We start from the raw sequence: 288,358 nt of genomic DNA, 5'->3' as shown, positions 1-288,358 counted from the left end.
GGCTAGGGATCTAGCCAGCTTCTTTAATCGGTGGCTTACGGATGCTGCTGTTCTTGTTGATAATTTTTCCCTCATACACAAGCTCCAGCTCGTGACTTTAGTTCGCGTTCTAACATAAGTTACAAAGAACGTTGCTATAGTCGTGTAAATACGAATAAACCCGTGTTTTCAAATTCGGCTGTACGTGGTAAACCAGCGGATTTTGATTTTAAAACCGACTGTAACTACTGTTTTGGGAAAAATCATTGGGAAAAAAATTGTCCAGTACTTCTGGAGCATAATAAGGTGAAGGTTGAGGGAGGAAAGGATGGCTTTTGCGCTTAATCAATTCCTGTTGTGCGATCAGGGACTAACAATAAGATAACTCTGACAAAGACCTTGGATCCTGCACAATGTGCAGCGTCAATTGATAAGGGTTTGATCAGTGTGCAATGTGATGAGAGCGACTTTCCAACATCTAGTATAACAGAGTATGCACCGTTTGTCACTGAGGATTTTGTGGCATTGGTTGGAGACTCACATTGCGTTCCAGTGAAAATTCTACGTGATATGGGGGCATCGGAAAGTTTTATTTGTCAATCTGTCCTGCCTTTCTCGTCTAATTCTAATACAGGAAATTGTGTGTTGATAAGGGGAATTGGTCTTCAGTCATTTCCAGTACCGTTGCACAAAATTCAGTTGTTTTTTGGCTTTGTGAGTGGGGAAGTAATCATTGCGGTGCATCATTCTTTACCTATAGAGGGAATTGATCTGATTGTGGGTAATAATCTTGCTCATGACTGTGTTTTCCCTGATCAGCTCTCTCCATCTCCTGTGGTTAAGTCTGGAGCTGTTTTAGTGGACGAGTCAGATAAGTGTCAAAACGATTTTCCAGATGTTTTGTGGCATGCGCTGTAACACGCCCTATGGCACATAAACAGGATGTCAACTCGTCTGATGTGTCTAATAATACGTCTGCTCAGATATTTATTCCACAGTTACCAGTACCCGGAGAGTTCCGGTTCTGGTTGAGTGAACGCTGGCGTGTTTGACTGCCGCTGCTCCCCGGTATACTTTTTCAAGTTTCAAGCTCTAGCTTTGGATACTGGACTTTGAATCGTTTTTATTTTTTCTCAACTTAAAACCCGGTCTTGGTTAATCCTTTTATGCAACATGTAATCCTTCTATGCTGCATCACCTGCCTAACGCGAGCTCTCGTTACCACGCAACAGGCTGCTCTCCCGTCCTCCGTGAGTAAGTTAACACTTTCTTTTGGTGTTTCGGTTGCTTTAAGTATCTTAGTTGTTTTGGTGTCAGGCTGCTCTCCCGTCCTCCGTGAGTAAGTTAAAACTTTCTTTCGGTGTTTCGGTTGCTTTAAGTATCTTAGTTGTTTTGGTGTGCTGGCTAACGCATTTCTAAAATCTGGCGAACTCTCGCCACCACGCAATGGGCTGTTCTCCCATCCTCCGAAGGTAAGTTAACACTTTCTTTCGGTGTATCGGTCGTCTGAAGTGGCTTAGTTGTTTTGGTGTCCTGTCTAACGTGATTTTAATATCTGGCCGGGTAAGTTAATATTGTACGCTGCTGCAGGATGCTCTACCTTCTGATGCTCATTGTGGGTTTTTTATATGCTTTTATTGATTTTTATGCAGTGTCTCAGGTCAATTTCTTGCCTTCCGACTTGTGGTACCCCAATATGCTTTTTTACTCATCCACAGATCTACATAATCTAAAACCCAAGATATGATCACATCTGTCAGTCAAACTCTACAATCACTGTGCTGCACTCGGAATTGCTCGTCGGCCTCTCTATATACACCGGGGTCTCCGTCGCAAACAGTGTATAAAAAATGCTTCTACAACTTCAGCTGATGGATGTACTATACCAGTTGTATGGTCTTCCTTTCGCCGAATGCACACAAATAAACGTCACCAGGATGGGAATGTACATCTTGCGAATCTCCGTCGTCTAAAATGTGTTTCACCGGGCGATCCGTCAGGTATCACCCCATCATCAATGACAGTTAAAATGACCCTAGTGAATGCTAAGTCATTGTCTAACAAAACTTTTATCTTAAATGACTTTTTTACTTCTCGTTCACTGGATTTTCTATTCGTGACTGAAACATGGTTAAAGAATGGTGATCTGTCCTCTCTTGGGGAATTATCCCCTCCTGACTGTTCTTTTTACAGTACTCCTAGGCCAAGTGGACATGGTGGTGGCTTAGCAACAATTTTTAGAAACTCATTCAGATGCAGACTTTTGCCTGTAGATGACTTCACTAGCTTTGAGGCACAGCTTTTAAAAATTGATTTAAATGGCCCTTTACTCTGTATAGTGGTGTATAGGCCTCCAAAAGTCTATGGTGTCTCGTTATGACAGGTGTTGGACTTTAAGGCGTCCATTGCATGTTCATAATTAGAGGAAAGACACGGTATTAAAATTAAGTTATTTATTGGTCAGATATGAAAAAGTTTTACAGCGCGCTGGGTCATCTCAAGCAATGAACAACCAGCTCAAAAAGTAACATGCATATTTATAAAATATATGACGTCGATCTTTCTTCTTAGAATCTCCACCCACAAAGGCCGTTCCCCTCGTACATCTGACTCCATCACCACACCCAGTTTTAGCCTGCAGGAGAAGATAGACACACACAGACAAAGAAAAAAACAAACTGTTCTCCGCTCATCCCTGAGAGCCATGCAGTCCGTCACTTTCTCCCCAGTACTCCTCCACTTCACATATGATTGACTTCACATAGAATATAATAATGCTTTCTTAAAAACAAATCATTAATAAAACATTCATTTATTCATAAAAAACATAAGCTGTAAGATGAAAGTGATTATTAAACACATTTCAATATCATGACATCATTTCATTATTCGTAAAATTGGTTATATGAATAAGGCACACATTAACTTCTTTAGATAGATAAACACATATTAAATCTTTTACTGCAATACAACTTCTAAGCAAACACTTTAATCATTATTAAAAAACCATCTGTTAGGGAAGAATACACACACACAAAGAACAAGCGCAGGAGATTCTGTTCAGAGGTGGGTAGAGTACCCAAAATCTGTACTCAAGTAAAAGTACACGTACTTATACAAAAATGTACTCAAGTAAAAGTAAAAGTATCAATCTAATTATTTACTTGAGTAAGAGTAAAAAAGTATTAGATGAAAAAACTACTCAAGTAGTTAGTTACTCGTTACTTCTGATCTGATAGAGAAGTAGCGCAATAGCACTGAATTTCAGACTTCTTGGAGGGTTTTCACAAACCTCTCCTTAAGAGTCTCATTGTTCTGCTTATATACAAGTAAGCAGCCTATCTCAGTCCTGCAACGGGTACATTAACATCACATAATGTGTCGTTTGAGAAAAAATCTCAAACACACACACACACACACACACAGATGTTTTTCTGACGGTTAACTCTGTATTTATTTTCATGTTCACAACACAAACTTGTCAGCGTCTGCCTTTAAACATGCAAACAGTAAACAAATAAGAACGTGTGTGTCTGTTTGTTATCATGTTTTTATATGAATAGGTCATTTTCATTGCCATTAAAGTGCAATTAATGAACATAAACAGGAGCTTAATAAAAATGATAATTTTAGAATTTCATATGGAACTTACAGTATCTGTTTTTGCAAATCATCTCTACATTTATTATAATTTATAATACATGTTTCTTTCAAATCAATCTTTATTCTTTTATTTTTATTCATTCATTCTTTAGGAAGGATTTAAATAAAATACAATCCCGTTTTTATTTGAATGTATTTTCTACACATTAGTGAGGTGTCCGGATTTGTGTATAAATGCAGTCATTACATTATGCTGTTGAGTTTGTTTAGTTGTGGGGAAATTATATGGAAATGTGCAGATGTGAACGTGCTGTTTGTATGGTTTAACTTACATTAGGATTTGTAATCGCTTGCACAAGAGTGCATATGGCAAAAAAACTCTGACAGTGTGTGCAATGACCATTAATACTGTACAAATAGACAATACTGTGACACTTACTTCAGGCTGGATCTTGAATTCCTGTTCGCTGAGATGTCAGCTCGTTTATTGAACAAAGCACGCATCACATTATGAAACTATTCTTTTTGACCTCTTGGAGTGAAAACATAGACCGAACTTGAAGCCACGCATGATCTGCCTCCGATAACTCGCACAACGCACACGCGCCCTCATCTGCTTCTCCTATCCCCTACGCGGTCGCGCGCTAAAGGGTGACGCAGCCTTTTTCACGCAACTTTCGAACACGCCTTATAAACTTAAAATATATATATATTCATTAATTATTACCATTTGACAGTAGCGCAGTAACGCCGCCGAATGTAGCGAAGTAAAAGTACAGTTTTTTCACTAGAAATGTACTTGAGTAAGAGTAAAAGTACCCATCCTTAAATTTACTCTAAAAGTACTAGTTACCCGAAAAATGTACTCAAGTCAATGTAACAAAGTAAATGTAATTCGTTACTACCCACCTCTGATTCTGTTCTTCAAGGTTGAGCTGCCATCCCCCCTTAGGTTATTCTGTATGCAACCTTCATTTCATTGGTTAATACACATTTATCAAAGACAACATCATATCTTTATTACATCAATTATTCAATGATTAATACTGATTAAGTAAGAAATATATTGCATATTTTATCCTGTGAATATTAAAGCATTAGTTAATACATGGTTGTCTGTTTGCTTTTCCTCTTTAAGCCTCGCTCTTTATCTTGACCGTTGCCAGCTGCAAATTCCTCACTAATCCAACCACGACCAGTGTTGGGGTAGTTACTCAAAAAATGTAATTAGTTACTAGTTACTAGTTACTTCTTAAAATTGTAATGAGATTACTTTACTAGTTACTGCATTTGAAAAGTAACTTCACTACTTATTACTTTACTTTCCTTTTTCTTAATTTACCACATAGATACATGGACATGGTTTAGGCGGGGTCGGCTGATGATGAGTGACTACTTTAAATGACCGGCCAGGGCTCTAGACTAACTTTTTGCACTGGTTGCACTGGTGCGCCTAACATTTTTTCTTAGGTGCACCAGCACAAAAGTTAGGTGCACCCTAATTTTTGACCCCATCGGATTTATAGTTCGCCCAAAAATTAAAATACTGTTTATTTGTAAATCAGGTTTGTAACTCTCATGTTGTTACAAACCTGTATAAATGTCTTTGTTCTGGTGAACATGAATGACAATGTTTTGGGGAATGTTTGTGGCCAAACCATTCATGAGCCCCATTCACTTCCATAGTATTATTTTTTCCTACTATAGAAGTGAATGGGGCTCATGCTTGGTTTGGTTATTAACATTTCTCAAAATATGTTGCTTCGTGTTTATCAGAACAAAGATATTTATACAGGTTTGTAACAAAATTTATAATTTATTTTTGGGTGAACTGTCCCTTTAACACCGCAAGTTTAGCGCCCATGGTGGTTTCATACAGAATATAAACATGTAGGCTATTTTATAATTTTCATGTTGTCATTCCATTTTCCTTATACGAGTCATGCACAGTTCTGTTTGATAACCCGCATCCGCGCGATTAAAACAACAGTTGACCCGTTATCCGACATCAGCATCAATTTATTTCATACCCGTTTTACATAAAGTCTGCGACCGGTGTTGTGTCGAACTCAGTTCCCCCTATGTTTCCCTTTAGTGTAGTGCTTTTATAGCGTTTTCATCACGTTACATTTAGAAAGATTAAAGATTTAAATTGGTTATACTAAAAAGGCATAATATCATGTATTTTATAATACAATTTATTAAATATTTCATACATTTGACAGTTTTCCATTAGGGTATTTCTTTTAAAATATAGCCTGTCTTTTTCTTTTTTTTCCCTTTACTGGTTGTTTTAAAAATGTAATGTTTGCATACATAATTAAATAAATATTATACATATAATATGATTCATACTGTAAAAATAATTGACTTACCATCAAGAACAATACAGATACATTACAGAAATGCACACATATACATCTCAGTAGCCATTAAAACTTTAAATATATAAATAATAAAACCTATAACGTGATAAAAACGCCATAAAAACACTACACTGAAGGGAAAAATAGGGGGAACAGACTTCGACACAACACCGGCCGCACCGCAAATCGTGATGTAAGTAGAAACCTTTAAAGATGCAGAACATTGACAGAAATAAGCACAGGACCATGACTGTTCAAATATATTATCATTTAATGTTAAAACTTTGTGATGGTCGGCAGATTGACAGCTGAGCGGACAGCAGTGTTTGTTGCATAAGCGCTGCGCTTATATTTATTATTACCTTATAGATTGATGATATGATTGCAGTGATTCCAAAGGGATGTCTAAAAAAACTCAAGTAGAATGTTAAATGTTTAAAGTTTACTTTCTCGCTGCCCTGTGTAAACCCACGCGGGTGATGGCATGAAACGCGTGAGGAGCTTGCATTTTGCATTACCTTAAATTACCTTAAATTATGGTCATACAAATAAAAGTAAAACAACATTCAAAACTGTAATGTGTAAATGTATTTATGTAAAGTTACACTCGCAATAATAACAAAACATTGTGCTTTTTTAAATAGGTAAAAAGTGTTTTGTGCTGCATCGGTTTGGGAGCGCGTCACACAATAAATAAACTCATATAGGCTATAGGCTACTTTTGAATTCGTTTTGTTAATTTGCTAATTATTTAAGTGAAACACATTTCATATAGGCTTATTTATTTTATTATTTTTTCACCAAAGAAAGACGTAATCATCACGTTCTATTCATTTTAATGCTTTTTGCGCATAAACTAAACCCTTGGGGGAATTATTTATAAATGAATCAACAACGCAAATCAAGGAATTAACTTATTTCTCTATTTATGCTGCCAGGGCGGTAACAGTGATACATCAAACACCGAAAAGTTTATAGGATTAGATTTGGAAGTAAGATTATGAAGAAAACAGCGGTCCTGACTCCTGGCTTTTTTCTATAAATTGAGCGCACGCGACATTGCTGTTCGGGTTACGTTCAAATAATTTCTTTAAAAGAAATATGCTCTGGCTCTGACTCGATTGAGGTTCATTACCTAATTCCGTCTTCGGGTTCGGACCTCTCGATCCCTGACCGGTAAATTAAGCAGGATCTTTCGCCACAAGTGTTGTATTGCCATTGCTGGGCTTACAAATGCTCAGACAGGTTGCTCATCGCGTTGTCAGCAGTTGAAAGACACTTGTTGTGTGGGCATAGTGTGCATTTCACACGAATATTTTTGTCCTTTCGAGCAATACGCTGAAAGTTATGTGAATATCGCCCCAGTGGCTGAAACCCTCCGTCTTCATTTCCCGCTCCCCTTTGCACCAGCAGCTACGTCAAATCAATCTCTATGGCAACGGCACACGTACAGGGACACGCATGCACGCACCACTTAAATAGACAGAACTTTACACCCAGGCAAACACTGCTTGGGTAACGCAGGAAAGCGCGTTCCTATAGTCTAGTAAAGTAGTGTAGTTACCAATATTATTAGTGTAATGCGTTACTTTACTTCGTTACCCAAAAAAGTAATGTAGTTACTGTAATCCGTTACTTTGTAACTCGTTACCCCCAACACTGACCACGACCTTGCAACTTTTGCAAACACAGAGGCTGCTTCCTCTCAGTAACTTTCCACTCTCTCAGACAAACACACACAATCTTTTACTTCAGCATACTATAATGATTATTGAAAACACTTCTAAATACAATATTAATAAAACATATGACATTAAAATCCCACAAGTCCCTCTCTTGACCTCTGAAAGAGGTCACACTTGTTCCTCCTCATCATCCTCTAGGTTCTGTAGGCCTAATAGGGGCATGCTATATGGGAGTGGATTGTTCTCTTTTTTCTCTATTGCAGATACTATTAATCTGTTGCACAGGGATCTAAGACAGGGGATACAACAACATCCACAAGTGACCAGTATGGCTACAAATACTCCGATGGACAGCACTATAGACATTACTATTGCCTTCCACTTACCTAAGGTTTTGTCTAGCCAGTCAGATATGGGATTGTCAACCCCAGTAATTGTGATGTTCAGGTCCCTGAACACTTCTGTCAGGATTTCCACCACCTTATGGAAGTCCAATTTATCTAACCCACACCCCAGCCGGGGAGTAGATACCAGCGTTGCCAACTTGGCGCCTTTGTCGCTAGATTTAGCAACTTTTCAGACCCCCTTGGCGACTTATTTTTTAAAAAGCGACTAGCGACAAATCTAGCGACTTTTTCTAGCATTGTTGGAGACTTTTGGAGATTTTGACGTGAAAGCGCGTGTCGTTTACTCTTCTCAACGTGCAGCTGCCGCTGCTTCCGAAGGCTCCACCCCCATCCCATAGCACTCACAGGCGGCGTAGTCCTAGCGCAGCAGACCAGTTCTCTCCCAGCTGCATACAGTCAGGGCAGGAGATGTGGTTAATCTCTCTGCGTTCAGACGGCATAATCGTGCATGGGGGAAGCCGAAACTGGCTGATCCCGCAATGACTTACATTTATGGCAGGGTATAAATGTAAAATGATCTTTGAATAAAAAAAATCTGTACCAAAAAAATAAATGTATTTGAGTGAGCTGAGCAGCAGCACATTCAGAACAGACAAACTGTTATGGAGCTGATCAACGCGTTAATGAGCTATAGAAAACAATGTTTTTTATCATTTATCAGCGTATCCTCATATTTTCAAACTGGACTGTTTGGACATTTAAATATAAACATACACACGTTTCGTTTTATAAGAACAGAAGCAGATAAACGAACGAGAAAACATTTTTAAGCATTTGTGTGTATTAAAATAAAATTTGTGAAAGTTCAGAGAGAAAGAAAAACGTGAAACAGCCAATGTAGTAAGAATGCAAATACAACGTGATGACATCACTGTTATGCTAATGAGGCAATGACGTAATCTAGCGACATTTAGCGAGTTTCCAAGCAAGCTTTAGCTACTTTCCATTGAAAATAGTTGGCAACACTGGTAGATACACTTGTTATTCCTTTTTCATCACACCAATCTATCATACATCTGAGGCTGTTGGTAAAATCCTAATATGTATGTAAATCAGTAAAATTTTGTTTAGTTATTAAATGAAAAATCAATCTGCCGTCGTCCTCATAGGTAACTGAACAGTCACAGGTGTGTTTGTTTTGTCTTACAACCTTTTGTGTACCGTACTTCGCTTTGAATTGTACGGCTATACCTGCTCCGTAGGCACAGTCTGCACTGACACAGTGTGCTAAAGGTTCTGTTGCTGGGCTTGAAAAAATGTCACCTTTTTTATGCAAAATTTTACAGATTGTCTTTTGAATTTGTTGTTGGTGTTGTGTTGGTGTTACCAATGGTGTTTCACTTCCTGTCTGTTCTGTCTGCTCTCCAGCAGGTTCACTTTCACTTTCTCTGCCAACACCTTCCCTCTCTTGGACCTGAGTCCTCAGGTCCACACCGGTGTCTGTTAGAAACCCAATCATCATTTGTAACAGCTGGGTCGTTCTCACAATTTCGTTGTGTGGTAACCTGGCAGGAAAAATGTTTAATCAGAGCAGTTAGTTTGTAGAAATAAACATCATTAGTTAGTGGCAGGATTGGATCCTACACCAAGGCGTTCCGTGGGCCTGGAAACTGTCGACCTGTAAGCAATTCAAAGGATGTGAAACCAGAAATCCTGTTAACAGAAGAGCGAATAGACATTAATGCAATTGGTAATACCTCAAGTCATGTTATTTTTGTCTGTGCACAGATTTTGTCAAGTCAAGTTTTAATGTCAAAGTCAGGTTCATTATTTCAGCTTTGCTCTGTCATTGGGGCGATGAGCAGCCCCGAAACTATATGTCAATTCCAGTGCGTGTTTGTCAATTTGTCAGATCTAACTTTGTCTTGGGAAACCATGGTTGGGGATATAAGTGGTTTATTAGGCAGTTGACAACAACCACTTCATTAGGTACCTTCACAGCCTGACGTATGTGTCAGGCTTCGCTAGCATGTTTTATAGGCCGGCCTTTTTCTGGTTTCAAACCCACCTATCTGCCATATGGCAGTTCCACAGGCACGTGCAGAGGGGGGGCGGTGGGTGCCCAAGCACCTGCCCCTTTACCCCTGGATGACCAAAGTGCCCTTTTTGTCAAGGCATTTTTTTTTGTAATTAAATGCCCTTTTGTGAAGGCCTGCCCAATCTAACTATTAGTAAAATTAATAAAAAATAATTTAGACGCAAATAAAATTAGTCACATGATGACGTATTGACCTTTCATTGGACAATCTCTTTAGGGACGATCACTAGCTAGCTCACAGCGCTAACAGCGCCCACACGTGCACGACACGGTGCGCAGTAGAGGGAGGATCCCCCTCGAGCCGGCATTGAACTGAAGCGATGCTTGTTATATTGTTATTATTTTACAAGAACAACGTGAGGAGAGCATGCACAGCTTTTGTTTATTGCGGTCTGTGTGTATTAACATCTCTAGAACGTTAGATGCAAACAGGGCTCTCAAGTCTCACGCATTCGGCGGGAGACACGCATTTCAGCCAGTTTACTCGCCCCACCTTGCATTTCTCACGCTGAAAAGAAAACATTCTTCCCATATAAAAACAATGGATGAAACAAAGGCAGTGACGTTCTCTGCCGGGAGTTCATACAGGTAGCTGTCTCGAGGTGTGCTCAACTTCACGCAGCAATGCAAGAACCGAAACGCACATGACATCAAAGTACCGTGAGAAATATTCGGGAAATCATACGGAGGAGTTTGATTTCAAATTGCTCTCGAGCTGTTCTAATGTCATCCACCTGTCACGCGGAGGTTGTTGGAAGAGCAAGATCCGATGAATACGGTAAAAAACTCGTTTAATTTTTGTATCATATTGAATTTACGATTGGACTCGCCTTTGATAAAAGACAATGTGAGCTGATGTTGGGTAATATAGCCATACTCGTGCTAAATTATTAACTCAGTCAAAAACTCTCCAGCTTTGCAACCAGTTTTAGTTTACCTGAAAATAAATAAAGTAGTAGAGGCTTCATGAAATGAATGAAAGGAGAGATGAATGTCATTATTTTATTGCCCTGTCATCAAGGCATCAAAGTGTGCAAAAACACAACACAAACACGATTCAAAACTAAAATATGTAGGCTACTCTCTTTGTATACAAATTTCGAACGGTATTATAGAATTATATTTTAAATATGACAACAAAAACACAAGCCTGTAAACGTAATAATATCTTAATGTCACAATGCAATAATATCATATAATTTTAAAACTGCATACTGTTTACACACACAAACACAAAATGAAATGCACTGTAAGTCGTTTTGGATAAAAGTGGCTGCCAAATGCATAAATATATAGATATAATACTCAGTCTATATAGATTTTTCTGTCTCACTCTATTTGCAAGGAAAATAAAGAAAAACGTTAGACCTAAAATCATCTTTCTATTCTGTATTACTTTATTATTTGTTTCAGTTGTGTGCTTGCATATCAGCGAGCAAAGTGCCCTTTTTATTCTTTGAGCACCTGCCCCTCCAATTGTCTCTGCACGGCCCTGCAGTTCCTTATATACTGCACCAATCACATATGCATAGTCACTATAAATAATCACCCTCTCTTCACCAGTGTAGTGCAAGGCTTTGATAACAGCTGTCATTTCAGCTCTCTGTGCTGACTGTTTACCTTTCAATCTACCACTCACTCTAGTCAAAAATCACCCTCAACCTGTTCAACCATATCAAACCCTGCCTTTAGCGTACCATCTGATGCTCTAAAACAAAGCCATCCGTAAATAGCGTAATTAGTAGCGGGTAGTTGGCAGTGGTGCTGTAAACAACTTATGTGACACCGTTTTATATATTGGTACATACCTTATTATCTATTGTTTGTTGTTTATAAGGCCCAAAAAAAATAAAAAAATAACAACATAAGTCTCTGGTCCTGGGTCAGACATAAAGGAGTGGAGCTGGACCGGGAGCATATTGAAGCTTGCCATCCGCTACCTAGAAGGAGGAATAATGACAGACCAGCAGCAGTCATTTTGCGATTTGTCAACAGGAAAGACAAGATGGCTCTGTTAAAACAAGGACGCAAACTTAAAGGGACGAATGTGTATATAAACGAGCATCTAACAAAAAAGAATGCGGATATGGCCAGAAAAGCAAGATACCTCAAGAAACAAGGAAAAATTCAACACACGTGGGTAACCAATGGTAAAATCTACATTAAGTTAACTGGGTCTCCGGAGGAAGCGAAAACCATCACAATAAGGAACATGGAGGAGTTGGACAAGTATCAGTGATTATAATGCTCATCAATCATCTGGTTTCATTTAAGGTAACATCTGACTTACACTATCACAATGACCCTTGAGTCATATAGAAGTGATCAAAGGACAATTATACAATGACAGATTTATTACAGAGAATTTAACAACTTCGTCAAACGGATTTGAGTGCTACGGAATTCACTGAGTACAGTATGCATGATTTAGAGACGGATGTTGATCCCGACAACAATTTCCTTTCTATTACTAGTAATAGATATGTCAATTGCACTCGATAATGTAATGGAATGCATTACTATAGAAATAAGTAACAAAAGGAAAAAAAATATCATTATAAGTTGTGTTTATAGATCCCCTGGGTCAAGTATTGATACTTTCAATGGAGAGATGGAGAATTTGTTTTTAACAGTTGGTGATAAGTTTTTATTTATTTGTGGGGATTTTAATATTGACCTCTTAAATCCTAACAAACATAAACCAACTGATGAATTCATTGAAATAATGTACTCAATGTCCTTATTCCCAATTATAACAAAACCCAGTAGAATTACATCACACAGTGCAACCATAATTGATAATATCTTCACAAATGATTTGTCTAGTAAGTTAATTGCGGGGTTGTTTATTGGTGATATTACAGACCATTTACCTGTTTTTGTTGTGAATGATTGTAAGGTGTCTAAAACAAAGGAAATTGGTAATGTGAGGCATAAAAGATTACTAACTCAAGATGCAATTGATGCATTTAATGACGACCTGAGACTACAAGACTGGAGTTCTGTTCATAGAGAATGTGACACAGATAGAGCCTATAACAACTTCCTACAGATATTTTTACACTCCTATGATAAGCATTGCCCCATTTCTGTTTACAGCAAGCACACACCTGTGTGTCATTAGTCTCTGTGAATTTATACCAGTGTTTGTGTCACACTCATTGCCGGATGATTGTCATTGCTACCTCGTCTGTTCCCTGTATTGGATGTTCCTGTGTTCACTGTATTCACAGTGTTATCCCTCGTGTTTTATCATTAAATGTTATTTATTTTCGAACTTTGCGTTTGCATCCTGTCTCTCCTACCATGTCATGACAGAATGAACCGGCCAGTGAAGGACGCAGCGGGTTCGAGGAGGGAACACCCAGAACTCCAGACCGGGCTCGAGTTAGCCATCACCACGCCCGATTCATTCCCTGGGGTGGTTGCCGCGAAACATGACCCGGGTTCTGGGGATCGTATTGGTTCCGGTGATTCCCCTGCTGGTCGAGTTGTCTGGGTCGGTTCCTGGGAGGTCCACCACTATGCTCGATTTGGGGCTCGAGAACGGATGCCACGCTCGATTTTTCCCCGGGGTGGTCGCCACCGTGGAGGAGCCCCTTTCCCCGGGATGGTGGGAGTCGACTCCCAGGACGACCAGATCCCCGTCGGTTCCCAGGAGGGTGGAGTCTTCAGAGTCGGTACCTGGGATGGCCACTCCAGTTCTCCCGGCCGTGCCCCGGCTTGCTGCCCTGTCGGTTTTGCCCCGGTTTCCGCCGGCTCCGTCGTGGCCTCCAAGCCCTCCATCCCTCCCCTGGATCCACCCTACCAGACTTCCAGTTTGTTTTGTTTTGAGTGTCTGGTAGCCACTCATTAAGGGGAGGGTAATGTCACGGTGAAATCCGTGTCATGTTTTGTGTCTGTTCCGATTGTCGTCACCTGGACTCTTGTTAATTAATTACCTGCCTCATCACACCTGTGTATCGTTAGTCTGTTTGTATATATACCCCTGCCTGTTGTATGTGCACTTGGCGGATGATTGTCTCTGATGTCATGTTTGTTTCCAGTGTTCCAGTTGTTGTACTTACCTGCCCATGTTGTTTCTCGTATTTGTTTTCATGTTATTTATATTAAATGTTACCCTTTCGTGTGAACCCTGCGTTTGTGTCCTTGCTCCCGTTCCCGGTAGTGACAGAATGAACCGGCCATTATTGGACGCAGCGAGTTCACGGAGGGCGGCTCCCCCAGGAGTTTCGTCGAGGGGGAGTAGTGACATCGGGGTTCATTCCCCATCAGCCCCGATGTCTCTTGGGGACCACCGTGAGCGATCGCTCGCTCCTGCGGGAGGAGGATCGGCCCAGGCGGTCCCCCAACGGTTGAGTCGTCGTCGACGGTCCCTCGGAGGACCACCATCCTGCTCGCAGGGGGATCCGGAACGGACCACGCCCGATCATTTCCCCGGGGTGGCTACCGAGCGAGGGTCTCTGTTTCCGCGAGGGGATGGGAGAAGATTTCCGGGGGCATCTAATTGTCGACGATTCCCAGGAGGGGGGTAATTCGTCTGCCTCGGTTCTCGGAGCGATCGCTCCGGTTCTCCTGGCGCAGTCCGGCCAACCGTCCTCTTGGTCTCATCCCGGCGGCTGCCGGCTTCGCCAGGGTCCCCAAGCCCTCCACCCCTCCCTTGGACTCTCGCTACCAGACTTTGTTTTTGTTTTGTGTTTATGTGAGTGTCTGGTAGCCACTCGTAGAGGGAGGGGTTATGTCACGGTGATCCGTGTCATGTTTTGTGTCTGTTCTATATTGTCATCACCTGGACACTTGTTAATTATCACATCATTCATTCCACCTGTGTGGCATTAGTCTCTGTGTATTTATACCAGTGTTTGTGTCACACTCATTGCCGGATGATTGTCATTGCTACCTCGTCTGTTCCCTGTATTGGATGTTCCTGTGTTCACTGTATTCACAGTGTTATCCCTCGTGTTTTATCATTAAATGTTATTTATTTTTCGAACTTTGCGTTTGCGTCCTGTCTCTCCTACCATGTCATGACATTGGCAGCAGGAATCCCAGACGTACAAATTGAGCATAATATAGAAAAATTGAGAATAATTCTAATACAATCTTTCTTTCTGTAGTATGTGAAGATGAGTTAGTGGACAGTGTCCATAAGTCCAAAAATAACTATTCTATGGACTGCCATGCCATTAACATGGCTATAATAAAGAAAGTGATACATAATATCAAAACACCATTAACACATATTTGTAATCTGTCCCTCACAAATGGCTGTGTCCCGAAGAAAATGAAAATGGCAAAAGTTATTCCATTATTCAAAACTGAAAATAAACACAATTTTAATAATTATAGACCTGTGATGACTGGTTTGAAAAATCAGGAAGCAAATGCAAGATAAATGAAAACAGGTTTATTAAACAGATGACTCAGATGATATGACAGATGACACAGATGATATGTTGGTAAGTTGGACAGACAAAGGCTGCGGTGACGGATCCAAGTGCTCGTGAGTGAAGTCAGACTGACGGATGAAACCGGATACATAGACAGGCAGAACTCCACAGCGAAGACGAGACCACAGGAACACACGACACGATAACACGGGTAGACAACGTAGTATAATCATCTGGCAGTGAGAGGAGAGAATGAGTGAGTATATATGCCGTATGGGTAACTACCACCAGCTGGAGCAAAGCAATCACGCACACCTGCACTCACTCAGATCATTAGCGATCAGACACGCACACACACTTCAATCATACAGACAGACACAACACAGAAAGTCACGGTGGACTTATCCTACCGTGACAGTACCCCCTCCCCCACGAACGTCACCTGACGTTCCCGGGCTCCTTGACCTGCGATGGAAATCATCAATAAGGGAGTGATCCAATATGTCCCGAGCCGGAACCCAACTTCTCTCCTCCGGACCGTAACCTTCCCAATCCACCAAGTACTGAAATCCGCGCCCCCTCCGTCTAGAGTCCAGAATACGATTGATCGAATAGGTTGGTTCCCCATCTACGATACGAGGCGGGGGGGAACCGGGACAGGCGGATTAAGACGAGATATAAACACGGGTTTGATTTTGGAAATGTGGAACACCGGATGAATTCGTCTGTACACAGGAGGGAGGTTAAGGCGGACTGTTACTGGATTAATGATTTTAGCAACAGAAAATGGACCTATAAATTTGGGAGTCAACTTATTCGAGACGGAACGCATCGGAATATTCTGAGTAGAAAGCCACACTTTTTGACCCACGACGTAAACGGGAGGCTTTGACCGGTGGCGATCGGCCTTGGCCTTGGTGCGCTGTCTCACTTGGAGTATGACCTCACGTGCCCTACTCCAAGTGCGACGACACCTCTGGACGAAAGGGTGTGCAGAGGGGACCGCGATCTCGGACTCCAGACTGGGAAATAATGGTGGTTGGTACCCTAAACTACACTTAAACGGAGATAGGCCCGTAGCTGACACTGGTAATGAATTGTGCGTGTACTCCACCATAGAGAGTTGTTGGCTCCAGGAGGAAGGATTCTTGGAGACCAAACATCGCAACACTCTTTCCACATCCTGATTGGCTCGCTCGGTTTGACCATTGGTTGGAGGATGAAACCCCGAAGACAGACTAACCGTAGCCCCTAGCAACTTGCAAAACTCACGCCAAAATTTAGATATAAATTGGGGACCCCTATCGGAAACCACGTCTGTCGGAAGGCCATGTAACCGGAATACGTGGTCAACGATAGCGACCGCTGTCTCCTTGGCTGACGGTAATTTGGGCAAGGGAATAAAATGAGCCGCCTTCGAGAATCGGTCCACTACGGTTAAAATCACCGTATTACCCTGGGAGGGTGGGAGGGCGGTAATGAAATCGAGCGAAATATGGGACCAGGGTCTCGAAGGGACCGGCAGCAGTCTAAGAAGCCCGTCAGGAGGACGATTAGACGCCTTACCCACAGCACAAACCGAACAAGCCAATACAAAATCATGTGTGTCACGAGCCATCCCTGGCCACCAAAATCGTTGCTTAACCAAAAACTTGGTTCGACTGACCCCTGGATGGCAAGCTATACTGGAATTATGGCTCCATTTAAGTACCTCTGATCTCAGTCCCTCTGGCACAAATAACCGGTTCGGTGGGCAACGGGCCGGGGGCGTTACCCCTTCTAAGGCTTTGGTCACCTTCGATTCGATCTCCCATGAGAGCGCGGAGATGAATATGGTCTCCGGTAAAATGGGCTCGGGAGATGAGGCACGATCGGAACGCTCAAAAATGCGGCATAAAGCATCAGGTTTGGTGTTTTTGGAACCTGGACGGTAGGACAAAGTGAAATCGAAACGACCGAAAAATAAAGCCCACCGAGCCTGCCTAGAGTTCAAACGTTTGGCAGATTTGATGTATTCAAGATTCTTGTGATCAGTGTAAACTATGAAAGGCACACCCGACCCCTCAAGCCAATGACGCCATTCTTCCAGTGCTAGTTTAACAGCCAACAATTTCCGATTACCAATGTCATAATTACGTTCGGCAGGCGATAAACGATGGGAATAAAACGCGCAGGGATGCACCTTTCCGTCTGAGGACGTGCGTTGAGATAACACGGCTCCTACCCCCACATCTGACGCATCGACCTCCACTATGAACTGACGCTTACGATCAGGGGCCACAAGAATTGGGGCTGAAACAAAGCAGCCTTTCAGTTTGGTAAAGGCAGTCTGGGCTGCCTCCGACCACCTGAACGCAGTACTAGCGGAGGTCAAGGCAGTCAGAGGTGCGGCTAGTTGGCTGAAATTGCGAATAAAACGCCGGTAAAAATTGGCGAACCCCAGAAATCTCTGCAGGGCCTTGCGAGACTCTGGGGATGGCCAATCAACCACAGCCTTAACCTTCTCCGGATCCATACGGACGCCCTCAGTCGAAATGATGTGCCCTAGGAAAGAAACAGACTGTGCATGAAATTCGCATTTCTCCGCCTTGACAAAAAGCCCATTCTCTAGCAACCTAAGAAGCACTCGTCGTACGTGTTGCACATGTTCCTGGAGAGACGAAGAAAAAATCAGTATGTCATCCAGGTAAACATACAGAAACTGGTCTACCATGTCTCGCAACACGTCATTAACGAGTGCTTGGAAAACTGCCGGCGAGTTAGATAGACCGAAAGGCATCACGCAGTACTCAAAATGGCCACGAGGGGTGTTAAAAGCAGTTTTCCATTCGTCCCCCTCCCTTATGCGAACCAAATTATAAGCATTGCGTAAATCCAATTTTGTGAAAACGGATGCTCCTTGCAACCTCTCGAAAGCTGAAGACATTAACGGCAAAGGATAAGTATTCTTTACCGTAATGTTATTCAACCCTCGGTAATCAATACAAGGTCGCAAAGATCCATCCTTTTTACTAACAAAAAAGAACCCCGCCCCCGCTGGAGATGAGGAAGGGCGGATGAACCCGGTTGCTAAAGAATCAGAAATGTATTTCTCCATGGCCTTCATCTCAGGAACAGATAGAGAGTAAAGTTTGCCCTTAGGCGGAGACGTACCTGGCAATAACTCTATGGCACAGTCATAGGGACGATGAGGAGATAGAGAATCGGCCCGAGACTTACTGAACACTCCCTTCAGGTCCTGATACTCCACGGGCACGTTAGTCAAGTCCACCGTCTCCTCCTGAAACACAGACGCAGAGACAGATACACAAGCAGAGACAAGACAAGACTTATGACAAGCTTCACTCCAACCGGTGATAGTTCCTAATCTCCAGTTGACGGATGGGTTGTGTTTGAGCAGCCAAGGATGTCCAAGTACAATGGGAGCCAGAGGGGAAATAGTGACATAAAACTGCAAAGTCTCAGAATGATTGCCAGAAATACACAGGGTGACCGGGTCCGTGATGTGAGTGATGACAGATAATTCACTACCATTGAGTGCGAAGGGTGAAATGGGTTTGGAGAGAGCTGTCAACGGAACCTGGAGCTTACGTGCAAAGTGGTGATCGATTAAATTCCCCTCGGCTCCCGAGTCCAGTAGTGCGTCACAGGTGAGATGTGTGTTGCGCCACCGCAGCTTCGCCTGGAGGAGGGTAGATGTTAAAGGGGTCTTTGCTGTAGAGATTCCGCCCGAAAGTAACCCCAGCACTACTCCCGGGCGTTGCCTTTTACCGGACACCGATGGAGGAGGTGCCCGGCCTCTCTGCAGTACAAGCAAAGCCCCAGTGATCGACGACGAATCCTCTCCTCCCGGGAAAGCCGAGCTCGACCCACCTGCGTGGGCTCCGGATCGGACATGGAAGAACCGGCCGCAATCTCCCTCGACGACGGTCTTCCCTCAGAAACAGCTTGAGAACAACCATCATCGTCATGAACAGGAATACTCCTCAGCCGGATGTCCACTCGGATCGCCGCGTCAATGAGACCGTTGAGAGAAATGGGAATCTCCCCATGTTGAAGTTCGCGCTGGATGCGGCCGGTTAACCCATGCAGGAAAATATCCCACTGCGCTTCCTCGTTCCAATTTGTGTCCGCCGCTAGAGTGCGAAAATCAATGGCGTAGTCTGAAACGGACCGTGTACCCTGACGCAGATCGGCCAACTTCCTAGCCGCATCTCTTCCAACTGCAGATCTATCAAACACCCTTCTCATCATGGCAGACAACGCCTCGAAACTCAGGGTACACGGATCGTGATTCTCCCACACCGCTGTTCCCCAACGCGCCGCCTTTCCCGTCAGGAGGGATAACACAAATCCCACTTTACTCTCCTCCATGATGTAAGTCTGGGGCTGAAGAAAGAAATGGAGAGAGCATTGAGATAGAAATGGTCTACAACATTCTGGATCACCTGCATATTTCTCGGGCGTAGAAAGTCTTGGTTCCTGACGGGACGCGCTCGCGGGTGGTGTAGAAGGAACAGACGGTGCGGGTGGTGCAGTGGGTAGCGTCAGCTGTTGGATCGCCTGGGTGAGCTCGGACACTTTGTCTGTCATATCCTTCATTCCCCGGCTCAGTTCCTCAATCCGACTGTCCTGGGTGGTGAAACGATGTATGGCAGCGGAGATAAACTCTTCAAACCGAGCCGGGGAACCTTTACCTGCTGCTTCCATGGTGGCCAGATGATTCTGTGATGACTGGTTTGAAAAATCAGGAAGCAAATGCAAGATAAATGAAAACAGGTTTATTAAACAGATGACTCAGATGATATGACAGATGACACAGATGATATGTTGGTAAGTTGGACAGACAAAGGCTGCGGTGACGGATCCAAGTGCTCGTGAGTGAAGTCAGACTGACGGATGAAACCGGATACATAGACAGGCAGAACTCCACAGCGAAGACGAGACCACAGGAACACACGACACGATAACACGGGTAGACAACGTAGTATAATCATCTGGCAGTGAGAGGAGAGAATGAGTGAGTATATATGCCGTCTGGGTAACTACCACCAGCTGGAGCAAAGCAATCACGCACACCTGCACTCACTCAGATCATTAGCGATCAGACACGCACACACACACTTCAATCATACAGACAGACACAACACAGAAAGTCACGGTGGACTTATCCTACCGTGACAAGACCAATTTCATATGGGCTGAATTTTGTGTCAATATTATTCAATCAAACATACAGTATTTGAGAGCAAAACTATTAAATTGTTGTAAAAAAAATTAATTCGCATTTAAAAAATGTTATCTTAAAATTATTTTAGTTACAAAATACAGGAATTGTTAACAAAATTTTTTGCAATATTAATTTTTCTTTGAGTAGTTTCATCCCGTGTCCCTACATTTTGCTCTCTGCTACGCTGTTTTTGTTTACGGATCAAAAATCTTTGCTTTTGAGTCAAAAAGTTTTGGATGCAAGTTACAACCGTCTCAGTGGGCGGGATCAACCTAGTTGAATGAAAGACCCGTTTCTATTGGCCACTACAGTCACCATTTGGCCACGCCCACCACGGAAGTCTGCCTGTAGAACGAGGAGAGCGAGGCTGTGCTATGGAGAGCGGCATATTGTTTGTAAGGTATGAAAGATCATTTAATGTCATAAACTCTGTGGAATGTGTATAAAAATGAATATCTTGTGTTTAACCATCCATATGTTTTAATCTCTTTTATCTAAATATGCAACGTTAGTTATTAGCATTAGCTTCCGGAGGCTATTGCGTCCAGAGTTTGCTTTATCCAGCTAACGTTAAGTCTTACACAGATATTAATACCACGCTTTTATTAGTAAGTTAATCACTTACTGCATACGGACGTAAAATATACTAATGATGTGACGCAATCGTGCAAGTTTGCTGTTGCAGGCTGAATATTTTTGCGTAATTGACTACTAAATTAGTATTTCTTTTTTGAACAGAAATGATAAATTATACAATAATTTTATACAATTAATTCTAGCATAGCAGTTATGACATATAATAGAGTAAGATCAGGTGGGCATTTAATGACATTGATAGATCCAAATACGACTATGCCAAAAATGTTAGATTAAACCGATACAAGGAGCAAGTCCAGTTCACTAGTTCTTAGTTTCACTAGACCTCTCTAGTCAGGAAAATGACTTTGTCCATTGCTCAAAGATAGACAACTCTGTGGTGAGTTAATGCTTTTACTCAACCACAAGGTAGACAGAGATGAGAGCATCAGGCAGGGGACAAAATGATAAAGAATAAAATAAAAATGGTTGATTGAATAATCTTAGCTGCACTGTCAATGGTCTGTCTGACTCGTCTTGTAACATATTTTGGTAACACTTTACAATAAGGTTCATTAGTTAATATTAGTTAATGTATTAACTAACATGAACAAACTATGAGCAATACATTTGTTACAGTATTTATTAGGCCTAATCTTTGTTAACGTTAGTTAATATAAATAAAGCTTTATTTGCTTGTCCATGTTAGTTCACAGTGCATTAACTAACATTAACACAATTTTAATAAAAGTATTAGTAATTGTTGAAATTAACATTAACAAAGATAAATAAATGCTGTATAAGTGCAGTTCATTATTAGTTCATGTTAATTAATGTAGTTACCTTATTGTAAAGTGTTACCCATATTTTAAACAACATATAAAGTATTACACAATGCTACTTTGTCTTATGACATTATCAAAAATCTTTAGCAGGAGGAGACCACTGATATACCTATATCTACTTATGAAGACAATGCATCACCCAACATAAATAATCTGCAGTAATGAAACAACAAGCAAAATAGTTTAGGATAAAATGAATGAATATGAAAAAATGTGCAAATGTAAATAAATATATTGGTAACTAAACAAAAGTAATTAATAAAATCCAGTATTTAAGAAATTTTGATACGAAGATCTTTTAAAAGTAGCAGGTAGACCAGACTTTAATGACAAACTGTGATTTGTGACATAAAAGTAATTTGTGCTTCTTGTGTTGCAGGAATGATTGGGAGGATTGTAATCAGAGAGGCCAAGAAAGATGTCAATATCACTTTGTAATGCAAGATCTGTTGTGGAGAGGATGCATTGTGTGGCATCCTCATCTCTGCTGTTGACTTCAAACAATTCAATTTTGTTCACATTTATTTGTATAGCGCTTTGAACAGTTTTGAAGTCCTCGTGATGTCAACTTTCCTTATTTGTAGGGTCATCCGATAGAGACAGGATCCAGACTGGAGCTGGTGTAATCTGAAGTTTAAAAAAAAGCAAATAGAGAAAATTACCATAGCTGCTGTTTAGAGCTTTTTAGGTTAAGGAAAATTTTAAAAAAGTTATTTATAAACTTAATGCAAAGTTACAGGATGAAATTATGTTTATGTACACTGAAGAGGTGTCTTTAAGCTAGATTTAAACTGGGAGAAAGTGTCTGAGCAGTGTCAGTAAGGCTGTTCCACAGTTTCCATAGGTGGAAAAAAAACTTGCCCTGCTTTGATAGATTTTGCTATCCTAGGAACTACTAAAAGTCTGGAGTTTTGAGATATTAAGGAGCACGATTGTTTGTAGCATACTAGAAGTTCTGTCTGTAGGAGCTAAACCATTTGGGACTTTATAAGTGAGTAGCAATATTTTGTAATCGATACAGAATTTAACTGGTAACTATTGTAGAGATGCTAAATTTGGGGTTATATGAACTTGCGTGACCTTGTACGAACTCTAGCAGCTGGGATTTTGCACTAATTGTAGCCTGTTAATTAAGGATGCAGGACAACCACCCAGTAATCTAATCTAGTAATCTTCACATCGGAGATGGTTGATATGTTCTGCTGGAAGAAGGCTGCTTTTGTGATGTGAGATATGGGTTTCAAAAGAAAGATTTCTGTCTAATAAAAGTAATTTACTGTATTTGCTGAGGTGACCAACGTCATTTCATTTGAAAACTGTACTCCAAATTATCCTGCTTACAGCTCTTTTGTCCCATGAGTAGTCCAAGTATCTTCATGTAACTTCTTTTATCAGATCTTGGAATCCCCAGCCATCCTTCCTGTCATTGCCTGACTTCAATGTAACCTCTAGTGAAGAATCATCTGAGAAATAAATACAAATTACTGAGATACAAAACAAGTGTTGTATATTAAATGTCTTACTAAACATTACATGGGCCTTTGGACAAAACATTTTGGGGCGGTTTCCCGGACAGGGATTAGACTAGTCCTAGACTAAGGGGCTTTTTACACCTGGTCACTTCATGCGTTTTCTCTGATCGGATAGCTATCTGATCGTAAAAAGACCAGGTGTAAATGCCCTCCGAAACATTTTTGAGACGGATTTAAATCCGATCGCTCAAACCACTTCAGGAGGTGGTCTGGGACGCATTTCAGACGAAACTAGAGAAGTGTAAATGCATCTGGTTGATGAAACCACATACGTCAGCGCTTTACTCCTCCCAAATGTAAGCACGTCACTCGCAAGTAAGCTGGAAGAGCGCTTTATTGCCTTATGGGGTGATGACAGCGGGTAAAAAAGCTTCATAGAAGTCTAATGACAAACTCAAATGATATTAAACAAAGAAATAAACGTTAAGAGAGAGTTTTGTGAATGCTTTTCCCGTCATGGACCTGTACATGAAATCACCGCGCTGTCACTCTACTGCTGCGCTGTACTGCGTGCTTCAGCTCATGCCGAGCAAGGAGACGCGCGTCCCCTGCCCAACATACAGTACAACATACAGTAAGTGCCGCCTATTTTTGCATAAACGTCATCTTAAGTTTTTTTAAGGCGGAGTAATAAATAGTGTATTTGCATTATGGGAGGAGGTAAAAGATTGGATTCATATCCGTTTTGCCAAGATGCATTTATGTGGCCAAATGTAAATGTTTTAACAAATCAGATGGCTATCCGATAACAGAAAACACATGAAGTGACCAGGTGTAAAAAGACCCTATAATAAATGTAAGAGCTGTCAAAACTGAAAACAACTTGGGCTGACATATCTTAAAATACATCAGTGCCCTTTGTTTTGCCTCAAAATGCACACAAGTAATGTTTTAGTAAGGCATGTTTGTTAAACCTTGTTATATTTCCTAATTAAACTAAGGCCTAATCCTGGTTAAAGCTATTCCCTGTCCAGGAAACCGCCCTTAACTGCTTTTTTCATTTGTAAATGGATTTGAATAAAGGCATCTGCTATGTAAATAAACATACATTCAAATTTCTTCAACTGGATATTATTTGAATACATAAACATTTACATAAGTGCCATTACAGGATTAATTCTTTACATATCGAGTAATATTTAAGCAGTATCAAAACTAAGAACTTCCAATGTAAAAATAACTTGGGGAAAATATAGTCGTGCAATTACATAATATGTAATATTAATTTTTTGTTATGTCCGTATGCAGTAAGCGATTAACTTACTAATAAAAGCGTGCTATTAATATCTGTGTAAGAATTAGCTGTATAAAGCAAACTCTGGACGCAATAGCCTCCGGAAGCTAATGCTAATAACTAACGTTGCATATTTAAATAAGATTGATTAAAACATATGGATAGTTACACACAAGCTATTCATTTTTATACACATTTCACAGAGTTTATGACATTAAATGATCTTTCGTACCTTACAAACAATATTCCGCTCTCCATAGCAGATCATCGCTCTCCTCGTTCTACAGGCAGACTTCCGTGGTGGGCGTGGCCAAATGGTGACTGTAGTGGCCAATAGAAACGGGTCTTTCATTCAACTAGGTTGATCCCGCCCACTGAGACGATTGTAACTTGCATCCAAAACTTTTTGACTCAAAAGCAAAGATTTTTGATCCGCAAACAAAAACAGCGTAGCTGAGAGCAAAATGTAGGGACACGCGATGAAACTACTCAAAGAAAAATTAATATTGCAAAAAAATTGGTTAACAATTCCTGTATTTTGTAACTAAAATAATTTTAAGATAACATTTTTTAAATGCGAATTTTTTTTTTACAACAATGTAATAGTTTTACTCTCAAATACTGTATGTTTGATTGAATAATATTGACACAAAATTCAGCCCATAGTTTTGCATGGATGTAAAGATTGACAGCTACTTAAAACTTGATATACACAAAATATTTTAGTCTGATAATTTTCTGATAAATTTTTCTTTCTAAAATTTGTATATACTTTTATATAATTTACTGATCGTAAATGCGATATAAGACAATCATTTAAAAAAATGATAAGATTAAACATTTATTCAATGTTTTTAAAATATATTAAAAGTGTATCAATATTTATCTTTTTAGAAAATGACCAATTATTTTGTTAGATAAGACCCATATTCCTTGGCTGGGATTATGTAGTGCCCTTTGATGATGCACTGAAACTGCATTTTGAACCTTCAATCCATTGTGCACCATAGAAGTCTGTATTCAAATTGTTTAATGCAGAGCTAGCTGTGGATTATCTTGCTTATGCCATCGTCATTTGGCAGCAATGACAACTTAAAGCCATTAACAATGTTTATAGCACAAAATGTGGGAAGGTAAAAATTGTATTGATTTTTGTTAGTTACTGAGAAAAGTTGTGATGATGAGAGATGTGTCTATAAATAAGTTGCATATTATAATGTAGCATTTCAGTAGCATAGTGATTTTATCAATACAAGTTGTGGGGTACCGATAAGTTTCTGTGCTGCCTGCTGCATGATTGTATGTTAGTGTACAGGGTACATCTCTCTGTACAAATGACATAGGCCTTCCAGGTAATCGGAATAAAGTATTTTCTGACGGAGTATGGTATAACTAAGAAAAGTTAATGGCCTGAATGGCTTTATTGGATGGTGAAAGGACCTGACAAATAGGAATTAACAGGGAAACTTACCTTCAAAACTAATTAGAAGTTCTGAAAGCTGCCATTCAGTTAACTTTTTCTGTACAAAGATATCCATCCATGCATAATCAGACAACCTAAAAAACAAAAACACAAATTTTTAGCTGTAAGTGATGGTATATTTTTTATATTGATAGAAAAAAAATGCATTCATACTATTCCTGGATATTTTATAAAATATAAAGTTTTTTAACATATCTCACTTTAATTCACCTGCTGGCATTAATGGTGTAATTAATAAAAAATATATTTGAAACATTGTCAAAAAGACGATTATTCTCTTTTGATCGTTTCCATAGACAGCAGTGTTTATATCTTATACTATAAAGTTTAATTCCAGTAGCTACTTCTGTGATTATCGGAATGTTTGTTTCATACAAGTAAACTGCTCTCTCTGGATATGCATGAACACAAATTTGAATGCCACAGAGTGTGATTAGGCTTTATTGGACATATTAAAGTTAGTTGAATCCTGTCATTTGAACATAAATGGGGGTAATTGAATCTGTTCTCGATCTGGCTATGACACAACGCAACAATAAGTTATGGTTAATCAGTGTTCTTTAAGCCAGTGGTTCTCAACTCCGTTCCTGAAGCCCCACTGCGCTGCTCATTTTGTAAGAGTATGACTCTCTCTCATCTGACAGACTCAGTTCAGTTTATAGGGATCTCTACTAATGAACTTAGGATTTGAATCAGGTGTGTTGTATAAGGGAGACATACAAAATGTGCAGAGCAGTGGGCAGTTACTGTGTAAAATGTGTACTATGTATAACGTATACAATGTTAACTACAAACACAATCGCCGTCCCCCTTGTCTTTAGGAAACCAAAACATATGTTATTTTTGACGAGGGTTTTTGTTACATACTTTATTTTAGCAACAGAAGTAACGTTATACGTGCCGACCAGACCCGATAACCCACGTGCGTACGATGAAACCGTATATATATATAATTATAAGTTACTTAAGTCTTATAATATATATATATATATTATAGGACTTAAGTAACTTATAATTATAGTCCCATGTTAATCGGCCTTATTACCATATTAAATATAATCTTACGTTACCCGTTCTGTGGTAAAAACTGGGCATCTGCTCACAAAAAGTTATTTCAAGCACTCGACTGATGTTGTTGACTAAAATCAGTCCCGGCGCCATGGGCGGGCTTTAGGGGGCCGGGCCCGCCCTGTGAGTCACTAGTGCCCGCCCTGGACGAACCTGCGGTCTCCCTTCACCTGTTCACCAGCTCCATGTTTTTATCAATAGGCCACTGTTATTAATTAAAAGTTATTGTTTTGTACATATATAACTCCTGAATAAAAATAAAAATGTGTTTGGTCTGATTTAAAAAAATATATATTTTAAACGAATTTGATTGGTTGGTCAGTAGTGAGCGCGGATGTTTGGTTGTTTGCTAAGCGCGCCACCGCTTAATGTTAAGACACGATTGAGTGCTGCCTGCAGTGAGACTGTTTCACACATACTCCGTATGCAGTGCGTTTGCAGTGCGTAATTTTTTACATAGCCATGTCACGTTATGGTTCTGCTGTTATTTTTCACTATTTTCGCTGCTGAAACAACAAAAACAGTCAACATTGCGTCTAAAATGTAAGTGGCTTAATATTAATTACTTGTAGTGAACTGTCATTAAATCTGTCACATTTTCAACCGTGATGTGATGCTGCTTAACTGTATCATGTTATTAAAAAATCCAAATTTTTTACCGCAGTATGTTTAACTCACTTTGTTAACACACTTTGTGTTTGCTGTGCTTATTTTTTTAACTTTGCGTTATTACATTATGCACTTTCGGTCGCCATTGATTAAAGGATGCAGAATCATTATCCTGTTTTGGTGATTGTTATTGGTGTTTTTAATCAGACTAGGCAACTTGTTCGGTCGAGCAAGTAAAATTCTCTTTCACTTGGCCTTTTAAAAAATCCACTTGTCTCTGATATTAAGCGGACACGCGTTGATGTCGAGCCCTGCAACGTGTTTTATTTGCGTTTAGATTGCTTCAGTAAGCTAGGTCCAATCTTTACGACTTCTCCGTATTGCGTTAATGGAGAGGTATGTTAGTTCTTCCTCGCTTTTTTGTCCACTTAATCCATAACTAATGATATTATGCATTGCAGTGACGTTGCTCTCATTTGTGCCCCCCCTAAAAAATGAAATGCCCGTCCGTGAATTTGTGTCTGGCGCCGGGTCTGACTAAAATAATGTAGGCTAACTTTAACGTAATCAAATGTCCTCTTTTGTTGGACAACACTTTGCCAAAAGGTGTCGATTAAATGAAACAAAGACAAATACAGACCTTTATTTCACCAGAAAAAACCGCTGAAGACTGCTTGCAAAGTGCTGCTGTAACATTATTCCTCCTGACGATCCAAAATCCCCGCGACAAATGACCCAACAATTGGGTTGTTTTGACCCAGAAGTACTGCTGTTCAATGGGGGATGGGCGGCTTTGCCTGTTCGTGTACAAAAAAATGTTTTTCAGAAATTAATTACGAGAGATTTGTTACGGGCTGTATTTGTCAAAAATCTAATTTTAATAATCTGAAAATGCAAGGAATGCATTAACTTTAATTTACATTAATCTCGTTGCATTTAAACGGTTAACTTGGGCTTTGAAGTAACGTAAATAAGTTCACATAATGTTAGTAAAGAATAAACTAAAAGCTTTGTCCAAAGGGGACGTTTAAACATTAAACAAAAAAGCTAGAAAACGCATTTACTATCTAACGGGCATTTCAAACCAGCCAACCTAACGTTAAACGAACGAAGCTGGCACCTGGCGGCGTATTTAATGCCATGTAAAATTGACTGTAGTGGCACATACGTCTTTATACAGCCCTTGGTATTATGATATTTGCATAAATAGGTTTTAAAATACATGTAATATGAATAAATATATTAATACGAACCTTATTTTTCCAAAAAATAGTGTGCGTTGCATCCACCTAAAATTCAGTCAGCCGGCTCTGCACCTAAATCTACGCTGCGTTGATTTGACCCAATGAGCTGGGTTGTTGAGTTCGGGAGGGGGAGGGGGTGCATTGATTCCACTCTCAGTGAAAATGACCCAGAAAATAACCCAGTGGTGGGGTTACATAAAACTACCCAAAAAAACTACCCAAGACTGCAAAAATAACCCAAAAAATTACCCAAATGGCTCAACCCAGCATTTGGGTAGAAAAAATAACCCCGGATTTTTTAGAGTGTAAGATACTCACTAAACTGATTGTAAATTGTATGAAGTATGAATTAGCAAAACACACTGCTGCTTGTATGCGCTTACCCATCATATTCACCCTGATTTGTTTGGTCAGATTGCTTTTTCACCACAGGCGAATCGCTTTGTTTGCATTTAGGATAAAATTTGGGCTTTGAATACAGTCTGAGACAATATTATCTATAGCCACATTATTGCTATAGTGTGCTTATAAACACAAGAAAAGCTTTTGGGTAAAATGTGACCTTGGGACACAAAACCAGTCGTAAGCCTCATGAGTATATTTGTAGAAAAGTAAAAAATAAATTCAAAGTTATCGATTTTTCTTATGCATCAGTGTCTGTGGGTGGGGCCTTGTTAATTTGACGTCACATTACAATTAAAAAAGACTTTTTGATTGTAATGTGACCATTGTTGTGTTCACACACTTCAAACACCTTGTAAAAGTGGATTTTGCAAAATATGTGCCCTTTAAAGATACATAAACATTTATAGACTTATATGCACATGTAATTTACGTGTTCATAGACACATGGACACACGTGTTCAAATATACAGAAACAGCACACTTTGCCTTTACTTCCTACATCCACAAGTATTCACTGAGAAATAAAAGAGGTTTATACTAGTTTACTTTATTGAATATTTAAGTTACATGAATTGATGAATTTCGCAGTATGCAGATTTTTAACCACTTCTTGTTGAAAAACAAAAATGTTGACGGCCATTTGTCAAGAACTCACATAAAACAGGAACCTGCTTTCACTTTACAAGAACATGGAAACTACGTTATTATGCACATGCACAAATATTTTAACAAACCTCGTTATAAAGAAAAATGGAAACAAACATGGACATTTAATTATTTAATATATAATACATATCAAAGAGGAATGTATGATCAGTTGTGTCTAAACACTGTGCTGAATATCACCATCAGTGTTATGATAATCATTAACAATATTTAGTTTATTAACATGTTTTAAGTCATTATTAAATAACATTTATTACCTGTGTTAGAGATGAGAAGAGCGATAAAGAAAACAAAATGATGATGATCTCCCATTCTATCAAACAGAAATGAACTGAAATGATTTTGTTAGTAGATGAAGAAGTGTTTATCTCCATTCACATCTTAACCAAAACCTGCCAAACTCTGCTTCCTGTATGCAAGTGGTTTAGACAGCTACTTACCAGTTGAGACAGCATTGATGTGCACAGACCTCTGCTGGGGCTTAAACTGATGTAAATAAACCATTGGGTGACATAAATTTTGTGTTTTGCAAAGTATGCTTTTTCAAATGTATAGATTTAAGAGAAAACAATGAAGCATTTCAGAAGTATTAAAGGCTTTTATTAGCCATAGTGAACCTGTGGTCAGATCTCAAAATGTTAGTGGACAAGCAGAAGCCCACAAACTGTGATCATTAATAAATCAAGAATGATCGCCATCAGTTAAGATCTGGCCAGAAGTTGAGATCCAGCCTACCAGAGCAAACTACAGAGGTGATGAAGAAAAAAGGTCTTTACATTTTAAATAATGACTCTTTGAATATATTTAATGTTTTTGCAATTTTATTGTCAGAGTCCAGCAATATGAGGAGTTTGTAGTTTGAAAGCACGTAGCTGCTTTTATTATGTGTGTTTGTTGATCAGATTGACAATGGAACAGCCACAGTTTAACTGTATAAGATTTTAAACAAACAGTTACACTATACATTGAACGATTAATTGTTCAGAAATCTCGTTTTTTGGTTGTGCATTCAAATTATTTCAATTCAACTGCAGTTGGTTTGTTTTGATTTAAACCTTCATAACTTAAAAAATACAGCTAAGTAGCACCATAAAACAAAATAATAACATGATAACATAATAAACATGTTTTGACAAAAATGTTAAAAAATGGATTTATCTCGTTTTGCAACGAAACTCTTCAGTTAAGAAACTTTAAAATAAGGTTCATCAGTTAACATTAGTACAAACCATGAGCAATACATGTGTTACAGTATTTATTAATCTATGTTAATGTTAGTTAAATAAAGCTTTTAATTGTTTGTTCATGTTAGTTCAGAGTGCATCATCTAACGTTAACAAAATTTTAATAAAGTATTTGTAATTGTTGAAATTAACATTAACAAAGATTAATAAATGTTTTATAAGTGCAGTTCATTATAGTTCATGTTAACTACTGTAGTAAACTAATGTTAACTTATGAACCTTATTGTAAAGGGTTACCAAGATGTTTTTAAATGAAGGCAGCTCAAACATGCATTTTAGTCTGGGACTAGTCTTAAGTCCTGTCTGGGAAACTGCACCATTATGTCAAAGTCTTAAGCCCTACTGCACCAATATGTAAAAAATCTGTTTTATCCAACAGCTACAGTAATGGTTGTCTTAATTTTGTTGATTTGCAATCTTAAATAATACTTTCAAAATCAATCAGTTTGAGAAATTACTTGAGAAAACCATATAGCATTTAGTATATTATACACAATCATGTTTTTCTTCTTAATGTGGAGGTTTACATTTTCTATTGCTATGCAATTTCAGCATTGAAAAAATCCCTGTTGCTCTTTCTATTTTTGATAAACAAGCTTTATTAGTATAATTTATGATTTTCAAAAACAATTTCCCACAACCAAATATGATGATCCAACACACATCTTTAATTTCTCAGCACTGTTGCACTTTAAACACTTTGTTCTGTGCCCGAAACTTTATAAACTTCTCCCGAACCGGTAGCGGTGTGCGCCGGATCCTTAGCGTGGCAAGTTCGGTGTTGTAACGCGTCTTTGTTTTTTACATATGCAGATCATTTTCAAGTACAAATATAGCAGGCATCTTCTGTTAAACAGTAAATTACTGGTGATCCCAATTATTTTTAAAGTTTTAAATCTGCAGACAGATGGATGATGCGCATCTTGCCAGAGACTCAGATAAACTCCACCTTTGACCTTTACCACTCAGCCCTGAGAAGCCCGCTCTGGCCCAAGGAATTCGGCGGGCCAGAAAAGCCGGGCCTTAAGCCCCAACGAAGCACCAGTGAAGCACGATCATGCCCCGGAAGTGACAATGCAAACGCCACAGGCCTCGGCAGGCACTGGCACGCCCGCTTGAAGCCCGATAGTGCAAACACGGCTATTGTTCCAGCAAGATGCTTAGCTTGCACTCTGACATGGCCAATGAAACCATAAGTAACAACTCTTACTTTTACAATTTAGTTCTAGGCTGCTATACTGTTCATTAATCAATTGGGGGTTTTTTGTTCATTTGCTATTACACAGCCTTGAAAAACACCAAACAGCTTTTTATAGCACATGGTACCACAAAGAGGAAGTCACACAAAGTTTGATTTTCTTTTATAGTATATTAACTCCTGGGATTTGTAGTCCACCTAATTTGTACTCCTACCCCTTCTACCCCATTACATCTGTTTATAGCAGTAAAGTTTAAAAAAGACATCAACAGCTTCAGTAGTGCAGCATTAGTGTGTATGACTCGTGGGACTGACTTGTGGCGGGATGTCGATGTTTCGTATCCGCCTTTTGTTGACCTCACTCTTCTCCCTTTTACTATCACATATAGCATCTGTTGCTAAGAAAATATTGCTAAGTGTTAACAGCCATTGCCTAAATTAATATGCTGGGCTATATAAATGTTGTGTTGCATAGTATGCTATTTTCACATTTTATGGTATACTATGATGCAATGAAACATTTCATACATTTTAAAGGCCTTAAAAGGCAAGCAGAAATGCACAAACTGTGATCATCTCAAGGCAAGAATGGATCTCCATCATTCAGGATTTGGCCCAGAAGTTAATATCCAGCATGTCAGAGCAAGTGCAGAGGTTATGAAGAAGAGGATGTGAGGATGAGAGATATGAGGTCTGTTCAAAAGCAGCTGTTATTATTAAACACATTTAGTTCAGTTTTACAATATAAGATTTTAAACAAATGATCACAGTTTAAAGCGAATGATTTATTAAAACTCAAAAGTGCAAGCAGAACTTCTAATCTAAAGACAAAAATGAATAGTGTGGTTGAGGATAAAGGAAATGAATAGCAACAACTTTGTTAATGCAAAAACAGGTGGGAATGAAACAGATCAACATTTCCTTTATACTGTATGTGTCACGTACACTAACTCTTTCTACTACATACCCCCCTAGAAATTTGAACGGTTCCCCGTTCATCATCCATTTGGACTTCATTTCCCATAATCCTTTTCACTCTCTCACCTGAACTGTGTTTGTTATTATCCTCACCTGACAGTGGAGAAACAAGCAGGAACAAATTGGGACTGTGACAAAAATGTATCATTGAGAAACACAAAAAATAATTGAAGTGAGATTACAGGAAAAACTAATAGAAGGTCAAAATCTGGCAAATTAACAGAAGGATAATAAAAAACAAAAACAAATAAATAGCCAAAAAATACAAAAATAACATAAAAGCTAACAAAAACCCACATTAATTCAATTGTTTTAAACAATAAAGATGCAATTAAAACAAAACATTTACATTTGGAGTGCATAAAATGTAACATATTTCAATATACAACAACTGGTTAAATAAAATAAAAAATAGCCCACAAAATATTAAATTTATGTTTACAGATGTGCAAATGTGTATTAGATATATAAATGTAAAAAAATAACGCCATGTGATAAGGTCACAAGCTTGATAAACATCAACCTTTAGGAACTTCAATCTCCAGGTCTGGAGCCTGCAGAATAAGAGCATACAAATACAAATCCAGTTAAAAATATATTTACATAAAATGCATAAGTAAGGGCAAAAACACATATTACAAAACATCACAAATCCAAGAACTAAGATTTTTAACATTCAAATCGAGATGTGCAAAAAATATGTAGGAAGATTTCAGACTTCCGGAAAGATTTTCAAATTACCAACTTTAAGAAAAAAGCAATTACAAACTACAAAAATGTTAAGCTCCAAAACTTCTTGGTCAAGTATTTTTTATTGCCTGCTTCATTATTTGCCATTATTCTTTACTACTTCAAACAATCCAAGCCCCAGTACCTGAAACATTTTTAAAACATGCTGTCACTTTTAAGCCAAAACACTTGTGCTTTTGTATCTAATACTAATATTAGGCAAATTAACCCATACAAGAAATTACCTCATACAAAATTTAACAAATTCAATACATTCAATATTGTAATTTAAATCAAATTACACAAAGATAAATAATGAACATGACTCTTATGTTTTTAAATAATGTGTATTAAAGTTACACCTTCTTTACCCAGATTGCAGGAAGATACACTTCTTCAGGTTTGACAATGTGTGGTACATGACTTCTGCAAACAAAGCACAATAATGTTTAAAAAATTTTTGTAAGACAAACGCTAATTTATGATTCTTAGGTATTAAATTCCTTTACAACAGTATTTCCAAAAAGTGTCGATTTTTTTGTTTTGTACACAAAACATTTGATCTTCGGTTGGCATCTTTGTGGGCTGAGCATTAATTTATTTTGTAAAGATCGAACATCTTAAAGATTTTTTTAACATCCTCTTTACGAACATTGTTTAGCTCACTGTAAGCCTGCATGTTTATCGTTATACTTTAAATGGCAAATAAGAATATATAGCCTAACATAGAAATAAAAAAACATCACAGAAAAGAATAGCAAATAAACAGAAAAAACATTCATGTAACTCGCTGTAGAACAACGAGTGAAATCTATGTAGGTTTAAAAAGAAAAGTATCTTAACTTACCTTACAGTATTATATAAAGACAAAACAAAGATCACGCGTCGTCAAGTGTGGCAGTTTGAATTTCATGCGACTTCCGGGTCCTCTTGTAAGCTGTAGCATTATGGGAAAGGTAGTTTTTTTCATAAAGCGGATTGAACGCTGTTGCTGTTAACTGACTACTGTTTCCAAGATGCATTGCAATCTACATCATCATATTCAGAGAGTACAACATAATACATATTAGTATAATATTATTTACTAGTATTTTTGTGCTTGTTAACACAATTTAATGTAAAGTCTTATTTAATTATTTAATTTGTCTTTGTCTGATGTACGATAGTGCAGACTGAATCACTCTTTTATTTTTCTTCATTCTGAAATCATTTATTTATTACTTTGTTTGTATGGTCCACTGCACATTGACACATCCTTTTTATTAACTGCCTATAAAAATAAAATGCTCTAACTGTAATTTCATATTTTGTCCTCCTAGTGATATCAGGAACATTATTAAACGACCAACAGAGGACCATGTGAGAACATTCTATTAATGTTCCAAATGTCCTCTTTGTAACGTTGCCATGTGACCACAGCATAACCAATATGGAACGTCTTCCTACAGTCATATCAGGAACGTTATGATATGACCAAAATAATACCATGTGGGAATGTTCTGTTAATGTTTTAAATGTCCTTTCTGTAATGTTCTTTTGTGACCACAGGATAACCAATATGGAACGTCTTCCTACAGTCATTTCGAGAACGTTTTTATCTGACCGAAATAGTACCATGTGGGAATGTTCTGTTAATGTTCCAAATGTCCTCTCTGTAACGTTCTTATGTGACCACAGGATAACCAATATGGAACGTCTTCCTACAGTCATATCAGGAACGTTATGATATGACCAAAATAATACCATGTGGGAATGTTCTGTTAATGTTTCAAATGTCCTTTCTGTAACGTTCTTTTGTGACCACAGGATAACCAATATGGAATGTCATCCTTCAGTCATATCAGGAACGTTATGATATAACCAAAATAGTACCATGTGGGAATGTTCTGTTAATGTTTCAGGTGTCCTCTCTGTAACGTTCTTATGTGACCACAGGATAACCAATATGGAACGTCTTCCTACAGTCATTTCGAGAACGTTTTTATCTGACCGAAATAGTACCATGTGGGAATGTTCTGTTAATGTTCCAAATGTCCTCTCTGTAACGTTCTTATGTGACCACAGGATAACCAATATGGAACGTCTTCCTACAGTCATTTCGAGAACGTTTTTATCTGACCGAAATAGTACCATGTGGGAATGTTCTGTTAATGTTCCAAATGTCCTCTCTGTAACGTTCTTATGTGACCACAGGATAACCAATTTGGAACGTCTTCCTACAGTCATATCAGGGAACGTTTTTATCTGACCAAAATAGTACCATGTGGGAATGTTCTGTAAATGTCTAAGGCGTCCCCCTAAAGTCACACGAGGAACCTTGAACTGCAAGACTTTTATAACTAACAAAGGACGTTTAAGGAATGTACCTAATGTTCTCTAAAGGTTCAGGTCTTTTCATTCTCTTTAGAGAACTTTTAGGGAACGTTGCGAAAGGTCACGAGAACGTCACCTTCTACGTGGGTATACCAACGATGACGAGGAAATTGGATTCTTAATATATTCTGGAATTTTATTCAAAAACACACAACGAAGACGAGGAACATCATAACATTGACAACAACCGACAAAAGAATAAACACATGAGGGCAGAATATAAAGGGTAGTGATTAATCAAACATATCAATTCTATTCAATATAATTTTATTTCTAAAAATTTTCACAATTGTTAATTGTTTCAAAGCAGCTTTACATTAATAGATGTAGGGAATAGCATAGAAAAGCGAGCGTAGTAATAATGTAACGTTTACAGAAAAAAGTATTAAGTTAAGCCAATGGTGGCGCCGGACTCTTCAGGGAAAGAAAAAAAACTCTTGGAGAAAAACCCTCCTCGCTAGTCCAGGGGAATAAGGTGATCAGGTGTAAGAACTTAACTAGAATTAAACACAGGTGAAACTATAATGATAAAATGAGATAACAAATGAGCTAAACAAAATGATTAACAATGAACAGAAATGAATGAAACATAAAAAACCCTTTCAGTATGCGACTTGTAATAAACTTTCTATATCAAACATACACTAAAAACTGCAAATGTTAAACATACATTGAACTGGTGTATAGATTGATTTAGTTTGTACAAAGTTTTAATAGAGAAATTACAAGCCATTGATATTTATACTTTTTTTAAATTACTATGTAAGTATTGAAGTTGAAGTTGTGTTTCCAAGCTGTTCCAGAAAGAGGGTGTGAAACCAAAAAAGCTTTTGGTTTACTTTAGTCTGAAATTTATCAACAGTCATGATGAACACATTTAGGTTTGTGGTGACGTGCTACTGTATTGTATGTAACAGTGGTCCAGATATCTTCTGTCATCTTATGAATGTGAGTCAGGGTCTTTAACAATAAATAAAATAAAACAGATGTTAGTGTATTACTGAAGGGTGTTGCTGCATTGCTGTTTAGTAAAATAATGTTTTAATAATATTAGTAGATATTTAATGACACTACTGTAGAACAAGCAACAAACACTGTATTATTTACATTTAATTTTGAAATTTCTGTCAGAAGAAAATGATCCAAAGCTGTAACTGGGGTGGTACCATTTAAAAAGTCCTAATATCTACCATTTAGGTACAGATACGTACTGTACTGTCATTTGCGCTCTATGGTTACCAATTTGTACCTCTGAGGTACTGATATGAACTCTTTTGGTGTGAATGTGTAGTTTTGAAAGGGATCCACTCCAGTCACAGCTATAGAGGGAGCACTTTTTAAACATTTTTTCTGACAGTGTACAACAAATGATAAGTGAAATGACTCTTACCTCAACATCATCGTAGTCTATATTATCATCCTTCTGAACACCTGAGAAATATAAAATAGTTTTACTTTACACATTAGGGGAGAGCAGGGGCGAAAGTAAAACTTTTCAGAAAAGCGTAATTTTAAAAGATTATGTTTCAGACAGAGATATATATTTGCTGTGGTCAATAACTCACAAGTGTGGTCTATGGATACCAGGTGGAATTTTGATCAAATTTAAAATGACTTCAGTATAATTTCACTAGTAGCACATTGTTACTTTTGACCCTGTCAGCTGGGATGAAAGTAACACACAGGTGGGTCAAAAGTAACACAATAAAACAAAATAGATTTTTGTGTTACAGTTGTTTTTAGTAAATATACATGACTATGACCTTGTTAATATGTAACTGCAAACGTATTTTGTAATTTATCTTTGTAAAAAAGAATGAAATTACATTTTTATTCTAAATTTCAGTTTCATCAAATGTTTCAAAAGCAACCCGACAGTACAAACTTCAATTGTTGAGAATAAAAAAATTTTAACACTTTGAACACACTGAAAATTAAATTAAATCAAATTTATAAAATAACCTGTAGATTGATCAGTACTGTAACACATAAAACAAGAAACACAACGCATTATAAGACAAAATGACTGCTTAAGAAACTGACTTATCATGGTTAAAAACAGCTTTCTGGTAGCCTGGGTGTCAGCCGATCTTAGCCCCGCCCACAACATTTTGAAAACGGGAAGATCGGTCTGGGGTTTCTCCATTGAGGAGCTACTATGCGAGACCCAAAGCTGGTCGAACCAATCAAATTGTCAGGGCGGGCTTTATACAATGACGGACAGATGATCAACAGTAACGTAATCAAGAACGTCACCAAAGAGCGCGTGCGTTGAATCTATTTACAACGAAATGGCTGCCGCTGTAGAATTCAGATGTGTGGATTCTGACATTGAGTCTGTTCTAAAAGATATCGACAGAGCATTGATTTTAAAAGAGGAACAGAGAAACGCGAGCAAGGCATTTGTTGATCGGAAAGATGTTTTTGCCGTCCTTCTACGGGATTCTGCAAAAGTTGGTCGCACTTATGGAGGACCAATTTAAAGAAGCAACTGAAATGCGTATCACGGCGATTCAACTTGTCGTCCATGACAAGATGGATATAATTAGCGGTCGTTGCCAGCTTCTTTTCGGAAGCCTGGAATCGTGGTTGCTAAATAAGAAGTGGAGGGACATGCTAGGCTCCGATATTTTTCAAGCAAACGTAATGAGTATCGTCGTGGATGAAGTTCACCTAACGTACAAATGGTAAGAGATAGTCTTACTGTATGACTTAATGTTGTGATATAAATGAAATGTTGTACATAGTAGGTGTTAATCTACGTTCGCTAACTCAGACTTAGGCCCTGTTTACATTAGAGCATTTGTGTTTTAAAACTGCATTTTAAAATGAAAACAATCCTCGTTTATACTGGCATTTAAAAAAACAATCTTCATCTACACTATACACGACCAAAATCACGTAACTGGGCATGCGCATAAAAGTGTAAAATAACTTATTACTCTAATAATAGCTTACCTTTGCGCATTTATGCAGCCTAGGGGTGTGGGATATTGACAAAAATTCATACCTGGATCCTTTGCAGACAACTACAACAGACCCTATTTTTAAACCTATACAAATGAGTTTGGGAAAGTATTATATTGTTCTAGCTCCCCCCTACAACATATTAATATGATTAATAGGTTAATTTTGATGTTATAAACCAAACAGAAAGGTCTTTATGATTTAAAAAGAAGCATTCAATTGAACAGCACTAAACAGTAGCGAACTGGAAGCAAAAATAAATTTTAGCAAATGCAAACTTAAATCAAACTTAATAAGAGGTGAAGTATAGCTTTAGCCTACAGAAATGCTTATTGCTTTAATGTAGGGATTCCTCTACAGCCATTTCACGTTGTTATCTTTATAATAGTTCATTGTTCACAGTTCATATTTATGATCTTATAGTCCATTTGAAAATTTATATTCACAAAACTTATCAACAAAACATTGATTAAAATTAAGAGAGAAATTATAAGAAACAAAATTTGTTTTAAAGTAGCAAACAAAACGTCTCGGTTACGGATGTAACCCTCGTTCCCTGAAGGAGGGAACGGAGACGTCACGTCGTGACCAACGAATTGGGAACTCGCTTAGAGAGACCAATCTGCTTCGAGTACTACTAAAACGCCAATGAACTTGGCATTGAGATATTTGCATAATGCTGGCGCTGCCCCGCCAGGTGCGTATATAAGCAGCAGGTGCAAATATGGAAAATTAGCTTCTTTTCGCTGAGAAAGCCGAGAGAATGTGACCGGTCGATAAACAGCAGGTAGCAGCCCTGTGGCGACGGGACGTGACGTCTCCGTTCGGAGGGTTACATTTGTAACGTCAGTCGGTCACTACGACGTCACGTCATGTGGAGAATTAGGTTTTAAGGCAGAAGGCCGGGCACTAGATGTTCCTTTAACCCCACAGTAGTGCCAGCGACTGGGAAGCGCCCTATCTGAGCGGTATAGGGACGCTGCGGAAGCCACCGCCCCGTTAAGGGGTATTGGTGGGCGAAAGTCAACCGTAGTTGAGGTATGAATGACAGCCGTGGCTGTGTAAGCAAAGCAGTGCTCTGCTGAGGGAAACGTGGGCTAGTAGTATTAACCCCACGGAAAAATACTCACAAAGGAACCCGGTGGGACGCAATGTGGATGCCCAAGCCAAACACAGGTTCGCGAGGATGCAGCTAGTGAGAGGCTGGCAGCGGATGCTCCGCAACATCAGGCTGCCAAGGCAGCGGAGGAAGACAAAACAAATTATTACGAGTTTTTGCCTTGATGGCCTTCCATACTGAGCTCAGTTTGGAGCAGCAGTTGGAGGCTGCAAGCCGACCTGCGAGCCTGTTCTCTGTGCTTCCCCTAACGAGGAAAGTACACGAGAGGAGACAGGCTCGACACGAACACTGTAAAACCTAATGAACGTGTTAGGTGTCGCCCAACCAGCAGCTCTGTAGATGTCTGTTAGCGAGGAACCACGAGCGAGTGCCCAAAATGAGGCAACACTTCTAGTAGAGTGAGCTCTCAAATTAAATAGACAACGAATGCCCTGCAGATTATAAGCAAGGGCGATAGTATCAACTATCCAATGAAACATCCTCTGCTTAGTGACAGCTTTCCCTCTCTGCTGACCACCGTAACAAACAAAGACCTGATCTGAAGTCCTGAGGCTTTGTGTGCGAACCACATAGAGGCGTAACGCTCGTACTGGACATAATGAAGCCATGGTTGGGTCTGCCTCCTCCGGGGGCAGCGCTTGCAAGCTCACCACCTGATCTCTGAAGGGAGTGGTGGGAACTTTGGGCACGTAGCCTGGTCTGGGTCTCAGTGAGACAGCAGGACCAAACTGAAGGCACGAATCGTCAACAGAGAATGCATATAAATCCCTTACTCTCTTCACGGAAGCCAATGCTAACAGGGTCAGAGTTTTCATTGACAAAAACTTCAGACTCGCAGACTGCAGAGGCTCGAACGCGGGATCTGTAGGGCTTCAGCACCATGGACAGGTCTCAGGGAGGAATAGAGGGAGGGCGCGAGGGGTTTAGCCTGCGAGCGCCTCTTAAAATGTAATAATCAAATCATGCTGGTCAACTGATCTGCCGTTAATAAGTGAGTGATGAGCAGAAATAGCGGCGATCTCAACTTTAATGGTGGAGGGGACAGCCTACCATCTAACCTATGTTGAAGATATAAAAGCACAATGTTAAGCATTCTCTGGGGTCCTCGCATTGCGAAGAGCACCAGGTGACGAAAAGGGGTTTCATTTAAGCGCGTAAGCCCGTCGTGTGGACGGTGCTCGTACCGCGTCGATGGTGTTAGATACCGCTTGCGATAAATCACCTAAACCTTGCGCGCGCTCAACGACCATACATGGAAATCCCACAGGTCGGGGCGCGGGTGCCATAATGTGCCCCTTCCTTGAGAAAGAAAGTCCTTCCCCAGGGGAATTCGCCAGGGAGGGGTCTGTCGCGAGGAGCATTAACTCTGAAAACCAATTCCTGGTCGTCCAGTACGGGGCGACTAATAAAAGGCTCTCCTCGTCCTGCCTGACTCTGCACAGTGTCTGTGCGATTAAGCTCACTGGAGTGAATGCGAATTTGCGCGTCCCCCGCGGCCAGCTGTGTATCCACGCCGAGGCTGCCCTCGGTTAGTGAATAAAACAGGCGACAGTGGGTATCGTCCGGTGACACAAATAGATCTCTGCGCGCGACCGAACTTCTTCCAAATTAGCTGGACCGTCTGGGGGTGGAGTCGCCATTCGCCGGGGCGCGCAGCTCGGGAAAGCGCGTCTGCTGCTGTATTGAGCGAACCCGGGATGTAAATGGCACGAAGGGACCTCAGATGCTTCTGACTCCAAAGGAGGAGATGACGAGCGAGATGCGACAGGTGACGAGAGCGCAAAAACCACCTTAACGGTAAATAACGCAACAGTCGCAATGTTGTCGGTGTCGGCTAATACATCCTTCCCTCGCATCTCCATAGCGGAGCGTACAAGTCCCAGATATACAGTGCACCGCTCGCGGCAGTTGGGGTGCTATGCACACCCCTGAGACTGCAAGCCCGTCATACGTGGCTGATCACCCCGTGCTGAGGGCATTGTATGATACAGAATGCCAGGAGACCCCTCAGGGGCATATCTTGCTATCAGAAATGCTGGGTCTACTACGGGGTAAAATTGAAATGACATGCAGGTGTAATGTTTACACTGTGTATGCCGGTGCGCCACGCTCTCCTCAAGACTCGATGGTAAAGCCAACGCTGAAGCGGTCTCATATGAAGCAGCTCGAGCAGTGTCACAGCCGCAGCTGCTGCCATATGTCCAGGAGCTTCTGAAATTGTTTCAGAGGGACCACGTACTTCCCTCGAATTAAACCGAGGCAAGTCAGAACTGACTGGTTGCGCCCTTGTAAAACACGCCAATTAGTCGATCGAGTCTATTTCCATACTGAGAAAAAGGATCCTCTGCACGGGGCAAAGTTGCTCTTTCCCAGTCGACCTGATGACTTAAACGAGCGAGATGCCGAAGCATTAACTCTATGTTCGCGCACGTCTGCCAAGAACGGGCTATTATAAGTCGACGTAAATAAAAGCAGAATGCGAACAACGCTCTCTCTCTGAGATTTTAATGCCGTGACTAGCACTTTCATGGAGACACGGAGAGAGAGAGAGACAGCTCTATGGTGTACCTAGTATTAATATGCCCACCCCACGAACGCAGAGGGAAAACGGTCTAAGGCGAGGGGAGATGGACACATGAAGTACACGTCTACAGGTCTAAGGCTGCAAACCGATCTGAATATTGAAATACGAGCCTCGGCGTATCAAAGGATCACATTTGTAGAGCCGGTGCGTAAATAAATCAGTCGTAACCCACCTCGTATTTTGGGTAATATGAGATAAAGGCTGGAAAAAAACCTTATCATCATTCTCGGTAAGAGGGACCGGCTTGAAATGTCCTTCGCCAGCAGGACGTCGACTTTTGCACGCAGTACATGTGCATTGGACGCTTTCACTACAGTGAAACGAATGCCCGAGAATTTGGGGGAGTGCCGGTAATTGTATTTCGTAACCGATACGGATAGTGCGTAAAACCCAACGAGACGGGCTGGGAACTGAAGCGAAGCATCCAGGGACCGTACGAGGAGAATTAGCGACACTACCGAAGTACCCGCGGTGGGGCAGCGAAGCGAGACAGGTAGGACTGCCGGTGCATCTGCTGTGACAGCATAAACATCTACAGTATGTGTGTGTGACACTTACCTGAGCCCGCTGAGGGTGACGGTCGTCTGGTCTCCTCTGCGGAGAGCGCAGACTCCAACGAGAGTGCTGGTGGTCCGGTCTCCTCAGTGGAGAGCTCGGACTCCTCAGGACACCCGCTGGCGATAGAGGAGAGGTAGGGTGAGTTGGTGTGTGCCCGCTCACGGCTCTCTCGATCCTCCGGAGACCTGGAGAGGAAAGAGGAATGCACTCTTATGTGTGGTTAAGTGGGTACCGGCTAAACAGCCGGTGGAACACATGCAAACCAAGAATTTTCCACCCGACCCTCTACCGGGGGAAGGACCGAATACCATCTCCTGAAGAGTGATCCTCTGCCAATCCGGGTCGCCCGTTACTGGCCACTTAAACTCCCGATTTTCACGGGAAGCGGCTAAGCGGGCGGGGCGAGCTGCTGAAGACCGGTTCCCCTGCGCTGCCGAGATGGGGTCCGAGGAGGGGAACGGAGGTGGTCGCCGCAGGACGCCGACGGCGAGAGGCAGACTGAGGAGCCGGCATGGTGGACCAGGGGCAGCTCTCCTTCGCCGGGGCATGACCTAGGAGATCGCCTCAGTTTGCGCAGCAGAGCAGTACGACTCCAAGGGCTCGCCAAAGAGGCCGGCGATCCTGAACCACTGTGGTGGACATCGCACGACTGAAAGTCGCGGCCTCCCTCGTAAATCCTTTGAACCTGCAGCAACGTATTGCATGCAGGGCTGAAGCCGCCTCTCCGCATGCCTGATGGGCAGCGCCCGTACCCGGACGACTGTCTACAAACACGGGAGGAAAGGGTTGGGTGGTCCCTCCAGGAACGCAGCTGCATCGCAACGCCCCGCTCCACTGAAGGGGCCCCCGCCCTTAGCTGCTCTGTTGGTGAGGGAGGTGAGGGGTGAAAGCTGAAGCTGAAAGCTGAACGGCCGAGACGGCCGCAAATCACGTCAGCTCTTCGTGACGTCGGGAAAGAAAGGCACAGGAGGAGAAGACCGAGAGGCCCGAGCAGCTCCGAAATACGGTTCGGGCGGAGAGGGGTTAACCTCTCCAACTCTACCGCTTCCGCCGCTCGAGCGGGCACGGCCGCCTTTTCCGGAACGACTCCGCCTCGGAGGAAAAAATGGACACCCCTCTGATGCTGCAGAAGTGAACGGGACCAGAAGGAGGTCCAATGGATTCGGCAGAAATCGTAGAACATGACTCTACAGTCTCCACCGGAGTCTCAACCGGCTGAGGATGAGAGGCCGGTAGGTGGAGGACGCATCCTCCGTCCTACTCAGCGTAGTGATGCGAAGAGCGTCCTGCGAGCGCTTGACAGCCGCACCCTGGCGGTGTCAGCACTGCAAAGGCGCTGACAGAATTCCTGTAGAAACGTCAGTCGTCTTCGCAATCCAAGAGGGTTATGCTCTCACAGAGAGGACAAAAAACTCTCCACGAATGCAGCTTCGGAGTGCTTGATGCTTAAGCACGAAGACAGCGCTCGTGACCGTACCGGAACCCTTATACCTCTCCCATCCAAGATCGCACGGACGAAAAGCAATCCTGAAAAGGACGCTGATCTCCGAATATACGAGAGAGTGGCTGTCTTTAAAAAGACACAGAGCTCTCACGTATCACTCTTTAGGGAAATCACTCTTTAGGTGCTGTTGCTATAATAATGCTTGCACCAGGCGCAAATCTATAAGGGGTTGGTCTAAAGTAGGTTCATTATTCATAGGTGTGGTTTGGGCGTAACATCAAATAAACCAATCAGAACGCTATCCAACATTCCCTTTAAACGCATGGCCGCAAGTTCCATGGCGGGTTGCTGTTATTATGACGGATTTACCAGGCGCACGCCAGGAGCTGTTCACAGCCGAAAGACCCACGTTCTTGTAAGAGCAGTCAAAGACAGAGAAGTTGTTTTGTATGGGGATGGGAGAAACCCGCCCAAATCAGCGTCGGTTAAACAGGCGTGAGAGCCACAATTGTCTCATCAGCTGGCATCCCCATCGTTGCGCCAAGCGCTACAATGATGTCAGGAGACGGGGGAATCCCAAGCTTGCCAGCATAAATCGGGCACGGCGTGTAACGGGAGGTGGATCTGCCTCTACACATGACCTGACGCCAGCAGAGGACATCGCTGCGTCCACCCTCACCGCTGAAAGGGTTTGGGGGCTTTGAAATCGGACCCAAAAAACGCAAGCAAGGTCCAACCCCAAAGTACACTTACAAATCAAGTTCATATACATTAAGGTTTCTTATGAAAACATTTTAATTATTATTTACATAAAATAAACATAATACATCCACACAAAAAATATTTGAATCGTTATTCGCATGAACATTTTTTAACGCAGCGGCCACACAATAAATAAAAACTATCACCACAATGCTCACCACTATGATTTCCCTTATCTCATGTGTTAATATTTTTTATTGTAAGAATTTATGATTTGCAAAAAGAATTGTTGCATCTGTGTAGATTAGATAAGCAAAGTGTGTGCGCGTTGTGCACGCTATACATTATGGTCAAGCATGCGCCCTTAAAATAGCATAATGAACAACGCGCAACGCGCCCCTGACTTTAGACTAGTTTTTTTTGGTCAGTGGCGCAATTGTTTTTTGAAACTGCAAAATAGCATCAGGGATGGTTTGCGCCGGAACAAGCCTCCTTTTTTGCGCTGAACCGCCCAGAGAGCGCAAGTTCATTCCCTAGTTTGCCTACGTGTGTCTGTGGAGGGATAAACCTGCTGTGCGCCGGTGCAAAATACGAATGATACATGCGTCACTGACAAAGTCAATTGCGCTGGGTGCAAGATAGGGCACGTTATCTATAAGGATACATGTTAAAACAATTTGATATGTTAATAATAGCTGGTTGGTAGATGTTTACTATTTTTTTTTCAAAACCTCCGTTGCAAACCTCCATTTACCTGAATAAAAATAATTTTTACTTTAAAAATTATGCGCTGTCACGTTAACATCAGCTCTTCATTTACATAAGACTCCATCTACGTTCATTTACACTGCAGGGCAACGTCTGAGTTCTCAAACTTAAACAGGGTCTGCAGTGTTTGCGAACGAATCCATTTATGAGGGTCGAAAATGGTGGTGTAGCGTAAATGAAAGGCGTAAACGTAGCAAAAGTAACGCGTTTTAAATGTAAACATAGCCTTAGTGTAATTACAATGTTAGTGTCATTGTAGCGAAATAACTAGCAGTTCGGTCAGGCTGCAAAAGACGTCATTTCAACATACGTCACACACTCCGTTGCTCTGATTGGTCGTAGGTCTATCCAATTGAGTTCAGACTCATTTTTCGGTTGAGACACGCCTCATAATCATAGCCCAATGGAGCGGTATCAGACTCAAATTCTGACTAGAATTGAGTATGACATTATCAGGCTAGCTTTCTGGACCTACACGTGCAAAACACTATATTTGTCAGCTCTGTCAATGTGTCAGTGTGCATTTGAGGACTGAGTGGATTTCTCTCAGTTAAACTCATGTAACACAAACTAAACACTTACAGTATTACACAATATTTTAGTTTCTTCTAAAGGATACAAACCTTCTTTATTCCTGCAGCAACAGTAAAGAACCAAACCACAAAACACAATCACTCCAGCAACAACCACAGGCATCCAATTACTGAACACACTATACGTTTGTCTGGGGGGGAGTAGATTTGGTCCTTCAATCCCTGCTAGAGATCATTAAATAAAAAACTGCAGTCATCAGTCTTTTTATACTAAAGTTTAAAATGAGAGAAAATGCAGTTTTAAGATTAGTAAATCAAGAAGAGAGTTTTGTTTTGTGAGACACATGAATAGCAGATAATCTGTGTATACTCAATTGTGTTTGTGATGATGGGTCAGCAGAGAAATATTTACCTTTACAAAGCTGTGTAATTTCTCTTGTATCTGTTTCCCAGCTGATAGGGTTGCTATGGTTACAGATGATGGTTTCATTAATACAGATCAGGATTAGAGTAATGGTATCATGTGATGTCACTTCCTCTGGAGAGCAGTTATCATTATTATAAGTGGAGTTAAGTGTGAGGTCATGAGATCTACATGTGAAGTTTACAGTACAGGAGTCAATACTCGGGTTAAAGATGACAGTCAGCACAGGAGTCTTCACTGAATCTGAAACACATTTACTTTAGTTTACAACATTGACGACGGGCCGTTGAATTATTCGAAAATAAAGCACACCTAAGGTGGTAATAACACTGTGGGTGTGCATTATTTTCTAATCATTTAAAGGACTGGAGTCAATTATTCCTCTTACACCACGATTACCACAGACATTACTCTGGTGGTTATTTTAAGAGAAAAATAAGCGATTAGTCTGTTTTACTGAAAAATAATCAACACCACTTGAACTTTTTTCAACCAATCAAAATAAAGCATTCAACATACTTGTGGTATAAATTATTTTAACAGTACATCTTACATTTAAATCAATGTTTTTTTACACTCATATTTGAAAGCTCTGAGAGTTTAGTTTTTATATTTCACCCATTTTGCCAAAACAATAATGTAGTAAAAGTGTTTTTTAAAACTGTCACTGACCCCCATGTGGACCATTTGTTGGAGTGTGACAAACACAATGTTTGACCATTATACGTTTTGTGTTAAGTCTTCTTTGGAACAAATGTATTTTTGTGTAATTTGTACCATTTAAGTGTTTTGTTGATCAGTTATCAGTTTCAAATTGCACTGCCATGCTTCTGCTGTCTTAAAGGACAAAACAAATGCAGTAACATTAAATCACAACAGACTATATACTCACTCACCTATAACATATACTCTGTGTACAGCAACATCTCTATTTATTTTTCCAGTTATTTTAGCTCTGTAAACTCCACTGTCTATCTTCTTCATGTTCTTCAGTGTAAGAGAAAAGCTTTCAGGATTGAAATCCACTCTGTCCTTGTAGTCATCATAATCTTTTATTCTTTTTAATTCATTATAATATTTCACTAAAGTGTCTGATTTTTCATTCTGCCAGAATATCTCTTCAAACTGATCAGGTAGTTTATCTCTCTGTATATTCAGTTGAACAGAAGCTCCTGTCTCCACATACACAGTGTCTTCAGTACTGAACCCTGAGAAGAGAGAGAAATACAGATGAATAATTGTTGATTTCATTAAGTTAACTTAAATGAAATATAACATCAATTAAAATAGTAACAATGTTGCATTCTCTTCTTTAGTTCCCTTTCAAATGGCAAAGTTTTAAAATGTGCCAGAATTCGTTAATAAAACTCACGTGAGATTAAAGTGTCCTTTTATTGTTCAGAATGCACTCGTGTATGCATATATAGCGCTACTCAGGTTGGATTCCCCTTGAAAGTGATCATCCCTATGCCCTATTCCCTTTGAAGATTAAAACTTTTGATGTATAAATTCTAGAGGGAGTTGTGCAATTGTGTCTCTCAGTGTGACTGATTAAAATATACTTGGTGAACAATAAGTAGTAGAAGTATAAGAAACTTAATTTTTCTTTATCCGGAGCCAATGTTTATGTGGCGTCCTCTTCTCAAAGTGCCCTTCAGAGGGTAAAATATCCCTTCATGTATAAACTTTAGAGGAAGTTGCAAAATTTTGTCTCATAGTGTAGCCAAATTCACTTGGTGAATAGAGTAATGAAATAAAAAGTAGGGGTGTGACGAGACACTTAATCCACGAGACGAGACGAGACACGAGATTGGGTTCACGAGAACGAGACGAGACGATATTTTTACACTTTTTAAGAAACCCTCGATGATAAAATAAATGAATAAGAAACTGAAATCATGTTATTTTTAAATGTTTTAACTAATCAAGGACTAGCCCTAACAATTATTTTACTAACTGATAATGAAGTAATTTGTTATTTTTGGGTAATAAAAATAGACCCAAGTGAGCAGTACCCTTTAAAATTACATAATAACGAAGATGCAACAATAATTGGTTCAAATAAAGTATTAAAACCAAGTTACATTAAACAACATTACATTAACAAACACATTACATTTGTGGTCTATAAATAAAAAGCATTATGTATATATTATAACAAATGCCTGCAGGGGGAGATAGTTGACTCGTCTCGCGGACGCTATCTTCACTTTCACTTTAGACGGAGAGAAACGCTTTTTTAGTCAAACAATGTTTAAATCCATTTAAATATTTAATATACGTCCATTTCTTTACAATAGAAATGAACACGCAGACATTAAATCATGTAAACTCTGTGATGGTTTAATCTGCTGAGACTTCACATCTGACAGTGATCAACAGCCAACACAGCACGTCTCAGACTTCATATGAGCTCCCAAACGAACATTATTGGAAACCCAAACAAAAAAGCAAATGCAGTAAAAGACAGAATATAATGCATGCACTGTAAGAGGCTAATTACACCAACCACGCTTTAAACGCTTGGAAACGCAAGGCGCGACGCACTGCCTTTTTAAAAAAAGAGCAGTGCGAGTCGACGCGGCTTTTATATTGCTAGGCAACCACCTAGTCAGCTGTCTTGTCAATCAAATATTGAAGCGTGCGCTCTTTTGCTGTTAACTGTCATATTAGCAGAAACTTTAAAAAGATGACGCTTGCTCTGACCTTGTTTGAGGGTGAGAGGTGCACAAACACGCAGGAGAGAGTGAGCGAGTGGAGTCCGGTTCTTCAAAGCAACTGTAAACTTCCCTCACCACAACGTAAGGCCCGCATCTCCCCTCATTCGAGTGGACAATGGAAAGAGGCGAATGACGTCGGGCGCTTCTCTGCTCTCAGCGTTCCTTCAAAGGCGCGTGCTGCGGCCGCCGGCCAAAACCGCAAGGCGCTCAGCGCGCATAAACAGCGCGCAAACGCGCCCTGCCCATAGAATATCATTTAAAAAAGGCGCCTACAACTGCCATAAACGCTTTGGTGTAACTGGCCCCTAAAAGGGTCAAACAGAAAGCTGCATCCTCGGAGGTCGCATATGCAGGCTGCATACGTCATTAAGGTTTATTTCAGATCATTAACTGAGCATTACATTCGCAAGTCGTGAGCATATTACAACAATTTGCGATTAACTAAATTATTAGTCAACTTTATAATTGTTAGTAGTCTCTAATAAGACAGTCTTTATGAAGTAAATGCAGTTTAAAAATGCGACCTCCGAAGGATGCAGTCTTTTATTTGAGAAATGGCCAGAATTTCACCTACACAAGAAATCTTGCGAGACACACTTAATCTCGCGATATACATTTAATCTCGCGAGATCTCGTCGCACGAGATCTCGTCACACCCCTAATAAAAAGTAATTTTCTTTTTATTTGAAGTGACTTTTTTTGTGACGTCCTCTTTCTGAAGTACCCATCAAGGCCGCATAAACACCATTTGGACTTCACCCTCAAAGCCAAAACAAGTGAAAGAAGGTGGGAGTTACTGTTTGAACTGAGCGGTGAACAATCAAATCAAAGAAAATGAAACCTTGGTCCACAAAACGAGTCGTAAGTCTCATGAGTGTATTTGTAGAAAAAGCCAAAAATACATTACATGGGTCAAAGTTATCGATTTTTCTTATGCATCAGTGGCTGTGTGCGGGGGTTTGTTAATCTGACGTCACATTACAATTAAAGAGTAACTAAACCCTAAACCAACTTTTTTTAGTGAATGATCTGTAAGATTGGGGCTTTATTAGTGCTGTTCATTGATAATAGTAAGTTTTGGATATAAACATTTGGATATAAAGTGTTTCAATACTACAATATATGGTGTAAAAACGTCTGAGTGCTGCCCTCTTCAGGTTGAACGGTGGCTACTGCAGTTGAATTTTCCTATTGGATGGTGGGTCCAAAAAATGACTCGGGAAGTAAGCAGGTTCAAGATCACCACGCCCTTGTTACGATCTCTCCACACACTTAGTTTGTTCACTCTATCTCCGTTGGGATCTGCCCACTTTTCTTGCATTTTTCAAATATTGCCAGTGGGTGGAGTCAGGCTCTGAACAGGGGTTTAGTTACGCTTTAAAAAGACTTTTTGATTATTTTTTCATTGTTGTGTACAAATTAGGGATGCACCGAATCCAGATTTTTTGGGTTTGGACGAATACCGAATCCACTGTTTAAGATTCAGTCAAAAACGAATACCGAATCCTACTCGCATCCTTATTCCATTAACACAGTAAAACACATTAATGAAGTAAACATTAATGAAGGTGTGCATTAAAACCGTTTAATGCACAGGTAGTTCCAGTCAGTTTGATTACAGTTAGAAATTAATCCGCTACTATAAACATTGGTAACCATAGTAACACAGTTACAGTTGCAGAGAGAGAGAGCGAGATAGAGAGAGAGAGAGAGAGAGAGAGAGAGAGAGACTCACGTGAAGAGACTCTCTCTCTCTCTCTCTCTCTCTCTCTCTCTCTCTCTCTCTCTCTCTCTCTCTCTCTATATATATATATATATATATATATATATATATATATATATATATATATATATATATATATATATATTTAAGCAATATCGCTCGAGTAGGAGTGTGATATAGCTCTATATCATCACGGCTGTGATTAGGCCAGAGGCACGAGGCCGCAGGCCGAGTGCCGGAGGCAATCACAGTCGTGATGATATAGAGCTATATCACACGACTCCGAGAGCGATATTGCTTTTATACAACAGTTCGACGGCACACGTTTGAAAAACGAAAACTAGAAAACAACAACGGAGTTATTTTAAAAGCCTCTTTGTTTGAGAACTACTTCTTCCGCCACGGATTTGAGGGCGGCCAGAATGACAGCTAAAACTTTCGGCTGCTTTGAAGCTCATAACAACTCAATGGACGTTAAAGCCGTTTCTTTATATTACCGTTTCTTGGTCACAAAGTGTAGTTTTAAGATTAGTTCAGTCGAGAATGTATATGTAATATATATTTAAATCTGCAGTCGATTAGTAAAGATAGCGCCTGTTTGAACGTTTGCTTAGTGAGATTCGGTACGAATGAGAACCAAAGCATGAGCGGACATCAGTGTTCACTCGCCCCGCTGACCACCGCCCTCTCTGGGCTACATCTCTGAGAGAGATACCCTGGCTCTCATGTTGGCCTTGTTTGTTTATGATGGTCAAAATGAGATCAAATCAGCAGTATTTGGTGTCATGATCAAACTATTACTTGTTTTTTAATTCATATTTAGTGTCTTTTGTGTTGTTATTGTTTTGGCGCGAGGTAAAAGTTAATAAAACTACTTGTATAACGTTACTATTGCTTTCTCATTTATTCTTAACGTGATACGAGCACTCGATTATTATTATTAAACTTTGTTCTTGTCAGTACTATATAAAAGGTTTTTTTATAAGTGTCAGAGAGATGTTTTTGCATGCTGCTTATAAATATACCAGTGGCCATATCTCATAACATGTTTTAATAGTCAGGTCACGATAAAGTAAATGACCAATGTCCACATTTAAAAGCTGCGGTGCTTACCTGCTTTTTCACGGTGTTTTCGCGTTCTGATAAGAAATATAGCTCCAGAAAAAAAAACGAGTGTTTATATTCCTCTTTCCAAGTGTTAATCGTCCACACGATGTGACAAGACATTTCTCCCATTAACTGTAACGTAACATCCAAGAGCGCTGATCTTTGACGGAATAACTTCTGATTGGGGATTCACAGACTGATTTATGAGCTAGTAAATTAATGAGACAAACGGAGAGTGATTCAAAACAGCGCGTCTGTGTTTTTCCATTCAGAGATGAGCCTGCTTAGGACCTCCATTCACTAGGTGGCGGAATGATACGAAAGGTGAAGAGGTTACAGTGCCGATATCAGCACAATATCTCACAGGTCTTAGCCAATCAGATTCGAGAACCAGAAAGAACTGTTGTATAAATATATATATATATATATATATATATATATATATATATATATATATATATATATATATATATATATATATATAGAGAGAGAGAGAGAGAGAGAGAGAGAGAGAGAGAGAAGCACCATATATATATATATTTATATATATGGTGCTTCTCTTTCAGTTCTCTGTCTATCTCTTTTAAAATATCGCTCCGAAATTTCCAAATGTTTGATTTTTGTTTTCATTTAATTTAATGCATTTCGATGTGTCCTTATATAGTAATCATGGTTTGAGACGCTGGTTTTATTTCACACTTTACATAATTCATTTAAATAAATGACATGATTAGTTCAAATAAACTTGGCAAATAACCAAGGTATAAGCGAGATAATCCACGGCTAGCAATGCATTAAAGGGTTTTGATGCACTTCGAAGAGGCAACCAAGTGGTTCTTCACCTCTACGTCGTGCATTAAAACCCTTTAATGCATGGCTAGCCGTGGATTATCCCTTACTTATACTAGTTTACTTTATTTAATATTTAAGTTTCATGAAGTGATGAATTTCTAAGAAGGCAGATTTTTGGTCGCTTCTTGTTGAAAAACAAAAATGTTGACGGCCATTTGTCAACAACTCACATATAAACAGAAACCTACTTTCACTTTACAAGAACATGGAAACTACGTTATTATGCACTGCAAAAATATTATAACAAATCTCATTATAGATAAAGAAAACATAAAAACATTGAAATGTAATTATTTAATATATAATACATACCATAGAGCAATATATGATCAGTGGTGTAAACACTGAGCTGAATGCCGTCAATGTCTTAAGTCATTAATTAAATAAAGTTTATTACCTGTGTGAGAGATAAGAAGAGCGACAAAGAGAGCAAAATAATGAAGATCACCCATTCTATCAAACAGAAATGAACTGAAATGTTTGATTCTGTCAGTAGATAAGGAAGTGTTCAACTCTATTCACAGCTTGACCAAACCTGTCAGATTCTGCTTCCTGTATGCAAGCTATATTAAGAAAACATATCGTCTGTTTGTAGGAAAGTGTTTGAAGTTAACAGTCAGTGGTTTAGTCAGCTACTTAACAGTTGAGATAGCATTGATGTGACGTAATGTAGTGTTTTGCAAAGTATATATAGAACAGACACAGTTTAATAAGATTTTAAACAAATGATTCCACTATACATCGAACGACAGTATAGTCTTTTTTTTACAAACAAACCTTACAAAAAACTACTGGTGTGCATCTTGAGACAAAACAATTACACTGATATATTTTAAGAAACTTTACAATACGGTTCATTCGTTAACATTAGTAAATGTATTAACTAATGTTGTAGACCGGTCTCAAGACCACTTTTCAAAAGTCTTGGTCTCGTCTTGGAATCGACCGCATTTTTACTCAGTCTCGTCTCGGTCTCAGACAAAGAGGACTCAGAATTTTATTTCAAGACCGGTCAAGACCACAACTGATGGCACATCACAAATGTATTTTTTATCATTAATTGTATGCAGTTTATTCAGGTTTGGCATATGATGTTGGCATTGTTGAAGCATTGTTTAAGTTTCTCCCAAGCATCGTGTTAAGTGGATGGCAAACCATAGAAAGACATTTCAGAATAAATGTTTAAGTTGATTTCAGCTCTTTAGAGTTTGTTCACTTTTATTTGCTTATAGAGAAAGATAAATTCCCACATATCTGCAATGCCTTTGATTATTTTATTAACTTCTCTGATGGCACACACACACACACACACACACGAAATGTCTAATCATATTCCACATTTTATCATAAGTGTTTTAATGCAGTGACTTGCACTGGTCTTGGTCTTGACTTGGTCTCGGCCTCTCTTGGTCTTGACTTGGTCTCAACCCTTTAAAGTCTTGGTCTTGTCTCGGTCTTGGTAATGACTCTCGGTTTAGGTGGTCTTGACTACTACACTTGTATTAACTAACATAAACAAAACATGAGCAGTACATTTGTTACAGTTATCTTTGTTAATGTTAGTGTGAAGAATTAACAAAGAAATGAACCCAAGTGCGGACGTGACACAAAATGAATGATTTATTGTACAAGAAACAGGGGAAAACAAAACCCACAAGGGGGCAAAACAAGACAGGATGAGTGGAACACTAAACTAACACTAAACTAAACATAAACCAACAATAAACTTCAAACTACATGTAACAGACTAGACTTGATATTCTAAAATACTCAGATGCAAAACAGGACCACGACGAGGAATACAACAAGACGCACGAGCACAGAACAGCCCGCACAAGGGCTGTTTCTCAATATGCGTTCTTCAGCGATCTTGCGTCCTCGTGTCCTTGCTCTACGTCATCATTAACGGTCGAAGTTCATTCCAATTCTCAAGAACGCAAGGACAGAGGACGCATGAAAATACCCGGATGTGTTCTTGATATCGAGGATGCATCGAGTGCAGACTTGCTGAAATCGCTTTACGCCCCAGAAGTCATTGCGGCAAAACTTCCGAGTTCGTTTCTTCCCAGGTCGCCTGGCAAGACCGATCTCCACGAGGACGCAAGTCCGTTCTTTGCGTTCTTGGAATTGAGAAACAGCCAAGGACAATAAATAGGGAGAACTAATGAGGGACACAGCTGAAATCAATGACAAGTAAGGGAGCGGGTAAAAAGTGACGAGACCCGGGAAATGCATGGTCAGAATAATTCAATACTAAAGCCACGCATTTCCCACATAAAACATGGTACTGCCAGGACCCCAAACACAAAAACTAGATATAATTAGACACATGTTTCTGACGGATCCTGACAGTTAGTTAATAGAAATAAAGCTTTTAATTGTTTGTTCATGTTCACAGTGCATTAACTATTTTTAACAAGATTTTAATAAAGTGTTAGTAATCGTTGAAATTTACGGTACAGTTCATTATTAGCTCGTGTTAACTAATGTATTTAACTAATGTTAACTAATGAACCTTATTGTTAAGGGTAACCAAGATGTTTTTAAATGAAGGCAGCTCAAACATGCATTTCAGTCTGGGACTAGTTTTAAGCTCTACTGCAACATTTTGTCAAAAATCTGTTTTTATCCAACAGCTACAGTAATGGCGGTATTAATATATTAGTAAAGCTTTAGTAGGATGATCTATGATTTTCAAAAACAATTTCCCACAACCAATTATTTTATTTGGAATTATAATTGTTATAAACAAAAGTCCCATTTTAAAACTGGTTTAGGAATGGGATCAGTCGGTTCAATCACTTATTTAATCAAGATGTTTAATTACTGTCAGGATCATGTAAGGATCTTGTCTTGTATTACATCTAGTTCATTGTGACAGGGTTCCGACAGTAACATGTTGCAACCCAGTCTCACGGCATTTCGTGATTTGGTCACGTAATTTAATCTATTTATTCGTGGCTGTCACGATCGGTTTTAACCGAAAAGTGGAAACAAAAGGATGAACCCAAACGCAGAGGAATGTATGAAAAATATAACTATGTATTTATTAACAGGAATAAAAGAAACACCCGCGAGGGGGTAAAACAAGGGATAACAAAACAATGTGATGGAACACAAATAGAACACGGGAATAATTGAACAAGTCACTGAATACATCAAGACAGAAATACGACAACGCACGCACACCACACAGAGAACACGAGGGCATTATATAGACAGCACATCAATGGGGAACAGGTGAACATAATTAATTACGTAAGACACGAGTACATAAGGGAGTAGGGTAAAAGTGACAAGACACTGGGAACACGTAAACACAATGCTGCCATGATCTTGCCCTCTAACATCCAACCTGGATCATAACCAAGGTCAGGCAAGACCATGACAGCCACAAAACACTGGGAACATGTGGAAGCCACACAACTATATGCCTCCACATGCTCCCACACAGAACATAGTACTGTCATGGTCTTGCCAGATACACTCAGACCTGAGTCTATTACAAAAGCTCTGGCAAGCCCATGACAGTACCCCCAACTACAAAGACGGATACCAGACGTCACAAACAAAAAGAAACAAAGACATTAAACACGAGGAACGAGAGACTGCACAACGGAGGACAACCATGACAAAATAACAATAAATAACAATGGCAAACAAACATAAACGACAAACGGGTTGGGATGATTCAACAAAAACAATACATGATGAAGGGGTGGTGGGGCAACAACAGGGGGAACAAAATGTCCAGGGTGCATAAAATGAGTCCCAAAGTTCTATTGCCATGATGAGGCGTGACGTAATCCGGGTCGGCCTGCGGTTGTGCAGGCGGCTGCACCGGCGGGTGACGTGTCTCCGGCTGCACCGGCGGGTGACGTGTCTCCGGCTGCACCGGCGGGTGACGTGTCTCCGGCTGCACCGGCGGGTGACGTGTCTCCGGCTGCACCGGCGGGTGACGTGTCTCCGGCTGCACCGGCGGGTGACGTGTCCCCGGCTGCACCGGCGGGTGACGTGTCCCCGGCTGCACCGGCGGTTGACGTGTCCCCGGCTGCACCGGCGGGTGACGTGTCCCCGGCTGCACCGGCGGGTGACGTGTCCCCGGCTGCACCGGCGGGTGACGTGTCCCCGGCTGCACCGGCGGTTGACGTGTCCCCGGCTGCACCGGCGGTTGACGAGTCTCCGGCTGCACCGGCGGTTGACGAGTCACCGGCTGCACCGGTGGGTGAGGTGTCTCCGGCTGCACCGGCTGCGAGGCTCTCCTTGTCCTCCTCCTCCTTCGTCCGGACACCGGGAGCTCTGAGAGACCACTGATCACTGGGGTAGTCTCTAGCGTCGGGGAGACGGGAGTCGACCTCCCCATCCTGATGGCCCCGGTCATTATACCCCTCACGCTGGACTGGGTCTGGCGGAGTCCAGCAGATCCAGTATGTGTCCGCCTGGCGTTGGTTTCGGGTCCGCATACGAGTGGGTCATAAAACTCGTAACCCGACTCGTATGCGGGACGGGAACCTCTTCCCCGAATGGCCAGGCGGCTACCAGCAAACATCCTCGCTGGGTTCAGTTTGGTGCGTGCGTTATGTCACGATCGGTTTTAACCGAAAAGTGGAAACAAAAGGATGAACCCAAACGCAGAGGAATGTATGAAAAATATAACTATGTATTTATTAACAGGAATAAAAGAAACACCCGCGAGGGGGTAAAACAAGGGATAACAAAACAATGTGATGGAACACAAATAGAACACGGGAATAATTGAACAAGTCACTGAATACATCAAGACAGAAATACGACAACGCACGCACACCACACAGAGAACACGAGGGCATTATATAGACAGCACATCAATGGGGAACAGGTGAACATAATTAATTACATAAGACACGAGTACATAAGGGAGTAGGGTAAAAGTGACAAGACACTGGGAACACGTGTCACACATACATGATGTGAAAACACACGTGTTCCCACGTAAACACAATGCTGCCATGATCTTGCCCTCTAACATCCAACCTGGATCATAACCAAGGTCAGGCAAGACCATGACAGCCACAAAACACTGGGAACATGTGGAGGCCACACAACTATATGCCTCCACATGCTCCCACACAGAACATAGTACTGTCATGGTCTTGCCAGATACACTCAGACCTGAGTCTATTACAAAAGCTCTGGCAAGCCCATGACAGTGGGCAGGAACACGTTTATTTCGTTATTTTCGTAATTCCAGCACGTTTTTTTAAACTAATGCATTTCAATTGGATGCATCTTTCGTGCATATAGCACGATTTTTTCTGCCAGTCGGGCTGCAGTACGGAAGCTGTTTAATCAACATTTATTCACAAGATCTTATCAAGACTGCAATACATAAGAATAAATAGGAATCGGCAACAATAAACGATCTATGCCAGCACAAGTCAATATTTATATGGTCATTTTCAACTGGTTTATAATGTTAAAAGTCCCTCGCAGTCAACAGCGGTTTCCGGTGAGTTAAAAAAAAAACGTTCGTTCAACTGCAGGTTCAATAGCATTCAGCGGTGAGTTTAACAACGCTCAAATGTGGGTAAAATAACATTCAGAGAGGAGTTTTATTAAAACAGCGTTCAACTGCATGTAAGACAACATTCAGAGGTGAGTTTAACAACGCTTCACGGCACGTGAGATTAAGTATTTTAAGCGCTTTCTGATCATGTATTGCTTATTAGACGTGATGCATGCTGGGTGTTAAATAATTTTTATCAAATGATCGTTGATGTTAATAAATATAGATCTAAATATACATTTTACTTGTGTTCGATTCATTAATAAGTTGTTTGATTATTAATTTGTTTATTTAAAATCCTGTAATAACTGTGACGTCATCGAATGAGAAGAAGGTCCATGGCTATTTCAATTCGGAAGTTGAGATGAAGGTAATTCTTACATTTACACAGCAAAAAAAAATTTTAATCGTGACAATAAGTTGTGCTTGGAACATTATAATGTATACGGTAGCAATCTTAGGATGGTAAATAATAGAAGTCATTGAAAATAACTTTGTTGCACCACATATGCAGTAGGCTAATAGCAAAATTAGCTAATTAAATTCATTCTGTCGCAAATAAGGTAACTAATCATGCAAGATTCAGGTAAATGCAAGATTTCAGTAGTGATATGTTACCTATATTACACTAGCTCGCAACTATTAAGCCAATTTTAGACAACACGATGAAGAACAGTGTTGCCAGATTGGTTTGTTTTCCAGCCCAGTAATGTTTAAAATCCACACAAAATTATACAATAAACGGTCAGATATGAACTTAATTCATAACAGCACCATTATTGGGAATCATGTTTTAATATGAAATTATGAATAATTTAATTGCTCTTTCAGAGATTACATAGGACCCTACAATTTACATTGCAACTGTAAAATTATTTTCCATTTCTGTCCTTTCCCTAATAATTTAAAAATTCCACCTGCCCAAACCCTTTTTATTGCACATAGCCTACAACCCAAAACCAACCAAATGGGTGGAAAACTTCGTGTTTGACAAGACTGATGAAGAATACTGGTGAAAATGTAATAAGTATTATTCTGAAAAGTTTTTTTTCTCTCTCATCAGGTCCTTCAAATTTGATTGCTCTTTATCTTCTACAACACACACACGCACACACACACACACACACACACACACACACACACACACACACACACACACACACACACACACACACACACACACACACACGCACGCACGCGCACACACACACACACACACACACACACAATAAAGGCACTTTTAAGAGCCATGTCGTCTTTTTCACCTGTCTGTGCTCTAGTGTAGTGTACTTCTTGGTCTCTCTGTAGCTCCCTGTCTAATTCTCTTTTAGTATGTTTACCTATTTGTTTTGTCTGATCATCTTTGTCTATCTGTTTGTATTTGTGCATATTTTTGTCAAGTCATGACAAGGCCCATATCTGGCCCTGTCCTTCTTGCCAGACTCCAAATCAAGTAAGCAGGAAAACTTTCCATGTCTGCTTTGCAAGCTTGTCCACCAAAAAAAGTCAGGTCACTGGATAGCCAGTGGGGGAAATCTGTTCTTAAAAGCAGAAATGCTGGGCGTATAATTAATTCTGCCTGTATTGCAGTAAGTGAAAGTGTTCATATTTTAAATGAAGTGCGCATGTTTTTCACATAATATAAGACTAGCACTAGGGATGCACCGATACCACTTTTTTTGGTATATGAGTAAGAGTACGAGTATTTGCATTTCAGTACTTGCCGATACCAAGTACTTAATAAAAAAAAAACATGGTTCAAATTTACAGGTAACAGCTTTAGTCATATAATTTAACAAAGAAACAAGGGACTAGTTTTCCAGTTTGTTGTAAACTCTGTCTCTTTGGACAACACAAGAGGTATTAACCCCTTACACGCTGCTCAAACATAGACATTTCTCAGACCGTGGTATCGATCCATGGTATCGGGGGACATTTAACAAGTACTTTAGAAATGTGGTATCGAGGCCAATACCAGTATTGGTATCGGTGCATCCCTAACCAATATGGTCTGGCTTTTACAAACATAGGCTTATTTCATACATGGAAGAATCCATATTTACATAAATTGTGTTGAAGAGTATCAATAAGTTGTGTTCGCTGTCAAGTATTAAGAAAGTTATGATGTCAATGGCAGTGTTGGGTGTAACTAGTTACAAAGTAACTAGTTACTGTAATAATATTACTTTTTTCAGTAACTAGTGTAAGGCATTACCAGTCTGAAAATGGTAATATTATTACAGTTTTCCCGAGCTAGTTACTTGAGTTACATTCGCCAGTAGCACCTTCATCACACAAGGCACAAAACACAGAGAACAAAAGGGAAGGGGAGGTGGGCGTGAATGGAACAGTGATTGGTCTAAGTTTGGCACGAGGTATCATTTACCATCACCGATTGGTCGACACCCGGCAGCCAGCAGCACAGAGCGGCAGCGGCACACTCCGCTTATATAAAATAGCTTAGTTACCTTAACAAATAGGATAATATCCTTAACTCACTAATGACAACTTAATAATTCAGTTATCAACCACATTTTGGAGTCATCACTACATTTGGAGGTGCATCCCAGCAAGACCCACATATGTTTTGTTTTGGTGCTGGTTTGCTGGTGATGCTTGTCTATGCTGTTTTTTTTCAGCAATGATGGCTTTCATATAAAAGAACTGTATGGATATTTTAATTAAAAGTAACTACTACTTTAACAACAGATGCCAGAAAATGTGGAGAAAAATCTGCCAGTTAAGTACAAGTACCTCACATTTGTACTATGTGTTCTAATGACATTATCTGCACTTTGATATTACAGTGGCAAAACCTGGGATGACACATGGGAGACTGCCAGCGAATTCCAACACAAGTCCCACATCCCAACCAGCTTTCAGCATGACGGCCTACACCTTTACATTATCAAGCACCTTTCAATTGTTTTTGATTGTCTTTGAACACAGCAGAAGAGGTGTCCCATGCAAGATCATAAGAGTTAGTGCTGTTTGTCATAATGAAATTCCCAAAGGCATTATATTTAAAGATTTTTGGAGTGCAGTTTTAGTACAGGTAAGTCTACTTGAACTATCCCAGCCAGACATAAGTACCACAAAACCTCCCAAAGCTATTTAAATCCCTCTTAAATTTTGTAGTCCTGATTGAAATGTCCAATTACAATATTAGATAAGAGTAACTTTAACATTTATAATTGTTATTAAAAATGTGTTATTTACTTACATTTATTCAGAGTAAAATAATAAAATTTAGTCATATTCAAACATATTTTATATTTGGCTATACAGAAAGCATATTTTTTATCAGCCTGCATGCTACAATAACTTAATTTTATTTTGTAAACAAACGTGAAACATTTTGAAATATTGTATTATTTATTTTTATATACAGTATATACATCTGCAACAAGTATATAATATTAGTTACCTTCAGGTTTATATAAATGAAACCAAATATTTGCTTAGATTACTGAGAAAACTTTTTGTTGTGTGTGTTTGTGCGTGTATAATAAATAGACACATTCATTATAATCGTACCTACAGTGATTTACACCCGTGCTGATCATTACATTCAGGATGGACGTGCACGTGATTACCATATATAGAGATGTGTGACGATTCATTGACGTTAGCAGTACACGCTGTGATTGGACTAACTATAATTCAAAATTAATAAGTGATCCGTTTTGCAAACTTTGTTTTGCTGTGGTTATGACGTTAGTTATACTGTCAGTTGTTGTTAGGTATTGCTATGTTAAAAGAGATTACCCGTTTATCGAGATCCCAACCCTAACCCTATAGTGTACTACACCCTTCTATGAACTACAATTAACAGCGCCATGTTTCCCCGTCCCATCGATAGAATGACAATGGCTTATGGGCAATGTAGTTTAAACACGTTTAGTAATGAAACTAAATAAATACAATCTTTAATGAACAAAATGGCATGTAAATGTGTTCATCATACAAACCCCTATGGCATATTTAAGAGTTAGAATGAAATTTGGTATTTTATTGTGATTACTTTTTAAAATGCTTTTTTAACAGCTTTCCGTGCATGTCAGGAATCTCTGTTCAACATTATTTAGTAAACATATCAAAAAAAGTTGTCCTAACAATTTTTCTCTTTAATAAACTAATCAGACTTTGCTTTACAGCCATTTGAAATTTGCATTATTTTTACATTTCCATGGGCTGTTACTGGGCCCCTGGGAGAGGGAGGACAGTAAAACCTACACAGATCTACCCTCTTCATCATGGATAACAATCTGTGCTGAGTAACATTTTTATCTGAACAATATTTTGATTTCCCACATTTTCCAAATTCATATCTTGATTGTGTTAACTTTTGCTGATAATGTCATTAACATAGGAATTGTTGTAACATCATGTGACAAAGATACATTTAATAAATAACACAGAAAGCAAATTTAATTCTAATTTTGAAAATAATGAGTCCATATCATAATGATTTTCAGGATGAAATTTTTATACAGCACACTACAGTTCAACCCAAACACACAACCCAAAAATATATACCTTGATAAAAGCTGTGAACAGTTGAAAACTCTTTTATAAATATTTATTTATAAAAAAAATAAATGTTTGAACATGATTTTGCATGCAGATGACTTAAATTATCAGCAAATTAGTCAATTCCTTTATTTCTCCCAATCAAATAGTTTCTTCCGAGGCATTTTGTTTATATCAATATTTTATAAGCTTTCGCATGTGAAGTTTTTCCCAATCTTAATGGCAGTGGAATATTAATAGAAAGTCGGATGAGAAGAAATACCTAAAATCTCTAATGTAATACAGTGGTTGAGAGTTGGGGACATCCAAGCACTTTTGGCTTTATCATTTAAAAGATATTAAAAGTTAGATGAATCATTTCTTTGCACATTTAACACACACATCTCTTGTTACCCCATAGGTGGGGTTTATTTTATCAAACAGAGGGTTTGATGTAACACCTGCTAAAAATAGTTTAAACAAATAATAAAATACAATTCTGTCTATATACTAAAGGTGGATGTTGTTTATATATATGCCTATAATAGATGAATGTGTGGATATCTATCCATCCATGATCCTTCATCTAACCATAATTGTATTATGCATCAATGCAAATAGATTTTTTTTAAAAGGGCCGCACAATTAAGACAAAAATTATAATTGTGAGTTATTTCCCCTGATATTGTATTAACAGTTATCACTTTGATTAATAGTATTTACATTGTACTGACTTTGTTACAACTAACCCCGCTGTGTAAAAATGTTTTCAATCCCAGCTATCAGTTACTAGGAGTTGCTGACATGTTTTAGTGATTCAAATAATATAAGGTTGGATTTGGTGACTTACACACCCAACTCAGAAATTGAAAAACCATAAAACACTTACTTCCATGCCTCCAAAACACTCTTTGTTCAATATATTAAACAAATTCATGTTCTGTTAGAAAAAGACCAGAAGCACAGATTGTCTGGCCCTGTATAAAAATATGTAACTGTGTTACAATCAATCCCATGTTTGTTTGTGCCCCGCTCACTTTAATTGTTGCACTTAATTTCCACCACTGACTAGTTGTAGAAGCATATTGTACATGTATACAGTACATGTCTATTATGTGAATAAAGAGGCTACATAAGGTTATGAAAAGTAGATTTTATTAATTGCTTTATATTGACAGTTAGAAATCTTTGTCCAGAATAATGGAAGGTATCACAGTCTTGTGGATTACAGACCATCACCAGAAATGTCAAAGTCACCGTCGTACTCATCAACTTCTATACAAGAAGTTGATGTTCTCGGCTCCCGACAAAACTTGTAGGTAACAGTCTCTTGCTTGGCGAATCTTAAAAGAGGAACACAATAACTTTAATCAGAAACTTAATAAACAGACATCATTGTTGTGTACAGTATATTTATTAGGGCTGCCCCTATAAGACAACAAAATGTTTGCTGGTCAGAAGAGTCATTGTTTGTCATCAATTAGACAATCACAGATAGCAAGAAACAAAAAACAAATATTTAATGCACAGCTTCAAACACTGCTAACACACAATTTAAAACATCTAAAACAAACTCTACTGACGTCATTACCTTCTGATATCAGCGAGAATTTGAGATGGCTAAATTGTTAAACGTTTGCTGATGTCAGTGCATGCCCATGAGAGTCAGCATGTCTGCGCGTCCTGCAAACAGAAAATATGATGTCAACATATTCCCCATATTTATTATATAACTAGTGGAGTCTTACACCTGCTAGTGCAGTTGTTTTACCTGCTTTTGAAATGTGTTTTGTGGTCACTGGAATCCTAGAGAGGAAGGCATTGCACTGTTCCACCCCCTCTCCTAATGTTAATCCAGTACCATCCTGATATGCCATACTCCATTTCACCTGGTTAAAATGAATAAAAAGATCCAGATGTTTGCCGATGTTCAATTAATTTTCTATTGCATAGCAACTTTTTCTTACCTCACATTTAAAATCATGGGCTTTGGCATGAAATACTTTATGTTAAAGGAATGGCTTCATGTTAAAGGAACTTGGGTGGAGTGATTGCTCGCAGCACCAGAGAGTTCGCTCACCATACATTCACATGAGACAGAAGCGTTAACACTTGACGAAAAGCTTGTCTGAAACGTGGCCAGTGTTGCCAGATCTCGCGAGACAAATAAGCAACCAGGCCTGTGAAAACAAGCCCAAAACAAGCGACTTTTCTACGCCCCCGCCCTCCCCCCATGTCCGTGAGCCTCATTGAGAAGAATGGTGCTGCATTTTTTTATGTTTCTCTGTGCTAGCATGTTTTATACGAGGTCCGCATGGTGTGCACGGATTTCACATCAGAGGCGGACACTAACTTAGTATTTTTACTTTAGAATTGAATTGAATTGAATTGAATTTTTACTTTCTACATAAAAGTATATTTTTAAGTATTTTATCATATTTTATCAGTGTTTTTCTTTCGAAAACATACTATCATATATTATCATAATTTTTACTCCACTACATTTTTATAATTTCAAGTTTTTGGTTTATATTTAATATTTAAGTACATTAAACAACAATATTTTTTTCTTCTTTTACTTAAGTAAAAAGTACTTTTGTACTTTTACTCAATTAAGTAAAAGTAAACCATTTTCATGTAATTAGCTATTAAATCAATGTTAATATGCAACATAAAACAAATACACAGTATGATTCTATGCTTTAGAATGCAGTGAAATGTTTTTAGTAAAGTAAAATTTTTCCCAAGACAAACAGTCTGATAAAGCACAGATTTTTGGAAAATGTATTTAAAATACTTATGTAACAAGTTAGTCTCCGCCTCTGCTGATACTCTGCAAAGTGTTTTTGAGTCGTCCCACACAACATGTTGAATCCATTATTTTACTGCTTTCTCTTTCTCCCAGTCTTTGTTATATTTCTTCCCATATTTAGCCCACTTTGTCCCAGGCATTTGTTCCTCCAAAAACTCTCCTACAGTCCAGTCAGTCACCATCAGTCGCAACTCGCGCGCATTAATTTAAAGTTTACGTCACTCACTACTAATCAGAAAAAAAACAGATTGCCCTGCTCTGCCTCCGATTGGCTAGTACTCGTTGCCATCTGGGTCAGAGCCAATTAGAAGCAGGATGTGGGTGGGAAAAAACTCTGCTGCCTGTCTCCTGTGTGTATGGGGTAAGGGGAGGGACAAAGACTAGACAGACTCTTTAAATAACATATAGAAAATATCTGATTGACAACTTATTATGGAGCGGGGATTAAGCCCAAATAAGCAACTACACTTTCGAAACAAGCCCAAAAAAAACACGACCCGCGACTACCAATATTTGTAAGCGACTTTAGAGAAAAACAAGCCCAAAGTCACTTATAATAAGCGGACTTGGCAACACTGAACGTGGCCAAAAGACAATCACCGTGGCCGCAACACATGCTCCGGTCTTCCATAAACTAAATTGGCTGGCTCTGCCTAGGATATTTGCATAAGACAATCTGATTGGCTGACGCACACGTTGCCGCTTGAAAAGTTGAGAAATGTTCAACTTCTACAGCGAGCAACGCATGACGTCACCCATTAAAAGTGAATGGGAAGCGTTAACGCTTACGCCCTGTGTGAATGTAAAGTCAGATTGAGCTAATCACTCTGCCCAAGTAGCAGTGCTTCGTCTTCTGAGAATATAGTTCCCAGTATGAATATGGTTAAAAGAACGCTGTGTCTCATATGACCTTGTTATTTGTACACGCTGTAACTATACAAATCACAACATATAAAAAGGAAAACGTTGGCGTTATTTTGTCACTTATTGGGAGCAGTATGCTAGCTGGAGCCATTTACTTCCAGTCTTTGTGCTAAGCTAAGATAGCGGTGGGTGCGTCAGACAGAGTTACAGCATGCACAAAAATGAAAAGGGTATGTATGGACTTATCTAACTTTGGGGGGTACGGTTTTCCTGGAAACGGTGTGCAACGGAATGCAACAGGTTTTAGAAGCGTTTTCTCTTGTTTGGTGGGTGTGTCAGAAATGTCGGCCCAATCAGCGGCAAGATGTATAAAACCACGAGGTAGTAAAGAGACAGCTCGCTCAATGGGTTCAAGTTGGAAAGTTGTCTTTCATTCTGGACGGCATTCTTGACTTGCGCTGGCATAGATCGTTAATTTTTGTTCATGTTAATATCTGCATTTACAATACATTTATAAAATTAAAGGTTGTAACTGTTAACATGAATTAATGCACCATGAACAAACATTAATAACTGTACTGACATTAACTAACATTAACAATAATTTAATTAACAACTAATACATGATGAAAAACGACATTGTTAATTGTTTGTTCATGTTAGTTAATGCATTTACTAATGTTTACTAATACAACATTATTTTAAAGTGTTACTATTTACATCTTAATACAAACACTGTGTTACAAAGTTTGGAGTACCTAACAGCATTCTTTAAACGATATTACTTGCGGTTTCCATCTACTGAAACGACAAGCATATCTGGAGTGCATGCAAATGAAGTCTCTTACTTGCATATATTGTCCACCTTGAATCGCACAGCCTCCCGCTCAAAAAACGTTTCTGAAAACTGTCTCCTGAGATCTTGCCAGTCTATTAAAAATAAGGAAATCAACAGCTAATAATGTGCAACAAATACATTAGCACCAAGCAGCTTTTCAACCTACAATTTTAATATATTATCAATACTGTAGGATACACACAACAAAAGCAGACAGTTCGCTGATTCAGCATTCTTAAAAATGCTTGACAGGACAGTCCTGGTGCCACCATCTTCATTTCTTCAAATGAAAACAAGATATCTATTGCATAAATTGTGGCGAAATGAAGGGTTGCCGGCCAGTAGCCATTTCTGTTTAGGTTTTTTTTACCATTTATACATTACTTTCTACTCTTCATACATTACAAACATTTTGAAATCAATTAAGAAAAGATTTTTAAGATTCTACTATAACAGAACAAAACAAAGTTCTTCAGATTCTTACCATTAATTGTGACAACAGCAACTGTCTTTCCTGGACAGACCCTTAATGACTCTGGTGAACAACCACAGATTTTGTCAGACATTTTCACAGGTACAAGCCACATTGAAAAACATCAGTGGAGGACAATTAAGATCATTTTTTTTGACTGAGTAATATAAGATTGTAATGGTGGTGTAGCACATTGCTGAAAAAGTACATGAGATATGCTTAAAATGCTGAGTGAAACGAAGTATCCACATAAATTCAACACCAAACAATGAGACAAAAAGGTATAATTGAAATAGTAGCATTTTACTGTAGTTTAACTATTCTGAAAATGATATATGTTGTACATACACAATATGTACATACACAAAACTTACCACAATGGGAAAGACCCTTATCCACCACAACAGTTGTTGGAGGCAATGGCTGGAAGAATCCAGCAGTCATGGCATCTCTGCTATGGAGGACATGATGCACAGAAGAAGGGACGAGGTCGTCAGTCACAACACTGGATAACAGCTTGGGCTTCTCCCACACACTGGCAGATGTGCTGCCACATTTTCTTGTGCCACAGCCGTGTTCAGCAGACAGGGTCTCTCTGCCCTTCACCTCTCTGAAAAGAGAATTTGTGTGTGCTTCAGTTTGAGGAAGCCTGAAGAGGATCTCTTGGGGTTCCTGGAGGTGATGCGTCATTACCTGAGAAATCGTTCAGTGAATACACTCTGTTAAATTAGTATAGAGTATACAAAAACAATACTTTTATATTTCCCTTTAAGTATATATATTTACAGCATTTAATTGTACTTCATGGAATGGCTTTGAGTTTAAAAGGTCCAGCATTCTATCAAATTTAAGAAAAGAAACTACGTCTTTACATTATAACCCACTGTCATATTCTGTAATTTAAACACATTGAAGTACACAACAACAGTCTCTGGAGCAAAGGCCACCTCACAATGAGTGTCAGGAGCATTGAGAGGATCAGTGTTCCGAATGTGATCAGCTTTAGAGGATAAAAACAACACAAAGCAACATTTATCTGTAATATACAATAAAGTATACATACATACAAAATTCCAACTTGTCCCAAGGCTAGCGGCACAGTCTAGTTACCAGTCTGAAATGGTGCAAGCTCTTTGTTTAAATGTCTTGTTTTTACTGTGTTTTGAAGCTTTGATTGTGTTTACAGTGTGCAATATAACATTCAGTGTGTTTATGTTTCACATGTAAATAACATATTTTTTCACACGATCTACTTACCGTATCTATATACCGCTGTCTGATGTCTTCCTTGTTCTATGAAGTCCTGTAAGTAAACAATGTACATTCTAAAATATATATTTAAAATATAAACAATGCTTGTCTTTCTTTTGTTGATTCCTGCTTGACCTTGGCATTGCATAGACAATATTTCCATCAATGTCTCTTTTTCTCCAATGCACCCTCGGCTCAGTTGTCTTCATTGGTGCTGCTGCCTTTCTTGCAGTTCACCAAGAAAGTCATCAAGACTTCGGAGCTCATGCTTTAATTCTTGACCGTCAACCAACTTATCCAAGATCTTGAGATGTTCTTGAAGTTCTGAATGGATGGACATGGTGATGAGCAGAAACACAAACATATAGAAACACTCAAGACAGAGAGCACTACAGAAAGACTGACAAGTACAGTTTAACAAGACGGACACAAACGTAAAATATAAGTGTGTGTCAGTATTCTTTTCATCTGTGTGGGAAAATTGAAAATTAAGCTCAAATCTATGTGACATTGATTTTAAACAGTTAAACTTGTATAATGGATACTGATCGTGTTGGCTAAAATTGCCTTTAATTATTTCATATTAAAACATGATGAGCCACAATAGTGCTGATATGAATTAAGTTGTATTGTTTTATTATAGATCATATCTGACCGTTTATTGTATAATTTTGTGTGGATTTTAAATAATTACTGGTCTGGAAAACAAACCAATCTGGCAACACTGTTCTTCATCGTGTTGGCTAAAATTGGCTTAATAGTTGCGAGCTAGTGTAATATAGGTAACATATCACTACTGAAAATCTTGCATTTCCATGAATATTGCATGATTAGTTACCTTATATGCGACAAAATGAATTTAATTAGCTCATTTTGCTATTAGCCTACTGCATATGTGGTGCAACAAAGTTATTTTTAATGACTTCTATTATTTACCATCCTAAAGATTGCTACCGTATACATTATAATGTTCCAAACACAACTTATTGTCACGATTAAATTTTTTTTCTGTGTAAATGTAAGAATTATCTTCGTCTCAACTTACCGAGTTGAAATCGTTGTGGACGTCTCATTCGATGACGTCACAGTTATTACAGGATTTAAAATAAACAAATTAATAATCAAACAACTTATTAATTAATCGAACACAAGTAAAATGTATATTTAGATATATATTTATTAACATCAACGATCATTTGATAAAAATGATTTATCACCCAGCATGCATCACGTCTAATAAAGATCACTACATGATCAGAAAACGCGTAAAATACTTAATCTCACGCGCCGTGGAGCGTTGTTAAACTCACCTCTGAATGTTGTCTTACATGCAGTTGAACGCTGTTTTAATAAAACTCCTCTCTGAATGTTATTTTACCCACATTTGAGCGTTCTTAAACTCACCGCTGAATGCTATTGATCCTGCAGTTGAACGTTTTTTTTTTAACTCACCGGAAACCGCTGTTGACTGCGAGGGACTTTTAACATTAAAAAACAGTTGAAAATGACCAGATAAATATTGACTTACGCTTGCATAGATCGTTTATTGTTGCCGATTCCTATTTATTCTTATGTATTGCAGTCTTGATAAGATCTTGTGAATAAATGTTGATTAAACAGCTTCCCTACTGCAGCCCGACTGGCAGAAAAAAAAATCGTGCTATATGCACTAAAGATTAATCCAATTGAAATGCATTAGTTTAAAAAAAAACGTGCTGGAATTACGAAAATAACGAAATAAACGTGTACCTGCCACGAATAAATAGATTAAATTACGATCACGAAATGCCGTGAGACTGGGTTGCCAAATCAGTACCCCTCAAAAAGTATTGAAGTAACACTGTCTCAAAAAATGAAAACATTCCTAATTTCATTCCTAATTTCTTGTACTTGAGCCACAGTTTTTTTTTTTTGTATTTCTAACCAAAACATTACATTTATGTTTCTATACTAATGAAATTTGTTTTTCTTTTTCAGAACTTATGTCATGATAGATAGCCTACAGTAAGATGAGCCTGAAGAGGAGATTTGGGAAGATGCTGTTTCATAAGTCTTTGCTTTGCCAGATGACCTGTGGTAAGTTTGTAAAATGTATATTAAAAATAGGGCCAGAACATCTCCTTATCAATGTTTTTTTATCAAGTCAGGATGTCTGCCAACGAGATGCCTTATTGGTCTGGGCGAGTTTGAAGTCTCTCACAGACAGTCCAGAAGGTCTGGAGTCCATATTAGCTTTTATTGGTAAGGGACTGCACAAGAGGCTGTTTGATCTACATGTAAAGCAACCAATCAATGTTTGCTTTGTTTAGCGTCTCAATTTGGGGGTGTTTAAAATATAAAGTCGATATCACCTAAGTATTCAGAACCTTTACTCAGTACTTAGTTGAAGCACCTTTTGAAGATAGCAGTTACAGCCTAAGTTTTTTGGGGGTAGGATGCAGCCAATTTTGCAACAGCTGGTTTAGTTTGTAACCAAACCAATCAGAAGCACCATTCACTTCCATAGTATTCTTTTATCCTACTAAATGAGGATAAAATGCTATGTTTCTAGTCAAAAAATTAAAAAACACACATCTTGCCCTTCCAATAACAAGATTTTTTATACATCGGCTAAAAATACAGCAATTTTAACAATCAAATAACCTGTGTTTGTTTTTGCTCTTTAGATGCTGTCATCATATTTTAAGTACAGTATGAGCCAGAATGGATGAGTGGTGGTGGCCATAAGAAGAGTGTCAGCTAAACCAACAACAACAATTTGCCGTTTACCTTGAATTAAAAAAAAGGTTTTCTATTCAGATGAGTAAAATGACTTTTAAATATGATTTTGTTTTCATATTTTATGTTTTATTCTATATTTTGAATATTCCACTTCTGCAGTACTAACTGAAAACCTTAACTATTTGAAAGAATGCGTTTTATCTATAAAAGATCAATTTTAGCTTTTATGTTTATTTAGAAATGGTAGGCATGTGCCGTCATATTTGTACACATTCAGACTTTACCTACTTTAGGTGTATTTTTTTATGAATGGGGTTGTAGTGTAAGTTATGAGCAGCAAGTTGCATTCATATGATAAATGCACTGAAAACATTGCATGAGTTGGAGTGTAAACTAAAATTCTTTATTTAGTGTTAAAAAATAGGAAGTTGAAACTGCGTTGTGATGTCAACGTTGATTCAATATGCAAAATCAATGCATATTTCAGCGTTAATTTGACCTTAATTCCCCCATGTTGAAAGTGTGACATCATTGAAACAGCGTTGCAAAATCGACGTTGATTCAATGTGCAAAACCAAAAGGTAATTCAACGTTTGTTCCTGAAGTTGATTCAACAGTGAATCAATGTTGAAATGCTGTCTGGGATTATGACTTCAATAAATTTAGTGGTTTCTTTGGAAAACTGTAATGGTCATAGTGGGTCTCTTGGTAATTTATTGGTGGCATTTTGTTTATTGGATACCATAAAGGACCAATACATAACTGATGGAAACCATTAAATATGTGCAAATAAAGACCAGTACAAACTTGAAATGGAACCATTAGAACCAATACAAAACTGTACTGGAAACCATTAAATATGTGCACATAAAGACCAATACAAACTTGTAATGGAACCATTAGAACCAATACAAAACCATTAAATATATGTAAATAAAGACCAATACAAATTGTAATGGAACCTATACAAACCAATAAATCGTAATGGAATGTGCCCAAAACACACTACGTATTGGAAACCATTTGGTAATTGTTTTAATGGTTAATGGCTGATGGTTTGTAATGGTTTTGAATTAGAATTTCTGTAATGGTTTCTAGTGAGATAAAGCCTTTTTGTCATGGGCCTTTGTGGAACAGCCTGCCAACACACCTCGGAGCTGCTCCATATGTATTTATAAATCTTTATTAAAAACCCATGTGTTTCCCTTAGCTTTTGTCGAATGAAATAAAGAAATCTACTATTTATTTTATTGTGTCTTGCTTGAATGTGTTTTACTATCTTCTTGATTAGTATTTTGTGTGTTTATGTGTTTCTTTGGACTTGATTTAACTCTTAAAAATGTTTATTCTGTATAGCACTTTGGTCAGTCTCGTGAAAACTTTTAAATGTGCTTCATAAATAAAAAAGCAAAAAAAAAAAGGTTGGTTCGGGAATGTGTAGAAATAATATGATGTCAGAGTAGAATTGAAAATCCTCCCCAAACCCAAATACAACAACCACTTTTTTATGATTGTGCTTTATTTTGTATCATAAAAATTGTACAATCAAAGCATCATGTAGCAACATTGTAAGCATAAAGGATTACACATAACATTTAAAGTAAAAGAAATACACTTTAGAGAAAAAAAAGAAAATAAATAAAAAATAAGATATGACATGATATTAAAATATATGACTTTTAAATACATTTTTCTTGAGAGACTTTTATTTTGACGCGGTGCTTTGTTATGAGTAACCATGGAAACGGAGTCTTGTGGAAGAACCTGGGAACAACACAGACGCTGTAACGGAGGCTCGGAACATAACATTAGGAATGCGTGTTTAAAGTTTTTTTTTTAAGAAGAAGAAGTTCCAGCTAGCGTGGGGTGTTTGTTTACTTTGTGTACCGCGGATTCATTTGTAAAGAAGCCACAAGTCGATGTTGGATTTGCAGAGAGACTGTGATTAAAAGCACCACTTATTGGATCTGACAACAATGACACAGCAGTATACAGTGTAAGTTAAACATTTTACTTTATTTAAGATAACGTTACTGCGTTTCACCATTGCTTTGTAAGAAATGTAACATATGTGTCTGTTTGACTGTTTTAATTTACTAAAAAACATTAAACGATTAATAAAGGTGCAACACTTAACAATACGAATTTAATATAACGATAGAAATATACAAAGTTATTGATAAGGAAGGACTTATCAGCCGCAATTTAGCTTTTGATGCCCGCTTACTGTGTTGTATACGGTAATTAGCCAAGTTGCGCTTGAAAGGTCCAACACTCAACAAAGCTTTTTATCATATAACTGTGGTATGTCAACGTTACGTGTATGTAAGAGCAACCTCACAAGCATATTAGAAATATACAAAGTTATTGGTATTAAGGATTTAACTGTTATCAGCCGCGGTTTAGATTTTGATGCGCGCGTACTGTGCCTTATACGGTAATTAAGTCACGTCGAGTTTAAAGTTTTGTTTCTATTATGTGTATCATCTTTAGCACCCAGAATATTTTGTGCCTCAAACATATATGTGTTCGGCTGCTATTTTTACACATTAATGTTTTTAAAACATTTTCCCACATGCAATGACGGGGAATAAAGCTATCCAATCATATCAGTCCAGGTATTCAATGCGGCACGTCCCTTCAAACGAACAATTCATAAGTAGACCCCAGACAACAGTATAAAACAATAAACTCGACAAATTCATGGCCTCTTTGTGAGTGCTGTTTTTGTCAAGGTCAATTTACACGTTATGATTTTAATGTTTGTATGCTATAACTTTTAATGTGCGCGCAGCAGAAGTCTATCATCATTTATTGCGTTAGCGTAATAAAATGAGACGCAGCACGTTTCACAGAGTCAAAGGCTCGACATAACGTTACCTGATAGAAGTGTTCGTTCTTCATTCAGGGTAGAGTGCCAAAATATGGACGTGTTTAAGCAAAAATCACCCTCCACGACAGAAAAACATTATCAAACAATCGTTTTTGTGAAGCACCAGCCCAGCGCAGATGAGCCGTGATCTGCAAATATAAAAATAATTCCATTTGTGTACGTACATCTTTATTGTCTTCAGCAGTATTTAAATCATCAGAAAAGTACTACCAATCTCTAAAACGGTAACTTAAAAAAAATACATATTCAGAATATAAATCAGAAAATCCAGCGCATTATTACATTAAACGTAACAATATAAAATAATAATGTTAAACAATTAGATTTATAGTAAAACTATCCCCAAAATAACACCTATCATACTTTCCCTACTCAACTCATTATTTATTCAAATACAACAGCCAATAGCAAGTCTCCAAGTGCACGCACCCTTCAATATTTTTTATTTTGTTTTTAGTAGCTCTGTTTATTAAAATTTGAATATCCAGTTTGGTTGTAATATGATTTATGGTAGATATAAATTATATAAAATGGTTACAGTACGCATACAGTATTGTAGGTTCATTCGGGCAGTCTTAAATACAAATTTTGGCGGTTTGTCATCATCAACTGAAAATCTTATGTATAACGTAACGTTAACTTATTTGAGTGGGGAGATGAAGCTCTTTTTACTCAGACACCCGCTGCCTTTGGTAAGTAATTTACACTTTAATATGCTACAGATGGACGCATATATTTAGCTGTCTTGTATGTTTTGATAAAAAGCGCAAAATGTTTTGGTCCCCCCAAATGTTCAAGCTGTGGTTAGGCCTTAACGTTACACACACTTCGGTAATTTACTGGAGTGACAACCGAATTCTCCTTACTAATTAACTCTCGCAAATTGCAGATAGTAACCTTTGCAGAAAGTCCATTGTGTAACCAAACTGAAGAAATAGTTGTTGATGAATTTTGGTTTTACTACAGCTAAAAACATGGTTTCTTTAGTAAAAAACCATGATTACCACACTTTTACCACAAAAGACATGGTTTATTTTCGCACTCTACAGTAATAAAAACGCTGCACGCTGTGTACGCAGTCGTTTCATCGTGTCTGCTTACACAATAAGTTAACCAAGGGATTAGTAATGTAAACATATGCATTGTGAAACGTGAAACAGATAACCCTGTCAGTTTACCAGGGTTTACATGTACTGCAGCATCATGGTACTTTTAATAATAATAATAATAATAAAAGTAATAAAGAACCAATAATATAATCTGTGAAATAATTATTCTAGACAAAAAAATACAGTGTAATTATTTTACAAGAAATAAAAATGTATGTTATAGGATTTATTTTGAACTACGCTGAGCCGCTTTAAACCAGATTTTTTCTTTTTTTCTCTCTCTCGCCATGAACCAGATGACATCACATTTATAATTGGTGATGTCATAGAGAACGCTGCTCTCATAAAGCGCTGTTTGCAGTGTGTTTGGTCATTCTATGGTGAGACTCAGAACAGTAAAGCTTGACAACACTCGGGAAGACACTGCAAGGGAGGTAGGAAAGGAAACCTTACCAAGTAATTGGCACAACAAATTTTAAATTCAGATAACTGAACACATACTGTACAGAACAGTCGGCAGAGGTTTGGTGTCCTTGCGTAATTCAGCCTGAAGGTGGCACTCTAATATTGATTGGCAGGTTTTACAGTCATGTATAGACAGTATTATTGTATTTGGATATTTTATAATATCTGAGTTGGTTACACAGCTACTGAATTGATTTAATCAAAAGAACCTGTGTTACAGACTTGACACAATGTACTGTACCTATAGAAGAAGTACTACATTTACACATGATACATTTATACATTCAGTGGCCTACTGTTGTAACTACTAATACATGCTGTTAAGAGTAACATGGAGATTCTGATTTTTTATTTTATTTATTTATTTATTTATTTTCTTAAAACATTTATTTTCTGCTACATCAGAAGAACAAAATCTTGTCTTAAAAAGCAAAAATTCTAACAGCATGGTTATATATTTTCCTTTTATATTGTAGTTGTTAAAAGCACTTTTTATAATTTTGTGTGTGTTTTATATTTTGTCACTCTGTCAAGATATGCTATACCTGTTCAGGAAAAGCTGCCTGCAATGGAAAACATAAAGAGACCAATTACCAACCAAGATCTGCATTATCAGGTATTGTGCTTGAGTGTACTTAATTTGTATCTACTTATCTTATCTATCTGTACCTTAGTTTATATAAACTCACCAGTACATAGCTTAAATACATTTAGCGACTTCCTAATTACATCGGCATTACAGAATATTATATAGGGATAAGCTACGTAAAAAGTGTAATGGGTTGTACTATATTTTAGTGTACTTCATGTGTATCTGCATACCAACACTGCAAAAAATGACTTTCTTACTTAGTGTTGTTTATGGAAAAAAGTAAACTTTTTCAAGAAAATGTTTCTTATTCTATTGCCAGATTTTTTGCTTGTTTTAAGCACTAATTTACTTAAAGTCTACAAACTTTAGCATGTAGATCATTATACTCTGTCCAAGAGGCACCCGGAAATTATACCTGAAGGCCTCACGCTTTTAGAAATGAAACGCTGACACGTTTGATAATAAGTTGGTGATGATAAATCAACACCATGACGCAGCGCCTTGTTTCTTTCACAGGGAGCCGGGTTATGTGGCTGAGACGTTGCGCGCGGAGGATCCGAAAAAGCCCAGCTGGACTCCTCGCCCCCTGACAGGACCCAGCGATGACACGGAGAGCATTACGGCCCACCGTGAGTAGTTCCACTTTTCTTTTTTTATTTATTTTTTATTTTATTTTACAATCTCAGAAACATACACACATATACACAAATACAACATAACATGATAAGAAAGAAAAGAAGAAAAAAGAAAGAGAAAAACAAGAAAATAATGATACATACTGTATAATACTGGTAAAGAGATTAGTTAAATCCATAATTTCATGAGTTGTAATGGTGATTATTATTAATTCAATTTCTTTGGTGAAGAGAAATAGATAATAACTATACTAAATAATGAAATAGTATTATATAGCATCAACACGATTTTTAATAGGAGGTGTATACTATTATTATTATTATACAGCGTATTTTTAGATATAATGAGCATTTAAGTTTTTTCTGTTTGAGTAATTTCAATATTTATATATTTATTTATATATACACACACATGATTGAAATTAGTCAAAGAACCATGAAAAATAATTACAGATGATATCTTATTTGTGATGTAACGGTGACGTCTACTCGCAAAAGGTCTATTACTCCTGTCTAGTAAAATACAGCAAGGAGCCGAAGCATGCCACTGTTTTCATATGACATTTAAATGAGACTAAAACGATCACGAATTTGTGTACAGATTGGGGAATAAATTACAATCTTTAGTGGGGCTGCGCAGACATTTCAGCGAACTAAAGCGTTACCTGAGATTACACTCAAGCAGATGTAATGATAATGTTAAAACTTTTTATAGGAATATACTGAAAATAAACAAAGATGATTAAATAGAATATCTAATTAAACAAAATGTAGATACTTCTGAGAATCTTGATTATTATCAGGGGCAAAAAGTTGCAGCTCACCAGGTACACCCCTGCATTCTGGGGCCCCTTGGTAGCTCGTGACCCAAGGGAGTTGCTGACCTTTGCCTAATGGGTAAATCTGCCCCTGTTTATAGTCGAGATGTTCTTATGTTTGCATCAATTGATTCCTTTTTGAAGTTATAGTCTGGGGCTGTAATCCTGGTGTTCACTAGTTAGCTCCCCAACGAGAGACACCTCTTCCAGTCCAGATTATACTTTTTTTCTGTCACATTAAGTGAGATCTGGAAGGGGGACCCAAGGCAGGGAGCAGTAAATAGTGTTCACGCAAACAGGGTGCATCGGTCAGGCCCACCGAAAATGACATTGCACCAGCAGCACCCAGAGTGTCCATGGATCATCCATGATAATGCACCTATATAACCTATAAATAAACAAGTATACATTTCCAGTATCTATACTATAACCACTACTACCACCACTTACATCTATATTAATAATAGTCTACATTAATAATAGTATTTATAACTTAATAGTGGTAGCAGTATGCAAAAAATATAATAATAATAGTAAATAAATAAAATAACAACAGGAAAATAGGACATTCTCATAGTCCGTTATCATATAATTATAATATAATTTTATAGTCTAGTACATATACATTTTAATTATCTATATTTAATTGATGAATCATACAATCAAAACTTATTTTTAATTTATCTATTGTAGAAGCAGATTGTGTTTACATCCTTTGACTTAATTTGGGACATCAGCTCACCAACTAGATTAATTCAATATGTAATGCTAAAAACAGGGTACTGAATGTTATATTACATTTTAATAACTAGTTTTGGGTTTTTGATATATGTTGTTCTTAAATGATATGTTCCCTTAATAAATCTAGCCATTGTGTAACTGATATTTGGGTTTTATTTTTCCAGTTTAGTAATGTAGTTTTCTTGGCAACAGCTAGAGACATGAGTAAGGGTGTTGAATGTCTAAAAGATGGGTTAATTTAAGAGGTATCACCCAAGAGGCATAGTACAGGGAGCATTGGGACTGGTGGACATAACCAAATTGCATGAAGGTAGGAGTCCTGTGTATTTAAGTTGCAATTGGTACATCTGTCATAAGTTCCCAGGCCCATTTTAAACATCTTCTGTTGTGTAATGTGTGTTCTATGTATAAGTTTATACTGAATTAGTTGGATATTTGTGTTAGTGCTTAAAATAAATCTATTTCTGCAAACTGTTTTCCAAAAGTCCTCATCTGTTTGTATATTGATGTCTTTCTCCCATTGTTTAACTGAGCTGATGTGTTTGTGTCTATAGATGATATTAAAGCATATAGTTTGGTTAGCATTTTTACTTGATTACTAATTGTAGTAATATGTTTTAAGATTGTGGAGGGGGGTTGCAATATCTTTGATTCCAGTTGTAGTTTTAATAGAATTTCTGATAGTTGTAGATAGTAATAGTATTGTTCTTTTATTAGATTAAATTTCTGCATTAGTTTGTTAAATGTGATGAATGTGTTACCTGCAACAGGTGAATTAAATGTGTGATGCCTTTCTCCTTCCATTTGGTATTTTTCAGCGGACTATGGTTGATAGTAATGTCCGTGTTATTCCATATAGGCGATATGATATGTGGAGTGAGCTCATGATTTATCAGCGTATTAGTTTGCCACCAAGCGTTAAGAGTTGTTTAATCATTATATTTGTAAATAGATTATGTTGTCTAATTTTTTTGTGAGTGATGGGAGATCAGATATAATAATTTCTTTACATTCTGCTTGTTCTAACTCTAGCCACGGGTTTTGGGTAGTGTCATATCCAGCCCAGTCTCACGGAGTTGCGTATAAATAGCACTTTATTTGTAACAAACAGGAGATAAAGAATTTACAAACAGCTCTCCTTTCAGCACTTGGAGCCCCTAATGTCATTGTGGATAAGCAAGTCATCATTGAGCCGACATATCAGACAACAACTGTAGGAAAAGGTGGTGTTGTAAGCTGGAAATACAACAAATAAAGTTAAAACAGCCATAGTCTCCTAACTCACCACTGTCAGTCATAGCATCTTGAGACGCGGGCGCGATCGGGGAGGCTCGTGTTGCGGACCAAAGCGCGAACATAAACACGTGACAAAGCTGCTCGCGCCAGTCAGAGGCGATTCTAGGGTCTATGGGGGCCCCAAGTAGAAAATTCCCTGTGTGCAAGAAGTGTGCAAAACTTCTATACAATGTCCTTTGCTTAACCCACTATTCTACAGTGCAACAGTTACTGCGAAAGATACATATATACAAGGGTTATCATCATCATACCTAACATTATTAACATGTTTGGATGCATAAATAGCATAACATGTTTGGAAATAATGACAGCAGAGAAATATTTTCTACTTTATACAATGATAGCAATGATTCATAACTTATTTTACAAGAATATTTTAAGAAACCAGTCATTTTATGAAGCTATACTTAATAATCTTAGTCATCGTTACTGCTAACTGTTATGTAAGTTAGTGTCCTAGAGTTAAATATTAGTAACTAAATAAATATTAATTTCATATACATCTGTTGATTTTCTCAGCAACAATGCAATTCTATAGACTTGACAAGAGGTTTTCCTGAAATTTGTTTGATAATGTTTGAGACCTGACAGGATGAGGATGTAGTTTGTCTTACCTCCCTTAAACTCATCTCTCCGTTCTTCTTCCCTTTTCCTGCTTTGCACAAAACATTTCTGATGTACATCTTCAGAAGCCAATAGTGATCGAGTTAAAATAAGACTAGCATTGTTATTTAGAAACTTCCTTTAGTCTCGTCATGTTTTCATAAGCTAACTCACTCGCGTGGTGTCTTTTGATTGGGGTTGTGCGCGAATGAACGCAAAGACGCGCACGGACATGAATACGTACGTGCACGCGACTGCTTTGTCGCTTTTACAAGCGTAACATTGGGTAACTACATTGCATATAGATCCGTTTTTGCCGCAATTGTCTTTGTAAAGGATTGCAATAGTTAACTGATAAAATGTAAAATTGAGATTTACACTGGGGCACAAAAGATTAACACTTGGGCAAGTGCCTGACTGGAGCTGGACCGGACACATTAAACTACATGTGCGTAAGAGGGCTGCTCACTTTAGCGCCTTTTTGTGGTTAAATTGTTTTAAATCAATTGAGTGTTAGCATTTGCAAGCCTTTGAAACACGTGCAAATGATAAACTTTTCCTATTTAAATTTGCGTATTAATCTGGGAATCACATGCCAGATGAACCATGGGTCGTGATCCGTACGGATCAACTGCGACAGCAGTACTGAACGATACAACGTCACCCATTCGCTACGTTCATTTTCGAAACTGGCAAGTTATCCACCTGGGTTGGATTTTGACTGGGCTAAGCCATGTCAATTAACATTCCATCCAATCGGAATTGTGATATGCAGTCATGTGTCTATTTTCATCTACCGGGTGTAGCTGGCCATCCAAGAAACAAACTCGGAGGCCCTCTAGTGGCTCGGGGCTCCAAGCAGTTGTCTGCCTTGCCTGTTGACAAGGTGCGCCTCTGGCGCCAGTCACATGACTCGCGCTCTGCATCTCATGCTGTATGAGATGAAACAGATGCACACGCATCAACTCGTAACTGTAATTGCCACCCTGTCCTCTTGCAATGCTTTCCATGTCAGGGCTCCAAACAAAAAAATCAACTAAGGAGCCATTGGCTCCTATACGGGAAAAAAGCAGGGGCCAAATAATTTTTTTAAGAGCCACATAACAATGCACTTACTTTTAGCAGGCATGAAAATGGTCAGGGGTGAGAAGGGTGCTTGAGGGGGGACGTGGCCCCTGATAGGGCCGGGAGGTGGGGGGACTCCCCCAGAATAAAATGTTTATTCTTCAGGCATGTGATTGGCCAAGGACAAAAAAGGAGGAAGGAACCAAACATCCCCCCACACCCCTGCATGTGCACAGAAACAAAATGCACAACATAACAAACGCAAAAATACATTATGACCATTATTTCAATGATTTGATTCTGACGGACTATTTAGATTGTAAATTTAAAATGTAAACATTTGGCAAACCATGTTTAATTAAATGGGTTAATACTAGGGCTGTCAAAATTAACGCGTTAATAACGTGTTAACGAAAATTCATTTTAACGCCACTAATTTTATTAACGGCGATTAACACAACGCGCAATTTCTGTTTGACCCTTTGTCCAGCCCATAGTTGAATGAACAGAGATGCAGACAAATAGGATCCTGTCTAAATGATTCAAAGGTTTTCATAGAAATAAGAACATTAAGCAAATTGTCTAGCAAATCCAATGCTCTAAATGCTCGTTGGACATCTGAAATTATCTTTATTTATACGTCTGAGGTGTAGCGTTCCCGTCCTCCTAATGCTTAATCTAATACAAAGATGCGTCTCAATTCATTTTGGGTTCGCTTTTATGCATGACTTAGAAAATAGACTGCAGGACTTGCTTGATGTTAAAAGAGTCATTAAGAAAGATAAAGTTCGGTACCTGATTAATGTTAAAGAGTTATTAAGAGCGACAAGACTCAAAAGCGATCCCCTCACGCTGACTGACTGACATCTGAATCGCGTGCACACAGACGCGCGAGTGCGCGACCCGGATATATAGACATCTACACAAAATTAAAGTTTTACAAATATATGTTTTGATAAGAATTCACGCAGGTAGGATCTATAATCTGTTATGTCTTAAGTAAATGTTTGGTTAACTGTTGGGTAAAAATATCTGATGTGTAACATTATATTAGATCACTTAGATTTTAAGCAGTCTGTCACAATGTCAATCAAACAAAAGAAAAAAAAGTTGAACATATATTGATGATGTTTTTGCTTTGTGTGTGCTAAATCTTATAGTTTTACCAGTGATTTTAAGGTATTGATGTGGTAATTCAATGTATGGATGTGGTAATTTTTCTGGTCATTTAACTTTGCTGACTCTTTCAACTTCAAACAGGTGTAGTTCTGTCATATTTTGTTATATTCCACCAAATCATGCATTGTTCTAGGTTTTAATAGAGAATGTCAAAATATGAACAACTATTTTTTTTTGAAAATTTGCTAATTCCGCCTCAATTTGCCAGCACATGTCACAAATGATGCAGCATCAAACAAAAATGGAGCAAGAAAATTATTCTGAAAGGAAAATTCATATACAAAACAATAGCTTGATGGTTCTGTTAAAAATGTAAACAGGCTGTTGTTAACATACATTTGCATAAAGCATCTATATATGTATATATGATTAGAGTATTAAAACCCTGAAAAGTGTTAAATTAGGGTAAATTTAGAACTGATAAAAATGTGCGATTAATTTGCGATTAATCGCCAGTTAACTCATGAAATCATGCGATTAATCTAGATTAATTTTTTTAATCTATTGACAGCCCTAGTTAATACATGTAGAAAGCTGTAACAAGTAGCATCCTCTTACCTTTTGACATCTGCAATAATTTTATTTTGCCATAATGTGACCATCAGCCACAAGGCCATACAATTTTAAGTTGGCCTTGGAATAGGGTGGACCTGAATGCCTACAGTAAATGTATTTTAAAATTACTTAATTTTACAATATAGTACTGGTTAAATTAATTGCATTATGGTTTTTGAGTCATGGGTTGAATAATTTTCAGATCAGCAAAAAAGTGATGTGGGACAATAAAATAAGAACAAATCAAGAAATTACAAACATATAAAATAGAAAAGAACAAATTTACAAATAAAGTAAGATCTAACAGTATTGATTAGGTAGAGAAACAAAATCAAATTAATATAGCACTGTTTTCATTCTATAAATTAAATATAATTGATCTTTTTAAAGCTATAAAAGTGATTTTCCTTTTGTCTTCTGTTGTCTGATTTACATAACGACTCAAACATAAGCATTTCTTATAAGAGGAACTGTCCCTTTAAGAACAAAGAACCGCTGATCTATACACTGACACATCTGATCAACTGCTCACTTATAAATGTCTGATTTTATGAGTAAATTTGCAGAGACTGTGGTATTACAAGATCATTTGTGCGTATATCTCCTGTCAAGCCCAAAGAAATTATGTGTGCGTGATTTTTAAAACGCGTGTTGGGCTTGAGTGTGTGCACGTATGCACACAGAAAACCGCTCCATTTAGCATCTTTGTCATTCAAATAGTCTAAAATCTTGGACGTTTTGAAATGTCTTTCGGCACAGTGTTCATTGACTGATGCGGAAAGATGAATCCCTGTGTCTCTGGCGTTCTCTCCCGCGCTCGTTCTGGCACAGCTGCTAGAGCCTGCTTTTTGTTAGCAGGAGTGTCATCCGCTTTTACCCGTTCATATTTTTGCGCTTTCACTCAGTGACGTTCACACAACGCATCCCATTTCATGACGTTAACAAAACAAATGAAGCGATATGCTACTGGTTATAAAACATGCACGTAGGATGCAAATTTTACAATCAAAGGGGGTAAATTTGTATTGTCGCCAATGGCGACCTTGACAGAAATTTCACATGCAAATAAATATATTTGGTCGCAAATGCGACCATTTTAGTCGCAGTTTGGAGCCCTGCATATGAAAACAAAGGTATGCTTTGAACCTTGTAATGTCCTATACATTCTAGCTTACCAATTTTAAATTTGACATTTTATGTTAGAAACCTTTGTTGCTTTTGTTCAGTTAGTTTTAACATCTGTACCATGTAATCTATCCATAAAAAAAACATGATGCATCAACACCATGACACAGCGCCTTGATTCTTTCACAGGGAGCCAAGTTACGTGGCTAAGACGTTAAGCAGCAAAGGATCCGAAAACTCCCCACGGGACTCCTCGCCCCCTGACAGGACCCAGCGATGACACTGAGAGCGTTACGGCCCGCCGTGAGTAGTTCCACTTTTCATGCATCGACTTACAAGAGATGGGCATAAATTCATGGAAATGTTATTGCCTGTTATCAAATGTCCTAAAACTGTTTCTGCAAGTGAAGCGCAAAGATGGTTATTTTCAGAATGTGCCCGGTTTACACCGTTGTGCCCTGTCCGCCCTCAGGTTTAGGTCGCTCCAAGGTGCTGCCATTAGGTTCGCTTGTTTCCTAGCTCGGGATGCAGCATGTTCTTAAACATGCTACCGGCTGAACTAAACTTCTGTCAAATAGTTTTAAACGTTCAGGTCAGGATTCGTCAAGCCAACGCAAAGTTTGTCTACAACGTTTAGCATGTAGTTAGAGGTCATTATACTCTGTTCAAGAGGCACCCGTAAATATAACCTGAAGGCCTCACGCTTTTAGAAATGAAACGCTGACACGTTTGATGATAGGTTTGGTGGTCGGGCTATAGATGTTTTTTAATATATCTCCCATTTCTGCAAGTCAAGCCCAAAGATGGTTATTTTCAGAATGTGTCCGGTTTACACCGTTGTGCCCTGTCCGCGCTCAGGTTTAGGTGGCTCCAAGGTGCTGCCATTAGGTTCGCTTGTTTCCTGGCTCGGGATGCAGCGCCCTGGGCGGGACTAGCGGCTTGGCTGCCCCGGCTCCATGCCGCCCGCTTGACGCGCACCCTGCGTGCGCAGACAGCTGTGGCCTGTACCGCACATGGATTGCGGTGCAGGGCGGGCGCGGGCCGCAGTTCACCCCGGGTCTCATTTAAGGGTTAGAGCAGGGCCTGCACTGTAAGGTGGCGGGAGGGAAACAGGAAGGGCCCTGCTTTCGAAACACAGAAGCGTCTTATGGTAAACACCTTGTTTTATAACATCGGCGTTAAACCATGTTCATGCTTCATGCGTTAAAAAGCTTTGTTCTTAAACATGCTAATAGCTTAACTAAACTTCTGTCAAACACTTTTAAACGTTCAGGTCAGGATTCGTCAAGCCAACGCAAAGTTTGTCTACAACGTTTAGCATGTAGTTAGAGGTCATTATACTCTGTTCAAGAGGCACCCGTAAATATAACCTGAAGGCCTCACGCTTTTAGAAATGAAACGCTGACACTTTTGATGATAGGTTTGGTGGTCGGGCTATAGATGTTTTTTAATATATCTCCCATTTCTGCAAGTCAAGCCCAAAGATGGTTATTTTCAGAATGTGCCCGGTTTACACCGTTGTGCCCTGTCCGCGCTCAGGTTTAGGTTGCTCCAAGGTGCTGCCATTGGGTTCGCTTGTTTCCTGGCTCGGGATGCAGCGCCCTGGGCGGGACTAGCGGCTTGGCTGCCCCGGCTTCATGCCGCCCGCTTGACGCGCACCCTGCGTGCGCAGACAGCTGTGGCCTGTACCGCATATGGATTGCGTTGCAGGGCGGGCGCGGGCCGCAGTTCACCCCAGGGTCTCATTTAAGAGTTAGAGCAGGGCCTGCACTGTAAGGTGGCGGGAGGGAAACAGGAAGGGCCCTGCTTTCGAAACACAGAAGCGTCTAATGGTAAACACCTTGTTTTATAACATCGGCGTTAAACCATGTTCATGCTTCATGCGTTAAAAAGCTTCGTACTTAAACATGCTAATAGCTGAACTAAACTTCTGTCAAACAGTTTTAAACGTTCAAGTCAGGATTCGTCAAGCCAACACAAAGTTTGTCTACAAACTTTAGCATGTAGTTAGAGGTCATTATACTCTGTCCAAGAGGCACCCGTAAATATAACCTGAAGGCCTCACGCTTCTAGAAGTGAAACGCTGACACGTTTGATGATAGGTTTGGTGGTTGGGCTATACATGGTTTAGAAATATCTCCCATCTCTGGACATACCGCAGCGTCATGGTGTTGATGCATTAAGTCGGGTGGTTGGGCCATACATTTTTTTGAAAAATTGCCCATCTCTGGACCTACCACTGCGTCATGGTGTTGATGCGTCAACACCATGACGCAGCGCCTCGTTTCTTTCACAGGGAGCAGAGTTAGGTGGCTGAGACGTTAAGGATCCGAAAACTCCCCGCGGGACTCCTCGCCCCCTGACAGGACCCAGCGATGACACTGAGAGCGTTACGGCCCGCCGTGAGTAGTTCCACTTTTCATGCATCGACGTACAAGAGATGGGCATAAATTCATGGAAATGTTATTGCCTGTTATTAAATGTCCTAAAACTGTTTCTGCAAGTCAAGGGCAAAGATGGTTATTTTCAGAATGTGCCCGGTTTACACAGTTGTGCCCTGTCCGCCCTCAGGTTTAGGTCGCTCCAAGGTGCTGCCATTAGGTTCGCTTGTTTCCTGGCTCGGGATGCAGCGCCCTGGGCGGGACTAGCGGCTTGGCTGCCCCGGCTCCATGCCGCCCGCTTGACGCGCACCCTGCGTGCGCAGACCGCTGTGGCCTGTAACGCACATGGAATGCGTTGCAGGGCGGGCGCGGGCCGCAGTTCACCCCGGGGTCTCATTTAAGAGTTAGAGCAGGGCCTGCACTGTAAGGTGGCGGGAGGGAAACAGGAAGGGCCCTGCTTTCGAAACACAGAAGCGTCTTATGGTAAACACCTTGTTTTATAACATCGGCGTTAAACCATGTTCATGCTTCATGCGTTTAAAAGCTTTGTTCTTAAACATGCTAATAGCTTAACTAAACTTCTGTCAAACACTTTTAAACATTCAGGTCAGGATTCGTCAAGCCAACGCAAAGTTTGTCTACAACGTTTAGCATGTAGTTAGAGGTCATTATACTCTGTTCAAGAGGCACCCGTAAATATAACCTGAAGGCCTCACGCTTTTAGAAATGAAACGCTGACACGTTTGATGATAGGTTTGGTGGTCGGGCTATAGATGTTTTTTAATATATCTCCCATTTCTGCAAGTCAAGCCCAAAGATGGTTATTTTCAGAATGTGCCGGGTTTACACCGTTGTGCCCTGTCCGCGCTCAGGTTTAGGTTGCTCCAAGGTGCTGCCATTAGGTTCGCTTGTTTCCTAGCTCGGGATGCAGCGCCCTGGGCGGGACTAGCGGCTTGGCTGCCCCGGCTTCATGCCGCCCGCTTGACGCGCACCCTGCGTGCGCAGACAGCTGTGGCCTGTACCGCACATGGATTGCGTTGCAGGGCGGGCGCGGGCCGCAGTTCACCCCAGGGTCTCATTTAAGAGTTAGAGCAGGGCCTGCACTGTAAGGTGGCGGGAGGGAAACAGGAAGGGCCCTGCTTTCGAAACACAGAAGCGTCTAATGGTAAACACCTTGTTTTATAACATCGGCGTTAAACCATGTTCATGCTTCATGCGTTAAAAAGCTTCGTACTTAAACATGCTAACAGCTGAACTAAACTTCTGTCAAACAGTTTTAAACGTTCAAGTCAGGATTCGTCAAGCCAACGCAAAGTTTGTCTACAAACTTTAGCATGTAGTTAGAGGTCATTATACTCTGTCCAAGAGGCACCCGTAAATATAACCTGAAGGCCTCACGCTTCTAGAAGTGAAACGCTGACACGTTTGATGATAGGTTTGGTGGTTGGGCTATACATGGTTTAGAAATATCTCCCATCTCTGGACATACCGCAGCGTCATGGTGTTGATGCATTAAGTCGGGTGGTTGGGCCATACATTTTTTTGAAAAATTGCCCATCTCTGGACCTACCACTGCGTCATGGTGTTGATGCGTCAACACCATGACGCAGCGCCTCGTTTCTTTCACAGGGAGCAGAGTTAGGTGGCTGAGACGTTAAGGATCCGAAAACTCCCCGCGGGACTCCTCGCCCCCTGACAGGACCCAGCGATGACACTGAGAGCGTTACGGCCCGCCGTGAGTAGTTCCACTTTTCATGCATCGACGTACAAGAGATGGGCATAAATTCATGGAAATGTTATTGCCTGTTATTAAATGTCCTAAAACTGTTTCTGCAAGTCAAGCGCAAAGATGGTTATTTTCAGAATGTGCCCGGTTTACACCGTTGTGCCCTGTCCGCCCTCAGGTTTAGGTCGCTCCAAGGTGCTGCCATTAGGTTCGCTTGTTTCCTAGCTCGGGATGCAGCGCCCTGGGCGGGACTAGCGGCTTGGCTGCCCCGGCTCCATGCCGCCCGCTTGACGCGCACCCTGCGTGCGCAGACAGCTGTGGCCTGTACCGCACATGGATTGCGGTGCAGGGCGGGCGCGGGCCGCAGTTCACCCCAGGGTCTCATTTAAGAGTTAGAGCAGGGCCTGCACTGTAAGGTGGCGGGAGGGAAACAGGAAGGGCCCTGCTTTCGAAACACAGAAGCGTCTTATGGTAAACACCTTGTTTTATAACATCGGCGTTAAACCATGTTCATGCTTCATGCGTTAAAAAGCTTTGTTCTTAAACATGCTAATAGCTTAACTAAACTTCTGTCAAACACTTTTAAACGTTCAGGTCAGGATTCGTCAAGCCAACGCAAAGTTTGTCTACAACGTTTAGCATGTAGTTAGAGGTCATTATACTCTGTTCAAGAGGCACCCGTAATATAACCTGAAGGCCTCACGCTTTTAGAAATGAAACGCTGACACGTTTGATGATAGGTTTGGTGGTCGGGCTATAGATGTTTTTTAATATATCTCCCATTTCTGCAAGTCAAGCCCAAAGATGGTTATTTTCAGAATGTCAACACCATGACGCAGCGCCTCGTTTCTTTCACAGGGAGCAGAGTTAGGTGGCTGAGACGTTAAGGATCCGAAAACTCCCCGCGGGACTCCTCGCCCCCTGACAGGACCCAGCGATGACACTGAGAGCGTTACGGCCCGCCGTGAGTAGTTCCACTTTTCATGCATCGACGTACAAGAGATGGGCATAAATTCATGGAAATGTTATTGCCTGTTATTAAATGTCCTAAAACTGTTTCTGCAAGTCAAGCGCAAAGATGGTTATTTTCAGAATGTGCCCGGTTTACACCGTTGTGCCCTGTCCGCCCTCAGGTCTAGGTCGCTCCAAGGTGCTGCCATTAGGTTCGCTTGTTTCCTAGCTCGGGATGCAGCGCCCTGGGCGGGACTAGCGGCTTGGCTGCCCCGGCTCCATGCCGCCCGCTTGACGCGCACCCTGCGTGCGCAGACAGCTGCGGCCTGTACCGCACATGGATTGCGGTGCAGGGCGGGCGCGGGCCGCAGTTCACCCCAGGGTCTCATTTAAGAGTTAGAGCAGGGCCTGCACTGTAAGGTGGCGGGAGGGAAACAGGAAGGGCCCTGCTTTCGAAACACAGAAGCGTCTTATGGTAAACACCTTGTTTTATAACATCGGCGTTAAACCATGTTCATGCTTCATGCGTTAAAAAGCTTTGTTCTTAAACATGCTAATAGCTTAACTAAACTTCTGTCAAACACTTTTAAACGTTCAGGTCAGGATTCGTCAAGCCAACGCAAAGTTTGTCTACAACGTTTAGCATGTAGTTAGAGGTCATTATTCTCTGTTGAAGAGGCACCCGTAAATATAACCTGAAGGCCTCACGCTTTTAGAAATGAAACGCTGACACGTTTGATGATAGGTTTGGTGGTCGGGCTATAGATGTTTTTTACTATATCTCCCATTTCTGCAAGTCAAGCCCAAAGATGGTTATTTTCAGAATGTGCCCGGTTTACACCGTTGTGCCCTGTCCGCGCTCAGGTTTAGGTTGCTCCAAGGTGCTGCCATTAGGTTCGCTTGTTTCCTAGCTCGGGATGCAGCGCCCTGGGCGGGACTAGCGGCTTGGCTGCCCCGGCCTCATGCCGCCCGCTTGACGCGCACCCTGCATGCGCAGACAGCTGTGGCCTGTACCGCACATGGATTGCGTTGCAGGGCGGGCGCGGGCCGCAGTTCACCCCAGGGTCTCATTTAAGAGTTAGAGCAGGGCCTGCACTGTAAGGTGGCGGGAGGGAAACAGGAAGGGCCCTGCTTTCGAAACACAGAAGCGTCTAATGGTAAACACCTTGTTTTATAACATCGGCGTTAAACCATGTTCATGCTTCATGCGTTAAAAAGCTTCGTACTTAAACATGCTAACAGCTGAACTAAACTTCTGTCAAACAGTTTTAAACGTTCAAGTCAGGATTCGTCAAGCCAACGCAAAGTTTGTCTACAAACTTTAGCATGTAGTTAGAGGTCATTATACTCTGTCCAAGAGGCACCCGTAAATATAACCTGAAGGCCTCACGCTTCTAGAAGTGAAACGCTGACACGTTTGATGATAGGTTTGGTGGTTGGGCTATACATGGTTTAGAAATATCTCCCATCTCTGGACATACCGCAGCGTCATGGTGTTGATGCATTAAGTCGGGTGGTTGGGCCATACATTTTTTTGAAAAATTGCCCATCTCTGGACCTACCACTGCGTCATGGTGTTGATGCGTCAACACCATGACGCAGCGCCTCGTTTCTTTCACAGGGAGCAGAGTTAGGTGGCTGAGACGTTAAGGATCCGAAAACTCCCCGCGGGACTCCTCGCCCCCTGACAGGACCCAGCGATGACACTGAGAGCGTTACGGCCCGCCGTGAGTAGTTCCACTTTTCATGCATCGACGTACAAGAGATGGGCATAAATTCATGGAAATGTTATTGCCTGTTATTAAATGTCCTAAAACTGTTTCTACAAGTCAAGCGCAAAGATGGTTATTTTCAGAATGTGCCCGGTTTACACCGTTGTGCCCTGTCCGCCCTCAGGTTTAGGTCGCTCCAAGGTGCTGCCATTAGGTTCGCTTGTTTCCTAGCTCGGGATGCAGCGCCCTGGGCGGGACTAGCGGCTTGGCTGCCCCGGCTTCATGCCGCCCGCTTGACGCGCACCCTGCGTGCGCAGACAGCTGTGGCCTGTACCGCACATGGATTGCGGTGCAGGGCGGGCGCGGGCCGCAGTTCACCCCGGGGTCTCATTTAAGAGTTAGAGCAGGGCCTGCACTGTAAGGTGGCGGGAGGGAAACAGGAAGGGCCCTGCTTTCGAAACACAGAAGCGTCTTATGGTAAACACCTTGTTTTATAACATCGGCGTTAAACCATGTTCATGCTTCATGCGTTAAAAAGCTTTGTTCTTGAACATGCTAATAGCTTAACTAAACTTCTGTCAAACACTTTTAAACGTTCAGGTCAGGATTCGTCAAGCCAACGCAAAGTTTGTCTTTAATGTTTAGCATGTAGTTAGAGGTCATTATACTCTGTTCAAGAGGCACCTGTAAATATAACCTGAAGGCCTCACGCTTTTAGAAATGAAACGCTGACACGTTTGATGATAGGTTTGGTGGTCGGGCTATAGATGTTTTTTAATATATCTCCCATTTCTGCAAGTCAAGCGCAAAGATGGTTATTTTCAGAATGTGCCCGGTTTACACCGTTGTGCCCTGTCCGCCCTCAGGTTTAGGTCGCTCCAAGGTGCTGCCATTAGGTTCGCTTGTTTCCTGGCTCGGGATGCAGCGCCCTGGGCGGGACTAGCGGCTTGGCTGCCCCGGCTCCATGCCGCCCGCTTGACGCGCACCCTGCGTGCGCAGACAGCTGTGGCCTGTACCGCACATGGATTGCGGTGCAGGGCGGGCGCGGGCCGCAGTTCACCCCAGGGTCTCATTTAAGAGTTAGAGCAGGGCCTGCACTGTAAGGTGGCGGGAGGGAAACAGGAAAGGCCCTGCTTTCGAAACACAGAAGCGACTTATGGTAAACACCTTGTTTTATAACATCGGCGTTAAACCATGTTCATGCTTCATGCGTTAAAAAGCTTTGTTCTTAAACATGCTAATAGCTTAACTAAACTTCTGTCAAACACTTTTAAACGATCAGGTCAGGATTCGTCAAGCCAACGCAAAGTTTGTCTACAACGTTTAGCATGTAGTTAGAGGTCATTATACTATGTTCAAGAGGCACCCGTAAATATAACCTGAAGGCCTCACGCTTTTAGAAATGAAACGCTGACACGTTTGATGATAGGTTTGGTGGTCGGGCTATAGATGTTTTTTAAAATATCTCCCATTTCTGCAAGTCAAGCCCAAAGATGGTTATTTTCAGAATGTGCCCGGTTTACACCGTTGTGCCCTGTCCGCGCTCAGGTTTAGGTTGCTCCAAGGTGCTGCCATTAGGTTCGCTTGTTTCCTAGCCCGGGATGCAGCGCCCTGGGCGGGACTAGCGGCTTGGCTGCCCCGGCTTCATGCCGCCCGCTTGACGCGCACCCTGCGTGCGCAGACAGCTGTGGCCTGTACCGCACATGGATTGCGTTGCAGGGCGGGCGCGGGCCGCAGTTCACCCCAGGGTCTCATTTAAGAGTTAGAGCAGGGCCTGCACTGTAAGGTGGCGGGAGGGAAACAGGAAGGGCCCTGCTTTCGAAACACAGAAGCGTCTATGGTAAACACCTTGTTTTATAACATCGGCGTTAAACCATGTTCATGCTTCATGCGTTAAAAAGCTTCGTACTTAAACATGCTAACAGCTGAACTAAACTTCTGTCAAACAGTTTTAAACGTTCAAGTCAGGATTCGACAAGCCAACGCAAAGTTTGTCTACAAACTTTAGCATGTAGTTAGAGGTCATTATACTCTGTCCAAGAGGCACCCGTAAATATAACCTGAAGGCCTCACGCTTCTAGAAGTGAAACGCTGACACGTTTGATGATAGGTTTAGTGGTTGGGCTATACATGGTTTAGAAATATCTCCCATCTCTGGACATACCGCAGCGTCATGGTGTTGATGCATTAAGTCGGGTGGTTGGGCCATACATTTTTTTGAAAAATTGCCCATCTCTGGACCTACCACTGCGTCATGGTGTTGATGCGTCAACACCATGACGCAGCGCCTCGTTTCTTTCACAGGGAGCAGAGTTAGGTGGCTGAGACGTTAAGGATCCGAAAACTCCCCGCGGGACTCCTCGCCCCCTGACAGGACCCAGCGATGACACTGAGAGCGTTACGGCCCGCCGTGAGTAGTTCCACTTTTCATGCATCGACGTACAAGAGATGGGCATAAATTCATGGAAATGTTATTGCCTGTTATTAAATGTCCTAAAACTGTTTCTGCAAGTCAAGCGCAAAGATGGTTATTTTCAGAATGTGCCCGGTTTACACCGTTGTGCCCTGTCCGCCCTCAGGTTTAGGTCGCTCCAAGGTGCTGCCATTAGGTTTGCTTGTTTCCTAGCTCGGGATGCAGCGCCCTGGGCGGGACTAGCGGCTTGGCTGCCCCGGCTCCATGCCGCCCGCTTGACGCGCACCCTGCGTGCGCAGACAGCTGTGGCCTGTACCGCACATGGATTGCGGTGCAGGGCGGGCGCGGGCCGCAGTTCACCCCAGGGTCTCATTTAAGAGTTAGAGCAGGGCCTGCACTGTAAGGTGGCGGGAGGGAAACAGGAAGGGCCCTGCTTTCGAAACACAGAAGCGTCTTATGGTAAACACCTTGTTTTATAACATCGGCGTTAAACCATGTTCATGCTTCATGCGTTAAAAAGCTTTGTTCTTAAACATGCTAATAGCTTAACTAAACTTCTGTCAAACACTTTTAAACGTTCAGGTCAGGATTCGTCAAGCCAACGCAAAGTTTGTCTACAACGTTTAGCATGTAGTTAGAGGTCATTATACTCTGTTCAAGAGGCACCCGTAAATATAACCTGAAGGCCTCACGTTTTTAGAAATGAAACGCTGACACGTTTGATGATAGGTTTGGTGGTCGGGCTATAGATGTTTTTTAATATATCTCCCATTTCTGCAAGTCAAGCCCAAAGATGGTTATTTTCAGAATGTGCCCAGTTTACACCATTGTGCCCTGTCCGCGCTCAGGTTTAGGTTGCTCCAAGGTGCTGCCATTAGGTTCGCTTGTTTCCTAGCCCGGGATGCAGCGCCCTGGGCGGGACTAGCGGCTTGGCTGCCCCGGCTTCATGCCGCCCGCTTGACGCGCACCCTGCGTGCGCAGACAGCTGTGGCCTGTACCGCACATGGATTGCGTTGCAGGGCGGGCGCGGGCCGCAGTTCACCCCAGGGTCTCATTTAAGAGTTAGAGCAGGGCCTGCACTGTAAGGTGGCGGGAGGGAAACAGGAAGGGCCCTGCTTTCGAAACACAGAAGCGTCTAATGGTAAACACCTTGTTTTATAACATCGGCGTTAAACCATGTTCATGCTTCATGCGTTAAAAAGCTTCGTACTTAAACATGCTAACAGCTGAACTAAACTTCTGTCAAACAGTTTTAAACGTTCAAGTCAGGATTCGTCAAGCCAACGCAAAGTTTGTCTACAAACTTTAGCATGTAGTTAGAGGTCATTATACTCTGTCCAAGAGGCACCCGTAAATATAACCTGAAGGCCTCACGCTTCTAGAAGTGAAACGCTGACACGTTTGATGATAGGTTTGGTGGTTGGGCTATACATGGTTTAGAAATATCTCCCATCTCTGGACATACCGCAGCGTCATGGTGTTGATGCATTAAGTCGGGTGGTTGGGCCATACATTTTTTTGAAAAATTGCCCATCTCTGGACCTACCACTGCGTCATGGTGTTGATGCGTCAACACCATGACGCAGCGCCTCGTTTCTTTCACAGGGAGCAGAGTTAGGTGGCTGAGACGTTAAGGATCCGAAAACTCCCCGCGGGACTCCTCGCCCCCTGACAGGACCCAGCGATGACACTGAGAGCGTTACGGCCCGCCGTGAGTAGTTCCACTTTTCATGCATCGACGTACAAGAGATGGGCATAAATTCATGGAAATGTTATTGCCTGTTATTAAATGTCCTAAAACTGTTTCTGCAAGTCAAGCGCAAAGATGGTTATTTTCAGAATGTGCCTGGTTTACACCGTTGTGCCCTGTCCGCCCTCAGGTTTAGGTCGCTCCAAGGTGCTGCCATTAGGTTCGCTTGTTTCCTAGCTCGGGATGCAGCGCCCTGGGCGGGACTAGCGGCTTGGCTGCCCCGGCTCCATGCCGCCCGCTTGACGCGCACCCTGCGTGCGCAGACAGCTGTGGCCTGTACCGCACATGGATTGCGGTGCAGGGCGGGCGCGGGTCGCAGTTCACCCCGGGGTCTCATTTAAGAGTTAGAGCAGGGCCTGCACTGTAAGGTGGCGGGAGGGAAACAGGAAGGGCCCTGCTTTCGAAACACAGAAGCGTCTTATGGTAAACACCTTGTTTTATAACATCGGCGTTAAACCATGTTCATGCTTCATGCGTTAAAAAGCTTTGTTCTTAAACATGCTAATAGCTTAACTAAACTTCTGTCAAACACTTTTAAACGTTCAGGTCAGGATTCGTCAAGCCAACGCAAAGTTTGTCTACAACGTTTAGCATGTAGTTAGAGGTCCTTATACTCTGTTCAAGAGGCACCCGTAAATATAACCTGAAGGCCTCACGTTTTTAGAAATGAAACGCTGACACGTTTGATGATAGGTTTGGTGGTCGGGCTATAGATGTTTTTTAATATATCTCCCATTTCTGCAAGTCAAGCCCACAGATGGTTATTTTCAGAATGTGCCCGGTTTACACCGTTGTGCCCTGTCCGCGCTCAGGTTTAGGTTGCTCCAAGGTGCTGCCATTAGGTTCGCTTGTTTCCTAGCCCGGGATGCAGCGCCCTGGGCGGGACTAGCGGCTTGGCTGCCCCGGCTTCATGCCGCCCGCTTGACGCGCACCCTGCGTGCGCAGACAGCTGTGGCCTGTACCGCACATGGATTGCGTTGCAGGGGCAAAGATGGTTATTTTCAGAATGTGCCCGGTTTACACCGTTGTGCCCTGTCCGCCCTCAGGTTTAGGTCGCTCCAAGGTGCTGCCATTAGGTTCGCTTGTTTCCTAGCTCGGGATGCAGCGCCCTGGGCGGGACTAGCGGCTTGGCTGCCCCGGCTCCATGCCGCCCGCTTGACGCGCACCCTGCGTGCGCAGACAGCTGTGGCCTGTACCGCACATGGATTGCGGTGCAGGGCGGGCGCGGGCCGCAGTTCACCCCAGGGTCTCATTTAAGAGTTAGAGCAGGGCCTGCACTGTAAGGTGGCGGGAGGGAAACAGGAAGGGCCCTGCTTTCGAAACACAGAAGCGTCTTATGGTAAACACCTTGTTTTATAACATCGGCGTTAAACCATGTTCATGCTTCATGCGTTAAAAAGCTTTGTTCTTAAACATGCTAATAGCTTAACTAAACTTCTGTCAAACACTTTTAAACGTTCAGGTCAGGATTCGTCAAGCCAACGCAAAGTTTGTCTACAACGTTTAGCATGTAGTTAGAGGTCATTATACTCTGTTCAAGAGGCACCCGTAAATATAACCTGAAGGCCTCACGTTTTTAGAAATGAAACGCTGACACGTTTGATGATAGGTTTGGTGGTCGGGCTATAGATGTTTTTTAATATATCTCCCATTTCTGCAAGTCAAGCCCAAAGATGGTTATTTTCAGAATGTGCCCAGTTTACACCGTTGTGCCCTGTCCGCGCTCAGGTTTAGGTTGCTCCAAGGTGCTGCCATTAGGTTCGCTTGTTTCCTGGCCCGGGATGCAGCGCCCTGGGCGGGACTAGCGGCTTGGCTGCCCCGGCTTCATGCCGCCCGCTTGACGCGCACCCTGCGTGCGCAGACAGCTGTGGCCTGTACCGCACATGGATTGCGTTGCAGGGCGGGCGCGGGCCGCAGTTCACCCCAGGGTCTCATTTAAGAGTTAGAGCAGGGCCTGCACTGTAAGGTGGCGGGAGGGAAACAGGAAGGGCCCTGCTTTCGAAACACAGAAGCGTCTAATGGTAAACACCTTGTTTTATAACATCGGCGTTAAACCATGTTCATGCTTCATGCGTTAAAAAGCTTCGTACTTAAACATGCTAACAGCTGAACTAAACTTCTGTCAAACAGTTTTAAACGTTCAAGTCAGGATTCGTCAAGCCAACGCAAAGTTTGTCTACAAACTTTAGCATGTAGTTAGAGGTCATTATACTCTGTCCAAGAGGCACCCGTAAATATAACCTGAAGGCCTCACGCTTCTAGAAGTGAAACGCTGACACGTTTGATGATAGGTTTGGTGGTTGGGCTATACATGGTTTAGAAATATCTCCCATCTCTGGACATACCGCAGCGTCATGGTGTTGATGCATTAAGTCGGGTGGTTGGGCCATACATTTTTTTGAAAAATTGCCCATCTCTGGACCTACCACTGCGTCATGGTGTTGATGCGTCAACACCATGACGCAGCGCCTCGTTTCTTTCACAGGGAGCAGAGTTAGGTGGCTGAGACGTTAAGGATCCGAAAACTCCCCGCGGGACTCCTCGCCCCCTGACAGGACCCAGCGATGACACTGAGAGCGTTACGGCCCGCCGTGAGTAGTTCCACTTTTCATGCATCGACGTACAAGAGATGGGCATAAATTCATGGAAATGTTATTGCCTGTTATTAAATGTCCTAAAACTGTTTCTGCAAGTCAAGCGCAAAGATGGTTATTTTCAGAATGTGCCCGGTTTACACCGTTGTGCCCTGTCCGCCCTCAGGTTTAGGTCGCTCCAAGGTGCTGCCATTAGGTTCGCTTGTTTCCTAGCTCGGGATGCAGCGCCCTGGGCGGGACTAGCGGCTTGGCTGCCCCGGCTCCATGCCGCCCGCTTGACGCGCACCCTGCGTGCGCAGACAGCTGTGGCCTGTACCGCACATGGATTGCGGTGCAGGGCGGGCGCGGGCCGCAGTTCACCCCGGGGTCTCATTTAAGGGTTAGAGCGGGGCCTGCACTGTAAGGTGGCGGGAGGGAAACAGGAAGGGCCCTGCTTTCGAAACACAGAAGCGTCTTATGGTAAACACCTTGTTTTATAACATCGGCGTTAAACCATGTTCATGCTTCATGCGTTAAAAAGCTTTGTTCTTAAACATGCTAATAGCTTAACTAAACTTCTGTCAAACATTTTTAAACGTTCAGGTCAGGATTCGTCAAGCCAACGCAAAGTTTGTCTACAACGTTTAGCATGTAGTTAGAGGTCATTATACTCTGTTCAAGAGGCACCCGTAAATATAACCTGAAGGCCTCACGTTTTTAGAAATGAAACGCTGACACGTTTGATGATAGGGTTGGTGGTCGGGCTATAGATGTTTTTTAATATATCTCCCATTTCTGCAAGTCAAGCCCAAAGATGGTTATTTTCAGAATGTGCCCGGTTTACACCGTTGTGCCCTGTCCGCGCTCAGGTTTAGGTTGCTCCAAGGTGCTGCCATTAGGTTCGCTTGTTTCCTAGCCCGGGATGCAGCGCCCTGGGCGGGACTAGCGGCTTGGCTGCCCCGGCTTCATGCCGCCCGCTTGACGCGCACCCTGCGTGCGCAGACAGCTGTGGCCTGTACCGCACATGGATTGCGTTGCAGGGCGGGCGCGGGCCGCAGTTCACCCCAGGGTCTCATTTAAGAGTTAGAGCAGGGCCTGCACTGTAAGGTGGCGGGAGGGAAACAGGAAGGGCCCTGCTTTCGAAACACAGAAGCGTCTAATGGTAAACACCTTGTTTTATAACATCGGCGTTAAACCATGTTCATGCTTCATGCGTTAAAAAGCTTCGTACTTAAACATGCTAACAGCTGAACTAAACTTCTGTCAAACAGTTTTAAACGTTCAAGTCAGGATTCGTCAAGCCAACGCAAAGTTTGTCTACAAACTTTAGCATGTAGTTAGAGGTCATTATACTCTGTCCAAGAGGCACCCGTAAATATAACCTGAAGGCCTCACGCTTCTAGAAGTGAAACGCTGACACGTTTGATGATAGGTTTGGTGGTTGGGCTATACATGGTTTAGAAATATCTCCCATCTCTGGACATACCGCAGCGTCATGGTGTTGATGCATTAAGTCGGGTGGTTGGGCCATACATTTTTTTGAAAAATTGCCCATCTCTGGACCTACCACTGCGTCATGGTGTTGATGCGTCAACACCATGACGCAGCGCCTCGTTTCTTTCACAGGGAGCAGAGTTAGGTGGCTGAGACGTTAAGGATCCGAAAACTCCCCGCGGGACTCCTCGCCCCCTGACAGGACCCAGCGATGACACTGAGAGCGTTACGGCCCGCCGTGAGTAGTTCCACTTTTCATGCATCGACGTACAAGAGATGGGCATAAATTCATGGAAATGTTATTGCCTGTTATTAAATGTCCTAAAACTGTTTCTGCAAGTCAAGCGCAAAGATGGTTATTTTCAGAATGTGCCCGGTTTACACCGTTGTGCCCTGTCCGCCCTCAGGTTTAGGTCGCTCCAAGGTGCTGCCATTAGGTTCGCTTGTTTCCTAGCTCGGGATGCAGCGCCCTGGGCGGGACTAGCGGCTTGGCTGCCCCGGCTCCATGCCGCCCGCTTGACGCGCACCCTGCGTGCGCAGACAGCTGTGGCCTGTACCGCACATGGATTGCGGTGCAGGGCGGGCGCGGGCCGCAGTTCACCCCAGGGTCTCATTTAAGAGTTAGAGCAGGGCCTGCACTGTAAGGTGGCGGGAGGGAAACAGGAAGGGCCCTGCTTTCGAAACACAGAAGCGTCTTATGGTAAACACCTTGTTTTATAACATCGGCGTTAAACCATGTTCATGCTTCATGCGTTAAAAAGCTTTGTTCTTAAACATGCTAATAGCTTAACTAAACTTCTGTCAAACACTTTTAAACGTTCAGGTCAGGATTCGTCAAGCCAACGCAAAGTTTGTCTACAACGTTTAGCATGTAGTTAGAGGTCATTATACTCTGTTCAAGAGGCACCCGTAAATATAACCTGAAGGCCTCACGTTTTTAGAAATGAAACGCTGACACGTTTGATGATAGGTTTGGTGGTCGGGCTATAGATGTTTTTTAATATATCTCCCATTTCTGCAAGTCAAGCCCAAAGATGGTTATTTTCAGAATGTGCCCGGTTTACACCGTTGTGCCCTGTCCGCGCTCAGGTTTAGGTTGCTCCAAGGTGCTGCCATTAGGTTCGCTTGTTTCCTGGCCCGGGATGCAGCGCCCTGGGCGGGACTAGCGGCTTGGCTGCCCCGGCTTCATGCCGCCCGCTTGACGCGCACCCTGCGTGCGCAGACAGCTGTGGCCTGTACCGCACATGGATTGCGTTGCAGGGCGGGCGCGGGCCGCAGTTCACCCCAGGGTCTCATTTAAGAGTTAGAGCAGGGCCTGCACTGTAAGGTGGCGCGAGGGAAACAGGAAGGGCCCTGCTTTCGAAACACAGAAGCGTCTAATGGTAAACACCTTGTTTTATAACATCGGCGTTAAACCATGTTCATGCTTCATGCGTTAAAAATCTTCGTACTTAAACATGCTAACAGCTGAACTAAACTTCTGTCAAACAGTTTTAAACGTTCAAGTCATGATTCGTCAAGCCAAAGCAAAGTTTGTCTACAAAATTTAGCATGTAGTTAGAGGTCATTATACTCTGTCCAAGAGGCACCCGTAAATATAACCTGAAGGCCTCACGCTTCTAGAAGTGAAACGCTGACACGTTTGATGATAGGTTTGGTGGTTGGGCTATACATGGTTTAGAAATATCTCCCATCTCTGGACATACCGCAGCGTCATGGTGTTGATGCATTAAGTCGGGTGGTTGGGCCATACATTTTTTTGAAAAATTGCCCATCTCTGGACCTACCACTGCGTCATGGTGTTGATGCGTCAACACCATGACGCAGCGCCTCGTTTCTTTCACAGGGAGCAGAGTTAGGTGGCTGAGACGTTAAGGATCCGAAAACTCCCCGCGGGACTCCTCGCCCCCTGACAGGACCCAGCGATGACACTGAGAGCGTTACGGCCCGCCGTGAGTAGTTCCACTTTTCATGCATCGACGTACAAGAGATGGGCATAAATTCATGGAAATGTTATTGCCTGTTATTAAATGTCCTAAAACTGTTTCTGCAAGTCAAGCGCAAAGATGGTTATTTTCAGAATGTGCCCGGTTTACACCGTTGTGCCCTGTCCGCCCTCAGGTTTAGGTCGCTCCAAGGTGCTGCCATTAGGTTCGCTTGTTTCCTAAATCGGGATGCAGCGCCCTGGGCGGGACTAGCGGCTTGGCTGCCCCGGCTCCATGCCGCCCGCTTGACGCGCACCCTGCGTGCGCAGACAGCTGTGGCCTGTACCGCACATGGATTGCGGTGCAGGGCGGGCGCGGGCCGCAGTTCACCCCAGGGTCTCATTTAAGAGTTAGAGCAGGGCCTGCACTGTAAGGTGGCGGGAGGGAAACAGGAAGGGCCCTGCTTTCGAAACACAGAAGCGTCTTATGGTAAACACCTTGTTTAATAACATCGGCGTTAAACCATGTTCATGCTTCATGCGTTAAAAAGCTTTGTTCTTAAACATGCTAATAGCTTAACTAAACTTCTGTCAAACACTTTTAAACGTTCAGGTCAGGATTCGTCAAGCCAACGCAAAGTTTGTCTACAATGTTTAGCATGTAGTTAGAGGTCATTATACTCTGTTCAAGAGGCACCCGTAAATATAACCTGAAGGCCTCACGCTTTTAGAAATGAAACGCTGACACGTTTGATGATAGGTTTGGTGGTCGTGCTATAGATGTTTTTTAATATATCTCCCATTTCTGCAAGTCAAGCCCAAAGATGGTTATTTTCAGAATGTGCCCGGTTTACACCGTTGTGCCCTGTCCGCGCTCAGGTTTAGGTTGCTCCAAAGTGCTGCCATTGGGTTCGCTTGTTTCCTAGCTCGGGATGCAGCGCCCTGGGCGGGACTAGCGGCTTGGCTGCCCTGGCTTCATGCCGCCCGCTTGACGCGCACCCTGCTTGCGCAGACAGCTGTGGCCTGTACCGCACATGGATTGCGTTGCAGGGCGGGCGCGGGCCGCAGTTCACCCCAGGGTCTCATTTAAGAGTTAGAGCAGGGCCTGCACTGTAAGGTGGCGGGAGGGAAACAGGAAGGGCCCTGCTTTCGAAACACAGAAGCGTCTAATGGTAAACACCTTGTTTTATAACATCGGCGTTAAACCATGTTCATGCTTCATGCGTTAAATAGCTTCGTACTTAAACATGCTAACAGCTGAACTAAACTTCTGTCAAACAGTTTTAAACGTTCAAGTCAGGATTCGTCAAGCCAAAGCAAAGTTTGTCTAGAAACTTTAGCATGTAGTTAGAGGTCATTATACTCTGTCCAAGAGGCACCCGTAAATATAACCTGAAGGCCTCACGCTTCTAGAAGTGAAACGCTGACACGTTTGATGATAGGTTTGGTGGTTGGGCTATACATGGTTTAGAAATATCTCCCATCTCTGGACATACCGCAGCGTCATGGTGTTGATGCATTAAGTCGGGTGGTTGGGCCATACATTTTTTTGAAAAATTGCCCATCTCTGGACCTACCACTGCGTCATGGTGTTGATGCGTCAACACCATGACGCAGCGCCTCGTTTCTTTCACAGGGAGCAGAGTTAGGTGGCTGAGACGTTAAGGATCCGAAAACTCCCCGCGGGACTCCTCGCCCCCTGACAGGACCCAGCGATGACACTGAGAGCGTTACGGCCCGCCGTGAGTAGTTCCACTTTTCATGCATCGACGTACAAGAGATGGGCATAAATTCATGGAAATGTTATTGCCTGTTATTAAATGTCCTAAAACTGTTTCTGCAAGTCAAGCGCAAAGATGGTTATTTTCAGAATGTGCCCGGTTTACACCGTTGTGCCCTGTCCGCCCTCAGGTTTAGGTCGCTCCAAGGTGCTGCCATTAGGTTCGCTTGTTTCCTAGCTCGGGATGCAGCGCCCTGGGCGGGACTAGCGGCTTGGCTGCCCCGGCTCCATGCCGCCCGCTTGACGCGCACCCTGCGTGCGCAGACAGCTGTGGCCTGTACCGCACATGGATTGCGGTGCAGGGCGGGCGCGGGCCGCAGTTCACCCCAGGGTCTCATTTAAGAGTTAGAGCAGGGCCTGCACTGTAAGGTGGCGGGAGGGAAACAGGAAGGGCCCTGCTTTCGAAACACAGAAGCGTCTTATGGTAAACACCTTGTTTTATAACATCGGCGTTAAACCATGTTCATGCTTCATGCGTTAAAAAGCTTTGTTCTTAAACATGCTAATAGCTTAACTAAACTTCTGTCAAACACTTTTAAACGTTCAGGTCAGGATTCGTCAAGCCAACGCAAAGTTTGTCTACAACGTTTAGCATGTAGTTAGAGGTCATTATACTCTGTTCAAGAGGCACCCGTAAATATAACCTGAAGGCCTCACGTTTTTAGAAATGAAACGCTGACACGTTTGATGATAGGTTTGGTGGTCGGGCTATAGATGTTTTTTAATATATCTCCCATTTCTGCAAGTCAAGCCCAAAGATGGTTATTTTCAGAATGTGCCCGGTTTACACCGTTGTGCCCTGTCCGCGCTCAGGTTTAGGTTGCTCCAAGGTGCTGCCATTAGGTTCGCTTGTTTCCTAGCCCGGGATGCAGCGCCCTGGGCGGGACTAGCGGCTTGGCTGCCCCGGCTTCATGCCGCCCGCTTGACGCGCACCCTGCGTGCGCAGACAGCTGTGGCCTGTACCGCACATGGATTGCGTTGCAGGGCGGGCGCGGGCCGCAGTTCACCCCGGGGTCTCATTTAAGAGTTAGAGCAGGGCCTGCACTGTAAGATGGCGGGAGGGAAACAGGAAGGGCCCTGCTTTCGAAACACAGAAGCGTCTAATGGTAAACACCTTGTTTTATAACATCGCCGTTAAACCATGTTCATGCTTCATGCGTTAAAAAGCTTCGTACTTAAACATGCTAACAGCTGAACTAAACTTCTGTCAAACAGTTTTAAACGTTCAAGTCAGGATTCGTCAAGCCAACGCAAAGTTTGTCTACAAACTTTAGCATGTAGTTAGAGGTCATTATACTCTGTCCAAGAGGCACCCGTAAATATAACCTGAAGGCCTCACGCGCCTAGAAGTGAAACGCTGACACGTTTGATGATAGGTTTGGTGGTTGGGCTATACATGGTTTAGAAATATCTCCCATCTCTGGACATACCGCAGCGTCATGGTGTTGATGCATTAAGTCGGGTGGTTGGGCCATACATTTTTTTGAAAAATTGCCCATCTCTGGACCTACCACTGCGTCATGGTGTTGATGCGTCAACACCATGACGCAGCGCCTCGTTTCTTTCACAGGGAGCAGAGTTAGGTGGCTGAGACGTTAAGGATCCGAAAACTCCCCGCGGGACTCCTCGCCCCCTGACAGGACCCAGCGATGACACTGAGAGCGTTACGGCCCGCCGTGAGTAGTTCCACTTTTCATGCATCGACGTACAAGAGATGGGCATAAATTCATGGAAATGTTATTGCCTGTTATTAAATGTCCTAAAACTGTTTCTGCAAGTCAAGCGCAAAGATGGTTATTTTCAGAATGTGCCCGGTTTACACCGTTGTGCCCTGTCCGCCCTCAGGTTTAGGTCGCTCCAAGGTGCTGCCGTTGGGTTCGCTTGTTTCCTGGCTCGGGATGCAGCGCCCTGGGCGGGACTAGCGGCTTGGCTGCCCCGGCTCCATGCCGCCCGCTTGACGCGCACCCTGCGTGCGCAGACAGCTGTGGCCTGTACCGCACATGGATTGCGGTGCAGGGCGGGCGCGGGCCGCAGTTCACCCCAGGGTCTCATTTAAGAGTTAGAGCAGGGCCTGCACTGTAAGGTGGCGGGAGGGAAACAGGAAGGGCCCTGCTTTCGAAACACAGAAGCGTCTTATGGTAAACACCTTGTTTTATAACATCGGCGTTAAACCATGTTCATGCTTCATGCGTTAAAAAGCTTTGTTCTTAAACATGCTAATAGCTTAACTAAACTTCTGTCAAACACTTTTAAACGTTCAGGTCAGGATTCGTCAAGCCAACGCAAAGTTTGTCTACAACGTTTAGCATGTAGTTAGAGGTCATTATACTCTGTTCAAGAGGCACCCGTAAATATAACCTGAAGGCCTCACGCTTTTAGAAATGAAACGTTGACACGTTTGATGATAGGTTTGGTGGTCGGGCTATAGATGTTTTTTAATATATCTCCCATTTCTGCAAGTCAAGCCCAAAGATGGTAATTTTCAGAATGTGCCCGGTTTACACCGTTGTGCCCTGTCCACGCTCAGGTTTAGGTTGCTCCAAGGTGCTGCCATTAGGTTCGCTTGTTTCCTAGCTCGGGATGCAGCGCCCTGGGCGGGACTAGCGGCTTGGCTGCCCCGGCTCCATGCCGCCCGCTTGACGCGCGACCCTGCGTGCGCGGACAGCTGTGGCCTGTACCGCGCATGGGTTGCGTTGCAGGGCGGGCGCGGGCCGCGGTTCACCCCGGGGTCTCATTTAAGAGTTAGAGCAGGGCCTGCACTGTAAGGTGGCGGGAGGGAAACAGGAAGGGCCCTGCTTTCGAAACACAGAAGCGTCTAATGGTAAACACCTTGTTTTATAACATCGGCGTTAAACCATGTTCATGCTTCATGCGTTAAATAGCTTCGTACTTAAACATGCTAACAGCTGAACTAAACTTCTGTCAAACAGTTTTAAACGTTCAAGTCAGGATTCGTCAAGCCAACGCAAAGTTTGTCTACAAACTTTAGCATGTAGTTAGAGGTCATTATACTCTGTCCAAGAGGCACCCGTAAATATAACCTGAAGGCCTCACGCTTCTAGAAGTGAAACGCTGACACGTTTGATGATAGGTTTGGTGGTTGGGCTATACATGGTTTAGAAATATCTCCCATCTCTGGACATACCGCAGCGTCATGGTGTTGATGCATTAAGTCGGGTGGTTGGGCCATACATTTTTTTGAAAAATTGCCCATCTCTGGACCTACCACTGCGTCATGGTGTTGATGCGTCAACACCATGACGCAGCGCCTCGTTTCTTTCACAGGGAGCAGAGTTAGGTGGCTGAGACGTTAAGGATCCGAAAACTCCCCGCGGGACTCCTCGCCCCCTGACAGGACCCAGCGATGACACTGAGAGCGTTACGGCCCGCCGTGAGTAGTTCCACTTTTCATGCATCGACGTACAAGAGATGGGCATAAATTCATGGAAATGTTATTGCCTGTTATTAAATGTCCTAAAACGGTTTCTGCAAGTCGAGCGCAAAGATGATTATTTTCAGAATGTGCCCGGTTTACACCGTTGTGCCCTGTCCGCGCTCAGGTTTCGGTTGCTCCAAGGTGCTGCCATTAGGTTCGCTTGTTTCCTAGCTCGGGATGCAGCGCCCTGGGCGGGACTAGCGGCTTGGCTGCCCCGGCTTCATGCCGCCCGCTTGACGCGCACCCTGCGTGCGCAGACAGCTGTGGCCTGTACCGCACATGGATTGCGTTGCAGGGCGGGCGCGGGCCGCAGTTCACCCCAGGGTCTCATTTAAGAGTTAGAGCAGGGCCTGCACTGTAAGGTGGCGGGAGGGAAACAGGAAGGGCCCTGCTTTCGAAACACAGAAGCGTCTAATGGTAAACACCTTGTTTTATAACATCGGCGTTAAACCATGTTCATGCTTCATGCGTTAAAAAGCTTCGTACTTAAACATGCTAACAGCTGAACTAAACTTCTGTCAAACAGTTTTAAACGTTCAAGTCAGGATTCGTCAAGCCAACGCAAAGTTTGTCTAGAAACTTTAGCATGTAGTTAGAGGTCATTATACTCTGTCCAAGAGGCACCCGTAAATATAACCTGAAGGCCTCACGCTTCTAGAAATGAAACGTTGACACGTTTGATGATAGGATTGGTGGTTGGGCTATACATGGTTTAGAAATATCTCCCATCTCTGGACATACCGCAGCGTCATGGTGTTGATGCATTAAGTCGGGTGGTTGGGCCATAAATTTTTTTGAAAAATTGCCCATCTCTGGACCTACCACTGCGTCATGGTGTTGATGCGTCAACACCATGACGCAGCGCCTCGTTTCTTTCACAGGGAGCAGAGTTACGTGGCTGAGACGTTAAGGATCCGAAAACTCCCCGCGGGACTCCTCGCCCCCTGACAGGACCCAGCGATGACACTGAGACCGTTACGGCCCGCCGTGAGTAGTTCCACTTTTCATGCATCGACGTACAAGAGATGGGCATAAATTCATGGAAATGTTATTGCCTGTTATTAAATGTCCTAAAACTTTTTCTGCAAGTCAAGCGCAAAGATGGTTATTTTCAGAATGTGCCCGGTTTACACCGTTGTGCCCTGTCCGCCCTCAGGTTTAGGTCGCTCCAAGGTGCTGCCATTAGGTTCGCTTGTTTCCTAGCTCGGGATGCAGCGCCCTGGGCGGGACTAGCGGCTTGGCTGCCCCGGCTCCATGCCGCCCGCTTGCGCGCACCCTGCGTGCGCAGACAGCTGTGGCCTGTACCGCACATGGATTGCGGTGCAGGGCGGGCGCGGGCCGCAGTTCACCCCAGGGTCTCATTTAAGAGTTAGAGCAGGGCCTGCACTGTAAGGTGGCGGGAGGGAAACAGGAAGGGCCCTGCTTTCGAAACACAGAAGCGTCTTATGGTAAACACCTTGTTTTTTAACATCGGCGTTAAACCATGTTCATGCTTCATGCGTTAAAAAGCTTTGTTCTTAAACATGCTAATAGCTTAACTAAACTTCTGTCAAACACTTTTAAACGTTCAGGTCAGGATTCGTCAAGCCAACGCAAAGTTTGTCTACAACGTTTAGCATGTAGTTAGAGGTCATTATACTCTGTCCAAGAGGCACCCGTAAATATAACCTGAAGGCCTCACGCTTCTAGAAATGAAACGTTGACACGTTTGATGATAGGATTGGTGGTTGGGCTATACATGGTTTAGAAATATCTCCCATCTCTGGACATACCGCAGCGTCATGGTGTTGATGCATTAAGTCGGGTGGTTGGGCCATAAATTTTTTTGAAAAATTGCCCATCTCTGGACCTACCACTGCGTCATGGTGTTGATGCGTCAACACCATGACGCAGGGCCTCGTTTCTTTCACAGGGAGCAGAGTTACGTGGCTGAGACGTTAAGGATCCGAAAATTCTCCGCGGGACTCCTCGCCCCCTGACAGGACCCAGCGATGACACTGAGAGCCTTACGGCCCACCGTGAGTAGTTCCACTTTTCATTCATCAGCCTACAAAGAGATGGGCTGCAGTTCACCCCAAGGTCTCATTTAAGAGTTAGAGCAGGGCCGGCACTGTAAGGTGGTGGGTGGTAAACAGGAAGGGCCCTGCTTTTGAAACACAGAAGCATCCTAGATAATTTACTCACCCCCATGTCATCCAATGTTGATGTCTTCCTTTGTTCAGTCGAGAAGAAATGTATTTTTATGTGGAAAACATTCCAGGATTTTTTTCAATTTAATAGAGTTTATTGGACCCCAGTTAACAGTTTAAATTGCATTTTCAACGCAGCTTTAAACGTCTCCAAATGATCCCAACCGAGGCATAAGGGTCTTATCCAGCAAAGCGATTGCCGGTTTTGGCAAGAAAAATAAAAAATATGTACTTTTAAACCTCAACTTCTCATCTTGCACTATCTGTGTGATGCACCAACAGTAAACAATAAACTAACATAATGACATTAATTAATATCATTCCACATACAACAATGTCAGAACGATCCTCTTCTCCACACTTGTAAACACTTGAGCGTTAGATTTGCATACGTCATGCTTGACCTTTCGATGTCATAATACATTACGTGAGGTCATGCGATTATTTTTAATTGTATTTTTTGTTTTTCTTGCTGAAAATAACAATCGTTTCACTAGATAAGTCCCCTATGCCTCGTTTGGGATTGTTTAAAGCCCTCTAAAGCTGCATTGAAACTGCAATTTTAAACTGCATTTAAATTTTAAAGTGTTGGGGTCCAATAAGGTCTATTAAATTGAGAAAATTCCTGGAATGTTTTGTTTAAAAAGCTTAATTTCTTCTCAACTGAACAAAGAAAGACATCAACATTTGAGAAGACATGGGGTTGAGTAAATTAATGGGATTTTTTAAAAGAAAGTGGAGTAATCCTTTAATCTCAGATCAATGTATCTTCAAATAATGTGTTTGCCTTGTCTCCCCCCTAAGCTTTTTCATCTGGTTAAAAATAAAAAGATGTATAAGTATTTCGCTTCCTCGTCTTATTATTGGGGGCATTTCTATCAGTGATGAAAACAAATGAATAATCTGTGTGTCACAAACATATTATATAAAGGAAAAATATTTTGGCTAAGGCGATGGTGAATTGGAATAACATTATACTTCTCTTTCTTTTCAGAATTTATTGTCAGATATTAATAAATATGTAATTCCTAATAAGGTCAAAACATCCTGATAGCAATCATTTTCTAAATGTATTTTTATAAATATACACAAATCAGCCATAACATGACCACCTGCCTAATATTTCCACGAAAACAGCCCCGACCAATCAAAGCATAGACTCACTAGAGCTCTGAAGATGTGTTGTGGTGAAGTTAGCAGCAGATCTTGCTCCATATATTATGCTGCCTTTTAATTTTTAAAGGTCACATAACACACACAGTTTCTGCCAATATCATGTTAATTTTGGGTATCTGTAATGTATTGAAGACAGGAAACTTCATGTGGTTGAACTGAACTGGCTTTTATTCATGTCTGCCTATATAATAAGATGGTAACGCCTCACAGATTTCACTCAATTACATTACAACATGTACACATATATGACATCTCCCCTTTATTTATTTATTTTAAACATTATTAGCCTCCTAAGATCCGAGCTTTGGTTTGTCTTTTTTCAGATTTCTTCCAGTTATTTTGGGGTTAGGAACCAATAAATATAATAACCAATTTTTTTTCTTTTAACACATAGCAGTGTATATGTCCATGTTTGTGTACAACAGGTTCCAGTTACACAGAATTAAGTATTATGGTGCAAACAACAAAAAAAGTGATGTCCACGTATGTTGAATAATACTTAATTCTGGTACCTGTTAGCCTGTCTGCATACCGAGCGTATTATCCTGCCTATCTGTGTCTTTCTGTTTTTGACCCGTGCCTGTTTATTGTATTTAGATTGTTTGCTGCCTGCCTCGACCCTTGCTTGGATATTGACAGTGATGTAAAGTAACGAATTACAAATACTCTCATTACTGTAATTGAGTAGTTTTGTAATTTATTAAGTAGTTTAAAAACAGTGTACTTTTACTTGTACTTTAGTTAGGGATGCTCCGATTGATCGGCCGGTAATGCTTGCTATGCTTCTCAATGAATTATGGTGAAATGCCGCTATATCCAAAAGCCAGAGGGCGCTCTCGTGCAGAAACTCAAAATGCGCTGTAGACGAAGAACAATATACACGCAGCTATGATGACACACAGCTCCAGGAAATGTCTTAAGGATATATTTATATTGCTGTTCTTCAAACCTTTTCAGGTATTTTCATGATAATAAAGAATATGTTTAATAATTATGTTTGATGAGTGTTGCTTTTTCAAATGCATGTTATAAACGACTCAAACTAACAGTGATTTTAGATCGATAAGGACTAACTGATCAAAAGCCGTAGTACACGAAATAGCTGTGAATAAGATCAGCTGTCCGATTCAGAATAGTGATCGGCCACGTATTTTTAGTGGAGATCGGCATTGATCGGAGCATCCCTAACTTTAGTACATTTTTAGGGCTGTATCTGTACTTTTACTGCGCTATTTTCCCTCAACCCGCCGTCGCTAGATTATATGTTTATTTTTTCCTGTCAGTGATGATTGGTTAAAGAGAATTATCAGTCTGATGATTGCCGTCTAATCAAATTGCACATAGAAAACTTCCATCAGACTTCAAAACACCTAGGTGGTGCCAATTTAGTTTAATCATGGAGGAGGAGGAGGAGGAAGGAAGTGTGGCGGAGGCTTCAACAAGCAATAGCACTTCAGCATCCTTGGCAGTAACTGAGGAGCTTTTTGTTGTGAAGGCGAAGAAAGGCAATTGTGTCATAATGTCATGCCTACTTTGCTTGCCCAGACTGGTTGAAATATTACAATTGAAGAGTTCTTCCTCTAATGTAGAAAACACATCGAAGTTTTTAATATCTGCTAAGCAGTGGTGTTGTCTACGTGATACGCAGGTATTCACCTTATTCCGCCACGCCCCTTTTTAATTCTTCGCTCTTCCGCATTTTGTCAACCGACTTCCGCTAGCACGACACGACGCATCTGATAGCTAGTTTAGAAGTTAGAACATTGTGTGTAGTTCACTATAAATTTAGCGAAATTACAAATAACTCTAATCCTGTAAATGTTTTAAATTGGGAGCACGGAGAAAACTTCATACGATGCTCGGCTAGTCTCATATTGTCCCATCAATCATCACATGTGTAGACGATATGAAGCGTCAGCAGCAAGTAACCTATGGGACATATTTAATTACCTCGTCCTGTCAAAAGGAGTTGATGGTGCAGCAGTGAAAATGATTAAAGTACTGATGCCTACCAATATTTACGAGTGGGTCGTGTACTGTTACACAGTGAGGATGATTTCGTCTTTTTAAAGCAAATGTGCATATATAACTCAGCAATTCATTTGTAATACCAGTTTAGAATTCATTTGCAAACAGAGGCATGGGAAGATATTTTCGGTAGGGGATGGGGGGGGGGCTTATAGAACGTGGAGTTATAGAATTCTAAAGTTGTTCTCAAGCTCTTTATTCTGCAGACCACTCTACCTATGTCTTCTTTTAAAAACTCACTCGCCCCTCCCATCCATAAAGTACTATCCTCGGGCCGGGCCGGGCCTGGCCGTTGATTAAGCATATTTTTAATCATTACTTTATTAGCCTAATTGGGTGGGAAGAAAGCTATGCCATATAGTCATAAATATTATATATAAACTATATTTAGGTCAAAGTAACAAAAGTGTCCAAAAAGTTACACAAATTAGAAAATGATTTGTAAAAGTTACAAAATGCAACACAAGTCAAGTCTCACGCACCGGGCCTGCTGTGCTGTATGGTGTAGCTTAAGTGCAACATGGAGTTTGAAGAAAAAGAAATACAGGAGAATTAAAGTTTGGAGGAAAGTCGGAGGTATAGAACCAGTTTATGTACACGTATGCATTATCACTTAAGCCATTAGCTTAGGACGCTGCCTTTGTTGTCGTTTGCTTAAGTTTTTAATATTTCTAAAATTCTAACATGGAAACTTTATTGACATCACTCAAGTTAAGGCGATTAGTGGACAATTCAATTCACGGGATTCATTTAATTACATTTTTTACACGTGAATGTAATATTGTCTTAAGTTTTGTTTCCTTTGCCATGCCTCCTGCACGGTAGGGTAGGGATTCCCAATTCGTCGGTCACAACGTGACATCGTAGTGACCGACTGAAAGGGAACGTCTCGGTTACATATGTAACCCTCGTTCCTTGAAGGAAGAAAACCGAGACGTCATGTCCCGTCGCCACAGTTTGCTGTTCCACTGCTGTCTGCATCAGATGCAGAAAAGCTTATCCACGCTTTTATGACCTCTAGAATAGACTATTGTAACTTGTTACTTGGGGGATGTCATGCAAATCAGGTGAACAAGTTACAGCTGGTTCAAAACGCAAGAGTGCTTACTTGCCCTAAAAAGTATGACCACATAAGTCCAATTCTGGCATCTTTACATTGGCTACCAGTTAAATATTGCATGCAATTTTAAGTATTACTAATCACCTACAAAGCCTTAAATGGCCTAGCAACCTCGTATATTAAAGAAATACTATCAGAATACAATCCACCACGTAAACTGCGATCACAAAATTCTGGCCACTTAATCATCCCTAGAATATCAAAAGTGTCTAAAGGTGGTAGATCATTTTCCTACTTAGCCCCTAAGCTCTGGAATGATTTACCAAATAATGTTCGAGTATCAGACACAGTCGATTAATTTAAATATAAACTTAAGACATTCTTCTTTAACAAAGCATTCACATAAAACGTCCAGTAAACGTACTTATCTTGCAATAGTTAGTTTGTCTACAACAAAGCATTCACATACCTCATCTGGGTAATATACTATTGCTGCAATAGGTAGCCTGTCTGGAACCGAGCTGATTTAAACCACAATACTGTATGACACTTGCATTACATGTGAACGGCCCCTACAGTAATAGGATTCTGTATCTCTCTCCCTGTCTCGTCCTCGACCCTGAGGACAATGAGACAAACAGACCCAGTTCCTGCTGCTGTGAAGGTCATCTCACCACTGATCTACTGACCGTCCTTCAACGTGATGCCCAGCCAATGCCAATCACCACCAGCAGAACCAGTTTAATACGCTTACCTGCCCACATACCCCGATAGTATTTATATATATAAATATATATGTATCTCTCTCAGGGGTTTTTCTCCTCCTAGGAGTTTTCCCCCTGGACTAGCCAGGAGGCTTTTTCTCCTAGGGGTTTTTTCATCCCCTGTAGAGTCCGCCACCTTTGTCTTAACTTACTACTTTACTGTATACGTTACATTATTACTACCCTCGCTTTTCTATGCTTTTCCTACATCTATTAATGTAAAGCTGCTTTGAAACAATTAACTATTGTGAAAAGCGCTATATAAATAAAATTGAATTGAATTGAACTACTGATACCGGCCAGACATTTTTCTTGTCCAGCTTTCTCAGCAAAAAGAGCTGATTTGATAACTGCACTTGCCTCTCATTAAATACTCGCGCGGCGGGCGGCGCCAGCAGATGCAATTATCTGCATGTCAAGTTCATTGGCATTTTAAAAGTTTCTCTAAGTAGACATTTCTTTTGTACTTTGTTGAGTATTGCTGTATCTGTTATGGTGTTCTAGTTTTCTGCTCTGTTCCTGTACCCTCCCTGGATTATCTTGTTTTATTTTGTTATATTAAAAATCTTAATGCATTTGGATGCGCTGCCTAACTCTCATCACTACACCATATAAGTTCTGTCGCGAGCGGCATGCGTGCACAATTTCCACAAGTATACCTTTAAAAATAATATTTATAGGCCTTATGCAAGTTTATGTTACTAATCGGTTAAGATGGTAAGTCCTAATTACATTACAGCAGTGTCATACCAAACATGACAGGGACTATATTGACATGGAAAAGTGGTTTCTATACCTATATGATTGTTAGGAGATTGGAAATGGATGTTTATTTTGTTGGTAAGTGTATCTTGAGACAGGCTCAAACATATAAGATTGGATGCAGTGGCGGCTCGTGACTCCTCATCCGAGGGGCGCTAATTCAAAATAAGTGTTCAGAGTATCATGTGTGTGGTTTTTCTTTTACAAAATATGTGTTCTGCGTGATATGATAAAAGAGATGCTCATGTTCACCAAATACACGCGAGGCACTCCCTTAACAGTAAACTCTGATTACGCATGAGATTATGCGAGTATCTGGCAAACGCGAGCGTCTCTTTTATCGACGAACTTTGCATCAAGCACCCTCAAAAAAAAAAAGAAATCACCGGCTGCCACTGATTGGATGCCAAACTTTCCATTATTCTCGCCAGATTGTAACGTTAGTGATCTATTTACTGTGAGAGCTGGTGACTAGAGGTCTAAACGGGTCCAAAAATTCCTACCCGCATCTGTCTGTTATTTTGAAAAGCTGGACCTGGAACCGAACCGGACCCGTCTATTATTTAAAAGCTGGACCCGAACCCATCCGGGAAGACACAGACCCGACTGGATCCGATTGGCAAATATTCTTAAGCTAAATGCTATTAATAAGTCAATAAACTAAATAAGTAGCGAAAATTAAACTTTTTGTCTTACCCAGGTAAAGTCATTGTGTCTCACTGCAGATGCTCTCTGACTGGTAGCCATATAAACATTACAAGAGCACATGTGTGCTAGCTGCCTGTTTGGAGCAGCCAAATATAAACTTTTAACGCAATTTGAGCATCATAAAAAAATATACTAAGGGCAGTAAAATATACTTAGGGCAGTTAGCTCATACTTCTTATTTAAAAGCGAGCGAACATTGGAGAAAGTGAAGCCCGGGAGGTCAAGCAGGTTTCCCCGGTGTCTTAACTGAACCAATTGTAGAGCTTTCCACCAGTTGTATTTTTACTGTATATTGTAAGTGTTGTTATTTTATGTTCTTGTGCATTTTAAGAAATTTTCTATTCAAATGCAGAAACATTTATGTTATGTTTAATATATTTTATAACAGGTTACAGATATGTTGATTATTATGTACCTGTATATGCATAATTAGTGAGTGCGCAGGCGCCACCGTTGGTTTCAGTTTCGATTTGCTTTTAGTCAGGACTGGTACGCTTGCCGGTGAGTCTCTGTAAATTACTTATGTCATTACTAATAATTAAGGTTAAGAATTAATATCTAATGGTTGTGTTAGTGCATTAGTTTATTGTGATGTTTTGTTTTGTGTTTTGTTTTAGGTTTACAACCTAGCAACTAGCAAATAGCACCTTGTGATTAAGCAACAAATGTCACATGCGTGTATGTCAAATAAAAATGGCTTGAGTTGTATCCGCCGTGCTTGTCCTGAAACCCTTCCAGTGGGAAGTTTATCAAACTATAGTCGGTAGTTTAATAAAAAACTGGACACCAATGCTCCTCTTTGCTTACCTTTCTACCTCTGCCGAAGTTTTGGGTGTTTTCAGGGGAAATCAGGGTGTGGATCTAGCTCAAATGTATGTAAAACCGGCAAACTGTCTCAGATGTAAATAGTTTCAGCTCTGTCATACCGAATGAGTCCATCGCAGGATTCCAAAAAATGAACAAAACAACAAGTAGACCAAACAAACAGAGAGCCAAACCGAGTCGCCATAGTGCGCCATCTTGGATCACGTGTTCCCGCCATTTGTTGACCTTTTTCTATCACATATCAAATCAAAAAGGCATTTATTTAAATGTTTGAAAAGTAGAAATAAAAAATACCTTAATCCTTAATAAACACTCGTTACGTAAAATTGCCTAGCGATTGTTCTCAAGAATTAAAGTATTTTTAGGTAAGGTTAGGGATCGATGCAGAGAGGATTTTATTCTCTCAATAATGCAGCATTAATCATTTTAATAAATATAATTTATTTACACTATGTGTTATTATTTTAGGCTATGTGCAAATAGCATCTAATTATTATTTACACTGAAAATGTATTAATTTTAATATATCAGTTAATAGCTGCTGCCTAAATTAATATGCTGGATTGTATAAATGTTGTGTGCATAGCAGGCTTTTTTCACATGTTGTGGTATTGTCAGGAAATACAAAACACAGGGATCCCAAAGCAGAGATATTTATTAAAGGGGTCATAGCGTGAAAATCAGACTTTTTCCATTTTTAAGTGCTATAATTGGGTCCCCAGTGCTTTTATCAACCTAGAAAATGTAATCAAGATTAACCCAGTAACTTTGTTTGGGTAAGCCATTTTCTGCAAGCGTGTGAAAAATTAGGTTGTTCAGAATTTGCCTGTTTTGTGAGGTAGGTAGTAAGGCGAATTACAATAATACCGCCCCCTTTATCTGCAATATCCAACCACAGCACTGCCATAGTGCAGAGAGAAAGAGAGAAAGGAAAAAGTACTTGACAGCACAATTGAGTTTCAATTACAACAAACCACCATCATTGTGATCAGTGTTTGCACTTCATCCGCTCATTTGCATTTTAAAGGACACACCCAAAAACGTCTCACTTTTGCTCAGGCCTACAAATTATCAATTTTTACATGCTATAATAAATTAGCTGTGGAGTATTTTGAGGTAAAACTTCACATACACACTCTGGGGACAGCAAAGATTTATTTTACATCTTAAAAATATGTCATAATATGACCCCTTTAATAAATCACAATGGGTAAATGTCTCTCAGCCACCAAACGTCATTCAGCCACCAGAATTCTCTCAGTCACAAGTTGTGTGTTCCCCGGCAATGAAGGCATGGTATGAAGGTATGGGGACCGATACGGGGCAGGGTACGTAAACCGCTCCCGTGAGTGCCGCGTCACGGGAGCCACAAGGACAGGGGAGGCAGTCTTAAATTAGACGCCGTGGAGATTTAACCAGACACACTGGACCACGGCAACCGGTCCTAAAAGGACTCGCTAGACAGCTCAAAAACAGCAAACAGTCCGGAGCTGTGGCAGAGAGAGGGAATAAAGTTAATAGAATGTTTCAGCAGGACAATCGCTGGACAGTGCTACAGTACTGGACAGCGCGTAGATATAATCCCAAAATAGCAAAGTCAAACTCGGCTGTACCACAGCAGTAGAGTAGGTGGACTGAAACTTGTGATATTCCAATAATCAAACAGCGATGTAGAGACTCCAAAACGCTGGCGGGCAGATAGTTGAACAGGGAACTCTGAAGGGGCAAGGACAGCAGAAGGCACAAACGATAATAGCAAAATACACAGATTACACGACAAGCGGGCATGAACATGTGAAACGAACTTGCAAAGACACACTAAACACACAGGGAATATATACTGAACCGATTGGGCAACAAATGAGCAACAGCTGTGAATGACGCAGGTGAAGAAGATCACATTAATGACACCTGTGATAGAGACGCGCACATGTGAAGCTGTCAAAACGAAACACAAAAACACAGAGAAACCAAAATTATAATCAATCAAACTAAAGTCATGACAGGACCCCCCCACGACCGCCACCAGGCGGTCCAAGGGTGGCCTCACCTCGTCGCCGACGGAAGTCCTCAATCAGGTCAGGGTCCAAGATGTCCCGGGCCGGTACCCAACACCTCTCCTCCGGACCATAGCCCTCCCAATCCACTATACTGAAAACCCCTGCCTTGTCGCTGCATATCTAAAAGGGATGTACCGTAAACACAGGGGCACCGTCCAAAAGCTGCGGGGTGGGAGCAGAAGGGACAGGGTTAAGTGGAGAAAAGAACACAGGCTTCAGTTTAGACAAATGGAAAACTGGATGAACTTGACCGAGAGCAGGAGGCAATCTGAGCTTGACCGTCACCGGGTTAATGACCTTATCAATGGTGTATGGCCCAAGGAAGCGAGGTGCCAGCTTACGAGATGGCCCTCGGAGAGACAGATCCTTGGAGGAAAGCCATACCTTTTGCCCACAGATAAAGCGGGGCGCGGGTCTACGGTGACGATCAGCTGCGGCCTTGGTTCGTCTGGAAGTCTCGAGTGACGTATTTCTAGCCCTCCTCCAGGTGCGTCTGCAACGTTGAATGAAGGCTAGTGCAGACGGAACCGCCGCATCGGGTTCTTGAGCTGGGAATAGAGGAAGCTGAAAACCCAGGGAAGCCTCAAACGGGGACATTTTAAGAGTGGAAACAGGGAGAGAGTTATGGGCATATTCTACCCAGGGTAACTGTTGGCACCAAGAGCTCGGATATTGAGATGACAGACAGCGGAGCGCATGACCAAGATCCTAGTTAGCCCATTCACATTGCCCGTTGGTCTGTGGGTGATAACCTGAAGACAAGCTGGCTGTGGAGCCAATCTGTCTACAGAACTCTTGACAAAAACGGAAAATAAACTGACGACCCCTATCAGAAACCACGTCAGAAGGCAGACCATGTAAGCGAAAGACATGCTCTATCATAATCTGAGCCGTTTCCTTGGCAGAGGGAAGCTTGGGCAGAGGGACAAAATGCGCCGCTTTGGAGAAGCGGTCGACAATGGTCAAAATTACAGTGTTACCTCTAGAACTAGGTAAATTGGTAACAAAATCAATGGCTATGTGAGACCAGGGACGGGAAGGGAAAGATAAGGCCTTAAGCAGACCAACCGGGGCTTGATGAGAAGCCTTATTACAGGCACAAACCTGACAGGCTAACACAAACTGTCTGACATCGGAGCCCATAGAGGGCCACCAAAATCGCTGACGGACGGCAGCCAGCGATCTCCGAACTCCAGGATGACAAACTAACCTGGACTCGTGACCCCACCGGATGACCTCGGAATGGAGCGATTCCGGAACCCAAAGCTGACCCGCTGGGCACCCCTCTGGCACTTCCTCCTCCCATCCGGCCTCCCTCACTCGCTGTTCGATGCCCCAGCGCAGAGCCCCCACCACCCGCCCCTCCGGGAGGATGGTTTCGTCTCTGTCAGAACTGGAAACATCGAACAAACGAGAGAGGGCATCAAGTTTAGTGTTCTTAGAGCCAGGCCGGTACGAGAGAATTAAGTTAAATCTGTCAAAGAAGAGCGCCCAACGAGCCAGACATAATTTTAACCTCCTGGCTGAACGTATATATTCTAAATTCTTGTGATCCGTCCAGACCAGGAAGGGTTCCAAGGTCCCCTCCAACCAGTGACGGCACTCACCCAAAGCCAGTCCCCAACATCCGAAGCATTCACCTCAACAATGAATTGGGAGGAAGGATCTGGAATAGAAAGAACAGGAGCAGTGACGGGAATTAGCAAGATGGCGCCGATGTGTGTGGCTAGCCGTCTGCTCACCGTGCTGTTTGTGTTGTGTGTTGGTTATACAAGCTCATTTTTTGCTCATACGGTTCATTCTCATGTGGTGTATGACCGGCAATTTCTCCTTAATATAAGGAAAGATGTACTGGCGGGTTTAAACACCGCTAAAAGTGGATCTTACTCCAAATATCCACCGCCCCCTTTACTGACGTCTATTCCAGCATACCTACGCAGAGTGCCATGGGATTTTTCTCGAAAAAATCGCCGCCGACGACGAGGGAAGCGAGGAGGACTGACAGTTAAACTAAAAGCTCACTTTACGCGTTTGTCCGTTGGCGGTGCTCCTCTGACGTGCATGGATTATGGCCAGGGCAGCGGCTACTCTGTTTCGCGACGTGCTCTGGAGTTTATACAGCAATGTGTTCAGCCTGTGGTTCCGAGTGTACTGCAGATTCCAGTGCGGTGCCGGTCGGCCGTTTTTCGTGTTCGCCGAAAGGGAATCAATTACAGCCACCTACGTCCACTAAACCGTGCCGCTCAGGTGGATGGTGAGTCTGTACAAGTTAAGATGGGTCTAATTAATGCCAGGTCATTGGTAAATAAGACCTTTATTCTACGCGACTTTTTTAAAACAAATGCTCTGGATTTCTTATTTGTGACTGAGACTTGGGTGCCAGTGGATGATGTTAGTCCGTTTACGGATCTTGTGCCCACTGACTGTTCTTTTTTAAACTGCCCTAGGAAATCTGGAAAGGGTGGGGGCATTGCTTGCGTTTTTAAGAGTTGTTTTAACTGTCATACTTTAAAGTCCGAAGTGTATTCTAGCTTTGAGATATTGTCCTTTCAACTAAAAAGGGACAAAAACCTGGCGTTTGCTGTTATATATCGCCCTCCAAAGCTAAACAGAGACTTTTTTTAATGAATTTGCTAATTTTATAGGTTGTATCACCACACAGGCTGAAAGGCTACTGATTGTTGGTGATTTTAATATTCATGTTTGTTGTGATGCAGACCCCTTTGCCAAGGAGTTTAGTAGTCTCATTGATTCTCTCGGCTTAACGCAAATGGTCACGGAGTCTACACACTTACGTGGCCACATACTTGATCTCATTTTGACACATGGGGTTACTATTAACAATATTGAAATTGGTGATCTAAGTTTCTCAGATCACAAGCCTGTGATGTTTACGTGTTCTATTGTAGAACAGGTTGTTAAAGACAAGAAGCCTTTTACTTGGGCACGTGTATTTAAAAACACCTTTGCTGAGGAGTTTTCTCTTCGTTTCAATGAGGTTTATAGTCTGGAGAATAATTCAAATATTGAGCAACATCTTATGCATTTTAATTCCACCTGCACTGAAATTTTAGACTCTATTGCACCTTTTCGAAGAAAGCAGCTTAAACCTAAGACAGAAACATGGTTAGATAATAATACACGGGAGTTGCGACGAGTATGTCGGCGTGCTGAAAGAAAGTGGAAAAAAGACCACTTACATGTGTCCTTAGACATACTACGTACCTCCCTAGCTAACTATCAAACAGCCGCCAAGGAAGCTAAAGCAAAATATTTTTCGGACATTATAACAAGAAATCACCAAAATCCCAGAGTCCTTTTTTCTATTATAAATTCCACCTTGAACCCATCTGTGGATATACATTATGATGACCCACCCATTATCTGTGAAAGATTTCTTAAGTATTTTACAGATAAGATTAGTGATATTACACAACATATTGTGCATAATAATTATGATCCTTCATCTCCTTTAGAGTGTAATGTTTTTTTAAGTGTATTTGAACCAATTTCCTTAAATTCTCTGTACGACTTAATTATGAAGCTAAAGTTGACTACATCTGCCACCGATATTATTCCAGCGCGCTTGCTTATGCAGATTTTTAAGTCTGTTGGCCCCTGTATACAATCAATAATAAACCAGAGTTTATCAATAGGCACTGTTCCAGAATATTTTAAGCACGCTACTATCAAACCTCTGCTGAAGAAAACAAATCTGGATGTGAATATTCTTTCGAATTTCAGGCCAATCTCTAATCTACCTTTTATATCAAAAATTCTTGAAAAGGTTGTCTCCCTCCAAGTACTAAATTTTTTGGAGACAAATAGAGTTTTTGAAAAATTTCAGTCTGGGTTCAGGAAACTTCACAGTACAGAATCAGCCATACTCCGAGTGTCAAAAGATATTTTATTATCTGTTGATTCGGGCCAGTCCGTAGTATTACTTCTGCTAGATTTGAGCGCGGCTTTCGACACAGTCGACCATAACATTCTTATTTCGCGGCTTGAACAATGTGCAGGTATAAAAGGTTATGTATTGGACTGGTTTAAATCATTTTTGAAGGACAGAACTTTTTCTGTGTGTATAAATGGACATTTCTCCTCTAAATCAGCTCTCACATGCGGGGTCCCTCAGGGTTCTGTTTTAGCTCCAATATTATTTTCCTTATATATGTTACCACTGCGTTCAATATTTAGAAAACATGGTGTGTCATATCGTTACGCTGATGATACTCAGATATATTTGCCAATCAAGCAAAATGATAAAACTGGTATATGTACTTTAACTGCCTGTCTGGCAGATATAAAGGCCTGGATGGCAAATAATTTCCTGAGTCTCAATGAGAATAAGACTGAGATAATTGTGCTTGGTCCTTTAGCCGTCTCAGGCAGCGTACATCAAACACTGGGCAATCTATCTACTTATGTAAAGCCGACTGTTAAAAATTTGGGTGTGTTTTTTGATTCTGCTCTTTCTTTTGATAAACAGGTGAATTCTGTTGTTAAATCTTGTTTTTTTCAGTTAAGATTACTGGCCAAAGTTAAAAATCTGTTAAACCCTGCTGAGTTTGAGAGAGTAATTCAGGCGTTTATTCTCTCTCGGTTGGACTACTGTAATTCGATCTACATAGGTATTAGTCAATCCTGTGTGGATCGTTTACAAGTGGTCCAAAATGCTGCGGCCAGACTGCTTACAAGAACTCGCAAATACGACCACATTACACCTGTCCTATTCTCCCTGAATTGGTTACCGGTAAAATACAGAATAGAGTACAAAGTTTTGCTTTTTGTCTTTAAAGCTCTAAATGGGCTAGCCCCTGTATGTCTCTCTGAGCTCTTATGTATAAATGCACCATCTAGATGCCTAAGATCTTCTACCCTAAATCTGTTGAGGGTTCCCAGAACGCGGCTAAAAACAAAGGGAGACCGAGCTTTTGCTGTGGCCGGGCCCAAATTATGGAACAATGTACCGCTACATATAAGGGAAATTACCCATGTGTCTTGTTTTAAAAAAAACTCTAAAACGATACCTACTACAGAAAGCGTACAATCAATGAGCACGAAATGTGTTATTGTCTGACTTTGTAAATTTTTGGTGTTATGTTTTATATGTTCTGTGTGTGGTTTTTTTATGTATTTATTTTTTTATTGGCTATGTTCAGAACCATGGTCAACATCTGTTGAAATATAGTGCTATATAAATAAAATTAAACTAAAACTAAACTAAAACAGTGATAAACCGGGATTTAAATTATCAAAGGCCTCCTGAGCCTCCTTACCCCAGACAAACCTCTCCTTGGTGGAGGTGAGAGCCGTAAGGGGTTGAGCAATCTGACCATAGTTTCTAATGAATCGCCGGTAAAAATTGGGGAAGCCTAAGATACGCAGTAATGCCTTACGGGAGTCGGGGACAGGCCATTCGGCCACCATTCTGACCTTGGCTGGATCGGGACGTATCTCACCCTCGGCTATCACAAAACCCAGAAACGAAACCGACCTCTTGTGAAACTCGCACTTCTCCGCCTTAACATATAACTTGTTCTCTAGCAACCGGCGTAAGACTCGGCGCACATGCTGAGTGTGTTTCTGCATAGAGGGAGAAAAGATGAGAATATCATCTATGTACACAGAGACAAACTTGTCAATCATGTCTCTCAGCACATCATTAACCAAAGTCTGGAAGACAGAGGGAGCGTTACAAAGCCCGAAAGGGAGAACGCAGTACTCAAAGTGTACAGTAGGGGTGTTAAAGGCTGTCTTCCATTCATTACCCTCTCTTCAGCGCAGCAAATGATAGGCGTTGCACAAATCTAACTTGGTGAAGAACCGTGCTCCCTGCAAAAGCTCAAAAGCAGAAGACATTAAAGGAAGAGGGTACCTATTCTTAACAGTAATGTCATTCAAGCCCCTATAATCAATACAGGGACAGAGGGAGCCATCCTTCTTTTTAACAAAGAAAAACCCTGCCCCTGCGGGCGAGGTGGAGGGAAGGATGAGACCGGCATGAAGGGCATCATTAATATAACGGTCCATAGCCTCTCTCTCAGGACCAGACAAAGAATAAAGTCTACCTTTAGGCGGAGAAGTGCCTGGGAGGAGTTCGATAGAACAATCGTATGGCCGATGGGGAGGAAGGGAGGTGGCCCGGGCTTTACTGAACACCTGACCGATGTCGGCATACTCCGGCAGGACTCCAGTTAGATCGACCGCCGAAACCTGAGGATGAGAAAGAACAGAACCAGAAACAGCAGGACCAAGCCAAGACACATGACAAGACTGGGACCAAGACAAAATGACATTATGTTGCCAATCAACGACAGGATTGTGTTGCACTAACCATACATGCCCTAAAATAATGGGAGACAGGGAGGCATGAAGGACGTGCAACACAATCTCTTCACGATGATTACCAGACACAGAAAGACTCACAGGAGAGGTGCAATGTGTAATCCGCGCCATCTGCTGTCCTTTAAGGGACCAGACATCCAAGGGGGACTGGAGAGGGACAACCGGGACACCCCAGGCGCGAACCAGAGCCTCATCAATAAAGTTGCCCTCCGCACCAGAGTCAAGAAGGGCGGTGGACGGGTGATCACGCCCAGCGAAGGACAACATGACAGGGAGTTGGGTACTGGCAACAGGGGAGAGTTTAGAAGTAGCGCCCACCAAGACTCCCAGACTCACTTATGGGCAGCGACTTTTAACGGGCACATCATAGCAAAATGTCCGGGCTTTCCACAATAAAGACAAAAAGCATTCCGTAAACGTCTCTCTCTCTCTCTCTCTCTCTCTGTGAAAGATGCATCCATCCCAACTGCATAGGCTCGGCTTTGGCAGACGGTAAAGTTGAAGAAGTGGACGAGGCAGACTCCTCCAGAAAAACTCTCTGGCGAAAAGAGAGCGGCGCTGATTGCGTAACAGCCTCCGGGCTTCAATCCTTAAAGCCAGGTCCATTATGGCATTGAGCAAGTGTGGGAGATCGTGGACAGCGATTTCATCCTGAAGATCATCAGACAGACCATCCACAAACTGAGCCCAGAGAGCAGCTTCAGTCCATTGACAGGCAGCCGCTAAGGTCTTAAATTCAATGGAGTAATCAGTAACAGAAAGCCTTCCCTGGACTAGACGAGCCAATCGAGCGGCTGATGGAGTTTCTCCATCTCCTCACGAAACTCGTCAAAAGAATGACAACAAGGATCGCGGGCATCCCACACAGCAGTAGCCCATTCACGAGCTTTGCCAACCAGCAGTGTGATTACATACGCAACCCGGGTGCGCTCGGAGGAATAGCGTCGGGGCTGGAGGGCAAAAACCAAGGAGCATTGCGAGAGGAATGCCCGACAGGAGGTGGGATTGCCATCATAAGGTGGTGGGGCTGTGGCATGGGGTTCCGTCTCAGACGACTGACTGGGTGGGGTGGCTTCTAGACGGACCTGGTCGAAACGTAAGGAGAGGTCGGCCACTCGGGAGGTTAAATCCTCGACTTCCTGAGACGTGGAGGAGAGACGGGCAGAATGTTGGCCTAACCAAGACCCCTGCTGAGCGAGCGCCGATCGAAGTGCGTCAACCTTCGCGGGATCCATCTCAATGGCAAGTTCGTTCTGTTAGGGAAGACAGAACACAGGGATCCCAAAGCAGAGATGTTTATTAATAAATCACAATGGGTAAATGTCTCTCAGCCACCAAATGTGTTCCCCAGCAATGAAGGCACGGGATGAAGGTATGGGGGCCCCGATACGGTGTAGGATACGTAGACCGCTTCCGTGAGCGCCGCGTCATGGAAGCCATTAGGACAGGGAGGACGCAGTCTTTAAATTAAACGCCGTGGGAATTGAACCAGTCGTGCTGGACCATGGCAACCGATTCTCTATAGACTCGCTGGACAGCTCAATAACAGCAAACAGTCCGGAGCTGCGGCAGAGTGAGGGAACAAAGTTAATAGAAAATTTCAGCAGGACAGTCGCTGGACAGCGTCTACAGTACTGGACAGCGCATAGATATAATCCCACAATAGCGAGGTCTAACTCGGCTGTGCCACAGCAATCGAGCAGGTGGACTGAGACTTGAGATATTCCAACAATCAAACAGCGATGTTGAGACTCCAATTCACAGGCGGGCAGATGGCAGAACTGGGAAATCTGAAAGGGCAAGGGCAGCAGAAGGCACAAATGATAATTAGCAAAATACACAGATAACACGACAAGACTAGAACTAGCCATGCTAGCGGGCATGAACATATGAAAACGAACTTGCAAAGAACAGAGGAAACGAGGGGAATTTAAATCAAACCGGATTGGGCAAATAATAGAATTCAGGTGTGTGACACCCAGAGGTGGAAAGTAACGAATTACATTTACTCACGTTAATGTAATTGAGTACTTTTTTTGTGTATTTTTACTTTTTTGAGTAGTTTTTAAAATCTATACTTTTACTTTTACTTAAGTATGTTTTATTTAAAGTATTGTACTTCGCTACATTTTAAATCATATCCGTTACTGACTAAAAAAATATTTTAAAAAGCAAGCTGATAAAGACGTGCAACGGATGTAAATGGGCGGGGCCCGGGGGAACGCGCAAAAAGAACCATGGAGACGGACGAGACAGGCGCGCGCTAATGCAGACCTGCCTCAGTTCAAATCTTATGAAAGAAACCCCTGGTCATATTAAAGCGACCACTTTCCACTGACGCGAAGCGAGTGTTTCATTTCTATGAAAGGTAGGATTCATGCTCTTAAGTACGAAAATGCACGACGCGTTTTTAATACCATGTGCATTATCTTCCGAGGTCTAGCAGCTTCGCGTCAAGTCAAACACAACTTCAAAACGTCCTTGAATGCGCAGGTCATTAGACATTGCAGAGAGAGAGAGAGAGAGAGAGAGAGAGAGAGAGAGAGAGAGAGAGAGAGAGAGAGAGAGAGAGAGAGAAAGAATAAAGGTCATCAGGTACCCAGGTCAGGGAAGTAAGAAGATAATAAACGTGTCAAATGTATATAGACATGGCACTCATCTCATTATATGCTCATTTAAACTATATATAGTTTAATAAAATAATGTATGTTACCAGCAATACATCAATTACAACCTTACTATAGTGATTGTATTTACAAGCTGCTGACCACCTTTAAAAGTGCATAACTCACATGTAAAAATCATTAAACAATTCCATAAATGTTTCTTACTTTAAAAAAGCTTTTTATTTTATTAACTTTTTGTTATTGCACTTTAATTGTAAAGAATTAAAAACAACTAGTTTGAGATGTATATTCCCTTGTTGTTTTTGAACTATACTAGAATCCTCCACCTCTTCCCGCTGTAAAAAAAGTAACTTTATCATGATCCTGTCTTCAGGTCAGTTTTCTAGTCATAGTGACAGGATCATGGCAGCCCAATGTTTTGTGTGAGAGCACTGGCTTTGTTTTTCATAGCCATGTGCTTTCTGTCTCGTCTCCTGACCCCACCCCCTTGTTTCCTCGTTAATTATCCTATTATTGTTTGAATCATGTCACCTGTTCCCCTCTTGATTTGTTACCCTATTTAATGCCCTTGTGTTTGCTGTCCTGTGCTCGTTCGTCTGATGTTACTAGTCTGTTACCTGCATGTGCCAAGATCTGTCATTGTTTGAATAATCTTGTGAGTACCCTGTTTAGTGTAGTTTAGTGTAGTCTACTGTTACCTGTAAAGTACATTGTCAGTCTTGTGCCTAGTCTAGTGTTAGTTTATTGTATGCTTCCTGTCTTGTTTGCCCCCTCGTGGGTTTTTGTTTTTGCCCCTGTCTTGTCTCAATAAAAGTCTTGTCCTGTCCTCCCGTGTCTGCTCTTGGGTTCATCCTTCGAAATTCCTCACAGTACGAACGAGCCATTCTGAACCCAGCAGACATAAGCAAGTCCGATTCAGGGTGGTGAGATATCCTCGTCGCCGAGACCCCGCGTGGCAAGGGCCTCTTTCCACCTCAAGAAGGACTCTCGGTGAGGGACTCTGCCAGGTCGGTTGAGGGGAGGAGGGGATTGTTTTCCGAGGTGTTAGCGAACTCCTATCTCGTGGCTGGCCTGAATATCCTTCCTCCCCATCAGAAGCGAAGGGAACTGGTTCGTCTCCCTTACTGGGAGATGGTGGACCGTCTTAGGGAACTGCGTCTGGAGCGGATCGGCACGCCACCTCCAAAGCTCCTGGGCTGCCCATTGTCCCCTATCCCAGAGGGACTGGTCGTCGGAGTGTTGACGCATGAGGACCCGGCGCTCGCCATCTCGACCCCAGAGAGCTCGTCTCAACCCGTCAGTCTCAGAGGCAAGCGGGAGAGGAGGATCTCCTGGGAGTCGACGTCAGAAGGGTCCTCTGAGTCTGTCTCTTCCTCTGCTGTGCTCGCTACACTGACCACAGTGTCTGTGCCACGCCCGAAGAGACAGAAGAAGAGGAGAGGAGCATCGGCTTCACAGCCGACCTCAGAACCACCTGCCTCAGCTCTGCTACCCGTTGCTACCTCCTTGGTCTCTGCCACACAGCCAGTGCAGCCTGCGCAGCCCCAGCCGTCTGCGCCACCAGCGCAGTCCCAGCTGTCTATGCCACCAGCGCAGCCCCAGCCGTCTGCACCGCCAGCGCCACTTCAGCCGTCTGCGCAGCCAGCATTGCCACCCTGCCCTTGTCAGCCCAGTGACCCTGTCTTGTCATCCGTTTTCCCGTCCCAGCCAGTGTCCGTCTCTCCTGTTTCACCTACCCCGTCAGTTGTTTTCCCCAGCTCACCCGCATCACCCTGCCCGTCTACCAGGCCTTCTTCCTCTGCCTCCGTGTCATCATTGGACTCTCTTCTCTCCCCTACCTTGTCAGAGTTTGCCCCTTCCGGTCATGCCTCACCCAGGCTGCTCACAAGACCCCCCTCTGCTTCACCCAGAAAGCCCAGGACACAGAACTCTCGCCGGCCATCTCCCATGAACTTTTGTGTTCCTGCACCTCCGTTCCCTTGTCTGTTCTTCTTGTTATGTAACCCGAACCCTTTTGTAATTTATGCCTGTCTGCCGTTGTTGTTATTTGTTATGTTTTCGTGGGTCTTGTCTGTTTGTCGTTCTGTCCTGTCTCGTGTCTAGTGTGTTCCCTTGTGGGACGCCAGGTGGCGTCCCTTAAGGGGAGGGTTCTGTCATGATCCTGTCTTCAGGTCAGTTTTCTAGTCATAGTGACAGGATCATGGCAGCCCAATGTTTTGTGTGAGAGCACTGGCTTTGTTTTTCATAGCCATGTGCTTTCTGTCTCGTCTCCTGAACCCACCCCCTTGTTTCCTCGTTAATTATCCTATTATTGTTTGAATCATGTCACCTGTTCCCCTCTTGATTTGTTCCCCTATTTAATGCCCTTGTGTTTGCTGTCCTGTGCTCGTTCGTCTGATGTTACTAGTCTGTTACCTGCATGTGCCAAGATCTGTCATTGTTTGAATAATCTTGTGAGTACCCTGTTTAGTGTAGTTTAGTGTAGTCTACCTGTAAAGTACATTGTTAGTCTTGTGTCTAGTCTAGTGTTAGTTTATTGTTGTATGCTTCCTGTCTTGTTTGCCCCCTCGTGGGTTTTTGTTTTTGCCCCTGTCTTGTCTCAATAAAAGTCTTGTCCTGTCCTCCCGTGTCTGCTCTTGGGTTCATCCTTCGACAATTAACTTTACTTTTACTTAAGTAAAATATTATTAAAGTAACTTTACTTTTACTTGAGTACAATATTTTATTACTTTTTCCACCTCTGGTGACGCCGGTGAGGAAAGTCAGCGATAATAAGATCACCAGGTGGGAGGCGCGCACGTGTGGAACTGTCAAAACAAAACACAGAGAAACCAAAATAGCAATCAATCAAACTAGAGTCATGACACCTCTATGGTTATGATCTACATCTGAAAAATGCTGGGGATTATGGCGATTACCTGTGACTTCAGATGTGCAGCAACTCACCCGGATATGTACAGAAGCAACAAACTCACCTACTTCCGTCAGGAACTTCTTTTTTCTGCAGTTGCGGCCTAATACCTTTGGATGTAATTCCAGCTGACATCCTGTACAAATCGATAAAATGAAGAAAGCGAGGGGTGGTGTGCAGCAGGCTAACTCTACAGTCACATTAGCTGCAAAAGTGAGCGACACCGAGCGACACGCACTCGCTTGATGGGCGTTCCTCGGTTAGTATCTAAAAGAAAAGCGGCATCAAAAGTCACTTCAGAGGCAGGGGCGGAGTGGGACCAAAATATCTACCGGGACATTTCGTAGACCACCAGCCCTCCATGGTAGAAAAAAAAGAAGGAAATGACTGCACAACATGAAATACCAAGTGTTATAATAATTATTATTTTTAAAAGATCTTTAAGTCAACAACAGTCCCTAGTTTTACGTAAGCTAAAGTTTAATTTGGTTGCCAAGCAGTTGCTTATAAAATGATTAAGCCTATTAGGAGAGAGGGATGTTTAATGTAACAAAATGTCAGTCATCGTGTGATAACGAAAATATAACGAGGCCTAGACTACTTGTTCTGAGCATGTTGTCAGTGAACAGGCTGTATGCTGGCTAAGTTGCAGACACTCTGTAACAAAAACGTTTTCACGAAAACCTAGGTTATGGCAAAAAATCTTTGTACAAGAAGGCCATTCTCAAATAACAAATCTATGAAACCACATTATATGTGTACTCCATCAACCTGTACAAAATCATACTGACTGCACGGATGTACACTTACTGACAACAATACGGAAGCAATACAAATGAAAAACAAAAATAGAAATCATGGTTGTTTAAAATGCTTTTCAAATGTTGTAATTCTTAACTAAGTGCAACTCCAGCTACAGATAAACTAAAACAAGATAATATCAAAACAAAACATACTGTGACATCTCTTCACAAATCTTGTCATTGCAACCGCCAATAAACACTTATAAACACACAATAAAGACTTTAAAATGATGTGATAAAGCACACGTAGTTAACCAACTAAGACTATAACACTAGTAAGTAAAACAGGGCTAAATGCAAAAACAAGTCTTACCTTTTGTAGTCGTGCAGTTTTCATTCCACAAGTGGCCATATTCAAAAATGCGCGCAAATAATACAATTCACTTCGACTTCGCTACAATTTCCCGGTGTATATTTATTCACAGAGAACAAATCATATTACTTCTGGAATAATGTATGCAATATGCATGGCGCGAGTGTGGGGGAGAACCGAGTCTGTTTGAATTTTAAAACAAAAAAGGAATTTACTTGCGAAAATAAAGATTACAACAGCAGCGGTCATCATGAGACCTCCTGCAGGGAAAGGTTTGGGAACCCCACTGTTCAACTTCAAGCTGCGCTGCAGGAACGACAGGCTGATGACATCAAAGTACCGCGAGGGTGAGTCGAGAGATCATCGGAAGAGTCTGCATTCGAACCGCTCTCGCGGCACGTTGATGTCATCTGCCCGCTGGTTCCTATGTTATAGCATAAAGTCGAACACACGTGTAAATTATCCCTATTAGTGATGTACCAATGTTCAGATATGTTCTACTAAGAATATTTAAAATTATATTTAATGAGCATCATTATAGCCTGTTGATTTCTGGAGTTTTGTCTTCTCTGTGGGTGAACGAGGATAAGCTTTTTTATTGGTTGTTGCGTTAAAATGTACCCAGATACAACAGTGCTATTTTCTGATTGGCTATCGTGTAGCCTCTTTCTTTCTTTTTGATTGGCTGTTAAGCTGCACTCTCGACTGGAACTCCGCTCAGGGGAGACGGCTTCTTGATAGAGCGATGCGGCCAGATAAATTTTGGGCGCTGCGGCATATTAAATATGATTAATAGTTTTTCTGCGTGAGACCGGCCCTCAAAACACTACCGGCCCACCGGGAAAAGTCCCGACTCTCCCGATTGCCACTCCGCTACTGTTCAGAGGTATTGTTAAGTTACAAAAACAATGTTTTTGGATTTAAAAGTATGTATTTATTTCTCGATAAAAGTAACAAAATATGAGAGATAAAATGCCAAACTTATCAGACAGAAATATGCATTTTCTGCCATCTTGAATCATTTTCTTTGACTTGAGCCACTTAGCTATGTCACGCTGCCCCTTTACTCCGATTGGCAGTCGCTTTGTCGCATCGCTCAGCATTTGCATAAAATAGCCTTCTTGTCTATTTTGGCCCCACCTTGCTCTGCGCAGTGCAAGCTCGTCGCTTGTTGCTGGCAAATGGCCATTGCCATTGAAAATGAATGGTAGCCTGTCGCTCTGTCTCTTGTAGCTAATGTGACTGTGGGGTCAGGAGGTGTCCTTTCAGCCCCCCTTCCCTCAATTATGATGGCTATTGTACAATCTTTCCAGAATAAGACAGACATCCTGCATAGTCGAGTGGAATGAGTTACAAAAAAAATCAACCCCCTTACAGTTGTCATGAAGGGCAAAACATATTATTTTCTGTTGGGTATTTTACCATGGGTGTCTATGGGGATTAACTCCCTTTTGGAGCCAGTCTCTAGCGGCCTGTCGATGAATTGCAGTTTAAGTTACTTCTGTGTTGGCTTCATCAGAGAGATCGCAAGGTTGCCCCTCGGCTTATACCTTTAGCATTCAATCAGCCCCCACTAGGCTCTGTGGACCACAACATCGTCTGTCTACTTCCGCAATATAGACAATTGATGAAGAGGGAAAAAGCGGCCACCTACAGCCACACCCAGTGGTCAGATGACACAACTGCGCAACTGCAGGGGTTATTTGCGTGCACAGACTGGAGCATTTTTGATGGTGCTATCAAAAATGAGCATAATAACAGACTACGTCAAGTTTTATATGACAACTATCAAAATTGTAAAAACATATCCCACCGATGACACACCAAATAAACTCAAACTCAAGGAACAACAACAGGCTTTTAATCACAAAGACTGGCCATTACTTAGAAACATTAACAAAGGCAAAACTTGCATAAAAGGATATATTGGAACAGGATTTTAGTAGCATGAACACCAGATATTATAAATGGTTTTGAAACATGTGCAGCAGGCACTTATTTCGACAAAACATGTGAGGCACTATATATCCTTGAGAACCTGGGTGAGGCTAGCGCCTGCATTGCGTCCCCTTGAGAGTTCCTATGTGTGTATTTCCATGGAAAGTTTTCTTTTTACCACGTTTCCCTTAGCAGAGCTAAGATGCTTGGCTGCTTGGCTCTCTCAGCACGGCTCTCTCAACGAAAATAGTGATTTGGTATTTGCACCTGCCTCTCATTAAATACTTGTGCGGCGGGACAGCGCCAGCAGATGCAAATACCTGCATGTCAAGTTCGTTGACGTTTTAGAAGTTTCTCAAAGTAGATCGGTCTCGCGAGACGCGTTACCAATTCGTCTGTCACGATTTCATTTACATCTGCTGACATGTGCGCAAAGTGTATTGAAAGCTGCAAGTGTGATTGTTTCATTAAAATATCGATGTAGATTTAATGCACAAGTAATTTCTGTGAAAAAATGTGTGACTTATAAAAAAGTTAAAGCCACTCTATGCATTTCGGCGTTTTTGTCAAACAGCGACCCCTAGAGTCGCTGGAGAATACTTGCAACTGTCGTAATTTCCCACTCTAGTACTCCAAAGATAATGACCAGGTAATGTTTCACAATTTCATACAAATATTAGGCTACTGCATAGTCTACTAAACTACAGATGATGGTAATAGGATAATAAGAAGTTTATTTCAAGTGTAGAGTGCATATAATAATAAAGTACCGCGTTTGCTAACGTTTTTAGATGATTGCAGCTAAATCACAAGTAAACATTACAAAATGCCATGACAAAGTTAATTGTGTACATTGCATTATCTCATAACATTGTTCGTTATAATGTCACTATACATGATTATTGCTATTTATCATAATAGTTTGCAAATTGTGCATGTTTACACTATTTACAACCTCTAGGCTTATTTATGTCCTGATAATTATGTGAGATATTGACAACTGTTGTCATGATAATCGCATGACATACTACAAGCAAGCGCAACAACATACAACATAGACCGCAAACCCGTTTACAAATGAGAGATTTACTTACTAGTCCATCAACAAGATCGCCAGATCAGCATCCCATCCAGTGTTGTCTTTTAGCGCACGCCAACGAGTAAAAACCTGATCGAGTGGGACTCTTGTGCGGTTCCTAACGCGGTCAGATTTTCTTTTCCTTTTCCTACTATCTTCCGAACGCGCTTTCTTAACTTTTAAATCGTTTAGCCTCACGTCTCGGATCATTCTCGTGGTACTTTGACGTCATCCGGCGGTCGGTTCTTGCAGCGCCACACGAAGTCGAACAAGCCTAACGTGTGTGACGTCGTTGCCGTAAAGCAAGTCGTGATTCTCGCGAGATTTGTCAGGGGCGGTTCTGTCAAGCTTGCATTGCTGGTTTTGGTAGCGGCGTCCTCCCCGCGCTTCAACGAGAGGATGATTCACCCTACTATGACTTTGTTTACCACTGAAATAACTGTGAAGCTGTTATATTAAGGTAAAATAACTGCATAGTGTGTCTTTAAAAGACTGCCATGAATAACACCCCAAACAAGAAGTGCACCAGAAATCTGTCACTGATGGTGTGACAATAACTCTCTTTATATAAAAGTCTGTATTATTTGTCTGTTTTAATGAACAACATGGAGAAGAGCAGTAAATTGTGTTCATCTGTTTATTTAGGTGCATAATATAAACAGTTTTGGTTGCTCCTGAGAAATGCAACACATATCATTTGTTTGCTTAAATTGTTAGTTTAAAATGATAATGTTTAAATTTGTAAATGAACAAATGTTGAGTTGTATGTGGATAAAGCATTGATTTACATCGTATTTGTTCACATTTAAGTGTATCATCAAAAGTAAAGATGGATTCTTTTCTTTGGTTTTCCCTTCTCATTTAGGGTTATCAACCATAAACCTATTTAATAATTTAAGTCAAACTGAACAATTACTTTGGTCAACCTGATTAACCAAATATAATACCGAAGGTGATTTCCCAGACAAATCTGAGAAAGTTAGCTGGACCGTTCATTGATGAAGTAGTTATCGAAGGATCAAAGCTGGTTTCAGGAGATTTTCCTTTACTCAAACTAAAACACAAAAACAATAAAATGAAATTTTGTAAAGTTGGGAAAACTTTGATGAATGATGAAATGTTTACAGCTTTTATTAGTCTGCATTAATGGTAATTGTATAAATATTGTTGATTCATGTTTATTCATTAAACATAAACATTATGGTAATACAACTGAAATGTGGAAAAAAAAATCGACGGTATGTATAAATCATAAAAACATTAACCAAGAATAAAATCTGTAAAGTATGGCTCATTGTTAATTGTTAGTAATAATGAATAACTATTACATTTCTAGAAACATATGGTAGGCTATTAGAGGTTGTGTTGACCGTATTGTGATTCACATTTGGATCTGATTATTAAAGTTTGTGTTTATTTCATGTTTGTGTAGCCTACTTTTATAAAACAAAGTCTTCTCTTAAAACTCTCACCTGTTCATTGTGTTTGGGTCACTTTCGTTAGATAGACTCTTTCTAGGGGACATGACAGCAGCACAAATGTTGATTTTATACCTGCGAAGAAATAACACACGCACGCACACAGGCAGTTCAGATCAAAAAAGCAATTCTCTTTAAAACCATTATTTTACATGCAGCTGTGTAAAGATTTCAATATTACCTGATTATCAGATGTCTTGTTTCAGCAGTTTTAGAGGTTTGTTGATGTTGTCTTTTGAGTTTAGTGAAATATGATCTCTGTGTTTTGTGTGTAGTTCAGTTCTCACCTTTGTAACGCAGCTTTTTACTTCCTCAATATTGACTAGATCACCTACAAAATTATTAAAAGAAATAAACATGATTTCTTTTTTATTTTTGTTATACTTCATTTTACACAAGTATTGATCTACTCACGTATATTTTTTTCAGCGTATACAAAATGGATACTAATTTAACAGTTTTACTTTCACTTTGGCTTGAGGGAGGAGTCAAAACAAAGACTTGCTACATTTTTAAGTCTTTTTTTCACATGAGATGACATGATTAAAAGAAAACAGAAACAGTTTGAATTTTTGATCGGTTACTTAATATACAGTAGTAAAGTACCATAAAGCAATGTCCATTATTCAAGCGCATTATTTGTAAGATGATTGGATGAATGCTAATAAGCTCATTTAATGAGATATAGCAGAATCGATTAACAGCTAGTGTTAATTTCACCTTAATCAAAATATTTCGGCGAAACATCAAGCCTATCACATGGTCCAACAGTCAGCAACATCTTTTCATTTAACACATTGTAAGTTATGTGAACAAACCATTAAGAAGTAATTGTTTAAACTTCTTAAACAATTATATCTATTTAGTATTGTTTTCGTTTAAAAAAAAAACATTAATACATCGCTATTCTTGCACTAGAGGGATGCATATAGGAAATTAGTTGCTTTTTTTAAAAACATAACAAACGCACGCACAAACACATTAAGAAATAGTCCAAAATCCCAGTAATTCTCAACTACACTTCACCGAATAGGCTATAAGGATTAGGACATACTATTCGTTTGCGTATGCTTTTGCCTACAATATAAGATGGAGTATGCGGTTTCGCACATAGTCTTTACACAATATCATGCGTACTGTGCCTTTAAAAGTAGCAAGTCTTTGTTTTGACTCCTCCTCAAGCCAAAGTGAAAGTAAAACTGTTAAATTAGTATCCATTTTGTGACTACGCTGAAAAAAATATACGTGAGTAGATCAATACTTGTGTAAATGAAGTACAACAAAAATAAAAAAGAAATCATGTTTATTTATTTTTATAATTTTGTAGGTGATCTAGTCAATATTGAGGAAGTAAAAAGCTGCGTTACAAAGGTGAGAACTGAACTACACACAAAACACAGAGATCATATTTCACTAAACCAAAACTCAAAAGACAACATCAACAAACCTCTAAAACTGCTGAAACAAGACATCTGATAATCAGGTAATATTGAAATCTTTACACAGCTGCATGTAAAATAATGGTTTTAAAGAGAATTGCTTTTTTGATCTGAACTGCCTGTGTGCGTGCGTGTGTTATTTCTTCGCAGGTATAAAATCAACATTTGTGCTGCTGTCATGTCCCCTAGAAAGAGTCTATCTAACGAAAGTGACCCAAACACAATGAACAGGTGAGAGTTTTAAGAGAAGACTTTGTTTTATAAAAGTAGGCTACACAAACATGAAATAAACACAAACTTTAATAATCAGATCCAAATGTGAATCACAATACGGTCAACACAACCTCTAATAGCCTACTATATGTTTCTAGAAATGTAATAGTTATTCATTATTACTAACAATTAACAATGAGCCATACTTTACAGATTTTATTCTTGGTTAATGTTTTTATGATTTATACATACCGTCGATTTTTTTCCACATTTCAGTTGTATTACCATAATGTTTATGTTTAATGAATAAACATGAATCAACAATATTTATACAATTACCATTAATGCAGACTAATAAAAGCTGTAAACATTTCATCATTCATCAAAGTTTTCCCAACTTTACAAAATTTCATTTTATTGTTTTTGTGTTTTAGTTTGAGTAAAGGAAAATCTCCTGAAACCAGCTTTGATCCTTCGATAACTACTTCATCAATGATCGGTCCAGCTAACTTTCTCAGATTTGTCTGGGAAATCACCTTCGGTTTTATATTTGGTTAATCAGGTTGACCAAAGTAATTGTTCAGTTTGACTTAAATTATTAAATAGGTTTATGGTTGATAACCCTAAATGAGAAGGGAAAACCAAAGAAAAGAATCCTACTTTTGATGATACACTTAAATGTGAACAAATACGATGTAAATCAATGCTTTATCCACATACAACTCAACATTTGTTCATTTTCAAATTTAAACATTATCATTTTAAACTAACAATTTAAGCAAACAAATGATATGTGTTGCATTTCTCAGGAGCAACCAAAACTGTTTATATTATGCACCTAAATAAACAGATGAACACAATTTACTGCTCTTCTCCATGTTGTTCATTAAAGGGGACATTCCAGAAGACGTTTTTAAGATATTAAATAAATCTTTGATGTCCCTAGAGTACATATGTGAAGTTTTAGCTCAAAATACCATATAGGTAATTTATTGTGGCATGTTAAAATAGGCACTTTATGGGGCTGAGCAAAAATGCGCGGTTTTTGTGTGTATCCCTTTAAATCCTAACGAGCTGCTCAGGTGGGCGGAGTCTCAAGCGCTGGCGCTGCAGACAGAGCATCGAGGGACAGTGTTGCCAAGTCCGCTTATTATAAGCGACTTTGGGCTTGCTTTTCTGTAAAGTTGCTTACAAATATTGGTACACTGTAAAAAGTAAAACATTGCTGTTTTTCATTTGATATAGTTTTTTTCATTCCAATAGCCTAAAATTATTAGATTGTTAAGTAAAATTACATTTTGTAATTTGTATGTGTCTTTCAATCTATTTTCTTAGATTGATACAATATAAAATTATAACATAACAATGAAATTCAAATTATACATTCAATCAAAATATTTTCTTAGATTGATACAATATGAAATTATAACGCAACAATGAAATTTAAATTATACATTCAATCAAACTATTTTCTAAGATTGATACAATATAAAATTATAACAACAACAAAATTCAAATGATACATTCGATCAAACTATTTTCTTAGATTGATACAATATAATATTATAACATAACAATGAAATTCATATTATACATTCGATCAAACGACTTTATTAGATTAAGCACGGTTTGCGCATGCGCACATGCAGGTGAAAACGCGAGAGAGTTCTGGGAGAGACCGAACGCAGAAGTTGTGATGGCCGGTTATCTGCTTAACAGCGCGAACAGGACACGTTTGTCAGGTAAGGAGGAATTAACAATAATTACACGTAATTAACACTATAATTTTTATAAGGTGACTAGTTCAGTTTTTATAAGGTGACTGGCACCGTTTTACCTAGGCTATAGCCAGGTTTACATGCTAGCATGACCTATCTAGCATAATGTAATGGGGAAACTCATTCAGCATTAAACGTCATATCATTTTAATAAACAGACACGCAGATTAGAAATTACTATAACGTAACTTTTTACATTAGCGGTATAGCGTTTACATTTGTATTCATGACTAAGGCTTGAGTATTTTGCATTTCTCTGCTGACAATAACCTTTAAACGAATCACCTCAATATGTGATACAATACGCTGAGTTTCCCGCTCGGAGAAACTTTGTCATACTGGCTCTGCTCCGGGCGCTCAATGCCAATATGAACGTGGATTTTATATGTTTTAAAGTTGCGAAGGCGGAAATGAATGTGAGGGAAATTAATTTACACTTTGAAACTGTAAAACTGATTAATGTTTGGATTTGAATTTTAGGGAAGCTGCTGCATGTTCCTGGTGCTCTGAACTCTGACTGACTGACAGCCTCCATTTCAGTGCTATGAAGAACATACACCGGATGGCAGAAATGCCTTCACCCATCTTCACTATCGTAATAGTATCGTTGTTTGTTGTTTACTGTATGTGGCAATATCTATGTTTTGTATTTGATTTACATTAGGTATTTGTTCTTATTCTTGTTCTTATTGTTCTTATGTTGATATATTTTTGTACTGCTACATATGAAATTCAACTTGAAATGAACTGATTACTTGAACTGTCTGTTTGTTTTGCCAAAAAAAGTCTGTAAAAACAGTGATTTAAAAAAAAAGATTTAATAAATATTTAAAAGAACGTTTCTGTGACTCATTTTAATGTGTGTATATATATTGAGAGAATTTAAAAAATTTAGATTATGGCTATTATGAAGCCTTTCATATTATTTGCAATGAATACATATTTTAGATTGAAGAAAACTCAATTTAGATCAAGTCTGTTTAAAACCATTTTTTTTATTTAAGCCAATCTAAAATATTGATTTACACCAAATTCACAAAAGAGTTTGAATGAAATGCAAAAAATTGGTTTGAACTGAATGGTTTCTGAACATTAGGTCAATGTAAAATCTTTATTGTGAATGGTTACTTCAATTTTATTAGGTTAATCCAATGTTTCACTTTTTACAGTGTAGTCGCGAGTCGCGTTATTTTGGGCTTGTTTCTAAAGTGTAGTTGCTTATTTGGGCTTGATCCCAGCTCCATAATAAGTTGTCAATCAGATATTTTCTATATGTTATTTAAACGTAGGAGTAATAGAGAAGTCGCTTGATTTGGGCTTGTTTTCACAGGCCTGGTTGCTTATTTGTCTCGCGAGATCTGGCAACACTGTCGAGGGAGATTCTTTCTCTCACGAAAGAAGTTAGTGAGCGATGTTAAGCATTATATATTTGAAGTTTAAAAAGTCAATCATCTGTTTTATGCATACTAAATACATGTTTATCAGCAGAAATAAAAATAAAGACTTTTAGGTCTCATGCTGCCTGTGTTTTAAACAGGCATAATGAGTTTCAGCATGTTACAATAAAATACACGTCCACAAACACTCAGAAGTTTACTTTTTGACCAAACCACATGCACATTTAAATGATCTGTAATAAAACAACACGTTTGACGCTTAAACTTTAGAGAAACAGATCAAATGACATGTTTAAGTTTATTGTGTACACATATTGAACACATTCGCGTTTCTGTCAGTCTCTCATCAATTTTGTAACTCCTCATTCATTTGAAACTTGAGAGAAACATTAAACAACATATTTACTTATTGTGTATGATAGTGAATACGCGTTGTTCACTTACTCTGTCTCGTGCAGTGCATTAAAGGGACACTTCACCCATTTGCATTAAGCTTTGTATAGTTAGAACCCCAGTCATGTTTTTGAATGGTCGTGCATCATTTCCTCAGTTGCCGCTAAGACAGGAGAAATAAAGATTTTAGTGTTGCACTTCCTTCTTTCAATGATGTAAAAAGCATCATTTTGCATCATTGAAAGCAGGAAGTCCAATATCTTTGTCGAGGGGGTGAAACTACAAACACCCCTTTTCTCTGTCAAATAGGCACCAAATTCGAAATGTATGTTACATTTCAACTACAAATATGACACACTTTTAATAAAGATGAATGTTTCTACGGGTGAAATGATCCTTTAATCCTCGTGTTCATTTATATAAACTTCAGAGAAACATATTAAACAACATAACTTACTTGAAAGCGAACTTGAACCTCTCTCGTTCCTTCGCTCACTCGCTCTCTCTGTTGCACTAAGGTAAGGTTAATCCTTTAGAACGTTAATTCAATCTTTAGAAAGATTATTAAAACTACAAGTTATAAGATTGTAGGCTCCTGTTTGTGTTTGATGGAATACAAACGCGTCGTTTTGTCAGTCATTCTTTCTCTCGTTCACTCGCACTCGAGGTAGCATCATGGTTGGATAGCGCAGTTGAAGGGGCGGTATCATTATAATAAGAGCCCTTAGCTACATCATGCGGGGAGCGAAATCCGCATGACCTATTTATTCACATGCTTTTAGAGCCTAACCAAAACAAAGTTACAGGGTTGCTATTTTTCATGTTTTCTGGGTTGGTACAAGCACTGGGGACCCGTTTATAGCACTTAAACATGGAAAAAGTCTGATTTTCATGGAATGTGTCAAAGAAGAGCGCCCAACGAGCCTGACGTAATTTTAACCTCCTGGCTGAACGTATATATTCTAAATTCTTGTGATCCGTCCAGACCAGGAAGGGTTCCAAGGTCCCCTCCAACCAGTGACGGCACTCACCCAAAGCCAGTCCCCAACATCCGAAGCATTCACCTCAACAATGAATTGGGAGGAAGGATCTGGAATAAAAAGAACAGGAGCAGTGATAAACCGGGATTTAAATTATCAAAGGCCTCCTGAGCCTCCTTACCCCAGACAAACCTCTCCTTGGTGGAGGTGAGAGCCGTAAGGGGTTGAGCAATCTGACCATAGTTTCTAATGAATCGCCGGTAAAAATTGGGGAAGCCTAAGATACGCAGTAATGCCTTACGGGAGTCGGGGACAGGCCATTCGGCCACCATTCTGACCTTGGCTGGATCGGGACGTATCTCACCCTCGGCTATCACAAAACCCAGAAACGAAACCGACCTCTTGTGAAACTCGCACTTCTCCGCCTTAACATATAACTTGTTCTCTAGCAACCGGCGTAAGACTCGGCGCACATGCTGAGTGTGTTTCTGCATAGAGGGAGAAAAGATGAGAATATCATCTATGTACACAGAGACAAACTTGTCAATCATGTCTCTCAGCACATCATCAACCAAAGTCTGGAAGACAGAGGGAGCGTTACAAAGCCCGAAAGGGAGAACGCAGTACTCAAAGTGTACAGTAGGGGTGTTAAAGGCTGTCTCCCATTCATCACCCTCTCTTCAGCGCAGCAAATGATAGGCGTTGCACAAATCTAACTTGGTGAAGAACCGTGCTCCCTGCAAAAGCTCAAAAGCAGAAGACATTAAAGGAAGAGGGTACCTATTCTTAACAGTAATGTCATTCAAGCCCCTATAATCAATACAGGGACGGAGGGAGCCATCCTTCTTTTTAACAAAGAAAAACCCTGCCCCTGCGGGCGAGGTGGAGGGACGGATGAGACCGGCATGAAGGGCATCATTAATATAACGGTCCATAGCCTCTCTCTCAGGACCAGACAAAGAATAAATCTACCTTTAGGCGGAGAAGTGCCTGGGAGGAGTTCGATAGAACAATCGTATGGCCGATGGGGAGGAAGGGAGGTGGCCCGGGCTTTACTGAACACCTGACCGATGTCGGCATACTCCGGCAGGACTCCAGTTAGATCGACCGCCGAAACCTGAGGATGAGAAAGAACAGAACCAGAAACAGCAGGACCAAGCCAAGACACATGACAAGACTGGGACCAAGACAAAATGACATTATGTTGCCAATCAACGACAGGATTGTGTTGCACTAACCATACATGCCCTAAAATAATGGGAGACAGGGAGGCATGAAGGACGTGCAACACAATCTCTTCACGATGATTACCAGACACAGAAAGACTCACAGGAGAGGTGCAATGTGTAATCCGCGCCATCTGCTGTCCTTTAAGGGACCAGACATCCAAGGGGGACTGGAGAGGGACAACCGGGACACCCCAGGCGCGAAACCAGAGCCTCATCAATAAAGTTGCCCTCCTCACCAGAGTCAAGAAGGGCGGTGGACGGGTGATCACGCCCAGCGAAGGACAACATGACAGGGAGTTGGGTACTGGCAACAGGGGAGAGTTTAGAAGTAGCGCCCACCAGGACTCCCGGACTCACTGATGGGCAGCGACTTTTAACGGGCACATCATAGCAAAATGTCCGGGCTTTCCACAATAAAGACAAAAAGCATTCCGTAAACGTCTCTCTCTCTCTCTCTGTGAAAGATGCATCCATCCCAACTGCATAGGCTCGGCTTTGGCAGACGGTAAAGTTGAAGAAGTGGACGAGGCAGACTCCTCCAGAAAAACTCTCTGGCGAAAAGAGAGCGGCGCTGATTGCGTAACAGCCTCCGGGCTTCAATCCTTAAAGCCAGGTCCATTATGGGATTGAGCAAGTGTGGGAGATCGTGGACAGCGATTTCATCCTGAAGATCATCAGACAGACCATCCACAAACTGAGCCCAGAGAGCAGCTTCAGTCCATTGACAGGCAGCCGCTAAGGTCTTAAATTCAATGGAGTAATCAGTAACAGAAAGCCTTCCCTGGACTAGACGAGCCAATCGAGCGGCTGATGGAGTTTCTCCATCTCCTCACGAAACTCGTCAAAAGAATGACAACAAGGATCGCGGGCATCCCACACAGCAGTAGCCCATTCACGAGCTTTGCCAACCAGCAGTGTGATTACATACGCAACCCGGGTGCGCTCGGAGGAATAGCGTCGGGGCTGGAGGGCAAAAACCAAGGAGCATTGCGAGAGGAATGCCCGACAGGAGGTGGGATTGCCATCATAAGGTGGTGGGGCTGTGGCATGGGGTTCGTCTCAGACGACTGACTGGGTGGGGTGGCTTCTAGACGGACCTGGTCGAAACGTAAGGAGAGGTCGGCCACTCGGGAGGTTAAATCCTCGACTTCCTGAGACGTGGAGGAGAGACGGGCAGAATGTTGGCCTAACCAAGACCCCTGCTGAGCGAGCGCCGATCGAAGTGCGTCAACCTTCGCCGGGATCCATCTCAATGGCAAGCTCGTTCTGTTAGGGAAGACAGAACACAGGGATCCCAAAGCAGAGATGTTTATTAATAAATCACAATGGGTAAATGTCTCTCAGCCACCAAATGTGTTCCCCAGTAATGAAGGCACGGGATGAAGGTATGGGGGCCCCGATACGGGATTAGGATACGTAGACCGCTTCCGTGAGCGCCGCGTCATGGAAGCCATTAGGACAGGGAGGAGTGGGAATTGAACCAGTCGTGCTGGACCATGGCAACCGATTCTCTATAGACTCGCTGGACAGCTCAATAACAGCAAACAGTCCGGAGCTGCGGCAGAGTGAGGGAACAAAGTTAATAGAAAATTTCAGCAGGACAGTCGCTGGAAAGCGTCTACAGTACTGGACAGCGCATAGATATAATCCCACAATAGCGAGGTCTAACTCGGCTGTGCCACAGCAATCGAGCAGGTGGACTGAGACTTGAGATATTCCAACAATCAAACAGCGATGTTGAGACTCCAATTCACAGGCGGGCAGATGGCAGAACTGGGAAATCTGAAAGGGCAAGGGCAGCAGAAGGCACAAATGATAATTAGCAAAATACACAGATAACACGACAAGACTAGAACTAGCCATGCTAGCGGGCATGAACATATGAAAACGAACTTGCAAAGAACAGAGGAAACGAGGGGAATTTAAATCAAACCGGATTGGGCAAATAATAGAATTCAGGTGTGTGACACCCAGAGGTGGAAAGTAACGAATTACATTTACTCACGTTAATGTAATTGAGTACTTTTTTTGTGTATTTTTACTTTTTTGAGTAGTTTTTAAAATCTATACTTTTACTTTTACTTAAGTATGTTTTATTTAAAGTATTGTACTTCGCTACATTTTAAATCATATCCGTTACTGACTAAAAAAATATTTTAAAAAGCAAGCTGATAAAGACGTGCAACGGATGTAAATGGGCGGGGCCCGGGGGAACGCGCAAAAAGAACCATGGAGACGGACGAGACAGGCGCGCGCTAATGCAGACCTGCCTCAGTTCAAATCTTATGAAAGAAACCCCTGGTCATATTAAAGCGACCACTTTCCACTGACGCGAAGCGAGTGTTTCATTTCTATGAAAGGTAGGATTCATGCTCTTAAGTACGAAAATGCACGACGCGTTTTTAATACCATGTGCATTATCTTCCGAGGTCTAGCAGCTTCGCGTCAAGTCAAACACAACTTCAAAACGTCCTTGAATGCGCAGGTCATTAGACATTGCAGAGAGAGAGAGAGAGAGAGAGAGAGAGAGAGAGAGAGAGAGAGAGAGAGAAAGAATAAAGGTCATCAGGTACCCAGGTCAGGGAAGTAAGAAGATAATAAACGTGTCAAATGTATATAGACATGGCACTCATCTCATTATATGCTCATTTAAACTATATATAGTTTAATAAAATAATGTATGTTACCAGCAATACATCAATTACAACCTTACTATAGTGATTGTATTTACAAGCTGCTGACCACCTTTAAAAGTGCATAACTCACATGTAAAAATCATTAAACAATTCCATAAATGTTTCTTACTTTAAAAAAGCTTTTTATTTTATTAACTTTTTGTTATTGCACTTTAATTGTAAAGAATTAAAAACAACTAGTTTGAGATGTATATTCCCTTGTTGTTTTTGAACTATACTAGAATCCTCCACCTCTTCCCGCTGTAAAAAAGTAACTTTATCATGATCCTGTCTTCAGGTCAGTTTTCTAGTCATAGTGACAGGATCATGGCAGCCCAATGTTTTGTGTGAGAGCACTGGCTTTGTTTTTCATAGCCATGTGCTTTCTGTCTCGTCTCCTGACCCCACCCCCTTGTTTCCTCGTTAATTATCCTATTATTGTTTGAATCATGTCACCTGTTCCCCTCTTGATTTGTTCCCCTATTTAATGCCCTTGTGTTTGCTGTCCTGTGCTCGTTCGTCTGATGTTACTAGTCTGTTACCTGCATGTGCCAAGATCTGTCATTGTTTGAATAATCTTGTGAGTACCCTGTTTAGTGTAGTTTAGTGTAGTCTACTGTTACCTGTAAAGTACATTGTTAGTCTTGTGTCTAGTCTAGTGTTAGTTTATTGTTGTATGCTTCCTGTCTTGTTTGCCCCCCTCGTGGGTTTTTGTTTTTGCCCCTGTCTTGTCTCAATAAAAGTCTTGTCCTGTCCTCCCGTGTCTGCTCTTGGGTTCATCCTTCGAAATTCCTCACAGTACGAACGAGCCATACTGAACCCAGCAGACATGAGCGAGTCCGATTCGGGATGGTGGGATACCCTCGTTGCTGAGACCCAGGCTGGTGAGGGCCCCTTTCCGCCTCAGGGAGGTCTCTCGGTGAGGGATTACGCCAGGTCGGTCGAGGGGAGGAGGGGATTGTTTCCAGAGGTGTTAGCGAAATCCTATCTCGTTGCTGGCCTGAATGTCCTTCCTCCCCATCAGAAGCGAAGGGAACTGGTTCGTCTCCCTTACTGGGAGATGGTGGACCGTCTTAGGGAACTGCGTCTGGAGCGGATCGGCACGCCACCTCCAAAGCTCCTGGGCTGCCCATTGTCCCCTATCCCAGAGGGACTGGTCGTCGGAGTGTTGACGCATGAGGACCCGGCGCTCGCCATCTCGACCCCAGAGAGCTCGTCTCAACCCGTCAGTCTCAGAGGCAAGCGGGAGAGGAGGATCTCCTGGGAGTCGACGTCAGAAGGGTCCTCTGAGTCTGTCTCTTCCTCTGCTGTGCTCGCTACACTGACCACAGTGTCTGTGCCACGCCCGAAGAGACAGAAGAAGAGGAGAGGAGCATCGGCTTCACAGCCGACCTCAGAACCACCTGCCTCAGCTCTGCTACCCGTTGCTACCTCCTTGGTCTCTGCCACACAGCCAGTGCAGCCTGCGCAGCCCCAGCCGTCTGCGCCACCAGCGCAGTCCCAGCTGTCTATGCCACCAGCGCAGCCCCAGCCGTCTGCACCGCCAGCGCCACTTCAGCCGTCTGCGCAGCCAGCATTGCCACCCTGCCCTTGTCAGCCCAGTGACCCTGTCTTGTCATCCGTTTTCCCGTCCCAGCCAGTGTCCGTCTCTCCTGTTTCACCTACCCCGTCAGTTGTTTTCCCCAGCTCACCCGCATCACCCTGCCCGTCTACCAGGCCTTCTTCCTCTGCCTCCGTGTCATCATTGGACTCTCTTCTCTCCCCTACCTTGTCAGAGTTTGCCCCTTCCGGTCATGCCTCACCCAGGCTGCTCACAAGACCCCCCTCTGCTTCACCCAGAAAGCCCAGGACACAGAACTCTCGCCGGCCATCTCCCATGAACTTTTGTGTTCCTGCACCTCCGTTCCCTTGTCTGTTCTTCTTGTTATGTAACCCGAACCCTTTTGTAATTTATGCCTGTCTGCCGTTGTTGTTATTTGTTATGTTTTCGTGGGTCTTGTCTGTTTGTCGTTCTGTCCTGTCTCGTGTCTAGTGTGTTCCCTTGTGGGACGCCAGGTGGCGTCCCTTAAGGGGAGGGTTCTGTCATGATCCTGTCTTCAGGTCAGTTTTCTAGTCATAGTGACAGGATCATGGCAGCCCAATGTTTTGTGTGAGAGCACTGGCTTTGTTTTTCATAGCCATGTGCTTTCTGTCTCGTCTCCTGACCCCACCCCCTTGTTTCCTCGTTAATTATCCTATTATTGTTTGAATCATGTCACCTGTTCCCCTCTTGATTTGTTCCCCTATTTAATGCCCTTGTGTTTGCTGTCCTGTGCTCGTTCGTCTGATGTTACTAGTCTGTTACCTGCATGTGCCAAGATCTGTCATTGTTTGAATAATCTTGTGAGTACCCTGTTTAGTGTAGTTTAGTGTAGTCTACCTGTAAAGTACATTGTTAGTCTTGTGTCTAGTCTAGTGTTAGTTTATTGTTGTATGCTTCCTGTCTTGTTTGCCCCCTCGTGGGTTTTTGTTTTTGCCCCTGTCTTGTCTCAATAAAAGTCTTGTCCTGTCCTCCCGTGTCTGCTCTTGGGTTCATCCTTCGACAATTAACTTTACTTTTACTTAAGTAAAATATTATTAAAGTAACTTTACTTTTACTTGAGTACAATATTTTATTACTTTTTCCACCTCTGGTGACGCCGGTGAGGAAAGTCAGCGATAATAAGATCACCAGGTGGGAGGCGCGCACGTGTGGAACTGTCAAAACAAAACACAGAGAAACCAAAATAGCAATCAATCAAACTAGAGTCATGACACCTCTATGGTTATGATCTACATCTGAAAAATGCTGGGGATTATGGCGATTACCTGTGACTTCAGATGTGCAGCAACTCACCCGGATATGTACAGAAGCAACAAACTCACCTACTTCCGTCAGGAACTTCTTTTTTCTGCAGTTGCGGCCTAATACCTTTGGATGTAATTCCAGCTGACATCCTGTACAAATCGATAAAATGAAGAAAGCGAGGGGTGGTGTGCAGCAGGCTAACTCTACAGTCACATTAGCTGCAAAAGTGAGCGACACCGAGCGACACGCACTCGCTTGATGGGCGTTCCTCGGTTAGTATCTAAAAGAAAAGCGGCATCAAAAGTCACTTCAGAGGCAGGGGCGGAGTGGGACCAAAATATCTACCGGGACATTTCGTAGACCACCAGCCCTCCATGGTAGAAAAAAAAGAAGGAAATGACTGCACAACATGAAATACCAAGTGTTATAATAATTATTATTTTTAAAAGATCTTTAAGTCAACAACAGTCCCTAGTTTTACGTAAGCTAAAGTTTAATTTGGTTGCCAAGCAGTTGCTTATAAAATGATTAAGCCTATTAGGAGAGAGGGATGTTTAATGTAACAAAATGTCAGTCATCGTGTGATAACGAAAATATAACGAGGCCTAGACTACTTGTTCTGAGCATGTTGTCAGTGAACAGGCTGTATGCTGGCTAAGTTGCAGACACTCTGTAACAAAAACGTTTTTCACGAAAACCTAGGTTATGGCAAAAATTCTTCGTACAAGAAGGCCATTCTCAAATAACAAATCTATGAAACCACATTATATGTGTACTCCATCAACCTGTACAAAATCATACTGACTGCACGGATGTACACTTACTGACAACAATACGGAAGCAATACAAATGAAAAACAAAAATAGAAATCATGGTTGTTTAAAATGCTTTTCAAATGTTGTAATTCTTAACTAAGTGCAACTCCAGCTACAGATAAACTAAAACAAGATAATATCAAAACAAAACATACTGTGACATCTCTTCACAAATCTTGTCATTGCAACCGCCAATAAACACTTATAAACACACAATAAAGACTTTAAAATGATGTGATAAAGCACACGTAGTTAACCAACTAAGACTATAACACTAGTAAGTAAAACAGGGCTAAATGCAAAAACAAGTCGAACACACGTGTAAATTATCCCTATTAGTGATGTACCAATGTTCAGATATGTTCTACTAAAAATATTTAAAATTATATTTAATGAGCATCATTATAGCCTGTTGATTTCTGGAGTTTTGTCTTCTCTGTGGGTGAACGAGGATAAGCTTTTTTATTGGTTGTTGCGTTAAAATGTACCCAGATACAACAGTGCTATTTTCTGATTGGCTATCGTGTAGCCTCTTTCTTTCTTTTTGATTGGCTGTTAAGCTGCACTCTCGACTAGAACTCCGCTCAGGGGAGACGGCTTCTTGATAGAGCGATGCGGCCAGATAAATTTTGGGCGCTGCGGCATATTAAATATGATTAATAGTTTTTCTGCGTGAGACCGGCCCTCAAAACACTACCGGCCCACCGGGAAAAGTCCCGACTCTCCCGATTGCCACTCCGCTACTGTTCAGAGGTATTGTTAAGTTACAAAAACAATGTTTTTGGATTTAAAAGTATGTATTTATTTCTCGATAAAAGTAACAAAATATGAGAGATAAAATGCCAAACTTATCAGACAGAAATATGCATTTTCTGCCATCTTGAATCATTTTCTTTGACTTGAGCCACTTAGCTATGTCACGCTGCCCCTTTACTCCGATTGGCAGTCGCTTTGTCGCATCGCTCAGCATTTGCATAAAATAGCCTTCTTGTCTATTTTGGCCCCACCTTGCTCTGCGCAGTGCAAGCTCGTCGCTTGTTGCTGGCAAATGGCCATTGCCATTGAAAATGAATGGTAGCCTGTCGCTCTGTCTCTTGTAGCTAATGTGACTGTGGGGTCAGGAGGTGTCCTTTCAGCCCCCCTTCCCTCAATTATGATGGCTATTGTACAATCTTTCCAGAATAAGACAGACATCCTGCATAGTCGAGTGGAATGAGTTACAAAAAAAATCAACCCCCTTACAGTTGTCATGAAGGGCAAAACATATTATTTTCTGTTGGGTATTTTACCATGGGTGTCTATGGGGATTAACTCCCTTTTGGAGCCAGTCTCTAGCGGCCTGTCGATGAATTGCAGTTTAAGTTACTTCTGTGTTGGCTTCATCAGAGAGATCGCAAGGTTGCCCCTCGGCTTATACCTTTAGCATTCAATCAGCCCCCACTAGGCTCTGTGGACCACAACATCGTCTGTCTACTTCCGCAATATAGACAATTGATGAAGAGGGAAAAAGCGGCCACCTACAGCCACACCCAGTGGTCAGATGACACAACTGCGCAACTGCAGGGGTTATTTGCGTGCACAGACTGGAGCATTTTTGATGGTGCTATCAAAAATGAGCATAATAACAGACTACGTCAAGTTTTATATGACAACTATCAAAATTGTAAAAACATATCCCACCGATGACACACCAAATAAACTCAAACTCAAGGAACAACAACAGGCTTTTAATCACAAAGACTGGCCATTACTTAGAAACATTAACAAAGGCAAAACTTGCATAAAAGGATATATTGGAACAGGATTTTAGTAGCATGAACACCAGATATTATAAATGGTTTTGAAACATGTGCAGCAGGCACTTATTTCGACAAAACATGTGAGGCACTATATATCCTTGAGAACCTGGGTGAGGCTAGCGCCTGCATTGCGTCCCCTTGAGAGTTCCTATGTGTGTATTTCCATGGAAAGTTTTCTTTTTACCACGTTTCCCTTAGCAGAGCTAAGATGCTTGGCTGCTTGGCTCTCTCAGCACGGCTCTCTCAACGAAAATAGTGATTTGGTATTTGCACCTGCCTCTCATTAAATACTTGTGCGGCGGGACAGCGCCAGCAGATGCAAATACCTGCATGTCAAGTTCGTTGACGTTTTAGAAGTTTCTCAAAGTAGATCGGTAAAACTGTTAAATTAGTATCCATTTTGTATACGCTGAAAAAAATATACGTGAGTAGATCAATACTTGTGTAAAATGAAGTATAACAAAAATAAAAAAAGAAATCATGTTTATTTCTTTTAATAATTTTGTAGGTGATCTAGTCAATATTGAGGAAGTAAAAAGCTGCGTTACAAAGGTGAGAACTGAACTACACACAAAACACAGAGATCATATTTCACTAAACTCAAAAGACAACATCAACAAACCTCTAAAACTGCTGAAACAAGACATCTGATAATCAGGTAATATTGAAATCTTTACACAGCTGCATGTAAAATAATGGTTTTAAAGAGAATTGCTTTTTTGATCTGAACTGCCTGTGTGCGTGCGTGTGTTATTTCTTCGCAGGTATAAAATCAACATTTGTGCTGCTGTCATGTCCCCTAGAAAGAGTCTATCTAACGAAAGTGACCCAAACACAATGAACAGGTGAGAGTTTTAAGAGAAGACTTTGTTTTATAAAAGTAGGCTACACAAACATGAAATAAACACAAACTTTAATAATCAGATCCAAATGTGAATCACAATACGGTCAACACAACCTCTAATAGCCTACTATATGTTTCTAGAAATGTAATAGTTATTCATTATTACTAACAATTAACAATGAGCCATACTTTACAGATTTTATTCTTGGTTAATGTTTTTATGATTTATACATACCGTCGATTTTTTTCCCACATTTCAGTTGTATTACCATAATGTTTATGTTTAATGAATAAACATGAATCAACAATATTTATACAATTACCATTAATGCAGACTAATAAAAGCTGTAAACATTTCATCATTCATCAAAGTTTTCCCAACTTTACAAAATTTCATTTTATTGTTTTTGTGTTTTAGTTTGAGTAAAGGAAAATCTCCTGAAACCAGCTTTGATCCTTCGATAACTACTTCATCAATGATCGGTCCAGCTAACTTTCTCAGATTTGTCTGGGAAATCACCTTCGGTTTTATATTTGGTTAATCAGGTTGACCAAAGTAATTGTTCAGTTTGACTTAAATTATTAAATAGGTTTATGGTTGATAACCCTAAATGAGAAGGGAAAACCAAAGAAAAGAATCCTACTTTTGATGATACACTTAAATGTGAACAAATACGATGTAAATCAATGCTTTATCCACATACAACTCAACATTTGTTCATTTACAAATTTAAACATTATCATTTTAAACTAACAATTTAAGCAAACAAATGATATGTGTTGCATTTCTCAGGAGCAACCAAAACTGTTTATATTATGCACCTAAATAAACAGATGAACACAATTTACTGCTCTTCTCCATGTTGTTCATTAAAGGGGACATTCCAGAAGACGTTTTTAAGATATTAAATAAATCTTTGATGTCCCTAGAGTACATATGTGAAGTTTTAGCTCAAAATACCATATAGGTAATTTATTGTGGCATGTTAAAATAGGCACTTTATGGGGCTGAGCAAAAATGCGCCGTTTTTGTGTGTATCCCTTTAAATCCTAACGAGCTGCTCAGGTGGGCGGAGTCTCAAGCGCTGGCACTGCAGACAGAGCATCGAGGGACAGTGTTGCCAAGTCCGCTTATTATAAGCGACTTTGGGCTTGCTTTTCTGTAAAGTTGCTTACAAATATTGGTACACTGTAAAAAGTAAAACATTGCTGTTTTTCATTTGATATAGTTTTTTTTCATTCCAATAGCCTAAAATTATTAGATTGTTAAGTAAAATTACATTTTGTAATTTGTATGTGTCTTTCAATCTATTTTCTTAGATTGATACAATATAAAATTATAACATAACAATGAAATTCAAATTATACATTCAATCAAAATATTTTCTTAGATTGATACAATATGAAATTATAACGCAACAATGAAATTTAAATTATACATTCAATCAAACTATTTTCTTAGACTGAAACAATATAAAATTATAACATAACAATGAAATTCAAGTTATACATTCAATCAAACTATTTTCTAAGATTGATACAATATAAAATTATAACAACAACAAAATTCAAATGATACATTCGATCAAACTATTTTCTTAGATTGATACAATATAATATTATAACATAACAATGAAATTCATATTATACATTCGATCAAACGACTTTATTAGATTAAGCACGGTTTGCGCACATGCAGGTGAAAACGCGAGAGAGTTCTGGGAGAGACCGAACGCAGAAGTTGTGATGGCCGGTTATCTGCTTAACAGCGCGAACAGGACACGTTTGTCAGGTAAGGAGGAATTAACAATAATTACACGTAATTAACACTATAATTTTTATAAGGTGACTAGTTCAGTTTTTATAAGGTGACTGGCACCGTTTTACCTAGGCTATAGCCAGGTTTACATGCTAGCATGACCTATCTAGCATAATGTAATGGGGAAACTCATTCAGCATTAAACGTCATATCATTTTAATAAACAGACACGCAGATTAGAAATTACTATAACGTAACTTTTTACATTAGCGGTATAGCGTTTACATTTGTATTCATGACTAAGGCTTGAGTATTTTGCATTTCTCTGCTGACAATAACCTTTAAACGAATCACCTCAATATGTGATACAATACGCTGAGTTTCCCGCTCGGAGAAACTTTGTCATACTGGCTCTGCTCCGGGCGCTCAATGCCAATATGAACGTGGATTTTATATGTTTTAAAGTTGCGAAGGCGGAAATGAATGTGAGGGAAATTAATTTACACTTTGAAACTGTAAAACTGATTAATGTTTGGATTTGAATTTTAGGGAAGCTGCTGCATGTTCCTGGTGCTCTGAACTCTGACTGACTGACAGCCTCCATTTCAGTGCTATGAAGAACATACACCGGATGGCAGAAATGCCTTCACCCATCTTCACTATCGTAATAGTATCGTTGTTTGTTGTTTACTGTATGTGGCAATATCTATGTTTTGTATTTGATTTACATTAGGTATTTGTTCTTATTCTTGTTCTTATTGTTCTTATGTTGATATATTTTTGTACTGCTACATATGAAATTCAACTTGAAATGAACTGATTACTTGAACTGTCTGTTTGTTTTGCCAAAAAAAGTCTGTAAAAACAGTGATTTAAAAAAAAGATTTAATAAATATTTAAAAGAACGTTTCTGTGACTCATTTTAATGTGTGTATATATATTGAGAGAATTAAAAAATTTAGATTATGGCTATTATGAAGCCTTTCATATTATTTGCAATGAATACATATTTTAGATTGAAGAAAACTCAATTTAGATCAAGTCTGTTTAAAACCATTTTTTTTATTTAAGCCAATCTAAAATATTGATTTACACCAAATTCACAAAAGAGTTTGAATGAAATGCAAAAAATTGGTTTGAACTGAATGGTTTCTGAACATTAGGTCAATGTAAAATCTTTATTGTGAATGGTTACTTCAATTTTATTAGGTTAATCCAATGTTTCACTTTTTACAGTGTAGTCGCGAGTCGCGTTATTTTGGGCTTGTTTCTAAAGTGTAGTTGCTTATTTGGGCTTGATCCCAGCTCCATAATAAGTTGTCAATCAGATATTTTCTATATGTTATTTAAACGTAGGAGTAATAGAGAAGTCGCTTGATTTGGGCTTGTTTTCACAGGCCTGGTTGCTTATTTGTCTCGCGAGATCTGGCAACACTGTCGAGGGAGATTCTTTCTCTCACGAAAGAAGTTAGTGAGCGATGTTAAGCATTATATATTTGAAGTTTAAAAAGTCAATCATCTGTTTTATGCATACTAAATACATGTTTATCAGCAGAAATAAAAATAAAGACTTTTAGGTCTCATGCTGCCTGTGTTTTAAACAGGCATAATGAGTTTCAGCATGTTACAATAAAATACACGTCCACAAACACTCATAAGTTTACTTTTTGACCAAACCACATGCACATTTAAATGATCTGTAATAAAACAACACGTTTGATGCTTAAACTTTAGAGAAACAGATCAAATGACATGTTTAAGTTTATTGTGTACACATATTGAACACATTCGCGTTTCTGTCAGTCTCTCATCAATTTTGTAACTCCTCATTCATTTGAAACTTGAGAGAAACATTAAACAACATATTTACTTATTGTGTATGATAGTGAATACGCGTTGTTCACTCACTCTGTCTCGTGCAGTGCATTAAAGGGACACTTCACCCATTTGCATTAAGCTTTGTATAGTTAGAACCCCAGTCATGTTTTTGAATGGTCGTGCATCATTTCCTCAGTTGCCGCTAAGACAGGAGAAATAAAGATTTTAGTGTTGCACTTCCTTCTTTCAATGATGTAAAAAGCATCATTTTGCATCATTGAAAGCAGGAAGTCCAATATCTTTGTCGAGGGGGTGAAACTACAAACACCCCTTTTCTCTGTCAAATAGGCACCAAATTCGAAATGTATGTTACATTTCAACTACAAATATGACACACTTTTAATAAAGATGAATGTTTCTACGGGTGAAATGATCCTTTAATCCTCGTGTTCATTTATATAAACTTCAGAGAAACATATTAAACAACATAACTTACTTGAAAGCGAACTTGAACCTCTCTCGTTCCTTCGCTCACTCGCTCTCTCTGTTGCACTAAGGTAAGGTTAATCCTTTAGAACGTTAATTCAATCTTTAGAAAGATTATTAAAACTACAAGTTATAAGATTGTAGGCTCCTGTTTGTGTTTGATGGAATACAAATGCGTCGTTTTGTCAGTCATTCTTTCTCTCGTTCACTCGCACTCGAGGTAGCATCATGGTTGGATAGCGCAGTTGAAGGGGCGGTATCATTATAATAAGAGCCCTTAGCTACATCATGCGGGGAGCGAAATCCGCATGACCTATTTATTCACATGCTTTCAGAGCCTAACCAAAACAAAGTTACAGGGTTGCTATTTTTCATGTTTTCTGGGTTGGTACAAGCACTGGGGACCCGTTTATAGCACTTAAACATGGAAAAAGTCTGATTTTCATGGAATGTGTCAAAGAAGAGCGCCCAACGAGCCTGACGTAATTTTAACCTCCTGGCTGAACGTATATATTCTAAATTCTTGTGATCCGTCCAGACCAGGAAGGGTTCCAAGGTCCCCTCCAACCAGTGACGGCACTCACCCAAAGCCAGTCCCCAACATCCGAAGCATTCACCTCAACAATGAATTGGGAGGAAGGATCTGGAATAAAAAGAACAGGAGCAGTGATAAACCGGGATTTAAATTATCAAAGGCCTCCTGAGCCTCCTTACCCCAGACAAACCTCTCCTTGGTGGAGGTGAGAGCCGTAAGGGGTTGAGCAATCTGACCATAGTTTCTAATGAATCGCCGGTAAAAATTGGGGAAGCCTAAGATACGCAGTAATGCCTTACGGGAGTCGGGGACAGGCCATTCGGCCACCATTCTGACCTTGGCTGGATCGGGACGTATCTCACCCTCGGCTATCACAAAACCCAGAAACGAAACCGACCTCTTGTGAAACTCGCACTTCTCCGCCTTAACATATAACTTGTTCTCTAGCAACCGGCGTAAGACTCGGCGCACATGCTGAGTGTGTTTCTGCATAGAGGGAGAAAAGATGAGAATATCATCTATGTACACAGAGACAAACTTGTCAATCATGTCTCTCAGCACATCATTAACCAAAGTCTGGAAGACAGAGGGAGCGTTACAAAGCCCGAAAGGGAGAACGCAGTACTCAAAGTGTACAGTAGGGGTGTTAAAGGCTGTCTCCCATTCATCACCCTCTCTTCAGCGCAGCAAATGATAGGCGTTGCACAAATCTAACTTGGTGAAGAACCGTGCTCCCTGCAAAAGCTCAAAAGCAGAAGACATTAAAGGAAGAGGGTACCTATTCTTAACAGTAATGTCATTCAAGCCCCTATAATCAATACAGGGACGGAGGGAGCCATCCTTCTTTTTAACAAAGAAAAACCCTGCCCCTGCGGGCGAGGTGGAGGGACGGATGAGACCGGCATGAAGGGCATCATTAATATAACGGTCCATAGCCTCTCTCTCAGGACCAGACAAAGAATAAATCTACCTTTAGGCGGAGAAGTGCCTGGGAGGAGTTCGATAGAACAATCGTATGGCCGATGGGGAGGAAGGGAGGTGGCCCGGGCTTTACTGAACACCTGACCGATGTCGGCATACTCCGGCAGGACTCCAGTTAGATCGACCGCCGAAACCTGAGGATGAGAAAGAACAGAACCAGAAACAGCAGGACCAAGCCAAGACACATGACAAGACTGGGACCAAGACAAAATGACATTATGTTGCCAATCAACGACAGGATTGTGTTGCACTAACCATACATGCCCTAAAATAATGGGAGACAGGGAGGCATGAAGGACGTGCAACACAATCTCTTCACGATGATTACCAGACACAGAAAGACTCACAGGAGAGGTGCAATGTGTAATCCGCGCCATCTGCTGTCCTTTAAGGGACCAGACATCCAAGGGGGACTGGAGAGGGACAACCGGGACACCCCAGGCGCGAACCAGAGCCTCATCAATAAAGTTGCCCTCCTCACCAGAGTCAAGAAGGGCGGTGGACGGGTGATCACGCCCAGCGAAGGACAACATGACAGGGAGTTGGGTACTGGCAACAGGGGAGAGTTTAGAAGTAGCGCCCACCAGGACTCCCGGACTCACTGATGGGCAGCGACTTTTAACGGGCACATCATAGCAAAATGTCCGGGCTTTCCACAATAAAGACAAAAAGCATTCCGTAAACGTCTCTCTCTCTCTCTCTCTCTGTGAAAGATGCATCCATCCCAACTGCATAGGCTCGGCTTTGGCAGACGGTAAAGTTGAAGAAGTGGACGAGGCAGACTCCTCCAGAAAAACTCTCTGGCGAAAAGAGAGCGGCGCTGATTGCGTAACAGCCTCCGGGCTTCAATCCTTAAAGCCAGGTCCATTATGGGATTGAGCAAGTGTGGGAGATCGTGGACAGCGATTTCATCCTGAAGATCATCAGACAGACCATCCACAAACTGAGCCCAGAGAGCAGCTTCAGTCCATTGACAGGCAGCCGCTAAGGTCTTAAATTCAATGGAGTAATCAGTAACAGAAAGCCTTCCCTGGACTAGACGAGCCAATCGAGCGGCTGATGGAGTTTCTCCATCTCCTCACGAAACTCGTCAAAAGAATGACAACAAGGATCGCGGGCATCCCACACAGCAGTAGCCCATTCACGAGCTTTGCCAACCAGCAGTGTGATTACATACGCAACCCGGGTGCGCTCGGAGGAATAGCGTCGGGGCTGGAGGGCAAAAACCAAGGAGCATTGCGAGAGGAATGCCCGACAGGAGGTGGGATTGCCATCATAAGGTGGTGGGGCTGTGGCATGGGGTTCCGTCTCAGACGACTGACTGGGTGGGGTGGCTTCTAGACGGACCTGGTCGAAACGTAAGGAGAGGTCGGCCACTCGGGAGGTTAAATCCTCGACTTCCTGAGACGTGGAGGAGAGACGGGCAGAATGTTGGCCTAACCAAGACCCCTGCTGAGCGAGCGCCGATCGAAGTGCGTCAACCTTCGCCGGGATCCATCTCAATGGCAAGCTCGTTCTGTTAGGGAAGACAGAACACAGGGATCCCAAAGCAGAGATGTTTATTAATAAATCACAATGGGTAAATGTCTCTCAGCCACCAAATGTGTTCCCCAGCAATGAAGGCACGGGATGAAGGTATGGGGGCCCCGATACGGTGTAGGATACGTAGACCGCTTCCGTGAGCGCCGCGTCATGGAAGCCATTAGGACAGGGAGGAGGCAGTCTTTAAATTAAACGCAGTGGGAATTGAACCAGTCGTGCTGGACCATGGCAACCGATTCTCTATAGACTCGCTGGACAGCTCAATAACAGCAAACAGTCCGGAGCTGCGGCAGAGTGAGGGAACAAAGTTAATAGAAAATTTCAGCAGGACAGTCGCTGGAAAGCGTCTACAGTACTGGACAGCGCATAGATATAATCCCACAATAGCGAGGTCTAACTCGGCTGTGCCACAGCAATCGAGCAGGTGGACTGAGACTTGAGATATTCCAACAATCAAACAGCGATGTTGAGACTCCAATTCACAGGCGGGCAGATGGCAGAACTGGGAAATCTGAAAGGGCAAGGGCAGCAGAAGGCACAAATGATAATTAGCAAAATACACAGATAACACGACAAGACTAGAACTAGCCATGCTAGCGGGCATGAACATATGAAAACGAACTTGCAAAGAACAGAGGAAACGAGGGGAATTTAAATCAAACCGGATTGGGCAAATAATAGAATTCAGGTGTGTGACACCCAGAGGTGGAAAGTAACGAATTACATTTACTCACGTTAATGTAATTGAGTACTTTTTTTGTGTATTTTTACTTTTTTGAGTAGTTTTTAAAATCTATACTTTTACTTTTACTTAAGTATGTTTTATTTAAAGTATTGTACTTCGCTACATTTTAAATCATATCCGTTACTGACTAAAAAAATATTTTAAAAAGCAAGCTGATAAAGACGTGCAACGGATGTAAATGGGCGGGGCCCGGGGGAACGCGCAAAAAGAACCATGGAGACGGACGAGACAGGCGCGCGCTAATGCAGACCTGCCTCAGTTCAAATCTTATGAAAGAAACCCCTGGTCATATTAAAGCGACCACTTTCCACTGACGCGAAGCGAGTGTTTCATTTCTATGAAAGGTAGGATTCATGCTCTTAAGTACGAAAATGCACGACGCGTTTTTAATACCATGTGCATTATCTTCCGAGGTCTAGCAGCTTCGCGTCAAGTCAAACACAACTTCAAAACGTCCTTGAATGCGCAGGTCATTAGACATTGCAGAGAGAGAGAGAGAGAGAGAGAGAGAGAGAGAGAGAGAGAGAGAGAGAGAGAGAGAGAGAGAGAGAGAGAGAGAGAGAGAGAAAGAATAAAGGTCATCAGGTACCCAGGTCAGGGAAGTAAGAAGATAATAAACGTGTCAAATGTATATAGACATGGCACTCATCTCATTATATGCTCATTTAAACTATATATAGTTTAATAAAATAATGTATGTTACCAGCAATACATCAATTACAACCTTACTATAGTGATTGTATTTACAAGCTGCTGACCACCTTTAAAAGTGCATAACTCACATGTAAAAATCATTAAACAATTCCATAAATGTTTCTTACTTTAAAAAAGCTTTTTATTTTATTAACTTTTTGTTATTGCACTTTAATTGTAAAGAATTAAAAACAACTAGTTTGAGATGTATATTCCCTTGTTGTTTTTGAACTATACTAGAATCCTCCACCTCTTCCCGCTGTAAAAAAAGTAACTTTATCATGATCCTGTCTTCAGGTCAGTTTTCTAGTCATAGTGACAGGATCATGGCAGCCCAATGTTTTGTGTGAGAGCACTGGCTTTGTTTTTCATAGCCATGTGCTTTCTGTCTCGTCTCCTGACCCCACCCCCTTGTTTCCTCGTTAATTATCCTATTATTGTTTGAATCATGTCACCTGTTCCCCTCTTGATTTGTTCCCCTATTTAATGCCCTTATGTTTGCTGTCCTGTGCTCGTTCGTCTGATGTTACTAGTCTGTTACCTGCATGTGCCAAGATCTGTCATTGTTTGAATAATCTTGTGAGTACCCTGTTTAGTGTAGTTTAGTGTAGTCTACTGTTACCTGTAAAGTACATTGTTAGTCTTGTGTCTAGTCTAGTGTTAGTTTATTGTTGTATGCTTCCTGTCTTGTTTGCCCCCCTCGTGGGTTTTTGTTTTTGCCCCTGTCTTGTCTCAATAAAAGTCTTGTCCTGTCCTCCCGTGTCTGCTCTTGGGTTCATCCTTCGAAATTCCTCACAGTACGAACGAGCCATACTGAACCCAGCAGATATGAGCGAGTCCGATTCGGGATGGTGGGATACCCTCGTTGCTGAGACCCAGGCTGGTGAGGGCCCCTTTCCGCCTCAGGGAGGTCTCTCGGTGAGGGATTACGCCAGGTCGGTCGAGGGGAGGAGGGGATTGTTTCCCGAGGTGTTGGCGAACACCTATCTCCTTGCTGGCCTGAATGTCCTTCCTCCCCATCAGAAGCGAAGGGAACTGGTTCGTCTCCCTTACTGGGAGATGGTGGACCGTCTCGGGGAACTGCGTCTGGAGCGGATCGGCACGCCACCTCCAAAGCTCCCGGGCTGCCCATTGTCCCCTATCCCAGAGGGACTGGTCGTCGGAGTGTTGACGCATGAGGACCCGGCGCTCGCCATCTCGACCCCAGAGAGCTCGTCTCAACCCGTCAGTCTCAGAGGCAAGCGGGAGAGGAGGATCTCCTGGGAGTCGACATCAGAAGGGTCCTCTGAGTCTGTCTCTTCCTCTGCTGTGCTCGCTACACTGACCACAGTGTCTGTGCCACGCCCGAAGAGACAGAAGAAGAGGAGAGGAGCATCGGCTTCACAGCCGACCTCAGAACCACCTGCCTCAGCTCTGCTACCCGTTGCTACCTCCTTGGTCTCTGCCACACAGCCAGTGCAGCCTGCGCAGCCCCAGCCGTCTGCGCCACCAGCGCAGTCCCAGCTGTCTATGCCACCAGCGCAGCCCCAGCCATCTGCACCGCCAGCGCCACTTCAGCCGTCTACGCAGCCAGCATTGCCACCCTGCCCTTGTCAGCCCAGTGACCCTGTCTTGTCATCCGTTTTCCCGTCCCAGCCAGTGTCCGTCTCTCCTGTTTCACCTGCCCCGTCAGTTGTTTTCCCCAGCTCACCCGCATCACCCTGCCCGTCTACCAGGCCTTCTTCCTCTGCCTCTGTGTCATCATTGGACTCTCTTCTCTCCCCTACCTTGTCAGAGTTTGCCCCTTCCGGTCATGCCTCACCCAGGCTGCTCACAAGACCCCCCTCTGCTTCACCCAGAAAGCCCAGGACACAGAACTCTCGCCGGCCATCTCCCATGAACTTTTGTGTTCCTGCACCTCCGTTCCCTTGTCTGTTCTTCTTGTTATGTAACCCGAACCCTTTTGTAATTTATGCCTGTCTGCCGTTGTTGTTATTTGTTATGTTTTCGTGGGTCTTGTCTGTTTGTCGTTCTGTCCTGTCTCGTGTCTAGTGTGTTCCCTTGTGGGACGCCAGGTGGCGTCCCTTAAGGGGAGGGTTCTGTCATGATCCTTTAGGTCAGTTTTCTAGTCATAGTGACAGGATCATGGCAGCCCAATGTTTTGTGTGAGAGCACTGGCTTTGTTTTTCATAGCCATGTGCTTTCTGTCTCGTCTCCTGACCCCACCCCCTTGTTTCCTCGTTAATTATCCTATTATTGTTTGAATCGTGTCACCTGTTCCCCTCTTGATTTGTTCCCCTATTTAATGCCCTTGTGTTTGCTGTCCTGTGCTCGTTCGTCTGATGTTACTAGTCTGTTACCTGCATGTGCCAAGATCTGTCATTGTTTGAATAATCTTGTGAGTACCCTGTTTAGTGTAGTTTAGTGTAGTCTACCTGTAAAGTACATTGTTAGTCTTGTGTCTAGTCTAGTGTTAGTTTATTGTTGTATGCTTCCTGTCTTGTTTGCCCCCTCGTGGGTTTTTGTTTTTGCCCCTGTCTTGTCTCAATAAAAGTCTTGTCCTGTCCTCCCGTGTCTGCTCTTGGGTTCATCCTTCGACAATTAACTTTACTTTTACTTAAGTAAAATATTATTAAAGTAACTTTACTTTTACTTGAGTACAATATTTTATTACTTTTTCCACCTCTGGTGACGCCGGTGAGGAAAGTCAGCGATAATAAGATCACCAGGTGGGAGGCGCGCACGTGTGGAACTGTCAAAACAAAACACAGAGAAACCAAAATAGCAATCAATCAAACTAGAGTCATGACACCTCTATGGTTATGATCTACATCTGAAAAATGCTGGGGATTATGGCGATTACCTGTGACTTCAGATGTGCAGCAACTCACCCGGATATGTACAGAAGCAACAAACTCACCTACTTCCGTCAGGAACTTCTTTTTTCTGCAGTTGCGGCCTAATACCTTTGGATGTAATTCCAGCTGACATCCTGTACAAATCGATAAAATGAAGAAAGCGAGGGGTGGTGTGCAGCAGGCTAACTCTACAGTCACATTAGCTGCAAAAGTGAGCGACACCGAGCGACACGCACTCGCTTGATGGGCGTTCCTCGGTTAGTATCTAAAAGAAAAGCGGCATCAAAAGTCACTTCAGAGGCAGGGGCGGAGTGGGACCAAAATATCTACCGGGACATTTCGTAGACCACCAGCCCTCCATGGTAGAAAAAAAAAGAAGGAAATGACTGCACAACATGAAATACCAAGTGTTATAATAATTATTATTTTTAAAAGATCTTTAAGTCAACAACAGTCCCTAGTTTTACGTAAGCTAAAGTTTAATTTGGTTGCCAAGCAGTTGCTTATAAAATGATTAAGCCTATTAGGAGAGAGGGATGTTTAATGTAACAAAATGTCAGTCATCGTGTGATAACGAAAATATAACGAGGCCTAGACTACTTTGTTCTGAGCATGTTGTCAGTGAACAGGCTGTATGCTGGCTAAGTTGCAGACACTCTGTAACAAAAACGTTTTCACGAAAACCTAGGTTATGGCAAAAAATCTTTGTACAAGAAGGCCATTCTCAAATAACAAATCTATGAAACCACATTATATGTGTACTCCATCAACCTGTACAAAATCATACTGACTGCACGGATGTACACTTACTGACAACAATACGGAAGCAATACAAATGAAAAACAAAAATAGAAATCATGGTTGTTTAAAATGCTTTTCAAATGTTGTAATTCTTAACTAAGTGCAACTCCAGCTACAGATAAACTAAAACAAGATAATATCAAAACAAAACATACTGTGACATCTCTTCACAAATCTTGTCATTGCAACCGCCAATAAACACTTATAAACACACAATAAAGACTTTAAAATGATGTGATAAAGCACACGTAGTTAACCAACTAAGACTATAACACTAGTAAGTAAAACAGGGCTAAATGCAAAAACAAGTCTTACCTTTTGTAGTCGTGCAGTTTTCATTCCACAAGTGGCCATATTCAAAAATGCGCGCAAATAATACAATTCACTTCGACTTCGCTACAATTTCCCGGTGTATATTTATTCACAGAGAACAAATCATATTACTTCTGGAATAATGTATGCAATATGCATGGCGCGAGTGTGGGGGAGAACCGAGTCTGTTTGAATTTTAAAACAAAAAAGGAATTTACTTGCGAAAATAAAGATTACAACAGCAGCGGTCATCATGAGACCTCCTGCAGGGAAAGGTTTGGGAACCCCACTGTTCGACTTCGGGCTGCGATGCAGGAACGACGGGCTGATGACATCAGGGTGCCGCGAGGGTGAGTCGAGAGATCATCGGAAGTGTTTGCTTTCGAACCGCTCTCGCGGCACGTTGATGTCATCTGCTTGTTGGTTCCTATGTTATAGCATAAAGTCGAACACACGTGTAAATTATCCCTATTAGTGATGTACCAATGTTCAGATATGTTCTACTAAAAATATTTAAACTTATATTTAATGAGCATCATTATAGCCTGTTGATTTCTGGAGTTTTGTCTTCTCTGTGGGTGAACGAGGATAAGCTTTTTTATTGGTTGTTGCGTTAAAATGTACCCAGATACAACAGTGCTATTTTCTGATTGGCTATCGTGTAGCCTCTTTCTTTCTTTTTGATTGGCTGTTAAGCTGCACTCTCGACTGGAACTCCGCTCAGGGGAGACGGCTTCTTGATAGAGCGATGCGGCCAGATAAATTTTGGGCGCTGCGGCATATTAAATATGATTAATAGTTTTTCTGCGTGAGACCGGCCCTCAAAACACTACCGGCCCACCGGGAAAAGTCCCGACTCTCCCGATTGCCACTCCGCTACTGTTCAGAGGTATTGTTAAGTTACAAAAACAATGTTTTTGGATTTAAAAGTATGTATTTATTTCTCGATAAAAGTAACAAAATATGAGAGATAAAATGCCAAACTTATCAGACAGAAATATGCATTTTCTGCCATCTTGAATCATTTTCTTTGACTTGAGCCACTTAGCTATGTCACGCTGCCCCTTTACTCCGATTGGCAGTCGCTTTGTCGCATCGCTCAGCATTTGCATAAAATAGCCTTCTTGTCTATTTTGGCCCCACCTTGCTCTGCGCAGTGCAAGCTCGTCGCTTGTTGCTGGCAAATGGCCATTGCCATTGAAAATGAATGGTAGCCTGTCGCTCTGTCTCTTGTAGCTAATGTGACTGTGGGGTCAGGAGGTGTCCTTTCAGCCCCCCTTCCCTCAATTATGATGGCTATTGTACAATCTTTCCAGAATAAGACAGACATCCTGCATAGTCGAGTGGAATGAGTTACAAAAAAAATCAACCCCCTTACAGTTGTCATGAAGGGCAAAACATATTATTTTCTGTTGGGTATTTTACCATGGGTGTCTATGGGGATTAACTCCCTTTTGGAGCCAGTCTCTAGCGGCCTGTCGATGAATTGCAGTTTAAGTTACTTCTGTGTTGGCTTCATCAGAGAGATCGCAAGGTTGCCCCTCGGCTTATACCTTTAGCATTCAATCAGCCCCCACTAGGCTCTGTGGACCACAACATCGTCTGTCTACTTCCGCAATATAGACAATTGATGAAGAGGGAAAAAGCGGCCACCTACAGCCACACCCAGTGGTCAGATGACACAACTGCGCAACTGCAGGGGTTATTTGCGTGCACAGACTGGAGCATTTTTGATGGTGCTATCAAAAATGAGCATAATAACAGACTACGTCAAGTTTTATATGACAACTATCAAAATTGTAAAAACATATCCCACCGATGACACACCAAATAAACTCAAACTCAAGGAACAACAACAGGCTTTTAATCACAAAGACTGGCCATTACTTAGAAACATTAACAAAGGCAAAACTTGCATAAAAGGATATATTGGAACAGGATTTTAGTAGCATGAACACCAGATATTATAAATGGTTTTGAAACATGTGCAGCAGGCACTTATTTCGACAAAACATGTGAGGCACTATATATCCTTGAGAACCTGGGTGAGGCTAGCGCCTGCATTGCGTCCCCTTGAGAGTTCCTATGTGTGTATTTCCATGGAAAGTTTTCTTTTTACCACGTTTCCCTTAGCAGAGCTAAGATGCTTGGCTGCTTGGCTCTCTCAGCACGGCTCTCTCAACGAAAATAGTGATTTGGTATTTGCACCTGCCTCTCATTAAATACTTGTGCGGCGGGACAGCGCCAGCAGATGCAAATACCTGCATGTCAAGTTCGTTGACGTTTTAGAAGTTTCTCAAAGTAGATCGGTCTCGCGAGACGCGTTACCAATTCGTCTGTCACGATTTCATTTACATCTGCTGACATGTGCGCAAAGTGTATTGAAAGCTGCAAGTGTGATTGTTTCATTAAAATATCGATGTAGATTTAATGCACAAGTAATTTCTGTGAAAAAATGTGTGACTTATAAAAAAGTTAAAGCCGCTCTATACATTTCGGCGTTTTTGTCAAACAGCGACCCCTAGAGTCGCTGGAGAATACTTGCAACTGACGTAATTTCCCACTCTAGTACTCCAAAGATAATGACCAGGTAATGTTTCACAATTTCATACAAATATTAGGCTACTGCATAGTCTACTAAACTACAGATGATGGTAATAGGATAATAAGAAGTTTATTTCAAGTGTAGAGTGCATATAATAATAAAGTACCGCGTTTGCTAACGTTTTTAGATGATTGCAGCTAAATCACAAGTAAACATTACAAAATGCCATGACAAAGTTAATTGTGTACTTTGCATTATTTCATAACATTGTTCGCTATAATGTCACTATACTTGATTATTGCTATTTATCATAATAGTTTGCAAATTGTGCATGTTTACACTATTTACAACCTCTAGGCTTATTTATGTCCTGATAATTATGTGAGATATTGACAACTGTTGTCATGATAATCGCATGACATACTACAAGCAAGCGCAACAACATACAACATAGACCGCAAACCCGTTTACAAATGAGAGATTTACTTACTAGTCCATCAACAAGATCGCCAGATCAGCATCCCATCCAGTGTTGTCTTTTAGCGCACGCCAACGAGTAAAAACCTGATCGAGTGGGACTCTTGTGCGGTTCCTAACGCGGTCAGATTTTCTTTTCCTTTTCCTACTATCTTCCGAACGCGCTTTCTTAACTTTTAAATCGTTTAGCCTCACGTCTCGGATCATTCTCGTGGTACTTTGACGTCATCCGGCGGTCGGTTCTTGCAGCGCCACACGAAGTCGAACAAGCCTAACGTGTGTGACGTCGTTGCCGTAAAGCAAGTCGTGATTCTCGCGAGATTTGTCAGGGGCGGTTCTGTCAAGCTTGCATTGCTGGTTTTGGTAGCGGCGTCCTCCCCGCGCTTCAACGAGAGGATGATTCACCCTACTATGACTTTGTTTACCACTGAAATAACTGTGAAGCTGTTATATTAAGGTAAAATAACTGCATAGTGTGTCTTTAAAAGACTGCCATGAATAACACCCCAAACAAGAAGTGCACCAGAAATCTGTCACTGATGGTGTGACAATAACTCTCTTTATATAAAAGTCTGTATTATTTGTCTGTTTTAATGAACAACATGGAGAAGAGCAGTAAATTGTGTTCATCTGTTTATTTAGGTGCATAATATAAACAGTTTTGGTTGCTCCTGAGAAATGCAACACATATCATTTGTTTGCTTAAATTGTTAGTTTAAAATGATAATGTTTAAATTTGTAAATGAACAAATGTTGAGTTGTATGTGGATAAAGCATTGATTTACATCGTATTTGTTCACATTTAAGTGTATCATCAAAAGTAAAGATGGATTCTTTTCTTTGGTTTTCCCTTCTCATTTAGGGTTATCAACCATAAACCTATTTAATAATTTAAGTCAAACTGAACAATTACTTTGGTCAACCTGATTAACCAAATATAATACCGAAGGTGATTTCCCAGACAAATCTGAGAAAGTTAGCTGGACCGTTCATTGATGAAGTAGTTATCGAAGGATCAAAGCTGGTTTCAGGAGATTTTCCTTAACTCAAACTAAAACACAAAAACAATAAAATGAAATTTTGTAAAGTTGGGAAAACTTTGATGAATGATGAAATGTTTACAGCTTTTATTAGTCTGCATTAATGGTAATTGTATAAATATTGTTGATTCATGTTTATTCATTAAACATAAACATTATGGTAATACAACTGAAATGTGGAAAAAAAATCGACGGTATGTATAAATCATAAAAACATTAACCAAGAATAAAATCTGTAAAGTATGGCTCATTGTTAATTGTTAGTAATAATGAATAACTATTACATTTCTAGAAACATATAGTAGGCTATTAGAGGTTGTGTTGACCGTATTGTGATTCACATTTGGATCTGATTATTAAAGTTTGTGTTTATTTCATGTTTGTGTAGCCTACTTTTATAAAACAAAGTCTTCTCTTAAAACTCTCACCTGTTCATTGTGTTTGGGTCACTTTCATTAGATAGACTCTTTCTAGGGGACATGACAGCAGCACAAATGTTGATTTTATACCTGCGAAGAAATAACACACGCACGCACACAGGCAGTTCAGATCAAAAAAGCAATTCTCTTTAAAACCATTATTTTACATGCAGCTGTGTAAAGATTTCAATATTACCTGATTATCAGATGTCTTGTTTCAGCAGTTTTAGAGGTTTGTTGATGTTGTCTTTTGAGTTTAGTGAAATATGATCTCTGTGTTTTGTGTGTAGTTCAGTTCTCACCTTTGTAACGCAGCTTTTTACTTCCTCAATATTGACTAGATCACCTACAAAATTATTAAAAGAAATAAACATGATTTCTTTTTTTATTTTTGTTATACTTCATTTTACACAAGTATTGATCTACTCACGTATATTTTTTTCAGCGTATACAAAATGGATACTAATTTAACAGTTTTACTTTCACTTTGGCTTGAGGGAGGAGTCAAAACAAAGACTTGCTACATTTTTAAGTCTTTTTTTCACATGAGATGACATGATTAAAAGAAAACAGAAACAGTTTGAATTTTTGATCGGTTACTTAATATACAGTAGTAAAGTACCATAAAGCAATGTCCATTATTCAAGCGCATTATTTGTTAGGTGATTGGATGAATGCTAATAAGCTCATTTAATGAGATATAGCAGAATCGATTAACAGCTAGTGTTAATTTCACCTTAATCAAAATATTTCGGCGAAACATCAAGCCTATCACATGGTCCAACAGTCAGCAACATCTTTTCATTTAACACATTGTAAGTTATGTGAACAAACCATTAAGAAGTAATTGTTTAAACTTCTTAAACAATTATATCTATTTAGTATTGTTTTCGTTTAAAAAAAAAACATTAATACATCGCTATTCTTGCACTAGAGGGATGCATATAGGAAATTAGTTGCTTTTTTTAAAAACATAACAAACGCACGCACAAACACATTAAGAAATAGTCCAAAATCCCAGTAATTCTCAACTACACTTCACTGAATAGGCTATAAGGATTAGGACATACTATTCGTTTGCGTATGCTTTTGCCTACAATATAAGATGGAGTATGCGGTTTCGCACATAGTCTTTACACAATATCATGCGTACTGTGCCTTTAAAAGTAGCAAGTCTTTGTTTTGACTCCTCCTCAAGCCAAAGTGAAAGTAAAACTGTTAAATTAGTATCCATTTTGTGACTACGCTGAAAAAAATATACGTGAGTAGATCAATACTTGTGTAAATGAAGTATAACAAAAATAAAAAAGAAATCATGTTTATTTATTTTTATAATTTTGTAGGTGATCTAGTCAATATTGAGGAAGTAAAAAGCTGCGTTACAAAGGTGAGAACTGAACTACACACAAAACACAGAGATCATATTTCACTAAACCAAAACTCAAAAGACAACATCAACAAACCTCTAAAACTGCTGAAACAAGACATCTGATAATCAGGTAATATTGAAATCTTTACACAGCTGCATGTAAAATAATGGTTTTAAAGAGAATTGCTTTTTTGATCTGAACTGCCTGTGTGCGTGCGTGTGTTATTTCTTCGCAGGTATAAAATCAACATTTGTGCTGCTGTCATGTCCCCTAGAAAGAGTCTATCTAACGAAAGTGACCCAAACACAATGAACAGGTGAGAGTTTTAAGAGAAGACTTTGTTTTATAAAAGTAGGCTACACAAACATGAAATAAACACAAACTTTAATAATCAGATCCAAATGTGAATCACAATACGGTCAACACAACCTCTAATAGCCTACTATATGTTTCTAGAAATGTAATAGTTATTCATTATTACTAACAATTAACAATGAGCCATACTTTACAGATTTTATTCTTGGTTAATGTTTTTATGATTTATACATACCGTCGATTTTTTTTCCACATTTCAGTTGTATTACCATAATGTTTATGTTTAATGAATAAACATGAATCAACAATATTTATACAATTACCATTAATGCAGACTAATAAAAGCTGTAAACATTTCATCATTCATCAAAGTTTTCCCAACTTTACAAAATTTCATTTTATTGTTTTTGTGTTTTAGTTTGAGTTAAGGAAAATCTCCTGAAACCAGCTTTGATCCTTCGATAACTACTTCATCAATGATCGGTCCAGCTAACTTTCTCAGATTTGTCTGGGAAATCACCTTCGGTTTTATATTTGGTTAATCAGGTTGACCAAAGAAATTGTTCAGTTTGACTTAAATTATTAAATAGGTTTATGGTTGATAACCCTAAATGAGAAGGGAAAACCAAAGAAAAGAATCCTACTTTTGATGATACACTTAAATGTGAACAAATACGATGTAAATCAATGCTTTATCCACATACAACTCAACATTTGTTCATTTACAAATTTAAACATTATCATTTTAAACTAACAATTTAAGCAAACAAATGATATGTGTTGCATTTCTCAGGAGCAACCAAAACTGTTTATATTATGCACCTAAATAAACAGATGAACACAATTTACTGCTCTTCTCCATGTTGTTCATTAAAGGGGACATTCCAGAAGACGTTTTTAAGATATTAAATAAATCTTTGATGTCCCTAGAGTACATATGTGAAGTTTTAGCTCAAAATACCATATAGGTAATTTATTGTGGCATGTTAAAATAGGCACTTTATGGGGCTGAGCAAAAATGCGCCGTTTTTGTGTGTATCCCTTTAAATCCTAACGAGCTGCTCAGGTGGGCGGAGTCTCAAGCGCTGGCGCTGCAGACAGAGCATCGAGGGACAGTGTTGCCAAGTCCGCTTATTATAAGCGACTTTGGGCTTGCTTTTCTGTAAAGTTGCTTACAAATATTGGTACACTGTAAAAAGTAAAACATTGCTGTTTTTCATTTGATATAGTTTTTTTCATTCCAATAGCCTAAAATTATTAGATTGTTAAGTAAAATTACATTTTGTAATTTGTATGTGTCTTTCAATCTATTTTCTTAGATTGATACAATATAAAATTATAACATAACAATGAAATTCAAATTATACATTCAATCAAAATATTTTCTTAGATTGATACAATATGAAATTATAACGCAACAATGAAATTTAAATTATACATTCAATCAAACTATTTTCTTAGACTGAAACAATATAAAATTATAACATAACAATGAAATTCAAGTTATACATTCAATCAAACTATTTTCTAAGATTGATACAATATAAAATTATAACAACAACAAAATTCAAATGATACATTCGATCAAACTATTTTCTTAGATTGATACAATATAATATTATAACATAACAATGAAATTCATATTATACATTCGATCAAACGACTTTATTAGAATAAGCACGGTTTGCGCATGCGCACATGCAGGTGAAAACGCGAGAGAGTTCTGGGAGAGACCGAACGCAGAAGTTGTGATGGCCGGTTATCTGCTTAACAGCGCGAACAGGACACGTTTGTCAGGTAAGGAGGAATTAACAATAATTACACGTAATTAACACTATAATTTTTATAAGGTGACTAGTTCAGTTTTTATAAGGTGACTGGCACCGTTTTACCTAGGCTATAGCCAGGTTTACATGCTAGCATGACCTATCTAGCATAATGTAATGGGGAAACTCATTCAGCATTAAACGTCATATCATTTTAATAAACAGACACGCAGATTAGAAATTACTATAACGTAACTTTTTACATTAGCGGTATAGCGTTTACATTTGTATTCATGACTAAGGCTTGAGTATTTTGCATTTCTCTGCTGACAATAACCTTTAAACGAATCACCTCAATATGTGATACAATACGCTGAGTTTCCCGCTCGGAGAAACTTTGTCATACTGGCTCTGCTCCGGGCGCTCAATGCCAATATGAACGTGGATTTTATATGTTTTAAAGTTGCGAAGGCGGAAATGAATGTGAGGGAAATTAATTTACACTTTGAAACTGTAAAACTGATTAATGTTTGGATTTGAATTTTAGGGAAGCTGCTGCTTGTTCCTGGTGCTCTGAACTCTGACTGACTGACAGCCTCCATTTCAGTGCTATGAAGAACATACACACCGGATGGCAGAAATGCCTTCACCCATCTTCACTATCGTAATAGTATCGTTGTTTGTTGTTTACTGTATGTGGCAATATCTATGTTTTGTATTTGATTTACATTAGGTATTTGTTCTTATTCTTGTTCTTATTGTTCTTATGTTGATATATTTTTGTACTGCTACATATGAAATTCAACTTGAAATGAACTGATTACTTGAACTGTCTGTTTGTTTTGCCAAAAAAAGTCTGTAAAAACAGTGATTTAAAAAAAAAGATTTAATAAATATTTAAAAGAACGTTTCTGTGACTCATTTTAATGTGTGTATATATATTGAGAGAATTAAAAAATTTAGATTATGGCTATTATGAAGCCTTTCATATTATTTGCAATGAATACATATTTTAGATTGAAGAAAACTCAATTTAGATCAAGTCTGTTTAAAACCATTTTTTTTATTTAAGCCAATCTAAAATATTGATTTACACCAAATTCACAAAAGAGTTTGAATGAAATGCAAAAAATTGGTTTGAACTGAATGGTTTCTGAACATTAGGTCAATGTAAAATCTTTATTGTGAATGGTTACTTCAATTTTATTAGGTTAATCCAATGTTTCACTTTTTACAGTGTAGTCGCGAGTCGCGTTATTTTGGGCTTGTTTCTAAAGTGTAGTTGCTTATTTGGGCTTGATCCCAGCTCCATAATAAGTTGTCAATCAGATATTTTCTATATGTTATTTAAACGTAGGAGTAATAGAGAAGTCGCTTGATTTGGGCTTGTTTTCACAGGCCTGGTTGCTTATTTGTCTCGCGAGATCTGGCAACACTGTCGAGGGAGATTCTTTCTCTCACGAAAGAAGTTAGTGAGCGATGTTAAGCATTATATATTTGAAGTTTAAAAAGTCAATCATCTGTTTTATGCATACTAAATACATGTTTATCAGCAGAAATAAAAATAAAGACTTTTAGGTCTCATGCTGCCTGTGTTTTAAACAGGCATAATGAGTTTCAGCATGTTACAATAAAATACACGTCCACAAACACTCAGAAGTTTACTTTTTGACCAAACCACATGCACATTTAAATGATCTGTAATAAAACAACACGTTTAATGCTTAAACTTTAGAGAAACAGATCAAATGACATGTTTAAGTTTATTGTGTAAACATATTGAACACATTCGCGTTTCTGTCAGTCTCTCATCAATTTTGTAACTCCTCATTCATTTGAAACTTGAGAGAAACATTAAACAACATATTTACTTATTGTGTATGATAGTGAATACGCGTTGTTCACTCACTCTGTCTCGTGCAGTGCATTAAAGGGACACTTCACCCATTTGCATTAAGCTTTGTATAGTTAGAACCCCAGTCATGTTTTTGAATGGTCGTGCATCATTTCCTCAGTTGCCGCTAAGACAGGAGAAATAAAGATTTTAGTGTTGCACTTCCTTCTTTCAATGATGTAAAAAGCATCATTTTGCATCATTGAAAGCAGGAAGTCCAATATCTTTGTCGAGGGGGTGAAACTACAAACACCCCTTTTCTCTGTCAAATAGGCACCAAATTCGAAATGTATGTTACATTTCAACTACAAATATGACACACTTTTAATAAAGATGAATGTTTCTACGGGTGAAATGATCCTTTAATCCTCGTGTTCATTTATATAAACTTCAGAGAAACATATTAAACAACATAACTTACTTGAAAGCGAACTTGAACCTCTCTCGTTCCTTCGCTCACTCGCTCTCTCTGTTGCACTAAGGTAAGGTTAATCCTTTAGAACGTTAATTCAATCTTTAGAAAGATTATTGAAACTACAAGTTATAAGATTGTAGGCTCCTGTTTGTGTTTGATGGAATACAAACGCGTCGTTTTGTCAGTCATTCTTTCTCTCGTTCACTCGCACTCGAGGTAGCATCATGGTTGGATAGCGCAGTTGAAGGGGCGGTATCATTATAATAAGAGCCCTTAGCTACATCATGCGGGGAGCGAAATCCGCATGACCTATTTATTCACATGCTTTCAGAGCCTAACCAAAACAAAGTTACAGGGTTGCTATTTTTCATGTTTTCTGGGTTGGTACAAGCACTGGGGACCCGTTTATAGCACTTAAACATGGAAAAAGTCTGATTTTCATGGAATGTGTCAAAGAAGAGCGCCCAACGAGCCTGACGTAATTTTAACCTCCTGGCTGAACGTATATATTCTAAATTCTTGTGATCCGTCCAGACCAGGAAGGGTTCCAAGGTCCCCTCCAACCAGTGACGGCACTCACCCAAAGCCAGTCCCCAACATCCGAAGCATTCACCTCAACAATGAATTGGGAGGAAGGATCTGGAATAAAAAGAACAGGAGCAGTGATAAACCGGGATTTAAATTATCAAAGGCCTCCTGAGCCTCCTTACCCCAGACAAACCTCTCCTTGGTGGAGGTGAGAGCCGTAAGGGGTTGAGCAATCTGACCATAGTTTCTAATGAATCGCCGGTAAAAATTGGGGAAGCCTAAGATACGCAGTAATGCCTTACGGGAGTCGGGGACAGGCCATTCGGCCACCATTCTGACCTTGGCTGGATCGGGACGTATCTCACCCTCGGCTATCACAAAACCCAGAAACGAAACCGACCTCTTGTGAAACTCGCACTTCTCCGCCTTAACATATAACTTGTTCTCTAGCAACCGGCGTAAGACTCGGCGCACATGCTGAGTGTGTTTCTGCATAGAGGGAGAAAAGATGAGAATATCATCTATGTACACAGAGACAAACTTGTCAATCATGTCTCTCAGCACATCATTAACCAAAGTCTGGAAGACAGAGGGAGCGTTACAAAGCCCGAAAGGGAGAACGCAGTACTCAAAGTGTACAGTAGGGGTGTTAAAGGCTGTCTCCCATTCATCACCCTCTCTTCAGCGCAGCAAATGATAGGCGTTGCACAAATCTAACTTGGTGAAGAACCGTGCTCCCTGCAAAAGCTCAAAAGCAGAAGACATTAAAGGAAGAGGGTACCTATTCTTAACAGTAATGTCATTCAAGCCCCTATAATCAATACAGGGACGGAGGGAGCCATCCTTCTTTTTAACAAAGAAAAACCCTGCCCCTGCGGGCGAGGTGGAGGGACGGATGAGACCGGCATGAAGGGCATCATTAATATAACGGTCCATAGCCTCTCTCTCAGGACCAGACAAAGAATAAATCTACCTTTAGGCGGAGAAGTGCCTGGGAGGAGTTCGATAGAACAATCGTATGGCCGATGGGGAGGAAGGGAGGTGGCCCGGGCTTTACTGAACACCTGACCGATGTCGGCATACTCCGGCAGGACTCCAGTTAGATCGACCGCCGAAACCTGAGGATGAGAAAGAACAGAACCAGAAACAGCAGGACCAAGCCAAGACACATGACAAGACTGGGACCAAGACAAAATGACATTATGTTGCCAATCAACGACAGGATTGTGTTGCACTAACCATACATGCCCTAAAATAATGGGAGACAGGGAGGCATGAAGGACGTGCAACACAATCTCTTCACGATGATTACCAGACACAGAAAGACTCACAGGAGAGGTGCAATGTGTAATCCGCGCCATCTGCTGTCCTTTAAGGGACCAGACATCCAAGGGGGACTGGAGAGGGACAACCGGGACACCCCAGGCGCGAACCAGAGCCTCATCAATAAAGTTGCCCTCCTCACCAGAGTCAAGAAGGGCGGTGGACGGGTGATCACGCCCAGCGAAGGACAACATGACAGGGAGTTGGGTACTGGCAACAGGGGAGAGTTTAGAAGTAGCGCCCACCAGGACTCCCGGACTCACTGATGGGCAGCGACTTTTAACGGGCACATCATAGCAAAATGTCCGGGCTTTCCACAATAAAGACAAAAAGCATTCCGTAAACGTCTCTCTCTCTCTCTCTCTCTGTGAAAGATGCATCCATCCCAACTGCATAGGCTCGGCTTTGGCAGACGGTAAAGTTGAAGAAGTGGACGAGGCAGACTCCTCCAGAAAAACTCTCTGGCGAAAAGAGAGCGGCGCTGATTGCGTAACAGCCTCCGGGCTTCAATCCTTAAAGCCAGGTCCATTATGGGATTGAGCAAGTGTGGGAGATCGTGGACAGCGATTTCATCCTGAAGATCATCAGACAGACCATCCACAAACTGAGCCCAGAGAGCAGCTTCAGTCCATTGACAGGCAGCCGCTAAGGTCTTAAATTCAATGGAGTAATCAGTAACAGAAAGCCTTCCCTGGACTAGACGAGCCAATCGAGCGGCTGATGGAGTTTCTCCATCTCCTCACGAAACTCGTCAAAAGAATGACAACAAGGATCGCGGGCATCCCACACAGCAGTAGCCCATTCACGAGCTTTGCCAACCAGCAGTGTGATTACATACGCAACCCGGGTGCGCTCGGAGGAATAGCGTCGGGGCTGGAGGGCAAAAACCAAGGAGCATTGCGAGAGGAATGCCCGACAGGAGGTGGGATTGCCATCATAAGGTGGTGGGGCTGTGGCATGGGGTTCCGTCTCAGACGACTGACTGGGTGGGGTGGCTTCTAGACGGACCTGGTCGAAACGTAAGGAGAGGTCGGCCACTCGGGAGGTTAAATCCTCGACTTCCTGAGACGTGGAGGAGAGACGGGCAGAATGTTGGCCTAACCAAGACCCCTGCTGAGCGAGCGCCGATCGAAGTGCGTCAACCTTCGCCGGGATCCATCTCAATGGCAAGCTCGTTCTGTTAGGGAAGACAGAACACAGGGATCCCAAAGCAGAGATGTTTATTAATAAATCACAATGGGTAAATGTCTCTCAGCCACCAAATGTGTTCCCCAGCAATGAAGGCACGGGATGAAGGTATGGGGGCCCCGATACGGTGTAGGATACGTAGACCGCTTCCGTGAGCGCCGCGTCATGGAAGCCATTAGGACAGGGAGGAGGCAGTCTTTAAATTAAACGCCGTGGGAATTGAACCAGTCGTGCTGGACCATGGCAACCGATTCTCTATAGACTCGCTGGACAGCTCAATAACAGCAAACAGTCCGGAGCTGCGGCAGAGTGAGGGAACAAAGTTAATAGAAAATTTCAGCAGGACAGTCGCTGGAAAGCGTCTACAGTACTGGACAGCGCATAGATATAATCCCACAATAGCGAGGTCTAACTCGGCTGTGCCACAGCAATCGAGCAGGTGGACTGAGACTTGAGATATTCCAACAATCAAACAGCGATGTTGAGACTCCAATTCACAGGCGGGCAGATGGCAGAACTGGGAAATCTGAAAGGGCAAGGGCAGCAGAAGGCACAAATGATAATTAGCAAAATACACAGATAACACGACAAGACTAGAACTAGCCATGCTAGCGGGCATGAACATATGAAAACGAACTTGCAAAGAACAGAGGAAACGAGGGGAATTTAAATCAAACCGGATTGGGCAAATAATAGAATTCAGGTGTGTGACACCCAGAGGTGGAAAGTAACGAATTACATTTACTCACGTTAATTTAATTGAGTACTTTTTTTGTGTATTTTTACTTTTTTGAGTAGTTTTTAAAATCTATACTTTTACTTTTACTTAAGTATGTTTTATTTAAAGTATTGTACTTCGCTACATTTTAAATCATATCCGTTACTGACTAAAAAAATATTTTAAAAAGCAAGCTGATAAAGACGTGCAACGGATGTAAATGGGCGGGGCCCGGGGGAACGCGCAAAAAGAACCATGGAGACGGACGAGACAGGCGCGCGCTAATGCAGACCTGCCTCAGTTCAAATCTTATGAAAGAAACCCCTGGTCATATTAAAGCGACCACTTTCCACTGACGCGAAGCGAGTGTTTCATTTCTATGAAAGGTAGGATTCATGCTCTTAAGTACGAAAATGCACGACGCGTTTTTAATACCATGTGCATTATCTTCCGAGGTCTAGCAGCTTCGCGTCAAGTCAAACACAACTTCAAAACGTCCTTGAATGCGCAGGTCATTAGACATTGCAGAGAGAGAGAGAGAGAGAGAGAGAGAGAGAGAGAGAGAGAGAGAGAGAAAGAATAAAGGTCATCAGGTACCCAGGTCAGGGAAGTAAGAAGATAATAAACGTGTCAAATGTATATAGACATGGCACTCATCTCATTATATGCTCATTTAAACTATATATAGTTTAATAAAATAATGTATGTTACCAGCAATACATCAATTACAACCTTACTATAGTGATTGTATTTACAAGCTGCTGACCACCTTTAAAAGTGCATAACTCACATGTAAAAATCATTAAACAATTCCATAAATGTTTCTTACTTTAAAAAAGCTTTTTATTTTATTAACTTTTTGTTATTGCATTTTAATTGTAAAGAATTAAAAACAACTAGTTTGAGATGTATATTCCCTTGTTGTTTTTGAACTATACTAGAATCCTCCACCTCTTCCCGCTGTAAAAAAAGTAACTTTATCATGATCCTGTCTTCAGGTCAGTTTTCTAGTCATAGTGACAGGATCATGGCAGCCCAATGTTTTGTGTGAGAGCACTGGCTTTGTTTTTCATAGCCATGTGCTTGCTGTCTCGTCTCCTGACCCCACCCCCTTGTTTCCTCGTTAATTATCCTATTATTGTTTGAATCGTGTCACCTGTTCCCCTCTTGATTTGTTCCCCTATTTAATGCCCTTGTGTTTGCTGTCCTGTGCTCGTTCGTCTGATGTTACTAGTCTGTTACCTGCATGTGCCAAGATCTGTCATTGTTTGAATAATCTTGTGAGTACCCTGTTTAGTGTAGTTTAGTGTAGTCTACTGTTACCTGTAAAGTACATTGTTAGTCTTGTGTCTAGTCTAGTGTTAGTTTATTGTTGTATGCTTCCTGTCTTGTTTGCCCCCCTCGTGGGTTTTTGTTTTTGCCCCTGTCTTGTCTCAATAAAAGTCTTGTCCTGTCCTCCCGTGTCTGCTCTTGGGTTCATCCTTCGAAATTCCTCACAGTACGAACGAGCCATACTGAACCCAGCAGACATGAGCGAGTCCGATTCGGGATGGTGGGATACCCTCGTTGCTGAGACCCAGGCTGGTGAGGGCCCCTTTCCGCCTCAGGGAGGTCTCTCGGTGAGGGATTACGCCAGGTCGGTCGAGGGGAGGAGGGGATTGTTTCCCGAGGTGTTGGCGAATACCTATCTCCTTGCTGGCCTGAATGTCCTTCCTCCCCATCAGAAGCGAAGGGAACTGGTTCGTCTCCCTTACTGGGAGATGGTGGACCGTCTCGGGGAACTGCGTCTGGAGCGGATCGGCACGCCACCTCCAAAGCTCCCGGGCTGCCCATTGTCCCTTATCCCAGAGGAACTGGTCGTCGGAGTGTTGACACATGAGGACCCAGCGCTTGCCATCTCGACCCCAGAGAGCTTGTCTCAACCCGTCAGTCTCCGAGGCAAGCGGGAGAGGAGGATCTCCTGGGAGTCGACGTCAGAAGGGTCCTCTGAGTCTGTCTCTTCCTCTGCTGTGCTCGCTACACCGGCCACAGTGTCTGTGCCACGCCCGAAGAGGAAGAAGAAGAGGAGAGGAGCATCGGCTTCACAGCCGACCTCAGAACCACCTGCCTCAGCTCTGCTACCCGTTGCTACCTCCTTGGTCTCTGCCACACAGCCAGTGCAGCCTGCTCAGCCCCAGCCGTCTGCGCCACCAGCGCAGTCCCAGCTGTCTATGCCACCAGCGCAGCCCCAGCCGTCTGCACCGCCAGCGCTACTTCAGCCGTCTGTGCAGCCAGCACTGCCACCCTGCCCTTGTCAGCCCAGTGACCCTGGTTTGTCATCTGTTTTCCCGTCCCAGCCAGTGTCCGTCTCTCCTGTTTCACCTGCCCCGTCAGTTGTTTTCCCCAGCTCACCCGCATCACCCTGCCCGTCTACCAGGCCTTCTTCCTCTGCCTCCGTGTCATCATTGGACTCTCTTCTCTCCCCTACCTTGTCAGAGTTTGCCCCTTCCGGTCATGCCTCACCCAGGCTGCTCACAAGACCCCCCTCTGCTTCACCCAGAAAGCCCAGGACACAGAACTCTCGCCGGCCATCTCCCATGAACTTTTGTGTTCCTCCACCTCCGTTCCCTTGTCTGTTCTTCTTGTTATGTAACCCGAACCCTTTTGTAATTTATGCCAGTCTGCCGTTGTTGTTATTTGTTATGTTTTCGTGGGTCTGGTCTGTTTGTCGGTCTGTCCTGTCTCGTGTCTAGTGTGTTCCCTTGTGGGACGCCAGGTGGCGTCCCTTAACGGGAGGGTTCTGTCATGATCCTGTCTTCATGTCAGTTTTCTAGTCATGGTGACAGGATCATGGCAGCCCAATGTTTTGTGTGAGAGCACTGGCTTTGTTTTTCATAGCCATGTGCTTTCTGTCTCGTCTCCTGACCCCACCCCCTTGTTTCCTCGTTAATTATCCTATTATTGTTTGAATCGTGTCACCTGTTCCCCTCTTGATTTGTTCCCCTATTTAATGCCCTTGTGTTTGCTGTCCTGTGCTCGTTCGTCTGATGTTACTAGTGTGTTACCTGCATGTGCCAAGATCTGTCATTGTTTGAATAATCTTGTGAGTACCCTGTTTAGTGTAGTTTAGTGTAGTCTACCTGTAAAGTACATTGTTAGTCTTGTGTCTAGTCTAGTGTTAGTTTATTGTTGTATGCTTCCTGTCTTGTTTGCCCCCTCGTGGGTTTTTGTTTTTGCCCCTGTCTTGTCTCAATAAAAGTCTTGTCCTGTCCTCCCGTGTCTGCTCTTGGGTTCATCCTTCGAAATTCCTCACAAACTTTTACTCTGAGTAAAGTTAAAATGATTTACTTTTTACTTTTACTTGAGTACATTTTTAGACAATTAACTTTACTTTTACTTAAGTAAAATATTATTAAAGTAACTTTACTTTTACTTGAGTACAATATTTTATTACTTTTTCCACCTCTGGTGACGCCGGTGAGGAAAGTCAGCGATAATAAGATCACCAGGTGGGAGGCGCGCACGTGTGGAACTGTCAAAACAAAACACAAAACACAGAGAAACCAAAATAGCAATCAATCAAACTAGAGTCATGACACCTCTATGGTTATGATCTACATCTGAAAAATGCTGGGGATTATGGCGATTACCTGTGACTTCAGATGTGCAGCAACTCACCCGGATATGTACAGCAGCAACAAACTCACCTACTTCCGTCAGGAACTTCTTTTTTCTGCAGTTGCGGCCTAATACCTTTGGATGTAATTCCAGCTGACATCCTGTACAAACCGATAAAATGAAGAAAGCGAGGGGTGGTGTGCAGCAGGCTAACTCTACAGTCACATTAGCTGCAAAAGTGAGCGACACCGAGCGACACGCACTCGCTTGATGGGCGTTCCTCGGTTAGTATCTAAAAGAAAAGCGGCATCAAAAGTCACTTCAGAGGTATTGTTAAGTTACAAAAACAATGTTTTTGGATTTAAAAGTATGTATTTATTTCTCGATAAAAGTAACAAAATATGAGAGATAAAATGCCAAACTTATCAGACAGAAATACGCATTTTCTGCCATCTTGAATCATTTTCTTTGACTTGAGCCACTTAGCTATGTCACGCTGCCCCTTTACTCCGATTGGCAGTCGCTTTGTCGCATCGCTCAGCATTTGCATAAAATAGCCTTCTTGTCTATTTTGGCCCCACCTTGCTCTGCGCAGTGCAAGCTCGTTGCTTGTTACTGGCAAATGGCCATTGCCATTGAAAATGAATGGTAGCCTGTCGCTCTGTCTCTTGTAGCTAATGTGACTGTGGGGTCAGGAGGTGTCCTTTCAGCCCCCCTTCCCTCAATTATGATGGCTATTGTACAATCTTTCCAGAATAAGACAGACATCCTGCATAGTCGAGTGGAATGAGTTACAAAAAAAATCAACCCCCTTACAGTTGTCATGAAGGGCAAAACATATTATTTTCTGTTGGGTATTTTACCATGGGTGTCTATGGGGATTAACTCCCTTTTGGAGCCAGTCTCTAGCGGCCTGTCGATGAATTGCAGTTTAAGTTACTTCTGTGTTGGCTTCATCAGAGAGATCGCAAGGTTGCCCCTCGGCTTATACCTTTAGCATTCAATCAGCCCCCACTAGGCTCTGTGGACCACAACATCGTCTGTCTACTTCCGCAATATAGACAATCGATGAAGAGGGAAAAAGCGGCCACCTACAGCCACACCCAGTGGTCAGATGACACAACTGCGCAACTGCAGGGGTTATTTGCGTGCACAGACTGGAGCATTTTTGATGGTGCTATCAAAAATGAGCATAATAACAGACTACGTCAAGTTTTATATGACAACTATCAAAATTGTAAAAACATATCCCACCGATGACACACCAAATAAACTCAAACTCAAGGAACAACAACAGGCTTTTAATCACAAAGACTGACCATTACTTAGAAACATTAACAAAGGCAAAACTTGCATAAAAGGATATATTGGAACAGGATTTTAGTAGCATGAACACCAGATATTATAAATGGTTTTGAAACATGTGCAGCAGGCACTTATTTCGACAAAACATGTGAGGCACTATATATCCTTGAGAACCTGGGTGAGGCTAGCGCCTGCATTGCGTCCCCTTGAGAGTTCCTATGTGTGTATTTCCATGGAAAGTTTTCTTTTTACCACGTTTCCCTTAGAAGAGCTAAGATGCTTGGCTGCTTGGCTCTCTCAGCACGGCTCTCTCAACGAAAATAGTGATTTGGTATTTGCACCTGCCTCTCATTAAATACTTGTGCGGCGGGACAGCGCCAGCAGATGCAAATACCTGCATGTCAAGTTCGTTGACGTTTTAGAAGTTTCTCAAAGTAGATCGGTCTCGCGAGACGCGTTACCAATTCGTCTGTCACGATTTCATTTACATCTGCTGACATGTGCGCAAAGTGTAGTGAAAGCTGCAAGTGTGATTGTTTCATTAAAATATCGATGTAGATTTAATGCACAAGTAATTTCTGTGAAAAAATGTGTGACTTATAAAAAAGTTAAAGCCGCTCTATACATTTCAGCGTTTTTGTCAAACAGCGACCCCTAGAGTCGCTGGAGAATACTTGCAACTGTCGTAATTTCCCACTCTAGTACTCCAAAGATAATGACCAGGTAATGTTTCACAATTTCATACAAATATTAGGCTACTGCATAGTCTACTAAACTACAGATGATGGGAATAGGATAATAAGAAGTTTATTTCAAGTGTAGAGTGCATATAATAATAAAGTACCGCGTTTGCTAACGTTTTTAGATGATTGCAGCTAAATCACAAGTAAACATTACAAAATGCCATGACAAAGTTAATTGTGTACATTGCATTATCTCATAACATTGTTCGTTATAATGTCACTATACATGATTATTGCTATTTGTCATAATAGTTTGCAAATTGTGCATGTTTACACTATTTACAACCTCTAGGCTTATTTATGTCCTGATAATTATGTGAGATATTGACAACTGTTGTCATGATAATCGCATGACATACTACAAGCAAGCGCAAAAACATACAACATAGACCGCAAACAAGTTTACAAATGAGAGATTTACTTACTAGTCCATCAACAAGATCGCCAGATCAGCATCCCATCCAGTGTTGTCTTTTAGCGCACGCCAACGAGTAAAAACCTGATCGAGTGGGACTCTTATTATCTTTTCCTTTTCCTACTCACTTCCGAACGCGCTTTCTTAACTTTTAACTTGTTTAGCCTCACGTCTCAAATTCGCTCGCGCAATTGTAATAATACAGACTCTGATCATTCTCGCGGTACTTTGACGTCATCCGGCGGTCGGTTCTTGCAGCGCCACACGAAGTCGAACAAGCCTAACGTGTGTGACGTCGTTGCCGTAAAGCAAGTCGTGATTCTCGCGAGATTTGTCAGGGGCGGTTCTGTCAAGCTTGCATTGCTGGTTTTGGTAGCGGCGTCCTCCCCGCGCTTCAACGAGAGGATGATTCACCCTACTATGACTTTGTTTACCACTGAAATAACTGTGAAGCTGTTATATTAAGGTAAAATAACTGCATAGTGTGTCTTTAAAAGACTGCCATGAATAACACCCCAAACAAGAAGTGCACCAGAAATCTGTCACTGATGGTGTGACAATAACTCTCTTTATATAAAAGTCTGTATTATTTGTCTGTTTTAATGAACAACATGGAGAAGAGCAGTAAATTGTGTTCATCTGTTTATTTAGGTGCATAATATAAACAGTTTTGGTTGCTCCTGAGAAATGCAACACATATCATTTGTTTGCTTAAATTGTTAGTTTAAAATGATAATGTTTAAATTTGTAAATGAACAAATGTTGAGTTGTATGTGGATAAAGCATTGATTTACATCGTATTTGTTCACATTTAAGTGTATCATCAAAAGTAAAGATGGATTCTTTTCTTTGGTTTTCCCTTCTCATTTAGGATTATCAACCATAAACCTATTTAATAATTTAAGTCAAACTGAACAATTACTTTGGTCAACCTGATTAACCAAATATAATACCGAAGGTGATTTCCCAGACAAATCTGAGAAAGTTAGCTGGACCGTTCATTGATGAAGTAGTTATCGAAGGATCAAAGCTGGTTTCAGGAGATTTTCCTTTACTCAAACTAAAACACAAAAACAATAAAATGAAATTTTGTAAAGTTGGGAAAACTTTGATGAATGATGAAATGTTTACAGCTTTTATTAGTCTGCATTAATGGTAATTGTATAAATATTGTTGATTCATGTTTATTCATTAAACATAAACATTATGGTAATACAACTGAAATGTGGAAAAAAATCGACGGTATGTATAAATCATAAAAACATTAACCAAGAATAAAATCTGTAAAGTATGGCTCATTGTTAATTGTTAGTAATAATGAATAACTATTACATTTCTAGAAACATATGGTAGGCTATTAGAGGTTGTGTTGACCGTATTGTGATTCACATTTGGATCTGATTATTAAAGTTTGTGTTTATTTCATGTTTGTGTAGCCTACTTTTATAAAACAAAGTCTTCTCTTAAAACTCTCACCTGTTCATTGTGTTTGGGTCACTTTCGTTAGATAGACTCTTTCTAGGGGACATGACAGCAGCACAAATGTTGATTTTATACCTGCGAAGAAATAACACACGCACGCACACAGGCAGTTCAGATCAAAAAAGCAATTCTCTTTAAAACCATTATTTTACATGCAGCTGTGTAAAGATTTCAATATTACCTGATTATCAGATGTCTTGTTTCAGCAGTTTTAGAGGTTTGTTGATGTTGTCTTTTGAGTTTAGTGAAATATGATCTCTGTGTTTTGTGTGTAGTTCAGTTCTCACCTTTGTAACGCAGCTTTTTACTTCCTCAATATTGACTAGATCACCTACAAAATTATTAAAAGAAATAAACATGATTTCTTTTTTTATTTTTGTTATACTTCATTTTACACAAGTATTGATCTACTCACGTATATTTTTTTCAGCGTATACAAAATGGATACTAATTTAACAGTTTTACTTTCACTTTGGCTTGAGGGAGGAGTCAAAACAAAGACTTGCTACATTTTTAAGTCTTTTTTTCACATGAGATGACATGATTAAAAGAAAACAGAAACAGTTTGAATTTTTGATCGGTTACTTAATATACAGTAGTAAAGTACCATAAAGCAATGTCCATTATTCAAGCGCATTATTTGTTAGATGATTGGATGAATGCTAATAAGCTCATTTAATGAGATATAGCAGAATCGATTAACAGCTAGTGTTAATTTCACCTTAATCAAAATATTTCGGCGAAACATCAAGCCTATCACATGGTCCAACAGTCAGCAACATCTTTTCATTTAACACATTGTAAGTTATGTGAACAAACCATTAAGAAGTAATTGTTTAAACTTCTTAAACAATTATATCTATTTAGTATTGTTTTCGTTTAAAAAAAAAACATTAATACATCGCTATTCTTGCACTAGAGGGATGCATATAGGAAATTAGTTGCTTTTTTTAAAAACATAACAAACGCACGCACAAACACATTAAGAAATAGTCCAAAATCCCAGTAATTCTCAACTACACTTCACTGAATAGGCTATAAGGATTAGGACATACTATTCGTTTGCGTATGCTTTTGCCTACAATATAAGATGGAGTATGCGGTTTCGCACATAGTCTTTACACAATATCATGCGTACTGTGCCTTTAAAAGTAGCAAGTCTTTGTTTTGACTCCTCCTCAAGCCAAAGTGAAAGTAAAACTGTTAAATTAGTATCCATTTTGTGACTACGCTGAAAAAAATATACGTGAGTAGATCAATACTTGTGTAAATGAAGTATAACAAAAATAAAAAAGAAATCATGTTTATTTATTTTTATAATTTTGTAGGTGATCTAGTCAATATTGAGGAAGTAAAAAGCTGCGTTACAAAGGTGAGAACTGAACTACACACAAAACACAGAGATCATATTTCACTAAACCAAAACTCAAAAGACAACATCAACAAACCTCTAAAACTGCTGAAACAAGACATCTGATAATCAGGTAATATTGAAATCTTTACACAGCTGCATGTAAAATAATGGTTTTAAAGAGAATTGCTTTTTTGATCTGAACTGCCTGTGTGCGTGCGTGTGTTATTTCTTCGCAGGTATAAAATCAACATTTGTGCTGCTGTCATGTCCCCTAGAAAGAGTCTATCTAACGAAAGTGACCCAAACACAATGAACAGGTGAGAGTTTTAAGAGAAGACTTTGTTTTATAAAAGTAGGCTACACAAACATGAAATAAACACAAACCTTAATAATCAGATCCAAATGTGAATCACAATACGGTCAACACAACCTCTAATAGCCTACCAGGGCCGTGCACAGGGGGGTGGCCCGGTGGCTAGAGCAACTGCCCTTCTGCCCTAATCGGCTGAGGTGCCCCTCTCGCCAACCCCAGTCAAAGTGTTCTGTTACCGCTCGTCTAAAGATCCACTGTTTCTGGTAATCCACTTCGTGATTTCCCGCCCGCTCCGCAGCATCTCTCACATTCTGTGTCCACTCTTTGAAGGGCGAAGACGACAGTTTGTTGTATTAACAGGTATATTCATTACATTACCTCAGTTGTAATGCTCAATTAGTAATTTGGTAGTTTGAAGCCGAGAGAGGTCGTGTTCTATATTTATTTTTGCTTGCTTGTGTTCTAGTGATCACTACTTAATTTTCTCGTTATCTCGAGAAAACAGCAGCTTGTTTTCTCGTGATCTCGACATAACAAAAGTTGTATTCTTAATGTGATTAAAGCATACGTGTACTCAATAGAACATAATTTTTAGACAGCAAAAGCATATTTAGCAAATTAGCATGGATGAACAAATGAGATTTTACTTAGATCAGGGATTCGCTCAAGATGAAACAGATTTGCCAATAATTGAGCATTTGATAGCGCGGTGAATTTAGGGACCGTCTTTAAAGTACTCTATATACGTTTCTACTTTAAACAGCATTAAAATGGAATAAGTTAAAGTCAACAAACAGTCACAAAACCAACTGTAAAGTGTTTGTGGTTGTCAACTATAATGCACACTGTTTTAGATGTTTTATATTTATTCAAATAAACTGTTAAATATTATTGAAGATAGAAACGTGTACAGTGCACTTTAGAGATGGTCCCTAAATTCACGAACATCAAACTTTATTTATTAAGTCTATCGACAATTAGCTACGCGTGGTAACGGCGAAGACTCCATATGCATCAGCAGTCCACTTCAAAATAAATGAAATATTATGGACAGGAAATTACATTATGGCATTTGGATTATTATGTCTGGATAGCGAGAAAACAACTTTTGTTATCTCGAGATCATGAGAAAACGAGCAGCAAAAATAAAAATATGGATGAGTTCTCTCTGCTTTCCTATGTTTTTGTATTTCTGTGGATGATTTGCTCTCTGTCTTCTTAAAGTGCTAACAACTTAGCAAACATTTTTAGAATTACAGTGATTGTCTAATGAGTACCCGATGAGATTTAATATAAATAACATCAAATTTGCTGTTTTTGGCACACTTTGTCGACAAAAAAAATAAAAATGTTTTTTAAAAAAAATTCAGATTTGGAAGGGAGGCTGCAAAAACTGTTCAAAATTGCAAACATGGATTCAAAGCTTCAGCATGTAAATCATATAGAATATTAAGAAGTTTTGTCACACTCTCAATCTTGTTATAAAGTCTATTTTCCATTATAATCACTTATATTATTTGATACTAATCTATAACACATCATATTGTTAAAACCATATAAATTGTGCCCCCCGTGCCCCCTTTTTGGTTTGGGCCACTGCCCCTCAAAATGTCTGTGCACGGCCCTGTAGCCTACTATATGTTTCTAGAAATGTAATAGTTATTCATTATTACTAACAATTAACAATGAGCCATACTTTACAGATTTTATTCTTGGTTAATGTTTTTATGATTTATACATACCGTCGATTTTTTTTCCACATTTCAGTTGTATTACCATAATGTTTATGTTTAATGAATAAACATGAATCAACAATATTTATACAATTACCATTAATGCAGACTAATAAAAGCTGTAAACATTTCATCATTCATCAAAGTTTTCCCAACTTTACAAAATTTCATTTTATTGTTTTTGTGTTTTAGTTTGAGTAAAGGAAAATCTCCTGAAACCAGCTTTGATCCTTCGATAACTACTTCATCAATGATCGGTCCAGCTAACTTTCTCAGATTTGTCTGGGAAATCACCTTCGGTTTTATATTTGGTTAATCAGGTTGACCAAAGTAATTGTTCAGTTTGACTTAAATTATTAAATAGGTTTATGGTTGATAACCCTAAATGAGAAGGGAAAACCAAAGAAAAGAATCCTACTTTTGATGATACACTTAAATGTGAACAAATACGATGTAAATCAATGCTTTATCCACATACAACTCAACATTTGTTCATTTACAAATTTAAACATTATCATTTTAAACTAACAATTTAAGCAAACAAATGATATGTGTTGCATTTCTCAGGAGCAACCAAAACTGTTTATATTATGCACCTAAATAAACAGATGAACACAATTTACTGCTCTTCTCCATGTTGTTCATTAAAGGGGACATTCCAGAAGACGTTTTTAAGATATTAAATAAATCTTTGATGTCCCTAGAGTACATATGTGAAGTTTTAGCTCAAAATACCATATAGGTAATTTATTGTGGCATGTTAAAATAGGCACTTTATGGGGCTGAGCAAAAATGCGCCGTTTTTGTGTGTATCCCTTTAAATCCTAACGAGCTGCTCAGGTGGGCGGAGTCTCAAGCGCTGGCGCTGCAGACAGAGCATCGAGGGACAGTGTTGCCAAGTCTGCTTATTATAAGCGACTTTGGGCTTGCTTTTCTGTAAAGTCGCTTACAAATATTGGTAGTCGCGGGTCTCGTTATTTTGGGCTTGTTTCTAAAGTGTAGTTGCTTATTTGGGCTTGATCCCAGCTCCATAATAAGTTGTCAATCAGATATTTTCTATATGTTATTTAAACGTAGGAGTAATAGAGAAGTCGCTTGATTTGGGCTTGTTTTCACAGGCCTGGTTGCTTATTTGTCTCGCGAGATCTGGCAACACTGTCGAGGGAGATTCTTTCTCTCACGAAAGAAGTTAGTGAGCGATGTTAAGCATTATATATTTGAAGTTTAAAAAGTCAATCATCTGTTTTATGCATACTAAATACATGTTTATCAGCAGAAATAAAAATAAAGACTTTTAGGTCTCATGCTGCCTGTGTTTTAAACAGGCATAATGAGTTTCAGCATGTTACAATAAAATACACGTCCACAAACACTCAGAAGTTTACTTTTTGACCAAACCACATGCACATTTAAATGATCTGTAATAAAACAACACGTTTAATGCTTAAACTTTAGAGAAACAGATCAAATGACATGTTTAAGTTTATTGTGTACACATATTGAACACATTCGCGTTTCTGTCAGTCTCTCATCAATTTTGTAACTCCTCATTCATTTGAAACTTGAGAGAAACATTAAACAACATATTTACTTATTGTGTATGATAGTGAATACGCGTTGTTCACTCACTCTGTCTCGTGCAGTGCATTAAAGGGACACTTCACCCATTTGCATTAAGCTTTGTATAGTTAGAACCCCAGTCATGTTTTTGAATGGTCGTGCATCATTTCCTCAGTTGCCGCTAAGACAGGAGAAATAAAGATTTTAGTGTTGCACTTCCTTCTTTCAATGATGTAAAAAGCATCATTTTGCATCATTGAAAGCAGGAAGTCCAATATCTTTGTCGAGGGGGTGAAACTACAAACACCCCTTTTCTCTGTCAAATAGGCACCAAATTCGAAATGTATGTTACATTTCAACTACAAATATGACACACTTTTAATAAAGATGAATGTTTCTACGGGTGAAATGATCCTTTAATCCTCGTGTTCATTTATATAAACTTCAGAGAAACATATTAAACAACATAACTTACTTGAAAGCGAACTTGAACCTCTCTCGTTCCTTCGCTCACTCGCTCTCTCTGTTGCACTAAGGTAAGGTTAATCCTTTAGAACGTTAATTCAATCTTTAGAAAGATTATTAAAACTACAAGTTATAAGATTGTAGGCTCCTGTTTGTGTTTGATGGAATACAAATGCGTCGTTTTGTCAGTCATTCTTTCTCTCGTTCACTCGCACTCGAGGTAGCATCATGGTTGGATAGCGCAGTTGAAGGGGCGGTATCATTATAATAAGAGCCCTTAGCTACATCATGCGGGGAGCGAAATCCGCATGACCTATTTATTCACATGCTTTCAGAGCCTAACCAAAACAAAGTTACAGGGTTGCTATTTTTCATGTTTTCTGGGTTGGTACAAGCACTGGGGACCCGTTTATAGCACTTAAACATGGAAAAAGTCTGATTTTCATGGAATGTCCCCTTTAAAACTTTAAAACTAATTTCTGGTGCACTTCTCGTTTGGGGTGTTATTCATGGCAGTCTTTTAACTTTTTTATAAGTCACACATTTTTTCACAGAAATAACTTGTGCATTAAATCTACATCGATATTTTAATGAAACAATCACACTTGCAGCTTTCACTACACTTTGCGCACATGTCAGCAGATGTAAATGAAATCGTGACAGACGAATTGGGAACGCATCTCGCGGGACCGATCTACTTTGAGAAACTTTTTTTTCTTTTGTGTGTGTGTGGGGGGGGGCCGAATTGAAAGTTCACTGGTGACCGTGCTCTGTGTGGTAAGTTATGTTTTATTATCTTGCTACGTTTATTCCATTGCAATGCAAATTAGTCCATTCCATTATCAATACATTGCAGGCATCTTCCGTTAAACAGTAAATTACTGGTGATCCCGATTATTTTTAAAGTTTTAAATCTGCAGACAGATGGATGCACATCTTGCCAGAGACTCAGATAAACTCTGCCTTTGACCTTTACCACTCCCCTAGCCCCGAGAAGCCCGGTCTGGCCCAAGGTATTCGGCGGGCCAAAAAAGCCGGGCCTTAAGCCCCAACGAAGCACGATCATGCCCCAGAAGTGACAATGCAAACGCGACAGGCCTCGGCAGGCACTGGCATGCTCGCTTGAAGCCCGATAGTGCAAACACGGCTATTGACACACTTTGTGGATCCCGGGCAGACGGTTTGGCATGAGCGAAGGGTCTCCGTAAAATTAATAGGGAGAAAACATTGAGTGCTGTCAGTTTTTCAAGCAGCGAGCAAAAGCCTTTGTAGAACATATATGTTTGCCCTTTGCCTGACATAATTCTCTTTTGTCTCTCCTTTACCTCAGGTTGCACACCTCCTCATCCCGTCGGAGTCGTAAGTTCCTCATCCCTTTAAATGCATTTTGAGTTAAATTACAGCCAACAGGAAGTTGCTTGTAATTGATATCTTTTTTTCTAACTCCTTTGCCCTGTTTTTCTTTCTCTACATCCCTAGTGCAAGGAAACACCAAATGACGGTAGGTCAAAACAGATAAATCTAAAATAGTGGATCAGTAGAATTTCATAAACTTACAACAGCATTATGGATAGCTTTGGGTGTTGTGTGTGTCATTGTTTTCTCGTTCTTTTCTTTTGCTGAAGAGTCGTTGTGAACATGTGAGTATTGTTTTTTTATTGTTGTTGAATGAAAACAGGTGCTTTTGCAATTTACAGTGTTCCGCTTGAGATTGGAAGTGTTTCGGGAGGGCCTTGCGACATCAGCATCCCTTGGTATGTCTGTTCTTCGGTAAGCATTGTGGATAAGTAATTGTAATATTATGGTTAATTTGCTTTTGCCTGTAGCTGCTTTCCTGAAGTTGTGTCAATATGATTGTTTGATTTTTTTGCAGGACTTCTTGACAGGCTCCTGTCTTAGGGGAGAGGTAAGACTAAACATTTTTTTTTCTGGAAAACTTGTGTCTAAGATAAAATGTATAGTTAATTTTGTACATTCATATTGTGTCATGTTGGGGTCCTGTTGCATTGTTGGTGTTCAGGTAGTGGCAATGCCTCTCTGAACTTCAGATTTAAACCATTCACGAAGATATTCAGAAGAAGTGTTCTTTAATCATACATTTCTGGAATGTGCAATTTTTAGTGGGTAATATAACAGCTGGATGCAACTGACCAGTAGCAATTAGACATTTTAGAGAGCCATTGTGTTAAAATATGGTGTATATATTCTTGTCATTTGTAGGTCCACTGGCTAATGTGACAGCCTTCTAGGACTAACAGCTATATGCGCATGACACCGATGGGGATTTCCTTTTCAGAAATAAAGTTCATATTCAGCCTGTCTTCTTTAACCCACGTGTATAAATAAAACAGCTTGCTTATGGTCACTGATATTACAGAAATCTCCATCTAATGTGAGTGGACCTCCATGTTATTCATTTTATTAAAGTGCTTTTCATTTCTTGTGTATAAAATCTTGTATGTTTAAGACGTTCAGTTAAGAAACCTTTTTGTGTAATTAGGGGTAAGCAATGTTTTTATAATTACGGTGGGGGAAATTAGGGTTTGGACGCATCGGCATTCTTTTCGGTACATGTGTTTCCAATGAGGTTATTCACCTGAAATTTTCACCAGACATCAGTATTAACTCATGAAATCAGCATATATAAAGAAACAACATTTAAAGTCTATAAATTAAATTATGTGCAATAATGTGTTCAAGACTTTTCTGTGTCATTCAGCTTTAAGAAACAGCTAGTCACCAAGGAACCAGCTGCAATCCATAAGTATTTAGAAAGTTAAATTTCCTATCGGTGGCAATTATTTTATTATCTGCTGGGTTAGTAAATTGATGAGCTATAAAAAGGCTTTTCATTACCAAAATGTCACACATACCTGTTGCCAAACATATTGATGGAATCGGATGCAGATGTATTTCAAAACTTCTGAATCTTCCTTTAACCCTGGAGAACCCAGGGGTCAAATTTGGCCAATGTTAATTAATGCTAAGAGTAGGGTTATTGGGTTCTCCAGGGTTAAGCACCATTGGAGCCATTATCCACTGTGGATCTTAAATTAATGCTGATGTCTGGTGAAACTTTCATGTGAGTGGCATCATTGGAAGTGTATGTATTGCATAGAATGTTGATGCGTTCAATACTTATTTCCCCCACTGTAAGATCATTATGGTATGTGTTTATATTGGAACATATTATTCTGTTTACATGGGTCAATAGGCTGTTTCATGTGAGACCCACACAAGTTGCCACAGTTATGTGCCTGGCCCAAAGTTAACTTCCAGTCTGTGTTTGTTTACCATATGGCTAGTGGCTAAACTGACATCTGGAACAATACCTTGTCAAAAGTATAATTGTTTCCATTTCCCAAAAATGAGGGGAGAGGACAAGCATTGATTAATGCTGTGCGTTAAGAGATTTGGCAGCCAGTCAAGAATTCAAGGTAGTTGTATACATTCATTTTACACTGTAACGTTAGCTCAGTATAATAGTTAATACCCTAGCTATGACCTAAAGTAATCTACTTGTTATTTATTTAGCATGTCTTCAGAAATGATCTACTCTAAACCGACTCTGTTGTTACTGATTCTTTGCAGAACTGGAACTTAAGTTTGGGCCACAACATTTAAGGGGATGGGGATGTGATGTTATGTATTTTAAAGGTGATGTACAAAGTCATGTTCCTAAATTTCATTTCATAGTACAGTTAGTTTCTTTACAGTAATGTACATTTTACAATGAAAAACATTTGTGTTCTTCACATATATAAGCAATTAAAATTGTACAGTATTAATACTAAGCTACTGTCTGAATCCTTTTATGTCATGTGATTTTGTTTTTGTTGTGGTTTCTCTTTTAAATTGTTATTGTAATAAAGTCCTGTGTCATATATTAGATAGTTGTTATGTGGTGGTACTTTAGTAAAACCATGGTTAAACTATAGTTCAATTGTAGTTCAACCATGGTTTCAAAACTATAGTTACTACAGTTTTACTTTGGTATTACTACAGTATTCCTATAACAGAAGCATGGTTTTTGAAAACCATGGTTTTTTGGTGCAAACCATGGTTGTAGAAAACCATGGTTGTAGAAAACCATGGTTTTCAAAACCATGGTTTGCACCAAAAAACCATGGTTACTACAGCCATGGTTACTACAGTTTTACTGCAGTAAAACCATGGTTAATTTTCGTAAGGGCTGTTGTAAGCAGTGTTGGGAGTAACGCATTACAAAATATAATATATTACAGTAATATATTAGTTTTTGCTGTAACGCAGTAATATAACGCATTACTAATAAAATTTTGGTAATATTTTACTCGTTACAGTCTTAGTAACGAGCGCGTTACAACAATGCATTTCAAAATTAGACCGTGTTATTTTTGTTTTTTTATTTTTGACCAATGCGCGCGACCAGCATCCACACATGAAAAAGCTGCGTGTAAAATTTACGCGTTAAATAGGTATATGGCTGCGTCCCAAACCGCATACTTCTATACTATATAGTGGGCGAAAAGCACTACTTCTCGTACTCTTTGCCTACTATATAGTATGGAAGTAGGCGGTTTGGGACGTAGCGTATGTCTGTTTCCACGTGCTGTATGCAACATGTTCATTTTTACTTTAACTTTGTATTTGAAATGTGATTTGGACGCGGTGCGCGTCAAATATAGACATGTTTCTTAAAGAGGCGAATCTGGGAAGTCCGCGGCTTTATAAGCATTGACTAAAGTGGTCGCAATCAGGTCCGGTAGCCCGCTCACGCATAATTTTGCGAATAAGAGCAAGTAAAAGCAACAGAAAGTTTCTATCGGTCTTCCATGCTGCTTGAACCTCAGAAGTAAAGAGACTTTTACAAATGTTGCCAGTAAAATCCATATCACACCAGCAATGACAAGGTAAGCTTTGCTATGATTACAGTCCATATACATAATAATAGATTGCTAGGATATTCCTATGCTATCTGCAGTTTTATTACAAACAGCAACCTAAACTACAACATAACATTAGTGAAGACTTAAACATGGTTATCTAAATAGTACATCTAAACATCACTGTTTAAAGTTTTTACCAGCCTTTGTATGGGAGCCTATATTCATTGTTTGGCAAAAAGCAGTGTTCCTCTGTTTGTCTGTGTTTTATATGTTTGTCTACATGTAATCCTTATATTGGACTGAAATGAGCTGTATTCCATGTTATTAGGCTATAGGTTGCATTATAGTGGGCTCTAGCTCTATTGTGTTTGGTATGTGTACCATAATTTACCAGACTTTTACTAGATCATTTGTCTATGTTTATGATTCTGACAGTGACTGTTATTGTATTTTAAGTCTTCACTTTGCCTATTCAAAGCTCGAGGGCCAACACATAACTTCTAGATTTATAAGCATCAATAAACTACATTTTAACATTTTATAATGCCTAGTCATACTTCTGTTCTTTTAATGAAAGTAACTCAAAAGTAACGCAAAAGTAGTGTAACTCATTACAGTTCAGAGACAGTAATAATGTAACTAATTACTTTCAAATGACAGTAATTTGTAATATATAATGTATTACACTTTGAAAGTAACTTTCCCAACACTGGTTGTAAGATAAAGTTCCCTGGACATCCTGGCAGTAAATCAACCTCTGACGTTAGTCTGGATTTAAACAGAGAGTGAGCCTGAATGTGGAATGCTTGAAAGACTATTCCAGGATTTTGTAGATATATAAGAGATTGATCTACCTTATCTCTATTTAGAATATTCTATTAACATCTTGGAATTTGTGATTGAGGTGGATACAGTCAGGGTTCTCACGGTTCATCGAATTTCTGGAATATTATGGAATTTTATAGGTCTTTTACAGACATTGAAAGTCAGTCATGGAATATCAGAGATTTTTGTTTGTTTTTCAGTTTCCATTCATAAAAATTTACTCCGCTTGTTAACTTGTGACATAAGGAATTTACGGAATTTTTCGGGTCCAAACCTCTGCTGACTACAATTTAAACAGCTGTTTATTGGCACTGTTTATTCATTTCACAAATTGAAGCTACATATAAACATTTATAAACTCACATCTGTACATTACATATAGATCATAAAAATTTAGCTTTTTAGTCAGTGAAAGTCTGGGAAAAGTCAGGGAATTTGACATTTGACTTAAAGTGGGAACCCTGTACAATGGATTTTAGGTAATGAGAAGCTGTTTTTTCAGCAGTGATGGCTTTCAATATTAAAGAACTGTATGGATATTTTAATTAAAAGTAACTACTACTTTAACTACAGACGCCAGAAAATGTGGAGAAAAATCTGCCAGTTAAGTACAAGTACCTCACATTTGTACTATGTGTTCTAATGACATTATCTGCACTTTGATATTACAGTGGCAAAATCTTCTGACACATGGGAGACTGCCAGCGAATTCCAACACAATTCCCACATCCCAACCAGCTTTCAGCATGACGGCCTACACCTTTACATTATCAAGCACCTTTCAATTGTTTGTTTTTGAGTGTCTTTGCTTGCTGTTCTTTATTAAAGTTAAGCTAAGACCTAAACTCAACTGCTGCATTCATATAATGACAATAACACATTTAATGTTACTAACAGCAATATAAAACATAACACCTCACAACTCACAAATATTATTGATCAAAATGTTATTTATTGAACATTTACTTACCATTTACAGCGAAAGAGATGACCTTCTGCTTGAACTGCATCATCCAAAAACACGGTTCAGTGTGTGCTGTAAAAAGGGGGAGGTCTTCTCTATTTAACACCCTAGGAGATAACAAACTCCACTAACAAAACACTGTGGGAGTTGATTTTTAAAAAAGTGGTAACACTCTGTTTTGACACCAACTCTTTATTTTTATAGAGTTAAAAAAATCGTTTTAACTCAATCCAGTGTTAAATTAACTCCGAACTCTTTATATTTCCATGAACACCGTAATTTTAACTCTGCTAAATTTGCTGTGTAGTATACTACACCCTTCTATGAACTACAATTTACAGCGCCATGTTTCCCCGTCCCATTGATAGAATGACAATGGCTTATGGGCAATGTAGTTTAAACACGTTTAGTAATGAAACTAAATGAATACAATCTTTAATGAACAAAATGGCATGTAAATATGTTCATCGTATAAACCCCTATGGCATATTTAAGAGTTAGAATGAAATTTGGTATTTTATTGTGATTACTTTTTAAAATGCTTTTTAACAGCTTTCCGTGCATGTCAGAAATCTCTGTTCAACATTATTTAGTAAACATATCAAAAAAAGTTGTCCTAACAATTTTTCTCTTTAATAAACTAATCAGACTTTGCTTTACAGCCATTTGAAATGTGCATTACTTTTGCATTTCCATGGGCTGTTACTGGGCCCCTGGGAGAGGGAGGACAGTAAAACCTATACAGATGTACCCTCTTCATCATGGATAACAATCTGTGCTGAGTAGCATTTTTATCTGAACAATATTTTTATTTCCCACATTTTCCAAATTCATATCTTGATTTTGTTAACTTTTGCTGATATTGTGTGACTATGTAATCAGAATACAGAAATACAGAAACAAAGTCAACATATAAGTAAGGCAAGTCATAAAAATCATGCAATGCAAACAATCACAATATAAAAGACAATACTGGTGCATTATTGTCACAAATGTCATTAACATTGTTGTAACATCATGTGACAAAGATACATTTAATAAATAACACAGAAGGCAAATTTAATTATAATTTTGAAAATAATGAGTCCATATCATAATGATTTTCAGGATTCAATTTTTATACAGCACACTACAGTTCAACTAAAGAATATTTTATTCTCAGCCACCAGCTGATGTTCAAACATCCCATTTCCCTCTGTCAATTATTCTTAGATTATTATTACTCGTCCAAGATTATTTGTTGGTGTAGTTGAGGTGATTAGCTGAGGTTGTGTAATTATTAAACTTTAGCTATGATGAGTTTCATTATAAATCAATCTGCCAATTAGTAATTGTTTGGTTGGTATAAGGTATGAACATTGTAAGAAATGCAGTCACAATTACACACAACCCAAAAATATATATTTTTTTATTTGATAAAAGCTGTAAACAGTTGAAAACTATTTTATAAATATTTATTTATAAAAAAATAAATGTTTGAACATTACTTTGCATGCAGATGACTTAAATTATCAGCAAATTAGTCAATTCCTTTATTTCTCCCAATCAAAAGTTTCTTCCGAGGCATTAAGTTTATATCAATATTTTATAAGCTTTCACATGTGAAGTTTTTCCCAATCTTAATGGCAGTGGAATATTAATAGAAAGTCGGATGAGAAGAAATACCTAAAATCTCTAATGTAATACAGTGGTTGAGAGTTGGGGACATCCAAGCACTTTTGGCTTTATCATTTAAAATATATTAAAAATTAATCCTTTTTTTGCACATTTAGCACACACATCTCACGTTACCCCATAGGTGGGGTTTATTTTTATCAAACAGAGGGTTTGATGTAACACCTGCTAAAAATAGTTTAAACAAATAATAAAATACAATTCTGTCTATATACTAAAGGTGGATGTTGTTTATATACAGTCTTGTTCAAAACAAAAGCAGCACAATGTGACTAACCAGAATAATCAAGGTCTCCAGTACACTTTTTATTGCTACGCGGCAAACAAGCCACCAGCAGGCCCAGCAGACTCCCAGAAAACAAATGAGACCCAGCACCCACGACACGCACGCTCCCAAGGCTGTGCAATTGGGCAATTAGTTGAAAGGGGTGTGTTCAAAAAAACAGCAGTGTCTACCTTTGACTGTACAAACTCAAAACTATTTTGTACAAACATTTTTTTTTCTGGGATTTAGCAATCCTGTGAATCACTAAACTAATATTTAGTTGTATGACCACAGTTTTTTAAAACTGCTTGACATCTGTGTGGCATGGAGTCAACCAACTTGTGGCACCTCTCAGCTGTTATTCCACTCCATGATTCTTTAACAACATTCCACAATTCATTCACATTTCTTGGTTTTACAGCATTTTTGATATCACCCCACAAGTTCTCAATTGGATTAAGGTCTGGAGATTGGGCTGGCCACTCCATAACATTAATTTTGTTGGTTTGGAACCAAGACTTTGCCCGTTTACTAGTGTGTTTTGGGTCATTGTCTTGTTGAAACAACCATTTCAAGGGCATGTCCTCTTCAGCATAGGGCAACATGACCTCTTCAAGTATTTTAACATATGCAAACTGATCCATGATCCCTGGTATGCGATAAATAGGCCCAACACCATAGTAGGAGAAACATGCCCATATCATGATGCTTGCACCTCCATGCTTCACTGTCTTCACTGTGTACTGTGGCTTGAATTCAGAGTTTGGGGGTCGTCTCACAAACTGCCTGTGGCCCTTGGACCCAAACAGAACAATTTTACTCTCATCAGTCCACAAAATGTTCCTCCATTTCTCTTTAGGCCAGTTGATGTGTTCTTTGGCAAATTGTAACCTCTTCTGCACATGCCTTTTTTTTAACAGAGGGACTTTGCGGGGGATTCTTGAAAATAGATTAGCTTCACACAGACGTCTTCTAACTGTCACAGTACTTACAGGTAACTCCAGACTGTCTTTGATCATCCTGGAGGTGATCATTGGCTGAGCCTTTGCCATTCTGGTTGTTCTTCTATCCATTTTGATGGTTGTCTTCCGTTTTCTTCCACGTCTCTCTGGTTTTGCTCTCCATTTTAAGGCATTGGAGATCATTTTAGCTGAACAGCCTATCATTTTTTGCACCTCTTTATAGGTTTTCCCCTCTCCAATCAACTTTTTAATCAAAGTACGCTGTTCTTCTGAACAATGTCTTGAACGACCCATTTTCCTCAGCTTTCAAATGCATGTTCAACAAGTGTTGGCTTCATCCTTAAATAGGGGCCACCTGATTCACACCCGTTTCTTCACAAAATTGATGACCTCAGTGATTGAATGCCACACTGCTATTTTTTTGAACACACCCCTTTCAACTAATTCAACTAACTGCCCAATTGCACAGCCTTAAGAGCGTGCATATCATGAATGCTGGGTCTCATTTGTTTTCGGAGAATCTACTGAACCTACTGGTAACTTGTTTGCCACGTAGCAATAAAAAAATATACTAAAAACCTTGATTATTCTGGTTAGTCACATTGTACTGCTATTATTTTGAACAATACTGTATATGCCTATAATAGATGAATGTGTGGATATCCATCTAAGCATAATTGCAAATGCAAATAGATTTTTTAAAAGGGCCCCACAATTAAGACAAAAAATTATAATTGTGAGTTATTTCCCCTGATATTGTATTTACAGTTATCACTTTGATTAATAGTATTTACATTGATTTCATTTCATTCTCATTGTATACCTGACTTTGTTACAACTAACCCCGCTGTGTAAAAATGTTTTCAATCCCAGCTATCAGTTACTAGGAGTTGCTGAAATGTTTTAGTGATTCAAATAATATAAGGTTGGATTTCGTGACTTACACGCCCAACTCAGAATTTAAAAACCATAAAACATCTACTTCCATGCCTCCAAAACACTCTTTGTTCAATATATTAAACAAATTCATCTTCCGTGTTTAAAAATATGTAACTGTGTTACAATCAATCCCATGTTTGTTTGTGCCTCGCTCACTTTAATTATTGCACTTAATTTCCACCACTGACTAGTTGTAGAAGCATATTGTACATGTATACAGTACATGTCTATTATGTGAATAAAGAGGCTACATAAGGTTATGAAAAGTAGATTTTATTAATTGCTTTATATTGACAGTTAGAAATCTTTGTCCAGAATAATGGAAGATATCACAGTCTTGTGGATTACAGACCATCACCAGAAATGTCAAAGTCACTGTCGTACTCATCAGCTGAAGCACTGTACAAGAAGTTGATGTTCTCGGCTCCCGACAAAACTTGTAGGTAACAGTCTCTTGCTTGGCGAATCTTAAAAGAGGAACACAATAACTTTAATCAGAAACTTCATAAACAGACATCATTGTTGTGTACACTATATTTATTAGGGCTGGCCCTATAAGACAACAAAATGTTTGCTGGTCAGAAGAGTCATTGTTTGTCATCAATTAGACAATCACAGATAGCAAGAAACAAAAAACAAATGTTTAATGCACAGCTTCAAACACTGCTAACACACAATTTAAAACATCTAAAACAAACTCTACTGACGTCATTACCTTCTGATATCGGCGAGTATTTGAGATGGCTAAATTGTTAAACGTTTGCTGATGTCAGTGCATGGCCATGAGAGTCAGCATGTCTGCGCGTCCTGCAAACAGAAAATATGATGTCAACATATTTCCCCTATTTATTATATAACTAGTGGAGTATTACACCTGCTAGTGCAGTTGTTTTACCTGCTTTTGAAATGTGTTTTGTGGTCACTGGAATCCTAGAGAGGAAGGCATTGCACTGTTCCACCTCCTCTCCTAGTGTTAATCCAGTACCATCCTGATATGCCATACTCCATTTCACCTGGTTAAAATAAATAAAAAGATCCAGATGTTTGCCGATGTTCAATTAATTTTCTATTGCATAGCAACTTTTTCTTACCTCACATTTAAAATCATGGGCTTTGGCATGAAATACTTCATGTTAAAGGAATGGCTTCATGTTAAAGGAACTTGGGTGGAGTGATTGCTCGCAGCACCTGAGAAGCCCCATGGTGAGGAGCAGAGAGTTCGCTCACCATACATTCACACGAGACAGTCTGAAACGTGGCCAAAAGACAATCACCGTGGCCGCAAGACACGCTCCGGTCTTCCATAAACTTAATTGGCTTGCTCTGCCTAGGATATTTGCATAAGACAATCTGATTGGCTGACGCACATGTTGCCGCTTGAAAAGTTGAGAAATGTTCAACTTCTACAGCGAGCAACGCATGACGTCACCCATTAAAAGTGAATGGGAAGCGTTAACGCTTACGCCCTGTGTGAATGTAAAGTCAGATTGAGCTAATCACTCTGCCCAAGTAGCAGTGCTTCGTCTTCTGAGAATATAGTTCCCAGCATGAATATGGTTAAAAGAACGCTGTGTCTCATATGACCTTGTTATTTGTACACGCTGTAACTATACAAATCACAACATATAAATAGGAAAACGTTGGCGTTATTTTGTCACTTATTGGGAGCAGTATGCTAGCTGAAGCCATTTACTTCCAGTCTTTGTGCTCAGCTAAGATAGCGGTGGGTACGTCAGACAGAGTTACAGCATGCACAGAAATGAAAAGGGTATGTATGGACTTATCTAACTTTGGGGGGTACGGTTTTCCTGGAAACGGTGTGCAACGGAATGCAACAGGTTTTAGAAGCGTTTTCTCTTGTTTGGTGGGTGTGTCAGAAATGTCGGCCCAATCAGCGGCAAGATGTATAAAACCACGCGGTAGTAAAGAGACAGCTCGCTCAATGGGTTCAAGTTGGAATGTTGTCTTTCATTCTGGACGGCATTCTTGACTTGCGCTGGCATAGATCGTTAATTTTTGTTCATGTTAATATCTGCATTTACAATACATTTATAAAATTAAAGGTTGTAACTGTTAACATGAATTAATGCACCATGAACAAACATTAATAACTGTACTGACATTAACAATAATTTTATTAACAATTAATACATGATGAAAAACGATACTGTTAATTGTTTGTTCATGTTAGTTAATGCATTTACTAATGTTTACTAATACAACATTATTGTAAAGTGTTACTATTTACTTCTTAATACAAACACTGTGTTACAAAGTTTGGAGTACCTAACTGCATTCTTTAAACGATATTACTTGCGGTTTCCATCTACTGAAACGACAAGCATATCTGGAGTGCATGCAGATGAAGTCTCTTACTTGCATATATTGTCCACCTTGAATCGCACAGCCTCCCACTCAAAAAACGTTTCTGAAAACTGTCTCCTGAGATCTTGCCAGTCTATTAAAAATAAGGAAATCAACAGCTAATAATGTGCAATAAATACATTAGCACCAAGCAGCTTTTCAACCTACAATTTTAATATACTATCAATACTGTAGGATACACACAACAAAAGCAGACAGTTCGCTGATCCAGCATTCTTAAAAATGCTTGACAGGACAGTCCTGGTGCCACCATCTTCATTTCTTCAAATGAAAACAAGATTTCTATTGCATAAATTGTGGCGAAATGAAGGGTTGCCGGCCAGTAGCCATTTCTGTTTAGATTTTTTTACCATTTATACATTACTTTCTACTCTTCATACATTACAAAAATTTTGAAATCAATTAAGAAAAGATTTTTAAGATTCTACTATAACAGAACAAAACAAAGTTCTTCACATTCTTACCATTAATTGTGACAACAGCAACTGTCTTTCCTGGACAGACGCTTAATGACTCTGGTGAACAACCACAGATTTTGTCAGACATTTCCACAGGTACAAGCCACATTGAAAAACATCAGTGGAGGACAATTAAGATCATTTGTTATAAGATTGTAATGGTGGTGTAGCACATTGCTGAAAAAGTACATGAGATATGCTTAAAATGCTGACTGAAACGGAGTATCCACATAAATTCAACACCAAACAATGAGACAAAAAGGTATAATTGAAATAGTAGCATTTTACTGTAGTTTAACTATTCTGAAAATGATATATGTTGTACATACACAATATGTACATACACAAAACTTACCACAATGGGAAAGAGCCTTATCCACCACAACAGTTGTTGGAGGCAATGGCTGGAAGAATCCAGCAGTCATGGCATCTCTGCTATGGAGGACATGATGACGTCACATTCAGCACAGAAGAAGGGACGAGGTCGTCAGTCACAACACTGGATAACAGCTTGGGCTTCTCCCACACTCTGGCAGATGTGCTGCCACATTTTCTTGTGCCACAGCCGTGTTCAGCAGACAGGGTCTCTCTGCCCTCCACCTCTCTGAAAAGAGAATTTGTGTGTGCTCCAGTTTGAGGAAGCCTGAAGAGGATCTCTTGGGGTTCCTGGAGGTGATGCGTCGTTACTTGAGAAATCGTTCAGTGAATACACTCTGTTAAAATAGTATAGAGTATACAAAAACAATACTTTTATATTTCCCTTTATGTATATATATTTACAGCATTTAATTGTACTTCATGGAATGGCTTTGAGTGTAAAAGGTCCAGCATTCTATCAAATTTAAGAAAAGAAACTACGTCTTTACATTATAACCCACTGTCATATTCTGTAATTTAAACACATTGAAGTACACACCAACAGTTTCTGGAGCAAAGGCCACCTCACAATGAGTGTCAGGAGCATTGAGAGGATCAGTGTTCCGAATGTGATCAGCTTTAGAGGATAAAAACGTCACAAAGCAACATTTATCTATAATATACAATAAAGTATACATACATACAAAATTCCAACTTGTCTCAAGGCTAGTGGCACAGTCTAGTTACCAGTCTGAAATGGTGCAAGCTCTTTGTTTAAATGTCTTGTTTTTACTGTGTTTTGAAGCTTTGATTGTGTTTCAGTGTGCAATATAACATTCAGTGTGTTTATGTTTCACATGTAAATAACATATTTTTTCCACACAATCTACTTATCTATATACCGCTGTCTGATGTCTTCTTGTTCTATGAAGTCCTGTAAGTAAACAATGTACATTCTAAAAATATACATTTAAAATATAAACAATGCTTGTCTTTCTTTTGTTGATTCCTGCTTGACCTTGGCATTGCATAGACAATATTTCCATCAATGTCTCTTTTTCTCCAATGCACCCTCGGCTCAGGTGTCTTCATTGGTGCTGCTGCCTTTCTTGCAGTTCACCAAGAAAGTTATCAAGACTTTGGAGCTCATGCTTTAATTCTTGACCGTCAACCAACTTATCCAAGATCATGAGATGTTCTTGAAGTTCTGAATGGATGGACATGGTGATGAGCAGAAACACAAACATATAGAAACACTCAAGACAGAGAGCACTACAGAAAGACTGACAAGTACAGTTTAACAAGACGGACACAGACGTAAAATGTAAGTGTGTGTCAGTATTCTTTTCATCTGTGTGGGAAAATTGAAAATTAAGCTCAAATCTATGTGACATTGATTTTAAACAGTTAAACTTGTATAATGGATACTGATCGTGTTGGCTAAAATTGCCTTTAATTATTTCATATTAAAACATGATGAGCCACAATAGTGCTGATATGAATTAAGTTGTATTGTTTTATTATAGATCATATCTGACCGTTTATTGTATAATTTTGTGTGGATTTTAAATAATTACTGGGCTGGAAAACAAACCAATCTGGCAACACTGTTCTTCATCGTGTTGGCTAAAATTGGCTTAATAGTTGCGAGCTAGTGTAATATACACTCTAAAAAGAAAAGGTTCTAAAATGAACCTTTTGAAGTTCCTGGAGATTGCAACTGTGGGGGAACCTTTAAGGTTCATTTTTGAACCTTTTTAAAAAGGTTCCAATTAGAACCCTCTTTTAAAGGCGCTTTAAAGAACTAGCAGAGTTCCTTTTTGAAACTTCTTCTGGACATTATAATAATAATAATAATTATTATTATGACTATTATTATTCATTACTATCATTACACTTTTTCATAACAGACACAACATCATGATACTTTATTAAATGTTTATTGCAAACATGACAGCAATTTAAACAAACATTAACAAATTCATTCAACATTTAACAGAATGTAACTGAATATATCATTGTAAGGAATAATTGACAACAGGCCATTGAATTATAAGAAAATAATGCATACCCAAGGTGGTAATGTGGCACGACGCGAAGCGGGTTACCGTTACACCTTTAGAGTCAATTATTCTGCTTATATCATGATTACCACAAACATTGCTCTGGCTATTTTTAAGCATTTGACAAGTAAGGTGTGCAGTTATCGAAAATAATGCATACCCATGGAATATTTCTCAATCAATCAGAATAAAGCATTCAACAGCCCAGTGGTATAATTTAAATATAATTAAAAATAATGTTGATTCCTCCACATCATGTATTTACACTCTACACTATGCCATTACATAAACATACATTCATTTAAACAAGAAATTGGCCATTTTAATAACTGCAGGTGGCATTTTTGTTTTGTTTCATTACATACATATAGACATATTTTTAGAGTATATTCAATATATTGATATATATAGATATTTAGAATATATCTTTTAAAATAATGTTGATTCATCCACATAATGTATTTACTTTCCACTTTATGCATTTACATAAACATACATTAATTTAAAAATTAATTTTTCAATGCTGAAGATGAAGTAGACTGCACAAGCGCTATAGTGACATCTTCTACCTCAAAGACTTTCTCACCTTCCATCATTATCTCCAGGATTGAATCTGCACCTAAACAAGAAAGTGATAATGTTATACAAAGCTCCTACTTGGATTTAATATTATAAACAAATATTATTTTTAACTTTAAAAACATTCCAACTTCCCAGTTCAGAGGCTTTTTTAGGAATTTTTACCTGTCACAATCAGTGGCGGCCGGTGACTTTTGAGGGTGCACAATGCGAAGCTCGCCATGTGTGTGGTTCGTCCTTTCAAAATATGTGTTCGGCGCGTCATGTGAACCATGTGCACTATGCATCTTGTCAAAATAAGTTCATGCTGCCCATGCATCTAAGAGGTTTATGATAAAAGTGTGTAATAAGTTTACTGTTAAAGGTGCAGTGTGTAATTTTTAGAAGGATCTCTTGACAGAAATGCAAAATAATATATAAAACTATATTATCAGGGGTGTATAAAGACCTTTCATAATGAACAGTTATGTCATTATTACCTTAGAATGAGACGTTTTTATCTACATACATGAGAGTCCCCTTACATGGAAGTCGCCATTTTGTGCCACCATGCTTCTACAGAAGCCCTCAACGGACAAACTTTTTTTATTAAGTTGTCTCCGACGATGACATATTTGTCTGATGACGGCTACCGTAGCTTCTCTATGGGGCTGTTTACACTTGGTATTAAGTTGTGTTTTCATCGATAGGATCACAAGTGGACGAGAGAGACACATTACGTTTACACCTGGTATTTAAATCCGTCTCTTTTGTCCACTTTCGACCGCTTCTGTGCTGAATTCTATGAGGGGGTGGTCTGTGAGACGGTGGGCGAGTCTCTCTGCTGTCATTCAAACCCGAGCGGGAGAAATTATGAGTTTATATGGACACAAACTAATATTATGTCGGAGTGCACTGCTTGTTTAGCAAGTATACATGCTGCACAGTGTTTTGTACATGAGTATGTAAGAGCTTTCTTTGAATTTTCAGCGCAATTGATGAAATAGAATCGCGCAACTTTCACACGCTTTCAAAACGAAACTACGGAGATCAGCTGCTTAGTTTTATCAATGAAAGGCTAAAAATAGCGCTGTTCACCGAATGTTCACCCCAGAAGTCAAAAAAGCGGTAAAACTTGTGTTTAATACCTCAGATTAGATAAATGGGCGGAGAGAAGGCGGTCGCGTGTGGCTGTTCGAACGCATTCAACCACATATGCGTTCCGCAACTCCAAAGCGATCCGATCGAACGTGGTTTCGACCACCTCTGGATGTGGTTGAAAGTGGTCGAAAGTGGACGAGCTCAAAACGTTTTGAACACCGTTTACACCTGGCATTAACGTCGTCCACTTGTGATCCGATCGACGAAAACACATGTTAATGCCAAGTGTAAACAGCCTCTATGTGTTTCAAAAGCGAGGGGTGAGCAGTGGACTGAGCTGTTGGTTGTATTTCACAACATCACCACTAGATGCTGCTAAAATTTACACACTGCACCTTTAAGTTAGTGTCTTGCAAGTATGTGTCTTTTTATCATATAATTTCGATGCATGTGCAGCAGGCACTTATTTTGACAAGACGCATAATGCACATGGTTTACATGATGGGCTGAACACATATTTGACATAACAAGCAACACACATGACACTCCGAACACATATTATTAATTAACGCCCCTCGGAAGAGAAGTCACCAGCCGCCACTGGTCACAATGCAATACCGGCTTTAAAAAGTTGATATTAAAAGATAGGGTTGAAAAGGGATTATTATAGATTTAAACTCTTAAAAGATAAACTTAGCCACATACGCTCACCTGATTAATGACATAAAGGAATCTTGGGCTCTCCTTGAAAAGAAATGGAAGCAACATGGTAGCAGCAGCAGCCATTGAGAGACCTTTAATAAAAATTATGAAATTGCATCTGACATATTGTTTCATTGTTTATTGTCATTCTTAGTTTAACATGCTACATTACCTCTGTGTGCCAAATCAATGTAGGCTTGTTTTGCTTCATCCAGTTCGACACAGATATGCACTCCAAAATGTCTTCTGTGGCACTCATTAATCACTTTCTGTGCCACCAGGTCTAGATTCTTCAGCATATTTCTTTCAATGTCTGTGTCAAGTATGCTTTGGACCTCAAATGCAAGCTGTAAGAATCCAATATAATGAAAATATTAACAGATACAATATTTATTTTTTTGCTTTTTAAATTTGAACAATATTCTACTCACAACTGAAGGGACTTTAAGGGCTGGATAGGGATTTAGTCCTCTCAGTCATTGTCTATGCCATGCAGTCCTCTAAAAAGTTTAATATTTGGTGTTTTTTTCAAGCATTCTTGTTTTCACTTTTTCAAAGTGCACCCCAATGCTGTAATCATCTTCCCCTGCTCAGACTTTCCACAAATGTATGCATTATTAACTTTACTGATTTTCAGTGGCGGCCGGTGACTTCTTTTTTTGAGAGCGCTCAATGCGAAGTTCGTCACAATATGTATGTAGCCCGTGATGTGTGTGGTTCCTTTTTTCAAAATATGTGTTCTGTGCTATGAGAGATCCTGTGTGCATCACGTGTCCTGTCAAAACAAGTGCCTGCCGCAAACGCGCCCAAAGGGTTCATGATAAAAGAGACACTCGCGTTTGCCAGATACTCGCATAATCTCATGCGTAATCAGAGTTTACTGTTAAGGGAGTGTCTTGTGTGTATTTTGTGAACGTGAGCATCTCTTTTATCATAAATGGTTTTGACGCGTGTGCAGCAGGCACTTACTTTGACAAAACATGGATGCACATGGTTCACATATTTTGAAAACGCAAGCAACACACGTGACACTCCGAACACTTATTTGGAATTAGCGCCCCTCGGATGAGCAGTCACGAGCCGCCACTGCTGCTTTTACTGAATCCTGAAGATCAGTCTGTTTGTGACAATTACCTCTTTCTATACTGTACATGTCTTGGTTTTCCTCAGTCTTATAAAATAAAAAACACAAAGCATTTTAAAATTATAATTGTCCATTAAGGTGTCACTTTGTCTGACATGCTTTACCTCTGCACTGGTTATCTGTTGGACTTTTGATGAAATCTTGTGGTTCCATTCTCTTACCAGTCTCTCAAGAACTGGTACAGTATTTGGTGACAAGGGATAATCACACCTTGTTTAATTGGTAACTTGTTGGATACCTGAAAATGGAAGATATAAGTTCAGATGCAAAACCCTCTAAGTGTGCCTTGTACATGCTTTCTTTTAGCGTTTTTTATCAGACTCTTAATGGATTCTGTCAACAAACTGTTGTTTCTAAATAGCCTGAGGCAGAAGTATTTGATGAACATGTAATACTTGCCTGGAGCATTTGATGAAAAGTTGACATAACTTATACAATTTTATATTAAAGTGTACTATATTTTTTAAGTTAAAGTAACAAAAATATATATATAATTCGACAAAAATGCTGCATATTTTTTATAGTGTAAAGTAATTAGATGTAAAACACTTACTCATGACTGATGTGTGTAGTCTTGGTAGGCATTTCAGTCTTTATTTGTTTCTGTGTAGTCTAATGAATTTAACTTGATCCTTTATTTTAGGAAAACATTTAGCTCATATTCTCAGTTAGGTTAATTAACGTATCCCCATCAATTTCATTCTCTAAAACAAGGAGTAGATATATGATAATTTTAACAAAATTGCATTCTGAATTATATATTGCAGCAAACATACATTTTAACCTAATCTATAGGAAATGAAGATTTTGTTTATTTTGCCACAACTATTTAATCCACGTGTGAATTCAAATTTTGGGCTATTTTAGTGATAAAGGCCATGTCTGTTTATAGAAAATGTTTGTTTGCTGCATATGACACAGTTAAAAAGAGTAGGCATTCCTGTGAGATCAACCTTGAAATAATTAGGATAAATTTGTGGAAACTTTTTCCAGTCAACCAGTCACATCTTGAGTAGTCCATTGAATAACTTCTGTGCTCATATTTGTTTCAGTCCCTAGAAAAATAATTGCAGTTTAGAGGAGAATGATATCACATAACAGTTCATTTGCAAAAATAAATATACATTTATATACTATTAATAATGTATTTACAGCACTATATCAAAAATAGGTTACATCACATTTGTGATTCGGAACTGAAGATTCCCATTATTTCTAGACATCCGGTCTTAGATCTTCAAAAACACTCAAAATATGCAGCCCACGCTTTAATATTAACATAAGGCTACATAACGTTAATGTTATCTTCAATTTTTTATAAAGTGAATAGTAAAATTGTTAGGTTTTACCTCAGATAGGTGCGCTGTTCCTCTCAGTCCCTGTGCTCGCGGTGCAACGGTTGTAACGGTTTTTGCGCGTGAAATCTTGCGCGTGTATGCGCGACTGCGGCTGCTGGAATTATGTCGTGAACATTAATTACGTCATGGTGCTGATAGGTCTCGGTTTCATTGACTTACAAACGTTTGCTGCCAGCTAAACATATTGTTTCATTGGATGTGGCCATTGTTAAAAGATTATGTTCTGGCCAGCACTGTATCTTATTTATTTTATTATGCATGCATTAAATAAGTTCTGAATGACACTTGGAGATTCTTTTAGTGTGTGTTATAGGTACCTGTCGCAAACCATCTATTCAGTTCATTTGAATAAACCCAAATGAAGCTTAGGCTATACAGTATGTCTATGCATTGTACATAACAGTAGGCTACTGCACACACACGCGCACGCAACCACACACACACACACGCACGCAACCACACACACACACTCTCTCTCTCTCTCTCTCTCTCTCTCTCTCTCTCTCTCTCTCTCTCTCTCTTTGTTAATGTTTGTTAATGTTAATTAAGGATATTATTATTATTATTATTATTATTATTATTATTATTATTAGTCTATACAATTATAAAATCTTAACAGTCCGACTCCATTTGAGAAAAGGTTCATAAAGGAACCTTCACAAAAGGTCAGTTCTAAAATGAACTCTTTGGCTACAACAAAGGTTCTAAAAAGAACTGTCCAAATAACCAAGGGTTATTCATAGAACCTGTAAGTTCAACTTTGAACCTTTATAATTACTACAAGTTCATATTTGAACTTTTAGGTTCTTTTTTTAACTCTAAAGGTTCAATGTCTTCTAAGAGTGTAGGTAACATATCACTACTGAAAATCTTGCATTTCCATGAATCTTGCATGATTAGTTACCTTATTTGCGACAAAATGAATTTAATTAGCTCATTTTGCTATTAGCCTACTACATATGTGGTGCAACAAAGTTATTTTTAATGACTTCTATTATTTACCATCCTAAGATTGCTACCGTATATATTATAATGTTCCAAACACAACTTATTGTCACGATTAAACTTTTTTTTTTTTTTTGCTGTGTAAATGTAAGAATTATCTTCATCTCAACTTACCGAGTTGAAATAGCCATGGACCTTCGTCTCATTCGATGACGTCACAGTTATTACAGGATTTTAAATAAACAAATTAATAATCAAACAACTTATTAATTAATCGAACACAAGTAAAATGTATATTTAGATCTATATTTATTAACATCAACGATCATTTGATAAAAATAAAGCACTCTAATAAAGCACTACATGATCAGAAACCGCTTAAAATACTTAATCTCACGCGCCGTGGAGCGCTGTTAAACTCACCTCTGAATGTTGTCTTACATGCAGTTGAACGTTTTTTTGAACTCACCGGAAACCGCTGTTGACTGCAAGGGACTTTTAACATTAAAAACCAGTTAAAAATGACCAGATAAATATTGACTTGCGCTTGCATATATCGTTTATTGTTGCCGATTCCTATTTATTCTTATGTATTGCAGTCTTGATAAGATCTTGTGAATAAATGTTGATTAAACAGCTTCCCTACTGCAGCCCGACTGGCAGAAAAAAATCGTGCTATATGCACGAAAGATGAATCCAATTGAAATGCATTAGTTTAAAAAACGTGCGAAAATAACGAAATAAACGTGTACATGCCACGAATAAATAGATTAAATTAGGTGACCAAATCACGAAATGCCGTGAGACTGGTTTGCCAAATCAGTACCCCTCAAAAAGTATTGAAGTAACACTGTCTCAAAAAATGGAAACATTCCTAATTTCAATCCTAAATTCTTGTACTTGGGCCACAGTTTTTTTTTTTGTATTTCTAACCAAAACATTACATTTATGTTTCTATACTAATGAAATTAGTTTTTCTTTTTTAGAACTTATGCCATGATAGATACAGTAAGATGAGCCTGAAGAGGAGATTTGGGAAGATGCTGTTTCATAAGTCTTAGCTTTGCCAGATCACCTGTGGTAAGTTTGTAAAATGTATATTAAAAATAGAACCAGAACATCTCCTAATCAATTTTTTGTGATCAAGTCAGGATGTCTGCCAACAAGATGCCTTATTGGTCTGGGCGAGTTTGTTTGCTTTGTTTAGCGTCTCAATTTGGGGGTATTGAAAATATAAAGTCGATATCACCTAAGTATTCAGAACCTTTACTCAGTACTTAGTTGAAGCACCCTTTGAAGATAGCAGTTACAGCCTAAGTTTTTTTTTGGGTAGGATGCAGCCAATTTTGCAACAGCTGGTTTAGTTTGTAACCAAACCAATCAGAAGCACCATTCACTTCCATAGTATTCTTTTATCCTACTAAAGAAGTCAATGGTGCTTCTGGTATCTTTGGTTACATACATCCTCAAAATAAATTTGTGTTCATCAAAACCCTTTAAGGTGTAGAAACATCAAGACAAATGGGAGGCACCTGAGCTAAATTGCAAGTATTGTTGCAAAGGGTCTGAATATGTATAATGCAAATATGATATTTCAGTTTTTCTTTTTTATACATTTATAAAAGTTTCTAAAATTCTGTTTTCACTTTGTATTGGGGCACATAGTATATGAATGCACTGTAGTTATCTTGATTGAAGCTCATTGTCACATTTGTAAACACAACAGCTTTCTTCCTTTATCAGATGGCTATACTATGTTTCTAGTCAAAAAATTAAAAAAACACACATCTTGCCCTTCATATAACAAGATTTTTTATACATGGGCTAAAAATACAGCATTTTCGACAATCAAATAACCTGTGTTTGTTTTTGCTCTTTAGATGCTGTCATCATATTTTAAGTACAGTATGAGCCAGAATGGATGGGTGGTGGTGGCCATATAAGAAGACTGTCAGCTAAACCAACAACAAAATTCATATTTGCTGTTTTCCTTGAATAAAAAAAGGTTTTCTATTCAGATGAGTAAAATGACTTTTAGATATGATTTTGTTTTCATATTTTATGTTTTATTCTATATTTTGAATATTCCACTTCTGCAGTACTAACTGAAAACCTTAACTATTTGAAAGAATTATGACTAATCCCAAAAAATTTTTTAACTATTTGAAAGAATTATGACTAATCCCAAAAAAATTATTTTTGTGGGTTCTTTGAAAAACTGTAATGGTCATATTGGGTCTCTTGGTAATTTGTTTCCTTCTATTGGTGGCATTTTGTTTATTGGAGTCCATTAAGGACCAATACATAACTGATGGAAACCATTAAATATGTGCAAATACAGACCAATACATGGAACCATTAGAACCAATACAAAACTGTAATGAAAACCATTAAATATGTGCAAATACAGACCAATACAAACTTGTAATGGAACCATTAGAACCAATACAAAACCATTAAATATATGTAAATAAAGACCAATACAAACCTATACAAACCAATAAATTGTAATGGAATGTGTCCAAAATACACTACGTATTGGAAAACCATTTGGTAATGGTTTTAATGGTTAATGGCTGATGGTTTGTAATGGTTTTATATTAGAATTTCTGTAATGGTTTCTATTGAGATAAAGCCTTTTTGTCATGGCCCTTTGTGGAACAGCCTGCCGACACACCTCAGAGCTGCTCCATATGTATTTATAAATCTTTATTAAAAACCCATGTGTTTCCCTTAGCGTTTGTCAAATGACATAAAGAAATCTACTATTTATTTTATTATGTGTCTTGCTTGAATGTGTTTTACTATCTTCTTGATTAGTATTTTGTGTGTTTATGTGTTTCTTTGGACTTAAAAATGTTTATTCTGTATAGCACTTTGGTCAGTCTGGTGAAAACTTTTAAATGTGCTTCATAAATAAAAGAACTAGAACATACCTCCCCCAAATAATCAAAACGCCACATGCCCCCCCCCCCAATATTTGACATGGCTCCAGCCTCCAGACTGCGCCTAAAATGCTCGCATCAGCGGCCGAAAGGAGCGGTGAAGCAAACAATTAATTTTAACACTGATAATTTGTTATATAGGAGGTCATCATGCTTAAATGAACATCCTGCATGTTTCAAAACTGAAAATGTCCTCTTTACTGAAATATAACAGGTTTTGGCACCAAGCAAAAAAAAAAAAGGTTGGTTCAGGAATGTGCAGAAATAATATGATGCCAGAGTAGAATTGAAAATCCTCCCCAAACCCAATACAACAACCACATTTTTTATGATTGTGCTTTATTTTGTATCATAACATTTTTACAATCAAATCATCATGTAGCAACATTGTAAGCATAAAGGATTACACATAACATTTAAAGTAAAAGAAATACACTTTAGAGAAAAAAAAGAAAATAAATAAAAAAATGATGACATGATATTAAAAGATATGACTTTTAAATAAATTTTTCTTGAGAGACTTTTATTTTGACGCGGTGTTTTGTTATGAGTAACCATGGAAATGGAGTCTTTTTTTTTTTTTTTTTTTTTTTTTTGGAAACGGAATCTTGTGGAAGAACCTGGGAACAACACAGACGCTGTTACGGAGGCTCGGAACATAACATTAGGAATGCGTGTTTAAAGTTTTTTTTTTTAAGAAGAAGTTACAGCTAGCGTGGGGATTGTTTGTTTACTTTGTGTACCGCGGATTCATTTGTAAAGAAGCCACAAGTCGATGTTGGATTTGCAGAGAGACTGTGATTAAAAGCACCACTATGGATCTGACAACAATGACGCTGCAGTATACAGTGTAAGTTAAACATTTTACTTTATTTAAGATAACGTTACTGCGTTTCACCATTGAGAAATGTAACATATGTGTCTGTTTGACTGTTTTAATTTACTAAAAAACATTAAACGATTAATAAAGGTGCAACACTTAACAATACGAATTTAATATAACGATAGAAATATACAAAGTTATTGATAAGGAAGGACTTATCAGCCGCAATTTAGCTTTTGATGCCCGCTTACTGTGTTGTATACGGTAATTAGCCAAGTTGCGCTTGAAAGGTCCAACACTCAACAAAGCTTTTTATCATATAACTGTGGTATTTAACATTACGTGTATGTAAGAGCAACCTCACAAGCATGTTAGAAATATACAAAGTTATTGGTATTAAGGATTTAACTGTTATCAGCCGCGGTTTAGATTTTGATGCGCGCGTACTGTGTTGTATACGGTAATTAAGTCACGTCGAGTTTAAAGTTTTGTTTCTATTATGTGTATCATCTTTAGCACCCAGAATATTTTGTGCCTCAAACATATATGTGTTCGGCTGCTATTTTTACACATTAATGTTTTTAAAACATTTTCCCACATGCAATGACGGGGAATAAAGCTATCCAATCATATCAGTCCAGGTATTCAATGCGGCACGTCCCTTCAAACGAACAATTCATAAGTAGACCAAACTCGACAAATTCATGGCCCCTTTGTGAGTGCTGTTTTTGTCAAGGTCAATTTACACGTTATGATTTTAATGTTTGTATGCTATAACTTTTAATGTGCGCGCAGCAGAAGTCTATCATCATTTATTGCGTTAAAATGCGTAAAAAATGCGTAATAAAATGAGACGCAGCACGTTTCACAGAGTCAAAGGCTCGACATAACGTTACCTGATCGAAGTGTTCGTACTTCATTCAGGGTAGAGTGCCAAAATATGGACGTGTTTAAAGAGTAACTAAACCCTAAACCAACTTTTTTAAGTTAATGATCTGTAAAAATTATGCTTTATTAGTGCTGTTCATTGATTTTAGTAAGTTTTTTGACATTAATATATAAAGTGTTTCAATACTGCAATATATGGTGTAAAAACGTCTAAGTGCTGCCCTCTTCAGGTTGAACGGTGGCTACTGCAGTTGAATTTTCCTATTGGATGTTGGGTCCAAAAAATGACTCGTGACGTAAGCAGGTTCAAGCTCACCACGCCCTTGTTACGATCTCACAACACACTTGGGCTGTTTCTCAATTCCAAGAACGCAAAGAACGGTCTTGCGTCCTCGTGGAGATCGGTCTTGTCAGGCGACCTTGGAAGAACGAACTCGAAAGTTTTGCCGCAATGACTTCTGGGGCGTAAAGCGATTTCAGCAAGTCTGCACTCGATGCATCCTCGATATCAAGAACACATCCGGGTATTTTCATGCGTCCTCTGTCCTTGCGTTCTTGAGAATTGGAATGAACTTCGACCGTTAATGATGACGTAGAGCGAGGACACGAGGACGCAAGATCGCTGAAGAACGCATATTGAGAAACAGCCTTGGTACAAGCTTAGTTCGTCCTCTCTCTCTCCGTTGGGATCTGCCCACTTTTTTTGCATTTTTCAAATATTGCCAGTGGGTGGAGTCAGGCTTTGACCGGGGGTTTAGTTACGCTTTAAGCAAAAATCACCCTCCACGACAGAAAAACATTATCAAACTATCGTTTCTGTGTAGCACCAGCCCAGCGCAGATGAGCCGTGATCTGCACATATAAAAATAACTCCATTTGTGTATATACATCATTACTGTCTTCAGCATTACTTAAATCATCAGAAAAGCACTACCAATCTCTAAAACGGTAACTTAAAAAAATACATATTCAGAATATAAATCAGAAAATCCAGCGCGTTATTACATTAAACGTAACAATATAAAATAATAATGTTAAACAATTAAATTTATAGTAAAAACTATACCCAAAATAGCACCTATCATACTTTCCCTACTCAACTCATTATTTATTCAAATACAACAGCCAATAGCAAGTTTCCAAGTGCACGCACCCTTCAATATTTTTTATTTTGTTTTTAGTAGCTCTGTTTATTAAAATTTGAATATCCAGTTTGGTTGTAATATGATATATGGTAGTATAAATTATATAAAATGGTTACAGTAAGCTTACAGTATTGTAGGTTCATTCGGGCAGTCTTAAATACAAATTTTGGCGGTTTGTCATCATCAGCTGAAAATCTTATGTATAACGTATATGAGTGGGGAGATGAAGCTCTTTTCAGACACCCGCTGCCTTTGGTAAGTAACGTAATTTACACTTTAATATGCTACAGATGGAGGTATATATTTTGATGTCTTGTATGTTTTGATAAAAAGCGCAAAATGTTTTGGTCCCCCCAAATGTTCAAGCTGTGGTTAGGCCTTAACGTTACACACACTTCGGTAATTTACTGGAGTGACAACCGAATTCTCCTTACTAATTAACTCTCGCATATTGCAGATACTCCATTGTGTAACCAAACTGAAGAAATAGTTGTTGATGAATTTTGGTTTTACTACAGCTAAAAAAACATGGTTTCTTTAGTAAAAAACCATGATTACCACACTTTTTACCACAAAAGACATGGTTTATTTTCGCACTCTAAAAACGCTGCACGCTGTGTACGCAGTCGTTTCATCGTGTCTGCTTACACAATAAGTTAACCAAGGGATTAGTAATGTAAACATATGCATTGTGAAACGTGAAACAGATAACCCTGTCAGTTTACCAGGGTTTACATGTAACGTTACTGCAGCATCATGGTACTTTTAATAATAATAATAATAGTAATAAAGAACCAATAATATAATCTGTGAAATAGTTTTCTTATAGACAAAAAATACAGTGTAATTATTTTACAATAAATAAAACTGTATGTTATAGGATTTATTTTAAACTACGCTGAGCCGCTTTAAACCAGATTTTTTTTTCTTTTTTTCTCTCTCTCGCCATGAACCAGATGACATCACATTTATAATTGGTGATGTCATAGAGAACGCTGCTCTCATAAAGCGCTGTTTGCAGTGTGTTTGGTCATTCTATGGTGAGACTCAGAACAGTAAAGCTTGACAACACTCGGGAAGACACTGCAAGGGAGGTAGGAAAGGAAACCTTACCAAACAATTGGCACAACAAAGTCTTTACATTAAGATAACTGAACACATACTGTACAGAACAGTCGGCAGAGGTTTGGTGTCGTTGTGTAATTCAGCCTGAAGGTGGCACTCTAATATTGATTGGCAGGTTTTACAGTCATATATAGACAGTATTATTGTATTTGGATATTTTATACATGTACATATGTAAGATGCTGAGTTGGTTACACAGCTACTGAATTGATGTAATCAAAAGAACCTGTGTTACAGACTTGACACAATGTACCTATAGAAGAAGTACTACATTTACACATGATAAATTTATACATTCAGTGGCCTACTGTTGTAACTACTAATACATGCTGTTAAGAGTAACAGGGAGATTCTGATTTTTTTATTATTTATTTATTTATTTTCTTAAAACATTTATTTTCTGCTACATCAGAAGAACTAAATCGTGTCTTAAAAAGCAAAAATTCTAACAGCATGGTTATATATTTTCCTTTTATATTGTAGTTGTTAAAAGCACTTTTTATAATTTTGTGTGTGTTTTATATTTTGTCTCTCTGTCAAGATATATACCTGTTCAGGAAAAGCTGCCTGCAACGGAAAACATAAACAGACCAATTACCAACCAAGATCTGCATTATCAGGTATTGTGCTTGAGTGTACTTAATTTGTATCTACGTACCTTATCTATCTGTACCTTAGTTCATATAAACTCACCAGTACATAGCTTTAATACATGTAGTGACTTCCTAATTACATCGGCATTACAGAATATTATATAGGGACGTAAAAAGTGTAATGGGTTGTACTATATTTTAGTGTACTTCATGTGTATCTACATACCAACACTGCAAAAAATGACTTTCTTACTTAGTGTTGTTTATGAAAAAAGTAAACTTTTTCAAGAAAATGTTTCATATTCTATTGGCAGATTTTTTTTTCTTGTTTTAAGCACTAATTTACTTAAAGTCTACAAACTTTAGCATGTAGATCATTATACTCTGTCCAAGAGGCACCCGGAAATTATACCTGAAGGCCTCACGCTTTTAGAAATGAAACGCTGACACCTTTGATGATAAGTTGGTGATGATAAATCTTGTTTCTTTCACAGGGAGCCGGGTTATGTGGCTGAGACAGACCCCCTGACAGGACCCAGCGATGACACGGAGAGCATTACGGCCCACCGTGAGTAGTTCCACTTTTCTTTTTCAGAAACATACACACATATACAAATACAACATAACATGATAAGAAAGAAAAGGAGAAAAAAAGAAAGAGAAAAACAAGAAAATAATGATACATACTGTATAATACTTGTATAGAGATTAGTAAAATCCATAATTTCATGAGTTGTAATGGTGATTATTATTAATTCAATTTCTTTGGTGAAGAGAAATAGATAATAACTATACTAAATAATGAAATAGTATTATACAGCATCAACACGATTTTTAATAGGAGGTGTATACTATTATTATTATTATACAGCGTATTTTTAGATATAATGAGCATTTAAGTTTTTTCTGGTTGAGTAATTTCAATATTTATATATTTATTTATATATACACACACACATGATTGAAATTAGTCAAAGAACCATGAAAAATAATTACAGATGATATCTTATTTGTGATGTAACGTGACGTCTACTCGCAAAAGGTCTATTACTCCTGTCTAGTAAAATACAGCACAGAGCCGAAGCATGCCACAGTTTTTATATGACATTTAAATGAGACTAAAACGATCACGAATTTGTGTACAGATTGGGGAATAAATTACAATCTTTAGTGGGGCTGCGCAGACATTTCAGCAAACTAAAGCGTTACCTGAGATTACACTCAAGCAGATGTAATGATAATGTTAAAACTTTTTATAAGAATATACTGAAAATAAACAAAGATGATTAAATAGAATATATAATTAAACAAAATGTAGATACTTCTGAGAATCTTGATTATTATCAGGGGCAAAAAGTTGCAGCTCACCAGGTACACCCCTGCGTTTTGGGGCCCCTTGGTAGCTCGTGACCCAAGGGAGTTGCTGACCTTTGCCTAATGGGTAAATCTGCCCCTGTTTATAGTCGAGATGTTCTTATGTTTGCATCAATTGATTCTTTTTTGAAGTTATAGTCTGGGGCTGTAATCCTGGTGTTCACTAGTTAGCTCCCCAACGAGAGACACCTCTTCCAGTCCAGATTATACTTTTTTTCTGTCACATTAAGGGCTCAGTCACACCAAAAGCGTTTATGGCAGTTGCGGGCGCCTTTTTTGAATGATATTCTATGGGCAGGGCGCGTTTGCGCGCTGTTTATGCGTGCCGAGCGCCTTGCGGTTTTCTGCCGCCTGCCGCGCACGCGTTTTTGAAGGAGCGCTGAGAGCGGAGGAGCGCCTGACGTCATTCGCGTCTTCCATTGTCCAATCGAATGAGGGGAGAGGCGGGCCTTACGTTGTGGCGAGGGAAGTTTACAGTTGCTTTGAAGAACCGGACTCCACTCGCTCACTCTCTCCTGCGTGTTTGTGCTCCTCTTATCCTCAAACAAGGTCAGAGCAAGCGCCCTCTTTTTAAAGTTTCTGCTATTATGACAGTTAACAGCAAAAGAGCGCTCACGCTTCACTATTTGATTGACAAGACAGCTGACTCGGTGGTTGCTTAGCAATATGAAAAGCCGCGCTGCACTGCTCTTTTTTAAAAAAGGCAGTGCGTCGCGCCTTGCGTTTGCAAGCGTTTAAAGCGCTTTTGGTGTGACTGAGCCCTAAGTGAGATCTGGAAGGGGGACCCAAGGCAGGGAGCAGTAAATAGTGTTCACGCAAACAGGGTGCATCGGTCAGGCCCACCGAAAATGACATTGCACCAGCAGCACCCAGAGTGTCCATGGATCATCCATGATAATGCACCTATATAACCTATAAATAAACAAGTATACATTTCCAGTATCTATACTATAACCACTACTACCACCACTTACATCTATATTAATAATAGTCTACATTAATAATAGTATTTATAACTTAATAGTGGTAGCAGTATGCAAAAAATATAATAATAATAGTAAATAAATAAAATAAAAACAGGAAAATAGGACATTCTCATAGTCCGTTATCATATAATTATAATATAATTTTATAGTCCAGTACATATACATTTTAATTATCTATATTTAATTGATGAATCATACAATCAAAACTTATTTTTCATTCATCTATTGTAGAAGCAGGTTGTGTTAACATCCTTTGACTTAATTTGGGACATCAGATCACCAACTAGATTAATTCAATATGTAATGCTAAAAACAGGGTACTGAATGTTATATTACATTTTAATAACTAGTTTTGGGTTTTTGATATATGTTGTTCTTAAATGATATGTTCCCTTAATAAATCTAGCCATTGTGTAACTGATATTTGGGTTTTATTTTTCCAGTTTAGTAATATAGTTTTCTTGGCAACAGCTAGAGTTAGAGCAGGGCCTGCACTGTAAGGTGGCGGGAGGGAAACAGGAAGGGCCCTGCTTTCGAAACACAGAAGCGTCTTATGGTAAACACCTTGTTTTATAACATCGGCGTTAAACCATGTTCATGCTTCATGCGTTAAAAAGCTTTGTTCTTAAACATGCTAATAGCTTAACTAACTATAGATGTTTTTGAAATATCTCCCATTTCTGCAAGTCAAGCGCAAAGATGGTTATTTTCAGAATGTGCCCGGTTTACACCGTTGTGCCCTGTCCGCGCTCAGGTTTAGAATGCTCCAAGGTGCTGCCATTAAGTTCGCTTGTTTCCTAACTCGGGATGCAGCGCCCTGGGCGGGACTAGCGGCTTGGCTGCCCTGGCTTCATGCCGCCCGCTTGACGCGCACCCTGAGTGCGCAGACAGCTGTGGCCTGTACCGCACATGGATTGCGTTGCAGGGCGGGCGCGGGCCGCAGTTCACCCCAGGGTCTCATTAAAGAGTTAGAGCAGGGCCTGCACTGTAAGGTGGCGGGAGGGAAACAGGAAGGGCCCTGCTTTCGAAACACAGAAGCGTCTATGGTAAACACCTTGTTTTATAACATCGGCGTTAAACCATGTTCATGCTTCATGCGTTAAAAAGCTTCGTACTTAAACATGCTAACAGCTGAACTAAACTTCTGTCAAACAGTTTTAAACGTTCAAGTCAGGATTCGTCAAGCCAACGCAAAGTTTGTCTACAAACTTTAGCATGTAGTTAGAGGTCATTATACTCTGTCCAAGAGGCACCCGTAAATATAACCTGAAGGCCTCACGCTTCTAGAAATGAAACGCTGACACGTTTGATGATAGGTTTGGTGGTTGGGCTATACATGGTTTAGAAATATCTCCCATCTCTGGACATACCGCAGCGTCATGGTGTTGATGCATTAAGTCGGGTGGTTGGGCCATACATTTTTTTGAAAAATTGCCCATCTCTGGACCTACCACTGCGTCATGGTGTTGATGCGTCAACACCATGACGCAGCGCCTCGTTTCTTTTACAGGGAGCAGAGTTACTTGGCTGAGACGTTAAGGATCCGAAAACTCCCCGCGGGACTCCTCGCCCCCTGAAAGGACCCAGTGATGATGCTGAGAGCGTCACGGCCCGCCGTGAGTAGTTCCACTTTTCATGCATCGACGTACAAGAGATGGGCATAAATTCATGGAAATGTTATTGCCTGTTATTAAATGTCCTAAAACTGTTTTTCCAAGTCAAGCGCAAAGATGGTTATTTTCAGAATGTGCCCGGTTTACACCGTTGTGCCCTGTCCGCCCTTATGTTTAGGTCGCTCCAAGGTGCTGCCATTAGGTTCGCTTGTTTCCTAGCTCGGGATGCAGCGCCCTGGGCGGGACTAGCGGCTTGGCTGCCCCGGCTTCATGCCGCCCGGCGTGCGCAGACAGCTGTTGCCTGTACCGCACATGGATTGGGGTGCAGGGCGGGCGAGGGCCGCAGTTCACCCCAGGGTCTCATTTAAGAGTTAGAGCAGGGCCTGCACTGTAAGGTGGCGGGAGGGAAACAGGAAGGGCCCTGCTTTCGAAACACAGAAGCGTCTAATGGTAAACACCTTGTTTTATAACATCGGCGTTAAACCATGTTCATGCTTCATGCGTTAAAAAGCTTTGTTCTTAAACATGCTAATAGCTTAACTAAACTTCTGTCAAACAGTTTTAAACGTTCAGGTCAGGATTCGTCAAGCCAACGCAAAGTTTGTCTACAACGTTTAGCATGTAGTTAGAGGTCATTATACTCTGTTCAAGAGGCACCCGTAAATATAACCTGAAGGCCTCACGCTTTTAGAAATGAAACGCTGACACGTTTGATGATAGGTTTGGTGGTCGGGCTATAGATGTTTTTGAAATATCACTCATTTCTGCAAGTCAAGCGCAAAGATGGTTATTTTCAGAATGTGCCCGGTTTACAGCGTTGTGCCCTGTCCGCGCTCAGGTTTAGAATGCTCCAAGGTGCTGCCATTAGGTTCGCTTGTTTCCTAACTCGGGATGCAGCGCCCTGGGCGGGACTAGCGGCTTGGCTGCCCCGGCTTCATGCCGCCCGGCGTGCGCAGACAGCTGTGGCCTGTACCGCACATGGATTGCGTTGCAGGGCGGGCGCGGGCCGCAGTTCACCCCAGGGTCTCATTTAAGAGTTAGAGCAGGGCCTGCACTGTAAGGTGGCGGGAGGGAAACAGGAAGGGCCCTGTTTTCGAAACACAGAAGCGTCTAATGGTAAACACCTTGTTTTATAACATCGGCGTTAAACCATGTTCATGCTTCATGCGTTAAAAAGCTTCGTACTTAAACATGCTAACAGCTGAACTAAACTTCTGTCAAACAGTTTTAAACATTCAAGTCAGGATTCGTCAAGCCAACGCAAAGTTTGTCTACAAACTTTAACATGTAGTTAGAGGTCATTATACTCTGTCCAAGAGGCACCTGTAAATATAACCTGAAGGCCTCACGCTTCTAGAAATGAAACGCTGACACGTTTGATGATAGGTTTGGTGGTTGGGCTATACATGGTTTAGAAATATCTCCCATCTCTGGACATACCGCAGCGTCATGGTGTTGATGCATTAAGTCGGGTGGTTGGGCCATACATTTTTTTGAAAAATTGCCCATCTCTGGACCTACCACTGCGTCATGGTGTTGATGCGTCAACACCATGACGCAGCGCCTCGTTTCTTTCACAGGGAGCAGAGTTACGTGGCTGAGACGTTAAGGATCCGAAAACGCCCCGCGGTACTCCTCGCCCCCTGACAGGACCCAGCGATGACACTGAGAGCGTTACGGCCCGCCGTGAGTAGTTCCACTTTTCATGCATCGACGTACAAGAGATGGGCATAAATTCATGGAAATGTTATTGCCTGTTATTAAATGTCCTAAAACTGTTTCTGCAAGTCAAGCGCAAAGATGGTTATTGTCAGAATGTGCCCGGTTTACACCATTGTGCCCTGTCCGCCCTCAGGTTTAGGTCGCTCCAAGGTGCTGCCATTAGGTTTGCTTGTTTCCTAGCCCGGGATGCAGCGCCCTGGGCGGGACTAGCGGCTTGGCTGCCCCGGCTTCATGCCGCCCGCTTGACGCGCACCCTGCGTGCGCAGACAGCTGTGGCCTGTACCGCACATGGATTGCGGTGCAGGGCGGGCGCGGGCCGCTGTTCACCCCAGGGTCTCATTTAAGAGTTAGAGAAGGGCCTGCACTGTAAGGTGGCGGGAGGGAAACAGGAAGGGCCCTGCTTTCGAAACACAGAAGCGTCTTATGGTAAACACCTTGTTTTATAACATCGGCGTTAAACCATGTTCATGCTTCATGCGTTAAAAAGCTTTGTTCTTAAACATGCTAATAGCTTAACTAAACTTCTGTCAAACAGTTTTAAACGTTCAGGTCAGGATTCGTCAAGCCAACGCAAAGTTTGTCTACAACGTTTAGCATGTAGTTAGAGGTCATTATACTCTGTTCAAGAGGCACCCGTAAATATAACCTGAAGGCCTCACGTTTTTAGAAATGAAACGCTGACACGTTTGATGATAGGTTTGGTGGTCGGGCTATAGATGTTTTTGAAATATCTCCCATTTCTGCAAGTCAAGCGCAAAGATGGTTATTTTCAGAATGTGCTTGGTTTACACCGTTGTGCCCTGTCCGCGCTCAGGTTTAGAATGCTCCAAGGTGCTGCCATTAGGTTCGCTTGTTTCCTAACTCAGGATGCAGCGCCCTGGGCGGGACTAGCGGCTTGGCTGCCCCGGCTTCATGCCGCCCGCTTGACGCGCACCCTGCGTGCGCAGACAGCTGTGGCCTGTACCGCACATGGATTGCGTTGCAGGGCGGGCGCGGGCCGCAGTTCACCCCAGGGTCTCATTTAAGAGTTAGAGCAGGGCCTGCACTGTAAGGTGGCAGGAGGGAAACAGGAAGGGCCCTGCTTTCGAAACACAGAAGCGTCTAATGGTAAACACCTTGTTTTATAACATCAACGTTAAACCATGTTCATGCTTCATGCGTTAAAAAGCTTCGTACTTAAACATGCTAACAGCTGAACTAAACTGTCAAACAGTTTTAAACTTTCAAGTCAGGATTTGTCAAGCCAACGCAAAGTTTGTCTACAAACTTTAGCATGTGGTTAGAGGTCATTATACTCTGTCCAAGAGGCACCCGTAAATAAAACCTGAAGGCCTCACGCTTCTAGAAATGAAACGTTGACACGTTTGATGATAGGATTGGTGGTTGGGCCATACATTTTTTTGAAAAATTGCCCATCTCTGGACCTACCACTGCGTCATGGTGTTGATACGTCAACACCATGACGCAGCGCCTCGTTTCTTTCACAGGGAGCAGAGTTACTTGGCTGAGACGTTTAGGATCCGAAAACTCCCCGTGGGACTCCTCGCCCCCTGAAAGGACCCAGCGATGACGCTGAGAGCGTTACGGCCCGCCGTGAGTAGTTCCACTTTTCATGCATCGACGTACAAGAGATGGGCATAAATTCATGGAAATGTTATTGCCTGTTATTAAATGTCCTAAAACTGTTTTTGCAAGTCAAGCGCAAAGATGGTTATTTTCAGAATGTGCCCGGTTTACACCGTTGTGCCCTGTCCGCCCTTATGTTTAAGTCGCTCCAAGGTGCTGCCATTAGGTTGGCTTGTTTCCTAGCTCGGGATGCAGCGCCCTGGGCGGGATTAGCGGCTTGGCTGCCCCGGCTTCATGCCGCCCGCTTGACGTGCACCCTGCGTGCGCAGACAGCTGTGGCCTGTACCGCACATGGATTGCGGTGCAGGGTGGGCACGGGCCGCAGTTCACCCCAGTGTCTCATTTAAGAGTTAGAGCAGGGCCTGCACTGTAAGGTGGCGGGAGGGAAACAGGAAGGGCCCTGCTTTTGAAACACAGACGCGTCTAATGGTAAACACCTTGTTTTATAACATCAGCGTTAAACCATGTTCATGCTTCATGCGTTAAAAAGCTTCATACTTAAACATGCTAACAGCTGAACTAAACTTTTGTCAAACAGTTTTAAACGTTCAAGTCAGGATTCGTCAAGCCAACGCAAAGTTTGTCTAGAAACTTTAGCATGTAGTTAGAGGTCATTATACTCTGTCCAAGAGGCACCCGTAAATATAACCTGAAGGCCTCACGCTTCTAGAAGTGAAACGCTGACACGTTTGATGATAGGTTTGGTGGTTGGGCTATACATGGTTTAGAAATATCTCCCATCTCTGGACATACCGCAGCGTCATGGTGTTGATGCATTAAGTCGGGTGGTTGGGCCATACATTTTTTTTGAAAAATTGCCCATCTCTGGACCTACCACTGCGTCATGGTGTTGATGCGTCAACACCATGACGCAGCGCCTCGTTTCTTTCACAGGGAGCAGAGTTAGGTGGCTGAGACGTTAAGGATCCGAAAACTCCCCGCGGGACTCCTCGCCCCCTGACAGGACCCAGCGATGACACTGAGAGCGTTACGGCCCGCCGTGAGTAGTTCCACTTTTCATGCATCGACGTACAAGAGATGGGCATAAATTCATGGAAATGTTATTGCCTGTTATTAAATGTCCTAAAACTGTTTCTGCAAGTCAAGCGCAAAGATGGTTATTTTCAGAATGTGCCCGGTTTACACCGTTGTGCCCTGTCCGCCCTCAGGTTTAGGTCGCTCCAAGGTGCTGCCATTAGGTTCGCTTGTTTCCTAGCTCGGGATGCAGCGCCCTGGGCGGGACTAGCGGCTTGGCTGCCCCGGCTCCATGCCGCCCGCTTGACGCGCACCCTGCGTGCGCAGACAGCTGTGGCCTGTACCGCACATGGATTGCGGTTCAGGGCGGGCGCGGGCCGCAGTTCACCCCAGGGTCTCATTTAAGAGTTAGAGCAGGGCCTGCACTGTAAGGTGGCGGGAGGGAAACAGGAAGGGCCCTGCTTTCGAAACACAGAAGCGTCTTATGGTAAACACCTTGTTTTATAACATCGGCGTTAAACCATGTTCATGCTTCATGCGTTAAAAAGCTTTGTTCTTAAACATGCTAATAGCTTAACTAAACTTCTGTCAAACACTTTTAAACGTTCAGGTCAGGATTTGTCAAGCCAACGCAAAGTTTGTCTACAACGTTTAGCATGTAGTTAGAGGTCATTATACTCTGTTCAAGAGGCACCCGTAAATATAACCTGAAGGCCTCACGTTTTTAGAAATGAAACGCTGACACGTTTGATGATAGGTTTGGTGGTCGGGCTATTGATGTTTTTTAATATATCTCCCATTTCTGCAAGTCAAGCCCAAAGATGGTAATTTTCAGAATGTGCCCGGTTTACACCGTTGTGCCCTGTCCGCGCTCAGGTTTAGGTTGCTCCAAGGTGCTGCCATTAGGTTCGCTTGTTTCCTAGCCCGGGATGCAGCCCCCTGGGCGGGACTAGCGGCTTGGCTGCCCCGGCTTCATGCCGCCCGCTTGACGCGCACCCTGCGTGCGCAGACAGCTGTGGCCTGTACCGCACATGGATTGCGTTGCAGGGCGGGCGCGGGCCGCAGTTCACCCCAGGGTCTCATTTAAGAGTTAGAGCAGGGCCTGCACTGTAAGGTGGCGGGAGGGAAACAGGAAGGGCCCTGCTTTCGAAACACAGAAGCGTCTAATGGTAAACACCTTGTTTTATAACATCGGCGTTAAACCATGTTCATGCTTCATGCGTTAAAAAGCTTCGTACTTAAACATGCTAACAGCTGAACTAAACTTCTGTTAAACAGTTTTAAACGTTCAAGTCAGGATTCGTCAAGCCAACGCAAAGTTTGTCTACAAACTTTAGCATGTAGTTAGAGGTCATTATACTCTGTCCAAGAGGCACCCGTAAATATAACCTGAAGGCCTCACGCTTCTAGAAGTGAAACGCTGACACGTTTGATGATAGGTTTGGTGGTTGGGCTATACATGGTTTAGAAATATCTCCCATCTCTGGACATACCGCAGCGTCATGGTGTTGATGCATTAAGTCGGGTGGTTGGGCCATAAATTTTTTTGAAAAATTGCCCATCTCTGGACCTACCACTGCGTCATGGTGTTGATGCGTCAACACCATGACGCAGCGCCTCGTTTCTTTCACAGGGAGCAGAGTTAGGTGGCTGAGACGTTAAGGATCCGAAAACTCCCCGCGGGACTCCTCGCCCCCTGACAGGACCCAGCGATGACACTGAGAGCGTTACGGCCCGCCGTGAGTAGTTCCACTTTTCATGCATCGACGTACAAGAGATGGGCATAAATTCATGGAAATGTTATTGCCTGTTATTAAATGTCCTAAAACTGTTTCTGCAAGTCAAGCGCAAAGATGGTTATTTTCAGAATGTGCCTGGTTTACACCGTTGTGCCCTGTCCGCCCTCAGGTTTAGGTCGCTCCAAGGTGCTGCCATTGGGTTCGCTTGTTTCCTAGCTCGGGATGCAGCGCCCTGGGCGGGACTAGCGGCTTGGCTGCCCCGGCTCCATGCCGCCCGCTTGACGCGCACCCTGCGTGCGCAGACAGCTGTGGCCTGTACCGCACATGGATTGCGGTGCAGGGCGGGCGCGGGCCGCAGTTCACCCCGGGGTCTCATTTAAGAGTTAGAGCGGGGCCTGCACTGTAAGGCGGCGGGAGGGAAACAGGAAGGGCCCTGCTTTCGAAACACAGAAGCGTCTTATGGTAAACACCTTGTTTTATAACATCGGCGTTAAACCATGTTCATGCTTCATGCGTTAAAAAGCTTTGTTCTTAAACATGCTAATAGCTTAACTAAACTTCTGTCAAACACTTTTAAACGTTCAGGTCAGGATTCGTCAAGCCAACGCAAAGTTTGTCTACAACGTTTAGCATGTAGTTAGAGGTCATTATACTCTGTTCAAGAGGCACCCGTAAATATAACCTGAAGGCCTCGCGTTTTTAGAAATGAAACGCTGACACGTTTGATGATAGGTTTGGTGGTCGGGCTATAGATGTTTTTTAATATATCTCCCATTTCTGCAAATCAAGCCCAAAGATGGTTATTTTCAGAATGTGCCCGGTTTACACCGTTGTGCCCTGTCCGCGCTCAGGTTTAGGTTGCTCCAAGGTGCTGCCATTAGGTTCGCTTGTTTCCTAGCCCGGGATGCAGCGCCCTGGGCGGGACTAGCGGCTTGGCTGCCCCGGCTTCATGCCGCCCGCTTGACGCGCACCCTGCGTGCGCAGACAGCTGTGGCCTGTACCGCACATGGATTGCGTTGCAGGGCGGGCGCGGGCCGCAGTTCACCCCAGGGTCTCATTTAAGAGTTAGAGCAGGGCCTGCACTGTAAGGTGGCGGGAGGGAAACAGGAAGGGCCCTGCTTTCGAAACACAGAAGCGTCTAATGGTAAACACCTTGTTTTATAACATCGGCGTTAAACCATGTTCATGCTTCATGCGTTAAAAAGCTTCGTACTTAAAGGGGCCGTGAATTGGTCGATTTTATTGCTTTATGACGTTGATTGATGTCTACTTATGCATTTCGCGTTGTTTTTACATTCAAAAACATCAAAAGCAATAAGTAATACGCTATTTTGTAACATGGATTAGTGGCTGTCTTGAGAAATGGTTCGTTTGAAGGGGCGGGCCGCATTGAAGACCTGAACGTGAACACCCACTGCTATGATTGGACAGCTTCATTCCCCGTCATTACATGTAGGGAAATGTTTTAAAAACACTAATGTGATAAAAATAGCAGCCGAACACAAATATGTTTGAGACACAAAAGATTCTGGGTACTAAACATGATACACATAAATGACAATACGTATATTAAAGTAGAAACAAAACTCGACGTGACTAAATTACCGTATACAACACAGTAAGCGTGCATCCGAATCTAAACTGCGGCTAATAAATCCTTATCAATAACTTTGTATATTTCTATTGTGCTTGTGAGGTTGCTTTTACATTCACGTAATGTTAAATACCACAGTTATAAGAAAAAAAATAAGCTTTGTTGAGTGTTTGACCTTTCAAACGCAACATGACTAAATTACCGTATACAACACAGTAAACGGGCATCAGAATCTAAACTTCGGTTGATAAATCCTTCCTTATAACTAACTTTGTATATTTCTACCTTTAAATTACAGTCGTATTGTTAAGTGTTGTACCTTTATTAATTGTTTAATGTTTTTAGTAAATTAAAACAGTCAACAAACGTATTTAGACACGGATGTTACAACAGGACATATCAAGCGATCTCTTTTAACAAAGCAATAGTGAAACGCAGTAACTTAAATAAAGTAAAATGTCTTACTGTGAATTATACTGCTGTGTCATTGTTGTCAGATCCAATATAAGTGGTGCTTCTGACTGAGTCTCTCTGCAAATCCAGCATCGACTTCTTTACAAATGAATCCATGTCCACAACGTTAACAAACGCTCCCCACACGAGCTGGAACTTCTTCAAAAGCAAACTTTATCCAAGCATATTGCTAATGTTAAGTTCCAAGCCTCCGAATTGAAGTATTTAGCTTCTGTGTTGTTCCCATGGTTGTTCCCACGCGGTTCTTTCACAACCGAAAATGCGTTTCCATGGTATCATAACAGATCACCGCGTCAAAATAAAAGTCTCTCAGAAAAAATGTATTTAAAAAGTCATTTTGGTTAAATTTGTCAATCTTTAAAGACATGTTTACTTACTGAGACACACGTGTCACGCGAAGCTGTGGGCGGGGCTACAAAAGTAGACTTGTCCTTTTGGTTATGGGGAGGTGTTTCAATTCTACTTTGACGTCATAGATTTCCGAATTTTAGACTGGAGTGTTTAGCTGGCTTGGTGCCAAAGACGGTTATATTTCAGTAGCACGGACGTTTTCAGTTCTGAAACTTGCAGGATGTTCATTTAAGTATGATGACCTCTTATATAACAAATTATCAAGTTAAAATTGAGTTTTTGATTCACCGCTCCTTTAAACATGCTAACAGCTGAACTAAACTTCTGTCAAACAGTTTTAAACGTTCAAGTCAGGATTCGTCAAGCCAACGCAAAGTTTGTCTACAAACTTTAGCATGTAGTTAGAGGTCATTATACTCTGTCCAAGAGGCACCCGTAAATATAACCTGAAGGCCTCACGCTTCTAGAAGTGAAACGCTGACACGTTTGATGATAGGTTTGGTGGTTGGGCTATACATGGTTTAGAAATATCTCCCATCTCTGGACATACCGCAGCGTCATGGTGTTGATGCATTAAGTCGGGTGGTTGGGCCATACATTTTTTTTAAAAATTGCCCATCTCTGGACCTACCACTGCGTCATGGTGTTGATGCGTCAACACCATGACGCAGCGCCTCGTTTCTTTCACAGGGAGCAGAGTTAGGTGGCTGAGACGTTAAGGATCCGAAAACTCCCCGCGGGACTCCTCGCCCCCTGACAGGACCCAGCGATGACACTGAGAGCGTTACGGCCCGCCGTGAGTAGTTCCACTTTTCATGCATCGACGTACAAGAGATGGGCATAAATTCATGGAAATGTTATTGCCTGTTATTAAATGTCCTAAAACTGTTTCTGCAAGTCAAGCCCAAAGATGGTTATTTTCAGAATGTGCCGGGTTTACACCGTTGTGCCCTGTCCGCGCTCAGGTTTAGGTTGCTCCAAGGTGCTGCCATTAGGTTCGCTTGTTTCCTAGCTCGGGATGCAGCGCCCTGGGCGGGACTAGCGGCTTGGCTGCCCCGGCTTCATGCCGCCCGCTTGACGCGCACCCTGCTTGCGCAGACAGCTGTGGCCTGTACCGCACATGGATTGCGTTGCAGGGCGGGCACGGGCCGCAGTTCACCCCAGGGTCTCATTTAAGAGTTAGAGCAGGGCCTGCACTGTAAGGTGGCGGGAGGGAAACAGGAAGGGCCCTGCTTTCGAAACACAGAAGCATCTAATGGTAAACACCTTGTTTTATAACATCGGCGTTAAACCATGTTCATGCTTCATGCGTTAAATAGCTTCGTACTTAAACATGCTAACAGCTGAACTAAACTTCTGTCAAACAGTTTTAAACGTTCAAGTCAGGATTCGTCAAGCCAACGCAAAGTTTGTCTACAAACTTTAGCATGTAGTTAGAGGTCATTATACTCTGTCCAAGAGGCACCCGTAAATATAACCTGAAGGCCTCACGCTTCTAGAAGTGAAACGCTGACACGTTTGATGATAGGTTTGTTGGTTGGGCTATACATGGTTTAGAAATATCTCCCATCTCTGGACCTACCACTGCGTCATGGTGTTGATGCGTCAATACCATGACGCAGCGCCTCGTTTCTTTCACAGGGAGCAGAGTTAGGTGGCTGAGACGTTAAGGATCCGAAAACTCCCCGCAGGACTCCTCGCCCCCTGACAGGACCCAGCGATGACACTGAGAGCGTTACGGCCCGCCGTGAGTAGTTCCACTTTTCATGCATCGACGTACAAGAGATGGGCATAAATTCATGGAAATGTTATTGCCTGTTATTAAATGTCCTAAAACTGTTTCTACAAGTCAAGCGCAAAGATGGTTATTTTCAGAATGTGCCCGGTTTACACCGTTGTGCCCTGTCCGCCCTCAGGTTTAGGTCGCTCCAAGGTGCTGCCATTAGGTTCGCTTGTTTCCTAGCTCGGGATGCAGCGCCCTGGGCGGGACTAGCGGCTTGGCTGCCCCGGCTCCATGCCGCCCGCTTGACGCGCACCCTGCGTGCGCAGACAGCTGTGGCCTGTACCGCACATGGATTGCGGTGCAGGGCTGGCGCGGGCCGCAGTTCACCCCGGGGTCTCATTTAAGAGTTAGAGCAGGGCCTGCACTGTAAGGTGGCGGGAGGGAAACAGGAAGGGCCCTGCTTTCGAAACACAGAAGCGTCTTATGGTAAACACCTTGTTTTATAACATCGGCGTTAAACCATGTTCATGCTTCATGCGTTAAAAAGCTTTGTTCTTAAACATGCTAATAGCTTAAGTAAACTTCTGTCAAACACTTTTAAACGTTCAGGTCAGGATTCGTCAAGCCAACGCAAAGTTTGTCTACAACGTTTAGCATGTAGTTAGAGGTCATTATACTCTGTTCAAGAGGCACCCGTAAATATAACCTGAAGGCCTCACGTTTTTAGAAATGAAACGCTGACACGTTTGATGATAGGTTTGGTGGTCGGGCTATAGATGTTTTTTAATATATCTCCCATTTCTGCAAGTCAAGCCCCAAGATGGTTATTTTCAGAATGTGCCCGGTTTACACCGTTGTGCCCTGTCCGCGCTCAGGTTTAGGTTGCTCCAAGGTGCTGCCATTAGGTTCGCTTGTTTCCTAGCCCGGGATGCAGCGCCCTGGGCGGGACTAGCGGCTTGGCTGCCCCGGCTTCATGCCGCCCGCTTGACGCGCACCCTGCGTGCGCAGACAGCTGTGGCCTGTACCGCACATGGATTGCGTTGCAGGGCGGGCGCGGGCCGCAGTTCACCCCAGGGTCTCATTTAAGAGTTAGAGCAGGGCCTGCACTGTAAGGTGGCGGGAGGGAAACAGGAAGGGCCCTGCTTTCGAAACACAGAAGCGTCTAATGGTAAACACCTTGTTTTATAACATCGGCGTTAAACCATGTTCATGCTTCATGCGTTAAAAAGCTTCGTACTTAAACATGCTAACAGCTGAACTAAACTTCTGTCAAACAGTTTTAAACGTTCAAGTCAGGATTCGTCAAGCCAACGCAAAGTTTGTCTACAAACTTTAGCATGTAGTTAGAGGTCATTATACTCTGTCCAAGAGGCACCCGTAAATATAACCTGAAGGCCTCACGCTTCTAGAAGTGAAACGCTGACACGTTTGATGATAGGTTTGGTGGTTGGGCTATACATGGTTTAGAAATATCTCCCATCTCTGGACATACCGCAGCGTCATGGTGTTGATGCATTAAGTCGGGTGGTTGGGCCATACATTTTTTTGAACAATTGCCCATCTCTGGACCTACCACTGCGTCATGGTGTTGATGCGTCAACACCATGACGCAGCGCCTCGTTTGTTTCACAGGGAGCAGAGTTAGGTGGCTGAGACGTTAAGGATCCGAAAACTCCCCGCGGGACTCCTCGCCCCCTGACAGGACCCAGCGATGACACTGAGAGCGTTACGGCCCGCAGTGAGTAGTTCCACTTTTCATGCATCGACGTACAAGAGATGGGCATAAATTCATGGAAATGTTATTGCCTGTTATTAAATGTCCTAAAACTGTTTCTGCAAGTCAAGCGCAAAGATGGTTATTTTCAGAATGTGCCCGGTTTACACCGTTGTGCCCTGTCCGCCCTCAGGTTTAGGTCGCTCCAAGGTGCTGCCATTAGGTTCGCTTGTTTCCTAGCTCGGGATGCAGCGCCCTGGGCGGGACTAGCGGCTTGGCTGCCCCGGCTCCATGCCGCCCGCTTGACGCGCACCCTGCGTGCGCAGACAGCTGTGGCCTGTACCGCACATGGATTGCGGTGCAGGGCGGGCGCGGGCCGCAGTTCACCCCAGGGTCTCATTTAAGAGTTAGAGCAGGGCCTGCACTGTAAGGTGGCGGGAGGGAAACAGGAAGGGCCCTGCTTTCGAAACACAGAAGCGTCTTATGGTAAACACCTTGTTTTATAACATCGGCGTTAAACCATGTTCATGCTTCATGCGTTAAAAAGCTTTGTTCTTAAACATGCTAATAGCTTAACTAAACTTCTGTCAAACACTTTTAAACGTTCAGGTCAGGATTCGTCAAGCCAACGCAAAGTTTGTCTACAACGTTTAGCATGTAGTTAGAGGTCATTATACTCTGTTCAAGAGGCACCCGTAAATATAACCTGAAGACCTCACGTTTTTAGAAATGAAACGCTGACACGTTTGATGATAGGTTTGGTGGTCGGGCTATAGATGTTTTTTAATATATCTCCCATTTCTGCAAGTCAAGCCCAAAGATGGTTATTTTCAGAATGTGCCCGGTTTACACCGTTGTGCCCTGTCCGCGCTCAGGTTTAGGTTGCTCCAAGGTGCTGCCATTAGGTTCGCTTGTTTCCTAGCCCGGGATGCAGCGCCCTGGGCGGGACTAGCGGCTTGGCTGCCCCGGCTTCATGCCGCCCGCTTGACGCGCACCCTGCGTGCAAAGACAGCTGTGGCCTGTAGCGCACATGGATTGCGTTGCAGGGCGGGCGCGGGCCGCAGTTCACCCCAGGGTCTCATTTAAGAGTTAGAGCAGGGCCTGCACTGTAAGGTGGCGGGAGGGAAACAGGAAGGGCCCTGCTTTCGAAACACAGAAGCGTCTAATGGTAAACACCTTGTTTTATAACATCGGCGTTAAACCATGTTCATGCTTCATGCGTTAAAAAGCTTCGTACTTAAACATGCTAACAGCTGAACTAAACTTCTGTCAAACAGTTTTAAACGTTCAAGTCAGGATTCGTCAAGCCAACGCAAAGTTTGTCTACAAACTTTAGCATGTAGTTAGAGGTCATTATACTCTGTCCAAGAGGCACCCGTAAATATAACCTGAAGGCCTCACGCTTCTAGAAGTGAAACGCTGACACGTTTGATGATAGGTTTGGTGGTTGGGCTATACATGGTTTAGAAATATCTCCCATCTCTGGACATACCGCAGCGTCATGGTGTTGATGCATTAAGTCGGGTGGTTGGGCTATACATGGTTTAGAAATATCTCCCATCTCTGGACCTACCACTGCGTCATGGTGTTGATGCGTCAATACCATGACGCAGCGCCTCGTTTCTTTCACAGGGAGCAGAGTTAGGTGGCTGAGACGTTAAGGATCCGAAAACTCCCCGCAGGACTCCTCGCCCCCTGACAGGACCCAGCGATGACACTGAGAGCGTTACGGCCCGCCGTGAGTAGTTCCACTTTTCATGCATCGACGTACAAGAGATGGGCATAAATTCATGGAAATGTTATTGCCTGTTATTAAATGTCTTAAAACTGTTTCTGCAAGTCAAGCGCAAAGATGGTTATTTTCAGAATGTGCCCGGTTTACACCGTTGTGCCCTGTCCGCCCTCAGGTTTAGGTCGCTCCAAGGTGCTGCCATTAGGTTCGCTTGTTTCCTAGCTCGGGATGCAGCGCCCTGGGCGGGACTAGCGGCTTGGCTGCCCCGGCTCCATGCCGCCCGCTTGACGCGCACCCTGCGTGCGCAGACAGCTGTGGCCTGTACCGCACATGGATTGCGGTGCAGGGCGGGCGCGGGCCGCAGTTCACCCCAGGGTCTCATTTAAGAGTTAGAGCAGGGCCTGCACTGTAAGGTGGCGGGAGGGAAACAGGAAGGGCCCTGCTTTCGAAACACAGAAGCGTCTTATGGTAAACACCTTGTTTTATAACATCGGCGTTAAACCATGTTCATGCTTCATGCGTTAAAAAGCTTTGTTCTTAAACATGCTAATAGCTTAACTAAACTTCTGTCAAACACTTTTAAACGTTCAGGTCAGGATTCGTCAAGCCAACGCAAAGTTTGTCTACAACGTTTAGCATGTAGTTAGAGGTCATTATACTCTGTTCAAGAGGCACCCGTAAATATAACCTGAAGGCCTCACGTTTTTAGAAATGAAACGCTGACACGTTTGATGATAGGTTTGGTGGTCGGGCTATAGATGTTTTTTAAAATATCTCCCATTTCTGCAAGTCAAGCCCAAAGATGGTTATTTTCAGAATGTGCCCGGTTTACACCGTTGTGCCCTGTCCGCGCTCAGGTTTAGGTTGCTCCAAGGTGCTGCCATTAGGTTCGCTTGTTTCCTAGCCCGGGATGCAGCGCCCTGGGCGGGACTAGCGGCTTGGCTGCCCCGGCTTCATGCCGCCCGCTTGACGCGCACCCTGCGTGCGCAGACAGCTGTGGCCTGTACCGCACATGGATTGCGTTGCAGGGCGGGCGCGGGCCGCAGTTCACCCCAGGGTCTCATTTAAGAGTTAGAGCAGGGCCTGCACTGTAAGGTGGCGGGAGGGAAACAGGAAGGGCCCTGCTTTCGAAACACAGAAGCGTCTAATGGTAAACACCTTGTTTTATAACATCGGCGTTAAACCATGTTCATGCTTCATGCGTTAAATAGCTTCGTACTTAAACATGCTAACAGCTGAACTAAACTTCTGTCAAACAGTTTTAAACGTTCAAGTCAGGATTCGTCAAGCCAACGCAAAGTTTGTCTACAAACTTTAGCATGTAGTTAGAGGTCATTATACTCTGTCCAAGAGGCACCCGTAAATATAACCTGAAGGCCTCACGCTTCTAGAAGTGAAACGCTGACACGTTTGATGATAGGTTTGGTGGTTGGGCTATACATGGTTTAGAAATATCTCCCATCTCTGGACATACCGCAGCGTCATGGTGTTGATGCATTAAGTCGGGTGGTTGGGCCATACATTTTTTTGAAAAATTGCCCATCTCTGGACCTACCACTGCGTCATGGTGTTGATGCGTCAACACCATGACGCAGCGCCTCGTTTCTTTCACAGGGAGCAGAGTTAGGTGGCTGAGACGTTAAGGATCCGAAAACTCCCCGCGGGACTCCTCGCCCCCTGACAGGACCCAGCGATGACACTGAGAGCGTTACGGCCCGCCGTGAGTAGTTCCACTTTTCATGCATCGACGTACAAGAGATGGGCATAAATTCATGGAAATGTTATTGCCTGTTATTAAATGTCCTAAAACTGTTTCTGCAAGTCAAGCGCAAAGATGGTTATTTTCAGAATGTGCCCGGTTTACACAGTTGTGCCCTGTCCGCCCTCAGGTTTAGGTCGCTCCAAGGTGCTGCCATTAGGTTCGCTTGTTTCCTAGCTCGGGATGCAGCGCCCTGGGCGGGACTAGCGGCTTGGCTGCCCCGGCTCCATGCCGCCCGCTTGACGCGCACCCTGCGTGCGCAGACAGCTGTGGCCTGTACCGCACATGGATTGCGGTGCAGGGCGGGCGCGGGCCGCAGTTCACCCCGGGGTCTCATTTAAGAGTTAGAGCAGGGCCTGCACTGTAAGGTGGCGGGAGGGAAACAGGACGGGCCCTGCTTTCGAAACACAGAAGCGTCTTATGGTAAACACCTTGTTTTATAACATCGGCGTTAAACCATGTTCATGCTTCATGCGTTAAACAGCTTTGTTCTTAAACATGCTAATAGCTTAACTAAACTTCTGTCAAACACTTTTAAACGTTCAGGTCAGGATTCGTCAAGCCAACGCAAAGTTTGTCTACAACGTTTAGCATGTAGTTAGAGGTCATTATACTCTGTTCAAGAGGCACCCGTAAATATAACCTGAAGGCCTCACGTTTTTAGAAATGAAACGCTGACACGTTTGATGATAGGTTTGGTGGTCGGGCTATAGATGTTTTTTAATATATCTCCCATTTCTGCAAGTCAAGCCCAAAGATGGTTATTTTCAGAATGTGCCCGGTTTACACCGTTGTGCCCTGTCCGCGCTCAGGTTTAGGTTGCTCCAAGGTGCTGCCATTAGGTTCGCTTGTTTCCTAGCCCGGGATGCAGCGCCCTGGGCGGGAGTAGCGGCTTGGCTGCCCCGGCTTCATGCCGCCCGCTTGACGCGCACCCTGCGTGCGCAGACAGCTGTGGCCTGTACCGCACATGGATTGCGTTGCAGGGCGGGCGCGGGCCGCAGTTCACCCCAGGGTCTCATTTAAGAGTTAGAGCAGGGCCTGCACTGTAAGGTGACGGGAGGGAAACAGGAAGGGCCCTGCTTTCGAAACACAGAAGCGTCTAATGGTAAACACCTTGTTTTATAACATCGGCGTTAAACCATGTTCATGCTTCATGCGTTAAATAGCTTCGTACTTAAACATGCTAACAGCTGAACTAAACTTCTGTCAAACAGTTTTAAACGTTCAAGTCAGGATTCGTCAAGCCAACGCAAAGTTTGTCTACAAACTTTAGCATGTAGTTAGAGGTCATTATACTCTGTCCAAGAGGCACCCGTAAATATAACCTGAAGGCCTCACGCTTCTAGAAGTGAAACGCTGACACGTTTGATGATAGGTTTGGTGGTTGGGCTATCCATGGTTTAGAAATATCTCCCATCTCTGGACATACCGCAGCGTCATGGTGTTGATGCATTAAGTCGGGTGGTTGGGCCATACATTTTTTTGAAAAATTGCCCATCTCTGGACCTACCACTGCGTCATGGTGTTGATGCGTCAACACCATGACGCAGCGCCTCGTTTCTTTCACAGGGAGCAGAGTTAGGTGGCTGAGACGTTAAGGATCCGAAAACTCCCCGCGGGACTCCTCGCCCCCTGACAGGACCCAGCGATGACACTGAGAGCGTTACGGCCCGCCGTGAGTAGTTCCACTATTCATGCATCGACGTACAAGAGATGGGCATAAATTCATGGAAATGTTATTGCCTGTTATTAAATGTCCTAAAACTGTTTCTGCAAGTCAAGCGCAAAGATGGTTATTTTCAGAATGTGCCCGGTTTACACCGTTGTGCCCTGTCCGCCCTCAGGTTTAGGTCGCTCCAAGGTGCTGCCATAAGGTTCGCTTGTTTCCTAGCTCGGGATGCAGCGCCCTGGGCGGGACTAGCGGCTTGGCTGCCCCGGCTCCATGCCGCCCGCTTGACGCGCACCCTGCGTGCGCAGACAGCTGTGGCCTGTACCGCACATGGAGTGCGATGCAGGGCGGGCGCGGGCCGCAGTTCACCCCAGGGTCTCATTTAAGAGTTAGAGCAGGGCCTGCACTGTAAGGTGGCGGGAGGGAAACAGGAAGGGCCCTGCTTTCGAAACACAGAAGCGTCTTATGGTAAACACCTTGTTTTATAACATCGGCGTTAAACCATGTTCATGCTTCATGCGTTTAAAAGCTTTGTTCTTAAACATGCTAATAGCTTAACTAAACTTCTGTCAAACACTTTTAAACGTTCAGGTCAGGATTCGTCAAGCCAACGCAAAGTTTGTCTACAACGTTTAGCATGTAGTTAGAGGTCATTATACTCTGTTCAAGAGGCCCCCGTAAATATAACCTGAAGGCCTCACGCTTTTAGAAATGAAACGCTGACACGTTTGATGATAGGTTTGGTGGTCGGGCTATAGATGTTTTTTAATATATCTCCCATTTCTGCAAGTCAAGCGCAAAGATGGTTATTTTCAGAATGTGCCCGGTTTACACCGTTGTGCCCTGTCCGCGCTCAGGTTTAGGTTGCTCCAAAGTGCTGCCATTAGGTTCGCTTGTTTCCTAGCTCGGGATGCAGCGCCCTGGGCGGGACTAGCGGCTTGGCTGCCCCGGCTTCATGCCGCCCGCTTGACGCGCACCCTGCTTGCGCAGACAGCTGTGGCCTGTACCGCACATGGATTGCGTTGCAGGGCGGGCGCGGGCCGCAGTTCACCCCAGGGTCTCATTTAAGAGTTAGAGCAGGGCCTGCACTGTAAGGTGGCGGGAGGGAAACAGGAAGGGCCCTGCTTTCGAAACACAGAAGCATCTAATGGTAAACACCTTGTTTTATAACATCGGCGTTAAACCATGTTCATGCTTCATGCGTTAAATAGCTTCGTACTTAAACATGCTAACAGCTGAACTAAACTTCTGTCAAACAGTTTTAAACGTTCAAGTCAGGATTCGTCAAGCCAACGCAAAGTTTGTCTAGAAACTTTAGCATGTAGTTAGAGGTCATTATACTCTGTCCAAGAGGCACCCGTAAATATAACCTGAAGGCCTCACGCTTCTAGAAGTGAAACGCTGACACGTTTGATGATAGGTTTGGTGGTTGGGCTATACATGGTTTAGAAATATCTCCCATCTCTGGACATACCGCAGCGTCATGGTGTTGATGCATTAAGTCGGGTGGTTGGGCCATACATTTTTTTGAAAAATTGCCCATCTCTGGACCTACCACTGCGTCATGGTGTTGATGCGTCAATACCATGACGCAGCGCCTCGTTTCTTTCACAGGGAGCAGAGTTAGGTGGCTGAGACGTTAAGGATCCGAAAACTCCCCGCGGGACTCCTCGCCCCCTGACAGGACCCAGCGATGACACTGAGAGCGTTACGGCCCGCCGTGAGTAGTTCCACTTTTCATGCATCGACGTACAAGAGATGGGCATAAATTCATGGAAATGTTATTGCCTGTTATTAAATGTCCTAAAACTGTTTCTGCAAGTCAAGCGCAAAGATGGTTATTTTCAGAATGTGCCCGGTTTACACGGTTGTGCCCTGTCCGCCCTCAGGTTTAGGTCGCTCCAAGGTGCTGCCATTAGGTTCGCTTGTTTCCTAGCTCGGGATGCAGCGCCCTGGGCGGGACTAGCGGCTTGGCTGCCCCGGCTCCATGCCGCCCGCTTGACGCGCACCCTGCGTGCGCAGACAGCTGTGGCCTGTACCGCACATGGATTGCGGTGCAGGGCGGGCGCGGGCCGCAGTTCACCCCAGGGTCTCATTTAAGAGTTAGAGCAGGGCCTGCACTGTAAGGTGGCGGGAGGGAAACAGGAAGGGCCCTGCTTTCGAAACACAGAAGCGTCTTATGGTAAACACCTTGTTTTATAACATCGGCGTTAAACCATGTTCATGCTTCATGCGTTAAAAAGCTTTGTTCTTAAACATGCTAATAGCTTAACTAAACTTCTGTCAAACACTTTTAAACGTTCAGGTCAGGATTCGTCAAGCCAACGCAAAGTTTGTCTACAACGTTTAGCATGTAGTTAGAGGTCATTATACTCTGTTCAAGAGGCACCCGTAAATATAACCTGAAGGCCTCACGTTTTTAGAAATGAAACGCTGACACGTTTGATGATAGGTTTGGTGGTCGGGCTATAGATGTTTTTTAATATATCTCCCATTTCTGCAAGTCAAGCCCAAAGATGGTTATTTTCAGAATGTGCCCGGTTTACACCGTTGTGCCCTGTCCGCGCTCAGGTTTAGGTTGCTCCAAGGTGCTGCCATTAGGTTCGCTTGTTTCCTAGCCCGGGATGCAGCGCCCTGGGCGGGACTAGCGGCTTGGCTGCCCCGGCTTCATGCCGCCCGCTTGACGCGCACCCTGCGTGCGCAGACAGCTGTGGCCTGTACCGCACATGGATTGCGTTGCAGGGCGGGCGCGGGCCGCAGTTCACCCCAGGGTCTCATTTAAGAGTTAGAGCAGGGCCTGCACTGTAAGGTGGCGGGAGGGAAACAGGAAGGGCCCTGCTTTCGAAACACAGAAGCGTCTAATGGTAAACACCTTGTTTTATAACATCGGCGTTAAACCATGTTCATGCTTCATGCGTTAAAAAGCTTCGTACTTAAACATGCTAACAGCTGAACTAAACTTCTGTTAAACAGTTTTAAACGTTCAAGTCAGGATTCGTCAAGCCAACGCAAAGTTTGTCTACAAACTTTAGCATGTAGTTAGAGGTCATTATACTCTGTCCAAGAGGCACCCGTAAATATAACCTGAAGGCCTCACGCTTCTAGAAGTGAAACGCTGACACGTTTGATGATAGGTTTGGTGGTTGGGCTATACATGGTTTAGAAATATCTCCCATCTCTGGACATACCGCAGCGTCATGGTGTTGATGCATTAAGTCGGGTGGTTGGGCCATACATTTTTTTGAAAAATTGCCCATCTCTGGACCTACCACTGCGTCATGGTGTTGATGCGTCAACACCATGACGCAGCGCCTCGTTTCTTTCACAGGGAGCAGAGTTAGGTGGCTGAGACGTTAAGGATCCGAAAACTCCCCGCGGGACTCCTCGCCCCCTGACAGGACCCAGCGATGACACTGAGAGCGTTACGGCCCGCCGTGAGTAGTTCCACTTTTCATGCATCGACGTACAAGAGATGGGCATAAATTCATGGAAATGTTATTGCCTGTTATTAAATGTCCTAAAACTGTTTCTGCAAGTCAAGCGCAAAGATGGTTATTTTCAGAATGTGCCCGGTTTACACCGTTGTGCCCTGTCCGCCCTCAGGTTTAGGTCGCTCCAAGGTGCTGCCATTAGGTTCGCTTGTTTCCTAGCTCGGGATGCAGCGCCCTGGGCGGGACTAGCGGCTTGGCTGCCCCGGCTCCATGCCGCCCGCTTGACGCGCACCCTGCGTGCGCAGACAGCTGTGGCCTGTACCGCACATGGATTGCGGTGCAGGGCGGGCGCGGGCCGCAGTTCACCCCAGGGTCTCATTTAAGAGTTAGAGCAGGGCCTGCACTGTAAGGTGGCGGGAGGGAAACAGGAAGGGCCCTGCTTTCGAAACACAGAAGCGTCTTATGGTAAACACCTTGTTTTATAACATCGGCGTTAAACCATGTTCATGCTTCATGCGTTAAAAAGCTTTGTTCTTAAACATGCTAATAGCTTAACTAAACTTCTGTCAAACACTTTTAAACGTTCAGGTCAGGATTCGTCAAGCCAACGCAAAGTTTGTCTACAACGTTTAGCATGTAGTTAGAGGTCATTATACTCTGTTCAAGAGGCACCCGTAAATATAACCTGAAGGCCTCACGCTTTTAGAAATGAAACGCTGACACGTTTGATGATAGGTTTGGTGGTCGGGCTATAGATGTTTTTTAATATATCTCCCATTTCTGCAAGTCAAGCGCAAAGATGGTTATTTTCAGAATGTGCCCGGTTTACACCGTTGTGCCCTGTCCGCGCTCAGGTTTAGGTTGCTCCAAAGTGCTGCCATTAGGTTCGCTTGTTTCCTAGCTCGGGATGCAGCGCCCTGGGCGGGACTAGCGGCTTGGCTGCCCCGGCTTCATGCCGCCCGCTTGACGCGCACCCTGCTTGCGCAGACAGCTGTGGCCTGTACCGCACATGGATTGCGTTGCAGGGCGGGCGCGGGCCGCAGTTCACCCCAGGGTCTCATTTAAGAGTTAGAGCAGGGCCTGCACTGTAAGGTGGCGGGAGGGAAACAGGAAGGGCCCTGCTTTCGAAACACAGAAGCATCTAATGGTAAACACCTTGTTTTATAACATCGGCGTTAAACCATGTTCATGCTTCATGCGTTAAATAGCTTCGTACTTAAACATGCTAACAGCTGAACTAAACTTCTGTCAAACAGTTTTAAACGTTCAAGTCAGGATTCGTCAAGCCAACGCAAAGTTTGTCTACAAACTTTAGCATGTAGTTAGAGGTCATTATACTCTGTCCAAGAGGCACCCGTAAATATAACCTGAAGGCCTCACGCTTCTAGAAGTGAAACGCTGACACGTTTGATGATAGGTTTGGTGGTTGGGCTATACATGGTTTAGAAATATCTCCCATCTCTGGACATACCGCAGCGTCATGGTGTTGATGCATTAAGTCGGGTGGTTGGGCCATACATTTTTTTGAAAAATTGCCCATCTCTGGACCTACCACTGCGTCATGGTGTTGATGCGTCAATACCATGACGCAGCGCCTCGTTTCTTTCACAGGGAGCAGAGTTAGGTGGCTGAGACGTTAAGGATCCGAAAACTCCCCGCGGGACTCCTCGCCCCCTGACAGGACCCAGCGATGACACTGAGAGCGTTACGGCCCGCCGTGAGTAGTTCCACTTTTCATGCATCGACGTACAAGAGATGGGCATAAATTCATGGAAATGTTATTGCCTGTTATTAAATGTCCTAAAACTGTTTCTGCAAGTCAAGCGCAAAGATGGTTATTTTCAGAATGTGCCCGGTTTACACCGTTGTGCCCTGTCCGCCCTCAGGTTTAGGTCGCTCCAAGGTGCTGCCATTAGGTTCGCTTGTTTCCTAGCTCGGGATGCAGCGCCCTGGGCGGGACTAGCGGCTTGGCTGCCCCGGCTCCATGCCGCCCGCTTGACGCGCACCCTGCGTGCGCAGACAGCTGTGGCCTGTACCGCACATGGATTGCGGTGCAGGGCGGGCGCGGGCCGCAGTTCACCCCGGGGTCTCATTTAAGGGTTAGAGCGGGGCCTGCACTGTAAGGTGGCGGGAGGGAAACAGGAAGGGCCCTGCTTTCGAAACACAGAAGCGTCTTATGGTAAACACCTTGTTTTATAACATCGGCGTTAAACCATGTTCATGCTTCATGCGTTAAAAAGCTTTGTTCTTAAACATGCTAATAGCTTAACTAAACTTCTGTCAAACACTTTTAAACGTTCAGGTCAGGATTCGTCAAGCCAACGCAAAGTTTGTCTACAACGTTTAGCATGTAGTTAGAGGTCATTATACTCTGTTCAAGAGGCACCCGTAAATATAACCTGAAGGCCTCACGTTTTTAGAAATGAAACGCTGACACGTTTGATGATAGGTTTGGTGGTCGGGCTATAGATGTTTTTTAATATATCTCCCATTTCTGCAAGTCAAGCCCAAAGATGGTTATTTTCAGAATGTGCCCGGTTTACACCGTTGTGCCCTGTCTGCGCTCAGGTTTAGGTTGCTCCAAGGTGCTGCCATTAGGTTCGCTTGTTTCCTAGCCCGGGATGCAGCGCCCTGGGCGGGACTAGCGGCTTGGCTGCCCCGGCTTCATGCCGCCCGCTTGACGCGCACCCTGCGTGCGCAGACAGCTGTGGCCTGTACCGCACATGGATTGCGTTGCAGGGCGGGCGCGGGCCGCAGTTCACCCCAGGGTCTCATTTAAGAGTTAGAGCAGGGCCTGCACTGTAAGGTGGCGGGAGGGAAACAGGAAGGGCCCTGCTTTCGAAACACAGAAGCGTCTAATGGTAAACACCTTGTTTTATAACATCGGCGTTAAACCATGTTCATGCTTCATGCGTTAAAAAGCTTCGTACTTAAACATGCTAACAGCTGAACTAAACTTCTGTCAAACAGTTTTAAACGTTCAAGTCAGGATTCGTCAAGCCAACGCAAAGTTTGTCTACAAACTTTAGCATGTAGTTAGAGGTCATTATACTCTGTCCAAGAGGCACCCGTAAATATAACCTGAAGGCCTCACGCTTCTAGAAGTGAAACGCTGACACGTTTGATGATAGGTTTGGTGGTTGGGCTATACATGGTTTAGAAATATCTCCCATCTCTGGACATACCGCAGCGTCATGGTGTTGATGCATTAAGTCGGGTGGTTGGGCCATACATTTTTTTGAAAAATTGCCCATCTCTGGACCTACCACTGCGTCATGGTGTTGATGCGTCAATACCATGACGCAGCGCCTCGTTTCTTTCACAGGGAGCAGAGTTAGGTGGCTGAGACGTTAAGGATCCGAAAACTCCCCGCGGGACTCCTCGCCCCCTGACAGGACCCAGCGATGACACTGAGAGCGTTACGGCCCGCCGTGAGTAGTTCCACTTTTCATGCATCGACGTACAAGAGATGGGCATAAATTAATGGAAATGTTATTGCCTGTTATTAAATGTCCTAAAAATGTTTCTGCAAGTCAAGCGCAAAGATGGTTATTTTCAGAATGTGCCCGGTTTACACCGTTGTGCCCTGTCCGCGCTCAGGTTTAGGTTGCTCCAAAGTGCTGCCATTGGGTTCGCTTGTTTCCTAGCTCGGGATGCAGCGCCCTGGGCGGGACTAGCGGCTTGGCTGCCCCGGCTTCATGCCGCCCGCTTGACGCGCACCCTGCTTGCGCAGACAGCTGTGGCCTGTACCGCACATGGATTGCGTTGCAGGGCGGGCGCGGGCCGCAGTTCACCCCAGGGTCTCATTTAAGAGTTAGAGCAGGGCCTGCACTGTAAGGTGGCGGGAGGGAAACAGGAAGGGCCCTGCTTTCGAAACACAGAAGCATCTAATGGTAAACACCTTGTTTTATAACATCGGCGTTAAACCATGTTCATGCTTCATGCGTTAAATAGCTTCGTACTTAAACATGCTAACAGCTGAACTAAACTTCTGTCAAACAGTTTTAAACGTTCAAGTCAGGATTCGTCAAGCCAACGCAAAGTTTGTCTACAAACTTTAGCATGTAGTTAGAGGTCATTATACTCTGTCCAAGAGGCACCCGTAAATATAACCTGAAGGCCTCACGCTTCTAGAAGTGAAACGCTGACACGTTTGATGATAGGTTTGGTGGTTGGGCTATACATGGTTTAGAAATATCTCCCATCTCTGGACATACCGCAGCGTCATGGTGTTGATGCATTAAGTCGGGTGGTTGGGCCATACATTTTTTTGAAAAATTGCCCATCTCTGGACCTACCACTGCGTCATGGTGTTGATGCGTCAATACCATGACGCAGCGCCTCGTTTCTTTCACAGGGAGCAGAGTTAGGTGGCTGAGACGTTAAGGATCCGAAAACTCCCCGCGGGACTCCTCGCCCCCTGACAGGACCCAGCGATGACACTGAGAGCGTTACGGCCCGCCGTGAGTAGTTCCACTTTTCATGCATCGACGTACAAGAGATGGGCATAAATTCATGGAAATGTTATTGCCTGTTATTAAATGTCCTAAAACTGTTTCTGCAAGTCAAGCGCAAAGATGGTTATTTTCAGAATGTGCCCGGTTTACACCGTTGTGCCCTGTCCGCCCTCAGGTTTAGGTCGCTCCAAGGTGCTGCCATTAGGTTCGCTTGTTTCCTAGCTCGGGATGCAGCGCCCTGGGCGGGACTAGCGGCTTGGCTGCCCCGGCTCCATGCCGCCCGCTTGACGCGCACCCTGCGTGCACAGACAGCTGTGGCCTGTACCGCACATGGATTGCGGTGCAGGGCGGGCGCGGGCCGCAGTTCACCCCAGGGTCTCATTTAAGAGTTAGAGCAGGGCCTGCACTGTAAGGTGGCGGGAGGGAAACAGGAAGGGCCCTGCTTTCGAAACACAGAAGCGTCTTATGGTAAACACCTTGTTTTATAACATCGGCGTTAAACCATGTTCATGCTTCATGCGTTAAAAAGCTTTGTTCTTGAACATGCTAATAGCTTAACTAAACTTCTGTCAAACACTTTTAAACGTTCAGGTCAGGATTCGTCAAGCCAACGCAAAGTTTGTCTACTACGTTTAGCATGTAGTTAGAGGTCATTATACTCTGTTCAAGAGGCACCCGTAAATATAACCTGAAGGCCTCACGTTTTTAGAAATGAAACGCTGACACGTTTGATGATAGGTTTGGTGGTCGGGCTATAGATGTTTTTTAATATATCTCCCATTTCTGCAAGTCAAGCCCAAAGATGGTTATTTTCAGAATGTGCCCGGTTTACACCGTTGTGCCCTGTCCGCGCTCAGGTTTAGGTTGCTCCAAGGTGCTGCCATTAGGTTCGCTTGTTTCCTAGCCCGGGATGCAGCGCCCTGGGCGGGACTAGCGGCTTGGCTGCCCCGGCTTCATGCCGCCCGCTTGACGCGCACCCTGCGTGCGCAGACAGCTGTGGCCTGTACCGCACATGGATTGCGTTGCAGGGCGGGCGCGGGCCGCAGTTCACCCCAGGGTCTCATTTAAGAGTTAGAGCAGGGCCTGCACTGTAAGGTGGCGGGAGGGAAACAGGAAGGGCCCTGCTTTCGAAACACAGAAGCGTCTATGGTAAACACCTTGTTTTATAACATCGGCGTTAAACCATGTTCATGCTTCATGCGTTAAAAAGCTTCGTACTTAAACATGCTAACAGCTGAACTAAACTTCTGTCAAACAGTTTTAAACGTTCAAGTCAGGATTCGTCAAGCCAACGCAAAGTTTGTCTACAAACTTTAGCATGTAGTTAGAGGTCATTATACTCTGTCCAAGAGGCACCCGTAAATATAACCTGAAGGCCTCACGCTTCTAGAAGTGAAACGCTGACACGTTTGATGATAGGTTTGGTGGTTGGGCTATACATGGTTTAGAAATATCTCCCATCTCTGGACATACCGCAGCGTCATGGTGTTGATGCATTAAGTCGGGTGGTTGGGCCATAAATTTTTTTGAAAAATTGCCCATCTCTGGACCTACCACTGCGTCATGGTGTTGATGCGTCAACACCATGACGCAGCGCCTCGTTTCTTTCACAGGGAGCAGAGTTAGGTGGCTGAGACGTTAAGGATCCGAAAACTCCCTGCGGGACTCCTCGCCCCCTGACAGGACCCAGCGATGACACTGAGAGCGTTACGGCCCGCCGTGAGTAGTTCCACTTTTCATGCATCGACGTACAAGAGATGGGCATAAATTCATGGAAATGTTATTGCCTGTTATTAAATGTCCTAAAACTGTTTCTGCAAGTCAAGCGCAAAGATGGTTATTTTCAGAATGTGCCCGGTTTACACCGTTGTGCCCTGTCCGCCCTCAGGTTTAGGTCGCTCCAAGGTGCTGCCATTAGGTTCGCTTGTTTCCTAGCTCGGGATGCAGCGCCCTGGGCGGGACTAGCGGCTTGGCTGCCCCGGCTCCATGCCGCCCGCTTGACGCGCACTCTGCGTGCGCAGACAGCTGTGGCCTGTACCGCACATGGATTGCGGTGCAGGGCGGGCGCGGGCCGCAGTTCACCCCAGGGTCTCATTTAAGAGTTAGAGCAGGGCCTGCACTGTAAGGTGGCGAGAGGGAAACAGGAAGGGCCCTGCTTTCGAAACACAGAAGCGTCTTATGGTAAACACCTTGTTTTATAACATCGGCGTTAAACCATGTTCATGCTTCATGCGTTAAAAAGCTTTGTTCTTAAACATGCTAATAGCTTAACTAAACTTCTGTCAAACACATTTTTAAACCCCCATGTCATCCAATGATGATGTCTTCCTTTGTTCAGTCGAGAAGAAATGTATTTTTATGTGGAAAACATTCCAGGTTTTTTTGTCAATTTATTAGACTTTATTGGACCCCAGTTAACAGTTTAAATTGCATTTTCCACACAGCCTTAAAGGTCTCCAAATGATCCCAACCGAGGCATAAGGGTCTTATCTAGCAAAGCGATTGCCAATTTTGGCAAGAAAAATAAAAAATATGTACTTTTAAACCTCAACTTCTCATCATGCACTGTGTGATGCACCAACAGTAAACAATAAACTAACATAATGACATTAATTAATATCATTCCACATACAACAATGTCAGAACGATCCTCTTCTCCACACTTGTAAACACTTGAGCGTTAGATTTGCATACGTCATGCTTGACCTTTCGATGTCATAATACATTACGTGAGGTCATGTGATTATTTTTAATTGTATTTTTTATTTTTCTTGCTGAAAATAACAATCGTTTCACTAGATAAGTTCCCTATGCCTTGTTTGTGATTGTTTAAAGCCCTTTAAAGCTGCATTGAAACTGCAATTTTAAACTGCATTTAAATTTCAAAGTGTTGGGGTCCAATAAGGTCTATTAAATTGAGAAAAATCCTGGAATGTTTTTCTTAAAAAACTTAATTTCTTCTCAACTGAACAAAGAAAGACATCAACATTTTAGAAGACATGGGGTTGAGTAAATTAATGGGATTTTTTAAAAGAAAGTGGAGTAATCCTTTAATCTCAGATTAATGTATCTTCAAATAATGTGTTTGCTTTGTCTCTCCCCTAAGCTTTTTCATCTGGTTAAAAATAAAAAGATGTATAAGTATTTCGCTTCCTTGTCTTATTATTGGGGGCATTTCTATCAGTGATGAAAACAAACGAATAATCTTTGTGTCACAAACCTATTATATAAAGGAAAAATGTTTTGGCAATGGTGAACATTAGACTTCTCTTTCTTTTCAAAATTTATTGTCAGATATTAATAAATATGTAATTCCTAATAAGGTCAAAACATCCTGATAGCAATCATTGTCTAAATGTATTTTTGTAAATATACACCAATCAGCCATAACATTATGACCACCTGCCTAATATTTCCACGAAGACAGCCCTGACCAATCAAAGCATAGACTCACTAGACCTCTGAAGATGTGTTGTGGTGAAGTTAGCAGCAGATCTTGCTCCATATATTATGCTGCCTTTTAATTTTTAAAGGTCACATAACACACACAGTTTCTGCCAATATCATGTTAATTTGGGGTACCTGTAATGTATTGAAGACAGGAAACTTCATGTGGCTGAACTGAACTGGCTTTTATTCATGTCTGCATATATAATAAGATGGTAACGCCTCACTGTCAGTAACAGAAGACTACGGAGACAGATATATATAAAATGTAACAGAGTTTATTGAATAATAGAATATGCAGAGTAGAGATGAATGTAGATGGTCTTCAGAGGGGGTAATCACAGACACACAGACACACTGGGTAAGAGATAATCCGTAAGATGATGATGACGATGATGAAGGGACTCAGGAGTAGTTCTGCAAAGATATAGAGGTTAGAGAGTCTGGTAATCACAAGGACATAGAGTAGTTGTGACGAGACCGGACGATGACTGTGTGTTTGTGAGTGATATATAAAGGGAAGGCTTGATGAGAGGTGACAGGTGCAGCTGATTAGTACTCTGGTGATTGTGATCTGTGATGATGAGGGGTGTGTGTGGAAGGACCTGGCAAATCCGTGACAGTACCCCCCCCCCCTGAGGGTCCGCTCCTGAGGACCCTTGAGCTTTAGGACGCCGAGGAGGACGGCCTCTGGGTCTGGGAGCAGGTTTGTCTGGATGTGCTTGATGGTAATCACTGAGGAGTTCTGGGTCAAGAATGTCATCACGAGGAACCCAGGATCTTTCTTCTGGTCCATATCCCTCCCAGTCCACCAGGTATTCAAGCCGCCCACCTCGTCGTCTGGAGTCCAAGAGCTGCCTGACGGTATAGATGGTCTCATCTTCATCAAGAGGGGGGGCTTCTTCACCAGGTCCTGTGGGAGGAACAGAAGTGACAGGTGAGTGAAATGGTTTCAATTGAGAAACATGGAAAACAGGGTGAATACGGTAGTGTGCTGGGAGACGGAGTTGAAAGGCTACCGGATTGACCTCCTTGATGATGGTAAAGGGGCCAATGTACCTGGGACTCAGCTTTTTGCAGGGTAACCTGAGACGGATGTTTTGCGTGGATAACCAAACCTTGTCACCAACTTGAAAGTTCGGTGTAGGGGCCCTTCTGGTATCTGCATGCTGTTGATGACGGCGGATGGCGGATTGGAGGTGATGATGAGCCGAGTCCCAGACCCTCTCGCTCTCTTGGAACCAGTGCTGCAGTGATGGTACGTCGCAGGGTTCTCCAGTCCAGGGGAACATGGGCGGTTGGTAACCGAGTACACACTGGAATGGTGTAAGACCCGTAGCATGCTGGTGGAGGGAATTTTGTGCATACTCGGCCCAGGGTAGAAACTGGCTCCAAGAGTCCTGGTGGTTATGGCAGAAGGTTTGGAGGAAGCGACCCACTTCCTGAATTTTGCGTTCCGTTTGACCATTCGTTTGGGGATGATAACCTGAGGAGAGACTCACAGTTACCTCTAACAGCTTGAAGAATTCTTTCCAGACCCGAGATATAAATTGAGGTCCTCTGTCTGAGACGATGTCTTTTGGGAGGCCAAAATATCTGACCACGTGATGGAAAAGGAGTTCTGCAGATTCCATTGCTGTAGGTAAACCTTTGAGAGGTATTAGCCGTAACATCTTTGAAAAGCGATCTACCACCATGAAAATACAGGTATTACCTTGAGAAGGAGGAAGATTGGTGGCGAAATCCACACCTACATGTGACCATGGGCGACGAGGGACAGGAAGAGGACGTAATTTTCCATGGGGTAGATGCCTTGGAGTTTTGGCCATAGCACATTCCTTACACCCCCTCACAAACCTTCTGATGTCTTCTGCCATATTAGACCACCAGAAGCGATGTTTTAGCAGCGAGAGGGTTTGTTGAGCGCCCGGATGACCAGTACCTACTACGGAGTTGTGAGCTTTGGTGATGAGAGGTGTCCGATGTTGCAAGGGTACATACTTCATTCCTGGAGGACAACCCGGCGGAACATTGGTGATTACGGGAATCTCATCTTCCTGACTCCAATCGATGGGACACACAAAGATTTTCTCAGGAAGAATGGTTTCTGGAGGAGAGAGATCTTCATCCGCTATAAACATCCTTGACAATGCATCAGCCTTACAGTTTTTTGTACCTGGACGATAGGAAATGATGAAATGGAAACGAGTGAAGAAGAGAGCCCACCTTGCTTGTCTTGGATTCAATCTTTTTGCCTCGCGAAGATACTGAAGATTTTTGTGATCTGTCAACACTGAATGGATGACGGGCACCTTCAAGCCAATGACGCCACTCTTCTAAAGCCAGCTTGATGGCCAACAGTTCCCGATCACCAATGTCATAATTCTTCTTTGCCGGGCTGAACTTGTGAGAATAGTAAGCACAAGGACGAACGTCAGATGTTTTCCCCTGCTGCTGAGACAAGACGGCTCCGACACCTGTTGAGGATGCATCCACCTCTACAATGAAAGGTTTGTTAGGGTTTGGGTGAACTAGAACGGGTGCTTCACAAAAGGTTTTCTTCAGAAATTGGAAAGCGTTAGCAGTATCTTCATTCCAAGACAGAAACTTTGGTTTACCTTTTAGGGCAGATGTCAGAGGAGTCACAATCTGGCTGAAGTTCTTTATAAACCTCCGGTAAAAGTTTGCAAAGCCCAGAAATCTCTGCAATTCTTTTACTGTCTTGGGTTGAGGCCAGGTTTTAATTGCTGCTACCTTTCCCTCGTCCATACTCACTCCGTTAGATGAGACATCATATCCCAGGAATTTTATCTGTGGTTGATGGAATTCGCATTTCTCTGCTTTGACGAAGAGTGAGTGTTGGCGAAGTCTCTGTAGTACCTCCTTGACATGTTGTACATGAGTTCTGGAGTCACTGGAATAGATCAGAATATCATCAATATAGACAATTACGAACCGATGAAGAATATCTCTAAAATGGTATGCATGAAGTCTTGAAACACTGAGGGAGCGTTTACTAGGCCATATGGCATCACTAAGTATTCCCAGTGACCAGTAGGGGGTCACAAAAGCGGTCTTCCATTCATCACCGGCTCGGATTCTGATCAGATTATAGGCACTTCTGAGATCGAGTTTGGTGAAAATGGTTGCCCCTCGGAGCTGTTCTAGTGCCGTAGGGACGAGAGGAAGAGGGTAGCGAAATTTCCGAGTGATGTTGTTTAGGCCACGATAGTCAATACAGGGTCGGAGACCGCCGTCCTTCTTGGTGACAAAGAAAAATGGAGAAGCAGCAGGGTAGTTGGACGGTTGTATGTACCCTTGTTCTAAAGCCTCCGTAATGTATTTTTCCATGGCTTCCTGTTCTGGTATGGATAATGAATACATTTTACCTTTTGGTACTGGTTCACCCGGGAGGAGGTCAATCGCACAGTCCCATGGCCGGTGAGGTGGTAGTTTGGAAGCTCTCTTGGGACAAAAGACATCTTCAAATTCCTTGTATTCTGAAGGAATGGATACAGAAACATTTTTGTTAGGACTTTCAATGGAAGTACTGCATACCTGGAGTTTTTCACGAGGATGAAGAGGTTTTGGAAGATTTGGGAAACATCTTGGGAAACATTGATTACTCCAGCGTTTAATTTCTCCTGTATCCCAAGAGAGCTCCGGATGGTGTTCCATCAACCATGGGCGTCCAAGAATCACATCCGCGGTGGAATTCTCCAGGACCAGAAATTTTATCCTTTCCTGATGTAAGAGTCCCACTGTCAGAGTGATTTCTCCAGATCATTGACGGATATCAGAACGATTGAGAGGTTTTCCGGTGATTGACTGCACCTTTAATTTTTGCTCGATGGATTCCTTCTTGATGTGGTACTGTCTGCATAACTGGGAAGAGATGAAGTTCCCGGCCGACCCTGAATCAAGGAGTGCAGATACTATAATGGAGACGTTATGATAGGATAATTTCACCTTTGTGGTAAGAGGTGTATAAATATGCTTTTCTGGTTGGACAGTACTCACCAACGTCCGAGGTGGACGAATGGGACAATCGGAGATGAGATGTCCTTTATTTGCACAGTATAAGCATAACCCCTCTTTAATCCGACGTTGTCTCTCTGACAGTGGGATGCGGGTGGAATCCAACTGCATGGGTTCTGGTCCTGGAGGGGACGGTTCTGGTGAGCGGTAGAGTGCAAATTGAGACGGATTACAGGCAAGCATGCGATTTTCAGTTCTGATAGCTCTTTGAATAAATCTTTCTAGACCAATATTGTCATCACACGCAGCCAGTTGTAGTCGAAGATTAGATTTTAATCCATTACGATAAGTAGTAATGAGGGCTCGTTCATCCCAACCACTAGCTGCGGCTAGTGTGCGAAAACGTAATGAAAACTCTGCTGCCGAATCGTTACCTTGTTTTATATTGTACAGTTCATCACAAATGGAGTTGTCACCTACAGGAAATCCAAAGACTTCACGAAAGTGTTCACTAAAGGCTCGGTAGGATTGGAGAACGGATCCATTTTGTTCTCGGATGGAGATTGCCCAGTGTAACGCTTTTCCGGTAAGTAGAGACATGATGAAAGCGATCTTACTGCTATCTGTAGGGAAACGGTTAGGTTGCATCTCAAAGATAAGTTCACATTGTAATAGAAACCCTTTGCACTCACTCGCTTCACCAGAATATGGGCTTGGATGGGCCATGGGAACTGTATTTACGGTAGCCTGATGAGTAGCAGTGGTCTGTTGTGTCTGTAGTAATTCGTTGCGTAATGTATCCACCAGGTTCTGGAAAGCATCCTGTTGAGACATGGTGTAGTTGGTTGGTCCGGTCTTCTGTCAGTAACAGAAGACTACGGAGACAGATATATATAAAATGTAACAGAGTTTATTGAATAATAGAATATGCAGAGTAGAGATGAATGTAGATGGTCTTCAGAGGGGGTAATCACAGACACACAGACACACTGGGTAAGAGATAATCCGTAAAATGATGATGACGATGATGAAGGGACTCAGGAGTAGTTCTGCAAAGATATAGAGGTTAGAGAGTCTGGTAATCACAAGGAAATAGAGTAATTGTGACGAGACCGGACGATGACTGTGTGTTTGTGAGTGATATATAAAGGGAAGGCTTGATGAGAGGTGACAGGTGCAGCTGATTAGTACTCTGGTGATTGTGATCTGTGATGATGAGGGGTGTGTGTGGAAGGACCTGGCAAATCCGTGACACTCACAGAGTTCACTCAATTACATTACAACATGTACACTTACATGACATCTCCCCTTTATTTATTTATTTTAAACATTATTACCCTCCAAAGATCCGAGCTTTGATTTGTCTTTTTTCAGATTTCTTCCAGTTATTTTGGGGTTAGGAAGAACCAAGAACCAATAATAAATAAATAATAACCAATTTTTTTCTTTTAACACATAGCAGTGTAATTGTCCATGTTTGTGTATAACAGGTTCCAGTTACACAGAATTAAGTATTATGGTGCAAACAACAAAAAAGTGATGTCCATGTATGTTGAATAATACTTAATTCTGGTACCTGTTAGTCTGTTTGCATACCGAGCGTATTATTCTGTCTATCTGTGTCTTTCTGTTTTTGACCCGTGCCTGTTTATTGTATTTTGATTGTTTGCTGCCTGCCTCGACCCTTGCTTGGATATTGACAGTGGTGTAAAGTAACGAATTACAAATACTCTTATTACTGTAATTGAGTAGTTTATTAAGTAGTTTAAAAACAGTGTACTTTTACTTGTACTTTAGTACATTTGTAGGGCTGTGTCTTTACTTTTACTGCGCTAATTTCCCTCAAACTGCCGTCGCTACATTATATGTTTATTTTTTCCTGTCAGTGATGATTGGCTAAAGAGAATCATCAGTCTGATGATTGCCATCCAATCAAATTGCACATAGAAAACTTGCATCAGACTTCAAAACACCTAGGTGGTGCCAATTTAGTTTAATCATGGAGGAGGAGGAGGAGGAAGGAAGTGTGGCGGAGGCTTCAACAAGCAATAGCACTTCAGCATCCTTGGCAGTACCTGAGGAGCTTTTTGTTGTGAAGGCGAAGAAAGGCAATTGTGTCATTATGTCATGCCTACTTTGCTTGCCCAGACTGGTTGAAATATTACAACTCAAGAGTTCTTCCTCTAATTTAGAAAACACATCAAAGTTTTTAATAAATGCTAAGCAGTGGTCAAGGTCAAGGTAAACTTTATTATCCCCAAGGGGAAATTTGTGTGGTCAATATTGCAAGTCTCACAAAACACGAACAAACAAACAATAAATATACGACATTACAAACATCACAAAGACATTTCATGAAAAAGCTATAAAATAAATAAAGAATAAATAGATAAAATTATAGATAAAACACTTTTCAATACCTAAAAAGAAATTGCATAGATGTGCCGAAGGGTGAACTAAAGTGCAACAGATATTTTTAATCTATTATTGTGCAATCTGATTGCTGTAGGTACAAATGACTTGTGGTACCTTGCTGTTTTGATTGCTCTCTGCAGAAATCTGCCATTCGACCTGCTACTTCTGACAAACTTTGGGAACAGAGCATGTGTTGGATCAGCTAAGATTTTCTCAATTTTACCTAAAATTAGCTCATTATAAAGCTGGATTGCAGATACCTGGTCCACTCTGTAACACTTTATTTCGATAGTCCACTTTAGACATTTTACTACTTATCAACTACCAATCTTTAGAGAATTAGTAAACTGTTTGCTTAATATCTACTAACACTTTATTGCGATGGTATCTCAACAGTGTCATGGGCTTGCCAGATCTTTGTACAAAATTCAGGTCTGAGTACATTTGGCAAGACCATGACAGTACTATGTTCTGTGTGGGGACATGTGGAGTCATATTTTGTGTGTGGCTTCCACGTGTTCCCAGTGTCTTGTCGCTGTCATGGTCTTGCCAGACCTTGGTGTAAGATTCAGGTCTGATTTCAGAGGGCAAGATCATGGCAGCATTGTGTTTTGTGTGGGGACACGTGTTTTCACATCATGTATGTGTGTCACGTGTTCCCAGTGTCTTGTCACTTTTACCCTACTCCCTTATGTACTCGTGTCTTGCGTAATTAATTATGTTCACTTGTTCCCCATTTGTGTGGTGTCTTTATAATGCCCTCTCGTTCTCTGTCATGTGCTCGTTCGTTCGTCTTGATTCAGTGTTTGTTATTCCCGTTATCCGGACTACCTGAATCGTGTTTCTGATCCGTGTTTTTGTGTTCCAGTATCTGTTTCTCTGTTCCGTGTTCCATATCCTCTGTTTTACCCCCTCGTGGGTTTTTGTGTTTATTATTTAAATAAACCTTCAGTTATTTCTACATTTGGTCTGCGTTTGGGTTCTCCCTTTAACTATACCGTGACAAACAGACATTCAACTGACTATATGTATCTTTGCAGGTGCATGTCAACTTATTCCACTAACCCAAACCTCTTCCCTAACCCCAACCCTTACAGTCTACTAATTAGGGATGTGCTCGAAGCCGAATACGTTATTCGGAAGGGCACGGATAATGGCCTCAAAACGAATAACGAATTCATCCGAATAACAGAGAAAATATTCGGCCAGACATAATCACGTGTTTACTGGAACAGCTCTAAATTGTAAACCCCTTAAAGCACGAATAATATGTGTGTGAAGTGAATGAGTGAGTGGCAGTGCAATCTATAAAGTGACATTTTCGGCGCAACCCTTATTTAGAAACGCGAGCTGTTTTGGAATTAGTTTAAAATCTTAAAAACGCTGCTAATATCAAACTTCTTTTAAACCAACTGTAAAATATGACCCTTTTAGTTTTTTTCCGTTTTATTTACCGTAAAACTTCAAATAATAGCCGAGTCCCAAATAGACGCCTGTCTCTTTTAGACGCCTGGTGTGACGACAGGTTTGGGTAAATAAACGCCTGTCTCAAATAAAGGCCTGGTCTGTTTTTTAGTTTTGGGTTGTATTTAATCTTCTAAAACCCGCCAGATAGTTCTATGGTGCAGATTGAACACGCTAAAGTTTTTTTTGCTTACCGGTAGATGTTACGTGACAGACGCAGTCGTTCCGTTACTCATCACTATGACAACACAACAAGCTTCGTCGCCAGGATTGAGGTGATGATGACAGTAGCGAAGTGGCAATCGGGAGAGTCGGGACTTTTCCCCGTAGGCCGGTAGTGTTTTGAGGCAGCTGATAATAGCCAGGCTTTCAGTCTTTTGTCATCCATGCACTCCCGCCACACATTGTATTTCTCGCGCGGAAACACTATTTATCATATTTAATATGCTGCAGCGCCCAAAATGTATCTGGCCGCACTGCTCTCTTTCTCTATCAAGCCCGTCTCCCCTAGAGTTCTAGTCGAGCGAGCCAATACAAAAAAAAAGAAAGAGGCTACACAATAGCCAATCAGAAAATAGCACTGTTGTATCTAGGTAAGATTTCACGCAACAACCAATAAAAAACATATTCTTGTTTGCTTTATTTATACTGCCAATAATTTAAGACTGTTGTTATTACACGAACTAATTTGTTAAACACATTCAAATTATAAATAAAACGTAATATGTGGTAACCTCCTGCTGTCATGCTGGAACAATTAAATTAAAAGCCTGTCTCTTATAGACGCCTGTCTCTTTTAGACGCCTGGTGTGATTATAGGTTTGGGAAAATAAAAGCCCGGGCTATTATTTGAAGTTTTACGGTAATTAGACCAGAAAACCTTGATAAAATGCTGCACTCTGATAATAAAATATTCGTTAATAACCCGTATCTCCGTGTGACTCTGGTAGATGATCTTTTAATTACTTCTAGTCGAAGCAAACTTTATTGTCAATCTAGGTGAATATAAAATAAATAAGTAAATAGATAAAATATGAAAATGTAACATTTTAAAAGCAAAATTGAAACTGAAGATTACTTTGACATGAATTGCAATTAACATAAAAATAAAGTAAGCAAATAACAACTGAAACATTTGAATTAAATCTTTCTAATTACATTATTTTTTTAAATCATGTTGCTGGTTTTGAACTAAGTCAAAACTGATTTTTAATAGAGCATACTGTTATTTGAAAATGTAAACGAATATCTGATTATTTATTTATTTAGATGAAGATTAATAAGAAAGTTTTTTTTAAACAATTCGTTATATTCGCGCAAACGCTATATGGACATAAAAATGAGCTCAGCAAGTTTGTTGTAATGCTTTCGTAAATTCTTATCAAAACAGATGTTTTTGAACTATTCTGTGCATATACTGCGGCACTTGCGTGTCTCTGCGTTGCATTTCAGATCTGTCAGTCAGCGCGAGTTTGTCGATCTTAATACATTTTTAACATAAATCAGTTCCCGAACTTTATCTCCCTTAATAACTCTTTAAACATCAAGCAAGTCCTGCATTTTATTTTCAAATTCCTGCATGTTTTTAAACCAAAACCAAGATGTCACTCATGTCAGACATGGATATATAATATTAGGTTATATTTCACTCTTTTAGAAAACTTACAAATAACAATCATTTTAGATGTTTAATTGCTATATTTGAATCGCTAGATGAGGGATTAATGTAGGCTACTTATTTTTTTCTGAAAACATCGCTCTCATTTAGAAAGAATGGGTCTCATGGAACTGTGCTGACAGGCACAATAAACATTTAAAGGTGATGTAGCCTACAGTTTTGTCAACGTGCTTTCAAGTTTGTTATTTTAATGCTACAATACAATGATGCATAGCACATAGGCACAAGTTGGATGAGGCTTTAAAAAATAAGTTTGCTTTACATGAGTATTACTAACGAGAATCAAGTTGTTTGTCTTTTTGATTAAAATTTTGTATTATTATTTTTAATAAATATTTACAGTTATTTAAGTTATAATTATAATAAAAAGCAAAAATTCATTTAAAATGCCATTTTAATGTAATATGACAAACTTCCGGTTTAAGACCGCCCACTTCCAGTTCCATCCGAATACAAATACAGACACAAATAATTTTGAGACTGTTACAGATACAAATACAGATACAAATACTGACTCCGCTGCACACCCCTACTACTAATACTCTAATGACAGTAAGTTGCAAATTATTGAAAGTTAGTTGACATGTAGTTGCAAAGTTATTTATAGTTAGCAGAATGTCTAAAGTGGACTATCAAAACAAAGTGTAACCGTCCACTCCGATGACCCTACTGGCTGATTTAATAATGCACTGCAATTTCTTATGATCATGTACATACATAATTCCAAAAACACAGATTAACCAAAAAAGTTACTTTGCAAAAGAGACTTATAAAATAATTGGAGGATGCTGCTGTCTAATTTAAAATCTTTTAGCTTTCTAAGAAAGATCATCCTCTGTTGCAGTTTCCTACACTTGTTATGTGCACAATGGTTAAAACACAGTTTATCATCAATCTCAATTCCCAAATATTTATAAGATGAGACCCGCTCTATCTGTTCACCATTAATCTCAGATGAAGAGACCGGTATCCCTTTCTTACTAAAATCTATTAACATTTCTTTAGTTTTCTTTACATTGACCTGTAGAAAATTATCTGTGCACCACTTAATAAAACCTTGAACCTCCCTTTCAAAGCCTTTTACAGATGGGGTATCAGGATGCAAGAAGCCCACCAGAGCTGTGTCATCAGCATACTTAAAAAAGGTGTGAGCTGAGGAGGATGCTTGGCAATCATTTGTATATAGTGTGTAAAGGATGGGTGAAAGTACACATCCCTGCGGTGCCCCAGTATTAATCATTTTAAGTGAGGAAAATCTAACTTGCTGCCTACGGTCAATCAAGAAATCATAAATCCATAATATTAGTCTAGGATTAACTCCTATGTAGTAATTTCCTCACCATCAGATGTGGTTGAATTGTGTTAAAAGCACTGCTAAAATCAATAAATACAATTTTAACCAAGCTCCTTGGATGTTCAAGATGCTCATAAACATTATTTATCAAAGTAAGATTCGCATCTTCAACCCCCCTCTTCTCACGATAAGCAAATTGATTAGGGTCTAATGAGTGTGATACCTCAGAAAGAAGCTGTTTTAAAACAATTTTCTCAAAACATTTCATTACTGTAGAAGTGAGTGTGACTGGGCGCAAATCATTAAGCTCTCTATGTCTGTTGTTTTTGCGCACTGGAACTATTAATGATTGTTTCCATAGGCTAGGGACCACAGCAGGGCATGAAATTAACACCCGACCACGCACCAAATGCGGGTGGATTTTGTAATTGGCGGGTAACACTGTCAATCTACCAGCCAGATTGGCGGGTAGCCAATGCGAATCAGTGATGCGCGGGTCATTGTATAAACAACCCACTCCCAACCGACATTTTCAACTAACCCGCCCGCAATTGTTCAAAATAGTTTTTAAACTCGACCGACTGACCGCGGCCTGAATATCATTTAAATATTTTTGGATGACTCTTAACCGGCACCCATTCATTTCTTATCAACCTGCGCATATCACTGATGCAAATTGAGTGATTAATTGAGAGGATGTGACTGCTGTTTCGCAACGTTCATGCGATCGGAAAGAAGATGAGGCACTTCTCTGACTACCTTTGGATGTGCGAGTAAGTATTAACCTGTTGGTGAGATGGGATGATAATACAATGCTGACATAGGCTACTGTACAATCACAGTTACACAGATGTGTAGTGCTGCTGTGACGGATCAGAACTCTTGATGTGTAAACTTTAGAGAGAGTTGCGCTACTATGCCTTATACTGTAGTACATAAACATACATTTTGCGAATATAGTAATGAAAAACAACGTATGTGCGGCGTTTATGTGCGCAATTTGTGCCCCCTCTCTCTGTGTGCGTGCGCTGGTTTAAGGGGACTCAATAGGGCACATCGGAGAGACGCGTTCCTAAAAGCATGCGTACATAAAATCTTTCTGCTCTTGACAGGGCACATATAAACAAAATGATCTCAACAGTATTCATTTTCTAATAAAACATTTTTTATGTCTTAAGTTTATGTATAGAGAGTCAAAAAAACAGTCTGTGCTGGTCTTAAAGAGACAGTAACCTCAATTAACCTACTTAAGTCTGTGTCATTAATGTTAATCAAACAACCTAAGACAAAGAGAAATTCATTTTTGTACCTCTGAATTTTTTTTTATATTTAATTCATAAAATAAAGAGTGTTATAATTGACTATTCAGCAGAGGTGGGTAGAGTACCCAAAATCTGTACTCAAGTAAAAGTACAAGTACTTATACAAAAATGTACTCAAGTAAAAGTAAAAGTATCAATCTAATTATTTACTTGAGTAAGAGTAAAAAAGTATTAGATGAAAAAACTACTCAAGTAGTTAGTTACTCATTACTTCTGATCTGATAGAGAAGTAGCGCAAAAGCACTGAATTTCAGACTTCTTGGAGGGTTTTCACAAACCTCTCCTTAAGAGTCTCATTGTTCTGCTTATATACAAGTAAGCAGCCTATCTCAGTCCTGCAATGGGTACATTAACATCACATAATGTGTCGTTTGAGAAAAAATCTCAAACACACACACACAGATGTTTTTCTGACGGTTAACTCTGTATTTATTTTCATGTTCACAACACAAACTTGTCAGCGTCTGCCTTTAAACATGCAAACAGTAAACAAATAAGAACGTGTGTGTCTGTTTGTTATCATGTTTTTATATGAATAGGTTATTATCATTGCCATTAAAGTGCAATTACTGAACACAAACAGGAGCTTAATATAAATGATCATTTTAGAATTTCATATGGAACTTATCTGTTTTTGCAAATCATCTCTACATTTATTATAATATATAATACATGTTTCTTTCAAATCAATCTTTATTCTTTTATTTTTATTCATTCATTCTTTAGGAAGGATTTAAATAAAATACAATCCCGTTTTTATTTGAATGTATTTTCTACACATTAGTGAGGTGTCCGGATTTGTGTATAAATGCAGTCATTACATTATGCTGTTAAGTTTGTTTAGTTGTGGGGAAATGATATGGAAATGTGCAGATGTGAACGTGCTGTTTGTATGGTTTAACTTACATTAGGATTTGTAATCGCTTGCACAAGAGTGCATATGGCAAAAAAAACTCGGACAGTGTGTGAAATGACCATTAATAGTGTTCAAATAGACAATACTGTGACACTTACTTCAGGCTGGATCTTGAATTCCTGTACGCTGAGATGTCAGCTCGTTTATTGAACAAAGCATGCATCACATTATGAAACTATTCTTTTTGACCTCCTGTGGTGAAAACATAGACCGAACTTGAAGCCACGCATGATCTGCCTCCGATAACTCGCACAACGCACACGCGCCCTCATCTGCTTCTCCTATCATCTACGCGGTCGCGCGCTAAAGGGTGACGCAGCCTGTTTCGCGCAACTTTCGAACACGCCCTATAAACTTTAAAAAATATATATATTCATTAATTATTACCATTTGACAGTAGCGCAGTAACGCCGCCGAATGTAGCGAAGTAAAAGTACAGTTTTTTCACTAGAAATGTACTTGAGTAAGAGTAAAAGTACCCATCCTTAAATTTACTCTAAAAGTACTAGTTACCCGAAAAATGTACTCAAGTAAATGTAACGAAGTAAATGTAATTCGTTACTACCCACCTCTGCAATTCAGGCAAAAAACTGGCTGGTAAAAAGTCTCTGTGGATGGTGGATTTCTAAATGCTGCCTCGTTGACATTTTCAGTCCCATCGGTTACTACATCCCAATCTGTGCTCTCAAAACAATCCTGAAGTGCTTCAGTCGCTGTAGTGGTCCAGCATTTTACCTCCAGTTTTTTTTACTTTCTCGCGCCTAAGCCTGGGCACATAGGCAGGAGTTAACTTAATCATGTTATGATCTGAGTTCCCCAAACCGGGTAGTGCTTTAGCATAGAATGCATCCTGTATGTTACCATAGCAATGATCAAGGCAGGCTTTATCACGAGTAGGGCAGGTGACATATTGCTGATACGTGGGTAAATGTTCCTTTAGACTGCAAAGGTTAAAGTCTCCCATTATAAAATTAGCGGCATCGGGGGCCTCTGTCTCTGCCTGCGACACAAGTTCTTGAAGCAGAGTGGAAGGCGCAATATACACAACAAAAAAGTCTAATTTGGTGTATTTCCCTGGGCAGATGATAAGGCCTTAGACAGAGTGAGAGTAATTCAATATCCTTTGTGCAAACTTTGTGCTTCGTTGTTATGCAAGCAGAATGACAGTACTTATTGTTAACACACACACACCTCCATCACTCTTTTTCCCAGAGTTCTGATTGCGATCCATCCTCACCAGCGTGAAGCCCTCCAGATCAATTGACGAATCCGGGTCCGCTTCTGTGAGCCAGCTCTCAGTCAAACAGATAAGGCAGGATTGTCGGTAGTCCAAAAGGTATCGACTGCAGGCCCGCAGCTCTTCCGCCTTCTTCCTTAAACTCTGGACTATGTTACCCATCATAACCGATGGAAGTGGTTGTCTGTAGGGTTGCCTCCTAATCCGCTCCCGGAGCCCCCCTTTCCTTCTGCGTTTCCTTGCTTTAAAGTTGTAACTTTTGACACAATCGGGTGGCAACAGCAAAGTGTCATTCAAGCAAGACGCGTATGAGAGGATCTGAGATTCAACAGAAAATCGCGAGTGTAGGTAGTGCGAGTTGCCCGGCCTCAATGTATATTTAAGTTGTGGCCGGCTGCATGTTTAACAAGATCAACTAAAAAAGTTATCAAAATCAGCAGTAAGACGACTGATTCCGACTTCATTCTGTAGCTTACACGGTACCAGTTCAGGAACTTAAATGGTTATTTTGTTCCACATAAAAGACATATAATAAAAACGAACAAACAGTACAGGTTAAGAGAAGACGCGCAACAGACCGTGTCGCCACTCGCGCATGCGCCACATGGTGTTGTCTACGTGATACGCAGGTATTCACCTTATTACGCCACGCCCCTTTTTAATTATTCGCTCTTCCGCAATTTATCAACGGACTTCCGCTAGCACGACACAACGCATCCGATAGCTAGTTTATTAGTTAGAACATTGTGTGTAGTTCACTATAACTTTAGCGGAATTACAAATAACTCTAATGCTGTAAATGTTTTAAATTGGGAGCACGGAGAAAACTTCATACGACACTCGGCTAGTCTCATATTGTCCCATCAATCATCACGTGTGTAGACGATATGAAGCGTCAGTAGCAAGTAACCTATGGGACATATAATTACCTCGTTGATGGAGCAGCATTGAAAATTATTAAAGTACTGATGCCTACCAATATTTACATAGTGGGTCGTGTACTGTTACACAGTGAGGATGATTTCGTCTTTTTAAAGCAAATGTGCACCCCAGCCAGTCCAATAACTCACCAATTCATTTGTAATACCAGTTTAGAATTCATTTGCAAACAGAGGCATGGGAAGATATTTTTAATCATGACTTTAAAAGTTACAAAATGCAACACAAGTCATGTGCTGAGTCTCACGCACCGGGCCTGCTGTGCTGTATGGTGTAGCTTAAGTGCAACATGGAGTTTGAAGAAAAAGAAAAACAGGATAATTAAAGCTTGGAGAAAAGTCGGAGGTATAGAACCAGTTTATGTACACGTATGCATTCTCACCTTCTTTGTTGACGTTTGCTTAAGTTTTTAATATTTCAAAAATTCTAACATGGAAACTTTATTGACATCACTCGAGTTTAGGTGATTAGTGGACAATTCAATTCACGGGTTTCATTTAATTAACATTTTTTACGTGAATGTAATTTTTGTGTCTTAAGTTTTGTTTCCTTTGCCATGCTTCCTGCACGGTAGGGTAGGGATTCCCAATTCGTCGGTCACAACGTGACATCGTAGTGACCGTCTGAAAGGGAACGTCTCGGTTACATATGTGACCTTCGTTCCCTGAAGAAAGAAAACGAAGACGTCATGTCCCGTCGCCACAGTTTGCTGTTCCACTGCTGTATGCATCAGATGTAGAAAAGCTTATCCACGCTTTTATGACCTCTAGAATAGACTATTGTAACTCGTTACTCGGGGAATGTCACGCAAATCAGGTAAACAAGTTACAGCTGGTTCAAAACGCCGCCGCAAGAGTGCTTACTCGCCCTAAAAAGTATGATCACATAAGTCCAATTCTGGCATCTTTACATTGGCTACCAGTTAAATATCGCATGCAATTTTAAATATTACTAATCACCTACAAAGCCTTAAATGGCCTAGCACCCTCGTATATTAAAGAAATACTATCAGAATACAATCCACCATGACACTGCGATCACAAAAGTCTGGCCACTTAATTATCCCTAGAGTATCAAAAGTGTCTAAAGGTGGTAGATCATTTTCCTACTTAGCACCTAAGCTCTGGAATGATTTACCAAATAATGTTCGAGTATCAGACACAGTCGATTAATTTAAATATATACTTCAGACATTCTTCTTTAACAAAGCATTCACATAAAACGTCCAGTAAACGTACTTATCTTGCAATAGTTAGTTTGTCTAGAACAAAGCACTCACATACCTCATATGGGTAATATACTTATGCCGCAGTAGTTAGCCTGTCTGGAACCGAGCTGATTTAAACCACAATACTGTATGACACTTGCATTACATGTGAACGGCCCATACGCTAATAGGATTCTGTATCTCTCTCCCTGTTTCGTCCTCGCTCCGAGGACAATGAGACAAACAGACCCAGTTCCTGCAGCTGTGAAGGTCATCACACCACTGATCTACTGACCGTCCTTCAACGAGATGCCCAGCCGATGCCTGACCAATGACCACCAGCGGAACCAGTTTAATACACTTACCTGCCCACATACCCCGATAGTATTTATAAATATGTATCTCTCTAAGGGGTTTTTCTCATCCTAGGAGTTTTCCCCCTGGACTAGCCAGGAGGCTTTTTCTCCTAGGGGTTTTTTTATCCCCTGTAGAGTCCGCCACCTTTGGCTTAACTTACTACTTTACTGTATACGTTACATTATTACTAACCTCGCTTTTCTATGCTTTACCTACATCTATTAATGTAAAGCTGCTTTGAAACAATTAACAATTGTGAAAAGTGCTATATAAATAAAATTGAATTGAATTGAACTACTGATACCGGCCGGACATTTTTCTTGTCCAGCTTTCTCAGCAAAAAGAGCTGATTTAATAACTACACCTGTCTCTCATTAAATACTCGCGCGGCAGGCGGCGCCAGAAGATGCAATTATCTGCATGTCAAGTTCGTTGGCATTTTAAAAGTTTCTCGAAGTAGATTGGTCCCATGAGACGCATTCCCAATTCGTACTTCTTATTTAAAAGCGAGCGAACATTGAAGAAAGTGAGGCCTGGGAGGGCAAGCAGGTTCCCCTTTTTACCAAACCAATGCTCCTCTTCGCTTACCTTTCTACCTCTGCCGATGTTTTGGGTGTTTTCAGGGGAAATCAGGGTGTGGATCTAGCTCAAATGTATGTAAAACCGCCAAATTGTCTCAGATGTAAATAGTTTTAGCTCTGTCATACCGAATGAGTCCATCGCAGGATTCCAAAAATGAACAAAACAACAAGTAGACCAAACAAACAGAGAGCCAAACCGAGTCGCCATAGTGCGGCACCATCTTGGATCACGTGTTCTCGCCATTTGTTGACCTTTTTCTATCACATATCACATCAAAAAGGCATTTATTTAAATGTTTGAAAAGTAGAAATAAAAAATACTTTAATTCTTAATAAACACTTGTTACGTAAAAGTGCTTTTTCTAAAAAATTAAAGTATTTTTAGGTAAGGTTAGGGATTGATGTAGAGAGGATTTTATTCTCTCAATAATGCAGCATTAATCATTTTAATAAATATAATTTTTTACACTATGTGTTATTATTTTAGGCTATGTGCAAATAGCATCTAATTATTATTTACACTGAAAATTTATTAATTTTAAAATATCAGTTAATAGCTGCTGCCTAAATTAATATGCTGGGTTGTATAAATGTTGTGTTGCATAGCAGGCTTTTTTCACATTTTGTGGTATACTATCATGCAATTAAACATTTCATAAGTTTTAAAGGTTTGAGTGGTCACAATACTCAAAAGGCAGGCAGAAATTCACAAATTGTGATCATCTCAAGGCAAGAATGGATCTCCATCCGTCAGGATTTGGCACATGTTATATTCAGCATGTCAGAGCAAATGCAGAGGTTATGAGGAAGAAGAGTCAACACTGTAAATATTGACTCTTTAAATATATTGAACGTTTTGACAATTAAAAGAGTTTTCTTATCAGAGTCCAGGGTGAGAGATATGAGGTCTTGTCTGTTTAAACGCAGCTGTAATTATTTTTGTATAAGTGAAATCTGGAGCTTTCATCTGCAACACATTTACTCCACTTTTACTATAAGATTTTAAACAAATGATTACACTTAACACCGAAATGATTTATTAAAACTGCAAGCAAGCAGAACTTCTAATCTAAAGACAAAAATGAATAACAACAACTTTGTTAATGCAAAACAGATGGGAATTAAACAGATCAGCATTTCCTTTAACAACATTACTACTGTATTTGACTTAATAAACTTTCTTTATCAAACACTAAACTGCATATGTTAACATACATTGAACTGGCGTATAGATTGATTTAGTTGTACAAAGTTTTGCTTTACAAGAATGACAGCAAAGAAAGTAAGCAAACAACTCCAAACAGCCTACCCAGCTAGAAATAAAACGTTCTAAGAACGTTCCCTGAAAGTTCCCAATGTTCCCAAAAAACATTCTGCCAACGTTAAAAGTGTCCAGTTTTTTTAAGTTCTAGGAATGTTTGTGTTGTCTGAACGTTAGAGTAATGTTACATTTTACCATTTTTAAACGTTATGACAATGTCATGTTTTAATGTTCACACAATGTTTAAAACAACAACTGTTTATTATATTGACTTGTTTGATTGTTATGTAAATGATAGAGAAACATTGCATTTTATTATTTTAGAAAACATTATTTCTGAATGTTCAGTAAATATATTGCTGTAGAAAACTCAATTTACTTACTAGTTTTAGATGTTGATGTTTTGTTTAATTTAAAGTCACCCTTATTGTGATTAGTGTTTGTTTTAGTTGGACTCTTGACACTTGACTTGTTGCTTGCTGTTTTTTCCCTGGTTGTGTTAACTTTGTGTTAATGCACCACATTTGTTATGAACATGCAAAGTTATTAGTGTAATTCTGTGGTTGTTGGTACATAATGGTAAAGATCATCACCTAATTCATTTACTAACGTTCAGACAACAGAAACGTTCCTAGAACTTACAAAAAAAACCTGGACACTTTTAACATTGGCAGAATGTTTTTGGGAACATTGGGAACTTTCAGGGAACATTCTTAGAACTTTTTATTTCTAGCTGGGTAGAAACTGACAGAAAATACAAACCATGAACATTTATACAATTTTTTTCTATGTAAGTATTGAGGTCCTGAAGTTAAAGTTGTGTTTGTGAGCTGTTACAAAAAGAGGGTGTGAAACCAAAAAAAGCTTTTGGTTTACTTCAGTCTGATCTTTAACAACAGTCATGATGAACACATTAAGATTTGAAATGATGATCTACTATATGGTATTGTATGTAACAGTGGTCCAGATATCTTCTGTCCTCTTATGAATATGAGTCAGAGTCTTTAACAACAAATAAAATAAAACAGATTTTAGTGTATTACTGAAATGTGTTGCTACTAACGTATGCAAATGTTTTGTATGTTTGATATTGGTAGATATTTAATGACACTATAAAACAAGCAACAAACACTGTATCTGTATTATTACCAACAATTATTTATGAAACAATATAATTATTGACAGTGTTTTATGAAACACTTTAATTTTGAAATTGTACAAATTTAGAGACCATGACAGCGTGTATTATCTAATGTTTACACTGTCAGAAGAAAATGATCCCAAGCTGTCACTTGGGTGGTACCATTTAAAAAAGTCCTAATATCTACCATTGAGGTACAGATATGTATACATTTGGTACCAATATGTAACTTTGAAAACAATGTAACAATGAAAACACGTCACCAACACACTTAACTTTTTAAATAGTTATCAGGCTTACTTCTAATTTTACTGTTTTAATATAGCATATTATAGATAAAATACACCACATAAAGTATTATCCATGTTTAACTATACAGAGTATTTTTTTCTAATTTCTGATTTGGCGGGCCAGCCGTCAATGTGCCCACAGCTCCGTGCCTGCTCTATGGTTACCAATTTTTACCTCTGAGGTACTAATATGAACTCTTTTGCTGTAAAATTCTACTTTTTGTAAGGGTTCCACCCCATTGACAGCTATATAGGGACCACTTTTTGAAAAAATTTCTGACAGTGTACAACAAATGATGAGTGATATGAATCTTACCTCAACATCATCATAGTCTATATTTGCATCCTTCTGAACACCTGAGAAATATAAAATAGTTTTACTTTACACATTACAGCTCATGGACACATTATTTTGATTGTTTGCACTGAAAGAAAAAAGTTTAAAACTGTGCCTTTTCTGTCTCGGTGGTGGTACCAGGTACCTTTTTGCATTTATGGGTATACAACACATTGACATGTTGTACCTTTTGGGGTACAATATTATACACTCAGGACATATTGTTTACCCCTAAAATTACCTGGTACAAAACTGTTCCTTTGTCACGATTCCCGTCATCTACCCTCATTTACCGCACCACATCTCCCATTAGCCTTTAAATACTTCTTGCAACTAATCACTTAACTTTAGTTAATGTTTGTCACACTATGGACCCTGCAGTTGGTCTAATGTGCCTGGAGCAGGGTTACTTAAGTGACTTTTTGGACTTAACACCTCACCAGCTTCCCGAACAGCTGCCTCTGTACCTTCCTGCGTGTTGGCCTCAACCCGGCCACATTAGCGCAGCTGTCCGGGGAGGGTCCTTGAGGGAGCTTTGCAGTATTTGTGGAGTGGGTGCTGGTTACTCCCGACCCAGAACCCAGCTAGCCATCACCCCGTTGCTTGGAACTAAAGCCAGAGCCCACCACAGACGGAGCATCCTAGATAATTTACTCACCCCCATGTCATCCAATGTTGATGTCTTCCTTTGTTCAGTCGAGAAGAAATTTATTTTTATGTGGAAAACATTCCAGGATTTTTTTCAATTTAATAGACTTTATTGGACCCCAGTTAACAGTTTAAATTGCATTTTCAACGCAGCTTTAAAGGTGTCCAAATGATCCCAACCGAGGCATAAGGGTCTTATCTAGCAAAGCGATTGCCAATTTTGGCAAGAAAAATAAAAAATATGTACTTTAGGGTTGTGCCGGTAGACGATAGTATCGTGTATCGACGATCTTCAGACATATCGCCAATGGCAGGCTTTCATGGCGATAGTCATGACGATAGTTGGCGAATGGTTACTAATATTATTATTATCATCATAGTTTTATATTAACACCAACAATGCATGCTTTTCCTCACATGACGGTTTGTGGGCTTCACTTTACGCGGAGAGCTTGTAAAGAGAGAATTCCCACGTACCTGCACTTAATGCGCGCGTATTGGTCTCCTTCTACCACTAAATCCAGCGCGCCGCGTCATGAGCAGCTGCGCTTCTCTCTGTCTCACGTGCACGCGCTCTCGCGTCTGTCCGAAGTCTAAACATAAACTAAAGTAGTTATCCTTATGCATTTGTTCAGTTTAATGCGTTTCATGCGAGCTGAGGCAAACTTTACTTTTTGTTTAAAATATGACCCGCTGCATATTAGCGCCTCTCTCTTACTCTCGCGTACGTGCAGAAAGCTGCGCTCTGTCCGAAGTCAGATCACTAGGTATTAATCCTGTTAATGATATGCATTTCAAGAAGTTGTAGCAACACGTACCTTGTGTTTAATATATGATTGTGTTTAAAATATGATCGCGTTCCGCTGGACCGATGCGTTTAAAAAGGCACCTCATGAGAGCACCACTGCTTGACACGTGTAGTCTTCTGCAACAGCACTAAACCAATGCATTGAATTGTTTGTATGTGCGCGCGCGCAGATGCATGTTTTTACAGTTATTAAGTAATCATGATAGGGTTTTAATGACGCGCTCACATTAATGGCATCAGTTTTAAGAAGGTTGCGGTCATTACGGCGTTGCTCTTGTTCTTTTTTTGTCCACCAATCAAGGGACTTGTTATAATGAGTAAAAAATTAACAAAAAATGAGTAAACTACTGCCCCGCCCCCCGATACTATCGCGAATCGCCGATCTCACAGGCTGACGATAGGACGATCTCAAAATAGGGCATATCGCCCAACACTAATGTACTTTTAAACCTCAACTTCTCATCTTGCACTATCTGTGTGATGCACCAACAGTAAACAATAAACTAACATAATGACATTAATTAATATCATTCCAAATACAACAATGTCAGAACGATCCTCTTCTCCACACTTGTAAACACTTGAGCGTTAGATTTGCATATGTCATGCTTGACCTTTCGATGTCATAATACATTACGTGAGGTCATGCGATTATTTTTAATTGTATTTTTTATTTTTCTTGCTGAAAATAACAATCGTTTCACTAGATAAGTTCCCTATGCCTCGTTTGTGATTGTTTAAAGCCCTTTAAAGCTGCATTGAAACTGCAATTTTAAACTGCATTTAAATTTTAAAGTGTTGGGGTCCAATAAGGTCTATTAAATTGAGAAAAATCCTAGAATGTTTTTCTTAAAAAACTTAATTTCTTCTCAACTGAACAAAGAAAGACATCAACATTTGAGAAGAAATGGGGTTGAGTAAATTAATGGGACTTTTTTAAAAGAAAGTGGAGTAATCCTTTAATCTCAGATTAACGTATCTTCAAATAATGTGTTTACTTTGTCTCTCCCCTAAGCTTTTTCATCTGGTTAAAAATTAAAAGATGTATAAGTATTTCGCTTCCTCGTCTTATTATTGTGGGCATTTCTATCAGTGATGAAAACAAATGAATAATCTTTGTGTCACAAACATATTATATAAAGGAAAAATGTTTTGGCAATGGTGAACATTATACTTCTCTTTCTTTTCAGAATTTATTGTCAGATAAATTTATCGCATTTGTGGAGTGGGTGCTGGTTACCTGCAAATCTTCTTTCACCATTGAGGATGTCGCCAGCCCCACTCCCGACCCAGAACCCAGCTAGCCATCACCCCGCTGCATGGAACTAAAGCCAGAGCCCACCACAGACGGAGAGACTGAGCCTGCTGTGACTGAGCCCCTCGTCACCCCGGTGCCTGAGCCTCAACACACTTCTGATCAGGTGCGTAAGCCGGCAACACCATGTATCACTATAGGAGTCCTTGTGGAGATCGATGGGGAGGAAACAGCCTCCACCTATACTCCCACCACTGAGGGTGAGCTACATAGGGTTACTGGATTAATTAATTGGTTTTATGATAACCCCCACTGGTCCCATCCAGCCCACGCTCATCTCCACAGGTCCCGCCCAGCTCTCCTTCATCTCCACTGGTCCCACCCAGCTTTTCTTTATCTCCGCTGGTCCCCATCCTGGGCTCCTCTCACACCTCTTCATATCTCTCAGTCCCCACCCTGTTGTCTCTATTTCCACTTCCTCCGTGGTTCCTTCCTCCATCTACTCTGCCATGCGAAATCATGCTGGCTGTGGTCTGGTTCCAATCCTTGCTAGAGGCCCCACCCTGGACTCCTTCAGTATTGTCACAATTCTCCTGTCTGCCCTCATTTACCTGACTACATCTCCCATCAGCCCTTGCACTCTGTCAGCATCTTAAATACTTCTTGCACCTGATCACTATAACATGGACTCAGTCACTGTTACTTTTTGTATTCATAGTTGGTTCTTGTTTTATGTTTGCCATATTTGCATTCCATATTCCTTTGTCTTTTCATTAAAACTACTAAATTAGTAATTTTCGTCCCCTGTGTTTGGCAACGTGTGACATCCTTAAGGTATACAATAAGTACTTAGGGTATAATATTGTACCCCAAAATATACAACATTTCAATGTGTTGAATACCCATAAAGGAACAAAAAGGCACATTTAATGGTACCACTCCAGCAACTGATAATGGTAAAATTTTGTACGTAACATACGTAACCTGAGACGTTCCCTTTCGAGGAACTCAAGCTGCATCGCCATAGCAGCGCTTTGGGAAATGACCCAACTATGCATGCTGCGCTTCAAGACTTTTTACACAAAGTCCATGTTTATCCGTGTCCATGATGTAATGCCGACAGGGAGGTACGCACAACTTTTGGATAACTTTTTTCGACATTCTTCCGTACAGCATCCAGCTTATTATCTAATTATCTCATAATTGTTTATTTGTTACACGTGATTCAGATCGGTCACATCGAGGCTTTCTATCACGGTGATCCGTGTCATGTTTTGTGTCTGTTCCGATTGTCGTCACCTGGACTCTTGTTAATTAATTACCTGCCTCATCACACCTGTGTATCGTTAGTCTGTTTGTATATATACCACTGCCTGTTGTATGTGCACTTGCCGGATGATTGTCGCTACTTTCATGTCTGTTCCTGTTTCTTGTATTGGATGTTCCTGTGTTACCAGCCCGTTGTTATATTCTCGTGTTTTGTTTCTTGTTCTGTTAATAAATGTTATTTATTTCATTGTGAACTCTGCACTTGCGTCCTAACTTCCTCACTCCTGCATCCCAGTCGTGACACTTTCCCCAAAGCGTTGCTATAGAGAAGCAGCTCGAGTTCCTTGAAAGGGAACTTACAGTATTACAATATTCTACTTCTGAAAAGGATACATACTTTTTTTATTTCTGCAGCAACAATAAGGGACCAAACAACAAAACACAATCACTCCAACAACAAACACAAGCATCCAAATACTGAACACACTATCCGTTTGACTGGGGGACGATAGATTTGGTCCTTCATTCCCTGCAAGAGATTATTAAATAACTACAGTCATCAGTCTATTCATACTAAAGTTTAAAATATTTTCCTATGAGAGAAAATGCAGTTTTAAGATTAGCATATCAAGAAGAGAGTTTTGTTTTGTGAGACACATACATAGCAGATAATCTGTGTATACTAAATTGTGTCTGTGGTTTGTGATGATGGGTCAGCAGAGAAATATTTACCTTTACAAAGCTGTTTAATGTCTTTTCTGTCTGTTTTCCAGCTGATAGGGTTGCTATGGTTACAGATGATGGTTTCATTACTACAGATCAGGATGAGAGTGAACTTCTCATGTGATGTCACTTCCTCTGGAGAGCAGTTATCATTATTATAAGTGGAGTTAAGTGTGAGGTCATGAGCTCTACATGTGAAGTTTACAGTACAGGAGTCACTGCTGGACCAGTTAGAGATGACAGTCAGCTCAGGAGTCTTCACTGCATCTGAAACACATTTACTTTAGATTTACTACATCCTGATAAGAACTTTAGTTTAGATGATTTTATCAGTACATCTTACAATTAAATCAATGTTTTGTTTAAAAACTGTCACCAGCTCACAGGTGGGCCCAAAATATGTTATTACATTTTATAACACTAATATTCTGACTGTATATCATTTATATTACACCCATTTTGCTAAAAAAATAATGTAGTGACAGTATTTTTGAAAACTTTCACTGACCCAAGTGTATGTAATGGGTCATACACAATGTTTGACCATTATAAGTTTTGTGTTAAGTCTTCTTTGGTACAAATTTAGTTTTGTGCAGGCCCGGTGCCTCCCGGTTTTCATAACAAATGTAAGTTAAAGCTGAGAGCTAAATTCAGTCATAAAACGAGCTAGCCTACATGAAGTACACTTCAGCGACCTATGTGGCATTTCCTTAATGTTTCAACCAGCGAGGTTTACAATATTCGTTTCTTAAATGCAACTCAAACAAGCAAGTTATGTCGCTGTCACTATCATCCTCAAAGCAAACTGCAAAGATAAATCAGACTTTAATTATAAAAAAGCCAAACATACATTGGGTCACAATTATTGATTTTTCTTTTATGCATCAGTGGCTGTGGTTGGAGCTTTCTTAATTTGATGTCACATTACAATTAAACAAAGATTTTTTGATTGTTTTCATCGTGGTGTTAACACACTTCAAACACCTTGTAAAAGTGGATTCAGCAAAATATGTGCCTTTTAAAGATACATACGCATACATGGACACACATGCATAAATTCCAATTTTTTTATTTTAATCGCTTCTTGTTGAAAAAAAAATGTTAATGACCATTTGTCAACAACTCGTATATAAACAGAAACCTGCTTTTATATGACAAGAACATGGAGACACTTTGTTATGCACTGCAAAAATATTATAACAAACCTTATTATAGATTTAAAAAAATGCATAAAAACATGAAAGCAATATATGATCAGTTGTGTCTAAACACTGTGCTGAATATCGCCATAACTGTTCTGATAATCTTTAACCATATATAGTTTATTAACATGTCTTTAGTCATTAATTAAATAAAGTTTATTACCTGTGTTAGAGATGAGAAGAGCAATTAAGAAAGCAAAATACTGAAGATTTCCCATTCTATCAAACAGAAATGAACTGAAATGTCTGATTCTGTCAGTAGATAAGAAAGTGTTCATTTTAATTCACAGCTTAACCAAAAACTGTCAGATTCTGCTTCCTGTATGCAAGCTATATTACGAAAACATATCGCCTATTTGTAGGAAAATGTTTGAAGTTAACAGTCAGTGGTTTAGTCAGCTACTTAACAGCTGAGACAGCATTGATGTGCACAGACCTCTGCTGGGGCATCAACTGATGTAAATAAACCATTGGGTGACATAGTTTAGTGTTTTGAAAAGTATGCTTTTTCACATTTTTTACATGCTCACAAGAAAACAATTACGCATTTTAGAAGTTTTAAAGGCTTTTATTGGCCATAGGGGTCAGTGCTCAAAATGTCAGTGGACAAGCAGAAGCCCACAAACTGTGATCTCACTAATAAATCAAGAATGGATCGCCATCAGTTAAGATTTGGCTCAAAAGTTGAGATCCAACCTGCCAGAGCAAACTACAGAGGTGATGAAGAAGAAAAGTCTTTACATTTTAAATAATGACTCTTTGAATATATTTGAATATATTTTGCAAGTGAAAGCCATTTACTGTCATTTAGAGCCTTGAGATATGGGACCTAATTTATAAAGCGTTTTTACGCACAGATTTGATCTTAGACCAATCCAACGCTCAGATTTATAAAACTCGTCTTTGACGTGGAAAAGTACTTACCTCCACGTCAGGTTCCAACTTGACGTACGCACGTTTCCTTGTGGCAATATTGCAGTATTGCAAGTAGGCATATTCGAAACTTTTACAGCGTCAGCATCATCTGTATTAGAACTTATTGGGCCCAAAGAAAATCATAACCGAAGCCCCCTACACGTTGTGTCCGAGCCCGGCCCGACCGACGAATTAACTGTAATTATAAACCAGAGCCCAATTTAAACCCGACTATGTTTTAATAGTGCGCCATGACGTTCTCAACTACAATTCAGAGTTGTTTGAACTACAGAAATCTGTTCAGAATTATCTAAATGGACTAATGCAACAAGGACGAAGCATGTTAACTGCACTGTTGGTTTATTCAGAATAGGAACATAAATGCAACACAGAAGGAAAGGCATACTACTCCAAAATAATTTAACAAGGTTTAAGAATATATTTTAAACAAAATATGTTGGCCTATTTTGATATTTTAAAATGTATGGCTATTCCGATGCAAAAATGTGTCCATTCAGGAAACGATTTTCTAGTTTGTCATTTAAAAAAAAAAATCTAAAACAAAATATAGCAAAATTGTTTTGCGTTGTTTAACGCATATGTTAGGCTAAATGTTACAGAACGTGCTTATTCAATGATTAAAAGGACGTGAAAGGAACTACATTTTAAAGCCTCGATGTAGCCTACAATAAGTGACATGCGACATTTAAAGGAATAGTCTACTCATTTTCAATATTAAAATATGTTATTACCTTAACTAAGAATTGTTGATACATCCCTCTATCATCTGTGTGCATGCACGTAAGCGCTGGAGCACGCTGCGATGCTTCGATAGCATTTAGCTTAGCCCCATTCATTCAATGCTACCATTTAGAGATAAAGTTAGAAGTGACCAAACACTTGGACTCGCCTGAAAAGTCCGCTCCCCTTCTCACTCTCATAATGGGAGAGGGAGAGTGTTACTGCGCTGAGTCGAAGTACTCCCAAAAGTGCTATTACGCCATAAAATATAGTTCCTCTTTTAAATCCGCTTAGAAAAGCGCTACGTTTTATTTTGTACCACCAAACTTGCTCGTATAACTACTCGTCTTAAATAGGAAAAACGTTGATGTGTTTGGTCACTTCTAACTTTATCTCTAAATGGTACCATTGAATGAATGGAGCTAAGCTAAATGCTATCGAAGCGTCGCAGCGCGCTCCAGCGCTTACGTGCACACACACAGATGATAGAGGGATGTATCAACAATTCTTAGTTAAGGTAATAACACATTAATATTGAAAATGAGTAGACAATTCCTTTAAGAGTGATGGGTATTTAAAAAATTCATATAAATTATTCCCATGCATCGATTTTAATGTTAAACATCTGTAAATCCAATGGAATATATTCAGACATTTTATGATACGATCTTTGAATTTTTAAGTCGAAAAATCTCTTATTTTTATACCGCCGTGCAGGGGCATGGCAAATATTATGTTTACGTGTAAAAAATATATTTAAATGGGTAACACTGTACAATAAGGTTCATTAGTTAACTAGTTAACATGAACTAATAATGAACTGCACTTATACAGCATTTATTAATCTTTGTTAATGTTAATTTCAACAATTACTAATACTTTATTAAAATCTTGTTAACATTAGTTAATGCACTGTGAATGAGAATTCAATCATTTTAACATACAAGCAATTAAACCTTTTTTTCTAAACTAACATTAACAAAGATGAATAAATGCTGTAACAAATGTATTGCTCATGTTTTGTTCATGTTAGTTAATACATTAACTTATGTTAACTATAATGAACCTTATTGTAAAGTAAAATAAAACACGTGAATTGAAAGGTCCACTAATAATTGCTATTTACTCGAGTGATGTCAATAAAGTTTCCATGTTAGAATTTAGAGAAATTAAAAACCTAAGCAATCAACAACAAAGATGTTTTTGACCACTGCCACTGTAGCTACCAGTCAGAGAATTTGGCCTTTGATAATTTATTATTTATATGCTAATTAATTAAATTAGGGGCGTTTACAAGGCGGAGTTCTTAGACAAAGAGTATAGAAGCACAAGAGAGGAAACTCAATAGAACGTTCCATTGCAACACCAGCACCCAGCAGCAGCCCTACAAATCCGCCATTTTGGAATGAAAGCGACTCGGGAGTCAACTAGAAGTAATGGCAATATTAGCTACTTTGTACATTAAAAGATCAAAGATCAAACTGAATGATGACAACACAGAATAACATACAATCAGACCAGTGATCATTAATCCCTTTTTACAGCTTATTTTCAGATATTTAGACAAGTCTTCCACTTTTATATAGGCTAATTTTACATACATACATACCGACATAAACTCATCCACACATAATATTTTGGCTCCATACATATACACACATATACATCTGAATTGCTCGAAATGGATTAAGTAAACAAAACACAGTTTTAGGATGACAGACAAAGCAGTGCATCATCCATAAGATGATCATGTTTGTAGCGGGATATATGGGATTAATATGTACAAAATATATTTCATACCTAGTGGAGTTGGTAACTAATAATAGTAGTAAATGTGTGAAGTAGCATAAATTAGAATTACATAATAAAGCAAGAAAAAACTACCTCAAATGTGTATCTATTTAATGATTGGATTCCTTAACTGATAACAACAACAACACAACACAACACACACATACATACAAGACAATACAGCATTTTGTGTAGGTGTAGCAAGTGAACAAAATTTTTACTTAAGAAACTTACTATTGCGCTTCTGATTTGGCTGTGAGATTTGCTGAGAATGAATTGAGAATGAATTGGCTGTGAGAATTTTCATTCCAAAATGGTGGACGCGCTACTGAAGCGCCACCTAGTGACTGTTGCCAAAAACGAATGAGAGTTTCCCCTCTTGTGCTTCTATACTCTTTGTCTAAGAGCATTCGGCTGCGCACAATTTTTTAGATCATTTGTGATTTATAAACTGCACATCTGTTTTTTTTTGTGCGTACACTCCTTTTCTCTGAATCACACGTACGATCATTTCAGAAATGGTCTTAGATTAAATGTAGGATAGTTCCTACGTCGCACTTTTCTAAATGAGGCCCCTAGTCTTAACACTTAGGATGCTTTATGCAAAACAAGAGAGCAAAGACACAAAGGGAATTCTGGGAAGCACTAGTAAGGGAGCTCGCTGATTGGGTGCCTTCTCGTGCTGCTCCTGCACCTCATGCACCTCCTGCTTCCCACCATTCAGCAGAACACACACCAAACCTTCCAGTAAATGCAGACGAAGATGCAGAATGTGCCATCAGAAAACCCCTGTGATTTGCTCTGGGTGTGATGTGCCTCTTTGCTTCCTTCCTAAGCGAGACTGTTTCAATCACTGGCATAGTGGTAAAAGTGCTTAGCACACGTGTAGTGCTTGGCACTTATTAGTTGTAAATAATTGTAAATAGTTGTATGAACAAAATGTAACAGTTTGGCATTTGAAAATTTTTTACAAGCACTGCTAGACTGTTTATTTGTTTTGTTTTATTGTTAAGACAATTTAATGCTACTTTTGTATTTTCTATTCGGTGTACAATGTTTTGAATAAAAAAAATCTAATTTTGTGTGTTGTGTTGTGGTGAAAGATAAAGTGGTAAAATGTAACCAATGGAGCATTTCACCAATACAGAGAAGTGCCACCTAGTGTCCTTTGTTGGTAGCGCAGCTAAAAGTCTCCCAGAATCAACATGGTTTGTCATATCAATTCCAAAGTTAGCACACAACTTGTTTAGACTTATGACCTTAATTTCCTAGCATGTTAGGAGTAAACCCTCATTTGGAATATATATTTTATTTAGAATATTTTTTTAAATATAGTAATTTTTCATAAAAAGAAACTTAAAATGTTAAACATTTTTTTTAATTCAATTTATTCAACTGCAAACACTTACAAACGTGTTTTCTAAAAAAACAAGACCAAAATTAAGCCTGTTGTCCAAAGAATTCCAGAATTACACCCATTTAAAGCTGAATTTCTACTTTTCAGTATGAATTACAAAAAGGGGGGGGGGGCACAGTTATAGGGTTAAGCAACTGAAAAAAGACTAAATTTAAGAGCATGTCAAAACCTCTGCCATTGTCCCAAAAGGGTCCGAGTGTTAAACAATAATGACAATAATCAACTGAACAACAACTGATACCCTAACATTTTTAAGCATAGACGCAACACATCCCCATACATAATATTATACCCTGTAGTTATAAAATATTTAGAGTGTAAATCATTTATAATTTTTCACATTCTTACCCACTTAATACCCCAAACTTAACATATTGCTCCCTTATACTCAAGTACTGTAGAGGTAATCTGTTGTTTCAAATAGGTACACTGTAAATTCGGTTTAATTACAGGTACACTGCGGGTCGTAATCTAAAGCTTTACCTGGATCTTTAAAAAACTATATACACAAATTATAAATGCCAAATTGGCTTTGAATGACATTAATATGTAAAAAGTATCATTACATTTACAACTCCAAATCAGAAAAAGTAATGGAATAATTTACAAATCTCATAAATTAACACTCCATTCACAACAGAATATAGACAACACATCAAATATTGAAAGTGAGACATTTTGGAAAAGTTGGGACAGGTAGCAATCAGAGGCCAGAAAAGTTAAATGCAGTGGCGGCTGGTAAATTATTTTTCTGAGGGCGCACGATTCGAAGTTCGTCACAACATGTATGTAGCCCGTCATGCGTGTGGTACGTAATTTCAAAATATGTGTTCTTCGCCCCGAGAGACTGTGTGTGCATCACGTGTCCTGCCAAAATAAGTGCCTGCTGCAGAAGCGTCAAAGGGTTTATGATGAAAGAGACGATCGTGTTTGCCAGATACTCGCATAATCTCATGCGTAATCAGAGTTTAATGATAAGGGAGTGTCTTTTGGGAACATGAGCGTCTCTTTTATCATAAATGGTTTTGACGTGTCTGCAGCAGGCACCCACCTTGACAAAACACATGATGCACAGAGGATCCCTCGACACGCTGAACACACATTTTGGAAAATGGAACCACACACATGATACTTATTTTGAATTAGCACCCCTCGGATGAGGAGTCACAAGCCGCCACTGGTTAAATGTAAATATAAAGAACAGCTGGAGGAGGACCAATGTTTAGGAATAGGAATGTTGTCCCATTCTTGTCTAACACAGACTTCTACTTGCGCAACTGTATTCCTCTTATGATGCGTCAAATGTTTTCTGTGGGTGAAAGATCTGGACTGCAGGCTGGCCATTTCAGTACTCAGATTCTTCTTCTACGCAAACATGATGTTGTAATTGATGCAGTATGTGGTCTGGCATTGTCATGTTGGAAAATACAAGATCTTCCCTAAAAGAGATGATGGGAGCATATGTTGTTCTAGAACTTGGATAAACCTTTCAGCATTGACGGTGCCTTTCCAGATGTGTAAGCTGCCCATGACACATGCACTTATGGCACAGTGGATTGTGTATGTGATGCAGTGCCGTCTAAGGGCCCGAAGATCACGGGCATCCAGTATGATTTTCCGGCCTTGAGCCTTAGGCACAGAGATTGTTCCAGATTCTCTGAATCTTTGAATGATATTATGCACTGTAGATGATTATAATATTAACTCTTTGCAATTTTCTCTTAGAAACTCAGAAAACTATTTTTCGCTGCATCATTGGGGGAATTGGTGATTCTCTGTCCATCTTGACCTCTGAGAGACACTGCCACTCTGACAGGCTATTTTTATATCCAATCATGTTGCCAATTGACCTAATAAGTTGCAAATTGGTCCTTCAGCTGTTCCTTATATGTACATTTAAATTTTTGGCCTCTTATTGCTACCTGTCCCCACTTTTGAATGTGTAGCTCTCATGATATCCAAAATGAGCCAATATTTGGCATGACATATCCCACTTTCAACAGTCGATATTCCATCCATATTCCCTTGTGAACAAAATACAAGTCCATGAGATTTGTAAATTATTCCATCCCTTTTTACTCACAATTTCTACAGTAGCCCTAGCTTTAGGCACACTCTTTAGTTATAATGGTGTACTTTTTGACCCCAGTGAC

At 40.9% G+C, this 288,358-nt stretch overlaps 14 long non-coding RNA genes across 15 annotated transcripts; 7 read left to right on the top strand and 7 right to left on the bottom strand.

The window, feature by feature from the left end:
* Positions 1-21,742: 21,742 nt before the first annotated feature.
* LOC141367305 (uncharacterized) lies at positions 21,743-23,711 on the bottom strand. Its single transcript, XR_012371636.1, has 2 exons — positions 23,461-23,711; positions 21,743-22,746 (listed from the first exon to the last, which is right to left on the bottom strand). It is a non-coding gene; the product is annotated as an uncharacterized lncRNA (long non-coding RNA).
* A 45,253-nt stretch (positions 23,712-68,964) lies between these two features.
* Positions 68,965-207,896, bottom strand: LOC141367302 (uncharacterized). Of its 2 annotated transcripts, none has more exons than XR_012371635.1 (3): positions 207,242-207,702; positions 69,440-69,490; positions 68,965-69,235 (listed from the first exon to the last, which is right to left on the bottom strand). It is a non-coding gene; the product is annotated as an uncharacterized lncRNA (long non-coding RNA). The 2 variants fall into 2 exon arrangements; XR_012371634.1 differs by lacking the exons at positions 68,965-69,235; positions 69,440-69,490 and adding exons at positions 206,886-206,943; positions 207,753-207,896 and having other exon boundaries at positions 207,242-207,599.
* LOC129441653 (uncharacterized) lies at positions 75,043-109,597 on the top strand. The gene is made up of 5 exons (XR_012371012.1): positions 75,043-75,395; positions 77,698-77,835; positions 78,401-78,482; positions 78,975-79,087; positions 109,497-109,597. It is a non-coding gene; the product is annotated as an uncharacterized lncRNA (long non-coding RNA).
* On the top strand, positions 86,778-90,442 carry LOC141367301 (uncharacterized). Its single transcript, XR_012371631.1, has 3 exons — positions 86,778-87,214; positions 87,896-88,031; positions 89,746-90,442. It is a non-coding gene; the product is annotated as an uncharacterized lncRNA (long non-coding RNA).
* On the bottom strand, positions 136,818-138,145 carry LOC141366055 (uncharacterized). The gene is made up of 4 exons (XR_012371011.1): positions 138,098-138,145; positions 137,865-138,014; positions 137,678-137,758; positions 136,818-137,259 (listed from the first exon to the last, which is right to left on the bottom strand). It is a non-coding gene; the product is annotated as an uncharacterized lncRNA (long non-coding RNA).
* LOC141366053 (uncharacterized) lies at positions 138,847-140,057 on the top strand. The gene is made up of 4 exons (XR_012371005.1): positions 138,847-138,928; positions 139,011-139,166; positions 139,273-139,353; positions 139,770-140,057. It is a non-coding gene; the product is annotated as an uncharacterized lncRNA (long non-coding RNA).
* On the top strand, positions 153,605-154,908 carry LOC141366051 (uncharacterized). The gene is made up of 4 exons (XR_012371003.1): positions 153,605-153,652; positions 153,737-153,886; positions 153,993-154,073; positions 154,491-154,908. It is a non-coding gene; the product is annotated as an uncharacterized lncRNA (long non-coding RNA).
* LOC141366050 (uncharacterized) lies at positions 171,069-171,540 on the bottom strand. The gene is made up of 3 exons (XR_012371001.1): positions 171,493-171,540; positions 171,259-171,408; positions 171,069-171,152 (listed from the first exon to the last, which is right to left on the bottom strand). It is a non-coding gene; the product is annotated as an uncharacterized lncRNA (long non-coding RNA).
* LOC141366046 (uncharacterized) lies at positions 172,242-172,749 on the top strand. Its single transcript, XR_012370995.1, has 3 exons — positions 172,242-172,323; positions 172,406-172,561; positions 172,668-172,749. It is a non-coding gene; the product is annotated as an uncharacterized lncRNA (long non-coding RNA).
* Positions 187,240-188,584, bottom strand: LOC141366045 (uncharacterized). Its single transcript, XR_012370994.1, has 4 exons — positions 188,537-188,584; positions 188,303-188,452; positions 188,116-188,196; positions 187,240-187,699 (listed from the first exon to the last, which is right to left on the bottom strand). It is a non-coding gene; the product is annotated as an uncharacterized lncRNA (long non-coding RNA).
* LOC141366042 (uncharacterized) lies at positions 189,286-189,793 on the top strand. Its single transcript, XR_012370993.1, has 3 exons — positions 189,286-189,367; positions 189,450-189,605; positions 189,712-189,793. It is a non-coding gene; the product is annotated as an uncharacterized lncRNA (long non-coding RNA).
* Positions 194,224-197,534, top strand: LOC129435099 (uncharacterized). The gene is made up of 5 exons (XR_012370986.1): positions 194,224-194,905; positions 195,026-195,047; positions 195,244-195,316; positions 195,420-195,452; positions 195,767-197,534. It is a non-coding gene; the product is annotated as an uncharacterized lncRNA (long non-coding RNA).
* On the bottom strand, positions 204,301-205,254 carry LOC141366057 (uncharacterized). Its single transcript, XR_012371013.1, has 3 exons — positions 204,939-205,254; positions 204,759-204,850; positions 204,301-204,510 (listed from the first exon to the last, which is right to left on the bottom strand). It is a non-coding gene; the product is annotated as an uncharacterized lncRNA (long non-coding RNA).
* Positions 207,897-211,552: 3,656 nt separating the features above from the next.
* Positions 211,553-212,644, bottom strand: LOC141367300 (uncharacterized). The gene is made up of 3 exons (XR_012371630.1): positions 212,099-212,644; positions 211,840-212,014; positions 211,553-211,759 (listed from the first exon to the last, which is right to left on the bottom strand). It is a non-coding gene; the product is annotated as an uncharacterized lncRNA (long non-coding RNA).
* Between the last annotated feature and the right edge of the window lie 75,714 nt (positions 212,645-288,358).

This window comes from Misgurnus anguillicaudatus, chromosome 2 (genome assembly GCF_027580225.2).
Source record: "Misgurnus anguillicaudatus chromosome 2, ASM2758022v2, whole genome shotgun sequence".
NCBI lineage: Eukaryota > Metazoa > Chordata > Actinopteri > Cypriniformes > Cobitidae > Misgurnus > Misgurnus anguillicaudatus.
This window is presented reverse-complemented; position numbering and strand designations above follow the sequence as displayed.